At 37.0% G+C, this 257,256-nt stretch overlaps 8 protein-coding genes across 21 annotated transcripts; 4 read left to right on the plus strand and 4 right to left on the minus strand.

Moving 5' to 3' along the window:
• Positions 1 to 4,349: 4,349 nt before the first annotated feature.
• tmem151ba (transmembrane protein 151Ba) lies at positions 4,350 to 19,709 on the minus strand. The gene is made up of 7 exons (XM_046836595.1): positions 19,322 to 19,709; positions 18,117 to 18,213; positions 13,664 to 13,719; positions 13,140 to 13,209; positions 12,814 to 12,965; positions 12,536 to 12,735; positions 4,350 to 7,044 (listed from the first exon to the last, which is right to left on the minus strand). The coding sequence occupies exons 6-7, from the start codon at positions 12,608 to 12,610 to the stop codon at positions 5,767 to 5,769; spliced, it is 1,353 nt and encodes a 450-aa protein (XP_046692551.1). The 5' UTR covers positions 12,611 to 12,735; positions 12,814 to 12,965; positions 13,140 to 13,209; positions 13,664 to 13,719; positions 18,117 to 18,213; positions 19,322 to 19,709; the 3' UTR covers positions 4,350 to 5,766.
• Positions 16,569 to 29,098, plus strand: nfkbie (nuclear factor of kappa light polypeptide gene enhancer in B-cells inhibitor, epsilon). Its single transcript, XM_046836597.1, has 6 exons — positions 16,569 to 17,316; positions 21,497 to 21,599; positions 24,224 to 24,434; positions 27,039 to 27,127; positions 27,457 to 27,705; positions 28,831 to 29,098. The coding sequence occupies exons 1-6, from the start codon at positions 16,958 to 16,960 to the stop codon at positions 28,894 to 28,896; spliced, it is 1,077 nt and encodes a 358-aa protein (XP_046692553.1). The 5' UTR covers positions 16,569 to 16,957; the 3' UTR covers positions 28,897 to 29,098.
• A 4,132-nt stretch (positions 29,099 to 33,230) lies between these two features.
• On the plus strand, positions 33,231 to 43,519 carry slc35b2 (solute carrier family 35 member B2). 2 transcript variants are annotated; one of them, XM_046836890.1, is made up of 5 exons: positions 33,231 to 33,488; positions 37,192 to 37,382; positions 37,565 to 37,719; positions 38,675 to 38,953; positions 42,230 to 43,519. In XM_046836890.1, exons 1-5 carry the CDS (start codon positions 33,469 to 33,471, stop codon positions 42,884 to 42,886), a joined length of 1,302 nt encoding a protein of 433 aa, XP_046692846.1. In that variant the 5' UTR covers positions 33,231 to 33,468; the 3' UTR covers positions 42,887 to 43,519. The 2 variants fall into 2 exon arrangements, with proteins under 2 accessions (XP_046692846.1, XP_046692847.1); XM_046836891.1 differs by lacking the exons at positions 33,231 to 33,488; positions 37,192 to 37,382; positions 37,565 to 37,719 and adding an exon at positions 38,290 to 38,505.
• Positions 43,520 to 57,965: 14,446 nt separating this feature from the next.
• On the minus strand, positions 57,966 to 63,870 carry hsp90ab1 (heat shock protein 90, alpha (cytosolic), class B member 1). The gene is made up of 12 exons (XM_046836889.1): positions 63,711 to 63,870; positions 62,422 to 62,565; positions 62,045 to 62,251; positions 61,557 to 61,716; positions 61,333 to 61,466; positions 60,873 to 61,190; positions 60,454 to 60,619; positions 60,150 to 60,340; positions 59,786 to 59,933; positions 59,363 to 59,631; positions 58,509 to 58,842; positions 57,966 to 58,425 (listed from the first exon to the last, which is right to left on the minus strand). The coding sequence occupies exons 2-12, from the start codon at positions 62,563 to 62,565 to the stop codon at positions 58,310 to 58,312; spliced, it is 2,187 nt and encodes a 728-aa protein (XP_046692845.1). The 5' UTR covers positions 63,711 to 63,870; the 3' UTR covers positions 57,966 to 58,309.
• Positions 63,871 to 70,452: 6,582 nt separating this feature from the next.
• Positions 70,453 to 89,194, plus strand: rbm25b (RNA binding motif protein 25b). 3 transcript variants are annotated; one of them, XM_046835992.1, is made up of 18 exons: positions 70,453 to 70,603; positions 74,987 to 75,110; positions 76,336 to 76,385; positions 78,826 to 78,996; positions 79,518 to 79,575; positions 79,702 to 79,862; positions 80,151 to 80,336; positions 81,207 to 81,290; positions 84,118 to 84,374; positions 84,728 to 84,854; positions 84,946 to 85,035; positions 85,150 to 85,223; positions 85,795 to 85,945; positions 86,532 to 86,955; positions 87,122 to 87,423; positions 87,507 to 87,605; positions 87,799 to 87,846; positions 88,456 to 89,194. In XM_046835992.1, the coding sequence occupies exons 1-18, from the start codon at positions 70,520 to 70,522 to the stop codon at positions 88,546 to 88,548; spliced, it is 2,583 nt and encodes an 860-aa protein (XP_046691948.1). In that variant the 5' UTR covers positions 70,453 to 70,519; the 3' UTR covers positions 88,549 to 89,194. The 3 variants fall into 3 exon arrangements, with proteins under 3 accessions (XP_046691948.1, XP_046691949.1, XP_046691950.1); XM_046835993.1 differs by having other exon boundaries at positions 70,503 to 70,603; positions 74,950 to 75,110; XM_046835994.1 differs by having other exon boundaries at positions 70,529 to 70,547.
• Positions 89,160 to 94,780, minus strand: eif2s1b (eukaryotic translation initiation factor 2, subunit 1 alpha b). Its single transcript, XM_046835995.1, has 8 exons — positions 94,625 to 94,780; positions 93,118 to 93,360; positions 91,662 to 91,741; positions 91,201 to 91,352; positions 90,414 to 90,520; positions 90,190 to 90,287; positions 89,705 to 89,848; positions 89,160 to 89,592 (listed from the first exon to the last, which is right to left on the minus strand). The coding sequence occupies exons 2-8, from the start codon at positions 93,356 to 93,358 to the stop codon at positions 89,467 to 89,469; spliced, it is 948 nt and encodes a 315-aa protein (XP_046691951.1). The 5' UTR covers positions 93,359 to 93,360; positions 94,625 to 94,780; the 3' UTR covers positions 89,160 to 89,466.
• Positions 94,781 to 98,673: 3,893 nt separating this feature from the next.
• atp6v1d (ATPase H+ transporting V1 subunit D) lies at positions 98,674 to 102,622 on the plus strand. Its single transcript, XM_046835602.1, has 9 exons — positions 98,674 to 98,886; positions 99,648 to 99,765; positions 99,960 to 100,039; positions 100,157 to 100,224; positions 100,662 to 100,706; positions 100,829 to 100,932; positions 101,329 to 101,395; positions 101,533 to 101,611; positions 101,900 to 102,622. Exons 1-9 carry the CDS (start codon positions 98,846 to 98,848, stop codon positions 102,042 to 102,044), a joined length of 747 nt encoding a protein of 248 aa, XP_046691558.1. The 5' UTR covers positions 98,674 to 98,845; the 3' UTR covers positions 102,045 to 102,622.
• Positions 102,623 to 103,523: 901 nt separating this feature from the next.
• Positions 103,524 to 209,306, minus strand: gphnb (gephyrin b). 11 transcript variants are annotated; one of them, XM_046836019.1, is made up of 25 exons: positions 209,144 to 209,306; positions 160,381 to 160,459; positions 153,431 to 153,488; positions 152,537 to 152,629; positions 149,347 to 149,441; positions 148,952 to 149,018; positions 143,715 to 143,990; positions 142,470 to 142,604; positions 129,774 to 129,815; positions 126,969 to 127,043; positions 122,078 to 122,140; positions 118,999 to 119,041; positions 116,826 to 116,963; positions 113,461 to 113,553; positions 112,340 to 112,395; positions 111,945 to 112,064; positions 110,370 to 110,428; positions 108,934 to 109,087; positions 108,238 to 108,359; positions 107,035 to 107,122; positions 106,249 to 106,322; positions 106,091 to 106,164; positions 105,608 to 105,711; positions 105,252 to 105,348; positions 103,524 to 104,956 (listed from the first exon to the last, which is right to left on the minus strand). In XM_046836019.1, the coding sequence occupies exons 1-25, from the start codon at positions 209,205 to 209,207 to the stop codon at positions 104,823 to 104,825; spliced, it is 2,403 nt and encodes an 800-aa protein (XP_046691975.1). In that variant the 5' UTR covers positions 209,208 to 209,306; the 3' UTR covers positions 103,524 to 104,822. The 11 variants fall into 11 exon arrangements, with proteins under 11 accessions (XP_046691975.1, XP_046691976.1, XP_046691977.1 ...); XM_046836020.1 differs by having other exon boundaries at positions 106,100 to 106,164; positions 209,144 to 209,302; XM_046836021.1 differs by lacking the exon at positions 209,144 to 209,306 and adding an exon at positions 167,747 to 167,813.
• Between the last annotated feature and the right edge of the window lie 47,950 nt (positions 209,307 to 257,256).

Consider the following 257,256-nt stretch of genomic DNA (forward strand, 5'->3'; position numbering starts at 1 on the left):
GCTGTGATTCTCAAGTGGATCTGGTTTATGGTTCTCAAGCGGATCTAATGGTTTATTATAGAAGTGTCACATCACAGGGACGAGCAGAAATGGAAACTACATTGTCACAATAGCAACTACGTTGTCTTGTTGCAGTCAGTGTTCCAATACATCCCAAAAGTCTTCAGTGAGGTTAAGGCCAGGACACACAAGTTCTTTTAATGTTCATGGTTCTCACTTTGGGCACAGGAGCAATGTCATGCTGTAACATGTTTAGGTGAAGTGAAGAGAAAAAAATCTTAAATCTACAGTAAACAAAGACATATACAAATGCGTCCTTTTTGTGAAAACAGTTTTGAAAAGACATATGGACGGTGATGTACAGGTGTCCACATAATTTAGGCCACACTAAAAAGATTTGATTGACTGATTTTTTTTTAAAGCACTTTTTCCTCTGAGTCAGAAAGATACTCAAACTTGAGACCTTGGCAACTGAGAGTGAGCTTTAGATAAAGGAGCACATTTTGTTACAGTGACTCAAAGACTCAAAGAACATACCTCAAAGAATTCACCGTACATAATGTGTGTGATGCTTATAAAATACAATTACAGTTCGAGTGAGAGTGCAGTAAAGTGCATGTGATATTACTTTTTTCATGTTTAACTTTTCTTGTTCTATCACAGGGAATGAAAAGGGAACTAGAAAGAATGTGGAAGGTTAATGTGAAGGCTTCAAGTTAAAAGAGTGCAAAATGTATATGATTTACTGACTATAGACAAAAAGAGGAACAGGGCCCCAAAAGTACCAGGAAGTGAAAATTGCTACAATACAAGCCATGAAGATGGAGGCTACATTTGTTCCAAATGGTTTTTTTTCTTCTCTCATTCAGATAATGACACTACACAATAATACAGCACTAGAATGACTTCTGTTATAGTTAATGTACATTTCAGGTAAAAGCATATAATCAGGTTTATCAATGATGAATAAAGCATGCAGGAATCATGTCAAATGTTTGACTGCATTGACCTTCTTGTATTGCACACAATTCAACAGTTCTATAAATAATAAATATAGAGTAAGTGGCATTTCGGACCCAGTATGGGCAAATGTACTGTTTATTAGAGGAAATAGACCCAGAGGTAATGATACCTACTTTATAACACATTAACTAGCTGGTTAGCTAGCATCCATTCTTCCTTTTCAACTTCTTCTGACAAGCTTATTTTAAGTCAAAATTAATTGTTTTTCATGTCTCAAACTCTACTATAATAATCATTTCAAAACTAATGTGAAATTTTATTAGGAATAACACAATCAAATCAAGTGATAAAAGTGAATTCAAGTGAAATGTTTCAGTAAATATATACTTGGAATGTAGTGGAAAGGAAACATTCTAGTTGATTTCTATGGAGTTGTTCATTTACTTGTTTTGAAGTATGTATTTGTTATTTAGTTGTTATAGTTATTTGCACTACCATGCACTCTAACACTTTATGTACATTAGTCAGGTCAAGTCAAGTTAAGTGGCTTTCATTGTTATTTCTACTATACACAGTGGTACACAGTACACAGTAAAAACGAGACAACGTTCCTCCAGAACCCTGGTGCTACAATAAACAACATCATAGAGCTACAACACAAAGCTACATAAATTGCATCGAGTGCAACCTAGTGCAAACAGTTCAGACGAAAAACAGTACAGACAGACAGTGCAGACAGACAACACAAGACAACACAAGACAAAACACATAACCCAAGATAGCGCCAACAGCAGACCTGCTGTATACTCTGATTATACTGTACAAAGAGAACTGTAAAAATTGAGTGAGTGTGTGTGTGAGTTCCAGTTCAGTTCTGTGTATTGAGGAGCCTGATGGCTTGTGGAACAAACTGTTGTCTGGATGTGACGGCCCCAATACTTCAGAACCACTTTCCTGATGGCAGGAGGGTGAAGAGTTTGTGTGACAGGTGTGTGTGGTCGTCCACAATTCTGTTGGCTTTGCGGATGCAGCGTGTGATGTGGTCAGGATGGGGTGAGGGAGATGGGCTTTTCTCAGCCTTCTCAGGAAGTAGAGATGCTGCTGTGCTTTCTTGGCGATGGAGCTGGTGTTGAGTGACCAGGTGAGGTTGTCCGTCAGATGAACACCAAGGAATTTGGTGCTCTTGACGATTTCCACTGATGCTCCATCGATAATCAGTGAAGAATGGCCGCTCTGTGCTCTCCCGAAGTCCACAACCATCTCTTTGGTTTGTCAATGTTCAGAGACAGATTGTTCGCTCCACACCAGGCTCTTAACTGTTGCACCTCCTCTCTGTATGCTGACTCTTCGTTCTTGCTGATTAGACCCACCACAATCGTGTCATTGGCAAACTTGATAATGTGGTTCGAGCTGTGCATTGCTACACAGTCGTGAGTCAGCAGAGTGAACAGCAGTGGGCTGAGCACACAGCCGTGAGGGGCCCCAGTGTTCAGTGTGGTGGTGCTGGAGATGCTGTTTCCGATCCGATGACGAGCCTCTCGAAACCATTCATTGAAATTTTTGTAGAAAATCACTGTTATTCAGTACACATACACAAACCTGGTCAGGATATATAATTCTTTATTCAGTTGATTGTCATTAAAAAAAAAAAAGAATTAAATAAAAAAAATTGCTAATGAATAGTTTTTGTGGCTCTAAAATAAGTTTGATTTTCCCTTTAGAAAATGTCATGTTCATTGAACCACAACCACCCAAACCTCCCCACCCCACTTGTTGAAATTAGTTTTCTGCCCTTGAGCAAACCATGTGTTTAAAGGTGGATAAGCCTGTGTGGAATAGCAGTGCATTGTGAACGCTAAGTGCCCCTGGCTTTCCAAGAATGTAAAGTAAAAATGTTTCAGCATGCTGGAGTATATATATATATATATATATATATATATATATATATATATATATATATATATATATATATATAAATATATAAATATATAATATATTTTCTTTAATAAGTAGATTTTTCTTTACCTGCCAAATCGGAGGTATGTTTTGTTCATATAGTACAGGCCAAAAGTTTGGACACACCTTCTCATTCAAAGAGTTTTCTTTATTTTCATGACTATGAAAATTGTAGATTCACACTGAAGGCATCAAAACTATGAATTAACACATGTGGAATTATATATGGAATTATATACATAACAAAAAAGTGTGAAACAACTAAAAAATGTCATATTCTAGGTTCTTCAAAGTAGCCACCTTTTGCTTTGATTACTGCTTTGCACACTCTTGGCATTCTCTTGATGAACTTCAAGAGGTAGTCACCTGAAATGGTCTTCCAACAGTCTTAAGAGATCCCCGAGAGATGCTTGGCACTTGTTGGCCCTTTTGCCTTCACTCTGCGGTCCAGCTCACCCCTAAACCATCTCGATTGGGTTCAGGTCCGGTGACAGTGGAGGCCAGGTCATCTGGCGCAGGACCCCATCACTCTCCTTCTTGGTCAAATAGCCCTTGATGCCTTCAGTGTGACTCTACAATTTTCATAGTCATGAAAATAAAGAAAACTCTTTGAATGAGAAGGTGTGTCCAAACTTTTGGTCTGTACTGTACATTGAACAAGGTTAGCCTTTTTTCTTTAATGATGCCAAGGAGAGCAAGTACATATCTAGAAACCAGTATTGCTTTCAGGTAGCAAGTCACATTCTAGATAATGAGCAGCTCTATTTTATTGTATGACACTGTGTTGTCAGAAAAAAGTGTACAGTTAATTGATTCAAAATAAAAAAGTAAAATAAAAGCTACATGGAAAGACCTTCACTGGCAACTGTTCTACTTTCACTTTAACATATTTTTTGCCATTTTGCCATTACCTGTTCACTTAAAGGTAATTTCCCCATAGCCTTTCTTCTTCTGACTGAAGGAAAAGATGAGCAGTGTGAAGGAGGAAAATTACAGTTAAAATTCCTGTTTATTTTGTGCTTTCAGTAAAGCTAAAGCAACTACATTCATTCTAACACCCATGTCATGTCCATGTCAACTCCTACCTTTTTCCATTAATTCATCATGAACATAGTTTTTTCTCTATTTGTTCTATGTAACTCGTCTGCTTGCAATCACACTATTACAGCCTCTAAATAACCCCCCCAAACAATGAAATTGCCCTGATAATGTAATTCTAGTCATGAATTAGCAGTGATTATTATGATTTTAATTACTCACCTATCCCAGCTTAACCACTTCAGAAAATATTTATTGCTTTATGACTAAATCAACATCTACATGACTACATCATTCATCCATCCCACACAAACACACATTTATCAATTTTAGTTATTTATTATCACCATCATCTTTTTATTGCGTTCCAGAAATGACAAAAAGGCTAAGCATTGAAAGACGTTTAATATGCTTTTATATGATTATTCAGACTACACACTTTCCTCACAGCAGACAGAACCCTGTGGTTTATTACACAACAGAGAGATAGCTTTGGTTAGTAAAACTGCTTTGATGAAATATTTCATTTATTATTGTTTACTCATTTACTGCAGCACCACTGTGGACTCCTCTGTCGAGAGGGCCCTGGGAAGCCTTTCTGATTGATATAACATTGAGCACATTTACAATACACAATACAATTGTCTTACAGCACACTTTAAAAATCCCACAGTGCAGGCTCACACCACAAAACAATAAACAAGGGAATCACAAGTGTAAAATCACTAAAGCATGTTTATAGGCTGTCAGGCTACTGCACAAGTTAAGACAACACAACACAAAGATATGGCAAGTGCATAAGCACCTCTTAATATAGCTTTAGTGCTGATTTTTAAAAAATGAATTGCTGATTTAAAAAATGGAAGCATTGGTCAAAAGAAAACTATATAGCAGGTGAATATTTTTTATACAAAAAGTATAAAAATGATATAATGTCATTTAAGAGATAGACTATGCAAAATCTAAATAATAATCATAATAATCATAATAATAATAATAACAAAAATATTAATAATACAAATAATAATGTTATTAATAATAATAATAATAATAATAATAATAATAATAATAATAAAAGGTAGTAGTTGTTACCAGGACACATCTGTCAAAAATTCTGATCCCTACACCCATTACCTTACACATGCTTTTTTACAATTATGTACAGTGAGGCCTAAATCGCTATAAACGATTTGGAAGAGCATCAGTTTATATTATATATATATATAAATACATTCAGCATTTTTTTGCATTGATTCACTCTGTAAGTGCAGCCCTGTAGTCCAATACCCATAATGGTCTCTTTTTGGGTAAAAGTGAAAGCATATGTGGTAGAGGCTATAGAATTGCAATCAATGATAATAAAATGTTTTTAAATTGGCCCTGAACGTTTGCCTGAAATTATGAAACCAGTCAGACCCATTGCTTCCTACAATTCTAGCTCTAAGTGTTAATAAGATATATAACATCAGGTTTAAGTAAATGTTTGTTTATAAAATATAAGCTGTGTCATGACATGACTATCTTCATGTAATAAAAAAAAAACATCTTAGTGGGTTAAATAACTAATTTTAGCTCAAATACACAATATTACATATCATATATAAAATACTAAATAGTAAATGAGATATTGTTATTCTTCCCAGCCTGCATTATATTTGTTTAATATTTCCAATAATGCCACATTTAAACTTACTTATATTCTTCATATTTTACTTAATCTTTTTACTTAAACTTAATCAAGATGAAAGGTCTTGCATCTGTGAAGACATATTCTTTCAAGTACCTAAAACGCATTGAAATTAGCACGGGTCATAAGGAAGTCTCCACACAGGAGCCGTTGTGATGCAGTAAGCGATGCTCATGGCTGAGGCAGCCATCGCTGCGGTGCACAATCAGCACAGGGAAGCGTAATGCATCCTGATAAGTTGGAGGAGACGGCTGGTGGTGCTCTGGGGCAGAGCTATCGTTCAGGCTGCCATATGCATGACCTAGTGAAAAAAGACTGAGGGCGCTGCGTGAGAAAATGGATGAGCCACTCAAGGCCCTATGGCAGCGCTCACAATTCTGGGGAGAGAAGGAGTCTCGGCCAGAAAGATTTGCATCCATCAACACTGCCTCAGAGTAACTGGGCACCAGCTGCTGGTTGGAGCGGATATGCCACTCTAGTTCGGTGCTATCGATTGTGTTTACCCTGGGGATGTGGTGGCAGTAGTGTAAATAATTAAAGCCGAACAGCTTCTCAACATGGTAGTGAAGATAAGCTGTGCGATACTCGGTCAGAATACGCAAGGGCCAAGAGATTGTCAGGACTGTTGCTATCCAAAACACGTAGCGCCTCAAAAACCATGGCAGTCTGCCTGAGATTACAATTACATGCTCCCTGAAGTCAACATTTTTAAGGTGCATGCCCTCACGAGCCTCCATGTAGTCATCCAGCCCTTCATTTTCTGTGAAGAACCGTGCTCTCTGTGTCAGATAGGAGTTCTCTGACTCTGCATTGGCAAAGCTGAAGCACTTGGTAAATCGGAGCTTTGTAACTGGGAAGTCTTCCATGCCTGCAAGCTGCCTAGAGACATCCTTTACACCACAGTTTCCATAATCGAACTCTGCCTCGGCTGTGTGTGTGTTGACGCGTTCGTGGTACACCTGCGTAGCACTATAGCCATCAGTATTGCGGTAGCTGGTCACGTGACGTGTGCGTCGCACATAGTGGTAACTGATTGCCCTCCACCAGATGCATGGTGTGGCCTGCTGCATCTGTTGCACCCGCTCTATTACACTATCTAAATCTACTTTATACTGCAGCTTGAACTGCATCGAACAGTGCCAACACTCCACCAAGTAGAGTGTGTAGAGCGTGAGCAAAAAAGCCATGGGGATATACACGTAACCATCAGAGCAGGCTCTGTCATGGGACACCATTGAACTGCCCTGGAGGTTACCATCAATGTTGAGTGGTGTCACCCTGGCCAGGCCGCACCATGTCATAGCAAATGCACAGCCATAAATCAGCAGTGTGAGGACGAGGCATTTCCAGTGTGACTCATGCCATAGTGCTTCAATCAGTGACTGCTGCTTGGGCCTCTGCTATATACAGGAAAACAGAGAGAGAAGAAGAAACACATCATTTAGAGTCAGAGGCACAAAACATAATGCATAATTACCTGATCTATTTGCACTTGTATGAAAAAATCTTTTAATGTACACTTCTGGGCCCAAAAAGGCTCAAACCAAAAATGTCAAGAAGTGATGAAAAATAACTAAATAATGTAACTCATTATGGGGTATTTTTTTCCCATATTTCTATAAATGTTTAAACCCTCTGGGTAAATTTGCAGACAGCTTATATTTAATACTTAATAGTTTGCCATTTAAAGCTTGGCCAGGAGTGTCAACACGAAGCACTTTTGTAATTTTCTCTGGATATTTGCTAAATGTTGAGAACTTGAATGTCACATGCTAAACTAGCATAAAAACTACCAGACTGGAGATATCAGGCCATTGACCCCAATCAGTGTGGATCACTCCCTTCTTTCTGTCATCAGACTGATGCATAAATTACAAAAAGTGACAGTTATAATTTTTGCACTACCACTATCATTGTTGTATAAATAACAGTTTTTTGTACAACACCACAGTGAGCCAGAGTGTCTTCAAGTCATTATGCATAGTTTGTGGGTCTAAAAAAAGTTTAATGGACCCTAAAAACAAGAGGTCTTGAAGAAATCATGCTGTGTGCCACCTTGGATCTCCCAAAGACACATATTATGCTTACACAGACTTAGGACAGATGATTTGCAAGATGTTCAGTACACATCTTAACTATAATGATCTAAAATAGTAGTTAAAACTGTAATGAATGGCTATTTGGTGTGCCCTATTTAACAATGGGGTCCCTTTTAAATCTGGTTCCTCTCAAGGTTTCTTCCTCATACCATGACAGAGAGTTTTTTCTTGCCACTGTTGTCACTGACTTGGCAACTTATAAGAGATAAATGTATATGGACTCATTCATACATAAAATATATATATATATATATATATATATATATATATATATATATATATATATATATATATATAAAATAAAAATAAAAAATAATAAAATAAAAAATATATATATATATATATATATATATATATATATATATATATATATATATATATATATATATATAAATAATTATAATCTATTCAATTCTATAAAGCTGCTTTGGGACAATGTCTATTGTAAAAAAAAAATATATATATATATATATATATATATATATATATATATATATATATATATATATATATATAAATAAATATATATATATATATATATATATATATATATATATATATATATATATATATATATATATATATATAAATAATTATAATCTATTCAATTCTATAAAGCTGCTTTGGGACAATGTCTATTGTAAAAAAAAAACACAAATAAACTGAATTTTTACAAATGAAATAGAATTAAATTGACATATTGGCTTCTTGACTATTTGGAAAATGAATATACGTCAAGAGTAAAACAAATAATGATTGTGCAAGCATACTGAAATTGATTGCTTGTAGAAAGTTTATCAGTCATCCAGGTCATGTTGAATGTCTTGTTGCAATAAATGTAGGTGACTCATCCAGGGGGCTTCGTCAGCTCTCCTGAATGATGGGAAATTTATTAAGAACCAGTGTGTGTAAATGCCACGGAATTTCCCATAATGAACCCCCTCCAATTAGAGGCAAAATGATTAAAGTATAATTACAGTTTATTACTACTTAAGACCTGTCACTACAAGTTTGGCTTGTTCTGGTATTTACACAACCTGACATAATTGAAGTTTGTACATTGGTTCTGTTAGAACAGAGCGGTTTCATTTTAATGCGTGAGTGTGAACAAGCCAGGGCTGTTTGTCGTTCTTCACACAGCAGCAAGCTTTAAATAATTGATGCTGCTCTTCTATAACTCTACTCCCTACATCATCACATGAGCCCCTTTATAACACCACACACTCACACACTCACACACCCACACACACCCTTGATCCACACCCAGCTGAAAAGGAGTCAATCCATGACAAATGGCTCCTACTCTTCTCTCGTTCACGATTATGCAGTGTGCAAACGACGCTTAACAAAGTGAGATAATCCCTCACTTTCATCTCAATTTACAGGCTCATGATCGCAGCTTTTGATGAGAGGAGCAGACTGTGTTTAAAGTGTGATGCGTGTAAAATGGGGGAAGCGGGTTATATAAGCCTCAACTTAAAAAATGTTCATGGTTGATTTTGTTATCAGCACTCTGATCTGTCTGCTTCAGTTCTCTCACTAGCTGTGCTGATTGGGTTAATCTAGTTTTTTAGGAGATATTAAGATCATATGCTTATGTTGCATTTACGCTTATGCAGGACCCATGCTGACAAGTTTCTAGGCCACAACATTAATCTCTTAAATCACAATGACTATGGAGCAGAAATGTTTGTTTCTCTAATGTCTCTAATGCTTAGGAACTATTCATGAATTCATCTGCAGATGTTAACTTCTTCTTTTTTTTTTAAATGAGAGAGAAACAACCGACAAGCCGAAAAATGACCACAGTTATGATTTTAATAGTTGTTTACCGTATTGCTTCCAAGTAATTTGTTTCAGACGTGGTCACTATGTAAATCAGAGAAAACTCTCATATTGTGAGCTTGTAGCCTTTCAGTCATTCCCATAATTAAATTGAGAGTGAGAGTTGAGTGAGTTTAGTCATCTGCACATCATGTTTAAAAGTCTTTGCTTTTTACTCAACTAGATTTTTGGTATTTGCTCACATCTGCATGTTTATTGCACGCCACAGGATTATGGACTGCCATCTCCGAAAAGGACAAAAAAAAAGATAACCTGGTCCTTATTCTGCCTTCTGAACAGTTCAGACTTTATTTTGGTATAAACTCATTGTGCCAATCTGGGCAGAATTTTTCTAAATATACTGCCAAATGAGAACATATTTTACATTGGTCAAAATTACATAAATGAGAGAATGAAACCTAATAGGAATTGATCTTATGGCACAATAAAGTGGAGTTACGTTTATCAATATACCCAATATTAGAATTATCCTAGAACAGCAACATGTTTTTGCAAGATTTTGGGGAAACAAATTCAATGAAAAAAAAAAAGGAAATGTGTGCATTTAATTTTAGTTTAAAATAAATTTTAATTGTGGAACATTTATGAAACAAGTTCCTGTTTTCATCTCGCCGTCATGTCATGATCAACTGAAATAATAGTGGAAAACTAAAAGGAACAGATTCACCTTTGACTATTACAGAGTGCTAATGCTGAAGCCTCCATCCAATCAATGCTAAATCTCCTTTTTATTCATTAGGCTTTAGGTATGTGAAACATCTGCCTTCCAACGCCCTGCATGTGAGCTTGTTTCTATAGAAACAATTAGTCTGTATTAGAATTAGAATAAGGATTAATATAAACCTGTCACTTGGCATGTTGATAAAACTACTGTCAGAACAGTGTTATAGAAAATGTATTAATTAAAGTCCTAACAAATCAGAATTAAAGATTAAACAGCACTGTGAAATACAGATTTTTTTAAATACATGGCTAAAAATTTGTTTTTGCCAATAATTGTAATCTGCCAAAAATAAATCAGTATTGTTCAAGATGGATTTTTTGACAGAAAAGCCTTCCAGGAAAAGCAGACACTTTTTAAAGCAGGATCAGTACACATCAGACAATCAGATCATAAAGTAGATAGGAAAGCAAAATATGTCCAGTGGAATAAAACCACACCTAGAAAAAATATATATTCTGTGTAGCAAAGGTGAAATTGATCGTATGAATTTCAAACTGAAATCACCAATAGCTGCCCCAGCTCTCTCTCGCTTTTGAACAAATCCGGATTGCATTCTAAAGCTGCTAATCTCCCCAACAAAGCGTCTGTGATATTGGCAGCTCGAGCTCAGATTCCATAGTGAAGTTCCTTTCTGTTTCACCAAGCTGTTGCTGTTTGTGATAAGTGTGCTGAGGGAAGAGCTGAGAGAGACGGCCCACTTTCCAGCAGATTATTTTGGGGGAATTATCTGGGGCGTCGTACTCTGCAAGCTGAAAGTGCACACCCCGTCTCAAACATTTCTGGGCTGTGTAATATATAGTTGCAGTTTGTTCAACACAAAATGTATTTAGTTTATGGGGACATGGAGGCTCAATGGTAAAGGGTTACTATTTAAAAGATGATGGGTTCAAGCCACAGTATGACCAAGCTGCCACTGTTGGACCCTTGAGCAAGACCCTTAACCATCTCTGCTCCAGGGGGCACTGTGTCATTGCTGACCGGTGCTCTGACCCCAGCTTGCTAACAAATCATCTGCGATATTGGAAGCTTGTGCTCAGATTTTGTAGTGAAGCTGTTGCTGCTGATAAACTGGGATATACAAAGAAAGAATTTCACTGTCTGCCAATGTATATGTGACAAGTAAAAGCCTCTTTGCTCCTTGTTTCTTTATTATTTTTGGTTTACATTATTATAGAAACATATTGTTTATTTTCTTACCTGAGGATGGGAATATGATTTATGCTTTAACACAGTTTAAGGCACAGTAAAGTAGCAAGAGGAAATGTCTAGGGTCAACAAAGAATTATGGAAATTAAAAGAATTGGCAGAGATCATTGACGTGTGTTTTCTTCTCTTGCTCCTAACATTGTTTTAGTCAGCCATCCTGGCAATTATCATGAGGATGGGTTTTGATAAAAATGTAAAATGTTTGTTTTCAGCCTAATGATTAACACTAACTTTGTTTTAACAGATTTCACATAATCACACATTTCAGCTCTGTTGGATTAAGAACTGATAGTAAATTAGCATTTCTCCTAATCTTTTTAATAAAACAAAGTCTTAACTTTTAAAGGCATGAACGTCTCACAGGCTCAGATTGTTCCCGCGACATTGCTCAGCTCCACACACTTTTTATTCCCCTCACGTCTGATAGCTTTTTACACAAATATATGTTCCAATATAAACCTGTTTGTGGTCGAGTGAATTTGCAATGCATTTCATTATAAATCTGAAACAAACAACCCGTAAAGCCTGTAGTATTTTACCATGGAGCCTCATATGACACTTAGCCATGGAAAAATCACATAATGGAGAAAGCATACCATGGCTGATTTGATCAAAGGACAAATGGAGAGGTGACACACAGGAGCTGTGATAGAGAATGGGATTTCTGAGCTGATTTCTGTATGCACACATCCACAAACAAACACATACATGTACATACACACACAACCTCTTGAATTCAGCTATCTGGATCTGTTTCGGTTAAAAGCAAATCAAATCAATGATGACATACAGCACCAGTAATTTGTTGTTGTATTTGTTGTTGTTACATATTATAGACTGCTGTATATAAAGATGATATAACGTATATGCAACTGTAATGATGATATAGATATATATGTAACTTTAATGTAGCTGAAAGATGACCAAAGGAGCTCAATGATTTATGCATTTAGTAGAAATGAAACATAGCATAAATGATGGAAGAGCATAAATATGCAAGCTTTTTGAGACTCTCACCTCTTCTCTTCTTCTCTCAGTTGGGTCATGAGGAACTGGACTGGTGTTGTTTGCCCCGGACGATGCTGGAGACATGGGAACGAGATCTCAGATGATGAGGCCAATCCTGATATTAGTACTGATGGGGATGTTGAAGCTTGGGACACAAGCGCGGAGCTCCACATTACATCATATCACATCACACACACACACACACACACCTTCACATGAACAGAAAAAAACTTCAATAAAGGCATAACACATTGAAAACAGAAAAGACAGATAAATATTAACATTACCTGTTTTTGGTGGGGGGGGCCAAAATAATAGCTAGGTATGAAAGCAATTTGTATAGAAGTAAAAAAATATCATCATTGCTGCAGTTCTCAGGATTTGTTAAAGAAATACAGAGAAAACAATGCGATGATGGAGGCTGTATGGATGTGATGGGCTGGTTTCCGCTCAGGTAACACCAACAGGAGAGAGAGACAGAGAGAGCGAGAGAGAGAGAGAGAGAGAGAGAGAGAGAGAGAGAGAGAGAGATTAGCATTTGCATGACATCAAAGTGGAGCTTGCTAGCGTCTCTCCAATCGGTTACGGAGAGTCGGTAACCATGGCAACCTACTCGCCTCCATGCTGCTAGTAGAATCCTTTGAGATGCCCAGAGACGTGCAGTCAGGAAAGGCAGGTGAGGCCTGTTTTATTCCAACAAAAATGTGAAATGTGAATCAATTGTGTAACTTTTTAAATCAAAGCTTTTTTAAATTTAAATTCAAATTTTATTTGTCACATACACATTCATACAGAGTATGTGTACATGTATTGACATGCTTTTTAGGACTGTTCAACATGTGAAAATAAAAAATAGAAATACAGTATAAAACTAAAATAAGAACAAAGTAACGTGAAAAGACATTTTAAAAAAGTATAAAAGTATATTAAAAGTATAGTCTAACTATAAAGTATGAAAATAAGGTTAAGGACAATTATATATATATATATATATATATATATATATATATATATATATATATATATATATATATATATATATATATATAATCCTTAACCTTATTTTCTGCTGTACAGATAAAAGTGTCCCAGTGTGATTGTCCTTAAAGTGAGGGTGTATGAGATGTGTTTGCCCACCTATACGGCTTGTGGTCTGTCTGTCAGGAAGTTGGAGATCCATTGACACAGAGTCCCTGGACCTCCAAATTACAAAAACAGCATTTTTGCATAAATCCTTTTTCTGCAGTCAGGGTGGCTCATCATTGTGTGGATTATTAATACAATTTCTTAATAATTCCGATCGCTTTTATTGTCAAAATGTTCAGCTTTATTTGCCGAAGTCCGAGAGGTCTGCATCACCTTGGACTGTACGACCCTATTCAAACTGAACTGCTGATTAATATTCGTGTGATTATCACCAGTGTACTGTTCTTATATTCTTATTCACAAGTTATCAACTTCCATAGTCTGGGTAATTTATTTCACATATGTAATGTGTAAAAGGTGTGTAAAAGATAGTTAGGCTTGTTGCTATCACTTAAACTGCAAAAAATAAGTAGCATGATGGACAGCTATTAAGCAGTCCATTGATAAAGGCCTGCAAGAGCCTAAGTACTGATGGCTCTCTCATTGCTTCTACTGTCTTCTAACACTAACAAAATACCCCAGTTGGCAGAAAGGAAAAATAGTTGCACTCTGATTACAACTCTTACTTCTACAACAAAGTAACAGATGCCTTTGTCTATTTATTTATTTTATAAATAAATCTAAATACGGCTATACAATGTATATTTTAATTTGCGTTGAATGAGTGAATATCTGAACTATATTGGCAATAAGAGCTGTTTGAAAAAATGCAATTAGTTCTTCCTTTCCACCAATAATAAAAATCAGGCTTAGATCCAAGTCACACACTGCACCAAAAACAAAAAACAAAACAAAATAAAAACCAGGGAATAAAATGTGATTATTATAAGCTATGTTTGCTTAAAAAATGTAGTAGGAAAATACCATTGCCTAATTCAAACCAAGTAATCGAGAATTTAATCATTGATACTCTTTGGGCTTGATATATGTGTAAATGGTTGCTTTGTCTGTCCAGTGCCTCACCTGCCTCACCTCACCTGTTTCATCTTCATCAATGCATTTAGCGTTTTGTTTAAATAAACATTGGTTTAATTAGAAGTATTAACCTCTCATAAACTTTCATTGGTTGTGGCTCAAAAGTTAAAGATTGGAGGGTCATGGTTTCTATCTCCAGCACAGTTAAGCTGTTGGGCCCTTGAGCATGGCCCTTAACCCATGGCCTCTCTACTCCATGGCCATTGTATCCTGGCTGACCCGAACAAGCTGGGATATGACAAAAGAGAATTTTACTGTGCTGTGATATACAGTATATGTGACAAGTAAAAGCTTCACTTTATATAATTGCTGTGCTCCAATTAATCGATAAAATATCATGTAGCTGTAGCAATAACTGTAGTTACTATCAATACTTTACCAATACTTTCTCATCATTACTTGACTAAAACATGGTTTGACATTTCATCTATTCTAATTTAACTATTAAGTGCTTTTTAATCATGCAAGTTGTTTCATATAGACACATCTGGCACACATTGTAAATAAATACAACGATTCACAGACTATTCTGTGAGTAAATGAGAATGTTAGACAATCTATTTTATAGGCAGTCAGGATATAATTAAGCAGTTTTCCTCTTACAAATTAAATAATTTTCTTTTGTGTATTTATTCTCTTTAAATGTCTCTTCAGATGTGTGCCAAAGATCTAAAGACTACTGTATTCTCATCCATTATTTAACCTGCAGCACATCTGTAGCGCTGATGATACAGCGCCACCTACTGGCCAAACGCATTTAACTGAAAGGTTTCACATTAAATTTTAACAAAAACCGAACTGCGAGATGTTTTTTCAGTCCATTGTTCAGGTTTTCAAAGTTTTTTTAAAGAACGGAAACCACTGTAAAGTACGGGTTAGCTCCTTTTCAGGACAGAATTACATACAGGAAATGCCCCATTACATTTTGGGGGAAATTGTTGACAAATTTGACATAATATGTATTAATTATGCTTACGTGTATTAAATTTGAGTATCATTCCCGATATTTGTGCCAGGCTGTTCGTATCTTTATTAGACTCCACTGGTAAATGCTCATAACAACAAAAACAAAAACAACAACAACAACAACAACAACAATAATAATAATATTAATAATAATAATCATCATTATTATTATTATTATTATTATTATTATTATTATTATTATTGTGCCTAGTAACTAATCTAATAATCTAATAATAATCATCATTGTCATCATCATCATAATCGTAATAATAGTGTTTAGTACCTTATTATAGATAAGTTTTTAAAAAAATATTGAAAAAAGACGCAGTGATTAAATCATAATAAATCATAATAAAAATATAATAATAATAATAATAATAATAATAATAATAATAATAATAATAATAATAATACTATTAGTAACTATTAGTATAGTAATACTATAATAATATTAGAATCTTATCGTATTATTTTTTTAAACAAAAGAAAAAATAAACAGTAAAAAAATAAGAGTTATTAATATCAGTTCCCAGTAAATCCAAGTGTGATTTTTTATTTCTTTTTTGGTTACCATGGTTATTGTAAGGATTAGAAAAATCAGTAATAGGCTGTAACACGCCCATTGCTCCTCCCAATTGGGAAATCCCCGCCACACACACAAACACACACACACACACACACACACACAGCAAGGAATTCAAAGACTGTGCACATCCACCCAATAGTCCTTGATGTATCCTATTTATATATTTAATCTGAATAAACCCTCCTCGTTTATATAATCCCTAACATCTAGCGCTCTCATTCTAGATCCACTTCAGTTATAGATGCTGATTAGTTATAATAAACCTTTTATCTAAAACACTAGCACAGTTTTAGAGCAATGAGAAACACGTGATCCTCATATAGCCTTGGATTTATGTCGAGTTATCTTTAATTCGCGCGCGGAGGCATGAAACACAAGACCACTAACACGATCACGTGTTCAAAAAAATTCCTTCGACTTCCTGGTAGGCTCGAGATTAAGCCCCGCCTCCGTGTGCACACTTCCGGGTTAGTAGTAACATTCAAAACTCGGGCTGTTTTGCGAGCAGCTGGTTACTGTTTTTCTTTTCTGGATGTGGATCGGTTATGAACGGGCTGTGCGCGCCTCCATGTGTTTACAACTTCGATTTTAGAGAAAGTGAAAACTCGAGGTGGAATGAAAAACGACAACAACAAACAGCTAACGCGAACTGTTTTGTTTTCGCCTCGGCCCGGTGATCGCACTCCAGTGTGACTCCTGTCCCGCTCGTTCACTCTGCATTCTGCGATTTTGTACCGAGCCGAAGATTGAAAAGTATCATGGAGAGAAGCGGAGGCGACCGGGAGGAAAAGAGCAAGCTTGACTTGCTGGAGGACAACAGAACCGACTCCGGTATCGACTCTTTTAGGTCGTTAACCAGAGACGATCGGTGCGGTACCGCGACTTCGGTACCGGAACCGAACAGCAGCGGGAGAGACGATCAGGACAAACTGAGCACGGAGGAACGCTTGGACTCGTCCTACGGATCTTCATCCCTGACCTCGGAAAGCCTAAGCGACCTTATGGTGAAATGCAGTGTCTCTGGGACTCGATCCGAGCCGCAGCAGGGCGAGTACACCGTGGACTACACCGAAGAGGAAGGAAACCTGCTGGCAACCATCACAGAAGATGGAGACACGTATGTTATTTTCATGAAAATGTACCTCTTGGTCTAAAATAGCTCTGACTTTCTAAATAGATATTCGTTATACGCAGATATCTATGAAGAAAGTGCTCCTGCACCACCACCACCACAATCACCTGATCCTCATACACAAAGCCTGGATGGACACAATGTCCATCATCAAACATTCTCAGTTATTCATATAAGTTCATCATTAGAGAGTGACAATGTCAGCAATCTCACAGACTTTGAGTTTACATCTAAAAAACTTCCAGTGCTTTTTGTCTGCAATATACAACCAGACAATAAATACAACTATTAATGCAGGTCAGGTGTGCTGAAGTCATTTAGGTATTTTCCATGCTCACAAGCTCATTTGATTGAACTGAACTTAGAGAAAGGAAAACACCAGTATGTAAATGGTCGTGCTTGGGGTTTGTTGAGGACCATGATTCAGGAACACTATACCCTCTAAACCACTGATTCTGAAACCGCCTGTGTGGCCCCTGGCTTTCATTGATGTAAAATCTGATTTGACCTGTTTGGTAACTTAGTCTTGCTTGGTTGAATTTGAAATACCTGCAGCCATGATGACCTTTTTCTTATAAAAACGAAAAAAAGAAAACCTGAACACTTTTTTGGTTCCTTACCTGTGTAAACACAAAGGGCCACCACAGCTGCAGGTTTCAGTTGCAATCATAGACAAAGATCTTAACAGACTATTCTTACATGCTTTATCCACAGAGAACATGCATGGACTAGAGGACAGGTATTGACATACAAGTATAATGCATAGACAGAAGTTGCAGCCACACCTGGTCTGTGAAGATTACACACATCTGGGTTGACTTGTGTTTGTAGACTGCAATTATCTTTATTGATAATAGTCCATGGTTGCAATTGTCTTCTTCACTGAAAGAAGTGGACACAAGTTAGTCTGGGGAAGGGTTGCTTTTAAAGAAGGGCTGTATCAGTCTCCATGATCTCACATAGGCTAATCATGGCTTGGCATGCCCTGACTGACAGCAGAGTGAGAGAAGTGGATTATGTGTGGGATTTTTTTTTTTGTTGTTTGTTGCTTCCTATATCATTATAAATGGCAATGAGTATATTGTAACCGCTTACGTCAATCCATTAGCTTGTGGTTAACAAGATTGGAACTTCTGTATGATAAGTTGTATGTATGACAGTGACATTTTTTTTTGTCTTAAATACAGACACCTTTTTTTCTTTTTTTAAAAATAAATTCTGATGAAAACACAAACAAATATTTGCACATGCCAACTGATATCAAGATAACGCTTTTAAGATTCGGGGTTTCGGAATTAATAGATATGCCCCCCGACAACTACGCTATTGTCCATCTGTGTAGTTTCATGGTCTAGTAGTTTTCAAATGTCTGTAGTGATTAATACTCATGTGATTTTACGTTCTAGTTTGATCTAACGTTGCAGGGAGTCACACAAACACACGTCTAGAAACTCTGTCTCGCTTATATGTGGTGCATCTGCGCAAGAAAGCAGAAGTACACATTGGCAGCGGAATTTCCCCAGTGCTCTGCTGGAAACACATTCTGAGACTCGGTGCTACAGAAAGAGCTTTTGTTTCAAGGGCTAGGCAGACTAGAATATCTACATACATGCACACTATACATTTGTGCATATTATCGGAACATTTTGTCAGTGCAACAACAGCAAAAAAAAAAAAAAAAAAAGGCTGGGTGCAATGGTGCAAGAAATGCATTGCTAAGTTTTAACAGAAAACCGTTTAACGTTATGAGTCTAAAAACCCAAAAGGGGTGCAGTCTGTCAGATATTTGGAAGTGTGCTGTTACTGCTAAAGTGAGAGAAATTAATTTTAAATGAAATGAAAGTGAATCGGTGCTATAAAACAGGTGTAATATAATGTCTGTATATAAGGTCTGGGACTCTTCATTGTTTTAACCGAAGTGTGAAATGATGAACTCATGAGTCAACATTCTTAGGATTTTAAAGCAAAAGAAAAAGGCATGCTTGCTGACCTCGTCTGTGAGTTCTTTGAAAGTTTGATTCTTGGAAACTTCTGATTGCTGTCTGTCTGGTGTTATGAAGGGTCAGTGAGGTTTTTATGTATTAAAAGATCTAACTGCAATCAGAACAGTGTTATCTTGTTTCTTTGGTTCTCAAGAAAGAAAGTAAAATCAGCTTTAAGTCCCAGCAACTTTATCAATGCTGTGAGACTTCATGAAATCCCCACATACTACATCCAGAAGGAGCGATTTCTCAATTCTGGAAAGGACTTTCACTTTAGAGCAGCTGGCAAAATACTTTAGAAAAATTCCATTGGCGCTTCCCCGTATTTATCTTTTGAAAGTGAAACGTTTTTTCATTCATGCAAGTTTTTTTTTGGCTGGAAAACTGGTGTATGAGTTATGCTTTGGGGTTTTTAGAGCAACACTTCCTCTTTGATAATGGAGCTGTGATAAGGTACAGCAACAAGTGGCCTTATAAGCAGTAATATGAGATGTAGGTTAACTACGTCAAAGTGTTTTGAACTGACAAATATAGTGATGGTCATGTGATCAAGATAAAAGCGGTGTGGCATTAGTCTTTTCTTTTGAATATTTAGTACAGTAATTGCCTAATGCTATAATTGATCATTAGACATACTGTAATTGTTTATCCATTTATAATTGTTTATATAAAGTATGATCAGATCATTCCTTTATTAGAATTGTCACTCTTAAGCATGTGCCATTTTCCATTTGTAAGGATGGATAATAAAGGTTATGAATGTTTTTTTTTTTTTTTTTTGCGTATTCTCACATTGGAAATATGAGATCTAAAGCGCATCTATTCTGAGAAAAAAAAGCACATCATGAACATATATTTTTAATCAAACAAGATCACGTATACTATATTAGCAGCCCTGCTTTTTGGTACTTTTTGCAACAGCCTACAGCTTTGCAAAAAAATTCCACCTGCAATACTACTACATACCACCCCACAGGTTTTCAATGGGTTTTAGGTCTCCTGATCTTCAATGAATGGAATGTCATTGAGAATTTTTTATGCATTTGGATCATAATTAAGTAGGAGACCATGATGCCTTGTAGCCACACTAACACCAGTTCTCCCTCACAATTATTTTTGAGGATTAGGTTATTTTCATTGTTTCTCACACAAGAAGAGCTTTTGATAGATTCTAAAATCATCTAACAATCTCCAGGCCTTTATATTCGTGGTTAGATTAACGAAAACGCCTTCACGGAAGAACGACTTGACATGGGTATGGGATTTTTTTTTTTTTTAAACCTCTTTGCCACTTCATATTTTTACCTAATTGAAACAGGAAGTCTACATAAGATTTATGCTTCAAGGTCTCGGGTAAAAAAAAAAAACCGTACATGTAAATTAGAACATGCTTTAGGCTTTTCTCACGCCTCTCAAAAATATGCCAGTAGGTGGACCGATGATGTTGAATACAAACGTGATGCCATGTAATGAACTAGCATTTTATTCAGGGTGAATTATTCCGGTCTCATTCACAGGGAAAGGAAAACATGCTTTAATTGCATTTCGATTACAAGAGTTTTTAGACAACACACACACAAGCCTACATGCATTAATACAAAGATGCATACATACATAAATGCATATATAAGTATGTACAGGGAAAATGTTTTAAGTTCATCCTTGGTTGATTCAAGCCATCTCTTGAGTAAAAAGACAGCTCAAGAGGCTTCTGTTAAAGAGTCGTGTCTTTGTGGTTTTATACAGTTTCCTTTGCCCTTTAACCCCGTTTATGATTCGGTTTTCTCCTATGCGTTCTGAAAAGGGTCAGCTACTTTTCACCTGAACTCATGGCGCTAATTCAACTTCTTTTTAAAACCTGTTCTAAATTTAAAGTCTGGTTTTCCACGAACCGGATACAACCCGCGCTGAGCAGAGTGCCCTGATTTGACTGTGGTGTGTAGAAAAGTTCCAGTGTTGCGCAACTCCCGAGTCTCTCGCATGGGTGTGAAGGATTTCTTAGTATTATTTATTTACTCCGTATTGTTTTGCGTCACACATTGTGAAACACTTTCCATTGTTGGCATGTGGTCTTTTTTTAACACCCCCCCCCTCTTTTTTTTTTTTTTTTTTCATTTGAAAGAAAAATGTAAAACTGCATTGTTTAATCTTTTGCATTGATTTCTTTTTATTGTTTCTCTCAGGTTACTCCATTTGAGTATTATCCACGAGTTAAAAGAATTCACGCACCAGCTGATAAACCTGTTCCCAGTAGAGATCCTGGACATCCAGAATAATCTATATCAGGTAACAGTTCCTGCATCCACCTGCTCTTAAAGAGGATTTGGAATGTTGGTCTTTTGCATTTTGTACATTTTGTAGTGCTTTTCAGGATTTCAATGGCTATGTCAGTTCTGCTGTAAGGGGAAACTCCATCTCAGGCTAGAAATATGTCACCAGAGTCAGGGGTTTCACACATTTCCATATTTTATTCAAAAATACTACTTTGATCATATTTTCCATTGCAGCGATATCTTCAAAATTAATTTTCCCTCATCAGGGAAAATTTTCCTAAGTCAGGTCAAACTTGCAAAAGAGGATATAAAATGACATATGACATTAAGATCATCAATTAAAATCCTCTTTTCTGAGGTAATAATAGGGACGTGTGTGGGGGGGGTGTCATTACTATCACTGAAGAGAGCGTAGTACAGTACAATGACTACCAGCTAATAAGAATATTGTGGTTTGGAATGTTTTCTTGAATCACAGTATTATTCAACCATTTACACAAGCTGGTGGTAAAAAAAAATAAAAAAAGAATACAAGGGGAAGGGGAGTATTTTGCCACATATTGGTGTATGTATTAAAAAAATAGATAAAGGAAAATCATGAGTGTCTGACTGCATCCAGAAATCTCTACATAGTCCCACTGGGGACTTGCACTTTTCTTGTAAAAGATATACATGAAAAAAGAATGAGAAGCACCAGAGTTGAAGTTAAATGTAAAAATACTATTGGGTACATTCATTGTAATCTTTATTTTGAAACTTGTGAATAACTCTTATAGGGAAACAATCTTTCTAGCTAAGTTCATGTTTGAAAGCTAGGCTCTGTGGTAGGCATCCAAAGCTAGTCCACATATCTAGCTTTTAGGTTTATGAGTTTGTGTGTTTCATTTTATAGTTTAACTTTTTTTTATTGTATGTTTTAGCCTGACTTGATAGTTTTATTCAATTTCACAAATATTATGTTTATGGTAATACTGACATTTCATGAAAATGATGTTGGTGTGCCAAGCAATGTCTTTTGGAGCATAAAGATTGAGGCATGCAGGTAAATTAACCCGGCTAGTTAGCTGTATTCATCTCGTATCTACAGTGCCCCATGCATCACATGTCGAGGCTGGTTTGTTGTATTCTGGGCAAGATGAACACGGTGTGCTTTTAATATTTGGTCGAATTGTGCTTGCATGCACTCTCTGAAACTGGTTATTAATAATGGATTTATTTAGTAACTCTGGTCTGACACAAGCGAATTAAGTGTAAAGCAAATCTGTTGCAGTCAGCACTTAAACATGTGACTAATGGAAATGTAGTAGTGCAGCAAGCTTACCGAAATCCACGTAATCGCGTCTGGGCTTTGGTCGGATTAGTCAGTAACACCTCAGCACTCTTACACTGAGTAAGATATGTAGTTCTTGCTCTCTTTCTTCTGAGGTCTGATTGGTTTGGTTCATTATGCACTTTAGCTGCCAAAACCTGGGTGAGTTATTATATGATGCAAATGGTAAAAAACAGTGAAAAACAGATGTGTGTTTCACTCCCAAAAATATCCCCTTCAATACAAGACTCATTGCCACACATGGGTTAATAACAGGACTATAAGAATAAGTGTACTCATGTTCTAAAGATATATGGATGTGATAACACTTGATGATTTGTTTATTGACTAGTGTGTGTGTGTGTGTGTGTGTGTGTGTGTGTGTGTGTGTGTGTGTGTGTGTGTGTGTAGATATATATAGATATAGCTATAGCTATATATAGATATAGATAGGTATATAGTTTTATTTATATATATATATATATATATATATATATATATATATATATATATATATATATATATATATATATATATATATATATATATATATATATATATATATATATATATATATATATATATATTTTGTAGCACAATAATCAGCTAATGGCTAAATAATTAAATTTTGTAGATTATAATTTTGTGTAGTATTAGGCCTCTTGTTGCCTAGTTTCATTTTTATACCAAATAGACAAGGCATATAATTGAAAACACATAACCATAAATACTTTCATGTTTTAGAAGAGGTAATGATTTAACATTTGGATGGGAATAAACATGCCTTGCATTCATAGTACCTTCAGCCAACTGGTTGAGTAAAGATGCATTCACTCTAGAATTTTGGAGTTAGCAGGTTAGACTTGTATATGACTGAATATAAATGTATGCATACCTTGTATTTAAGAATTGATTATGGTTTTGTCAGCATTGCAAATGTCAACGCTAATTTGGCGGCACTTCCTATATTTTGGATCTTGAAGAACCACATCCTTCATGAGAACCTTTAGGGGAAACCAACGCTGTTGGGCAACATTGTGAATTTACACAATCGAGTCGATCAAACATTATTTGCAGTTAGGCAAAATGCTAATTTACCAAATTTATCTGCAAATAAGTCTTGTTAATGTGAGTAGTACATTTTAAGAAAGGATTATTATTGAACTAATTTATTGGCATGTCGGTACCATAATATTTATTGTGTTTTGCATATATAGAAAGATTAAGCTATAATATTATCTTGATTTTTTTTATACAAATCGCACAAAAAAAAACATTTTAATGCACAGGTTAAGTACAACTTTTTCCTGTCTGATCTTCTCACTTAGACGGCCCTGCACCTGGCCGTGTACCTGAACCAGGAGTTCGTGGTAAAGGCTCTGGTGGAAACTGGTGCATGTGTAGAGCTCCAGGACCAGGATGGAAACACACCGCTCCATGTGGCATGCGAGCACGGCAGGTTTGAGTGTGCTAACGAGATCATCCGTCAGGCTTCATCCTCCAAGCTCAGCCTGGTGTTTGCAACACAGAACTGGAGAGGTAATACTACAGCGTACTATGCTTAAAAATATATACACTAATCAGGCATAATATTATGACCACCTACCTAATATTGTGTTGGTCTCCCTTTTGCTGCCAAAACAGTTCTGACCTGTCGAGCATTAACCGCATTAAACTATTTAGCAGTTTGAGCTACAGTTGCTCGTCTGTTGGATCGGACCACAGGGCCCAGCCTTCGCCCCCCACGTGCATCAGTGAGCCTTGGCTGCCAATGACCCTGTTGTCAGTTCAACACTGTTCCTTCCTTGGAGCACTTTTGATAGATACTGACCACTGCAGACTATGAACAGCCCACAAGAGCTGCAGTTTTGGAGATGCTCTGACCCAGTCGTCTAGACACCCCAATATGGTCTTTGTCAAACTCGCTCAAATTCTTACACTTGCCCTTTTTTTCTTAAACACACCAACTTTGAGCACAAAATGTTCACTTGCTGCCTAATAATATCTCACCCACTGACAGGTGCCATGATGAAGAGATAATCAGTGTTATTTAATCACCGCTCATGATGTTATAATTTCATAATATTATGCCTGGTCAGTGTATATGAAAAGATACATTTGTACCCCGTCTTGTCTACGGGGAAAAAAAAAAAGTTGTGGCCTAGTGACTTGTGTAACAGCTCTTCTGTGTAATATAAAGTGTCACAACAAAGACAAGACTAACCATAAGGATCCTGTGGCAAGGGAGTTGACCACACTCATTCTCAGGAATAGCGAAGTGTTTGTTGTTGGCGGTGACACTTCTGGTTTAAATAATCGGTGGTTTTTGACGGGAAGGAGGTGCAGCATCTCTGCTCTCATTGAAAATGTATTGAACGCGTAACCGAACGGGCTGGTGACCCACCTTTGAGCTGTCAGTAGCCAATTCATATTTTGCCATAATAAGCTGTAAAGGCAATAAAGTTAACTTGTATGAAATAAAGCTTAAGAAAGGCATTCTGTAAATGTGCTACTTGTGTTTGGGGAATTTTTCTACTTCCAAACCATCTTTTATATTAAATGACTAAATAATATAAGAATGCATTGATTATTGCTGATTCTTCTTCTGTCTATCCCCTAACCCCTTATTTTTGCTTGATACATTTCTTGGCAAACAGAGGTTACTGTTGGCTGTTTTATTATTGCAGACGAATTGCTTGTAGCTTATGGTATTACTACTAATACATTTAAATTGTTTATTGAACACTGGATTTTATCATGTTGGTTTTGTTGCAGATTTGGTCTCAGTGGTTTTATCAATTTTAGATATGACACTAAACGAAATGCCTAAAACCCCCTCGCTCGTGATAAAAATCACGCTTCATAATTTGTCAGCCCACTTCCACTTAAAGACTAGATTAAATATTTCACCAAGCACGTTAATCATCCTCTGCCCTTTCATTTTCAGTGTTTAAACTCAGTTTAATGGATAATGATCATTTCTGGGTTTGTTAAAAAAAATCCAATGAATTGTCCAGTGATTTACCAACATCTGCTCATTAATGATCCATCCTCAATAGAGGTCTATTTCCATTACTGTCCATCTGGATTTCAAAACTGCAAACCTTGTATGTGGTAGGTGCGCCTGATGCTAAACTGGCAATAGGTCAACAGGGCTGATTCATTAACCTCCATTTAAGCAGTGAAAAGGTGTAATATGATATCCGAACGTAGAGTTTTAAAATGCTAACTTCCTGTTCGCGTTTAAGTTTTCTTTGTGTCTGGGCAATCTGCATGAAAACAAGTTCATTAAGTACAGTACATTAAGTCCTGGCATTGTACTGAGGGAGTGAAATCTTTTTTTTTTTTTTTTTCTTCATTGGTGTTGGTTTTTAGTGAACAGAAACACAGCAGTAAAAGAACAGGGAAGTCTGAGCAAAGGTTTTTGAGTTAACATTCACTTTGACACTGTCGTTTTCATTTGTTTTAAAGTTAAAGGTTATTAGGACGAATATTATAAACTATGTGTCGTATCATGGCACTGTCGTTTTCTATACCGGCAGCTTCTGATCATAGTTCTGGGAGAAAGTCCTAATGTTTATTTTAAAATAAGTGTTTCTATAGTAACAGCATGCAGGTGTGCCACATAATCTCCTAATAATAACCTGTGGTTTGAAATGCATTATTATTAAACAAAGATGTATAATCATTGGTGATGATTCTGGTATTTTTGTATGTCATCAGTCTCAAGTGTCAGTGCTTTTGAAACAGTTAGCACATTTTCTGCCACAAGGAAGTCTTCAGGAGAAAGGCGTTTGGGTTTTCCAGTTTCTCTGTAACGTGACAAGTTGTTTGTTTCACAAATGTCAAAAGAGGAAAAAAAAGACTGTGGACATACTGCTGTTATAATGTAAATTAAATAATGGTCTAACTCGTCTGGCATATATTTAAGAACCGATTACACATGATACTAAATGGCTAAAACTGCTGTCATTCATACATTTAAAAAAAAAAGTCATTGAAGATTCACTGTGGTATCAGACTAATTAGACGCTTGTGTTTAATATGTATTCAGTGTGTTCAAACCTCTGTGGTGATGATCCTTTTCATACAACCACACTATCACCAGATCGTGTCCATTAAATCATTGCCTTTGTTTTTTAGGTCTGACTTGCCTACATGTTGCCACACTGCACAGAAATCACAGAATAATGAAACTGCTGATGAAGAAAGGTGTGGATCTGAACCTTCAGGTGAGAAATGAGAATGCTTTTGTTGTTAAAATAACACACGTTTATTCCTTGAAGTGTCAGTTAAAAAGATAGGGTTTTCCTCAGCTGTAGTACCTGTTCATATTTCATTCCTGGAGACCTGACATGGAATTATGTGCATGCAACTTCCCTTGCTTCAAACAGGATGGTGTTATATACCAAACCACATTTAGTTGCTGTTTATGAAGTTTTTGTATTTAACATAGTGTCTTCTTTAGATCTAACATATTGTTAAGTCTAATATTAACATATCTCAAGCTTGAGACCTCCTTTTTTGACTTTTGCTGACTCTACTACATGTCTGCCATCAGGAGGGAACGAGTGGGAAAACAGCATTGCACATGGCTGTGGAGATGCACGACGTGGATTCGGTGACTCTTCTGCTAAACAGAGGCGCCAACGTAGACGCTGCTATGCTGAATGGATGCACAGCACTCCATCTTGCAGTCGGGCGCCAGGACGCCACCATCACCAGCCAACTGTGCCAGGCAGGTGCCGACAAAATGATTCGCAACATAGAGGACGAGACTGCATTGGACCTCGCCGATGGCAACGACGATGTAAGTAATTATTGGTTTAAAGATGGGAAACAACTTTGAAGTCCAGCATTTATAGGCTCATCTTCATAGGATGCCTATATTTGTTATTTTAAAAAAAAGTCTCCTTATAAGTAAAGCAGAATACAATCCAAGCACTAAACTGGGCAGTTATGGGTCGTGTCTAAAATCAAAGCGTTCAGTCTGCTGATCACAGTGAGTTACCATGGTATTGGTATCGTTTGTACTAAGGATGATTTTCAGTTCCTCATGCCACTAAGTCACATGACTTCTAACTGTGACATGCCCCGAAAAAAAGGCAGTTCTCCTGTTTTAACTGGCATGCTTGTGATTTTTTTTTTTTTGTGCTGAGAGCTTCCTCCAAATCCTGAGAGTTCACTTTACAGCTCACAAAACAGCTCAGTTGCACCACCTGAATTCCTTGAAGAGCTGTACTTATAAGAATTAGTCATTTTATTATAATATCTGCTCATTTCTCAGTTTCCCCTTCAAATCCCTACTGAACTCCAAATCACTAATTGCTTTCAGGTCCGATTAATATTGGACCCAATATGCAGTAGAAAGCAAATGATGGTGGTTTTACAAGGCTTGTATGATTTTTTTGGGTTTCTCCCCATTCGGTAAAAAAAAGGGCCGAGGCTAATTGTATGGAAAGCTTACATAAGTATATTTTCCTAGCAAAGCAAATTTACAGGTAGGTAGATGAAGTAATTTATATGGCAAAATCACCTACTCGAAGCAATCCGTGTTTTATAATTGACTGGTGAGTGTCATGTAATGGAGATGCCAAATTTATCTGGGTGGTTAGCGAATAAAATCAGACCTCTAATATTAATCCAGATGAAAAAGAGGCGCTTGTTTCAAAGTTTCTTAACTAACAAAAAATTCCGCGTACCAGAGATTTTTCAGGCTTCCGTTTTTAACTAATGTTTTCTAGTTTGTATTGTTATAGTTAAATGCTGTTCATAATGCTGTTAATAATTTTTGTGATTTTTAGTACAGATAAAAAATATAGCATACAGATTTGTTCACCTGAATCGACATGGATCTCTGTTTCTTTTTCACAATAAAAAAAAATGGATGCATGGTCAGTTCTATGTCTGAACAATGACTAATTTTGTCTTTCAGATACTTGCACTGCTGCCATTTGATGACATCCAGATCATGGGTAGAACAGTCGGCTTGAACTTCTAAGTGTAAAAATCGTGTGTCGAGTCGTGTGTCCGTGAATCCTGGGAGCTTCTGTTAATATCTATTTCCTTAACTTTTAAAACCTTGTTTATTTTAAATTTTAATGTATGTTAGAGTTAATAATTTATATACAATTTTGGGTTTGTGTTTGTTTTCAAATGTGTTCCAAATTGATCTTGAGTTATTAAACCATTTGTCCTCTGTGGTGTTTTTTTTTTTTTTTTTTTTTCTTTTAACCATTTAATTTCGCACATGCAAAAAACGCTTAAATGAAATATAGCTTGAATTATATAAAATACCTCATACAATATGGTTACAGTCATGTTGCGTTATGAAAGCGAATATAGCACTTAGTAGGAGGACGAGGAAGCAAAGATAAGCATAATAACAGAAAATATGGTTTACAGCATCACTCATCAACTTTTCTGGTTACGGGGGGGTATCCCTTTGAGTTTTATACTGACTTTATGCAACGAGTTTGTTGAATGCTTTTTTTTTTTTTTCCCCTTGTGTGCTTAGAGTTGTAATTGACCCATGAACTATGAACTGTTAGAATTTCTTTTCATGAATGACAGTATTTTTTGATCAAGTACAATTTCACTGGTTGCACATCATGCTTCTGTGGTGGGTTTGATTTTACATTTATAAGTTCTTTATCAATAGAAAAGCATTGTATTATTGAAAAAAACCAAACAAGTAAAACAACAGGGGTACTTATAGATTTATTATACTTACAAAGGTGTTCTTGCATTTGCTATATTAGCCACCTAGTGCAAACTAAACAAACCAGAAGGTGTGTAAATTTAGTTTTTTCACAAAATTTTTTTACTTCAACATTAACTACTTAAGTGATTATTTTTGCAGTACATGGGTTTTCTTTTCAATCTCTGTTATGTTAATTCTCTGTGGGAGTATGGCATTCAGTTCCTAGTGAAAATCTTCGAGCTAGAATAGATTTGTACCACCGCTGTAAGGTTTGCTTTCTACTTGTAGACTGGATCATGTGTATATATACGCTGCTTTATACATCTTTAGCATTGTTGCAAAATTTATTATTCATGTTTCAATAAGAACGCACGTGGAAAAGCTGTTCAGTGATCAACCGGAGAACCTTCAATTATCTGCATATGTTAAATAGATATTTTAATATTTATCATGAAGTGCCAACTGCAAACTTTATTGGAATTTATGTGCAGCAAAGTTTGGGCAACTGTGTGTGATGTGTTGTATTTTTATTTTTTATTTTTTATTTTTTATTTTTTCTTCTGTCTTGCAATACTTTACAATAATTTTTTTAACCAAGGATTTCAAATAGCATGTTTCATATTCTCATAAACTGTTGGGATTGTTCTATGTGAAGTTCAATACATTTATACATTTGCAGAATGTACAGTTTTAATTTTATACCTCTTCATTTGACAAAATGAACAATTTTAATTTTGTATTAAATAGTAATAAAGTCTATGTTGTAATAAAGTGTTTCATTAGAAAATTCTGATTATCTCTTCATTATGGCACCTGTTAGTGAGTATATTGGGTAGCAAATGAACATCTTGTTCTTAAAGTGTGTTAGAAGGAGGAAAAATGGGCAAGCTTAAGAATTTGCGTGAGTTTGACAAGAAACAGATTGTGATGTCTGGATGACTGGGTCAGAGCATCTCCAAAACTGAAGCTTTTGTGGGATGATCCCGGTCTGCAGTAGTCAGTATCTCTTAAAAGTGCTCCAAGGAAGGAACAGTGGTGAACCCGCAACAGGGTCATAGGAGGCCATGGCTCATTGATGCATGTGGGGAGCGATGGCTGGTCCATGTGGTTCGATCCAACAGACAAGCGCCTGTAGTTCAAAAAAGAAGTTAATGATGTTAATGCTCGATGAGTCGGAACTGTTTTGGCAGCAAAAGGGGACCAACACAATATTAGACAGGTGGTCATAAAATTATGACTGATTAGTGGCCATCTGGTTGGTGTGTGTGTGTGTGTATATATGTAAAAAAAAAAAAAACATTGTTCCAATGGCACATATGAATGCAAGTTAACTAAGTAACAAATATTTCAAATATTTGCTACAAATCATAAAGTCTTCCGAACCTTTTATGAGGGTGATGGTTTAAATCTAATCTAATTGCTTTGATATAACTTCAATTTTAAAAATAAAAACACTATTAAATCATCTTTCTGATTATCTCCAAGAACTATTGCAACTATTGTCTCCATTATCTGACAGTAGGAAACTGTAGTTCATACAGGAAGTGAGATCAGAAGGATCATATATATATATATATATATATATATATATATATATATATATTTTCTCATGTTACATTTGCTTTGTTTAAAACATTTTGTCAACTTATTATTCATAACTTAATCTTCTTCCAGAAGGTGGAAGGTCACCTCGTTACCACATCATCCTAGAAGAGATATCACAGCAGCAACAGGAACAGGAAGAAGGTCATGTCAGAAACATCTGACAGAAAATTTCCTGTTTGTTCACCAAAACAGAATATCAGGCGTCATATGAACAAAATGCTGTGCCCACAGTGACTAGCACATGATGGGAAGAAGGAAATTCCAATTACATGTTTTTCTACATTATTTCCTGATTCACATCATTTTTTATTTAAATATATAATGTACCTACTAACCTTCTGTGTTTATTTCTTATAGAAATACATTTGTATCTAATTGTCAAGGCTAATTACGTTTAAGGGGGAAAAATCCTTTGGCAAACTCAATTTCATGAGTCATGATATACTTATTTTGGGTCACGAATAAATATCTCATTCAAGATTCAAGACTTTTTTGTCATAAACATAGATAAACAGAATACAACTTTGAAATGTAAATATCTCACTTATATTTGATTGTAACAGACACTAACAATTTACTTACTACCTGGGGAACAAATGGAACCAGGATGCAGCAGGTTTCTTCCTTATGCCACCAGCTTGCTCATTAGGAACAAACTTAAACTTGTAAAGAAGAATCTTATTGATTCTTTCTTACCACATTATCTGTGTAAATCTGCTTTGAAAAGTGCTATAAAAAAAAAATAATTTAATTGAACTATGTGCTGCTTTGGACAATGTTTTTCAGGGAAATCTTGGGTCCAGCCATCCATGTGGATAATACTTTGACACATGCCACCTACCTAAGCATTATTACAGACCAGGGAATAGACTCTTTAATGGGAAAATGGTAAGAAATGGTATTCCCTGATGGCTGTGGCCTCTTTTAGCAGAATAATGTGCCCTGCTACAAAGGTTTAGGAATGGTTTGAGGAGCACAACAACGAGTTTGTGGTGTTGACTTGGCCACCCAATTTCCCAGATCTCAATCTATCTCACAACTTATGGGACTTAGATCTAATAGATCTTAGATATGGTAATATCTTGGTGCCAGATACCACAGCACACCTTCAATGGTTGAGTCCATCATGCCTTGACAGATCAGGGCTGTTTGTGCAGCTAAAGGTGGACCAACAAAATATTGGACAAGTTGTCATAATGTTATACCTAATCGATATATATATATATATATATATATATATATATATATATATATATATATATATATATATATATATATATATATATATATATATATATATATATATATATATATATATATATATATATATATATATATATATATATATATATATATATATATATATATATATATATATATATATATATATATATATTTAAAATAAATTTTTTGAACATAATTGGTCATTTTCTAAAAACATAAATATATTACCAAAAATCAATAATTGTCATTTTATTAGTCATGCTATTTATTTCATATTTTTGTTTGTTTGTTTGTTTGTTTGTTTATTAAAAGCCATTAAGGGGTCCTCTCCTGTACAGCATGACAGTTCTTCACTCAGTTCCGGTTTTGTTTTGCAAAATAAAATAATAATAATAATAATAATAATAATAATAATAATAATAATATATGTTATTTTTTTAAACATGTTATCCCCATAAAAGAAATTCAGTATTCACTATAAAAATTAGACTGGAAGAGTGTAGTAGTTGCAGAATGATGTATATGTTATAAACTTTTGATCAGTCTTGGTCTCACTTGAATCAATGAAAGAGCACTCGCTTTATGTCTGCAAACCCGGAACTGACTCAGTTGCCTAGGCAACGATCTAGCAAATACCATCACAAAATGGTAAATACTTTGACAAATATTTTAAAAACGGGTCCTATGTTTTGTTGGTGTTGGTAATATATAACTAACCCAATAAAATAAACTGTAATTTCTGATTAAACATTATGATTTAAAAAAAGCTGCTAGTCTCCATTGCGCATGCGCGGGTGTGACACCAGCAGCTCCTCTGTGGCCGTTGAGTGTGGGAGAGACAGACCGAGAGAAAGAAGTTACCACAAGTCTCTTTAGGAAAAATAAGGCTTTTTTGATTATTTTTATTCAGTTTTAACCCTTTAGCTGTCTCGCTATGTTTTAACTCTTCATGTTCTGCCTAAGTGAGGACCGTGAGAGAGTTTCTCGGGGGGTGAACCGCTAGTCTGCCTGCTAGCTAGCTTAGCAAAACTTTGTGAAAAAATGCCGCCTTTACCATGCAGGTAAGACCGGAGTGTGTCCGTCCTTCTGTCTAATAACGCGTCAGAAAGTGTTCATATGGAAAAACAATGGCGCAAACTACAAGGGTGTTTAATGTCATTGTATACTTTGCTTCGTAGCCGGTTAGCTGTGTGTGGGCTGACTTCCAGATAAACAGAGCACTGCTTTACTGACCAAGTAAGAAAGAAAGAAGCATCTTGTACAGATTAAGGCATCTTGCCCACAATTTTTATAATCCACTTATTCTCTATTATATTTTCTCTTATTCTTCTTACCTACTCTATCAGATAGGGCACTATATATAATTACTAGATAATATAAACATTGATCAGTGCTTGGGTAAATAAAAATGACTGAATCCATTCCAAATGTTTAGAAAATGAATATCAGTTTTATGTATGTGTGTGTGTGTGTGTGTGTGTGTGTGTGTGTGTGTGTGTGTGTGTGTAAGATCACTCAATTTAAACCAAGAAGAAGAAAATTCAAATTGTTTCCCTCACGTTCTGGACACTAAGAACACTAACACACTTGTTCTGCTCAAATACCTGACCGTTAATAGACACGTGTGAGATTTGTATTACTTCTGCACTGACATGCCCACTCTACACCTCTTTCAGATTTTCCTCGCCAATGGATGTGTAGTCGAGTCATTAAGGAATGTTTTAGTTAGTATTTAATACATCGTCTTAAGTCGGCCACTTCGGTTGGACGATAGACTGTCCCAGATAAAATTGTGATTAACATGTTTTTGTTATTTTAAGACTGTTTTCTTTTATGCCCTTGATGTGATGATCTAATGTAAATAGCATGAACCCATACAAAGATCAATGAACTGCATTTTATGAACAGTGGACTGGGTTTTTATTCTCAAAAAATGTTTTATAAATCAATCGAATAAACTCACTATCAAAACAATTTTTCTACCAAATCAGAAATCAAGCATTAAATATTATGCATTTGGCACACATTTTATATATATATATATATATATATATATATATATATATATATATATGAGAGAGGGAGAGAGAGTGTGAGTGAGTGTCTTTCATCGCTGGATGAAGTAATTAACCCACTAGTGAAGCGCTTCAGTTTGACGGGTTTATACACTGTTAAGCTTTAGCTCACACAAGCTGGTTGGTCTCCAACATTATTGACTATAACTGGGGTATCCAAAACACTCAAATTATTGTTTTCTCTTTTTTGTTTGTTTCAGATTTTTCATCTTTAAAAAGTTTTTTCCAACAGTATGTTTTAATTCCAATTGGCCCAATTTATTCCTTCATCTTAAATTCGAATGTGCAGTTTTTGTTTCTTTTTTTTTTATTTCTGTTGATTGTTATGCCACACTGAGGCACAGTTTGAAGGCGGTCTGAACAGGTTTTGCTAAAGGTGTGTTGAAATTTACTGGCCTTGAATCCAGTAAAATGGCTGCCTGGGAAGAACAGCATAATATTTTTAGAATCAAACCATTGCAATACAGTGCTTCATCAGAGAGGATTAAATACCAATGTGTAATATATCAATACAATAATTTATCAGATATTTGTGTTACAGCTTTAGAAATTCAGAAAGTTGTCCTATCTGTTCACAGTGGCACAGGTCAAACCCAGTCATTTGAAATGTTAAAACACAGACAATACACAATAAGTTACTGGAAGTCCTGCGTAAATGTTTGATCACCATAATTCGTGAATGAGTGTCAGCGCATCCTGGATTTGCTCAAGCCGGATATTTTATTTAGTGTTTTATAACCTCTTAAGCACTAAACTGTGGCGTGTCTCGCGTTGTAATTATCTTTTATTTATATTAAGACATGAGAAACACAGAACTTGAGATAATGTACACAATGTATTTGCCTGCCTTTCCTTGAGCAGTAACTACTATGTAATTAAGTACATTAATAATCTGTGTATCAACAACCTCCAGATTTAATAAAGTTGCTTTGTAAGATGTACTCCTGTAACAGTCATCCAAATCAATCCAAAAAGTTTAGAAGAAACAGGAAGTTGTACCTGGATTAGAAAAATATGGTGTCAGAATTTATTTGACTAGTCTACATCTAAAACCGTGATATTCTCCATTGAGGTGTGTCCAAGTTGTGAGACTGGGTGATACAAATGTACATCCTGCATTGCTGTTATTTCAAGTATTTGCAAGTATTTCATTGATATAACGTTTTCTAAATTAGAAGTTGGGGTAGTTGTGGTAGAAGTTCTCATGGAAATTTGACCGTTTTGCTTCATGCAATTTTGTAAGTTCATGCTTTTTTACATGTCATCGGGAACTAGACGTGCTTTCTTCGGGTCGGGTGCTTTTTGTTATTAAATAAACAAATGACAGGAAAGGCTAGAGTGTTGTCTTTACTGCGATTGTACGGTGCAGAGTTTCCTCTCTTGCTGTCGTGACCTTAAAGAGTTAAGCCTCGTTTACAAAGGCACTCTGTTTGGTTTTGAAGGAGGCCCACTCAAAGACTGTGTACTTCATACACACACACACACACACACACACACACACACACACACACACACACACACGTTCACTTGCTCACTCACTCAATCACTTACTGTGTGTGCATTTTATTTTAAATTTTTTATTTTAAGTTAAGACCATTTTTTTCACCAAGTGAGTCATGGCTCACTATTATACTTCCTGATCCTTTCCAGTTCTTCATCATATATTGTTCAGATATTTTTGTGTTTAAAAACTCAAGGATTTAAGAATGGCCATCATTATGAGAAACATGTAACTTCTTGGAGCCCTTAGAATACAGCAGCTCTTATTCTGCCTTCATACTGGGAGAGTCCTTATCTCCGATCTCAGTATCTTGAACTATAGTTTGAAACACATTGCGGAGATTAGGTGGTAATAGATGTGTCAGGGGCTGTAATTCCTGGACATTATGAAGGGCTGTATTCGAAGTCACCACATGGTCAAATGATATAAACTTCTATGTGGTAATGCAAACGTTATATATTGTGTTTTTCTTTTTAAATGTCTTTGTTTATCTTTTTTTTTTTGTCTCACCAGGCATTGATAAATTGTAAATGAAGGACAGGCAGTATATATACGTCCAGGCTATACATTTCTATGTGATTTAGTGTATGTTCTTCATATAGACAGATTTCTGCTCCATATGGAGTTTTGTTAAACAAACATTATCCTTTGGTAGGTATTCTAATGTCAACACTGTAACCATATTGAATATGAGCACACTTATTATATGGCACCAGAGAATACATTTATTCGGATACATGTTGAGTTACGTGGTCGTTTTTTCAGCCTTCAGTTGTCTAGTGTTAAAGAATTTGTGACTAATGTAGCCTTAGATTCCTGCTCTTTGCCTGACAGAAGGAGAGAGCCAGCTGTGGTGATGTGCATTCTTAGATGCCTTTCTGCTCAGCACGGTTGTAAAGAGCGGTTTTGCACTGCATGCATACAGTACAGTGTGTTGGTGCATGCAGAGGGCCCCAAAAGCATTTGATATTTGACTTCACTTTAAGAGTAGCTGAGAATTTGGGTTTATTTATGTGGGCAAATGTGCTGAACCCTGCTGATGGGATCATGTTTTGGAGTAAGATGGAAATTCTGCTGAAAGAGGCAGTTGTGTAGTTGAATGTTGTCTTTATGTACCTTGAGTGTGAAGTGTCTGCCGGCGGCTAGGAAAGTAAACATGAGTCTGAAATACCGTGTGTGTATTTGCAGTGTGTGTCCTATCCTGCTGCTGTGTCTCTGTACGCCTGTGGTGGCTGACATTGGGGAAACTCTGCTCCTGGAAGGCTGGCAGGATGTCTGGGTTTTCCGTTTTTTCCTCAACATTCTGGGCTATAGCACCATCATCATCCCTGGATATCTCCTGATTCGCTACTTCAAGAGGATTAACTATATTGAGACAGGTGTGCTCAGTAATCCTTGTCCTTTTACTAATAATTATGTAAGTAAGTAAGTGATGGCAAAAACATATGATCACATTAAGAGGTCACTTTTGCTTTAATAGTGATTTGGTGAGATTTGGCTTTTTGTCATTTATGTTGGTTACTATGGTTCCTAAATGCTATTCACTTTTGTTGTTTTGCAGGTCGAGGGGTCTGTTTTCCAATTATAAAAGCATGTGTGTTTGGAAGTGACTCTAAATCAACGCTGCTGGATGATGTACCTGAGACACCCAGAAACGAGTCCACTTCTTCAACACGACAAGCCGTCAAACTTATTTTTTGTGCTGCAGGACTCCAGGTAAGTGTGAGATGCTCACTGACATTTAAATTAACCTTTATTGTTTTTTGTTTTTTTTGTTTTTTTTACATTTGTGCTGCTTTAAATGATTGTAGTAGTTTATGTATATACATTAGAGCTGTAATGGTACACAAAATTCACGGTTCGGTACGTACCTCGGTTTTTAAGCCATTTAGGGAGAAGAAATGCAACAAAATTGCATTGCAAACGCAGTTTATTATTATTAACATTTGTGGTGATCAGCATATTTTTAAAACAATTTTAAATAAAATGGTTAAATTGGTTAACATAATGTATAAAATAATATTGTATAATATTTTATAAAACATAAAATAAAACACACCAAATTATGCAATACACGTTTTATAATATTGATTAAATTGTGTAATAAATAAAATTGGCACAAATTAAATTGATTAAATAAAATGTAATAAATTGATCAATAAAATTAAGTAGTTTACATTTGTTAGAGCCCATTTGGTTAATAAAGATGTGTGTGTGTGTTTTAGATTTAATGTTACATTTTCTAAAGATATGCTCTACTTCACTAGTTCAGCATATTTTAACAAATGTCTTCATTCCTTCCATCCTCCATCCATTCACTCATTCGATATGTGGAATTTTCTTTTAAGTGAAATTGTTGAAGCTGGACATAAAACGCTCCTAAAGAGCTAGCCCATAGAGCCTTAGCTGCTAGGAACTTCCTGGTTAGCAGCCAATGCTAGCACTATGGATTCTTTACCGTCTTCATGCATGACCAGAAACAGATCTTATTTCCTGTACGGAGTGAGTAGCCGCAGTGACTGTTCGCTAACTCTAGTTACAGTCTCCCTGCAATAAATTCTAAGTTGTTTCTCTTTAAGAAAAAAAAAGTAAAAATCCAAAGTAAAAATCAAGTTAATTATAAGAATTCTATAGTTATTTATTCAGTTTATAATTTGTTTTTGTGTCTCAGGGCTCGTACTTGACGTGGGGTGTGCTGCAGGAGCGAGTGATGACTCGTTCCTACGGAGCCACTGAAAATGGGGAAAACGGCGAGCGATTCACAGACTCTCAGTTTCTGGTGTTTATGAACCGCATCCTGGCTCTTACAGTGTCCGGCCTTTGCTGCGTCCTATTTAAACAGCCCAGGCACACGGCACCCATGTACAAGTACTCGTTTGCCTCCATCTCTAACATCCTGAGCAGCTGGTGTCAGTATGAAGCCCTCAAATACATCAGCTTCCCTACACAGGTAATGTTCAGTGACTATACATGCTAGGCCTCTGCCAATGATAGTTAATTGAATTACCATAACAAGTGATAGCAATTGTTTAAACTTGGAAATGTGTTTACTGCTGTGTTTTAAGGTTAACTATTATTTTATCATTTTGGTTTTTTGCCCAGACACTAATATTCCCCGTTCTGAGGAACAAAATCCCTTGTTGATGAGAGAAATAATAGGCCAGATTAGTTACAGATGACAGGAAGGTTGCAGTAACTCAAATGGCCACTCCTATACAACTGTGCCGAACAGAAAAGCATCTCAATGCACAGTATATCAATCACTAAATCTTAATCAGCACTAACATCAGTTTTCACTCTCTCAGTCAAGAACAGTGATATGAAGCTACATTAGGTACAGGATGACTAAGATTTACAGTGGAAGATTGGAAGAATATCATGTACTCTTGTTTACTCTTATTGCTGCTGGTCTCTGAGAGCTACCAAACTAAATATATTAAAGCACTACAATTACAAAGTTTTCAAGTCTACTCCGGTGAATCGTGATTTATTCCAAATCAGTCAGATGGCATAAATCTATATACCCAGCCTGCCTTGTGCATGTGGTTTAAATGATTTGGGATTTTTTTTTGTTTGTTTTTCGAGTGCACACTTTGCTCTTTCAAATCAATCAAGCATGCCAGTCTATCTAAATATTGTGGCTGCCAATGTGCATCACTTAATGATGTCATTTCAGCTATCTTGCACCGATCACCTACTTCTAGAAAGTTAATGCACGATATCACAAACTTGACACTGAAAGTGTTACAGTGACCTCCCTAGTATCTTTGTGAAGGGCTAGAATGGGAGAGTCACGACATGAATGCACCTCTGACAATCCTATACCAGTTATGCGAGGCAGTCATGTCATTGTGTACCAGAATATCAAAAGAGTTATTTAAATCATCTTACCATGACAAAGCCTTATGGAATTCGCAAATGATTCATTTAATTAGGGAAATGTCAAAATGTCTAGTATGCCGAGCTGAACTTCCCTGACCTATCTTTGATTGTGTGGAGACAAGACGAATAAATCTCCTTTAATATGAGCCACATTTAAAATAAATGGCAGTAACATGCAACCTGAGCATTAAGAGCTACAGATCTTTTACATTTATCCATAAAATCTATAAAAGAAATTCCATTCACCTGTGGACTTGGACACACCTTCTTCAGATATATTATTCATCTTAAACTACAGTTTTCTCTGAAACTTAGCCAGGTCTATGAAACTTACACAGTGTCTTAGCTATTGGATAAATTGGTCTGTTAATCTTGCAAGGTGACTAATATACAGGTAGTCGTCCACTTACAACCTATGCAACATAGGACCATTCGACTTTACGACCACAATCGCTAGCCGCAGCGTACGTTATTTTTTTTTACCATCTTCCGGCATCATTTTTCACAGCACTGTACATAAAGCCTACTCTACTTACGACCAAATCGTCTTACGACTGATTTGTCGGTCCCAATTGTGGTCGTAAGTCGACGACTACCTGTAAAAAATAAAAACAAAAAGGTCAAAATATTTATAGCCACTGTAATAATGTTCCCCTTATGTCTTATGCCTTATGTATTTTATTGTGGGTTTCCTTTGACCATTAAACAACTCTTGTTTTCTGTAACTTTTACCATACTGCCAGGAAACGATTGTATTCAATAACAAGGGATTTTTTTAATAATGTCATTTGAATGTGTTTTTAAGGGTTTTTCTGTCTCCTGTAAAGCTGAAATCTCTTGTATAGTAATGTATATTGCCCTGATGCTAACATGGTTAAACTTAATAAACAAACAAACAATTTCCATTGTGTATCCAAATGAAAAGGCAGTGGGAGGTTATGAGAGACAATTGCAGGGTGTACAGTATGTTAAAAGTGAGTACACCCCCTCACATTTTATTAAATGTTCTCAAGGGACAATACACTATAAATGTTCATATATTTTAGTCACTGTACAGCTTGTATAGCAATACAAATTTACTGTTCTTTAAAAATAACATACAGCCATTATTATAATCAAAATAACTGGCAACAAAAGTAAGTACACCCTAAGTGAACATGTCAAAACAAGTGTTAATATTTTGTGTAAACACCGTTGTTATCTACCACTGCCTTAATCCTCCTGGGTGTGGAATTCACCAGAGCTGCACAGGTTGTCGCTGGGATCCTCTTCCACTCCTCTTGACACTTGGCGCTTCTCCACCTTCCGCTTGAGAATCCCTCACAGGTGCTCAATAGGGTTCAGGTCTGGAGACATACTTAGCCACTCCATCACCTTCAGCAAAGCATGGCAGTTGTCATCTTGTTGTGTTGTGTTTGGGGCCGTTATTATGTTGGAAAAATGCGACCCAGTTTCTGAAGGGAGGGCATCATGTTCTGCTTCACAGTACATGTTGGAATCCATGTTTCTCTCAATGAACAGCAGCTCCCCAGTAACAGAAGCAATCCTGCAGCCCCAGACCATGATGCTACCACCACCATGCTTGACTGTATTTTCTTGGTACACCTCACCATAGCGTCAGAACACATGCTGAAGACCATCTGAGCCAAACAAGTTTATGTTGAGCAACAATTTTAATTCTCAAATCCTCAGAGAGTCTTCGCCATGAGATGCCAGGTTGAACGTCCAGTGTTCATTGTTCAGAGAATTGTACTCAAAACACCAAATTTTAACTGCTTCTTACACAAGATACACAGATTTGCACGTCCTGTCAAGCAGACATGATGAATAAGGCATGGATTTGCACGGATAAACCGTACAGCTGTTATCACTTAGGGTGCACTCACTTTTGTTGCCAGCTATTTCAACAATAATGAGTGTATGTTTAGATATTTTCAGAGGACAGTAAATCTGTAGTGCTATACAAGCTGCACATTGACTAAAATATCACCCAGGTTTCATTTCTATAGTATGGTCCCATGAGAAGATTTGCTAAAATGTGACCTCACTTTTGTGAAATACTGTATGTGCCACGGGGTTAGTAACTTAAATCTTTTGCTTAGAGGTCTAATGTGTATCTGTATGCATTTACATTTATGGCATTTGGCAGACGCTCTTATCCAGAGCGACTTACATTCATCTCAATCTTACAACTGAGCAGCTACGGGGTTAAAGGCCTTGACCAGGGCCCTGGAAGTGTCTAAACTACCATCTCCCAATTAAAATATACAGTATAAAAAATAGCAGTGTTTCTATGCATGTTAACAGCCTGTATTTAACACAAACTCTCTTTCTGATGTTCTAGGTGTTGGCTAAAGCCTCTAAAGTCATTCCTGTAATGCTGATGGGTAAACTGGTGTCACACAAGAGCTATGAATACTGGGAATATTTTACAGCTGTGCTGATCTCAGTGGGTGTGAGTATGTTCCTTTTGTCGAGCTCAACCAGTACCAAGCACGCAACCATCACGACTTTCTCCGGCATTATCATACTGGCCGGCTACATCATGTTCGACAGCTTTACCTCCAACTGGCAGGACGAACTTTTCCGCCACAAGATGTCCTCTGTGCAAATGATGTTTGGCGTTAACCTGTTCTCCTGCCTGCTAACGGTGGGCTCTCTTTTGGAGACGGGTGCTCTGTTCGACTCGCTGGCATTCATGAACCGCCACGGAGAATTTGCAGCTCACGCCGCTCTGCTGTCACTCTGCTCCGCTTTCGGTCAGCTCTTCATCTTCTACACCATCGCACAGTTTGGAGCCGCGGTTTTCACCATCATTATGACACTGCGCCAGGCCATCGCTATCCTGCTGTCCTGCCTCCTCTACGGCCATGCTATCTCAGCAACAGGAAGCTTTGGGCTGGCTGTGGTGTTCTTTGCACTCTTTCTCCGTGTCTATGCACGCAGCCGAGTGAAAAAGAGCAGCAAGAGAGCAGCACAGGCTCCATTACAGAAGGTCTAGATGAAGGACAGTTATAAACCAACCACGTTATTTGTGGTTTTGCTTCCTCTATTTTCTTGTGTGTGTGTGTGTGTGTGTGTGTGTGTGTGTGTGTTTCTTGGGTGCGTGTCTGGGTGTGTTTCACAGATCTTTGTTTCTACTCTGTATATGAAAAAAGGTACCGAAAAGGGTAACAATCGTTCTCTCTTTTCTTTTCTTTTTTTTTTTTTTTTTCTTTTTTTTTTTTTTTTGAATAAATGGAAGTCAGCATTACTGACTAAAAGAAACATTCATCATTTTTCATGTGTTGGAAATGTGTGTGTTTGAGGGTTCTGTTTTTGCTGAGCCAATATTTGGTCTTGGTGTGATGAAATTGGATTTGTTCCATTAGATGTGTGATATTTCTGTCTGTCCTTGTTACTAAATTAGCATGAATGCTTGCTTTTAGTATTCTTATTTATAGTTTTTAACCTTATGGACCACCAAACTGCCCAAGTCATTTTTAACATTTTCAGAATTCATTGTTTTTAAACTATAAGCTATTTGAGGTTGATCAAACTTGTTTGCTTACATACGAAAATTCCTCAGTGTTTTTGATGGGCAATACATTGGATGCATGGAGTCAAGGGGATTAAATTAAACCTTGTCACCTCCTCTTGCTTTCAAACTTCTCTAAATCTATTTCAATTTACCTGTTTTTTTTTTTTTTCCTTTTTCCAAAGGTCTGTTTTTAAGTATTTTCTACCCTTATATAAGATGATTGGAGTTAGTACTGAGACTTCTTCAGCAACAGACCACGAGTGCCTACTGAATTATAAACTAGGTTTTTCTGTCATGATCAGGAACAGATGATCTGTAATCACAGACTTGGAACGAGCATTGGGCATGTGCTCATCGTTAATTATGTGGCATTGTTTAGTACTCACTCTATGGGTGTCCTTTCAAGTATCATCACTTTCCCCTAGGTTACATTGACAGGAGATAATTGACCACTGTCCTGGGAGACCTCATTTGGAGTTGCAACCTTCTTAGCCAGAATGAGTAGCAAATTTTAACCTTAACATGCGGCTCATTCAGATCAGGTACAGATCATTGTAGTAATTTAGTTAATTTGAATGTTGTCATTTTAATTTCTCACGGATGAGAAGGTACTAATGGCTAAGAAGAAACACTTTTACCATGTTGATTCTGGCTGAATAGAAATGCAAAAAATAAATAGCTTTGGTACTTATACATATTATTCTATATTTATTATTTAGCATTTAAAAGATTAGCTAGTTGTTCTTATATGAAAGCACATGGCTACATTTTTTTTTTTTTTAAAGAAACTCTTGTTCTATTTTTACTCATCTGGTGCATTAAGGATATTTCCCAAAATCTTGATTCATTGTTGAGCATTCAGAATATTCATTAAAACAGCCAGGATCGACATTGGCTACATTTGCACATAATTTGATTAAATGGTCATATTGTAAAACGTTTTCTCAAGTTCTGTCCTGTTTTTGCAGTGCTCCACATATTTTAAGACAGTGTTGCTGGCTTTCTTGTACTGGGTGTCCCAAACAGGATACTGATTATAAGTGGACAAATTCAAAATTCATCGGTCAAATTTAAGACGAGGAGGGGTTCAAAAGAAGATAGTCTTCTTTTTCCCATGTATCTGTAGGCTTGACAGAGTTTGCAAATTCATAGCAGAACTTCTTTTGTTGCATGTACACCCACTCACTTCTCTGGAGCTGATCACCTGGTCCTGTCCCTTCAAAACCTTAGAGACTAAGCTGCAATGTGGAGTGTAATTGATTTCAGATTCATAGTTCTCCTCTTGCTATGAAGTGTGTGTGTGTCTGTGTGTATTACTTACAGTATGAGTACACTCCTCACATTTAAGCAACCGTTTTAGTATATTCTCAAGGGACAAAACTATAAAAAAATGCAACTTGGATATATTTTAGAGTAGTCAGTGTGCAGCTTGAATGGCAGTACAGATTTACTGTCCTCTAAAAATAACTCAACATACAGCCATTATTGTCTAAAAAACTGTCCCCAAAGTGTCAATATTTTGTGTGAGCATCATTGTTATGTAGCCCTGCCTTAATCCTTCTAGGTATGGAATTCCCCAGAGCTGCACAGGTTGTTGCTGGGATCCTTTTCCATGCCTCCATAATGACATCAAGGAGATGCTGGATGGTTGACACCTGGTGCTTCCTCATCTTTAGCTTGAGGATCCCCCACAGGTGCTCAATAGGGTTCAGGTCTGGAGACATACTTAGCCACTTCATCACCTTGTGTTTATTTAGAGTGTTAGGGGTCATTTTCATGTTGAAAAATTCCCGTTTAACTGTTTCTGAAGGGAGGGCATCATGTTCTGCTTCAGAATGTCACAGTACATGTCTACACAATACATGTACAGCTGTTGTCACTTAAGGTGTACTCACTTTTGTTGCTAGTTATTTTGACAATAATGGCTGTGTGCCGAATAATTTTCAGATGACAGTAAATCTATACTGCTGTACAAGCTAAAAAGTTACTAGAAATGAAACTTGGATATATTTTATAGTATTACCCCCTACTAAATATGCTAAAATGGTCGCTGAAATGTGACTGATGTGCTCACTTTGGTGTTTAAATGTTCAGTATCAAACAGCCAGTCCTTGTGGGGAAACCAGCCTTCCACTATGTATCTAGGACACACAAAAAAACGGTTGCCTTGGCAGAGTAATTACTGAATTATAGATGAAGGATATGTGTGTATTAAAAATAAATAAATCAATTTCAATTTGTAACTAATACTACCAGTTACAATTACAATCCTAGTGTTTTTTTCTTTTTACTTTTATTTGTTGTCGTCAGTGTGTTTTACATACTCTAGACACACAAACTTTGCTTTATGTTTTTTTTTACTGAAACTAGTGCAAAATGTGCAGTTGTCACAGCTATCTGGAAACTTAGAAAAAGTCGGAGAAAGGAAAGCCAGCACCCAGTCCATTAGTAACAACAATGAGCACTGTACTATAGGTATTATGTACGTTATACATTTTCTCCGATTTTTATGAGTAAACAATTGCCTAACCTATTAGATACTTCTAGAAATGCTTGCATTTTTTTCCTTTATGCCTATTTAAGCAATTAAAGGAAAAAAAGACAAGTACAGAACAGAATCAACACTGCATTTGATTTTTGAGTAACACTAATGTTTGTACAGTATGTGATGCTAACGAACGTGAGGTGAGGAATCTGTGAATAAAGCGGTTCCTTTCAGTGGCTGTTCTGCATGCAGTAATGATTAGCCAAGTCAATGATGGTGAAATGTTTCGAGCATGTGTATAGACACACCAGTTAGACACTACAGTGGAGCTTTCCACGGTTTAAAAAAGAAAGAGAACCATTTGTATTGTCTCTGTCTAATCATGTGATAACTAGAATAATCAGGACAGTACATAAGGTGTGTTTCTACAAAAAGAACTGCAAGCCACATAGCAGGTTAAACACCGGGGTGTCTGCAGGTGTAGCTATCCGTTAATTAAAGGGTGTTTATTTTCAAATCAAGGATGTTTTTCCTTATGTGTGATTTAAAAACTCTTTTTTTGGGTACAGTAATGAGCTTTTGGGTTAATGATTATTCCAACTACACAAACAATATCAGTTTTTATATATATATATATATATATATATATATATATATATATATATATATATATATATATATATATATATATAATTAGTTTGGTACTATAATGTACTTTATAATAAAAAAATACAAAATACACATTATATTTACTCAGATTTGTTGTACAATTGAAGATTCAAGATGAATTGTACACTAGTCTGTAAATGATCGGATTAGTTGAAGAAATTTTGTTTGTTTCTGCCGCATGTGACGTTTTTTTAAGCGTAAATAGTTTTCCTGGCCTTTTAATATCGTTATTAGTTTATTTACTGAAATCTTTTTTTTTTGATAGCTTCATAGACTGCTATGCAAATTAAAAGGACATTGGGCAGATATTTTTACAGCAAATTTACCAAACAGATTATAAAGAGATGTTTGAGCCGTGGTGTTTGAATCATTGATCATTTGTGTTTCTGTGAGGCTTCTCTCCAGGAGAGAGACCGTATTTATGTAATTGCTGAGCAGGTGAATGTGTTTTTCTTTATAATTTTTTTTCCCCTATAGGTTTTCTTTAATCATTCACATAGAGGTCATGAGAAATAAGAAAGGAATGCAATCTAACTAATGTATTCTGTTTATACTTTTTTATGGATGTATTAATTATATGTTCGCCAGATTAAATTCATTTGAATACTTGAAAAAATCTGTCCATTTTTATTGCAGCAGTAAAAGCAAACTTACATGTCTGATGTTGGCTGTTAACATGTGTAATAATCTACACTATTAGAAGCATGAACAACATTTTAGTCCAATTGATTGTTTAATAAGAGATAAAACTTGGAAGGCAGTTCACGGAATCATCAAGTTTTCCACAAATACAATGTATAGTAAATGTATAACCCCAATTCCAAAGAGCACACTGTGTCAAATGTAAATAAAAACAATGCAATGATTTGCAAATCTCATAAACCATATTGTATTCGCACTAGAACATATCAAATGTTTAAACAAAGTATATATACACCATTTTAAAGAAAAAGGTAGTTTTGATTTTTGATATCTGCCTCAGGTCTTAAAAAAGCTGGGACAGGGCCATGTTTACATTTCACTGTGCGGCATCAAGTCTTCTTACTATATAAATCTGGGAACTGTGGAGACCAGTTGTTGAAGTTTTGAGAGGAGAATGTTGTCCCATATGTGTCTGGTACAGGATTCTATTTGCTTAACTGTTCTGGGTGTCCTTTGTTGTATTTTTCATTTAATGACGTTTGTCACAAATGTTTTCAAATGGTGAAATGTCTAGACTTCCGGCAGGCCAGTTCACCACCCGGACTCGTGCTATTGTAATAGATGCAGTGTGCAGTTAGCATTATTTTGGTCAAATATGCAAGCACTTCCCTGAAAAAGATGTTTTCTGGATGGGGGCATTTGTTACTCTAAAGCCTGTATATACCATTCAGTATTGATGGAGTCTTTCCAAGCCAGATGATCCCTCTCCTCTTTAGTCCCGAGGACGTGGTGTCCATGGTTTCCAAAAAGAAATTCAAATTTCTAATCAATTTCAACACTTTGCCTTAGAACATTTTAAATGAGCTTTGGTTTAAAGAGAATGGTGGCGTTTCTGGATTTTAACGAATGCCTTCTTCTTAGCATTAAATTGAACCTGCTTTTGTGGATGACATGACAGTGTGTTCACAGACAATGATTTCTGGAGGTGTTTATTAGCCCATGAAATGATTCCTAATACAGAATCATGACTGTTGTAAATGCAGTGCCCCCTGAGGGTCTGAAGATCATGGGCATCCATGATATAGCTTTACACTCTTATCCCTTGTGCTTAAAGATTTCTCCATATTCTTATGATGATATTATGTACTGTAAATGATGAGATATTCAACTGTGTTGCAATTTAATATTGAACATTATTTTGAAATTGTTTCGCAATGTGTAGTCACAGTCTTACACAGATTGGTGAAGTTCTGCCCATCTTTAATTTTAAGAGACACTGTGTCACTGCTCAACTGTTGAATTGAAAAAAAAATTTGAGACATGTTGCAGCCATCAAATACAAATTGGCTTGTTTTTACTTCAAAATGGTGCATTTATCTATTTTAAACATCTGATGTCTTTTCTGTTTTCTATGTGAGTCAAGTTGTGGTTTATGATATTTGCAATTCATTGAATTCTGTTTGTATTTACATTGTACACAGTGTAAACTTTTTGTATTTGGAGTTGTATAAACCTCCAAAAGAAATAGTTTATCGTTCAGTCAAAATGCTTTCTGAGAAGACCAGTGATACAGGGTTTTTTTTTCTTGCTCATTAAATGGTTGAATTCCCATAAAGCATTACATTGTAGGTACTTGTATCAATTCTTCATGACCGTTAGAATGATTCACAACCAGCTTTTACATTAACCTGTGAAAATCTCTCCTTCAATCAGGGATATAGCAAATAAAAACCAATGAATAAGGATTACAAACTTAACACTTCACCGCCTACATGTTCCCAATTCTCTTACCAGCTAAACCCACATGCTGCACTCTTTTTAGTAATGCAAATGAGGTGTTTTTTCCTTCTGTCAACAGGTGACTGGCAGCTAAAGAACCCTGATCTGTGGGGTTTTACAGAAATACACAATACAAATTGGCAAATCTTTAATACATTTTTAAATGTTGCTATAGTTCCCTTTGTCTTGATTTAGTTCCTCTGCACATTTTAGTCTTTTTCCTGGTCTAACACACTTTATTCTTGATTTAATTAGATGAGTAACCAGATAAAACACTGAAATGTACCAGTTGAACCTGTTGAATGAAGGTGTTTGCATCATGACAATAATTTTTATGAAATTAAAGAAGTCACCAGATTAGATTATACTTTTAGATAAGTGCATACTTCCTTACACTAGTCACCACTATTTTAAAATGATTAGCATGTTGATTATTTAATGCAAAATTTCATACGTGTGGAAAAAAAGAATCCATATTTAAATACATTCTGTGTGGAATGAGTGAGTTTAAATGTTGTACCTTTGGTTATTATATTTATGTATATTAGGGCTGTCTATAGATAAATATTTTAATCACTATTAATCGCACGATTGTCACGAGTAAACTAGTCTTTAACGCAACTTAATTTCACATTTGTATCTGTTCTAATTGTACCTTAAATAATAATAATAATATAAATAACCTTACAATAATAGTTTTCACATTGTTAATACACTAATTGTACTACTAATTGTAACATGCTAATATTAATTGAGCCCTTTATTAATTATTCTATATAAGATTATTTTACACTCTGTAAATTTTGTTTTATATATTTAATTGCAGAAATGGCATTGTAATAATGTGTATTGCATTGGAGGTTTTAATTTCGCTTCTTTTCTATTGTTAATAAAAAATGATCAAACAGAAGTACACGCTGCATTAATTGCACGTTGATCAAAATCTGTTCCATTAAAATGCGTAAAAAAAAGCGTTCATTTTGAAAGCCCTAGTGTGTGTGTGTGTGTGTGTGTGTATGTGTATATACAGTGGTGTGAAAAAGTGTTTGCCCCCTTCCTGATTTCTTATTTTTTTGCATATTTGTCACACTTTAATGTTTCAGATCATCAAACTAATTTCAATATTACTAAATGATAACACAAGTGAACACAACATGCAGTTTTTAAGGTTTTTATTATTGAAGGAAAACAAAATCCAAAACTACATGGCCCTGTGTGAAAAAGTGTTTGCCCCCCTGTTAAAACTGTGGTTTATCACACCTGAGTTGAATTTCTCCAGCCACACCCAGGCCTGATTACTGCCACACCTGTTCACAATCAAGAAATCTCTTAAATAGGACCTGCCTGACAAAGTGAAGTAGACCAAAAGATCCTCAAAAGCTAGACATCATGCCGAGATCCATAGAAATTCTGAAATAAATAAGAAAGAAAGTAATTGAGATCTATCAGTCTGGAAAAGGTTATAAAGCCATTTCTAAAACTTTGGGACTCCACTGAACCACAGTGAGAGCCATTATTTACACATGGCAAAAACATGGAACACCTTCCCAGGAGTGGCCGCCCGATCAAAATTACCTCAAGAGCACAGCAACGACTCATCCAAGAGGTCACAAAAGACCCCACAACAACATCCAAAGTACTGCAGCCTCACTTGCCTCCGTTTAAATCAGTGTTCATGACTCCACCATAAGAAAGAGACTGGTCAAAAAGACGAAAACCACTGCTGAGCAAAAAGAACATAAAGGCTTGTCTTTTTTTTTTTTTTTTTGCCAGAAAACATCTTAATGAACTTGAATTGAACTTAAAGGTGTGTGTCCCATTAAGTCTGGTGTAAAAGTAACACTGCATTTCAGAAAAAGAACATCATACCAACAGTAAAATATGGTGGTGGTAGTGTGATGATCTGGGGCTGTTTTGCTGCTTCAGGACCTGGAAGACTGGCTGTGATGAATGGAACCATGAATTCTGCTGTTTACCAAAAAATCCTGAAGAAGAATGTCCGGCCATCTGTTTGTGACCTCAAGCTGAAGCAAACTTGGGTTCTTCAGCAGGACAATGATGCAAAACACACCAGCAAGTCCACCTCTGAATAGCTGAAGAAAATCAAAATGTAAACTTTGGAGTGGCCTAATCAAAGTCCTGACCTGAATCCTATTGAGATGCTGTGGCATGACCTTAAAAAGGCGGTTCATGCTCAAAAACTCTCCAATGTGGCTGAACTACAACATTTCTGCATAGATGAATGGAGCAAAATTCCTCCGCAGTGCTGTAGTTATCTATCCAGCACAGACTCATTGCTAGTTATCACAAACGCTTGATTGCAGTGTTTCTGCTAAGGGTGGCCCGATCAGTTTCAGGCCCTCTAGATTTAGGCGGCAGACCCTTTTTCACACAGGGCCATGTAATTTTGGATTTTGTTTTCCCTCAATACTAAAAACCTTCATTTAAAAACTGCATGTTGTGTTCACTTGTTATCTTTTACTAATATTTAAATTAATTTGATGATCTGAAACATTAATGTGTGAAAAACATATAAAAAAAATAAGAAATCAGGAAGGGGGCAAACACTTTTTCACATCACTGTATATAGTTTCACACGTTCTCTCCATGTGTGGCTTTCCTCTGGGTTCTCCAGTTGTCTTCTGCTTACCAGAAGTCATGTGGTTAAGCTGCTAGTTGACAATAGACTGATATTCCTACCCAGGTTATGTTCACACTTTGTGATCCTGGAAAGAGCTCTGGAAAATGTGCTTACTGGACATGAAAGAATAAATAAGTGTATGCCTTCTTTTCTACAGCATTGCGGATGGCAGTTTTTTAATCTAGTTTAACTTTTCATGCCCTAAATAACCAGGTGTAGACTGTAAATAGCTCGAGATCTTAATGAGGCATATTCGTGAAGCAATAAATGAATTAGAGCAGTGTTGCTGGGAAACTTGCAAGCTTGCAAAATTGAGGTAACTTGTTTTAATTTGCTATAGTACTTGGGCAATGTTGTAACAGGGAAAGATGGAAAACACTACTAAATGAACACATTTTCATCATTGTCTTGCACTCAACTGTAGCATACGATTTCTGTAGAGACGTTTGTAGTAATTGTAAGTACAACAGCAGCCGCCGGCGTAATTACAGTATGAACTGCATTAACTGTAAATTGATTGACGCAAAGATTACAAAGTCCTCCACTTCAAAGGGGGATCATTTTGACGCGTTAAATATCAGCGATGCAGTGAATCATGTTTTCAGCGACACCTCAGGGTTCACGTTAAAATCCCATCAGCTTGGTCAGAAACGGAGAGACGCCCACTCGTACAGTTTCAGCCACATCTGTGTGATTGTTTCACATCCACTAGTGTGGGCAAGAATTCAGAAAGGGTCATAATGAACGTGGGTTAGAGGGGGAAGAGTGGGGTTTACAGAGTTGTTCTGTAAATACTTTTGTCTAATTCGTTTTTCCTTCTTCTAGCATGATTCCATTATGTCTTTAGTGGTGGATGTCTAGTTCCAGTACAGCAACACTGCCCATTTTTCAGTTACACTGTTGTATTGTGGTTACACTATATCGATAAAATTATAAGACTTTTCCAGCTTTATGTGATTCTTTCCAAAGCTTTTACCACAAAGTTGGAGGCACCTAATTGTATAGGATTGGATTAGATTACATTGGATTGGATTGGATTGGATGCAGTAGCAATGAAATCTTTTTTTTTTCACTTGAACTAGGAGACCTATACCTGTTCTACGATGGCAATGTCCTGTGCACAAAGCCGACTTCATGAAGATATGGTTTACATGATATTTGGAACACTGACTGCACCCCAGGCCTCCTCACTTTACCTCAGTACCTTACTTTGTTAAATTTGTGGCAGGATGAGTACAAATCTCGATACAACACACTCCAAAATGAGTAAAAGTCTGGAGATAAAATCTATTGAATGACTTTGAATATTACATTTATTAATAACTGAAAAAAATATTTTCTATATTTTTTTCAAAAAGAATGAAACCCTGCTCTCTGAAGTTTTTTTTTTTAACAATAACGTTTTATTCACTTGTAATCTTTGAGTAATTGCACTTCATTACTATACGTTTCATTTGGAGGTTAATATATACTACATTTCAACACTTTGCATTTTTATTTAGACCTTAGAAATCCTTCATAACAAATCTAAAGTTCTGTTCTGCTCTCATCCAGTCAATAACTGTACACTTTATAGCAGGGGTCACCAACCTTTTTGAAACTGAGAGCTACTTCATGGGTACCGATTAATGTGAAGGGCTACCGGTTTGATACACACTTTTGAAATAACACATTTGCTTAATTTACCTTTAATTATATGGTATTATTAATAATTAATCATATTCATCTATGAGAAGACACTGATCAATGACTTCTGACAATAATTATCAACAATGATTTAACAAGGTAGGAAACAGATAGATGCAGCTCACTGGTAAGTGGCGCTATGGTGAGCTATTTTTATAGCAAACAAATGAGCTCCAGTACATTTTATTCACGTTTCATGTTAGCATGATATCATTATGGATAAAGGCACCCAATTAATTTCATCAGTGTTGAAAAAAAAACATGATCAACATGAAAAACTATGTCAAAAGAGCTTCTTCGACTACACACTGTAGCTAGTGCTAATGCTAGTGCTATCTGTGTCGATCTAAATACCAAATGTTTCAAAATGCATTCGATTAGCAACAGGTCTTTTATATGAAAGCATTTTTGCCTCTGTAAAAAGGCATGTAGAAATAAGTTTCACTGGTAAACTAGCATTAACTGCTATATTGAACTGTATTAGCCTGTTTTCTTCGTTAAGTCTGTGTCAGGATAAAATCACATCCATACTAATAGCTAACAAAATTAGCCTGAGAAAAACTCCGATTGTACATAACGGTAAATATTTATGACACATCTTACAGTTTAGATCAATAAGTTTTTTATTAACTTAATTTTAGCAGTTAATAATTGTTTTACAATACCTTAGGATATTTATGTGGTAATTTTTATTGATTAATTAAATTTTATTAATTTAGATACTTTTAATTTAGTAAGCATTTGATAGTTTTTAAAGAAATATCTAGTATATGTATATATTTATATTATATATGTGTATAGTGTGTGTGTGTGTGTGTGTGTGTGTGTGTGTGTGTGTGTGTGTGTGTTACAGCAATCCAAGGACAATAGTGGTAAAGGGAAACTTCTACATGAAGATGGAACTTATGGTAACGTAACTTTGGGAAGACCCGAGAACTAACAGGGAAGTCCATTGTTTTTTGTCTAGCACTGGGAATAATGACAGTAAAAGGTATTTTTCATGCAAAGAATAACGCAAAATGTACAAAAGGTCCGTTTACTACGATTAAGGGACTCGGTCAGTTTCCACAATCTGAAGGTTCACAGGCTTTGACCAACTAGAAGACAACTAGAACTAGAAGACTAGAAGTATTTACTAAATTGTTTGTCTCATGCAAATGTTATAAAAGGTCAGTTTTGCTGAGAAAGAAAATGAGATGACGCAGATGAGATCCCCCTATACCCTCAAGTATCAAACCAAATAGAAATGACTCAATGTTTCATTGAGCACTCCTGTTTTATGTTGTTTTGATATGAAGACACATGGTCACGGTACGAACAACTAAGAGCTTTTCTGGAACGTGGGTGCAGAGGGATTCCCAGATTTAGAAAACACCCTCGCTTCCTGCTCTTAAACAGTGTAGGTGTAACGACAGACCTAGAAATTATAGACCGCAGTCTCCTTTATATTAAACAAAAGACCTGAGTTTCCACAGGAAGTGGGATGTGAAAACCTTTGGTGGGCTTTTGTGTTATTTTATAAACATTTATAGGAACAGATTGCTCTTCATCTTGCGTCACATAATGAAGCCTTCGTGCTAGATTGGTAAATTGTTTCCTTTAACAAACCGTATGCTCATGGTGAATAACCTTTGACCTTTAAAAAACAGTCACTATAGTATATAAGTATTGATAATAGGTTTTCTTTGAAATCTTGTTTTCATGTCTCAGATAGCCATTTCTTGCCAGTATGGTCTCTGGTTTTCTCATTACATCCAGATTTCTGTAAAGCTGCATTTTACAGTGTCTGTGGTAAAATAGGTGAAAAGAACCCAAATCGGTGGTGTTCCTGGATAATAGCCGTTTCTCAGATGTCACTGGAGAACACAATCTGGGGTCTGAGCAATGAGGTCTATAATAAAAAAAGTGCCACCTGTTCTTCAGCGGTTGTTTGTAAATGATCTGCAGATTAGTCTCTGGAATCGGATCGTCAAACCACAGTTTTTTATTCACAGCACAGATAAGAACGGATCTGAAATTCTCTTTAGTGGCTTCGAGCAACTCATTCTTGCACCTGAGGATGTGACATGAGCGTGTCAGCAGAGGTCTCCTCCTCCTCCACCCCCTCAACAGTGCCTCTTTTTTCTCGCAAACATGTGACTTAGAAGAAGCCTAAATATCATCATGCAACATTTCTGAAGGCAAGATTTTGAACACAAAAGGTTAAACGAATGGAATCATTTACATACTCACAGGATAACATCCTGTGGCAGATAACATGCATTGACGTGTTTATTTATTGATTTTATTTGTATTTTTTATTTGAATTAAATTAAATTTAAGGTAACTTAATACAACTTGTTTAGCATTTATTTGAAACAACACAAGGGTAGAAAATACACAGTTCTCATAAAGGTTTGTTAGAGCCACTTTCTGGAACAGTTTTTTTAAGGTTTAAAGGTAAAATGCATGCAGACTTCACCCTTTGATACACGTGTTATTGGGGTCTGGTTTTCATTTTAAAAAGTTGTGTCTTGTTGAAGGGCGCCACCCAGTGGACTTATATTGAAATTGTTCTTATTTTTTTTCAATCGTTACACGCTTGGGTAATCTGATAACTGCATTTTGGAGGGTATTTGATTAGAAAATAAAAGTGTGTGTGTGTGTGTGTTTGTGTGTTTTAACAAACACATGATGTAGCAAACCCATGTCCAAAAATGTCTGTGCGTTTTTATCTGTAATATTTCTCATGTTCATGTTCTACGCGAGTTTGTACTAATTACAAATTGTACTAAATAACTAATTAAGCATTAGTTGTACTAATAATATAATTAGCAATTGAACAGAATAACAATCCAAATTAGCCAACACACATACACTAAATATTTGATCTTAGCCACAATTAAACCAGCTTGGTAAAGATTTTTTTAAGGTCGTTTAAAAAATAAAAAATAAATAAATAAAAAAATTTAATATAAAAAAAAACAAATAAATACAAATAAACAAATACATATAAATAAATACATATAAATAAATAAATACAAATAAATCAATTATATATATTTTATTTATTTATTGATATATATATATCAATAAATAAATAAAAAATATATATAAATAAATACAAATAAATTCAGGTATTACAGTTTTTTCTCAGTTGCTTTGTAGCATTTCTCGAATCATCCTTAATATTTGCAAAAAATTAAGTGAAATTAAGTGCAAACAATTTGTACAAACAGCACAATACATTGTATTTCTTGCAAAAGCCTGTACTTTTCTTAACATCCTCTTAAAAGTAAGTATTTGTGAGTGAACATCTCATTCCCATCAGAATGAAAAGTCCTTTTGTCATCGTTCACGAGCAAAATCATCTAAATATTTAATGTTGTCAGTATGATGGTGCACAGCTTCAGGATTTCTTGATATAAACTATGGTTTGGAATGATGAATATCAGCAGCACAAATTTCTGTATTTGATTACCATTTTCAGAAATTGTAATTATATTTTTTTGCTCTGTCTGTAAACACACACCAATTAAAGGTTCACAAGATTCTCCTTTGACCTGTTTTAGAGAACTGGTTGATATTTGGTTGATATGATGTCGTTCCCTCTCCTTTATTAGTGACATCTGCACAATTCAACTCACATTCACCAAAAAAAAGGTTTATTAGAGATTTTAGATGACGACTGGTTTAACCAGGTTGCATTCAATGACCTCATTAATAAACTAATGCTGAGATGTTTTGGGGGTTAAGACTTCAGGTGAAACCAGAATATATTTTGAACATAATTGATAATGTAGGAAACAGCAGACACTTGTACACAATTGATTAAATTAATGTACCAATGCATTCAGAATTTGATCAGGAATTGAAAAGCAACAAGAAATGTTTTTATGAGGAGCACAAGTGACTAAATGAGGTTAAACAAGCAGTTGACAATTTCACTACTGATCTGAGAAACTAATGAAAAAGCAGAACAGTATGAGCAAAAATGTGTAAATGTTTGCTAATTATACACACACACACACACACACACACACACGCTATAAATATACTGTTTGCAAGACAACTTTATAAACACAGGCATCAGATATGTATATATAGAAAAGGCCTAGGGTTGCCACCTCACTCATATGGAATTGTCCTACACTTAAATGTAGGATTCATCCAAGTCAGTAATACATTCTAATTATAAAAGAAAATGTTAAAAGCCTTTGTCTTTGAGATCTCATTGCACTAATCAGCTTTTACAGTTCAGTCATGATTTTTTTTATATTCACTTTCTATCCAACTTCTGTCAGGTATTAAAAGCAGCTTTGAGAAAGAAAGCAGTTTGACTTGGTCACGCCAAAATCTCATCCAGCGAGTTTTACACGTTCCTTAAAGCATGCCAATCTCAAATTAACGTTTACCTGAATGTTTTAAAGCAAATGTTGCCAACTGCAAATTCATTAAGAACACAATATCACTTATGAAAACTTTATCCTGCACTATTCTTTAGTGCCATTTAGTACTTTGAGTCACCTGATCAATGTTTTAGAACAGGTGCAAGTTCCTTGTGAAGGCTACATTTTAAAGATCAATAAGACCAGTAACAGACAACAGTACAAACCAGACTGTGCCTTTAAACAGCTCCTTTATTAGTGATGTGTATAAAGAAAAACAAGAGGCTTAAGTATTTGGATCACATTTAATTTCTGCAAAAGAAAAAACAAAAACACTGAACAGACACTAGCCTGGACTCAGGCACACCATATTTTGCAGTCCACCCCTCATGTGTACAGCTGCAGAGCAAACCCTCCCACCCCTCCCTCAATATCAGATTCCTGATGGAATGTTATTACCCACAATTCCACTTGGCCCCTTAATTTAGGAAGCTCAGTGCAACATGGTACTCCAATTATAGCTGGACGAACCATCCAATTACAATTTGTACAACAAAAAAAAAGGGGGGATTTTGACCAAGTTGCCCAAAAGGAATGGCATTGGAAAAAGTGAGGTTAACTGTGTAATATGGAGTTTAATCAACTTCCTCCATGCGAGAGGAATCATCCTCATCGCCCTCCAGTGGTGGGATTTCCTCTTGAGCAGGCGTAGAGCTTGGTTCATCTGAGGGTACATCGTCATCATCGATACCTGCATTGGAAGGAGCATTTAGTTATTGAGAAGCAAGTTCATCTGAACATTAGTGATTAAGCTACCAGTCTATAAAATCTTACCAAGTCCCAACTTGATCATCCTGTAGATGCGGTTGGAATGTGTCTGAGGGTCATCCAGAGAGAAGCCGGAGGACAGCAGTGCAGTCTCAAACAGCAGGATCACCAGATCTTTCACAGCCTTGTCGTTCTTATCAGCCTCTGCCTTTTGCCTCAGCATCTCCATGATGGGATGGTCAGGATTGATCTCTAGGTGCTTCTTTGCCATCATGTAGCCCATGGTGGAGTTATCTCTCAGGGCCTGGGCCTTCATGATGCGCTCCATGTTTGCAGTCCAGCCATACGTGCTGGTCACAATGCAGCAAGGTGAAGAAACCAGTCTGTTGGACACTGTGACCTGTGGAGACAAGAGTGTGATTAAGAATCACAATACATTTTAAACATTTGTTTGGTCTGCAATACCAACGTTAGTAGGATAAAGAAATTAGTAAGCACAGACAAGAAACCATTAGTGGGTACAAAAGCTGGAGCTCCTTTCAAGTGTTTCTGCATGCGCACTCCAGCACTTTTCATAAAATTCTCTTTTCAAGCACAACACAAGTCTAAACTCTTCATTATTACATATGGGTTGAGGACCATGCGAGATCCTTGTATGCTCAGATTAGTGTTATACCTTCATTACTTAAATCACTTAAGTTTCAGAAGAATTTTCTGAGCAAGAACCTGGATAACATTAGACAGCCACACAATCAAGCTCGACACACTGTCTGTTGAATCACACCAAGCCTCAATAGAGTACTTGGACTTACCATAAAACTTCACATGAAGAACTAGGATACCTGTTATTGTTACAAAAAGAAAACGTCAAATCTCAAAGCAATCGCTGGGCAATAATTTAATGCACAAGACTGCTTTACCTTTTCGACTTTCTTATCCAGAATCTCCTTCATTAGCTTGCACAGGCTCTCAAACTTGGCCTTGTCCTCCTCCATCTTTTTCTTCTCCTCCTCATCCTCAGGCAGCTCCAGCCCCTCCTTGGTGACAGAGACCAGGGTCTTTCCCTCGAATTCCTTCAGCTGCTGCACACAGTACTCGTCGATGGGCTCCACCATGTAGAGAACCTCAAAGCCACGTTTACGCACACGCTCAACAAAGGCAGAGTTGGCCACCTGGTCTTTGCTCTCACCTGGGGAGGTGAAAAATGTAACATTTCAGAACCCTTTAATTATTATTTTCTTTCTTTTTTTAAATAAAGATGGATAGATACTTCATTCATACCAATGAGATTGACAAAAAATAAGAAATACAAATAAAGCAGAGCAACATGCTACATGACTCACCAGTGATGTAGTAAATGGATTTCTGGTTGTCCTTCATGCGACCGAGGTACTCCGAGAGGGAATTCATTTCATCTCCTGATTGTGAGCTGTGATAGCGCAGCAGTTCAGAAAGCTTCTTACGGTTCTGAGAGTCCTCATGGATGCCCAACTACAAAAACATGTATTTATTTTTATCCAAAATAATTTACTATAGCAAACAGAATGATGCTCGTCAATATACACTGGTACATTAGCCACATAAAATGAGATCTTAATACATAGTAAACCACAAAGAACTGTTTAAAGATGCAGTCACTAAACAGGCTGCATCCTGAAACATGTAGTGGTAAACCAATAATTGTGCAGTTATAAAGCCTTTTCTTACTTTGATGTTCTTGGAGAAGGCTTCATAGAACTTCTTGTAGTTGTCCTTGTCTTCAGAAAGCTCAGCAAACAGTTCCAGGCATTTCTTCACGATGTTCTTGCGGATCACCTTCAGAATTTTGCTCTGCTGCAGCATCTCTCTGGAGATGTTCAGAGGAAGATCCTCAGAGTCAACTACACCACGGACAAAGTCTGAAGAGAAAGGGAGAAGAGACCATCAACACCCATTGCAGCACAATACTTTACTGTGAATCAAGAGCAAGGAGGAGCAGTCCAGGTGTAAAGGTTCGGAAGTGTGAACTTACTCAGGTACTCTGGGATGAGCTCCTCGCAGCTGTCCATGATGAACACTCTCCTCACATACAGCTTGATGTTATTCTTCTTTTTCTTGTTTTCAAAAAGGTCAAAGGGTGCACGACGGGGGATGAATAGCAGTGCTCGGAACTCCAGCTGTCCCTCAACAGAGAAGTGCTATGATACAGACAAAAGAAGAAAATGTCAGCTGAACGAGATGAGCTTTTTATAGAATCACTTCAAAGTATTGATATTAAAAGGTCAAAGTTTATATAAAAAAATAAATAAAGTTTGTGGAAACTAAAGCCAGTATTTATTTTATATATAAAAATTGTATCTCCAACTCTATAATCTGCTTACATAATTTACACTTCATGGACCTTAAACTACTTCAAAGTAAAATTTGGGTTTACTTCTTCAGAACAGTTACCTTAACAGCAAGGTGGTCCTCCCAGTCATTGGTCAGGCTCTTGTAGAACTCTCCATATTCCTCATTTGTGATGTCGTCAGGGTTCCTAGTCCAGATGGGCTTGGTCTTGTTCAGCTCCTCCTGGTCAATGTATTTCTCCTTGATCTTTTTAGTTTTCTTCTTGTCTTTATCCTTAGAGGAGTCCTCTTCATCATCAGAGCCTACATCCTCAATTTTGGGCTTGTCTTCTCCTTCTTCCTCCTCCTCTTTTTCTTCCTTCTCTTCCTTTTCATCCTCTGCCTCATCATCACTGATCTCCTTATCACGCTCCTTCTCCACCTACAGACGTTTCAGAATGCTTTGTATTTATTTATTTGAAATCATAAGTCAATTTCTGATTTAGTAAATTCAAATAAACCACTGAACAATCAACAGAACCCCCCCCCAGAATTAACTGTTTACACGAGATGTTGACACTTACAAATAGTGTGATTGGGTATCCAATGAACTGAGAGTGCTTCTTGACCACCTCCTTCACCCTCTTCTCCTCAATGTACTCAGTCTGATCCTCCTTCAGATGAAGGATGACTTTGGTTCCACGGCCAATGGTCTCACCTGTAAACAGATCAATATCAGCAACTTCTACAAAGGTTATGCAAATTTGAGGTTAAAACAGATTACAAATCATTACTATAATTAACATACCATGATCAACTTTGACTGTGAAAGAGCCACCAGCTGAGGACTCCCAGGCATACTGCTCATCATCATTGTTTTTAGTGATTACCACCACTTTCTCAGCCACCAGATAGGCAGAGTAGAATCCCACACCGAACTGCCCAATCATGGAGATATCTGCACCAGCCTGCAGGGTCAAAGGATCAGATATTAAAATTAAATACCAGTTATACAGGTAACAATTTGTAGATTCAGCTATATATTCACACTACATTTTGAGAAGCTCAGGCAAACTAACAGTTTAAGACAGAATTAATTAAGTACATGTTCAAGTAAGTGTCATTTTACGGTAGACAAATTAAATTCAAAACCCTATCCCGTTTTCCAAAGGCACTCATTAACCAGCTGCCAGTGTGTGATCCTAAATGACCATTTCATTCCTCCCCCTCATGCTCTCTTGGTGCATGACTAATTAGTACAACAAAAGATCAGGATCATGTTTCTCAACACTCTACCTGAAGAGCCTCCATGAAGGCCTTGGTTCCTGACTTAGCAATGGTTCCTAGGTTATTGATGAGGTCAGCCTTGGTCATGCCGATTCCGGTGTCGATGATTGTTAGTGTGCGTTCATGCTTGTTGGGAATGATTTCGATCTTGAGGTCCTTCCCACTGTCCAGTTTAGATGGATCAGTCAGACTTTCATATCTGATTTTGTCAAGGGCCTACAATATAAAAGAAATAACATTTTTTACAAGTGTAAAATACTTAGTGGGGAAAATACAATTATTTGAATCTCAGGTATGCAAACACTTCCAGGGGAAATTAAGGATTTAAAAAAAAAATGTGACCAATATAGACAATAACCCACACCCTCCACTGTAACAGCACTTACATCAGAGGCATTGGAAATGAGCTCCCTGAGGAAGATCTCCTTGTTGGAATAAAAAGTGTTAATGATGAGGGACATCAGCTGAGCAATCTCTGCCTGGAAGGCAAAGGTCTCAGCCTCCTCCTCTTGGCGCATTTCTTCAGGCATCTGAGAATGAACAAGTGGATGAATAAACAATTTAGCAAACAACTAATTTTACCCGACCTGTTCCTTCAATTACACATCTCATACCTCAAGTATATCTTTACCACAAAACCACACATACCAAATATAATTGGACCATATTTAATGTAAAACATTAAAATGTTATTTATTGTACAGATGATGACTGACGCACTTAAAACCGTGATTCACTTTCAAGAGAAAAATAGAGCGGAACGTAGGAAACGCGGTACAAGGAACATGGCCGAACTTCCGGTTGCACAAAGGGCGCAGCCACGTGCTTCGAGAGGGAGCACGTGTACGGCTTGTAGAAAGTGAAAGAATACGGATGATCCCCACAATCATATCTTAAAAAAATTTAACTAAAATTCGGCTCAAATAGGAAGTGGTAGTAAAACTAGACTGCACAATAAAGCTTAAACATTTAATCGATATTGAGTCAGCAATTGTATAAGTACCCGTATACCGCAAGGTCTATAGCAAAACGGCCTACGTTATCGATTTAACAGGCCACAAACGAACATTAGCCCGGCAGAGAGAAATGTGGCCGGTAGCTGTATTCAAAATGGCTCGCGCTTGGACGCATAATGCACAAGAATCCATTGCTTCATTCCCTAAGTAGTGTACTTACGCAAGGGGGCAGCGCGCCATTTGGGACAGAGCCGGCTAATAAACGCGAGGTACAACCCGGGCTAGCGTGACCCATTGTTTCAGTCGACGTTTAGACTTCAATAACAAGTCCGGGCCATGTTTTTTTTTTTTAGTACAACCACTTCAACAATAAGATTTATCTTTTAAAAAAGTGAAAATATACACTTTATACAGGATTATTATTATTTGCCCAGAATTTACCCCTGCACCTGCTAAGGGCATCACACGGAATGCGACAAATTACCGCTATAATTATTCAACTATCATCATTATGGTTATCATAAGTCATACCGAGACAGTTTTCTTTTTTTTTTTAAAACGTATCTTACACGAAATACCCCCCCTCCACCACCCACATAACCACCATCTTTGTTACCGGCTGAATGAAACCGCACAGATTCGCTCTAAAAAAACCGAAATATCATTAAAAAGATGGCCATCATCGACTCGATTAAAAGTAAAGATTAAAATCTTTGTACCTTGACTTTAGTTTCGTTGACTTCTCTTGAACAAAATGCCACCAAACACTTTCCAGTCTCCTCCGCACTCTGGTGCAGTGGAGTAAAAAGAAGGACGGGACGAGTTTCCAGGAGTGTTTTCTTTATATATTCCGAGTGATGTATCACTCCGCCAAACCGTTGCAGTACAGAAGGTGGGTTTCAACCTAAATAACATGGGAAACATACACCAGGCGAGTGCACTATACTGTATACTTACACCTATAGCAGATTGAGGCACTATTTAGGGTGCTTTTACGTGATTTGGGATTTAACCGTAGGCATCGTTCAGTTGTCATGGTAAGCGAAAAGCGCTTAATTTATAATGCCTAAATATTGGATACAATCTACAGCTAAAAAGCCCAATAACAAAAATACTAAATATAATACATGTACACCAAAGCAAAACAATGAATAAGGACTATATACTAATTGTAATTATATGCTAAAGTGATGCATCATTTGTCAGGGTTCCTTAAATACAGCATGTGTATAGTGTTTGTAAATAAAAAACTCATCAGTTAAGATTATTATTAGGAAATTACATTATGATTTGTTTTCTATTCATCAGTGTAAGAGCCTGTACACGCATATATGTTGTATTTGAGATAAGCAAGGTGTGACAGATGAATCAAAATTTGACAGACAAACCCAGATTTATTTCACGTTTAATTTTAGCACTATTATTACCATCTCATTGTTGCATTCAGATAAATATTATCGTATAAATAGCACACACTGTTTCACAAAACGAACAAAAGAAACCTCTTACCGCAGAACTTGATTTTGCATCGGAAGGATATCACCGCTCAGAAGTGGCTGCGCATCGTTTCTTTCTAGCACTTTCCACGGGAAACCCGCCCCGCCGTGACGTCACGCGTCTGTCAAACGGCAGCACGCCAGCAAAAGAAGTTCCGGAAAAACGGCCGCCACCGACGTTCCCGCCGGGCGCAAAAACAAGAGCTCTGAAGCTGGATACATTAAAAAATAAATATAAAAGTACCATAATATCATAAAAAAACACCGTTGATGCATAATTTCTATTTTGAGATAAGTTTCTTTATAAACACGTCTGATATTTAGGCTGTATGTAGGCCCAACAGCATTAGATTTCCCCTTACTGGAATTACGTCACATTTAAAAACACGTGGTGTTCATTTCCTATTTGTTTGAAGGGGCACATGTTTTGTTTAACATCAGTGATCTTTTCATATTTCCCACCTAATTCATTACTTCATCAGTAATCACTGTATGCTGAATGGCAGTCCATTGCAGGGTGCACATACTTTCACATTTAGAGGCAGTTGAACACAGCTAATCCAATTTACTGCAATGTTGTTGGGAGGTAAAAGAAAACCTGAGAACAGTGAGGGGATGAATGACGTGAAACTCAATACAGTCTTTAACCCAAGTTTGGAATCAACTGGGATCACTGGAAACATGAGGGACTACAATGAGACATTAGGCACTGACTGCTCACATTGTCAGTTTCTCCCTTTTGCTTCCAAAACAGTCTTGACTCATTGAGTATTAACAGCATTATCATCTTCAGCAATTTGAGCTACAGAAGGTCGTCTGTTGGATCGGAGCACAGGCGCCAGCTTTCGCCTCCCACATGCATCAATGAGCCTCGGCCCCCCACGACCCTGTCGCTGGTTCACCACTGTTCCTTCCTTGGAGCACTTTTGATAGATACTGACCACTGCAGACCGGGAACATCCCACAAGATCTGCAGTTTTGGAGATGCTCATCACAATTTGGCTCTTGTCAAACTCACACAAATCCTTACGCTTGTCCATTTTTCCTGCATCTAACACGTCAACTTTGAGGACAAAATGTTCCCCTGCTGCCTAATAATATCTCACACACCAAAAGGTGCCATGATGGAAAGATAATCAGTATCACTGGTCATAATGTTATATCATCATAACGTTATGCCTGGTCAGTGTATATGTGCATCGTCTCCTGTAATGGACTGACATGGTAAATTTCATGTGTCCAGTATAACCAGGATACATTCAGACCAAGTTTTACAGTTAGAATTATTTTAGGTTGATTGGTAACTCCACTAGAAATAATTTAGTTTTGAGAGCAGGCTTAAACATGTGCATCAGATAAAGAAATGTCCTGTATGAGAATAGGTTTATAAGTGCCAGTACACTGCAGCTTGCTTTGTATAGGGCTGTGTAGCTGCAGATGCAGCTGTTCCTCTGTTTAATGCCTAAAGTACCTGCAACAGGCACACAAGCTTCAGAACTGGACCATGGAGCAAGAAGGAAGTCTGGTCTGATTAATCATATGTTCTTTTTTGTGTGTCATGACCTAAGGAAGAGGTGGCTCAGGGGAATCTTCTATGAGAAGAAGGTAAGTTGGTGGAGGCAGTGGTGTTGCTCTTGGAAACCGTGAACCGTGATTCCTGGCATTGATGTGGATATCACACACCTTCTTGGTAACAATATTCTCTAATGCCAGCTCATTTTTCAACGAGCTCTTTTAGCTTTTTGCTGTCTTCTTATTTTTGTTTTTTTCCCAGTAAAAATCAATCACATATGATTATCAGACATAAACATCAAAACAATTAAAGAATTGAGAAGAATTATAAATAATATATATAATTTTCAAAGTTTATTTCCATATTTGTATTAAAAAAAAAAAAATTTTATTGGGTTTTTATCACATTTTCTGCAGCCATATAAATGCTGTTACAGCAGTTATGTAATAAGACGTTAGACCCAGCCCCAAAAAAGAAAAAAAACTCGTGTTTAAGTCAGTATTTAAATTAATGCAAATACAGATAGTTGATGGGCAATAATACTGTGTGTTTTGTTCTGAAGCAATCATCATTACCCCCTCCAAAGTCTGAATGGTCTGAATGCGTAGCCACAAGTTTTATTTAGTTACGTTCTTATCCGGACCCTCAGCGGTGATGTCTTATTTACTAGACCATTTACCACAACTTCATAGAGAATGCAAAAGAAAATTATACACAGAAAGGACTATGTAAAATCCACAATGATAAAAATATCTAAAAGCCAAGTAGCAGCTCAAAAGATGGTTGATGTAAAGAAGGCACATGGACTTTCTTTTCCTTGATACTTTGTGAAGAAAATAGTGTTTAGAGCTTTTGGAAGAAAAGAGATGTTTATCTGCTCTAAGTGGAATGTGGAAGCGTTTCAATATGGAGAAGTCCTTGAGTTCCAGATTGTTCTGCTGTTGCAGACTATTATATCATATTACCAGTTTTTCCATGTTTCATGATGAAGAGTCACTTAGCTAATGTATGCTGCACCACACACACAGGGTTCATTCTGATAATCTAAAGTGAGATATATATACATACACATATACAGTGAGTACGGAAAGTATTCAGACCCCCTTAAATTTTTCACTCTTTGTTATATTGCAGCCATTTGCTAAAATCATTTAAGTTCATTTCTTTTCCTCATTAATGTACACATAGCACCCCATATTGACAGAAAAACACAATTGTTGACATTTTATCAGATTTATTAAAAAAGAAAAACTGAAATATCACATGATCCTAAGTATTCAGACCCTTTGGTCAGTATTTAGTAGAAGCACCCTTTTGACCTAATACAGCCAGGAGTCTTTTTGGGAAAGATGCAACAAGTTTTTTACACCTGGATTTGGGGATCCTCTGCCTTTCCTCCTTGCAGATCCTCTCCAGTTCTGTCAGGTTGGATGGTAGACGTTGATGGACAGCCATTTTTAGGTCTCTCCAGAGATGCTCAATTGGGTTTAAGTCAATGCTCTGGCTGGGCCATTCAAGAACAGTCACGGAGTTGTTGTGAAGCCACTCCTTCATTATTTTAGCTGTGTGTTTAGGGTCATTGTCTTGTTGGAAGGTAAACTTTCGGCCCAGTCTGAGGTCCAGAGCACTTTGGAGAAGGTTTGCGTCCAGGATATCCTTGTACTTGTACCTGTATTTATCTGTCCCTCGATTGCAACCAGTCGTCCTGTCCCTGCAGCTGAAAAACACCCCCACAGCATGATGCTGCCACCACCATGCTTCACTGTTGGGACTGTATTGGACAGGTGATGAGCAGTGCCTGGTTTTCTCCACACATACATTAGAAATAAGGCCAAACAGATCTATCTTGGTCTCATCAGACCAGAGAATCTAATTTCTCACCATCTTGGAGTCCTTCAGGTGTTTTTTAACAAACTCCATGCGGGCTTTCACGTGTCCTGCACTTAGGAGAGGCTTCCGTCGGGCCACTCTGCCATAAAGCCCCGACTAGTGAAGGGCTGCAGTGATGGTTGACTTTTTACAACTTCCTCCCATCTCCCGACTGCATCTCTGGAGCTCAGCCACAGTGATCTTTGGGTTCTTCTTTACCTCTCTCACCAAGGCTCTTCTTCCCCGATAGCGCAGTTTGGCCAGACGGCTAGCTCTAGAAAGGGTTCTGGTCATCCCAAACGTCTTCCATTTGGATTATGGAGGCCACTGTGCTCTTAGGAACCTTAAGTGCAGCAGAATTTTTTTTTTAACCATGGCCAGATCTGTGCTTTGCCACAATTCTGTCTCTGAGCTCTTCAGGCAGTACCTTTGACCTCATGATTCTCATTTGCTCTGACTTGCATTGTGATCTGTAAGGTCTTATATAGACAGGTGTGTGGCTTTCCTAATCAAATCCAATCAGTATAATCAAACACAGATGGACTCAAATGAAGGTGTAGAACCATATCAATGATAATCAAAAGAAATGGATAGCACCTGAGTTAAATATATGAGTGTCATAGCAAAGGGTCTGAATACTTAGGACCATGTGATATTTCAGTTTTTCTTTTTTTAATAAATCTGCAAAAAAGTCAACAATTCTGTGTTTTTCTGTCAATATGGGGTGCTATGTGTACATTAATGAGGAAAATAAATGAACTTAAATGATTTTAGCAAATGGCTGCAATATAACAAAGAGTGAAAAATGTAAGGGGGTCTGAATACTTTCTGTACTTTGGGTACAGAAAGTATTCAGACCCCCTTACATTTTTCATTTTTGCATTTTTAAAAAGGCATATATATATACACATACATACAGTATTGTGCTTTCAAAGTGCCTTTTTAAAAATGCTTTCAAAAAATAATATAATTTTATAATAATATAAAGTTAATGACCTCCCTTTGCCTGCAAAACATCATCAATTGTTTTAAGTACACTTGCACTTATAGGTACAGTTTTTGTTTGAGAACTAAACACAGATCCTCTGTGGATGTATAAATGCCTTTAATCCTTTTGTCTCTTTATGTTATCCCAGACAGACCAGGAACACCTCTGTGGGCCAAACCATCACTTCCAGGACTCCATGTTCTTCTCAATGCTGAAGATAGGTCTTAATGACCTGTATGTTTAGGGTCATTGCCCTGCTGCAGAATAAATTTGGGACAAAACAGAAACCTCTCTGATGGTATTGCATCCTGAATAAGTATCTGCCTGTAGTTTTCAGCATTTATAAGCAATATTAATCCTGATGAAATATCCAACTCATTGTGCAGAAATGCAGCCCAAAACTTGCAAGGAACCTCCACTATGCCTTACTGTTGCCTTAATATTGTACTGCTCCTTCTTTAATATAACTGCCTCCTTCTACAGCCATATACTTCACATTTTGACTCTTCAGTCCAGAGCACTTGCACTTGCTGGCCAGATGTCTCCAGACACTAGATGGGTGTACCTGGGTCCCATTGGTTTCCGCCAGTTTTTTGCTGATGGCACAGCTGGACATCTTTTGCTGTCAAAGAGAAGTGTGAATAATGTATTGTTTAACTGCTGCATGCTCGTATGGTCCACAGTATTGCCTGTTTCTTTGTGCTTTTTCAAAATAGCTTGAACAGCAAATCCTGAAACCCCAGTCTGATTTGAAATCTATAAAATGAACTATTAACCATTATATTTGAACTGGCTAATTTTTTTTCACAGTACACACACACACACAAAGTGGACATTGTCTCAAAGCAGCTTTACAGGGATAAACAGGTTATACAAATTAGAATTGATGAGTTTAGTGCCTATAAGTGGCGACTGACGAAAGAAAAAACTCTGTGAGATGGAAAAAAAAGCCTTCACAGGAACCAAACTCAGAAGGGAACCTATCTATCTATCTATCTATCTATCTATCTATCTATCTATCTATCTATCTATCTATCTATCTATCTATCTATCTATCATCCACCATCTATCTATCTATCTATCTATCTATCTATCTATCTATCTATCTATCTATCTATCTATCATCCACCATCCGTCTATCTATCTATCTATCTATCTATCTATCTATCTATCTATCTATCTATCTATCTATCTATCTATCTATCATCCACCGTCCGTCTGTTCGTCCATCCATCCATCTATCATCGATCTATCATCCGTCCGTCCGTATCTATCTATCTATCTATCTATCTATCTATCTATCTATCTATCTATCTATCATCCACCATCCATCCATCTATCTATCTATCCATCCATCTATCTATCTATCTATCTATCTATCTATCTATCTATCTATCTATCTATCTATCTATCTATCTATCTATCTATCCATCCATCGTTCGTCCAGATCCACCCTCATAGTTCTTGAGTTGCACAGTAACTTCATGGATCTTCAGGCTTGTTCATGAGGAACCATGCTCAGCTGCACTGAAGAGAACTCCATGCAGAGGAAAGGAGCGTCATGCGGATCCGGAAAGAGCCGCGCGCTTCAAAAAGGACTTTGAATTTGTAGAGGAAATTTCCAACAATGCAGTTGTACCGGAAGTGTGGTTGATAGGGTTGATGGTCGATTTCGCCGATTCGGGTCCGGGTGAGCTGAAACTTCACTTTCCGTTAGAAACACAAGGCGACTTGTATTCGAGCTGGGTGAGTACAAACCCATCCCGGAGGTGTTTTCTCATTGTTTTGGGAAAAGCTCGCGTTTATTGTACAAACACTGAAGGGGAATTGATTCAAGTCTTTGAAGAGCACGAGTTGGCGCTTTCATTTCAGCAGTCCTGATTTAGCATAGCCTAGCCTAGCTTAGCTCGTCTTGTCTTGCTAACAATGCTAGCGAGTAATAATTAGCGAGCTAGCTGCTCTTATCTGACTCAGACCGATTGGTCAAAAGGAAACTAAATGAAAATTGCGCGTTGTGTTTAGAATGAATGTGGATACACGGACACAGTTCGGGAACAGTGGAAAACCCGGGGCAGGGCTTTAATATCACCCCAGTGGAGAGCTGAAGAACCTGCTGCCTGCTCCCACTAGCCGACTGTGCTAGCAGTCACATCTCCCATACTGAAGAGCTGACATTTTGTTAGCGTGGAAACGATAAAAATGTTGGCAGCAATTTTCTTTTTGCTGCTTTATCCTGACTAGCTACGAGTTCTCCTGCGAGCAGCCTTCACATTTTCATTACCAGTGTTATATAATATAAACAAGCGCTCAGATATTATAATGACGGTAATTCTCACATATAATTATTACAACTTGATGATGCAACGTGTTTTTACCTCGTTAAAGCACTTTGATGTGCAGTTTATATTTATATATACATTCCCTTTCTCGTCTTTAATTTAGCCATAATATTCTTTTACACTTTGGTGTCTGGTTTGTTGTATTTCTGTAAACTGGCAGGTTTAAAATACAAGTTCCTTTGATTAATAAAGGGGAAAAGAAAATATCAACCCTATATTTTTTGAAAGCATACTGTTCTATCATATCCTATTTTATTTCAGCTTTTAAATCATTTTATTTTACTTATATCCAATCTTATCCTCTTATACCATCTCATCCTGCCCCGATCTTACCATCTCATCCTGCCCCGATCTTACTATCTCATCCTGCCCCGATCACACTCTCATCCTGCCCCTATTTTACTATCTCATCCTGCCCTGATCTTACTATTTTATCTTACTATCTTATCCTGCCCCGATCTTACTATCTCATCCTGCCCCGATCACACTCTCATCCTGCCCCTATTTTACTATCTCATCCTGCCCTGATCTTACTATTTTATCTTACTATCTTATCCTGCCCCGATCTTACTATCTCATCCTGCCTCTATTTTACTATCTCATCCTGCCCTGATTTCACTATCTCATCCTGCCCAGATCTTACTGTTTTATCTTACTATTTTATCCTGCCCCAATCTAGCTATCTCATCCTGCCCTGATCTTACTATCTCATCCTGCCTCTATTTTACTATCTCATCCTGCCCCGATCTTACTATCTCATCCTGCCCCGATCACACTCTCATCCTGATCTTACTATTTTATCTTACTATCTTATCCTGCCCCGATCTTACTATCTCATCCTGCCTCTATTTTACTATCTCATCCTGCCCTGATTTCACTCTCATCCTGCCCAGATCTTACTGTTTTATCTTACTATTTTATCCTGCCCCAATCTAGCTATCTCATCCTGCCCTGATCTTACTATCTCATCCTGCCTCTATTTTACTATCTCATCCTGCCCAGATCTTACCGTCTTATCTTACTATCTTATCCTGCCCCTATTTTACTATCTCATCCTGCCCAGATCTTACCGTCTTATCTTACTATCTTATCCTGCCCCTATTTTACCATTTTATCCTACTATCTATCCTGCTCCTATTTTATCTCATCCTGCCCCTATTTTACTATCTCATCCTGCCCTGATCTTACTATCTTATCCTACTATCTCATCCTGCCCCGATCTTACTATCTTATCCTGCCCTGATCTTACCATCTTATTCTGCCCGATCTTACTATCTTATCCTACTGTCTCATCCTGCCTCGATCTTACCCTCTCATCCTGCCTCGATCTTACCTTCTCATCCTGCCCCCATCTTACTATCTCATCCTGCCCCGATCAGACTATCTCATCCTGCCCCGATCAGACTCTCATCCTGCCCGATCAGACTCTCATCCTGCCCCGATCAGACTCTCATCCTGCCCGATCAGACTCTCATCCTGCCCCGATCAGACTATCTCATCCTGGCCAGATCTTACTATTTTATCTTACTATTTTATCCTGCCCCAATCTTGCTATCTCATCTTACTATTTTATCCTGCCTCGATCTTGCTATCTCATCCTGCCTCGATCTTGCTATCTCATCCTGCCTCGATCTTGCTATCTCATCCTGCCTCGATCTTGCTATCTCATCCTGCCTCGATCTTGCTATCTCATCCTGCCTCGATCTTGCTATCTCATCCTGCCTCGATCTTGCTATCTCATCCTGCCTCGATTTTACTATCTCATCCTGCCCTGATCTTACTGTCTTATCCTACTATCTTATCCTGCCCCTATTTTATCTCATCCTGCCCCTATTTTACTATCTCATCCTGCCCTGATCTTACTATCTAATCCTACTATCTCATCCTGCCCCGATCTTACTATCTTATTCTGCCCCGATCTTACTATCTTATCCTACTCTCTCATCCTGCCTCGATCTTACCCTCTCATCCTGCCTCGATCTTACCCTCTCATATTGCCCCTATCTTACTATCTCATCCTGCCCCTATCTTACTATCTCATCCTGCCCCGATCAGACTATCTCATCCTGCCCCGATCAGACTATCTCATCCTGCCCGATCAGACTATCTCATCCTGCCCGATCAGACTATCTCATCCTGCCCGATCAGACTATCTCATCCTGCCCCGATCAGACTATCTCATCCTGCCCCGATCAGACTATCTCATCCTGCCCCGATCAGACTATCTCATCCTGCCCCGATCAGACTATCTCATCCTGCCCCGATCAGACTATCTCATCCTGCCCCGATCAGACTATTTTATCTTACTATTTTATCCTGCCCCAATCTTGCTATCTCATCTTACTATCTCATCCTGCCCCAATCTTGCTATCTCATCTTACTATCTCATCCTGCCCTTATCTTACTATCCTATCCTGAATGAAAGGATTCTTTCAGTTGCATTTCCACGCTTTACCACTAGAGGGATATTCACAGTTTACCATTCATCATGTGACATCACAGTGCACCATTCAGCTGTCATTCGACATCACGCATCCTACCAAACAGCTAGTAGATGACATGCAAGAATAACATTGCACACTATCAACCTAAACCCATTAAAGTTTGAGTGTTCTGAATCCTGTACCGTATTTTTACTGACACACTGGGGCGAGTACAACCTCCTGATCAGCGAACACCAGATCCTTACAGTTGGTCCTTTGAGCCAGATAGTTAAATTTCCTAACATATATTATTTCCTGTCCTCTTATCCTTTCCTATCTATCCTGTCCTTTCTTTTCCTGTCCTTTTTTATAGACCAAGTGACATATTTGGTCATTTGACGTTTTCGTTTAACTAACGAGCACAATGAGCGAAAAGGATTACAGCAACACACTACACGTGTTCTAACCACAAACATTTAAAATCGTGTGAAATAATTATGTATGCAATAAGTTATGATTGAGCACAATTTTGTAACGCGCGTGGTGTTAACGCTAGCTTCACTTTTCTAACCATGCACGCGAGCGTTTAACATCTGTATGTCTATGTAATGATAAAACCACAGTGCTAACTCAATTCTTACCTGGCAATGCAAGTGCAATCCCTGTTGCCATAGCAATGGACCAAACAGAGGTTTTTAACGGACCAGACATGCACTGCATCATCGATCATCTCAACGCATTTGTTATTGTTTACATCCTTGAAATGGTGTATACTCTCCTTTTGTATTCTATGCCATCTTATTTTTTCTTTTCTTATTCCATTTTTTCCTACTGTTTCCTGACTATCCTCTTATTCAATCTTATTTTATTCTATCCGATCATATCCTATCTAGGGCTGAAACAATTACTTGAGTAATTCGAATACAAAAATATAATCAAGGTAAATTATTTCATAATTTCAGCAATAAATTATTTTTTTTCCAAAAAGGAAACAAAGTACTTATTAATTTTAAGAGGCCCGTCTAATTTTCTCTTGTATATTTAGTATTGCTCTTTAATTAAGAAAAAGTGCTTCTTATCCCGTTACTCAATTGATCGGTGGAATAATCGTTAGAATACTCGATTACTAAAATAATCGATAGCAACAGCCCTAATACTATCAAATCCTACATTATCCTGTCTTACCCTAAATCATCCTTTTTGGAAGACAGGAAAACTTGCTTGTAACGAGCTCTAACACAAGGCATTTGTTTCAGCATAAGGAAGAGAAACATGGCTGTCAGTGAATCGTAGTGTTTAATGGTTGCTCTGATGCTGATTCATTTTTCAGTTCAAAAGTGACCAAGTATCTTCCATCTGTGCTCCAGGTGGGTAATCTGCCCAAGATGTCCTTCCCTCCACATCTCAATCGGCCACAAATGGGCATCCCTACCATGCCTCCTGGAATCCCTCCACCACAGTTTGCTGGCTTTCCTCCTTCAATGCCGCCAGGTAGAGTATGCTCAGATCCGAGTTGCTCTGTTTGCGACTGCTGAGAATTCTCTGTAATCAGCTAATCGTTTAGTGTGGTAAGGCATGCCCTACCTGCACTTTGAAGTGCGCATGTCCACTAAAGTCATTCACTTATACTGTGCTACTTTTCTTCAATATAAATTTTTTTGCAGCTTAAAAATAAAAACAAACGTACTGTTTAATGTTAAATTAGAAACTGAAAAACTTTGTCAGTGGATATTTTTTTTTCTCCACTTCTCATATTTGCCACCGTGAGAACTTTGGCACACAGGCTTTAATTTGGGCATCTCAGGAAAAGATCTTAACCTCCTGATTTGAGATTTAAGGCGGATTTCTGCAAGATGCCTGTATCTGTGACGGGCCACAGATGAGAAAAAGGACATAAAAGCACACTATGTATTTTTTGTCATTAGATGGAACCTGTGTATCTTGGATATGGTACTTCATTAGACCACGAGGACTCCCCTGGTGCAATTTTAGCCACACGCATTTGTTCTGCGAGTGTGGAATATGTAATATGATATCGAATTATTTTAGATTGTGACACTGTTCATGTGATTAGAGAAAATTTAAGCATTGCCATGGTGCAATCTACACGCATTAAAGCAAATGCTGATTGGTTAGACAGGGCACTATGTTTGGTAGCATTAGGGGGAAACCTGAATTAAATGTGCACAAGACAATTAGAGAAGTCTGAAGAGCTTGATACCTGACATTATTATACACATCTTTAAAACATCAAAGCAGTGATTGCTTTTAGTTATTGGACAGAGATGGAGGAAAAGCCAGGGGCAAAGATTCAAAATATGTGCATGAAAAACCGAAGGCATTTTTTTAGTCTCATCTTCAAAAAATTATAAAGTGTAGTGTAACAAACAAACTTTGCCGTTTTATTTAGTTACCATACATGTGTGCTCTGCTACAGATACTATTCCTGTGTAAAATAGTACCTCATTCATTGCAAAAACCTAGTTTAAGCATCATAAATCAACGCAGCTGTTGTTTGCACTTGCATTTTAGCCTACAGTGGATATAGTGTAGTCCTCTGAGTTACATCATAAACAGGATGTTTTAGACAATTGTCCTGTACAAATAGTGTCTGAGGCTATTGGAGTTTAAGGATCCATATGTGTGTATACAGATTTATCCATTGGGCCAAGGGTTTAGAGATTCACTTACGTTGTTATATTTTTTCCTATTACAGGAGCCCCGATGATTCCAGTTCACATGGGCATAATGGCCCCAGCTCCTGCGGTAAACCTGCTTACCAGTTGAAAATAAATATATTTATTTTTATTTTTAATACTTCTGATAACAACCTACCGTTGCCTTTAACGTGTTATAAACTATTATAATAGAATGCAAAATACTCATGATATAATATTAATCAAAAAGCAAGTTTTACCATTATTTCAAATAACATGCAAATACAGTAATCCCCCGTTTATCGCGGTGGTTACGTTCCAAAACCGCCCGCGGTTAACAGAAAAAACGCGTATAACAGATGCCACCCAAAAAATGCTGTTTTATGTATACAGTACTAACATTACAGTATTAACAGTACAGCAACATTATTAACATTTTACTTCATTTTGTAATGAATAGTTGTTTTATAAATTTATTAATAAATTTCATTAGGTCCCCTGGTGGTCTAGTGGTTAGGATGCGGCCCTCTCACCGCTGCGGCACGGGTTCGTTTCCCGGCCAGGGAACCAACCCCAGCCACTCTTAGTGCCGGTCCCAAGCCCGGATAAATGGGGAGGGTTGCGTTAGGAAGGGCATCCAGCGTAAAAACGTGCCAAATCAAACATGCGGAGGATCCGCTGTGGCAACCCCTAATTGGAGAAGCCGAAAGAAAGTTTATCAATTTTATTATTTCAACATAAAACTACATAAAAACAATTCCCTATAAGGTCTACCGTGCTATCCGTGAGAGACCGGGAAAATCAGCCAAACAAATTTGTAATGTGGCAAATGCAATCCTACTAGATTTGAGCCGCGTTAAAGTGGGGGATTACTGTACAGGGAGTGCAGAATTATTAGGCAAATGAGTATTTTGACCACATCATCCTCGTTATGCATGTTGTCTTACTCCAAGCTGTATAGGCTGGAAAGCCTACTACCAATTAAGCATATTAGGTGATGTGCATCTCTGTAATGAGAAGGGGTGTGGTCTAATGACATCAACACCCTATATCAGGTGTGCATAATTATTAGGCAACTTCCTTTCCTTTGGCAAAATGGGTCAAAGAAGGACTTGACAGGCTCAGAAAAGTCAAAAATAGTGAGATATATTGCAGAGGATGCAGCAGTCTTAAAATAGCCAAGCTTCTGAGCGTGATCATCGAACAATCAAGCGTTTCATTCAAAATAGTCAACAGGGTCGCAAGAAGCGTGTGGAAAAACCAAGGCGCAAAATAACTGCCCGTGAACTGAGAAAAGTCAAGCGTGCAGCTGCCAAGATGCCACTTGCCACCAGTTTGGCCATATTTCAGAGCTGCAACATCACTGGGTGCCCAAAAGCACAAGGTGTGCAATACTCAGAGACATGGCCAAGGTAAGAAAGGCAGAAAGTCGACCACCACTGAACAAGACACACAAGCTGAAACGTCAAGACTGGGCCAAGAAATATCTCAAGACTGATTTTCTAAGGTTTTATGGACTGATGAAATGAGAGTGAGTCTTGATGGGCCAGATGGATGGGCCCGTGGCTGGATTGGTAAAGGGCAGAGAGCTCCAGTCCGACTCAGGCGCCAGCAAGGTGGAGGTGGAGTACTGGTTTGGGCTGGTATCATCAAAGATGAGCTTGTGGGGCCTTTTCGGGTTGAGGATGGAGTCAAGCTGAACTCCCAGTCCTACTGCCAGTTTCTGGAAGACACCTTCTTCAAGCAGTGGTACAGGAAGAAGTCTGCATCCTTCAAGAAAAACATGATTTTCATGCAGGACAATGCTCCATCACACCGTCCAAGTACTCCACAGCGTGGCTGGCAAGAAAGGGTATAAAGAAGAAAATCTAATGATATGGCCTCCTTGTTCACCTGATCTGAACCCCATTGAGAACCTGTGGTCCATCATCAAATGTGCGATTTACAAGGAGGAAAACAGTACACCTCTCTGAACAGTGTCTGGGAGGCTGTGGTTGCTGCTGCACGCAATGTTGATGGTGAACAGATCAAAACACTGACAGAATCCATGGATGGCAGGCTTTTGAGTGTCCTTGCAAAGAAAGGTGGCTATATTGGTCACTGATTTGTTTTGTTTGGTTTTGAATGTCAGAAATGTATATTTGTGAATGTTGAGATGTTATATTGGTTTCACTGGTAAAATAAATAATTGAAATGGGTATGAATTTGTTTTTGTTAAGTTGCCTAATAATTATGCACAGTAATAGTCACCTGCACACACAGATATCCCCCTAAAATAGCTAAAACTAAAAACTACTTCCAAAAATATTCAGCTTTGATATTAATGAGTTTTTTGTGTTCATTGAGAACATGGTTGTTGTTCAAATTAAATCCTCAAATAAAATTAATCCTCAAAAATACAACTTGCCTAATAATTCTGCACTCCCTGTATATTGAATGTCGAACATATTTGTTGTTTTAAATACAAAACAATACCGAGGTATAGTTTAATAAAGCGTTTTACTTCAGCAATAATTACATCATCATTTGTATGTTGTTGGATTGTCCAGGTTCTTGTTCCCACATCGATGCAAGTGATCAGTAAAGTAGCTGCTCAGAGGAAAGAAGTCCCGGCTGCTCGTGCAAAGGATGCCGATGAGAACAGCGGTCCAACAACAACAGTGTTTGTAGGGAACATCTCGGAGAAAGCGTCAGACATGCTGATCAGACAGCTGCTCTCAGTAAGTAATGAAGTATAATGGTGTTTAAAATGGCTGTGATCACATTGGGAAAAGTAGGATTTGTAGTGGGTTGGGTTTTTAATGTGTTTGAGTGTGTGTGAGAATATCTGGCATCTACAAATATTTATCACAAATTAGAAGGTAGCTGTTTATGGTATTAAAAAGGCGGGAATCACTTGTAGCTAGAATTTACCGCGTATAACTAGAGTTGTAGCTGATTATATATATAAAATGCAGTGAAATTTAAACAAGTGGAAAGTTGAAAAACTGTTCAATAATGAGATTTATTTTCGTCCACTATCAGGTTTGCAGTTTCTCTGCTCTTTTCCAGCTTAACAAAGTTCCTTAACTCTTAAAAAAAGTTTGATGCACTTTAGATCAGCTACGTAGAGAAAAATTATTTAATAGATGAAAGTCCTTTTACTTATATAAAGCCATAAAAGGATACAAACGAATGCATATTTATTCTCTCAAATGTTTTTTTAATAAAACTTTCCTTTCTGTTGTGTTTTTTTTCCCAGAAATGTGGATTGGTCCTGAGTTGGAAACGAGTTCAGGGAGCTTCAGGAAAATTACAGGGTAACTAAACAGTTTTACATAATTCATAAAGGTACAAAGCACTCTGTTATTTACTTTCTTTAACTTTATACGGACACCGTGTGTGTGTGTGTGTGTGTGTGTGTGTGTGTGTGTTTTTTATTTCAGCATTTGGTTTCTGTGAGTATAAGGAGCCAGAGTCGACTCTACGTGCTCTGCGACTGCTGCATGAGCTGCAGGTTGGTGAGAAGAAGCTGCTAGTGAAGGTGGATGCCAAAACTAAAGCTCAGCTGGATGAGTGGAAGGCCAAAAAGAGGAGCTCCAATGGGGTGAGTGCAGAAGTGATGGATCCTAATCTTACACAGTTTTCCAGGTTTAATTTTTTTTTTTTATAAAAATTAATTGTTAATCATTATTAGTCAAATTATTATTTTTTTTCTTTGATATAATGAAAGTCTTTATGCAATATTAATTTTAATCCCAAAAGTAAGAAAATAAAACAATTGGGCATGAAGGAAATCAGTGATGGGATTCATTGTTGTAAATATGTAAACATTGTTCTATCTGTGCTATTCTGTACACACACTGCATCATGACTTGTTTTTCCCTTTTGGTAGAATGACAAAGCTGAGGAGGTTGGTGAGGATGAAGAGGAGGTTTTAGATGAAGAAACACAGAAACGGGATCAGATAGTTAAAGGAGCAATTGATGGCCTGATCCGGGAATATTCCAGTGAACTCAATGCACCTTCTCAGGATGATGAATCCAGTCGCAGGAAGAAAAAGAAGGAGAAAAAAGAAGAGGTGCGTTAGTGAAAGTGCCAACTGTACTTCGCTCTTTATGGTTGTGTTGTTTGTAGGATGTTCAGAACGGCTTAAATAGTTAGCTTTTAAATAGTTGACCAGTTTTTCAGTTGCTGAAACCGTGCAGGCTTTGGCTTGAACTGGGGACATTGGCACTATTGCTACTGTCTGTGACAACATGCCACTCATTATTACTTATTAATTATGAGTACTTATTTTTGTTCATATTTCTCTGTATTGTTTAACCAAACATGCAAATACATGATTTGATCCGGTAGAGAAATTGTGTAGAAATAAGAAAATTATTTTTGGGATTAAAACAGAGTGGATAAATCAAGTGACAATTACACTAATATTTATTGTTTTCCGAACGTGATAAAGCTGCAGTTAAATGCATCGGGCGGATTTAACATCAACAGAATCTTTACAGTAGATTAAATTAATTTTTACAGATGTTTATTAGGGAGAAACAGGAGTGTAGTTGGAGGTCTGTGTTTTCCTCGGTCACATAATTTCTTTACATTCCTGTCTAACTACATGTGTGAAATAAATAGGTCTGTAACGATTCCTCGAGTAACTCGGGTAATTAGATTACAAAAAATAATGCTTCGTTTAGTCCATGTAACTAATGGACCATTATTACTGACGCACTAACTGCCAAACACTGGAGCGCTCTGTGCAGGTAAACACAAGACGGTACAGAATGAAAAATGAAATGTATATAATGGAATATATTCAGAGAGGCTCAGCTTTTGATAGCTCATGTGTCATGCACATTTAATCACAGACTAACACTAGTTATAATTATTTGTCATTCCTCAAGTTAATGTTGTAAGCTGGTGTCACATGGTCTTGTGTATCCTTGTTTAGGAGGACATCAATGCCATAGAAATGGAGGAGGACAAGAGAGATTTGATCTCCAGGGAGATCAACAAATTCCGTGACACCCACAAGGTAACACATTCACAGCCTACTTTCACATCCCAACTTAGTGCAGCAAAAACCTGTACACCTGTAGTTCAGTTAGCTCACCCAGAACAACATGAGTAGAATAGATATACTGAGCCTTCTGGAGTCTTAAAGTCAAATTGGCTTTTACTAAGCAGACCACTTTTCTTTATGCCTGACCTTCTTCAACACAGGGGAGCTCAGTTCTGTGAACATGAAATTGATTGGTTTCATAGACTTAGATAATATCTAGCCACCATCTGAAACCCTAGGATATATTCACTCAGTCTTGTTTAAGTCCAAGACTGGGTCTAATTTTGGTCTTGGAGATCTTTCCTATCTTTCCTGGGTTAGTATCTTACGGACCTAAAAATTTAGAAGCTCCTCAAACTTTTAGTCAGTCATAAAAATGCATGCACATAATGTAAACTTCCCTCCAAGCTAATCTGTTCATTAAACCCCACCATTATGATAGAGATCATATGGTGACTAAAGCAAGATGAATCTCACAGCTTTGGGAAAAAGTTGCAAGGATAGGATGTAAGTATGATCTTCCCATTCTTTTCTACGTATACTGGGCGCCCCCTTCTGGAGGACTTGCACAGGAGCAACTGTTCTGTGACTTTGGGGAAATGCATTGACAAATCATTCTGGTTATAGTGTCAAGTATGTACAAAGTTTTGCAAACAGTTGAACATAATTGACTTTTCCCTGCAGTCTTTTAGAATTTTTTATAATGTAAGATCAGTTTGTTCTCCAAGAGGCCAGTGAACCTGTGTGGGTCCCCTCCAATTTAAGATGATGCTCATGCTATAAATGATTTCAGCTGACTGAATAACCACTGAATTGTGGCACAGTTGTGTCACACAGTATGTGACAGTAGGGGGCGCCCTTCCACAGCACGAGGATACTCTGAAGACTTTACAGGTATGATCTAGCCCTGTGTGTGAGCACTTCATTATTTCCTACTTGCTTACGTGTGCCTTTGTTAAATTTGTTTTCCTCTTTATGCTTTCCTCACTTTGTTGCCCTTTTCATTATCTGTTGTACTTTAGATGTTTAAAATCCTTTTCACGTTAATTACTAGTTTTCCGACTGCAGTACACATTTCATTTCACAGCATTTTGTCTAACATGAGACTCATTTAAAGAGTGCATCAGTGTAAACATCACCATGATTTTTAATCAGTTTAGGGAAGGCCTATGTATACATTTCAGTATTGCTAAAAATATTGACATAATAATGTATAGATAAAACTAGTTGTTGAATATAACAGGACAAGAATAGATGGCCAGATATAACCATAGAGTATACATTTGTATACTGGTAGCATATTAACATTGGGCCATGTTAGTCTGCTATAAGAGAGAAATTTTAAGCAAATGCTGGTAAGTAGTTGTTGTAAATCAAGGTAACAACTGTCGAAGCATGGGGCACCATATAAAGCAGTTACAGCTGTCCAATGAAGGAACGTGGTGTTGGTAATTGTTTCTTATTTGGTATACCTTCCTTTCTTTTAGAACATGGCATACTAATGCACCTAGCCAATAAAGATGTAAATGATTAAAGGCAGTTAAAAAAGCATTGTCCATTCCAGTTCAAGAATGAGATGTAGGAAGAACACAGACAACCTATATATGGTTGAAAAGAGTAAGTATTCCAGATTGCTGTACACATTGGTAACCAGTCATTCAAGGTACACATAAAATACCCTAATGTGAAGAATAAGTAACTGCACGGTCAATACATAGGTCAGTGATTACCATTAAATCGTAAATTAAACATAGAACGAAACCTAGCGAGCCGAGTGCATCTCTGCAATTTATATTTAATTACGTACATTTTGTGAAGGGCAGTTCATTCCACCATTTAACCCAGCTTCAGTGACCAGTTTCACCAGTCTTTCTCTGCTTAAAGCATCACTCACTATTCCTCTTGCTCTTTTTCTTACTTTCTCTTCCTTTCTCTTCCTGTGTTATTCCCCTTTTGCTCTCACCGTCATGCATCACACTCACGGTTTTCTGGATGCATCTTTTTAAGTGTGAGGTTGCGACAAATCACTGACAGTTTAGCTACACTTTGTCCAGAGGACTTATGAGTCCTGCTATTTCAATAGAGTGGCATGTGAATACAGAATGTTGTAAAACCGTGGGTGTTTTGCTGGCTGAAGTGTGTTTTCATACTCACTAAGTTGAGCCTTCGGAGTGCCCAGGCCACCAGCAGATGGGGTAAGCCAGCCTCTACAAATTCATTTGTTGCCCTTTCTGTCCGATCACAGAGATCATCAGAGTGCCGTTTTTGCAAAAAATGCTGCTGTCACCACGTTTTCACAGAATGTTTTGGAAGTTGTTTTGTCATGTGTCGACGTGTAACAAGAAACAAACATTTTCTGAATTTATTTTCTCCTGCAAATCCTTTGACCTGCTTTTCCTCCCAGGCCTAACAAAAAGGCTTGTAGGGGCAGCGAAGCTCTGAAACCATAGCTCAACACCTGTAAGTCCAAAAAAACTAGTTTCACAAGGATTGAAGTCTTACTCTTGCTCATATTATGAGGTGGAAACCTTTTACAGCGTCCTATTACCTGATTTTGTTTGAAATGTGTAAAGTGGTTTCCAGGGATCTTATGTAGATCTTGAAATGTAAACGGGGAAAGGGTTTAAAGGGCCTTCCACTTGCTGACATTGTGGTGGGTGGACACTCAGATTTTTATAGCCCTTATAGAGGACAGGAACTGTAAACCACTTCATTATTGCAGTCTAGACTAGAATTATACTGTGATGTCCATCTGTTAACTGTATGAACACTCAGGCTCTCTCTCTGTCCCTCTCTGCAGAAACTCGAGGAGGAGAAAGGAAAGCGGGAGAAGGAGCGTCAGGAGCTGGAGCGTGAGCGCAGGGAACGAGACAAGGAGCGAGAGAGGGAGCGTGAGAGAAGGGAGCGTGAAAGGGAGAAGGACCGGGAGCGAGAAAGGGAGAGAGAGCGGGAGAGAGAGCGAGAGAGGGACAGGGAACGTGAAAGAGAGAGAGAACGGGAGAGAGAAAGGGAATGGGACAGAAGCAGAGACCACAGTGAAGCTCGCAGCAGATCCAGGTGTGTACAACATTCCTTCATTCTGGGATACAGTTAATATTATTGTGGTTGGTTGTGTATAGTTACATATTAAGTGTAAAAATGAATGACGCTTTTACTGTATTCAACATAATTGGTTCACATAACGCTATTGAATTGTCTTACAACTTCAGCTATTCAGATTTTGGCAGTTGTTTAGTGTGAATAGATAGATCATGATATTTTAAGAAAGTTTGCTAATGCTGTTGTTGATCTGACATACTATTACAATTCTTCTCTGGCCACTTTATGAACATTGCAAAACCGTGTGACATTTTCCTACTATGACAATATGACACTTCAGCTCTTCTCATTTAATCGTTGTGATGTTGCAGAGAGCAAAGCCGTGACAGAGAAAGAGATAAGGATAAGAAGCGAGATCGTGAAGAAGATGAAGAGGAGGCTTACGAGCGTCGCAAGCTAGAAAGGAAGCTCCGGGAGAAGGAAGCTGCCTATCAAGAGGTTGGCAGAGCTTGGGCTTTGTTCTTTTACTATGTGTTCTGTATCAAGGTTCCACAATTAATTAGAGCATCATGTTTCATCTTCTGTACAGAGGTTGAAAAACTGGGAGCTTAGAGAGAGGAAAAAAGCCAGAGACTACACCAAGGAATCAGAGAGAGAAGAAGAGCGCCGACGAGAGACTGTAAGGGAGATCTATTTTCAAACATTATATATATTTAACATGGGTTTTCTAAATAATTTGCCCATGATGTGTTTATGTTGGACAGTTACAAAAAGGTTTTTTTTTCTCAATTAGGCAAAAGAAGGCAAAAGACTAAAGGAGTTTTTGGAGGATTATGATGATGACCGGGATGACCCTAAATATTACAAGTAATTTACAATTTTTACAATTTTGTCAATCTAGAGATAAAGATTGGTACCAGGATGCCACAGGACCAAAACAAAGGTGTTTTGAGAATGCAGGTAGATATTAACATAGGAAATATGATGCCGAGATCTGGTGAACAATGTAAAACTGCAACACCGCTGACTCTCTTTATACCCTATCAGCTTCTCAGCAATTCAAATTCAGTTGTGTGTGTTTTAAAAATGGCAACTCAAACTTAGTATTTGTTTTAATTTACTTAGTAAAAGTATTGCAGGGAAATTAATTTTAAAATACCAGATCCCCCACAATCAGTGGAAAACAAGAATTACTTGTTTTTGAACTTGTATTTGGTTTAGCCATAAATGATTTAAAAAAATAGTACACCACTCAAATAATATTAATCAGTGATGGTCCTACGGTGCTTACTTTTCATTGATTGGTGGTTATAGGTGAACCTATGATTGTTTATGTATATGGTATGTACACTGAATAAACCCGCATTTCTTAACTGCCATTGATTTTTTATTTATTGATTTTTTTTTACAACTCTGCATTGGTGTGTTTGGCCTGTAGGGGCAGTGCACTGCAGAAACGCTTGCGTGATCGAGAGAAGGAGATGGAGCTTGACGAAAGAGATAGGAAACGAGAGAAGGAGGAGCTGGAGGAGATCAGGCAGAGGCTTTTAGCGGAGGGACATCCTGATCCAGATGCAGAGCTACGCAGGGTACGTCTATTGTCTTGACATGCAGTTACAGTGAAATCAGTGTGACACATTTTGCAGACAGTCTTTTTTCCCCCAAATGTATTCCTTTGCTGCTTCGTTGCCAATAGCTTTTTGGTATTAAAGTGGGGACCAGTATTTATCACTTTACATTTACAGGGTTTCAAAACTCTCAGTATTGGATATTTTGTTTTTAGACACGGTGCTTTCAAAATTCAAGGAAGATGTCCTTACAACACATATATTGCAAAGTTGGAGGTCATTACCATCTTTACTTGTTTTTCCCTACTTGTACCATGATCTAGTGCAAATCTAAAGAAAATACCAAATAGGTTTTGGCTAATTATTTAGCATTGCATTTTTCAAATCATGCTATAATAACTCGTACATCACAGTATTTCACTGCCACAAATTTAGTGCAATTCAAATAAAAAGATTTTCTTTTTGCATCACAGCATAACATTAAATTCTTAATTGAAAGTTTTTGATATGTAAATTATACATTAAAATAAAAGTATTTAAAATTAAATGCATTTCACCTTAATTTTGTTTGACCCTCTATTTTTTTTTTTAACTGTCTGTATCCCAGATGGAAGAGGAAGCCGAGCGTTTGCGGCAACCCCCAGTAAAGCCTGAGCCTGAGGAAGAGCGAGAAAGCAAGCCTTCTCGTGAAGAGAGAGAGCGCGAGAGAGAGCGAGAGCGAGAAAGAGAGAGGGGTAGAGAGCGTGAAAGGGAACGAGACAGACGCAGGCCGATTGCCCAGGTACAGTCAGATGAGGATGTAGAGGATGGAGAAGAAGTGGAGGATGAGGAAGACTCTAAGCCATGTCTCAAGCCCACTATGAGGCCCATCATGGCTGCCCCGTCTGTGTCCTCGGCCAGCGGTAATGCCTCACCCAACACACCAAGGGAAGAGTCTCCCTGTGGCATCATCATTCCCCATGAAAACTCGCCACCGGAAACTCAGCCACAGGAGGAGCACCGGCCTAAAATAGGCCTTAGCCTCAAACTCGGTGAGAGCCCCCAATTTCCTTTGATACAATTTCACTTTTTTTTAATAGATATGTGAATCAACATTGATCTACATCTGTCCTGTAGAACAATCCCACTGTTATAGTGTTTTTCTCCATAATATATGCATGCATAGCTATTCTTACATCCTCCTTCTTCTACTACAAGGTGCCACAGGCAGCCCAAGCCAGCCAAGTGTGGGCAAACGCAAGAAGCTGGCTGTGGAGAGCGTCTTCAACCGCTTTGATGATGACGAAGTGGATGAGGCACCTCGGAAGAGAAAGCTAGTCCCTTTAGATTACGAGGATGAAGACAAAAGCAGTAGTGGAGTCGAGGGCGCTGGAGCAGCAGGAGGCAAAGGGGCCAATACAGAAGAGAAACGAAAACACATCAAGAGTCTGATCGAGAAAATCCCCACGGCTAAACCTGAGCTTTTCAACTACCCACTTGACTGGTCTGTCGTGGATTCGGTAAGCATCATCTCCCCCCCCCCATGTGTTTGTAACCAGATGATTTGGGGTGGGCTTAATTAATTGCGGTACTTCTTTCTCAGACTCTAATGGAGAAGCGAATTCGGCCGTGGATCAATAAGAAGATTGTGGAGTACATTGGAGAAGAGGAAGCCACTCTAGTTGACTTTGTTTGCTCAAAGGTAAAGGTCAACATCTGTCATACCTCTGAATGTAGGATGACTTGCTCCTTCAGGCTGTCTGTGAATGTATACGGAATTGCCGTTTAAGATGCATTGATATAGCTCTTTGATTGGATTGCTTACATGTTTATATAACATCATTAATTTGAGGAATATAGCTGTAGATGACTGTATTTCATGTTTCTTCCGACAGGTGATGGCTCACAGTACGCCGCAAGGCATCTTAGATGATGTTGCTATGGTGAGTAATTTTGCATTATTTATATATAGATATAGATAGAGGTGTGTGTATGTAAATATGAATAATATACACACATCCCACCGATCAGGTATAACATTTTGACCACATGCCTAAAAGCTTTTTGCTGCCAAAACAGTTCTGACCCATCGAGCGTTAATATCATTAACTTCTTCAGCAATTTGAGCTACAGGAGCTCGTCTATTGTATTGGACCACACGGACCAGCCTTTGCTCCCCACTTGCATCAATGAGGCCTCCCATGACCCTGTCACGGGTTTATCACTTTTGATAGATACTGACCACTGCAGACCAGGAACATCCCACAAGAGCTGCAGTTTTGGAGATGCTTTGACCCAGTCGTCTAGACATTACATTTTAGCTTGTCAAACTCACTCAAATTCTTGCCAATTTTTCCTCCTTTCCTGATTCCTAACACATCAATTTTGAGGACAAAATGTTCACTTGCTGCCCAATATCTCACCCATTGACAGGTGCCATGATGAAGAGTAATATAATCAGTTATTCACTTCCTGTTCATAGTGTAATAATGTTATGCCTGTTCAGTGTATGACACGTGTGTTAAGCTTTGTCTATCCCCTCTCCTTTTCAGGTGTTGGATGAAGAAGCAGAAGTGTTCATTGTGAAAATGTGGAGGTTATTGATATATGAAACAGAGGCCAAGAAGATCGGACTCGGCAAATGAACAAGCACTGAACGAGGATCAAAGCTGCGCCTGACTTTCCTGTGATCAGTTCGCCTTGTGAAGAGAAACATTCGGGGCGACTCTTTAAAACCTTCAACCCAGCAAATTGATTACTTCCATCTATAAATATATAGTCAGACCCCCCCCCTCTCCATCTACACGTGACTGTGTTGATTTGTGAGCACTGGCTCTGAAACCGCATCCCAGCTATTCTCATTCACTGCTAGAGATTTGGGTGAGGTGACTATTTCCTCAGGGCTTGTCTGAAGGGTTTTCATTAGATCTTCATCCATGCCTGCTTAAAGTGTAATTGATGTCTATAAAAGCAGTATCTTCTTGTAAGCTGCGACACCTGTAGATTTTGCCAACTACATTTAGATTACAGTTTGATTTTGTTCATTTTTCTTGGTGACAAAGTTGTTGAGTTGTACCAAAGAGTTTATCTCCACAACTGTCTCAAAGTGATGTCGCTCCAACACCATGGTGAGTGGGGGGGGGACCCCCACACAACGATTTGGTTCTTTTGTTTTTGGAAATGTCGGGCTTAAATTGATCTTGATGGTTGTGCAATGATGGAAACTGGTCTGTTTTTGTATGTAGTAATGGATGTGTTTTCAATAAAAGTAATCTTTTTTTTTTAATAAAATGAATTTAGATTGTGATTTCTTTAAGTAAAATGGGAAAGACAGTTGAAGTCCATTCACCTTTTATGCAGAGGGGTCAAAACCCAACGTTATTAGTTTGTCTATAAATTTTTATTTTCCTTTTTTTTCCTTTTACATGTTTATATACCCACTCCACTTTGACAGGATACAAAAACAGTTCATATTCTGAATATCTCTGTATCCCCTCCACGAGGGTCTGCTTGCTGCTGCAGGCGCTTCACCTCCTCAACTCCTTTAACACACCAAGGGCTTGTTAATCTTCAGTTTTTGCTTCCATTTCCTCAGCATCGTCATCTCCATCCACCTCAGCATTCTCTCTCTCCAAACGCTCCAGCTGTCTCTGTAGCTCTGTCTCATCTGTATCGGTAACCACCTTGGGCTGAAAGCAAAAGGACACCGTAAGGAAGTGTGCAGCACTAATTCTTGACTCTACAACTGCATCAATCCTGCACAAAAGATGCCATGAATTAATTTATATTGGAGAAACAAACCTCCATCTGGACATTGAAAACTCCTCGTTTCTCCTCAATCTTCTCCTTAATGACCGCCATGGCCTGGTTGAGCATGGAGAGACCCTCAGTCCGTTCCAGAGTGGTGGTGGTCATCACATACCGTGGGGGAGCAATTAGGTTGATCTAATCCCATAAGAAAGACACTGATTCATTTCTGAATCTGCTGAAGGCATCAGTGTAGGGGTGCCTAAACTTTTTTTTTTTTTACACTGCGTACATTATATATTTGTATAGGTGCACTAAGGGGCATTCTTTGGACTCATCTGTCAAAGTATGAAAAGCTATAAAAATTATCCAAAGATTTCAAACAACAGAACTCTTGCCAAAGCATGGCATCAAACCAATATCAAATCAAAAGTATATTGAGGTCTCTGAATGAAAACACACCTCTCTACATACAGATCAGTTACCATTCATTTATCCATTCAGCTGAACAGGTCTTTGGACATCTAAGGCTACGTTACCTTGATTGGCATGGCTTCTGTGGAGCAATTCAGTCCGGCCCTCAGGGCTTCTTTAACAGCATCAATCCCCTCATAGCCGTAACACGCCACCTCGATATCTATAAACAGGTCAACTCTTATTCATAACAACTGTTCAAAAGCAACGGAATACAAAACGCCCGCAAACTGATTGCAATAAAGCACCTACATCAAAACATTGTTATATAGAAGGTAGCTTTCAGTACCTGCTCTGATTTTGACAGCCTGTGGTGTGAGCCGCCTGTTGATATTATCGATGAGTACATCCCTCTCCTCTTTTGTCAGGTCCAGCCCATCCAGGATGGCAGGATCACTGACAAATAAAAGAATAAGCAGAAATGCATATTAGATTTAAATAATCCATAGATGAGATTGGAAATGCCCAAATCATGGCCAACATTTTTTTTTGCTAGCACTGTATGCATTGGGCCGATCCCATAAAGCGTTACAAAAAGAATTTGTACAACTGACTGAACGGTGTTTAGATTTAAATTTAGCTACATGCAATTACACTTGTGGCAAAAAACGCACACCCTGACCAGATAGACCAAAGTCCACTAACGAACACGGTGATAAATGGGATAATTTACATTTAAACAACTTTTACTGTCCCTAGTGTTTTGCTGCTTACATATATTACATAAAAGCTGTGATTTCTAAAGACTTTGTTCTTTATGGCTCATTTCACAGCATGATCTTTTGAAATGATGCCTACCAGGATTTCAGACAATTAGATTGTGAGTGAAACTAGTAAGCAACAAAAATTAAGTATGGGGATATAGCTATTTTTTTCAAAAGCAGTAAATACAAATAAGAAATGTTTGATATGAAATTATCATTAACACACAAGGTCTGGGTTTCTAGTCCAGTACACAGTAGGAACCGAGCTGAATTTGCAGTGAAATTATTAAAGATTCGAGACCGTCTAGTTATCACTAGTAAATGATCACGGGTACAGCTACATGTTGTACTGTAATAAAGGTCAGTACTTACGACACGGCTTGTTTAAACACATCGTAAGCGCCATATCCTGGTTTCTTGTATTTCTCATCGAAGACCCAGGCAGTGCGCTGGTACAGACTCTCCAGCTGCTCGTCCTTAGTGTACTCCAACACCTCCGCCACGTGCCTCAGAATACTGTACACCTAAAGCGTTAGTCAAAATCACGTTTTAGAGAAACATGGTACATTGCGACATCAAAATGTGAATGGAATGTGAATGAACACAGGGTTTTATATCAACTACAAGACTAAAAGCAAGGCACCAAGTAGGGAAAAAATCCCCTCCGTCTGAATGAAACTGTTTGTTAAAAGATAATTACGGTTTTCTAAGAATATTTGTTAGATGGAAATAAATGCATTTGTAACTTCACCATAATTGTCAAACTTTTAGTTTAAAGAACTGTAATAAAAAATGCCACTGTGTAGCCGAGGGAGGATTTTGTGTCCACTTACAGTCTTGGATTTGGTAAACTTGTCTTCACACTTAATGGCCTCCTCTGGAGAAACTCTTCTCTTCGACAAATCGATATATCCTATAGAGAGAAACAAAACAGAATCAGAGCTCACTTAGGACAAGATACACTGTTTGGACCTCTTTCATGTAGAGCGGGGGTCACCAACATGGTGCCCGTAAGGAACCACATTTTCTAAAAATAGCTCACCATAGCACCACTTACCAGTGAGCTGCATTTATTTACTTTTTAAATCACAATTGCATTGGTGTAAATTTGAAAATGATAATATAAAAAAATATATTATTATTAGATTAAAGCTAGCTGGTACCAAGTTGATTTTTGTATGTTATGTACTTGATAATCTGTACAAACATGATGCAACATAGTGCATGATTTGTTAAAAATTATTAGTGGCTAGTGAAAATGTTGTAGAAGTTATAATTTGAAAATGTAAATACTTGCAGAGTTTCCTACCTTATTAAATCATTGTTGATAATTATTGTGCGAAATCATTAACACGATCAGTGTCTTCACATAGATGAATATCATTAATCATAACATATAATTAAAGGTAATTTGAGCAAATGTGTTTTGGTACAAACTTATTTGGTAAATTGCATCCAGCAACATTCAGACAAGAAAAGTGGAACTCATGGAAAAACTTTTTATAAAAATAATTTAAAAAGAACTGAGAGCTTCTATAGGCATAAAAGGAAATGTACTATTGTAAAATCCGTACCTTTACATGTTTAGTATTTTGTAGTACTGATTGCCTGCCTTCCTACCTGTCTGTGGATACTGCTGGAAGCTCTAAATTTCCCATTGGGATGAATAAAGTAAGTATCTCTCCATCTCACTCTCTCTCTTGCCCTCTCAACAAACAATTTATTTTAGTGCAATTTTATAGACATCAAGTTTGAATAGCAAAACGATTTCCATTATGCGCTCACACACCGATATATCGTCTGTATTAATATGAATGACGTGAGATAAGCAATCGAAATTGAAATACTAGGCAATCAATGAGGACAAATGTAATGGAAATGTGTGTTTTTTCAGTGGCTGAACCACATTACTAGTAGGTTTAGCACACACTATGCATATGTGGCCATCTTTCATTGTTTAGTCCTCATTTTCAACTCTGTGAGCTTTGCTTTTGATCAATTTTTGTAGCTGTTATGGAATTTATAAAAGATACACCAGGATAATGTCTGGTAAAATGTGGGTGATTAACTTTACAAAAGCGTCTACAACTTTAAGACTGATAAAAGCAGCTCTATTTCTTTGGAGGAAATGAAGTCGAAACGAATTTACTTTAAAAAAACAATCAATGTGACCAACTAAGACTGTAATAAATAATCAGATCTGCTGAAGAGCTCCCTTTAGCTTTTCATGTACTGAAAAGATTGCACAGGAAAGCATTTCTCCAAATGCCACAACCACAAAAATCCCACCTTTTTCTTTGTCCACTCGAATGACCACCACACACTCGTTGCGTCCGATGCGAATAAGTTTGTTGATGGAGCGGATACGACGGCGCGAGAGCTCGCTTAGCAAGATCATTCCCTCGATGTTGTTGTACTCCAGCAGGCTGACGTAAGCACCCATCTCGGCGATGGAGCGCACGTTCACCATCACCACATCCTCCACCTCCGGGAACCGGTGCTGGTAAAACCTACAGCTGAGTCCCGGCATTCCTGTAGCAAACAAATCCAGCAAATTGAATACATTAATAATCTTTATATTTCCCTCAATGTATACATGCACATCTCTATATTTCTACGATACTATGAACACTAAATGAAAGACGTGTTGTGTGTCTGGTTATTATTAAAGATATGAACAATATTTAGTATGGCACTCATGCTAATGTGTTTGATTTGAATAGAGAGATAGATCATCTGCCATATAATTGGTTAAGGGTCTTTCTCTCTCACACACACACACACACACACACACACACACTTTAAAGGTGCACTAAGCAAGATTAGTTCCCTAACAGAGAGGTGGGTGGGTTCAACTGTCTTTCTTTACTTCTTGAGATCCTCATCACAAGATCTAAAGTGGCATGTAGGAGAACACGGCCCAAACCTTCATATTCAATCACGTTTAACATCTTTCAGGTAACGTTTTATTGATAATGCACATTGAAGCCGTTTCCTAATATTAGTGGTGAATCATATTCCTGTATATGTGAGTGTTTCCTGCTCTAAAACACCTGAATGAGCTTATTAACATATCCTATAGTGATGTACATCATTGACGAGCTGAGCCGACTCCACTATGAATCAACTCCGAGTCGGCTCCCAGGAGGCTTCTGGATGACAACACATCGCTAGGGGTTTAGACTTTATTTAAAGAGAGTCAATAACATTTTGGTGAGATTTCACTACTTGCATTTCGGTGACAGCATTACGGAATCAAACACTAGTTATAATAGGAGTCAAACGTGGGAAAGGGTCAGATACGGGGAGACATAAAAGAAGGGATCAGACGCAGGAAAGAGTCAGAAAGGAGTCACCAAAAACGAACCGACTCAGAGTCGACTCGGCCGCAAACGACACATCACCTCATCGTGCTAGTGAATAACGTTAAAATGTGTGTTGGTTGAGAGTGAACACGAACACACAAGGTTCTGTCATAAATCTACACAAACGCTCAAACACAACACCATCACCTACATTACCAAACTCCCACCAACCTCGGGCTCATACGATTTAACACATCCACCCATAAATAACGTGTTAAAAGCCTGACTAGTTGAATCAGGGATATTAGAGCAGGAAACACTACATTTTGTAGCTAATGACGGCGCTGTGAGCGGCTGCTCCACTGAGCTCCACGCCGCCACATGCAGAAAGAAAGCGGCTCGAGTTAGCCTGCTAATGCCGAATAACCCGCTCCTTTAACACGCCGATTAAAACACGGCCATAACAGCAGGGCAACAAAACGCAGTTTTACCTGAACGTCTTACTGACAGATTCTTCAATATCTAAAGAATCACGCTGTAAAATTTCTCCCTTCTGAGGAAGAGCAGCTCCGCGCTCACGAGTTAGCAAAGACGCCGGGAAAGCAGAAACACCTAGTCTTACAAAATGGTTGCTACACAATGATATACTTCATAATAAAAGTCGTAAGTTGCCGCTAATAATACTAGGCATTATTTTTCTATTTTGCGCTTTATTTAGCGAGCAACTAAAGTATATAGATAACGGAATGGAAAGCGTATGGGTATTATCTTTGTTAACATTAAATTAGAATTAGAGTGTTGGATCCGTTTCATGTAGAATATCTTGTATGCACTAACTATTGGTCCGTTTCCGGTGCAGTATCAGTGCACTGCTATCGCTACTTTCACCAACCCATTCAAACATTATTCATACCAATAATACCTTACAAGAAACACTATTAACAAGAATAAAAAAATCTAATCAAATTAAAAACACAGAAGATAATAAATCAAAAGGTACTACTTCCATCGGGTTGTATAAGAAATATAGTCTACCAAACACCTGACCATTCCTGAAAATAAAACATTAATGATGTATATAACATTTGGCAGGAATAATAAATACATTTATTTCTTTTAAAAACAAAACAAAACAAAAAAAAAGAAATTCAAGCTGTCAAAGGCCCCCTAGCAAGCGTCCAATCACGTTGCCATTTTTACCTCCTTTGAATGGATGGTCAGGAAGGTGCACCAGTCAGAGATTGCAACATGCATCTGTAGCAAACTGCACAAGCTCAAATATATTTGTGTTTATTATATTATCTTTTTTTTCCCACCACGGCTAACAAAGGAGAAGAAATTGATTTACTCGCAGATAACCATAAAGACAGACCAAGACAGACTGGACACCGTGAGGAAAGTTTGACCAAAACATTTTAAAACAGTTGTTAAGCGTTTTCATGAACTGTTTATACTTTTGCTTTCCTGTAGAATTTTCACACAAAAACACAATTTGCCTTCCTTTCAAAATTTTCAAAATAGACTAAAATTAGGTTAATATTGATGCTTCTGCTAGAGATGATGTATGTGGATGATGCAGATGTGGCTGCAGTAAAAGGAGACTTGTTTAATTGTGTTTACAGTGGTCCCCCAGAACTCGCTGGAACTCGCAATGTCTAACAGCCTGGTGTAGAGCCAGTGACCTGTCTCTGAATGTTGACAAAACTAAAGAGATCTTTGTTGACTTTAGGAGAGCACAGAGCGGCCTTTCTCCACTAAACATCGATGGATCCTCCATGGAAATCATCAAGAGCGCCAAATTCCTTGATGCTCATCTGCCAGAGAACTTCACCTGGTCACTCAACACCAGTTCCATCAGCAAGCAAGCCAAGTCTCTACTTCCTGAGAAGGCTGAGGAAAGCCTATCTTCCCCCCATCCTACCCATGTTCTACAGAAAGACCGTGGGGGGCATCCTGAGCAGCTGCATCACTGCCTGGTTTGGGAACTGCGCCATCTCGGATCGCAAGACCCTAAAGAATATACTGAGGACAGCCAAAAAGATCATCGGAGTCTCTCTCCCCTCCATTCGTACATTTACACCTGACGCTGTATCTGCCAAGCCAACAGCATTGTGTACGACCCCACACACCCCTTACACACACTCTTCACCCTCCTACCATCAGGAAAGAGGTTCTAAACGGTCATCACGTCTAGACTGTGCAATAGCTTTTTCCCTCAAGGAATCAGATTCCTCAACACAGAACTGAACTGTACACAACTCACACACTCACTCAACTGTGTGTTACTGAACTGTACAACCTGAACTCAACACACTCAATACTTATTTCAATTCACACACATCCATGTCTTCAGCACCACCCATACTCTAATAATCATATTATACTGTTTATATGCTGTTTTGCAGCTCAAGATTGCTGCTCTTGCTGTTTTTGCACAACATATGAATGTCCTGTATTGTCTAGTGCACTTAATTGATATTAAATTCGAATTCATCATGTGTTGTTGGTTTTAGTTATAAGTACATATCCTCGAATTGTTATTCAGTATCCAGCCTCATGTTTTTTTTGTTTTTCGGAAATCTAAACACTTCCTGGTCCGAGAGAGTATAAACAACATGGTTTTAATTTGAACATTTTTAATTGCAAGAATAAATAAACCGTTGCAATATCATTGTGTATAATCGAAAGGCTGCAACTAATGATTATTTTGATAATCGAATAAATTGGACAATTAATCTTTTCCATTAATCTGTAATTTAAAAAATTAAAAATTAGATGTTTTGCTTATTATAACTATGTAAAACTCTAATTCAGGGTATTAATGTATAAAAGTGTACTTAAAAAATGCTAAAGCTACATATTGAATTTAACTGGCTTTAATGTAGACATTTCAAATCTTATCTACTATAAGAATCTTACTGCTTGTTGACGAGTGCATGAGGGATTTCTCCTGTGAACAAATTCACTCATGCTGGGTTTTTTCTTTCTGTAAAAAAAAACAACAAACAAAAAACAGCATTTGAGTATGCAAGGTGAAGCAACTTGTGGAAATCAACATTTGTATTGTTTTTAATGATAATTGCAGATGGCAAGTTGACAACCATGCTTAAAATATAATATAAAATATAATACAACATTGTTTTGACAATTTCTGTTTAGAAATTCACAGACATTATAAATAAGCATGTGAATGTGGTAAAGTCGCAGTAAATCATGTTTAAAAACACATACGTTACTGTTGTAGTAAACAAATGCTATTAAAAGAGAATGAAACGGAGAAATGCAGCAAGCTAACAGGCCTGATTTAAAAATATATATATATTAATTGGTGTGCAAATGCATAAGTATTTGCCGAAAACCACAACCGTGACTATACATATAATCGTTTACTGCTGCTGTTATTTGCTGCTCTTAGATTTAGTGTTTGTTCGCACCGTTTTAATTGAATCCATCACTATGTTGCAAACGAGCTGATGACAGAACAGATGTAGTGTGAGTGAACATACAGTTTACACAATAGCACTTTATTAAACTTTACCATATGATGAGGATTATACAGGTTTTGTCTACCATGTTGATGTTTCGCCCTCATCCATGACTTGGGACGCTGACTTTTTCCTGCTGCCAGTTGACTCTCAATTTTGCAGGCGGTTGTTATCTTGTCGTCACGCTAAACTGTAACTTGAGCAGCCCAACTAATTGATAATGACATTCATTGACAACGAATTTCATTATTGATTATTATCGATAGTATAATCTGGCACCTGCCAATGATTTCAATGTGCTCGTTAGCTAACCGGAAACGTTCAAGGACCAAAGACATCACTTCCTCGCATGAACAAATGCCTGTTGAAATGGTCTATATCATAGGTCTTCAACAGGAGGTCTGTGGCAGTTTTAATAAAATTATAGCTAAAGTTCATGCAAATGTATGATTGTCCACCTGATAGTAAAAGTGAAATTTATGAAACTGCAAACTGATTAAAATAAGTCAACTGTGAACAACATAATAAGTGATTTTAATGGCAAAATATGTTTGTTATGATGCATAAATCCTTTTGAAAGATGTGCAAATATATAATTAATATACAGTCAATGATGCATTTACAAAAACAACAACAACATAGTTCTAATTGTCTTAACATAATACATATAGTGTAATATAATTGGTTTCTATTAATATCAGTAGATATGTTTCACACATTTTATATCGGGGGTCCCTGCCTTATGTCTTTATCACGTAAGGGGTCCTTGACCTGAAAAATCTTGAAGACCCCTGATCTATATGCAACAACACTGTTCAAAATAAATATGATTGAATTAAATGCCTATACATCACTTCTCACATGAGCTCATGTGTCCTCCGGCGCGCTAGGTGGCGTCATCTTCGTCTCGCGTGAAGCAATCACATGACCACACTCAGTCAGCTGCCTGTGCGCTACACGACTCCTGACTAAACGCGTCGCAATAACAACTAAATCCCTTCGTAGGCGCCCTACCTGCGCTGAAAAAGCGTACGCTCTGTAGTGGACTATATTTCTAGACGGGGCGTGTTTGGAACGCGGCCGCTGTCTGCGACGGTCACGGAAAGCATCAGTGAAAAGCTCTGAGTGCAGTAATATACGTATTTATGTCAGTTACTGAGTAAAACCTCGACGCTGACAGGCCTTTTATATATACACGTATTTTAGCATCCGCAATACAATTCAAAGATGTCAAGCAAAGACCGGATCGACGTTTTTCCTTCGAGGATGTGAGTAGCTATGATAGGTGACCGCGTACCTGGATGTTTGCTAGCGCAAAAAAAATTGACATAAATATCATTGTATATTGTACCGTAATTTTTTTACGACAGTATGGAAATATTTCCGACTCATTGAACTGCATAGTTATTAATATTTATCCTGCAAAACAATTTCTCAGACACTCTTTATTACTGTGCACTGATAGATCCCTAACTAGATAATCCTGTATGTGTTTGTTTGTTTATTTACAATAAAATATAGTGTCATAACACTTTTAGGGTAGGATGATCTGAATAATTTGTTCAATATTTGATTTATACACAGTACATGAACACTGTTACCAGGTAGACAGTCTGATTGTGGGGAAGGTGTGGAGCTATTCAGGTTAAAATGGTATGAAATATTAAACCTGATCCTTAGTATTGTGCACTAAACTCTATTGTTGATGGTAATTTTGGATCTGTGTGGATAAAAAAAAAAAAGATCTTTCAAGATGTCTAACCAAAAAGCAGAAGTCTGATTCAGTCTCGTGATCTGAGCTTCCTGCAAAAAAACTGGAGTCTAATCTAAAGTGTCTAGAAATGTTGGGATAACTCTAAAATACTCTAAAAAGCAAAATGTAGATGTCTAATTGATCATACACATGGTGGATTTTCTTGTCAGGACGGATCTTGAGTGTTGATATATTTTCTGCTACAGGAAATATCTTCAGAACAGAGGAATGTCTTTTCTGTTTCTCAGGAACATGAAAGTCTGTTCTGTGTTTCAGGGCTCAAACCATCATGAAAGCACGTCTGAAAGGAGCTCAGACTGGACGTAACCTGCTGAAGAAAAAAGCAGACGCTCTGTGTATGCGCTTTCGGCAAATTCTGAGGAAAATCATTGAGGTAAGGAAGATGAGTGATGTTTCTCCTCATTTCCAAAAACTAATCGATTTTAAAATCTTCCTTCATGTGTATTTAGATTTGTATTATTTATGGAGCATCTTTTAAGCGTGGCGGTGTTATAGATTGTGTTGAATTCTGTGCAGCGATCTTGTTAAGTGTTAGATAAATATATGGAATATATGGTTCATTTCCAGACTAAAACGCTGATGGGAGAGGTGATGAGAGAAGCAGCTTTTTCCTTAGCTGAAGCCAAATTTGCTGCTGGTGACTTTAGGTATGAACAGAGAATGTGACACTTAACACAGAGCATGTGTGTGTTTGTGTGAGTGTGTGTGAGAGTGAGAGTTTCTGTGTGTCTTAATATTACAGTTTATTTCTTTTTTTTCTTCAGCACTACAGTCATCCAGAATGTGAACAAGGCCCAAGTGAAGGTCAGGGCGAAGAAAGACAATGTCGCAGGTCTGCTTTCCATAATGTCAGATTGTTACTAGCAACAACATTTCTATATTTTTATATCTTTGTGAGGACCTTCTATTGACCTAGAGTTTACTGTAGGTCATAAATAACATAGTGTAGGCATAAATCTTACCCTAATGCTACAATCAGTAATCAAAAGGAAAAATATTTAGCATTCTTACTTAAAAAAAAAAACCCTTGTGATTAAGTTTTATATTAAATGTGTGTGTGTGTGTGTGTGTGTTAGTGTTATATACAATCTCCTAAACAACACTATCACAGTAGAGGCTGCTGTCTCATGTGGAATCATTACATCATGCAAAACACTGCCCTCTTGTGATAAGTCACGATAATGCGTTCACGTTATGAATTCAGTTGGTTTATTATTATTGGTGCAGCTATATCAATTTTAACAATAACGTTGACTTGATTGACTCTAGGTGTGACTCTGCCTGTGTTCGAGCATTACCAGGAAGGAGGAGACAGTAAGTCATATCTGAATAAATCTGTCTTGGAGCTTTTGATTGGAAACAAATGTAGAAATTGCCATTAAAATCCATTTTCAGGTAACACGTAGCTGCTAATAAGAGAATGATTTTGTGTATAGGCTACGAGTTGACAGGCTTAGCGAGGGGTGGAGAGCAGCTGTCCAGGCTGAAGAGGAACTATGCTAAAGCTGTGGAGCTGCTGGTGGAGTTAGCCTCTCTGCAGGTAGGGGGGGGTCATGCACATATACTATATATGGTGTAGGACATTCAGGAAATAGGGACAGAAATACCTGAACATTATATTGAATCAAAATATTTGGTTGTAGACTCTCTGATAAAGCAGTGTGATGAAAAAATGCTTGTAATGCAGTGTAAAAAAAAAAAAAGTTTTTTTTTACTATTCTAGTAGTGGTAATACTGCAGATTTTTCATATAACATAGAATAGAAGAAGGAACCATTTTGAGGAGCGTGTGAAATATTGGGAGCAAAACAGCAATTCTTCCCAGCCTGGTGATTTCTAGTGATGTCAAAAATCCCAGAAATGCAAATATAAAAAGCCTGCCTCCCAAAGCCATTTATGATCATTTCACCTTTGATTTTGGATCACTCATTTTACAGACGTCCTTCATCACTTTGGATGAAGCCATTAAAATTACCAACCGTCGTGTGAACGCCATCGAACACGGTAAGTCGGAGGCCCGTCTATATCGCTCTGTGTGTGTTTTGCTTTTAAACTTACTTAGTCACACTGCAGCCTGAAATATTGCTAAACACTACAATAGATAAAAGCATTACCGTGGATCTCTCTGTCTTCTCTCATAGTGATTATCCCGAGGATCGAGCGAACCCTCACGTATATCATCACTGAACTGGATGAGCGAGAAAGAGAAGAGTTCTATAGGTCAGTTGCGGTAGTTTTATCAGCAGTGCATTACGCAACCATACACTGGTTATCATACATAGTATGTGCAGTGCAGTTGATCGAGGGTGTTTGGGGGCCACAATCAAAGAGGTTGGTTTAGGTGGATTTTGCAGTAGAATACAGTGTGGTTCACACTTTACCTGCAAATATTAGATTTTTATGATCATAAATGGCACCTAACAGTGTCTGTAACAACTTGAATGCGGGTTCAATTCAGATTATTCATGTTCCTGTATACACACCTCTGCTCTGTCTCCCATCTACCAGGTTAAAGAAGTTTCAGGAAAAGAAGAAGCAGCTGAGGGAGAAGACTGAGCAGGAGATGGCGCTGCGCCTGGCCAAGCTCGGGCCCATCCCCGAACCATCCAACGTGTTCCAAACGGAGCAAGACCCGGACCTGCTGTTCGAATGAGCCCGGTTTGAGCATCAGCTCCCACCACATACACTATTTATTCTGTGCGCCTACCAGGCCAAGCACGCTAGATTTTACCATTGTGTATATGTTGGTGCATATTTTGTTTTGAGTTTTGCCTCTTTTTTTTTAAAATTGAGCATGTTCACATAATAGAATATATAAATATATGTACATTGTTGGTATATGCTGCTAGCAATGACTGTTCTGTGTGTGTGTGTGTGTGTGTGTGTGTGTGTGTGTGTGTGTGTGTGTGTGTGTGTGTGTGTGTGTGAAATTAATCATTCCTTCAGAAAGATATAATAATGATTATCATTTCAACAAGTTAAGATGTTTATATGTAATTCATGCAGTAGTCAAAATTGTGGTTGGTACTATAGACTGATGTTCTGCAGTGGAAGCTCCAGATCATTGAATTACCTTGTGGTTCCTGTGTATAATTCTTCCTACAGCTCAATTCAACACAGTGTCATCTCATTATTAATTCCAGTGACCCCTTAGTGTGCTGAAATACTTGTATAATCCCAATTACTGTCATGTGTGAAATTTATTTTGAATAAAATTGTAGCTGTTCATCATACGTTTGAACTTTTTGTGGTAAAATGACCACAATCAGCTGTATACAATGTTACATATGGTTTTGTAGTGTTTTAATAAAACTGGTTTCATCAATTCCATATAGACCAGCCCATAAGATCTTACGTTATTTGAGCAGCAATGACGACTCATGAAAGGAATAATCCAGCATTTTACCTACAGCGTTATACAGCATTTTACATCTCTATGTACTACATCTGTAGCTTGTTCTGACACAGACGGGGAAATGAACCGAAAACATCATTGACACTAAACATCTTTATAATAGAAGTCTATGGGCAGTTGAAAAAATGTCATCATCAAATGTTAATGTAAACAGATTCTTTTAAATGTAACAATTAAATCTGAAAAATTGGTATTAGTTATGAAAACACTATTACCTAAATTCTTACTACTTAGTCACACATGTTATGTTACAGTGTGAGGGATGTAGTTCTGCTGAGTACCATCAAATATTTGTTTGTTCTATTCCTGGAGTACGTTACTTTTTTGTAACTTGTGTAAGATGTCACAGATTTTGTCCGGTTCATAAAGTCCACAGTGAGAAGTACATCTTCACACCTACTCAATAGATTTGCTAGTATTTAATTTGCACATTGTGCAAGAGCTTGTTTACACACTTTCACATTTTACCAACCACCTCTAGGTCTGGGTTTGTGGCCATAAATCGATTTTAGCCAGAAGAAAATGTTTTATGTACTGGTTGAATAAATTAGATGAATCTATGATTTTTACCACAGTACCACAAAAGCTATATGAATTGCAGCCTGTTTAAATCACCTGCTACAGTAATACACAACAGTTTTCTGAGTTTGGCACAAAACACAAGACATTTTTCTACATTATAATGTCTAAAACAAAAAAAAAACCCTGTACAAATCATTTTTATATAATGATCAAGGATTTTATTATCATAGTCTCTCTCATCAGTTTCATATCATTACAGAAAATTTTATTGTACAGAGTTTGTTCAGCAATGTGTCCTCTTTGCTCGGTAGGTTTTCTCCGCAGTGCTGGTCACGTAGATCTGTACAACACGGTTTGTGTTTGTTTTTTACTGTACAGGTTTGTGTAGTAGGTTAAAAAGGCTCTCAGCACTTAAATAAGCTGTTTTAATCAGCATGTTTATATATATATATATATATATATATATATATATATATATATATATATATATATATATATATATATATTCAAACAAAACATTATCCAGTGACTCCACCCCCTGGGGGTTAGGGGAGGAGCTTCACCAGGTCAGGTGACTAATAAGGAAGCTTCAGGGATCGGGCGGGCGGTTTTGTGTTCCCCCACACAAAACCCCCACTGCGTACATAAACAAGACTCACAAGAGAAACAACAAGCAAAGCTCTCGGTGAAGCCGTAATGGTGCTTACGGATGAGGAAAAAAACCAGAGTGTCACAGGAAATGCCACTCTCCACTCACCTCACATGATACTCGTGATTGAGCTATCAGATCCGTTTGATGTTTAGCCAAAAATGCAATTTACACAAGGCCCCATATTCGTCAATTAAATTTGCTGTAAGTCTCCATGACCTGTTAGCTACATTTGTCCTGTAGCTCCAGTAAATTAATAAAAAAAAGCAAAATTCAGACACCAGACACAACTTGGCAGATCATATACATTTTTGGGGTGAAGAGGACATTGTGTAAAAATGGATTTTTAGCCAAACCCTCGCTTTACGATGAGGAAATGATGTATATATATATTTTTTTTTTCCTGGCAGGCACCTACTGCTTTCTATTAAAATGCTACAGCTATATCGATAAGGTCTAGCATCGAACACACAAAGCAATCGCAATGAAAAGAACAGAGCTGTCTTAATATAATAATCATGAGAAGAATAATGATCATAATCAATAATAATAAGAGTAATAATTATAATAATATATTACAGAATAAATCTCTTTTTTTACTTAAAAGTTATTTTTTAAGGTTTTAAATACTAGGATCTTTTTTTAAATCATTTTTTTTAAATACGTATCTAGTAGTTTTTCGTGATCAAGATGTCGACTATACTTCAACGTTATCCAAATCAATAAAAACTAGCTGTGCCATTGCATATTACAGAGATAGTCGATGATATGTGGGCATGCACCGTGAACCACCGCTCGCTCGCAGCTCTATGCTCCCTCCATCCCTCTGTCCCTCGCTGATGACATCATAGCCGCCCTATGACCATGACGTCCACCACCTCGCCTTTGTGCAGCTCCACGTATTGCTCTGTTTTGGGAGGTAGCATGAGGAGACCGTTGGCACTGCGCATGCTCATGAGCCGACTGTTCACTTGGTTCCCTGCATATGAAATGAGGAGACACATGTATACAAGAGAGGACTAATAAAAATTGAGGAGTTTTGAGTTCACAACATGGATAAGCAAGGGCGGCTGATCTATCAAAAGGTAACAAAATTTACATTTTTTCAGATTATTTGGTGTTAACAAATGAGTGTTATTTAATTTTTTTGTGATATCAGAACTGCTTTGAGTTTTAAGAGTGGATAGTAAGTGCATTAACATTTGTTGGAAAAGTTCAAAATAGGATTATAATAAAATATTTCAGTTCTATTCCACCATATTGGGTTTGCCCACCTGTGCTCTGAGCCCATGGCAGCGGCTCCTGATGGTGCCATGTTAAAATACAACGGTGATACTCAGGACGTGGATCCAGCTTTACATCACAGGACAACTGCAAATACACAGCAAGAGACATTTCACCCACTTGCTTGTTTAATCTGGAACTTTAAACCCAGTTTAATTTACTTCAGCCAAGTTCGAAGTCTTCAACCATGTACATTAAACAATATCTAGCTTAATTAAATCTCTGTAAAATGGAAATAGTCACAAATCCTAGTATGATATTAAAACAGCTTCAAAACACATGAAGCACAAGCAAGCTCTTATTACGTTGGATTTTATTAAATATGGTCCCACTGTCTGACTCTTACTCTAGCTTTGATGATGGTGGGCCGTGGGTCCAGGATTCCCTGCATCTTCCTCAAGGCGGGTATGACGAAAAGATTACACGTGACCACGGCTGACACGGGATTCCCTGTAAAAAAACAAAGCAGTATGATTTTATTCATCAGTTCACAGCTAAGACAGCTAATCAGGGACACGTTTACAAAAATCTGAAAAACTACGAATTTTAACCCTTAACATTTAACTGAAATATGGATTATGATCAATGTGGATTATGATTTTATATATATAAGATATATAAACCACCTGATCATTTGTGCAAGTATTAAGCAAAATAATCTGAATGAGGAAATAAAAAAAAAACATGCTAAAATTAAGATCTAAAAAAACAAACATCAAAATTAAATAAATGACTATAGTTAGACAATAAAACAAGAGTTGAAAATAGAAAAAACAGAAAAAAACATTTATTTTAAGGCTAATATATACATACCAACAAACTCTCTCACCATCCCTACCTGGTAGAGCAAAAATTAGTTTTCGTGTACCGTCCATGTCCAAAGTAGCAAATGTTGTAGGGAGACTACACAGAAGAACATACACAAATAATAAGACTGCTGTTTTAAATTTTGCTTTCTAAGCATTGCCTTTTCACTCATCCACTCACCCAGGTTTCATAAAGACACGCCCAAAGTGAATCTGAGCGTGAAGGTCAATATCCAACACCTGCTTCAGGTAGTCCTGATGAAACAGGCCAATTAAAGGTGCACATTAATGATGATCGAAACAAATATTCCCATAAAACACCAGACAGACCCATATGGCAGGGCAGGAATCTCATACATTATTTATCACCAACTCTCACTGCTGCGAAAAGATTCATCTGCATCTGAAGTGAGTCAGGAGATGTCAGTATGGAGCTGTGTTAATATTAAAAGTGTGTCGTTTACAGCAGCCCTATGTTCCACAAGTATATTTCAACACGAAAAGACACAAGCCTACATGATAAAAAAACCCCCAAAAAAACAAATGAAAATACAAATAAATTGAAATGAAAAAACCAAATGCTGAAAGAGTTTTTCCAGAAGAAAAAATAAAAATAGTTTATGTTTTTTAATCAATTGCAAGCATGCTAACTAGTTAGCTGAAAAAGTTCCAGCAGGTTTGTTAAGGCTGGCTGATACTTGACCATAAAAATTAATAATTTATATAAAACAGCATTTCAACTGCTAGATTTTTCAATTATAAATTATGTAGCGTCCCAGTTGTTTGCTCCCCCATAATGCCCCAACAGAATCATCAGATAAAATACCAATAAACTAATAAAATGTTGAGACATTAAAGGTGTTTTTGAGCAAAGCGGTCTAAAAGGTGTAAAAGAAGGGTCGCAGTACAAACAGAGCAGAGACCGGGCCACTATTGGAACACAGCCCATTCCTAAATAAGTTCTCACCTTCTCACCCATGGACACGCCCCCTGAGGTGATGATGACATCTGCACGGCTGATGCCCTCGTTCAGGGCATTTAAGAGGTCGTCTGGGCTGTGGGAGGAAACGAGAAACCACACCAACTGTTACCATGGAAGTAAAACACCAAACCACTGCCAAGAAATCACAGTTGGACAGTTTTGTAACAGTCAATGTAGGCATCTGTTGTAGCCAAACCCATTACTGTGTCTGAAACCAGGACCATTTAGTATACATAACAAGGAGATTCAAAATCCATATAAATTCGCTATAAGCAGCAACAAGTGCTAATGAATGTTGATGTTAATTTCACTGGAGCTTTAAAAAAAAGGTTTACCTTGTAAACCTTTAAAATGATGGCATCTGAAAAGTTGTAACATGTAAAGTCTGTACATTTAAACCACCGAGCCATGAACCAGTACCGTGCAGTGGATCATCTGATACTGGGCTGCACAGAAAGACTTTTATTTTATTTCAATTTAATTGACTTTGCAATCTGGAGGGTATTTGTTTTGGAAAAAAAAACAGAGCAAATTTCCTGCACTCATTTCAGTGAAAAATATTTTCATTTTTTCTTTTTTTAAGCATCAATAAATTAAGCTCACACTGATTCTGCATTATGGTGAGATACTTTACATTTATTTAATTCAATGTGTATTTAAATTAATAAAACCCATAATATGTATAACAGTTATTTAATATGCATGTTAATGTGTAGTTAAAGTGTTGAAGTTATACGCATGACTGAATATGATTATGAAAACAGACTTGAAAAACACATGGCAACAAGACAACAGCCAAAGCAATCCTTAAATGAGGCTTCAGGACAGTGTGAAGTCACTTGAGCAGTAGGGGTCATGAAAAAACAATACAAATACTGTATTATAGTGTATTTTGCTTTTTGTAACTAAAAATAAGCGGTTTACTGAATACATTTGGTATTCCATAAAGACATGGTTTGCCAGGGTTGGTGTGGAAGAATTGCACAGAGCCTTGACCTCAACCCGACTGAAAACCGCTGGGATGATCTAGGACACTAACTGCACCTCACTAAAGCACTTGTGGCTAAATCATCAACTACCCACTGCCATGCTCCAACATCTGGTGGAAAGACTTCCCCCAAAGATTATATTGTGTAATAGCAGCAAGAATTGTGGTATAGTGTAAGATAAATGTGTAGAGGTTCTCACTTGTCTCCCACAATACCCAGGTTAATTGTGGGATAGCCGTGTTCCTGGATAGTGGCAAGCAGTGTGGAGCGATTGGAGTCACGGATCTTCCCTGGATGTAGATCGTCCTCGGGGTTCAGCAGCTAAGAAATGGTTAAAAAGCTATAGAGTCAAATACAGACAACCTTTATCAGTGCCAAATAATAGGAGATCTGATTAACAGTGTCCTGTTGCAATTTCCTAATGAATACAATTGTTTACAGGCATATTTTTATTGTTTACAAAAATGTTTAAATGTTGGTAAATGTTTGCAGAAGAAGTTAGTTCCTAACCGTTACCCTAACCCTAACCCTAACCCTGGTTCCTGTTACCATTTATGTTTTAACAGCTTCATTTACTCTGCTGCTTCTCTATTGTCTGTCAACTGATGTTTGTAAAACAAAAAAAAATTAAAAAGATGCTTGACATGTTATCAAGAAGTCAGAAAACGTGGTCACTTCATCCTTTAAGGTAATCCCAAGGCAGAAAAACATTACAAAGCACACACTCCAAAAATATTAAATAAAAGTCTGCTTTTTTTTTTTTACCAAAAACTATAAGATATCTTTGTTTAATAACCACACAATTAAAAATGTGTATATTATTAGCACTTGATTATTCAGACATTTTCACATACTGTATACACAGTGTGTTTATTGTATCTATCTGAGTTCCAACCTCATTTCCTGTGGACATTACGGCCACTACGGGGAACTTGTGCACTTCCACTTCTGTGACTCCTACTGTGGCGAGCAAGCCGATCTCTGATGGGCCCATGTGAGTGCCTTTGGCCAACACACACTCTCCACGCTTTATATCATGACCAATGGGCCTGAAACACACATGAGATAATAGGAATGAGATTACATCTTGCTCTTTCTCATTCTTCTCTTTATTTTCTGTATTTTTCAGATTCTCTCATTGCATTCCAGTGAGAATTAGCGCTGTGTGAATACAGCTGAACCATTAGAAAGCTTCTCTTTAAACAATTTTAGACCAGGATCAAATCTCAGTGAGTGCAAATTCATAATTCTATTTACCAAAACATGATGGACTTTCAAGAACAGTTCAACAATTTTGGTGGACCAGACTTGGGAGTTTGTTAAAAAATCTATATGTCTTGTTTTTTCCCCATTATTATTTATGTTTGTTCTTGTGCATGAACCACTGTTGTTATCATTTATATTATAATTCACCCTTCTATAGATATTTTCAACAGCTACTCCATAAACCTCTATCTATTGCCACTACTATAGCTATTGAAAATATCTATAGCAGGGTGGCAAATAAATAAATAAATAAAAACACTGGAAAATGCACACCTTTAAATCTAGATAGATACATATATTGACATTTAGATATATACAGATAGATAGACAGATAGACATAGATATAGATAGATAGATAAATAGACTTTTTTGCTGCTATTGCTGAAATTCCAGTGTTGTGAAATGCACATGCATAGAAAATGAATGTCTCGTATGAATATAGAGTAAATAGAACACACTGCTATCTTACTAGGCACTATGGATAATATGCGTGTTAGTTGGTCAGCAAGGTGATAGAATATCTTTTATTTGTCATATATACATTACAGCACAGTAAAATTTGTTTTTCGCATATACCAGCTGGGGTCAGAGCACAGGTTCAGCCATTAAACGGCGCACCTGGAGCACAAGAGCCCAAGAATGGCAGCTTGGCGATACTGCGGCTTGAAACCCCGACCTTCCAATCAGTAACCCAGCACCTTAACCACTGAGCTACCACCTCCCCCAGTAATGACGTTCAGTAAACAGCTGTGTAGTTTTGTTCTGCTACAAAAAAGACGGAATCCATCAGGCAAGAACAATTTAATTAAACAAAGCCAGCAAAATAAAAATGATCAAATGTGATGACACATAGGGCATTCTGAATGGAATGATTACTGGTTTTATTTCCTGTTTTAAATGACAGAAATATTACATAGGATACATCATCATTTGCTACGTCAAATTATTATTACAATGCATTCACACAGAAATGGACTCTCTCTCTCTCTCTCTCTCTCACACACACACACACACACACACATACACACACACACACACACACACACACACACACGCACACTCTACCTGATGTCCTGTCCTGGACGTGCTTGCACCAGAATACGCACTTCAAGTTCCTCTGTGCCCTGCATGCAGACAATAATAATAAATCATTCCAAGTTCAGTAAATCAGATGTTAAAAATAAATCTTTAGTTTTATAATTAATTATATTCAATTACTTAAAAAAAAAAAAAAAACAGTTCTTCATTGTTAATATCAAATGTTAGCTCTATTAATATTATACTAAATATAATATTAGCGTTATTACCATGTACCGTAATTTCCATACTATTAAGCGCACCCATATATAAGCCGCACCCACTGAATTTGACAAAGATTTTTATTTTGAACATAAATAAGCCGCACTGAAACTAATGAACACACAGTTTCACAAACAGTTGACAAAAGACAGTGTCTGTTACACGGTGTAACGTGTGAAATATGTAGCGGCATTTAGGGAATAGCCTGCCGCCGCATTTTTATTTTATTACGGCATTTTAATTTTATTACTGCATGTGTGCAAGACTGAGGAATATGTCCTTATTATTTTCTGATGCTAATTTCTAAGTTTCTTTGACTAGCCCGTAACACTGTTGCCAAGAAAAATAAAAAAGCAGGAGTTTTGGAAACCTGTCTGTGCTTATATGATTTCTGTTGCAACTGGAGTTAGCGAGCTCTCCCTTGACCCTGATACAAGCGTTACAACAGCTTGTATCTAAACAGTAGCCTACCAAGAAAGTCATTGTTCACTGTCTTCCTCCTTCCTTTCACAACTATTTCTCTCGGGAGTTTATCTTTTGGCATCGTCGTGTGTTTAAAAAAACGTTTTTTCTCCCGATGCCGTGCAGCTCAGAACACAGGTGAGGTGCGTTTTTTCGTTTCCGTTCGGAAATGTCATTGGTCTAATGTTATGTCGCTCAGTTTTTTGGCTTAAAGTTTGTGAAACCGGGAAAAACTCAGGAAAAATTCATAAACAAGCCGCTTCGTTGTTTAAGCCACGGAGTTCAAAACGTAAGTTCAAAAAGTAGCGGCTTATAGTCCGAAAAATACGGTACACATGATGTCCATACACCTTATTCTGAATACTGAGATCATTTGTTTGGTGAAAATGTTAGATAGATAGATATTAGTTACTACTACACTGTTATAAACCATTGACAAAAACATGCACATTTTAAACTCTTATAAGACAGTGTGTGTTTTTAGGAAAGTTCAGATTGTTATAGTACAACCACAATTACACTAAAATATTCCATTTTAAAAGAATTTACTGACTTATAGCATCCTGGCTTACTTATTAACATGAGAACTAAAGAACTGAAGGACAGTTTATTTGCGGCATGGGAGTTTCTTACAGCCTACAATTAGCTTGGGCTACAATGTTGAAAATATGGTCGCTATTTCAAACCATAATTTAAATATAAATCCATAATAAAATAAACTTTTGCCAAAAAGACCATCATGAACCTCATAGAGAAGTAATCACGCACTTACTTACCGTGGAGATTTAGGTAAAACTCTTTTGTTGTAAGAGCAGAGAAAATGGATTGAGCATTTTTCAGCTTTTGTTAATATTTTTAGAAGGTACTGTGCAAACTCACATCCTCAGATTCTCTCAGGAGCTCCGTGTCCTCCACCTGCACCACAGCATCGGCTCCACATGGGATAGGAGCTCCGGTCGTCACCCTCATCACCTGGCCTGGCATCACTGTATGTGTGGGCTGTGGGGAAAAGACACAAATGAGCACATGCCCACAGATATATTGTGTACATGTTAAAAAATAGTGCAGTGCAAAAAGTCATTGAATTGTATAATAATGTATAAAATAGAAAGGAGATTTAAATTGTTTAGGTCTAAAATAGAGCTTGATTATTGTGTATAATTTTATATTAAACTAATATATATATATATATATATATATATATATATATATATATATATATATATATATATATATATATATATATATATATATATGTGTGTGTGTATATTCACCTGCTCTCCCGCCTGAGACTCGCCGATGATGAAACGGTCACCAGGACCATCGGCCGCTGAAAAAGTAAAGATTAGAAACAGACAAAGTGAACTCAAGAATGATATATGAAACTTCAATAGTACTTTAAAAACAGTAAAAGAGAATGTTTTTCGAAAATGAATTTGGACGATAAATACACTGCATTATATCAAAACCTCAATCTGAGTTTTCTTACAAGACTCAAGAACAGTTGAAATACAAAAGGAGTGTGTAATGGCATACAATTTCCTTTTGATACAAGCAGACTTTAACCTACAGCTGGATTCATGTGACAAAGCGTGTCTGTAATTAGTGTTAGATGCTGGCCCTTCAGCTTCCCCCATCGAAACGACAAGGACATCATCCATTATGGAGCATTACATTTCATTACATCATTAAAGGCTTTATTAACAGATTTAAGAAATGGTTAAAAAATAAAGAGATTGAGGAGTGGTCTGTCTGACACTCTCAAAGAAAGAAACTGAATACTTCCATAATTGATCTCTACAATAAAACAGTGAGCTGTTTGTCATTCATTCCTTTGAGAGGCTTTTCCTGAGTCCACTCTTCAGTAGACATGTCTGATATGCAGAATATGGAGGTGTGACACATGGAGTGACACGTCACTTAAAATGGAGTGTTATAAAACAAGCTGAACACACTCATCAGGAGTCGAGTGTGACTGAGAACGAGAGGAAGGGAGATAGCAGCATGAAAAAGAGGAAAGCAAAGCGAAAAAGAAAGAGGAGGGGTGTTGATGAATCACTGTAATATCAATATAAAGGTAGCAAAATAAAATAAATATATATATATATTTCCTGCATTATGATTTCCTGGGAAGTGAAATGAGAAACAAAACGACTCTGCTGGGTCTTTTGGGGTGTTTAGGGTTAAAGTGGAGTTTAAAACAGAGGGAAACAGACAATGATGATGTTCCCAAAGTGTTTTGTTCCTCTTATATGTGTGTCTGGTCAATTTACTAAGAAGCTGCAAATCCCTGTATACTGAATTCAATATTTTAATTTAATTAAGTATCACGCTCTCTCACACACACACTCACTCACACACACAGACACCTTTATTCAGAGTCTATCTCACATACCTCGCACAGCATATCCATCCTTTACAGAGGCGGGAAAAGGAGGCAGGTTGTCTTTGGCATAAACATCCTGAGCCAGAACTCGGCCCATTCCATCTGATAGAGAAACACACACACACACACACACACACACACACACACACACACACATACACAAACATGCACAAAATTGATATACATATCTAGTGTTCAGAGCAACCTACTATTATCTCATTTATACAACTGAGCAATTAATGTTTAAGGGCCTTGCTACTAATCAATGACTTTCCTCTACAGAACTGATCTGCTTAGAGACAGATTAAATACTCTATTTTGCATCAATTTGCAGTAGATTAATGCAGACAAAAATAAAAATAAAAATAAAAATAAAAAATAAAACTGACTTGTCCAGCCATATGTGGATCTTCCCCAAACTATTACCAGAAAATTAAGACTTTTTAGGATGTCTTTGGATGCAGCAGCAATACATTTCAAATAGGAGACTAAAATCTAATCCAGCATGACAATGGCCAGCTCTCTAAAAATACGGGTTGAAGTGGAAGGTCATGAGTGGCCTGATTCAGAGCTCTGACCACAAACCCAATTAACACCTTTGCAATGAATTCAAAAGTAAACTGCACCCCAGGCCTCTTCACCCCCACATCAGTACCTGATTTTATTAACACCCTTGTGGCTGAATAAGCAGAAATCTCCACAATCACACTATAAGAATCTAATGAAACATCTTTCAAGAAGAGTGGAGGTTATTATAACAGCAAATGGAGACTAAATGTGGAATGTGAGGTTTAAAAAGCACATAAGAATCTTAAGGATAGGTTTTTATAAACCTTTGTCCATATAGTGTATAACTAGCAAAAACTACAGGGCACAGGGTAATTAAATAAAGATTCATGACGTGTTTAATCCTTCTCACAGATTTTTTTTTAATTAATGTATGTAGTGTACATACACTGACCAGGCTTAACTATATGGCCTTGATCCAGCATAACTTTATGACCACCTCCTATTTTTTTCTGTTGGTCCCCTTTAGCTGCCAAAACAGTTCTGACCCATCGAGCATTAACATCATTAACTTCTTCAGCAGTTTGAGCGACAGAAGCTTGTCTGTTGGATCGGACCACACGGACCAACCTTCGCTTTCCACGTGTATCAATGAGCTTGTCGCTGCTTCACCACTGTTCCATCCTTGGACCACTTTTGATAGATACTGACCACTGCAGACCAGGAACAGCCCACAAGAGCTGCAGTTTTGGAGATGCTCTGTCCCATCACAGTTTGGCTCTTGTCAAACTACTTACGCTTGCCCATTTTTCCTGCTTCTAACACATCTATACTGAGGAAAAAATGTTTACTTGCTGCCTAATAATATCCAACCAACTAACAGGTGCCATGATGAAGAGATCAGTGTTATTCACTTCACTGCTCATAATGTTATGCCTGGTCATGGTACATGGTACAAGTGGTATAAACTATTCTTACCAGCTTATACATGCTGATAGGAAGAGAATAGTTTCCAAATTATAGCTACTAATGAAACATCCCAGAAAGTAACACAACACAGACATTTAGAAAATCCAAAACAATTATTGATCAAATCTCCAAAGTTATAAGGAAGAGGGAAAATAATCTGGTACAAATGGTCTAATGTCTTGACAAGCCCAGACTGTGTTTTAGCAGCTGGTAGCTGTTTAGTCTGAGCTGAATTTGTCAGCGGGGTGGCATTGCTGTTGCTATGGCTACCACATGAGAGACGCAAGCAATTTTTCACCTGCTGTATGAAAAGCTATGATAATTGGGAAAATGATGACATATGATACAGGAAGCAGAAAGGAGGCAGATGGAGCAGTGAGAGATTTGTCCTTTGCAGTGTAAAAAAAGCCATAAAACTGGCAACGCATTGTAGGTAGATTATGTTTGAATTGACCAAACCACATCACTGAATCAGCACAAAGAAATTGACATAAGCTAAGAATGCTACTGCTCATTAATACAAAAAATGTATTGATTTTTGTAATCAGGAGGGAAAAAAAACCCAACGCAGAGAAAGAGTGATGTGGGCAGGAAGGATACACAGCAATTGCAGGAGCAAAAATCTACATAATGTAGATGAAGAATGAGAAAAAAAAAGAGAATAAAAGACATGGTATCGATATTTAAAAAGAAAAACAAGTAGGGTAGGTCTAAGTAAGAGACATAAATTGTTCTTAGGAAAGTGTTTGTGTGTGTGTGTGTGTGTGTGTGTGTGTGTGTGTGTGTGTGTGTGTGTAACAGAAAGCTTAAATATAGCTGAGGCTATGTCTCTTTTCTCTGCGGATGCGCGTATGTGTTCAGAGAATAAGCTTAGTGTGCAAGTAAAAAATATTTAATGGGTTACATTTAAAAATGTATCTACAAGACACTAAAAAAACAACTGCAAGAAGCATATGTGTAGTGGTCTGGGGAAACCTGTTAGATGTAGTGAGTGCAGAATGCTGGACAACAGCCAAAAAAAGAAGAGAGTTTTTTTCTCTAACATTGCCCTGGCTGACTGCCTGCAAAGATCATGTTGTGCAAGGAGACAGTTTATCAAATATAGTGGTAAAACAGATCTAAAACATTGATTGCTGAGTGTGCATTTCCTCACACTGCAAATATCAGGCTTTGATCAAGATAACTACAGGCCAGAGTAAAACAGACACACAGCAAAAAATAAATATTAGGGGTACTCCGAATAGTTGAGAATTTGATGCTTCGATAGGAGGAGCCTGATTCGACAACCAATCTCACAGTCGAATGTTGTAAAATGAGGAACAGCCCATTTTGGTTATATGGGGGTGCTCAATGTTTCATTTCACATAGAACTACTGGTTTTCTCAATAAATTAATATACAGCCCATTATGATAATACTAAAAATGTGAAAAGAAAAAAGCATTTAATAAATAATTATTTTGATCATCTGTGTTGCGTTGTCTTTAGAGCGTGCTAAATACCTACTTATTTTCTATCAAATAAATTGTATTGCTTTGAAACATGCCATGACTCCTTAATCTCTGGGATGTCGGAATTACATGCCAGACAGATCCACAGAGACCCTCACCCACCCACAGAGACCCTCACCCACCAGGATAAAACATTAACTGAATGTTCTTTACATGAAAGAAGGAGAATGTCTGCTTTACTGGAGCTAAACATACATTTAGAGTATGGTAAGGTTTAGAACATCAATTTTAGAAATGCTATACATCAAAAATATACATTTCTGCAAAGTTTTCTAAATTGCTCAAAAGGTTAAAACCAACTGACCTATAATCCTCTCGACACAGCTGAGGAACTGAGATACCAGTTCCGACATGTGTGTGTCAGTAGTGTGGCATGAGTGTATGCTGACCTCTGTAGTTGATAATCTCAGTACCCAGAACTGGTGTCATCTCCAGCACAGTGATAAAGGCTTTATCCATAGAGGTGAGAGGGAATGGGGACATACGGTGCCTCCGTGCCACCTTGGTGATGTCCACTGCACTATGACCTGCGCACACGTCATAACACATACATACAAATGTATGAAAGCACACACATCCATATCCGTACATCCATACATGGACACACAACAACATTGGAACTTTTACCTCAGGTGTGCTTATAAATAACATTAGCATTGTCTGTTGACCGAACTTGAAGTGAAAGTGTGATCTTCACATAGTAGGACAAGTCATCATTGTGAGCAATCATTGTTGATAACTTTTGAAATTTGGTGAAAATACGAAATTTTATGGAATGATCACCATATGCTTTAGCAAAATCAACTAATCTGTGTATATAAATATACACAGTTATACAATGCCCTCCACTAATTTTGCCATACTTCGTGGAAATAAACAAACAAGGCTGTAAAAAAATTTGCCTTGATTCTTTAACCTTTTGACCCTTTGTAAAAAATATAAAGAAAAATATTTTGCTTTTACAGATCGAAACAGCTCTGCAGAATCAAACAGCTGCAAACAATACATTCTTATCCGAAATAAAATGTACTTATAGCACAATTATTTGCACTCCTATAATTTCACCTGTGTAAAATATATTTAAAGGGCACCAATATTACTGGAGGGCCCTGTAAATACAAATCCACATCCACATCAAAATAAATACATACATACATACATTCATGCCTACATACATACATAGATACATACAAACATCCATTAATCCATACATACACAATATTTTGGCTTGAAGCTATTTAAGGAACAAGTAACAAATCAAGAAGCCCTATACATGAAAATTAATAATGAATTCTACTAGCGTTTTTTTAGCCACACTACAACTGCAATAGGAAAATATGCATTTAAGATTACTGCTGCAATTTGCTGTACTCCAAACTTGGAAAAGTGCAATGCAACAACCATTTAATTTGCACAAACCTGTTCCAAAAACATTGCTGTGGCACACAGAGTCAACAGTTTTCTTTTTTTAAATCATAAAACTCAAAATTCCTTATTATGAAAAGAACAATCATAGTGCTTAGTTACTTTCTATATTTAGACTTAAAATGTAATTGTATTAATTTGCTGCCCAGTTTTTCTAACAGGAAAAGACCATTGTGACAGATCTCCTTTAATCACACAGAAGAATTCAGTGTAGCTGTTATTAGTATGTATATTTTAGAGATATGGCTTTGTTCTACACAGCAATGAATTTCTATTTCAATAGTTCGGTTTAGATTATTTACTTAGAACTGTCCAACAGTGGATAAGCAGCATTACTTGTGAGTTGCAACTCTAAGTAACACAATTTTTTCTTGATTTTGAGAGGACAAAAAACAAAATGGCTAAAAAACACCTGTATATATATATATATATATATATATATATATATATATATATATATATATATATATATATATATACACCTTTTTTCACCAAGCTGCTTGGCACTTTCCCCGTAGCCCTTTCCAGCCTTGTGGAGGTGTACAATTTTGTCTCTTGTGTCTTTGGACAGCTCTTTGGTCTTGGCCATGATAGTAGTTGGATTCTTACTGATTGTATGGGGTGGACAGGTGTCTTTATGCAGCTAATGACCTCAAACAGGTGCATCTAATTTAGGATAATAAATGTAGTGGAGGTGGACATTTTAAAGGCAGACTAACAGGTCTTTGAGGGTCAGAATTCTAGCTGTTAGACAGGTGTTCAAATACTTATTTGCAGCTGTATCATACAAATAAATAGTTTAAAAATAATACATTGTGATTTCTGGATTTTTTTTTTTTTAAATATTTCTCTCACAGTGGACATGCACCTACGATGACAATTTCAGACCCCTCCATGATTTCTAAGTGGGAGAACTTGCAAAATAGCAGGGTGTTCAAATACTTATTTTCCTCACTATATATATATATATATATATATATATATATATATATATATATATATATATATATATATATACATACAGTATATTAGAAAGTAAATGTTTAAAATCAGCCCTAATCCTTTAGTTACACACTCAACTATTTATACACTAACCCCCCCCAACCCCCAACACACATACAGTTATGAGTGACTTACTCGCCCGTAAGATGTTTTCTTTGCTGCTGCATCTTGACTGCACCTGGAGAAAGACAGGGGAGAAAGAGAGAAAGCAGGAGGTAGATGCTGTTAGTTCGAAAACAGCATGTCATAGATGACAATACTCAGTAAGATGTTGGCTACACTGTGAAAAAAAAATGGAAATGTCATAATGTCATGTCACACCATGGAGCCGAATCGATGTCATCCAGGTTTGTGGCTTGGAAACGAAGATGGAGCCAAGATTTACTGCACAATGAAGCAATGAGCAAAAGGAAACATTTACATCTGACCGACAAGCAGCTAAGCCTCTATCTCACCTAGTGGTTCATTAGTTCCATTGGCATATTAGCATACGATACTAACACGCTTCAATCGAAAACAAGCTACCTTCTTCCCTCGATAACAACAAAATCCTCCTGAAACAGACAAACTATTTATGTAGAAAAATTTCACTTTTATCTTTATCTTTGAAGCATTACCATTGTTTGTTTCCTCCCTATTTTAGTCATAGTTTTTATATAATGAATATATACATGAGCATAGCAATAATTGACAAAGGAGGGTAGAAAGCTGCACTTCACAGCAGGAAAGATTTTCTCTGACTTGGATTATTAGGTTGATCAAGCAAAGCAGTGCATTTAGGGAAGCACTTTGAATTTAATAATCAAACTTCCCTTTAAGCTTGATTAATCGATTTTAGACTTTTGAGAATAAGAGACAAAACATTTCTGAATAAAGTGTGTAAACGTTTCAATATTCAGTTATTCACATGCATAGGGTCTGATCTTAGTTTCATCATCACCAGTCCATATACTACTTTTTAATCATAAATATTATTAATTATTTCATTAGTTACCAGTACTTTAATTTGAATTCGAATTTTGGCCCCTTCATGCACCTCTGATAACTGACTGCTAGATCTTCATTTATATATTGTTTGCTTTTGATACCTATTAACAATTATTTCTGTCATTTATATATCGTATCTAACATGTCCTGAAACATTGTATACACATTATCTATATCTCTTATTTTCTATAAAACTATATTTGTATTTTATTTTGGGTTCTGAACGAATTTTATGGAACCTTGTTTGATCAACATCAGGGTTCTTCCTCTTCCTTTGCTTTACCCTCTATGTGACCTAGAGCACTATCAAAATTGTTAAACCAAGAGCACCATTTTGATCCCAGAGCAGTGCAGCTACCCTGTCACAGCTGGCCTGGGTTAGATAAGGGAAAGAGTTACAGCATGTGCATGCAGTTCACCCTGCCACTTTGATCTAAACCCTTTCTGGAGATTAATACAAGGCACCAATTCTGTCAGACAGCCTGAAAAAAAACAAAGATGTGGAGAGATGGAGGGAGAGAGAGAGAGACAGGGAGGAAGGAGGAGTGGTGTGAGGCGGCTCTGGCAAAATACTGTGAAGAAAGAAGCGAGAGAGCAGACACGCTGTATTTACAGCAAGTGAAATAAGAGAAAGAGGTAGATGAGAGCAAGAGCAAGAGAGAGAGAGAGAGAGAGAGAGAGAGAAAGAAAGAGAGAGAGGTCAGAAAAAAGAAAAGACAGGGACTAGAAGAAGAGACCAGCACTACTGCAGCATTAACAAAAAAACAGCCTGTGAGTCCATGAAGTGACTGAAGGCAGGGTGAATGCAAGAAACAGCAAAAAAGGACGACACTAATGATAAGATTATTAATAATCATAATGAGTGAAATAAGCATAATGAGATAGACTCTGTTGTAAAATATAGTAGTATGTAAGTCGCATGGTTAATAAACACCAAAAGAAAAATTTGCATACTATCTACCGTGCCTTAAATGTTAGTTGATCAAGACATATCGGCAGAAGACGTTTTTGTTTTACACCAAATTTAAATGCTTGCCAGAATAACCATTGTAACAAGTCCATTTGTTTCAAGCAAGAACTTGAAGTGGCTTACTTGCCTAGAATATTAGCAGTAAGACATCACAGGTATCAAATTTATATTTGCAAGCAAGCTTGTGCTAAACACTTATTCATTCAGAAATGTGGTCATTTGAGACAAAAAAAACGGATTGATAATGGCCATTTTATTTTGTTCCATATATGTAAATGTGTAACATTTGAAGTACATAGAGATAATATAGTGGTCAGCAAAAGGCATCAGCTTTCCTCTTTGTAGAAATAAGCAGCAGCACAATGATTTCTTATTATCTTAGTTATCTTTACATGATGATGGAGCATTTTACACATACACATTTGGTTACTAAAAAAAAGTCAAATAAAAACAATAGCCAACAAGTAAGTGTTGTTGTGTGTATATTGGTGTGTGTATGCATAAGAAGGATGATGGATGAAGGGGTAAAAATTAGGAAACGCAACTGAACAGCATGATGTTGACACGCAAGGAGGAAGAGAGAGAATAGGTTTGTTTCCATCCACATGCTTGAGGAATTTGATGTAAAAACACATTAAAAACAAACAAACAAAAAAACAAAAACCCTTAAATATTTTACTCTTTGTATTGTGAGTGTTCTGTTGAAGAAGAGTAGTTACAAAACTACATCCTGCTCTCTTTACTGTGTCCCTGACACCAGCCATAAACAAACAGTAATGGATCGACTGGAACACATTAGGATGTGATAAATGGGAAACCCCTGGTCATGAATAAGGTTCCACTGACATATCAATGGCATCAGTGTTAACGATGCCAATAAAGCAGCTGTGCTATCTGTTTAAATGTTCTATAAGAGTACAGACATAGACATTTTATTTATAAATGGCTTGTTTTTGTTTGTTGTATTATTACTGTTTATTTGAGTCTTTAACTGCTTAAATATTGTATCATGGGATTATTTTAAAATCAGGCTCTAAAACATTTACCTTTCATCCTCCATACCAAGCATTCTGTTTTGATCACATTATCACTTATCCCTGTACACATTATAAAAGGAACTAATGAACTAGTTTAATTATAATCAACAAACAAACAAAACAAGTGGATGGAAACCTCACTAATGAAAGCGAGAGAGATGGATAGGAAAGACAGCAAGTGGGCATTGCATATGGCCTGGTGAGGGTTGGCGATAGTTACTCGAGAGCTGAAGGTCCTATGGCTCCTTCGATCATCTTTAAGCACCTCCAACCTACACTGGAGCTACAGTGGAGACAAAGTCATCAAGCATCAGTCCATCAGTCCCAAGCAACCAGGGCAAAGCAAGACACAACGCAAAGGTGAGGCAACTCAAAAGACAGAGCACAGCCAAAGAGTGCCAGGAAAAGAAAGAGAGAGGGAGAATGAGAGAGAGAGAGAGAGAGAGAGAGAGAGAGAGAGAGAGAGAGAGAGAAAGACAAAAAGAGACAGAGGAAGAAGGAATAAGTTAGGTAGTACTTCACCTTGAAGTGCATAGAAAAGAAAAAAATCCTCAGAAGCTTTTATCATCACTTGAAATTCAGATGATTTGTTTTCTCTACAGTTACAGGGGTTCAATTCATGCGCTAAGTAAGTAGAGAGTGATTTTGGAACGTCTTATCATAATGTTCTTGCATACTGATTTGGCAAAGATGCAACAGAAAGTCATAGTCTCTATTTGTTTGTATAGTTATTTAATTATTAATTCATTCTTATATACGTCATGGTTCCACTAGCTGCCTTATCTGAACATTACAGTGCGTATGTCACCAAAAAGTATACCATAGCTCATTATTTTATTTTATTCTTATCATTATGAATAGGTATTACTATAATAATGCTTATTTCATATTACACCAAATTCATTTTACACTAAATATTATTAGAGAACAAGCAATAGGACTGCTCCAGGGACTGAGTTACACTTCTGACTATAAAACATAGGTTTCTATGTTTGACTCATGGTTGGCTCACCATAACCTGGTGGATGGTGTGTACACAGTATTTCACCTCAATATCTTTCACAGAAAGTTCACAGAAAAGGGGGGTTTCCATTCAACTGACTGTTCAATTTTTGGTTCAATTTCAATTTCAATTTTTGGTTGTAATGCCATTTTGCATCTTTACTTATCATCATTTGGGTATCAATTGATATAGTTTTCTTGTTAGGAAGAATAAAGCAAATGACAATGAGAATTTTGATAATTTACTTAGTTTTGCTAAACAGTCCCAGAGGGAAAAACTGTGTACTGACCATCTCCAGTAAACACTTTATCCTAGCCAGTCTTCCCTGGGATCTAAAGCGGTTACTAAGCGGTTAAGGTGGGATTTCATACCTTGCAAACCAGGATGCCAGTACAATATTAGGCACTGCACACACACACACACACACACACACACACACACACACACACACACACACACACACACACACACACACACACACACACACAGAGTTGTGCACAACTAGGGGCAATTTATAATGGCCAATCCACCTGGGGAGGGAGGAAACCTGAGAACCCCAAGGTAACCCATACAAACATAGGGAAAAACAAGAAAAGTGTTAACTAATACTAAATATGATTTTTACGCAAACACTGTGTGATTCTCTTTAGCCAGTGTTTGCAAATACAGTTCCCAGAAAAGTAAACACTATGCCAAGAAAGTAAGAGAAAGAAAGAGAATGAGAGAGAGAGAGAGAGAGAGAGAGAGAGAGAGAGAGAGAGAGAGAGAGAGTGGGGAGATTTTGTAACTGCATGGGAAAGACGCTGTGACCCAATAGATCATTAAGAGGTTCAGCTAAAGCAGACATTTGCTTACATAAATTTTTTTCAATTTGACTATTTGACAAACAATTTTAAATATTAGACATTTTCAGAGCAATCAAAAAGAAAATAAAAGTTAAATGCTGATTTTCGCTGTTAACCCTTTAAAGTCACAATTATTGTGATAAAGAGCATAATCATATTAATAATGCCTTTCTTATAGAAAGATCCAATTCAAATCTGCCAAAAATGCAAATCCTAAACATTCACTCGTTTCATGCTTGAGTTAAAAAAAAGGATTAAAGGTATCTGGACTGTAATATAGAGTTTTTGCTGCTGTAGTGAAGGACTTGGAAGGGTTATTAACCACAATCCTGAGAGGTGTGCCATGCTTCATTTCACACATTATTTTTCAGTTAATTAACAGATTTGCAGTTAATTGATAAATCTGCAGGTAATTAACTGATTAGTAGATAATTAATAGGTGTTCATGTCTGACTGCAGTGATGGTATCTGTGTGTGTGTGTGTGTGTGTGTGTGGGGGGGGGTGTATCAGAGTAAAAAAGATCTATAACAGATATGAATATGGACTGAGAATTAAAAAGGCTGAGAAAAAAATGAAGGAAGCACAGAAAAGCTCCTGCCATCACACACACACACACACACACACACACACACACACACACACACACAAACACACACACACAGACAATTCTTGGCTATAGTATTTGCACAATTTAAATAAAATCAAGTGTACACATATAAACACACTATATAAATACACTCACAGACATATGCATACACTTGCATACACATGCACACAGAGCTTCATGAAATATTATTGGAACTATAGGTTATAATCTAATATAATTACATAAGTATAAGTAAAGCAGTAATTTTTTACTCTCTTACTTTTAAACACCTATGTAAACCCATATTCAGGGAAAAGTATGTATATTCCTAAACATTATAGAGGCTTATAGAGTTCAAGTGAAGTATTACTTTTTCTGAATAAACATGCAATACTTAAACACAACTTATTTACTGAATTATAATTCTAAATAGACAACTGCACTGCTGTTATTACTATAGTGAGCATTTAAAGACACCTAGCCAGTCATGAATATTTAAATTGTCATCACTGAGTGTTTCATATAAAGTAAAATGACAGTAATATTTACATAAGACACATCTATACTCATGTCAAGTAAGCTTTGTAAGCTACAAGTAGAGCTTACAAAGTTACCAAATATTTAGTAAACATTTGAGCTACATGATTCATGAACATCATAGAAATGTTCTAATGGCACTAAATATAGTTGATCAGCCAAGACGTCTTGATTTTTATACTGTGAGGCAACTAACAAGTTAAAATAGACAAAAATAGATAGATAGATAGACAGACAGACAGACAGACAGACAGACAGACAGACAGACAGACAGACAGACAGACAGACAGAGTCCCATCTTCCTGTGGTCTTCCTCCAAGTCCACACTGATCAAGTTCGTAACTACGATGCTACTCAACGGCAAGCATAATTAGTGTCTGTTGCTGCTTTCAACAGACGCAATCGCCGAAATTAGTCCTAGTCCTTTAAACTAGTCCTTTAATAGATGAAGTCAATGAGCATGATTTTATTCGTGATTTAAAGTGCTAGTGAGATAAATAATGATCGAAAAACAATTCAATAACTGCTTACAAGAATGGTCAGACACACAGACAGAAACTAGCAATTGTCCTAGCAATGGACCAAATACTGTGATCCGATTTGGCAGAAACATCTCGGGAAAGGAAACCTGTAAGACACTTGTCCAGATATCGTCTGTGTGTTTTATAACAGACATTATATCACAGAGAATCTTATACCATGACTTGGGCATCTGAGATATTTTTAGAAAGCATTTGTGTGACTTTTGGCCATAAGCTATTATGTAAAAGGTTTTAATGGACTGCACTTTCAAAAAGCATACCCAGGGTTAGTCTGAAGCAGTGTGACCTCAGGGTGCTTTTTGCTTTATAGAGGGTCCTTTTCAGCACCTTTTTAAGTAGAGAAATGGAATACACTATGGCTTTGTGAACTTCAAGAGGTCCACACAAATTAGGTCCACTATTTGGGGCAAATGAGAGTGTTTGAGACAGAGAGTAATAGATAAACAGACAGGGAGAAAGAGACAGCTAGTTGGCAGAAAGAAAACGAAAAGGTAAAATGTACTAACACATTTAAAAGAGAAATTTCACAACATTTTAACTTGTCTTTTGTAATGTAATACTTATACACACCGTATAGATATATAAAAAGAGAAAATTGTGTATTTTACTAATGACTGAGAGACTATGGCCAAACAATAGAAGGATAAAATTATCATATTACATGTGCTGCCTATAGGGGCTTATTATTCTTTCACTCATTCATTCATTTATTTATCTTTAGTACATGTTTTGTCCTGGTCATGGTCACATTGGATCCAAGGAACAGTGGGTGCCAAAACAAGAGAATCAACCCCATATGGTAAGCCAGTCCATCGCAGGACACCGTAGACACATGCCCACTCTCATTTACAACACACTCATTCAAACCTACAGGCAGGTATTTGCCATGAGGAGATCATGCAAAACTCCTCAGAGACATTAGCCTGAGCTCATGATTAAATCAGGGACGCTAAAGCAATATACTGCTATACACAGCTAATGATATGGCAAAGCTCCTTGCAGTGCCATCTTCACTGTTTCATGTTGTCTTTAATTAGCCGTCACAGCCATCAGCATGCTTCGCTATTAGCTGTGATAACTTGTCCGTGTTCAGCATTGCTGGCTGGTCTGTGATTATATGTGCATTTCTCTGTCTTTAAATGTGCTCAATGCACTGTGTTCAAGGGTGACGTCTGTTATAAACTGTAACTCTCTGTGTTAGTATCTCATTAGTGATGTTTTTGTGTGGCTGCTCTGTATTCTGTAATGTAATTTCAGTGCTAAGTGCCTCTGCATTTGCTGTTTTGTGTGTAGCATGATTCTCTGTGTGATATTTTGGTTAGCTGATTTCTGTTTTGTGGCTAAGTTAGCTAGTTCGTAAGATCACATCCATATATTCTCATTCTGTTCATCCTTCATAATCTGCATGCCTTATTACTTTTGTCAGTGTCTACTATTCTCATATCCGCTCACTCTTTTAGTTGATAACTGTTTCAACTGTTTTGTTGTTAGCTGTTTTAGTAGGGTAATAGCTCTGTGTATGATTTGCCTCTGGTGTGTGTGTGTGCGTGTGTGCTTGTGTGTGTGCTTATGGAGGGAGGAGAGTGTATCTCTTTACCTGGTCCAAGGTAGAGTACCTTGACTTGAGCGTGATGACCTCATCCAGATGGGCCCTGAACTCTCTCCGAGAGGCCTGGAGGAAGCCACAGGATAGTCACTCACCCCACACACTCACATATGCACATACACACATACACACACACACACACACACACACACATCTTTCATACGCATGCTGAACTAGACATGTACTAAAACACATACGCAAACTGTAACATACATGTACACAAGAACGCACACAAGCGCACACACACGTTAATTGAAAATAGAAACAGAATAATTTCAGCTGCACTAGGAGCCTTCAAACTGAAAAAATAAAATAAACGAAAAAGAAAAATGAACTAAAAACTAAAAATCAACTTTTGTTGTGTTTTAAAGAAGTCTGTAGTTTTTTAAGGTCTCAATACTAAAAATTAGAAGCACGTTCCTTTTTAATAAATCTTTTCAAAATGTCATAAAAAATTAAAGGTTGTAAACTGTGACACCAACTTTATTCTGTAACTACAGAAATTGTCCATCATCTGCACATTTGCCTTCTACATTCCTTTTATGGCCACTGTTGAACATTCTCCTTGATCCCCAGTTTTTCCTTGCATGTTCACAGCAGCATGTCTGTAACTATTTTTAAATATATTTTAAAACTACATTTTATATATATATATATGTATCAATAAATGTGTGTAACTTGGACATTTGAATTTTCTAGATTAATAAAAAAAGTGAACATTTTGTTTAGATCTACAGTATATTTGTGATATAAGCTACAATTGAAAGAATTGCTAGCATTTTCTATAAAATCTAAGTGCATGATGGATACTATGTGCTAGTTTTAATATAATAGCAAATGATCTATTTTCTTTTTTAATAAAAATGATTAGATGAATCAGTATTTGGTAGTGCACAAAAGCCTTTTTGTCTCTAATGTATACTTTTTAAAAACATTTCAGACAAGAAGTCCTCACCCAAATTCATCAAAATTAAAATTAAAATCTTATGTTTGACTGATAAGTCAAACTGCTGTAGCACTCCAGTGAATGATGGGACGTTTTAAATCCACACCAACAGGAATTACACACCAACATCCAAGCTGCACAGGCAGAAGTGTGGTTAAGATGCAGTTAAATTTACCTTGCTAATGCTAATATATTCATAGTTTTGCTGTCAATACATCATAACAGCCATAAGTTTATTTATAGTTCTGTCCAATCAGAGTATATATTCTGTACTCTTTTCTGCCATAGGCATTGGATCACTTAAAGCCTTATTTTGCATATTTATAGATTACATAATGCACAATAAATCCTATAATTGAGGTGTTTCAGGTTAGATTCCATAAATAAAAAAATCCAGAAATCCAGACATACAAATGCAAAGAAGACAATAGACAAAAATAAATTCAAATTAATAAAATTTAAAGATGGATAAAATCTATCATGTCCAAAATAATAGAATACTATTCAACCAAAAGAGTAGCAAGGGCATCTGCAAGACCCTTTAGAAAACTTGAAAACTAGATTTAGAAAAGATAAAAATACAGTTAAAATGACATATTTCTTAGCACATATCATGCACCACGAGACATAAATTATATATATATATATATATATATATATATATATATATATATATATATATATATATATATATATATATATATAAAACAATAAAATCAGCACATGGAGTAACAGTACTACTGAGTGACATATCATAAATGATAGTGACACAAGAAAAAGCATGTCAAATGATACTATATTCAGTAAAATGATACTGAATATAGGGCTGAAACAACTGAACATAACAAGATTGAGTGTACCTTAAAGAAAAAAAGCAAGATGAAATGACCAGATGGGGGGTGCCAGAAGGATACAGGTTTCAGCAGTACAATAAACAAATAGTAATAGAAGAAGGGGCTGGAGACAATTAACCTGAATTGTTTATTTAAAACGTAACAGATGGAAAAACTGGTCACATGATAGACAAAGGAAGTGACACAACTGGGTCAATTGGTGTACCTGAAGGAGAAACTGGTGACAAAAAGGGATGTAACTAAACTAAGATTAGGTAGAGAGATGTGAAAGAAAGAAGTGAAGGTGACACAGCAGGAAAGAGGGAAGAGCTAGTGATACTGCAGGACAGAGGGGCACATTTAAAGAAAGGGCCAATTAGAACCAGACACATAGATAGTACAGATGGAGGACAGGACAGAACAGAGGAGTATAATAGATGGGAGTATACCTGACATTTGGACTGAGGGGGTGATAAAAGGAATTTCTTGTGACAGCAGGATATAAGGGTGTACCTGACAGGTGACAAAGCCAGATGTGACAACAGGATGGGGGGTGAAACAAGAAGGAAGGGCTGGTGACATGAGATGACAGAGAGGTAGAGAAGACCTGTTGACAAAACAGAACAGTGGTGTAGAAGTAAGAAGTAAGACCTAGATGAACGAGTGTAACAGAAGAAAAAGATGATGATGGTAGAAAGTAGGTGCATAACAGAGGAAAGAACTGATGACAGTAGGAAGTGGATGTTTCACAGAAGAAAGGGATGATGACAGCAAAAAGTAGATGTGTAACAGAAGGAAGGACTAGTGACACAACCTTATAGAGGTAAATATAATGAGAGTGATATTGACACAGCAGGAAGCAGAGGTGTAACACAAGGAGTGTCTTGTGACAGAGCAGTGCCATGACAATAATGGAGGAATACAACTACTAGACAGATGAATAAATCAGCTGGGCAGAGGGTTAAAAACTGCAATACGGGGGCTGAAACAGGCATGCGTCGGATCATGCAGGGGTACCTCAGCAATGCTTAGGGTGGAGGAGGAGGAAGGGAGCCTCGCCTGAGTGGAAGGAAGGAGGGGGGGAGGGAAGGGAGAAAGAAGAGAAGCAATTAATCAGAGCAGCCAGCTAAGCCAAGACTCAGACAGACAGTGTCCCCTGCAGGCCTGATGGACTACCGACTGTACACAAGCCAAAGCAAAGTGAAGCAAAACACTTTTAAACACATTCAAAGGAGGAACAACATATAAAAAAGTTCACAGTATAGGATATCTAGGATATTACAGGATATCTGCACATCTCTGCCATCACAGTTGTCAATATCTGCCTGCATCTTCAACATGAATAGTAAATGCAACAGATTACTGAAGCTATAACATGAGTACAACAAGTGATGTATGTGTATATATATATATATATATATATATATATATATATATATATATATATATATATATATATATATATAAATAATATTATAATATCTATTTTATTATTATTTTTTTTATTATTTAGACAATGCTTATTTAAAATACAATAGTCTGCACAATTATATACCTAAAAACATGAATTAATGCTTTTTGCCAGACTAAATAAATGAGTGTAGACAACATTTTCTTTGGACAACGAATAAATGAATAATAATAAAAAAAGATAAATAAAAGAAAAAAGCTGTTAAAAAAAAGTGCTTTTGTTTCTGCTGAACGGAGATTGCAGATCATAAATAACGAACGCATACCTCACTGTTTAAATACAGAATTATATATTACATTTTAACTTCACACTTTTTGTCTCTACCTAACTAAATGTATCTAATGTTTAACATTGCTCTCGTCTATGCTTTAAGTCGAATTGGTAAAACATCATCAGTAATATCATTCAGAAACACAAACAGGCAAAAATAAAGTGCCAGTGTTGGAAAAAGTTTAACATGCAAAACACTTTATTTGTTATTTTGTACAGTTCCTTTGAATCAATAGAAATGTCAATAACCTCAAATAAAAATTAAATAAAATGTGAAAGGGCCTGTTTTTCTAAAATCCACTGTTTTCTCAGTGAACACTCATATGCTCGTTGTTGGGCTGTGAGTGAGTGAGTGAATGAGAGAGAACCGTGTAGATCGCTCGTACTGGGCTTTGAGCTCATTTATTTTCTGTGCCCTTACTTCTTACTGCTGAGGGTAAGTTTCTTTAAAGTGTCTATGCTTAGTTTCGTAATGATGTTTAATGTTTCCACTTTTGATAACCGCAACATCCTCCGAGCAAATGAGTCACACAGGCCTCGTACAGCTCGATGCAGAAAGAATAAATGCGTATTTTTCCACCCATATATCTAAAAAATCTCGTTTTCAGCATCAACTTTCCTTATTTTTGAGTATTGTATTGCTCATTCACTGAAAGTTTCATCTGTTTGCGCATCACTCTCTGCTGTCTTCATTGCACACACAACTGTACGTCTGTTCGTAGCACCAGTGAGCATCGTAACTGTAGTAGCGACCCATGGCACCATACGACCCAGACGGCTCTACTGAGCTGACCTTGATGTGTCTAATTTAAATGTGATTTTATTAGAAAATACTGTTTTGCATATATTTATTTCATTATGTGAAAAGGCTTCGCGGTCCGGCTGGATGCATCTTGCGGTCCGGATTCGGACCTGAGTCCGCCAGTTGGCGACCCATGCAATAGAGCATAATGTTAACAGTATACTGTAGTATAGTTACTACAGTTTTTAGTAGTTCAATAATACCATAAAAATAACTTGCAATCCTTGCACTTAATTACCCACTGTTAGTAGTTAGTAAGCACACAAACACATTTAGACACTAGCACACAAAGGAGATAAATATAAACTATTTGACTTCAGACTATCAGATTTTAATAGTTGGATTGCATAATACCTTTAAAATTCATAACTAGCAAGAACTGTAAAAATTGAACTGGTTATATAATATTTATTTATTGTATAAAATGCTCTTTTTAAGATTATAGTGTGTCGTACAGTGACAGAAACCTTGAGAGCAACGTTTTTTTTAAATGCTGAGGTAAATGAGCGATTATTTTGACTTGTACTTTGGTTTGTACTAATCTTAAGAGCATATAACTAAAGAGTCAAGCTTCATATGTGATTAATTGATTTGAGGTAGAGAGACATTGTGTAGGTTTTAAATCAAAACATCAAACTATTAATCTATCACTTTACATTAGATCTAGGCCTCGGCAAGCTTATTCCCTGTATTAATAAATGAATGATGAATGAATGAAGGAATGGTCATTTGTCAATGTTGGCTGAGCATCAGTGCTATAAAAATCAAACAATGAAACATGGAACTTAACATTTCTCTCAATGGAGTGAATTAGGTCAGTCTTAATATAAGGCTGTGAAAGATTAAAGACAGTCATGTTTTTCTATGATTCAGAATGTTCCAAAAATGACCATTGCAGAATTGTATTTCAGGATTTATTGGCACTCTCAGTGGTTTTATGGCCGGCTGATTTATAGCACAGAAAGAGTAGTAAAGCATGCTCCATTCCAAGAAGCTGTTTCTGCCTCTCTATGCTTTAATACAGATGACTTAACATGCCCTTTTCCTCTGCCATTTTCATCAGCAAACACAAAGCAGTCACCTCCATATTACAGAAAAAAAGACTTTATTACAGGAGAAATTACTTCATCATAAATCTAAATCATCTAAATAAAATTAATGTCTATTCTCAAATATATGGCAAAAATATTAGAAATATTATTCTAAAATAAATGCAAAAAGCTGTAATTTCTGGGCATTTTAAACTGCACTTATTTCTACTATATCCTACTATCTAGTGACATGAGGTATAAACCCATTCATCAGCATAAAAAAAAGCTTTTAAGAAAACATTAACCAGAATAAACTGGCTATTTAATAATTTGCCAAAATCTTTCAAAAGGATACTTAAAAAAAAAAAAAAAAAACTTCTTAAAACGAAGCTGCAAAGAAGAAAACCTTGCTGACACAGTCACCTGAAATACAGCTAGAGTTCATTATTAGAATTAGAAGCATCGTTAGAATTGGACTCATGTGGTGAAGTCAACTTTTTTTATCCTGGCGATAAGCACCGTCAGCAAGTTAGAGGAAAAATCCATATAAGAAAAAGCATCTTATACCCACTCTATAATATGCTGGTGAATCTTTTATAGTTTGGGCTGTTTTGTAGCCAGAGGGCAGGAGAATCTTGTGATGATTCATAAATGTATAAATTTAGCAACATGTACCACAATATTTTAACCAAAACCTGCCTCTAATTAAACTTTAGCTAAGACAACCCCCCCCAAACCTTATGTGTGTATGTAAAAACATTCGAAAAGAAAATGTGATGAGAACACAAAATCAGTTCTTTGTAAAGGCCATTTTGAGCCCTACTAAATCCCGTTGCCTAAACTGAAGATGGCTGCTCACAGCAAACAAACAAACACATGGTACTTGGTATTAGGTATGACACACACACACACACACACACACACACACACACACACACACACACACACACACACAGACACACAAATCTGTATTACTTAAATGGGGTCTAACAAATGTAAACTATTTAATTACAATTTTCCATTTATTTAATTGTATTTAATCAATTTAATTTGTGTCAACCTAATTGATTACTCAATTCATTCAATATAATCAAAAAGTGTATTGCATTAATTTGATTTATTCTTTTTTCAATATAATTGTATATATTGTTTAATCAAGCGAGCATTTTATTTAAAATTGTTTAAAAAATTTAAACTTTGATGTTCACAAATGTTAAAAAATAATAAACGGCATTAATAAAAACTACAATTTTATGTTTGGCATTTCTTTCCCCCTAACTGTACCGAAATGAAACCGGACTGTGACGTACCGAACCATGAATTTTGTGTACCCTCACACCCCTAGAAACTACTGATTGGGAATGATTTATTGTTAATGTAGTTTCATAGAAAATAAATACAATTGCAGTATTTGCCATGATACTTCTTTATTACTCTATTAATGGGCAAGTATATTATTTTATAGCATTCTGTGCTTTAAAAACCTGTCTTCTGGTCTATCTGAATATTCTGGTCTTAGGTTAGCATGGACTGCCTTAAGAGCTTTATTCTCAGTCAGTACCTTAACACCACAGTTACATCAATACTCACACTGGGGAACGTTATTTAATTGCTGTTTTTAGACTCAGTTTATGCATATGATTAAGTTTTGTGCTTCCTTCACAGATTATGCAGTTTACCTACTGAACATGTAATTCACACCTCTGAGGTTGCCAGATATTTCTTGAGTAGAGGTATTCAGGAGGAATTTTTCACTAGCATCTAGCCATCTCTCAAGCAATAGCATTTAACCCCCAAAAACTTGGGAATTAAAACTGAGGTGAATCTTAGAAGCAGATTATGATTTCTTTCATGTCAAATTTAATGCAGTGTCAGGAAAAAAAAACAAGAGGGTGTATAATACATAAAAAAATCAAACAAATACTATGACATGCTAATCAGAATATGCCAGGCAATTACATTTAATTTAGTATTGGTATTACAGCATGAATATTTAGTGGTAGTAATGGTTAAATCTAATAAATCCAAAACATTTTAAATAAAAAAGTATTTTCAATCAAACCATAAAAAAAATTAAAAAAAAAAAGTGTATAATAAATTAATTTAGCAAATTATGACTCATTTTGGGGGAAAAGCAAACATTGGCAGTAATGTATAAAATAAATCCAAAGCTTGGAAGGAATTAATATTTATAACTCTCACAAAAATAAACATTTTCAAGCAGAACACTGCTTATTATGTCCATCAAAAAGAAACAATAGAGGCATTAAGATTCATAGACTAAATAATGGTACCAGGATATCAATACCAACTTAAAGCCTTAACGTTAGTGATACAGAGAGTGTAAAACACCTGGATTAAAGAAGGCTAATCTGGGGTAAAAGGCTGACGGCTATGTCTGACCTACAAGCAAAAATGACTCATGCATAATAATAACATCAGTCTCATTACAGTCGTTGCTGTTATAGATATTACACTCATATCCAGTTATTGTACAGGTCACAGTATGGACTAATACAACAATTATAATTGTTGAATTATCCAATAATTCTGTGCAGAAGTCCTAAATAGTTGTTACAAAGTACAGCTCAAAAGATGGATATATGGAAAATAATATTTGTATTTAATTTTTAAATTTTTTAATTTATATATACATCTGCATTAAAGTTCATAAAAAGCAACAAAATGAAAACAGACATTATAATCTCAAGAACAAAATGTAAAAATATACATTCCATTCCTTGACTTTCGTTTAAAGATTTTCTGACCATTCTAAACCCATTAACCAGAAATGAACCATAAATGAGTAGGATGTTTGTCACCCGGATCTGTAACAAATGCTTCAGAGCTTTTACACCACGAACACACTGACTGTGGAGCTGTCTCAAGCAATCACACACAAGCTGTTCAGCTGGAACCATCTCAAAAATTTGCTATCTTCTTCCACTAAAATGAAACACTGATCACTCATTTACTGCACCAAATGTCACTCCCAGATATTTGAAACAGCTCAGGCCACACTCACATTACCTTGAAAGTTTCAAAGAAATTGCTGCAGAGATTTTCTCTGGAAATGCTTATCAAACTTCAGCAACTCATAGCTTAATGATACAGGACCCAGCAAAGTATTGCAATGGGCCAAAACTTGAGCATGTGAAAAATGACTGTAGCAGAACTACTGCTCAGACTGTGTACAGAACTCTTGAGTGTAGTTTATTGCAGAAAGCTGATTGGTTTAAAAAAAAAAAAAAGAGCATGAATCAGGATATTAAAAATGAACAGAGAACTGTGTTTTTTTGTTTCAAGCTCTGGCAATAATTAAAAGTGTTAATGAGAAATTGCAATGGAGGACTTTCATAAAATGGTGAAAGCGCTTCATAAATTTATGTTCAGTATCCCTGATGTAGAGCCTCATCTAGTGGAAGTCCTTATACAGTAGTGTTCGAATACATTTGGTGTAAACGAGAAGCGTTAAACTGATGAAATTTCCGTCTGACCAATCACATTAAGGCGTTCTAATTTTATAAGAACTGCCAAAGCATTTTAGTTATCAGGTTTTGAATAATTCAATTATTAAATTGTAATATTATTATTATTATTATTGTATTAATGCTGAGTGCAAAAATATGTGCACCTGAAGTCACAAGATAAAATTGTCAGATAGTTAAGAATGATATGATTATGATTAAAAAAAGGCTTATAACTACGTTTTCCATTTGGGTTGTAATCTGTGTTATGATTTTTGCCACAGAAATGTATATTGTACTGTATGTTTATGAAGACATACAACACTTTAGAGAAATTGTTGAATTGAGATCCATTCTTTTAGTCAGTACCTGGAAATCAAAAGAATGCACATTTTTACATTTAACTGCAATTGAGGCTGTTGAGGTGCAACACTGCAGATTTGTACATAATCAGATTGGCTGAATTCGTACTTCTTTGTGCTCTGTCTGGAGTTAAACATTAAGTATAATTTTCAAGTTGAGGATTACTTTAGAGACACTGAACAAAAAAAGCACCACATAATACAAAAAAATCAGCTAGGGTTCCTTCTGGAAGAATGCATAAGGACATGAATCTGAGAAAATCACATATAGAGAGAAAAAGAATGAGGAAAAAATAGAAATGCTATAATCTGCCTTTACATAACACCCTATCCACCCTCTGCAGAAACCAAGTGGCAGCATGACATGCCTGCGCATACACACACGCACTCACGCGTGCGCACAGAAAATAGCATACAGGCATGCACGCGTATAGAAGGAAAAGACAACTAATATATTGCAGATTTTAATAGAAGAAAAAACACCAAACACACACAAAAACAATCCCAGTGCGGGGAAAACTAATGAACTTACCATCTTCTACACACGCAGAATGAGCTCAGTCACACACATACACTCGGTGTTTTGGACAATCTGATAGAGTGTGCGAGAGGAGGAGAGAGCTGAGGGAGGAGAGAGGAGGAGAGTAGGAGCACAAGAATGGATAAACATTGGACAGAGGCAGAGAAAGAGGGAGGAGGGAAGAGAGAGAGGGAGTCTCCCTTCCTCCTCTCCCCCTCCCTCTCTCTTTAATCTTCATCCATTCTTGTGCTTCCATCTATTTCTCCCTCTTACTCCGTCACACTCCATCCAGGCGAGTGAGCAAATAAATGATAGTAAGAAATACAATGCAGTTAGAGAGTGGAAGGGAAAGGGAGAGGTGGAATGTACATTAAAACAATAAGAGTACACACACACACACACACACACACACACACACACACACACACACTGCTTACTCAACCACACAGCTCCCTGAGAAAGTACACATTAGAGTTGTGACTGCATGCCTGCTAGCACTTCATAGACACACACACACACACACACACACACACACACACACACACACACACACACACATATTCATCTTTGTGCACTGCCAAGACAGAATCTGAATACTGGCATAGTTTTAGGACTTTGGAGATGGATGATAAGAGGAATGGAATGATGGACTAAGAATGGACATAAAAATAGATGGCTGGACAGATGATTGAGTAGACAAAAGAATAAATGGAGGGGTGGCTTGAAGAACTAATGCCTGGAAAGGTGGATATTTGGCTAGATTGATGGGTGAATAGATGTATTCTTATATAAGCCAAAGATGAATAGAAAAACAGAACCTTATACATTTGCTAATCCGCCATTCATCAAAAAATGCACAGTCTGTAAAAAACAGTTACAGGTAGGTAAGAAGCTTGTGATTCTTGTGGATGATGAAATAGTCCCATGCTTAACTCAAGTGTGGAAATATAGACTTTCTCTGCTCTTCACAAAACAGCTTTTTTAATTAAAATTTGTGTAGATTAATGGTCATATGAGAATTAAATGTAAAGTCGGCCATGGATTTACAAAAATCCACACAAAATTTTTTTTTATAAGACATCAGTTTCATAGTGTCCTCTGTTTTATCAAAAACCATACTGTAACAGATGTAAGACAAATAATTCAACAAATAGAAAAATTACAATAAACAGTGACACCAGGACGGTTTCTCTTTATAAAGTCAGAGTCTCTATTTCTCTCACTCTGTGTGTGTTTGTGTATATATGTGTGTGTGTGTGTGTGTGTGTGTGTGTGTGTGTGTGTGTGTGTGTGTGTGTGTATTCTCTGCACTGAAGTTAAGAATTCCTTTTCTATTAATGATAGAGCACTGTAAAGGAAAAACTACATCTTTACACACACACACACACACACACACACACACACACACACACACACACACACACACCCCTACAGTCTGTTTCTCTCGCTCTTTCTGTATAATGTATATCAAACACTATCTGTACAAAATTAAACACCTGACCATCACACTCAAATGGGATTCTTCCTTATACTGTTGCCACAAATTTGTAATCACACAACTGTACAAGATGACACACAGAGCAATGATCTCATCTCAATACCTCTGGGACAAACCTAAAAAATGTCAGTACACCAGACCTCCTCACCCAATCTGTACCTGACCTCATTAATATGTGTGTGTGTGTGTGTGTGTGTGTGTGTGTGTGTGTGTGTGTGTGTGTGTGTGTGATAGTCCGGTGTACACAAACATTTTGCCTATTAATGTAAAACCAAAATTGTGTCGTTGCAATTCAGACAGCAGACAAATCCACAGATCGATACACATAAAAGGTGAAGTTTGTGTAAAACAGAGTCATGGATCGGGTTACACAATATTCCTTAGTTTTAAGCCCATTATCTTGCTGGATTTCCAGCACTGCTGTCTAAGCGTTTGATATAACCGCAATATGTCATGCTGAGGTTATTTCTGGATTGTAATTACACTGAAGCACAATGATGCCGTTTAAGGTCAATAGTAAATACAGAAATATGACACTGTCAATGAAAAGGTACATATGAAGGGCACAAGCAGATACAACATCCAAAATAAGAGACATTGCTTATCCTGTTAATGGGAGTATGATGCACTACATTACACACTGAAAAAAAAAGTCACCTTTTGAACAAAGGAAAAAATAATTTATTCTTTATTTTTTGTGCAGTCATGTTTTCTTTAAAAAAAAAAAAAGAAAATTAAGATTTAAAGTGCAATTGACTTATGATTTCAGACTTTTAGATAAACACTGCTTATTTCTTTTATTCATTATCATTCTATGTAATTAATCAATTAAAATCATACACGTTTTCACTAAGTACTTTAATGTGTCAGAAATCCTGGTGATTTGACTCACATCAAACGATTTTATTTAAGGATGAAGCATTTTCCTTTTGAAGATTTTTTTTACAAGCCATGTTTTTTAACACAGCACACTGCGACAAAAATAAGGAAAAAGAATGATTCTTTCAGCAATTCAAACATAAAACAAAAACCCAAACTGTTTCTTCCAGTATGGGGTGTAAGAAATATATCTGCAGCAATATGGCTATAGAGAAGATGTGAAAGATAGGAATTGATTGTGTGAAAAATGAATAGATAGAAAAATATCATAAGTGAAAGAAGAAGGCACATTCGTATCTACAGACATATTTCTACTGCAGGAACCTGTCTACTGAACTTTTAGTATATGGCAGGGATAAAATGCATGATACAATTGAATAATGAAAGACAATGTTTTAAACTTATACATTAATGATAATAATCAACACATTATCAACAGAAAAAAGCACTTATTATGAATATAGTTTTTTATGTGTAGCCATAGACGCACTATCGACTTGTCCTTTTTTATATTTAAAATATTTTTAGAACTCACCATTTTTTTAAATAATATATTCACAGTGTGTCTGATAATATGACTAGTCCTAAAATGGATCATTAGAAGTTATTAGTTATTTATAGTTTTGGTATATTCATATATATGCATATATGCCTATACATTTACACTCATATTTATGTATATTTACAATATTACATTTCTTACAGTTGAACCAAGCCACTATTTAGAAGTCATAATGATAATTCATAATGGACAATAAATGGACAATAAATGTAACTTTAAAGAAATAATAACTATGTATAAAAGTTAACTCTTTAATGCTTTCACTATTTTTATGCAGATTTTAGAATTTGTGTCTGTTCCATTCAGGATTTAAATGTAGATTTAATTACACCAAAAAACTACTAATATTTATTAAAAAAAGAAATAAATAACCATCATTCAGGCTTAAGTCGCTGAAATGTCACTGCAATTTTGCTGAATGCTGAAATGATGAATGTCATGCAGCTCTGCATGACTCTTCCTGGCAACCCACGCTACATCAGTCCTCGCAGACATAACACACAGGTTGGTAACTGCTCCGTGAAAACACACACAATCTCATATCTGTGCTCTGTAATAGACTGTACTCATCACAAAATCCACGTGTCCAACTCTAAAATGTAAAACAATGCTGAACATTATAGAAATACACAAGCAGGTCATAAACAGTGTTTTTTAATATTGGACTTAATCACACTTATGCATAGGATGATTAAGATAGAACTGTGTCATTATATAGTCTTCATGACAGATATGATGTAGATTCTCTAACAAACAAGTAAGCTTAAAGATGTTAATTAACATTAACCTTTCCTCGTTGCCCCTTGTATATTTGTAGCTATTCTTCCTTTTATGAAATCCTTTCAATCATTTGACAGAAGCTTTTACCCAAAGCAAATAATAGGCAGATGAAGGTTAATGGCTTTGCTCAGAGATGAAACAGTGCTCCCAAGTGGCACAACATAAAAATGTTTTCCGTTTATTTGGGGATTTGGAAATGGAATCCTGATGATCAATCAAATGTCTGTGCCCAAAGTCAAAGAGAGCAAATCTGAACATGCTCATATGGTGCTAGGGAAGGTATACTCTTTCTCCCCTGTCAATTACAGCAACACTGGCCAATCATTGGTGTCTTTGAGCTTGTGTATGTGAAAGAGGGCAGACTTTTTCTGAGTGGTCTTTAAACACCGACTCACACAGATGTGGTTGTCTGGCTTCACGTGCCTTGGAGGAAACACGTGTTCCTTATGCCTTGAACCTTCACCCTCCCCAGCTGGTAGCTGTCATTTGCTGGCAGAGGGCTGGCTTGTTGGCTACCAACAAATTAGGAAGAAAATGGTGACAGGAAATAAATGCAAAAAAGTGTGTTGCAGCTTGGCAGTGCCATGATTCGCCATTCTGCTAATGATGACTTTTAGATGCAGCGGCCTTATTCTGGGATTTTTTGACACTACCAGAACTTTGTCCTAAGCTGTCTGTGGTCATGGGACTGATGAGCACGTCATATTACATTTAAGACCGCTGTCCTTACTCACTAACAAATAATTCAACAGCAAAAATTGGATAGAAAACCGTATATAGAGTAAAATGAAATAACTCTTTAACACACGTTGCTTTTAGTCTGGCATATACAAAACAATACATAAAACATGCCTAAGGTTTTTTTTTTTGGCAAAAAAGACAAGAAATATCACTTCTGCACCCCCTATTGGTGTAATGTATAGTTCAGAGTTTCCTCAAACAAAGCTAAAGTTCTTTGAATTCCTTGTTTGCAATAATGCCTACAATTTGCACATAGACCCCCTCCTCAAGTTTAGAAACAGTCAATAATGTGACTCAATAGGTTTTTATTCACTGTTTAATATTAAATTCATATGTGTACAATATTTCTCAAGTTGCAGTAGTGTGTATTATTGTCTCACCACCTCCATATTATGTTGTTCACACTTAATTATACATTATTATTATAATGCACAATATCTTTATGTGCTTTCATATAATTTCAGTTGTTGGTGATTTATTGCAAACAAAAGCAGCAGTTTTAAGGAAATAATTTTTGCTAAAAGAATGGTGTGAGACACTATTTTTGGCAATTGTAGTGAATGAGCTCCCTGATGGCAGTGTGAAATCACTGTTTCTATCATTATATGATCATTTTTAAAGGAACAAATCTCTTCAGCATTATTGTATGATATTTTTCATATTGGTTGATTGACAAGGATACTATATATTTGCCATTTTTATATTTTATATTTGACATTTTTATTTTCAATATTATGTTCCGCATTTACACGTGCTGGTTACAAAGGCAGAAATCTGAAGATTTTGTACAGAATGTGCAAAAAACAATTAAGCCATTTAAGTGGTCGATACTGACACAGAACATTAACAGGGATGTGAATAATAATGAATAATAACATTTGAGAGTTTTTAATCATTATTTCCTCCTTTTAGTTTTCAGAAAGGACTTGTCCTCTTGTCCACGCCCTCCATTTCCCTGCTTCTGAGATTCTCAGATTAGTGTAAAATAACATAGTAAAATAAGTGCTTAGTGTACTCAATTTCACTCTATATGGGATTGGTAAAGTCTGACACCCTTGACATCTTTATGTAAATTGTCAAAATTTACTGTTTTGTATCCAGTAAAATGTGGAGAAAAGTCTGAACTGCTCTCAACCTTGGTTGCTCTTATATACATATATACACACAATTTCATGAAGTAAAGTGTGTAAGCCGGGTGTGTGAGCAGGGTGTGTGAGCAGTTGCTAGTAGCTGCAAAGCAGACAGCAAGTGGACAGGATGTGATGAGAACAGAAAGCAGAAAGCGAGTGTGGACAGGAAGTGGCAAGTAAATGTCAGTCATGGCTCTTACCTTGGGTGTTGGGCAGGAGGCAGTAGAGAGGCGAGAGGTGGCTTGAGCTCGAGGAGACTCAGATGGCGTGGTGCTAAGAGATGCCGTATCTCGAGGGAGGACCTGAACACCTCGTGAGATGATAGAGTCTGGAATCTAACACACATGTACACACAGAGTTTTATTTATTTATTTATTTTTATATATTTGCATATTAATTAACTTTCTATTCATCTCATTATCTCATTTATGCAAACTATAAAACCCAAATGGAAAAAAAATTATAAAAAATCAATTGAAAACATACTGATATATATGTTTATGTATGTATATGTATATGTATATGATGACATTGAAAAAAAGTCTCTATACATTCACGACCAACAATATACACCCTTCTCAATATCGAGAACATGTGTTCATTCGATAGGAACCGGCAGAGAATATGGTAATATATTATCTTCGCAGGTGCATTTTACGCAAGTTTTAGCTTGCTTGTTGTAATTTTACATTAGTCAACAGTTGCTAGAAAACTGAGCAATCAAGTTTGACTTCTTGTTTTCAGTGTGTCTTGTCTAAGTTTCCGTAATTAAAAACAATTACGATGTCCAACACACTCACACAAGTATTTTAAACTAGAAACAATACCGAACAGAGGTGGGATGAATTTTTATTGGCTGAGCATACCTGTCAATCTGTGGAAGGCGTGACAGTAAAATGAGGACGTGGATGTGTCTGTTCACAGCGACAGTGGCATAGACATACACGCACACACAAATGAAAAAATAACACACATGCAGTAATACATAATGAGGATGAATTAATTTCATGAGATGGTTCAAGCAAGTGGGGTCATATAAAGCAAGGAACAGAGGTCAAAGAATTTTATAAAAAAAAAATTTGTTTGGTATTAATGGTATTAATAACTAGATACGATAAATATTAATAAAAAATGGTTTATATTATGCCAGTTACACAACACACTTCTAATAAAAAGTTGTACATTTCTTAATCTGATGTTTGGCTGCCTAAAACAAGTGCAAATAATGAAATTTCTTTGCTAAATATGATTATTTTATATCTTAGTGCTATATACTATTTTTAATAATTGAGCATGTTAATACAGTGTAAAATAAAATTCAGAAAGAAAGAAAGTGAGTATTTCTCACATGAGTGAAGAAATGAATTAAATGGTAGATATGATCATATTAGTTAGATGGTTCTGATGATATGAACAATATTATTGTTTTAACTATGCCCATATACCTTGGCAGCGATAGATGCGGCAGTGATGTGGGAGGAGGAGCTGTCCTCAGCCGAGGCCACGCCGCTGTCCTTCTTCTCCTCCTCTTCCTCCTCACACTGCACTCCTTTGTCTTCAGTCTGGCGGTGGGCGGGGCTCGAGGAAGGAGGCGGGGACAGTGGGGGCGGGGGTGAGGGCAGATCCTCCAACTCATTAGCTGCTTCTTTCACCTTGACCACAGCCTCACGCAGCAGGTCTATGGCGTGAGGAAGAGCAGGAAGGATGAACTGAAAACACTCCTGTAGGGGAAAGTGTAGGAGAAAAAAATATTGAAGATTAGAACACCCAGTAAGATTAGAGGAAAGGAAAAGGTAGTAGAAAATAGTAGAAAAGGGGAAGTAAAAGATTGACGTATGGTTTCCCAACATTTCTGGCTGGCCGTGCTAAATTATTTTCTGAACAGTGATAAAAAGTGAGTTAAAAAATGTCTCTAGGTTACGTATGTAACCCTAGTTCCCCGAGGGAACGAGACGCTGCGTCGCAATGCTTTGGGAATGCCTCGTGTTGTCCACGCTTTGAAACACGTGTGAAATCCGGCCAATAGGCAAGTCGTGATGTCATCGGCGGGCGACAACGCGCAAACCAGGAGCTACAAAATGGCTGAGCGATGGTAGCAACATTAGCTTCTGACAAAGAGAAGGTAAGCGCCACAGGGATGCAGGAAGTGTGGCTCAGGAACGCAGCATCTCGTTCCCTCGGGGAACTAGGGTTACATACATAACCTAGAGACATTTCCCATTCGGGAGGTTCGAGCTGCGTCGTAACGCTTTGGGAACGAGAGTCCAATCACGCCACACTGACCAGACCCTGCCTAGTGTGTGAGAGCTTCACAACCAGTATGTAGGACAGAGGAGCCCGGCGTGGCTCTAAGGTTGAGGTCGTAAAACCTGATAAATATCAGCGGGGTGGACCAGCCCGCAGCGTCGCAGATGTTCTGAAGTGGGACTCCAGCGGACCAGGCCGTAGAGGCCGCAACAATCCAAATGGAGCAAGCCTTGACCCCGAACGGGGCGGGGAAACAAGAGGACTCGTAAGATGATGAGATCGCATCCACAATCCACCTACTGAGAGTCTGCTTATTTGCAGGAAAACTTTTCCTGTAAGGGCCATAGCAGAGAAACAGTTGCACCGATGGACTCATCCTGTGAAGATAAGTGTCCAGTTCTGGGGGTTTTGCTTCTCCTGGTCAGGGGCTAGGAAGGGAGGAGGGCAGAATGCCTGCAGCACAACAGGTTGTGTGGGAGCCGTAGGCACCTTAGTTACGTACCCAGGTTTTGGGTAGAGGAAATCACTGGTCATGCCAGGGGCAAACTCCAGGAGAGACAGGGCCACGTAAGGAGCCTATAGGTCCCTGACCCTCTTCAGGGAGGAAATTGTCAGGAGGAAAGCGGTCTTTATAGACAGGTACCTAAGGTACACTTCGGCCAAGGGCTCGAAGGGGGGTTTAGATAGAGCCGCCAGCACAATGGCCAAGTCCCACACAGGCACTCTGGGTCGCATCCCCGGCCTCAGCCTCCGGGAGGAAACATGTCACAAGAGGGTGTCTACCCAGCGACTGCCCTTCAGGTTGGGTAATGTAAGCCGCAATAGCAGACACGTAAACCTTCAGGGTTGAAGGGGCCAACCGTGTGGCAAACTGTTCCTGCAAAAACTCCAGAACTGAACCAACCAAGCAGTTAACTGGGTCCAACTGGTGGTGCTTACACCATGTGGTGAACAGATAACACCTAGCGGCATACAACCCCCTCCTTTATGCAGGTGAGAACGACATCTCGATGCTGGGCTGCCTGAAGCTCTGATCGAGCTAATATCAACCAGTCATCGATATAGTTCAGAATGTGAATGCCCCAAAACCGCAGTGGGGTCAGCGCCGCATTCATGCACTTTGTGAAGGTGCCCTGCAGCCGTCGGTGCCTCCTGAAAGGTGGCGGGTCTCCTCCATCCGCAGCGACCTTCGGGGCTGAAGTGGAGGGAGACACCCACTGGAGGGAGGCCGTGCCCTGAAGCACATCTTGTGTTTAGAGCTAATGGCCTGGCCTCCTGGTGGTGCTGCGGAGGGACGGGCACCGTTCATGTAAGCCGTCAGGACTTACACACCACGGCCCGTTTGTTCGAAGAGAGGACGAGCCCTTAAGTCGCCCAGCTCCTTCTTGGGCCTAGAGCAATCTCTTTCTGGGCTTAGCAGTGCCTGGACGTACCCATTGTGTGAAGGCCTACACACAGCCTGACAGAATCTTACTCACAAAGCGCTTACCTAAACAAGCAGACGCTAATGTTGCTACCATCGCTTAGCCATTTTGTAGTTCTTGGTTTGCGTGACGTCGCCGGCCGATGACGTCACGACTTGCCTATTGGCCAGATTTCATGATTTAGAGTGTGGACAACGCAAGTCGTTCCCAAAGCATTGCGACGCAGCTCGAACTTCCAGAATGGGGAACTAAAGAATCTTTGATTAGTAGCTGTTATTAGCAGAAGTTCTGCTTTATTTTCTTTCATCAATAAAACAATTTATTTTAATGCAGTTTAATAAATCTACACCGTCAGGTACAAAACATAAAAAAAAAACTGAAATCTTACACATAAACTGCATCCATACTGATGGAACCTATGAATAACGTATAATAAGAAATCAAGAGCAGCTGGAGTTCATTCTCTCATTGGTCAGGAACTTGCCTAAATCGTTTTGTTTCCCACCCAAATGCTATGTAGCATATATAATTTATCGATTAACTATGGATTTTGTGCTCATCGAGGAAAATGAGACTTGACATTTATCAGCCCTACTTCACTGTTCTGTTGATCAAGTAGCTTAACTAAATTATGAGCTGCTTCAATGAAATAGTAGCAACACTACCATCTCATTGCTGGTATACCACCAGGCTGTTGAGTGACTCACTCCGAATGGACAAAAGGCTTTGATTAATTTAGTGCCAGCTGTAATTTCATTGACAGTTTTATATTAATGCACTTGTTTCGTACAAAAGAATTATTCATTTCTATAAGGGGTATCAGGTATGTCCAAGAATTAACGGGTTTTCTGCCATTAAGGACAGAGGAATTTGTGCTCCCTGGTTTCTCTACAACATGACAAACTTATTTTGTCTTATTAACTTAAAAAACTATAACTGCTACTCATATAGTGTAATATTAAAAAAACATTTAATGCAACTATAAATGGTTAAACATACATCATTTATTAATGGTCATCCCACAGCAATAAATGTAATGTAATTATAAATGGTTAAAAAGTGTGTAATTCATAAATAAATGAAAAAAACACATTTGAATCTATAGAAAATTGATTTGCTATATTAGTTATCAAAGACATGAAGTTTTAGAATAGAGACCCGAGGCTATATTTTGGCACAATAATCTCTTGTATGGCAAGTTTATATGTTATCTTACAATGTTGTATATGTATGTGTGTTATTTGCCAACTTCATGTATGAACGAGAGAGAGGGAGAGAGATATAATGTGGGGTCGGGAGTCAAAGCTGCCATCCTCAGCTGGGTATAGCATGGAAAAGCTCAGCTTCAGAGAGGATCAGAGAGATCAGAGGGGGTAAAAGCTCAGATCTGTGGGTCAAACGCCCCACACAGAGCTTATTTCTTCAACACTATATGACACACCACACACAATGAGAAATTAATCACATCAGAACAAATCCGTAGCTGCTATGTCTATTTTATATTTTCCATATAAAGGTGGAGATTGTCCACTCTTAATTCCCAGCAGCAAACCTGCTACAATCTTCCTGTGGAGGGCGACAGTGAGCAGGGAGTTTTGTGTGGGTTGGTTTCATGCTTGAATTCTCAGCCACATTATATGCAGAATACTGAATATTGAATTCTAACTGCTTGTACAGATGAGCTTTATACTAAATTCTGCTTGGCTAGGATATTCTGATACATAATACTGATTGGTGGTGCAGGACAATGTTATATTAAATATTGATTGGCTGTACAGGACATTACTATACTGCATACCAATTGGTTCAGTAGGATCATACAGACAGGGACAGTGCAGGACAGTGCTATGTTGAATACTGATTGGTTGTAAAGAACAATACCGAATACTGATTGGTCGTGCAGTTTGAACACGCCATGTGAGTTACATATCTGATTGCCTGCTCCAACCCACATGAGAAAAGCCTGCCTTTAAGGCACTTTTTCCTGTATCGTACTGCGCACCCTATTTTTCACATTTTTTTACTCTGTTCACTTAATGTGGACATAAGACACAATATGTACTACAATAGTACATTTTAGGGTTCAGGATTAAACAAGGACCTTAAACCTTTTTTTGTTTTCGGTTGCTATATTATGGTTATTAACACTGATCCATAAGCCTGGTTTACTAAAAAAGCTAAAACATGCAAAGAAATATCTGTGCCTGTACTGTGAGCATTAAAAGGTCATCTTTTCCTGGTGTGGGATAATAGTGTACAGAACACCAGGTAGTTGTGTAGGACAATGCTATACAGAATACTGACTGGTTGTGCAGGAGAGTAATATATTGAATACTGATTAGTTGTTGTAGAACGTTGCTGTCCTGAATACTGATTGGTTGTGTGAAGTAGCAGAATTCTGAATAATAATTAGTTGTGTAGAACAACTTAGCTGTAAATGATCTTGCCTAGACTCATACATTTAAAACAAACAAACAAACAAACAAACAAACAAACATGCAAGTGATTCTGTTTCCTGTGTGTATTGTTGACAAACAGGAAACTCAGACAAATTCCCACACAGCATGCCAGAATGTTCCAGAAGAGAAGATCCTGCATTCCTAGACAATCAGGGTGCAGAATGAAGTCAGTGAAATCAATAACATGGAAAAGTCATTAAGTCCTGCCAAACCTGATCTCTCACACTCCATTGGGTTTCATCCCATGTAGGGTCTAAAAAAAAGTCAGAGTGTATAGTCCTTACACTTGTAACTTTAATTGCTCCAGGGACTGAAGGTAATATGGCAGCAGATGGGTGGAGGTACTGTAACCGATTCATGAAGAAAAAAAGATTATATTAATGATGAAACTTGATCTGTAAGCTGAAACAGATGGGGAAGAAGATGGCAAGAAAAAAAGAGAGAGATAGAGAAAAGAAAGGACAGTTAAGATGATTGAGAAGCAGAGGAAGCCCAACTTCCACATTCTCTCACACACAGAGATTCACACTTACACACAAACACACCCCTTACCTGTGATCCTTTCTTACTCCCAGGAAGGTTGATGATAAGTGTTTTTCCACGGATGCCACACACCGGTCTGCAAAAAACAAGATTTGAAAGTAAAAATGCCACTCAAAATTACAGACTACAAAATTCTAATTATCCAACAAAACACACAAACATTTGCATGTCCATGTTCTGCTCTGAAATTATGCATCTCTATGGACCTGGTTATGAGATACAACACACCTGTACGCAGCTACATAAGAGATACTACACCAGTACACCTTAAGGAAGGACATCTAGGAAATACAAGTATTGTACATCTGGTCCTGAAGACATGTACTGTACATGCATGGACAATGGATACCACAGACTTGGACTTGGAAGTAGAAAGAAGCACTGGTTTTATGTTTAATACTCACCTGGAGAGCATTCCAAGTGGAGTCACATTCAGAGACCCCATTAACATCGCCAGGGACATTCCTGGAGCCTCTCGCTCTATCACCTCTTTAGTGGCCTGGTGAGATGAAGAAAGACAGAATCATAATTCTGTAAAATATAACTATTATTATTATGTGGCTTGTGTTACTAACAACCATACTGTAGCTGTTCGTGTATTATTTGCTGAAATTAGACAATCATAAAGAAAGATACTATTTATCACCAACAATATACTTTTTAGTGAGGAAAAAACTATTTAGCTTTGCTAATAAATCTATTTGAAATAGTTTTTAATCAGTCGAAAAACACAACAGTGGCATGACAGAAAGCCTGAAGGAGGTTCTCTATTAAGCTACACTTTTTAGAGTCAGACATGTCCGAGAGCATAGTGGAATCTATAAAACACCACAGAAGTGTCCAAATATTCCAAATATACTCTAGCAGGTATAGCATACATACAATGCATTTAGCTTTTTTTGTAGCATACTATTTTGCGACCCAACTACATTAGCATGCTATATTAATTAAACATTAGTAAACAAAAAAACAGTTAAACAATAAAACAGCCTAAATAAATTAACACAAATGTCACCGTTACTTGCTCAGGTTGTAGGTCTGCTTTAAAGTAAGGTCTGCTTTATAGAAAACAAGCCTTAATCAATCTATTAGAAATTCATTTTGACCTGACTCTCCTTTCAATCACCATTGGAAATGTAAGAAACAGAAATGAAATCTTCACAGAATCACAGTGCATTAAACAACATACATGAAAACACTCCAAAACTTCTTGTTGTGTTTAGTGAATCTTATGTACTTTGTATAAAAACCCTGTAGCTCTGCCATGTAACATAGTAATTTTAAATTCCAAAATGATAACAATATATATCAGTTTGCAGAAACAACACCTGTATAAAATTCTGACGTAAGTGCATAAGGGCGCTAATTCTAGTTTAAAATTATTTACAGCCCAAAATATAGCTAACTAATATTTAGTCAGACTTTTTGGGGTTTGTTACATTCCAGAAATAACAGGGAGAAAATAGCCGGACACAAACTTGAGACACCTGAAATGGGTTCCATTGAGCGGCATTTTATATTAATGACTATGATTTTCCGATTGTACTTTCTTTTGATGAATTTTATGAATGAAATTAAGAATAACATATCCAATGACAGGTTAATGTTTTAAAAATGAAAAAAAAAAATGTGTCTACCTCTTACTGTGCCTGAAACTTTTGGGTTAGTTTCAAGCGTAGCTTGTGTGATTGTAAGTTGTATTTGAGGTAGAAATTTTGCTGAAATCTGGAAATCATGCTTCGGCAAGAAGCTGTGGGAGTCCAGTCCCAAAGCACACACCTAGTCTGAAGAATTTTTTGCAAAATTATACTCATAAAATTAAGGACAAAAGAAAAGAACAGAAAACAAAGGAAAAACAAAAACACATACTAAAAAACCTACGGCATACCTTAAATAATGTTGGTATCTGTATTTATATTAATTCAGGATGCATTGGCTACTGAGTCCCAATATTGGGGAATGCACATTGTTGAGGCTTCTGTTTAGTTGGAAAAGAGGCCTAAATGCACTCAAAGCACTTTATGGCACCTGGCATGAGCGTTACAGGGTGTTAGTGATGAAGGCACATAAGTGGCCACTACATGATGACCTGAAGTCACAGAGATGTCCGCAAAGAAATCAGTTGGCTGGTGGGCACACACTTTTAACACATACGTAAGGATATTATTAGGGCCAGAGTTATATGTTGGTTCCCCTTCAACATGGTTGTACTTATGTCTGTTGTAGTGACAGTCAACATCTGTAACTGAGGAGATCCTTACTGCTACTTTTACCATTTTGTTAAATCTCTCAGAGGGATGTGTAATTGGTGCACACAGGGCGATTCTTCCTTTTGTAATTAGTGATAGCTTGAATTTCATGACACATGCATTATGAGTCATTGTTAGTGAAACAATGTTATATCCTCTGTGTAGGAGGATTTGGCTCTCTTGATGCTATGGGTTCGGTTGGTCATTGCTGCCCTGAGTGCCTTTCTGTCACTCCGCTAACACACACAATCCAATATTAACATTTAGATAAATCTAGTCAACTTCCAGGCAGGAGCTTTGTGCTGTGCTCCTATGTTACACCAAAGACTCATGAGGTCAACACTTCAACCCCAAGCTGCTTGTAACACTCTAGAATACAGCTAACTTTAGGCATGTGCTACCTATTATCTGTATTTTTCCTTCTCTAACAGACCTCCTGAAGGTTGTGGTTGTGAGCTGATGAGCTGATCTGAAGTGCAGAGTGTAAGATACATGTTCATGTATCAGTAACAGAAAGTAGGCTTAGCACTCTGTAGAGTATGTTTTTTGTCCGTGAGCTGAATGACACTTCAAAGAAAGGAAGCATGAGGGAACAAATCAAAGGGGAAGTAATGAGGAAGGCAGTGAGCTCAGGAGAGAGAGGCGAAGAGTGAAAGACAAAGATTGAGGTGGAGAGAAGATGGTGGAAGGTAAGAAGAATACATAAAAACATCCTCATAATTAATAACTTAGCAGTCCATCGCAGGGCGTCACAGACACACAACTTTTAGAGGAAATCTAGTGCAGCAAATCCGCCTACCAGCATGCATTTTTTTGGATAGTAAAAGGAAATGGGAGAACCTGGAGGAAACCCAATAGGCAGTATGTGGATCAAACCTGGCAACCTACTGTGGCGATTTTGACAAAACTTTGACAACCTTTTTTTTTTGTTGCCTAAATTCACAAATAAAGCAGCATGACCATGCTATGCATACACTGTTAAAACAACAAAAAAATACAAAAAAGCAAACCAGTAACTATGGTTTAATTTATCCTCCATTCAGTCATCCAGAGAAATAGTTGCATTTAACATGATACTGCAAATGTAGTTAGATAAAGTACAGAATGTCTCAAATGTTTGGCTAAATATGGCAGAATTCATCTACAGGACATGTTCCATTATGGTTTGAATAATAAAGGTGCCTCCAGTAATGCACCTATCAAAAACCAGTGCACTCCAAAGCCATTTAATTGTGTTTCATTCTAGGTGTTAGATGTTATCTTCCTGCTACATTCAATATAAAACCTACTGTACTATTTGTAAGCAACAGGATTTAGTTTGGAATATTTAAGAATAAGATCTTACCTCTGGTGTGACATCACGAGGGGCAAAGCCAGTGCCTCCAGTGGTCAGGATGAGGTTAAGCTCTTTCTCATCGCACCAGTCCACAAGTGTCTCCTGAGGAAAGTAAAAATCCCATCAGCCCCAGAAAAAACACATTACACATTTTTTTTCTAGAATACAACCCACTCATGCACAGTAAAACTTTAATGTATTAATTAGCAATGTGAGACATACTATTACAGTTCTGTTTAAAATGTACAAAACTGTGTATATCCCCTAGCTATTGATATTCCATATTCCCTTAGCTAATAAGAAAACTTCTTATTTTTATGTACATTTGGTTCTGCAGCACAGACAAAAATGTGGGGCTCATCATTTACATGGTGTTAGCAAAAAGATAAGAAAACATTCATACATACATACATACATACATACATGCATACATACATACATACATATATACATACATTCACATACATACATACATATGTACCAACATATTTACATACACACAAATAAACAGTCTATTTGGCTGGAAGGTGTTGCGGGTAAACTTACCAATTGTAACCATAATAATAGTTACATACAGAGTAAAGCAGCTATTGAACATTGCTTAATTACCCTACTGAGCTAAGTATTTGATATGGTGTTTTACTCAGCTTATATGGTGAACATGGCGATTTTAATAAATGAGCTAGGGTAAAACATGAAATTGAAGAACTAGAGAGGATACTGTTAAAATGAAAAATGTAACAAAAATCCCAAAAGGAATTAACCCTCGACAGCTTCACAATTAAAAGATATGTAACACAGAATATAACTTAATTTGCATAGTGGTGGTTATTTTCGTTGCATTAAAATCACGTAAAACACACCTAGTCTCACGGATTATCCCTTACATGCACACATACTCACCTTAATCTCATCGATTTCATCAGGAACTATTTTATAGGCTGAAATAGTTCCACCCAACCTGCAATTAAGCAAATAAATATTTAAATTAATAAATTTACAACAAGTGGTCAGGAACAGCAACACCATAATTATAGTTTATAGCTATTTTAACACCTGAACTTTATATTAGAGTTCCTGGAAAATTCACAAACTATCAAACAGAAGTGAAACTATTGTGAAGTATAATCTAAAAAAAAAAAAGCATCAAGGCCATTCATTAGAAAACAAAAACAGGTGCATGTTTTTGGTACTTCCCATTAGACTAATGCTCATACCAGAATGAGTCACCTACTTGTGTTTTTCCTCAAAGTGGTTGTGTTTAACCTTAAAGTGCTGTCCAGGACACACACAGCCAAGGGGTCTGGGTTTAGATACAGTATATAAAGCCAAGGAGATTATATACAGTGATGGAAATCACAACCCACCACTATACAAAAATCTTATAAATATTTAAATATTATTTAATTATTATTCAATTATTGTTTAAGTCAAACCTCATAGCAAAAGTCATGCATAAATAATACTAAATTAGAATTCAGAAATATGAATCTCTTTGGTTTCAATCAACAGATTAAATATCATTGTATGCTGTTTAAAATACTGTATTTACTAAAACAGACATTAGAATTTATTTTATAATTCCTTGACTAGAAAAGTCAGACTACCTCTTGGTCAATGACTGATACGGCCCAATCATCAAGAACCACATACCGGCTAAGTGCTGTCATTTTTACGCAGCTAAAACAATGTCTCCAGACATTCTATTCTCACTAAGGAAAATGCAGCATTTTAGCTGGTTACTTATTATTGACGGGAGTTGTAGAAGGTCCGCTTGACATTTTCACAGAACACAGTTTGCAGTCTCCTGCGCTTTGAGTGGCATCAATCATCTTGAAAATTGTCCAGATCGCTGTCATTTTGTGTCATCTGATCATTAGCGTGATAACGCACTCTAGGCCTGGGTCACATAGTAAGACGGGGCATCGACGCAAATTTTACGAGTATGTGTAAAAGATTCTTCTTAGACCTTAATAACTATGATATGCTCTTAATTAGCTTTGCACATGAGATGTTTAGGACTGAAGAGAACTTACATTAATATTGAGCAGTGTGTGTGTGTGTGTGTGTGTGTGTGTGTGTGTGTGTGTGTGTGTGTGTGTGTGTATATGTATGTTTTTCTATATGCATGCATGTAAATGCCTGTTTGAACAGACAGATGTTTGAGATACTGAAGGACCAGTGGCTTTTTATGCTGTGGGGGTATTTCTTTCATTCCACTGGCATTCTCACTTCTCTTCTTAGAGGGAAATGCCACTGCAAATCAATACAGTCTTATTTGACAAATCACCTTTATATTATAATGAACCATTTCTATCCTTATAAGAGTGGTGTCTTTCACAGCCCACCCTCATCGACAGGACCCAGGGGCTCGCTGAATGCTTAAAACATACATGTAAATGATTCAGTAAAATGCATAAGCCTTCACTGTCTTGTGATTCCAACAACCGGAACAATTATGAAACGATCTCTCTCTTTACCAAAAATATCAACACCAACCAACCACCTTTTGTTTTTTGTGCGTGTGTAAGCATATGTCTGTTGCATGTCAAGTCGCCCTCTAGTGGTCTGATCACAAAGCGTGTTAAACTGAAGAAGGCCTACAGGGTTTAAGGTGTAGACAGGTCTTATGTAAGGGCTCTTTTTCTCTCTTTTTCTCTACCGTGCACTATTTTAAGATACGGCTGCATCGTGTGCCCTTCTTCAGAGGCAGATCGTGTTGCTTTGCATCATTACTTTGCCATTTTGATCTTGTCAGATTTTGAAGCTTGTTGAAGTAGGACAGAGATATTACTCTGTCATTTTTGTGTTATTTCTCTACTTTTTTTTGTCTTTTTGTACACACTCTTTCAGTTTCCAAAACACCCTTCTTTCTTGATTTTTCACTTTTTTTTATTTTTTATTCCACCATCCTTTTTTTTTTTCTTCACTCATCTCATTGTGAGGACTATACACTTTGCTGCAGGTAATACAAAACTAGTTATATTTTGTTATACCCATTATGCTACACTCTATGCTATGAGCATATAGCAAACAGAAATCTATAAGGGATTTAACTTCACTTTAAAATATTATATTTTACATAAATTCAGAAGAAATATAAATTCAGGTTAAACAACATTAGCAAGAAAATAATTGAAAAGTAATCTAAAATTTATCCCCTACATTTCAGAAGACTTTTTAAACATGCAATCTTTAAACAAAACCAAATTTGAAGGAAAAACACACCATTATTATATTACTATAACAACACTTCCTGTCAGATTGCATTCCTGATTTCTCTGTTTTATCTCTTTATCTCGTTATCCTTCGAGTCAGAAAGCTGCAAACAACATTTCTTTTACAAAGATGATATTTATGTCATTGGAGTATCAAATTCTGAATGTTCTTCTTTTAAGAATAAAGTTAATGCCAGTAGCATTCTATTTTCCTATATGTCTAATTTCCAACCTGTAATCAGGAGTCTACTTGAACCTAAGAAGAAGACTTTCGGGCATCGTTTTCATCAGGATCTTCGCTAAGATTATAGATTGTGGAATGTGGATATAAATATTACAAGTGTATTGCTGTAAAATATAAAGCGATTACCTATGGCAGTTAGGCAGAAGATTGCTAAGAAGCAGGCCAAATGTACTTAAGTCACTTGGTTGTGCCAAGAATGATCCATAAGTATCCACAAATAATATCTGGTCAGGGCTAGAGTGCTGTGCTGATACCTTTCCACTGACAGGTGTGCATTTTAGATACCATTTATTCCAATATGTTTTTGAGAGGACAGTGCCTCTCATGTTCCTCATTCTTTCTTTTTTTGTGTTGGCCCAGTTTTGTTTGTCCTTCACATACACCAGATGTGGCCTAGAAGCCCTGGTTATTGCCCATAAAGGTAGGAAAGGAGATAAAATGTGAGGGAGGTAGAGAAAGAGATGGAGGAGATGTGAGATCGTGATGTAGAGGGGATGAGGAAGAAGGGCTAAGACGGTGAAAGGCGAAAGAGACAGGGAGGTGAGAAGATGAGGCAGATAGGGAGAGAGGTGTAAAAGAGAGGGAGAGATTTGAGCGCCCCCCTCTTGCTTTCGCTCTCTGTCTCGGTCATGTTCACAGCTGTGGTTCAGATGTGGATTTCTCCTGCCTTGGCTCTATAACAACCCATCTGCCGCTGTACCGCGTATTAATAATGCAGAGTGTGTGTGTGTGTGTGTGTGTGTGTGTGTGTGTGTGCACGTGCATGTGTGTACCAGAGGATTCAGCACGACTCACACACACATCGGGGGACACGGCCACACCTCCCTCTGTCCTTCCTCTTTTCCTCCTGCTCAGTCTCCCTCCCTTTTTCTGTATCTTATTCTCTCTCCTACCTTCTCTAATGTCTTTCTTTCCGTTTTGCCGTTAAACTCTGTCTGTCTTCACTCTTCTCCTTCTCCTCATTCTCACCCCTCTCACTCTCTTTTTCTTTTACAATTCCTTTACTTTCTCACTCTTGCATATTAGACTTATGTCTGTCACCCGATTTGTTTTTCCTCACATATTTTTTTGTACTGTTAAATTGGAAACATTTACAAAAGATTCTTTCACTAAAGTCACTTGTCGGTGTAATAGAAATGTGCTACCCAACGCTACCTACCCAATTCTAATCCTAACACCCTTACACCTCCACAATTACTGTTTATCCCAGATGTCCCCACCTCCCCCATTCAGAGTGAAACAGTCTCAACTGATGTTAAAGCATGATTAATGCATTCTTCCAAACAACCTTCCGAAGCCTCTGGAAGGTCAGTGAAAGGGGGTGGCAATAGATAAAAAAGTCACTCTATGGAACTGAATCATCTCAATGCACCACCCACCTGGCCAGTAGAGATGATTGAAACCAGCAGCTTCGCCCCCTTGAGCAGTGATACTCAATTAGTATAGTTGCTGTCTATTTGCCCAGCTAGCTACAAGCAGTGCTGCTACTAGCTTAACTACATTTTAAATAGCATGAATCATCTAACCTAGTTTCAAAAATAATACAGCTTTTTTCTCAATAACAAAGCAGTTTTTTCCCCCACCAAGTTCCCCCTTTCTCTTTTCACATAAACGGTTCACTGTTATTTTTGAATCAAACAAACTGCTATGTTCAAACCTTTGCACCTGCCAGGAACTGAGTTCCATATTTCTAATTAGTGAACAATGCACACTTGTGTGCCTCAGGTGTCTAGAGAATAACGAGTTCAGGCTACAGTTAAAGAGTTAAAGCATTCTCCTAGCAATGAAGACAACTGTACATCCATGGGTGTATTTATTAAGGTTTATGATTCACATGGCAATGGATACACATTTATTTGTTATCTGTGCAAACTGGTGTTAAAAATGCATGTAAAAATGATTTTTTAATGTTATTAATGTTGACTGAGACTGTTTGTATCAGATACATCACCTCCAGCATCATCACCCCTCAGGTTTGTGTGCCCAGCCCATTGCTGTTCACACTGATGATAGCTCATGACAGCTCCTCACCAAGTTTCTGGATAATATCACAGTAGTGGGATTCATCAGTAACAATGATGAGACAGCGTACAGAGCAGAGGTGGAGCAGCTAGTGGACTGATGTCAGCTCACCAACCTTTCTCCTAACGTTGACAAGATAAAGAAAGTGACTGTAGACTTTAGGAGTAACTCTGCACTGCTTATTCATGGCTCTCCTGTGGATACAGTGGCAAACTAGGGCTGCACATGTCTGATGACTTCGTCTCGTCTCACAATCCCATGTCCCACTTCCTGCATCGACTGAGGAGAGCGAGACTACCCCTCCCCATCCTGACCACATTCTACACAGGAGTCATTGAGAGTATCCTTCCTAGCTGCATCACTGTCTGGGACAAGCCACTGCAGCAGATAGTGAAGTTAGCAGACATCTTAGAAGTGTCTCTGCCTCCAATACAAAACATTTACCACAAGTGCTGCCTTAGTAAAGCCACCATGTATAATGGACAACACCTCCTACCTCTCACATAAACTCATGCAGAAGGTACCAAAGTACCCAGACCAGGGCAATCAGAACAGTTATCAGAAACTTGAATTTACCTAGAGAGGCCTCTTGTGTTTGTTTAGTCCTTTGTCATAATGCATTGAACGGCACATTTTTCCTTAAAAAATGGACAGCTGTGTTCTTTTACACCATCAGCTCCCTCCGCTGTACTCCGGCAGCTTCCTGTGTCAGATTTAAAAAACTAATGCTTTCCTACAAAGCCAAAAATGCACCACAGCCTACATACCTTAGAGCAATTTTTCACACCCTACTCTTCACAATGCCTACTCTTCTCTCTCAGCCTCTAGCACTGCTCAAATGGACCCACCACCTCTCAAGGCACAAGGAAGACATGTATCAAGGCAATTCTCTGTTTTGGCACCCAGGGGGTGGAATATACTTTCACTGTCTGCCCTGAACAGCTGAGTCATAGACTTGAAACCAGACTAAAGACTTACCTTTTCACCAAGCACTTAAATTAGCACTTTGTGATTTATAAAAAAAGAAAAAAAAAGAAAATAATCCTTGTCCGCTGGACAAGTTTTTTCCCCTACACTGTACTAACCGCCTCCACATGGTTTTAGACTGATGGCACTTTTAGTCCCTGACATAGTGAACTAGCATGAAGATGTGTTTTAACAAAAATAACAAAGCACTGTCAAATGCATTAAAAGTGAACGCAAACACATACCTTGAAATTCAAACCCTTTTGCACTAGTTATGGTAATTAGCAGTCATCCCATTTCGCATACTATTAACACATATCATTCATACCATATTCATTATTATACATATTCATAGATTTATATCGAAATTGATCATTATGCACTATTATACAGGAACAGCACAACAGACACTTGACTCATAACGTTATCTATGGAAGGGAACTTTACATATGAATTTTAAATTGACCTCTATGCTGTTAATTGACAAGATCCTTCTCATCACACACCATTCCAGTCACTATGCTGATGCATACTGTGTGTACTTTTCGTTCCACACTGCTGTCTACATATTGTCTGCCTATTGTTTCCTTGAGTCGACTTGCACAGCAGTTAATTTATCGCTTGCATTTTGTTGTCCATTTGCACTGTGACTTTTACTTCTCCAGCGATTATCTTTTACTGCACTGTCATCACTTTCTATAACATATTGCACCAAGGCCTTGGAGAATGCCATTTCATTTTATTCCACAGTGCAGCTAAGTGCTCCAATCTGATTGGTCGTAAGGTGTGCATGAATTTCGGATAACTGCACAGGTAATTCTGGCTGCATGTGCACAAAGAAGCTAGCTTAAACAATAGGGAACATTACCATAATAGTAAATGTTAATTATAATCCTTTCATTCATAAAAAATGCATTTAAAGAGACAACTACTTATACAATACAAAGGGTCTGTAAATTTGGCACAACCATGTCAAATTCCTAACCAATCATAAAATACTGGTGCATGCAAATAATCCGGTGCATCAAATAAATCAAATGAAAAAAATACCAAATAAAAAATGTGTCAAAAAAAAAGAAATGGTCTAGACGTCAAGGTATATGATAAAACAGTGTAAATGAAAAACAGGGTATCTTAAATATTCATGTGTGGGTGTTTTTTGGCTTTAAATATGTGAAAACTTTGAAATTTGATTAAACAGTGAAATTTGTTTTTGATTGATTTAGTGTATATACAGCATTTTTTTTTTACATATTTTTTTCAAAAGGTTTCCTGAGTCAAGTTCCTTGGCAGTGGACTCAGACTCTTAGATACACCTTTCTTTTTTCCGTACTTTTTTAAATAAAATGTTTGTTATATGTGTGTGTGTGTGTGTGTGTGTGTGTGGGTGTGTGTTCACTCACAGGGAGGGGTCATGCACAAGGTCTTTGAGGTTGATGCCACTGCGATCCTCGGCAAGGTTACGAAAACAGCTGTCACTCACTGTAAGACAAAAGATACATACTGCATTAATATATTTGTGTTACTGAGACATAAAACCAGACAAGGTAAAAATTACACTTTAAAAACTTGAAAGTGGTGCACTCATAAATAATATTACATTATTATTATTATAATTATTATATTCCTTATACAAACCAATCTAATATATTTAACTGGTTAATTCCGTGATCTATTTTCTCAAATGGCTTAATTTGCAGTCCACATAGTCTCACACCTCACACACCTTACAGTCCAACGACCAATGACAGCTGAGCAGGTGTCGACCACATGAGTCACACTTACGCACACTGTCAAAGTAGGGGAAGCTAAAGAAAGAGACTGAGAGACACAGGGAAACAAAGTGTGTGTGTGTGAGAGAGAGAGAGAGAGAGAGAGAGAGAGAGAGAGAGAGAGAGAGAGAGAGAGAGAAAGAAAGAGAGAGAGACAGACAAAAGCAGGAAGAGGGAAGTAGCAAGAAAGAGCAAGTGAGAGTGTATTACATGCTGAGCAGGTAGAATGAAACAGCTCAGAGAAAAGCAGAAATACATTTATGAAATATCACACCAGAGTGGTTTGAGAGAGAGAGAGAGAGAGAGAGAGAGAGAGAGAGAGAGAGAGAGAGAGAGAGAGAGAGAGAGAGATGTAGACTTTCTCCAATCTCATACTGATAAAGTCATAAGAAAAGCTACATTCACAAACCGCATCTATACAAAAAAAAAAGTTATGAGTTGTGTGGATGGTCAAGAATTTGCAGGCTCATTATAGCTCATATTGTTTTCCTTTTCTCAATATCAAAGCCCTGCAGCAAGATCCCTGAACACTGAACAAAAAAACAAGAAACCAAATTGGCAAATTGGCAGGATGTGTTTTCCTTTTCCCCATGATGCACCTTTTTTTGTGCCGGACTTGATAAGATGAAGCCTGGAATTGCCAGTAGTCATAGGTTTTTAGATTTCTGTCAAAGACGCAGTGCGTTGTTTCATCATTTAATGGACCCTATAACCTACAGCTAATAAACACTATGGAATTGCCCACACTTGTAAATCCAAAGAAGCAGCAGTGAGTGACACTGACTTACAGGCGCAGCACCCCATCACTCTCCTTCTTGGTCAAATAGCCCTTGATGCCTTCAGTGTGAATCTACAATTTTCATAGTCATGTAAATAAAGAAAACTCTTTGAATGAGAAGGTGTGTCCAAACTTTTGGTCTGTACTGTATATATATATATATATATATATATATATATATATATATATATATATATATATATATATAAACAAAACAAGAAACTGCTTTGCCAAAGTATACCAGCTGATCAGGTCATTCTTAAAACTACCCCCTCTCAAATGATTACGATGTCATTGATTATTATATCAGAAATACATCGCTCATTGTAATTGTGAGATGGATAATATATTGTCAATTAAAATACACACCACTGAACTCTGGATGAATGTGTCTATACTGCTAAAAAGATATATATATACAATGCAGGGTTAAAGTGTATGTGTAAAAATGACAGAAGCTGAGAGTTGCCCTAGTGTCGAAACACTGCATGCTGCATTAAAGGAACTGCAGTACCACTTGCCTCCTCTCTCTGTTAACTCCCTCAGCTAAAAATAACCCACACACTCCTCTTTAAAGAAGGCAGGAACCGCCATTAACCCAATCACCAAGTTCCTCGCAGAACTCTCTGTGTGTGCGAGTGTGTGTATGTGTGTGGCGGGATTCCTAACAATGCTCCTTCTCAACAGCAGTAGTAATTGTCGAGAGCTTAGGAGTGCTGCAGTAGAGAGTGAAAGATTGAGAGAGAGAGAGAGAGAGAGAGAGAGAGAGAGAGAGCACGCACGAGAGAGTGAGTGTGTGGCAGAAACATTCTTTAAAGGAATATTAATGTCGTACTGTGCAGAAGCACTGCACACAACACAAAATGGTGAACAGGAGATGAAGAGAAAATTAGAAGATGAACAAACATGCTCTATAATCATCAAAAACTTTCTTTAATCACCTAGCATTATATTCAAACACTGTCTATAATGCCCAAACCAGCTACACAAAAATACCTACTCCAAACACTGTCTAATTTATACACACTCTGTATAATCTCCAAACACTGTGTCTAATTTTTGCATACTCTGTATAATCTCCAAACACTGTGTCTAATGTCTACATACTCTGTATAATCTCCAAACACTGTGTCTAATGTCTACATACTCTGTATAATCTCCAAACACTGTGTCTAATGTCTACACACTCCATATAATCTCCAAACACTGTGTCTAATATCTACACACGCTGGGTAATCTCCAAACACTGTGTCTAATCTCTACACACTCTGTATAATCTCTGAACACTGTATCTAATGTCTAAATACTTTTTAACCTCCAAACAATGTCTAATGTTTAAAAACTTTATAAGCTCCAAACACTATCTAATGTCTAAAAACATTCTAATCTTCAAACACTGTGTTTAATGTCTAAAAACTTTAGAAACTTTAAACACTGTATCTGATGTGTACACACGCCGTATAATATCCAAACACTGTATCTAATGTCCACACACTCCGTATAATCTCCAAACACTGTGTCTAATGTCCACACACTCCGTATAATCTTCAAACACTGTCTAATGTCTACACACTCTGTATAATCTCCACACACTGTGTCTAATGCCTATACACTCCGTAACATCTCCAAACACTGTGTCTAATATCTATATACTCCGTATAATCTCTAAACACAGTGTCTAATGCCTACACACTTTTTATAATCTTCAAACACTGTATCTAATATTTACACATGCTGGGTAATCTCCAAACACTGTGTCTAATCTCTACACACTCTGTATAATCTCTAAACACAGTGTCTAATGCCTACACACTTTTTATAATCTTCAAACACTGTATCTAATATTTTCACACGCTGGGTAATCTCCAAACACTGTGTCTAAACTCTACACACGCTGGGTAATCTCCAAACACTGTGTCTAATCTCTACACACTCTGTATAATCTCCGAACACTGTATCCAATGTATAAATACTTTATAACCTCCAAACAATGTGTCTAATGTTTAAAAACTTTATAAGCTCCAAACACTAGCTAATGTCTAAAAAAGTTCTAATCTCCAAACACTCTGTCTAATGTCTAAAAACTTTATAACCTTCAAACACTGTAACTAATGTCGACACACTCCGTATAATCTTAAAACACTGTCTAATGTCAACACACTCTTTATACTCTTTAAACATTGTGTCTAATGTCTTATATCAACTGCAAACACTGTCTAAATAATGTTTAATGTCTAAACATTTTTTATAAGCTCTAAACACAGTCTAAACACTTGTCTAAATGTAAGTTTTTTCCAAATACATACTCTAATTTCTTAATACTGTATAATCTTCCAACATAATCTCTTTATTTTTTTTCCAAACAATGTATTATATAAACATATAAACTCCAAACCCTGTCTAAACATTCCATAGAATCTCCACACAATCTATAATGCCTTAGGACTCTACACAAATGCCAAACACTGTTCCCAATGTTTAAACATTCTTTGTAATCTCCAAAGTCTCTAATTATTAAACGCTTTCTACCATCTCCAAATACTATCTTTTTCTGAGTCTATTTACTCTCCACGTTTGGCAGTGTTTAAAGATGTATTTCATTAGATGCATTGTTTGGAGATGTATAAACATCTATAATCTCCAAACACTGTCCACATTTAGGACCGACTCTAGACTCGTCTGGAACAGGGGCTTATAATCACAGATTTGCATTCTCATAAAAATTCTTTTTAAATACTTGGACTGAGCAATTCCTTAAATCACATTTGTGCGGCAGGTTTGTAAAAGTTTCCTTTTGTACTGACAATCAAGTGGCACAGAAAGTGGCATGTCATCATGCAGGAACACCTGCAAACAAGGAGCGGTTCTCATACAAGACTGCCATTTTTCGTGATTCTCTCAGCACAAGCACCTGCACCACAAAAATTAGCAAATGAGCAAAAGTGCACTGGTTATATGAATGTATATTTTTAAACATGATAGCCATAACATGTTTTTTTTTCCTAGCATTATGAAGGTAAAAACAAGTAATGAAAAATAAAACAAAATCACAACTCAGCATGCAGTAGCTTTCACACCTCATTTAGAATGTTCTGGTGGTATGTTCAAGTGAACCCCTGATTATTGCTTACATTGAGTTCTCTGGACTACTTCTAGGCTTAAAATAAGAGTCCAGAAAAACTTTTCAACAAGTTGAATAGATTACAGAATTGTAGTTCTGTCTCTTGCTTTAATGCTTGATTTGTTTTGAAAGTTGAAATTTCAAGCTAACTCACAGCTCACAGTAATTAAACAGAACAGAAATATTTAAAAATATTATCAAATCATATAGCAAAAGACCTCTTTAGTCCTCTTACACAACTGCAATTTTCCAGCAATAGCAATTTTATTTAATGAATGACAAATTTTTACTTTTATAGTAACATTTAATGTGTGGAACATCAGTAAGACTAGTTTGTACTCATTATCACTTATGCCATAGCAGCTTATAAATAACACAATAGGAAAAAGTCATACACACTGCTAAATAACTAAAGGTCTTCTCTGAGAAAACTTTATATAAACCTGTGATTTGGTGTTGATTTAGTGCCATGCTGGTGAAGAGAATTGAATCACCACCTTCTGACCCTTCAGATGTATGTATTCAACGAAAGGTGTGGTCTCACAAACTAAATGCCCTACTGAGTATATTAATAAATGCCATGTACTGGCTGTTTAATTAACAAGTCAAAAGCACATCAAAATTTCAAATGATTATCTATTGTAAGCTGAAAAGGTATTTTGATAAATGTATGGTTTATCTGAAGGAGAATAAACATGGCATGTTGGCGTTGCTGCAGCTCACTCTGGGCAGCGTAGTTCAGACACACAGGTCTCGTCCAAGACGCATTCAGAGTGAGCACTTCGCTAAGTGCCTTCCTGCTGCTCCTCCATCTGCACAGTAACAAGGACAAGATGGAGGATCCTGACCTCAGACACGACCCAGACTCTCCAGACACGTGATCACACGTGCATGCATGAACACACACACACACACACACACACACACACACACACACACACACACACACACACACACCAACCACTTACACAAACCAGTTAAGCAAATGAGTGTCAGGTTTTAGGAGTGTGCTGGTCTGCTATAACACATCTGATTCGTACCGAGTGCGTTAACGAATACACTAAATTATAACACTATAATCTGTGGTTTTAAAAATCAGTGTGCATCATTATCAACACAATCACTACACTAATTACAATCTAATGCATGTGTGTAAGATTATCAGGTACAACTGCTGATCAGCTGCAGGCCACCAACCAAAAATATCAGTGCTGCTGTGTTCATAAACTGATGGGTAAAATGGGTAAACTAAATGGGTAAAAAGATAACAATTAATAACCAATAAGTGGCTAGTAAATGCACACTGCAACTCTTCTGTGATCAACCACTGAAATCTCGTAAGTCTTTGATGGTCAGTATCTATTGCAGTACAGTAAAAAAGCAGGGCTGATGAATTATAAAGAAAGATGGGGTATGGGGTGTAATTGATGTAAAGACTGTCACGCACTGGCCAATATGACTTACTGAACTTAAATGATATAACACCTGCTGGAAAATTTGCCTATTATGTAATTTCAAGTAAACCGAATGATATGAGTAAATTCTTAAGCGAGAAACCAAACCTCTACGGATCCTTGCTTCTGACTAAATTTTACTGAATTGATTCAAGCTGATGTAAAGAACTTGTTTAAAGGCTCAACAGTAATTGAGATTTCAACTTAAAACCTTTGGATTATTACCGCAAAGTCTTAACCAATAAGCCACTTACACTTTCAACAAAAATATGCAGGTAAAAGTATGTGAACACCTGATCATAATATCCATGTATGGGCCTTCCCCAAACTACAGTCACGAAGCTCAAAGCACACATTTTAAGAAAGTCTTTCTAGATAAACAGAGGCTATTACTGTGACTTAATCTGGATTTGATATTTAACAAGGTGTCCACAAACTTTTAGTCATATTGTGCATGAAGAATAATTATAGTTTATGATGTTTTAAATATTGTTTTCTAGTTTGTGTGAAGCACTTTAGCAAACTCAAGGTACACTTGTGGTCGAAGTGGGAGATTTACACAAAAATCCATTCGGTTTAAGTAAACATGAATTGCTTCTTTATTTTCTTGCTATGAGTAAATCTCAAATATACACTTTGGGTTTCAGCCACATACTTTTTTTTGCATGAATTACTTTAGTACAGAACCTAAAGCATTAAAGTAATACAAATAATGAACTTTTTCAGTGTTATATTTTATTTTACAAATATTATTTACACAGATTTGCAATATTGGAACTTGATGTGAAATTCTTTCAGTGTAAAGCTCACATTTCTTACACACCTTAAAAGCACACAAAAAACCCCCATAAAAAACCGTTTCATTGTTTATTCATGAATAAGAGGTGAAATTTTCAAATTAATGTTAATAATCAGTAAAACCATTACTGCACTGGATTGTATCATTATCTAATTTATTTTCATTTTACCTAATGAACAAATTTCTGAGAGGCCGATTAGGTTTACATTTCACTGCAAGTAGTTTTCTTTATATAACTATATTTGTGACATAAAAAAAATTTAATCTTGAAATCTTGATTTCAGAAGTCTAGTACTTTTCATGCAGTACAAGATGATCCCAATAAAATCATGGCTAGAGCATATAATTCAATTTAATACATTTTTATTTGTATAGTGCTTTTAACAATTGACGTCTCAAAGCAGCTTTACGCAGAAGAAGCGGTTATAAATTTGTATAAAATAAGTGTAGCGCCTATAAGTTTGTTCCTTATAAGTTCATCCATAATGAGCGAGCCAATGGCGACAGTGGAAAGGAAAAAACTCCCTAAAATGGCGTGAGGAAGAAACCTTGAGAGGAACCAGATTCAAAAAGGGAATCATCCTCATCTGAGTGACACAGAATAACAGGCTTTGGTTTATTGTTGGATTACGATATATGATTCTTTAATGACAGACTTGCATTTACTTATAGTTATTACCTTGTATGACCAGTGCTGGACAAGAAGCAGAAATGTTTTTCAACCTTAGCTTAACAATCAGGTTTTAGACAGAAATCATCATACAGTGGACAGCAAGATTTAGGTTTGTGAACCCCATTGTACACCCAAAAAACTTTGCAGCTAGATGTATCAAAGTATTGCTTACTTTCTTTTGGCGTTTGGTCTTCTATCTCCTGAGTGCTTTGGAAATGAAACATATCCAGTATCCAGTTTCTGTCTTTTTGTCAGAAAGAGGTGAAAGGAGGATGAGGATGGTGTGAGGAGACACGCACACACGCACACACGCACACACACACACACACACACACACACACACACACACACAGAGCTTTTCCTTTAATCTGAGACTTGGGTAAATTTCCAAATGAATAAAGGCTGCACGGTGCTGAGGGAAAATATAGTAACAGCAATAAAAGCAGATAAGCTGATCTAATATAAACCCGCCGTTTCTTAGCAACCCTGTTAATTCGGAGCGGAGAGGGAATGCAGCATCTATCAGCAAACACACACACACACACACACACACACACACACACACACACACACACACACACACACACAATCACAGAAGCAGCTCTATTACACATAGACTTACAGGGAAAACCCAGCACACACACTGGACCACAAAGACACCAATATTGTATGTTCCATCAAATATGTACTGTACACACATGTAAACACACATATAGGGCTTGAATCCTGGGCTCTCTGTGTAGCTTTGTAGAGCCAGTTGTAAATCTCTCTTTACTACCGAGGTGAGATTGATAATGAACATGCTGTGGTAATAAAACATCAAAAATCTTTTTTTTTTTTTTTTATTTCTTTTTTTTATTCCAGTTTCATTTCTGAAACGAAGGGCCCTTATTTAATGGGGTAGATCGGCCACGCTTTGCTCCCTACTGCGGAGGAGCAGCACCCCAGAGTGTGCATGGCCCAGGCATTGCTAGAGCTTCAAAGATTTTTAGCTGTTGTATAATTTCACTGTCAGTAGTCCTATATAATTCATGTCACAGAAACTACAAAATATGAAAAGCGTAGCATTTTCCTAAAGGAAAAGAAAAACAACATGCAATGCAATTAATTTCTTAAGTGTGGCTTTTATTTATTGACCCACAGTAATGTCTTTGTCATTACAGTCAATTCTACAATCCTAACCAGGCCATGAAAACACAATTTTATAACAAATCCCAAATGTCTTCATATTAACTATATAACTTGACTCAATACAGTATGGCAATGTCATTTTAAACTATATAGTGAACTATGAGCTAATCAAAACACAGTTTTAGTGTCAGTGGCAGAAATTAATATATTTATTTTAATTAATGCCAGGTATCTACATATGTCTAATAAACCTTTTGTACAGATACTGCATTAAAAAAAGGACACTTTGAAATGTCATATAAATGATGTTTATTGTTTCAGATCCACATTCTGAAGTGACTACAGTGCCATATTTCTAAAAGAGATTAACATGACTAGAAGTTCAGCACAGGATATTTTGGTCTTTAAATTTATTTCATTATACAAACAGGTGACATTACAGAGAAACTTGGTGGCTACAATACAGTGAAGGACATTTTGCACCATTCAAGATCGCTTGTCCTTTTAGAGTTACAAGCCACTGTCACTGCAAATCAATAAACAGTTCTTTTAATTGCTCACCTTCTTAATCGATTCTCTTCTAGGATGACCCTGCCCACATCCAGCGGGCACAAGAACTCACTGCGCGGTTTAATGAAGATTGAAGCAATGTCATTTACAAGCTAAGGCCTTTACTGTTCCAGATCTCAATCCAATTGAGCAACTATAGGAGAGTTTGTAGCAGCATTGCTCTGAACAAAAAAAAAGGAAAAAAAAAGCCAATTTTTAGTAAGAATCTGTTTTACTCACGAAAATGGTGGAGGAATGCTGACAAATTATGCAGAGACATCAATTTTGCCACTGCACACCTGCAGAGTTAGAGCACTTATATGGTATGTTGAATTTTAAATAAATTATCCAGTGATTGAAAGAGGAAGGTGGCATCTAGTATATTCCCTTTTTTTAATCTAGTTGTGATGCATCAATGCAATTTAATTTAGGATTTTCTAATAATCTCTGTCATGATCTAACAAGCAGACACAGTAATCACAGACAAATCCCGAATCACATTAACAACAAACAGGCTGGGATTGAAACAAAAAACCCACCAGACACATAAAGGACAAGAAGTAGGACGATTAAAAAAAACAAAAAAACAGTTTGAATTGCAAATAACGCACAACTTTGCAAGATGAAAGGACTAACAAGGGGATACAGGGTTACAGAGTGAATAGATTAGATTAGATTAGAATAGATAGATAGATAGATAGATAGATAGATAGATAGATAGATAGATAGATAGATAGATAGATAGATAGACAGACAAACAGACAGACTATAATGTCCTTGTCCCATTAAGAAGTATGTGTAGTTTGTGCATTTGCTAATTTTCTACTTAAAATTCAAGCGTTCTAGTTGCAAACCTGTTATAATGTAAGGACAATAACACACAATAACCAAAAATAAATGTCTGAGATAGGTCAACATTTTTTAATGGTTAAATAAATATTCTCTAAATTTAAATGATAATTATTTTAGAAAGTGTCATTTTGAAGAGATACAATGGCTACAAGGAATCACAATCATCGACTGACCCTGAAAATATTTTTATACGCTCAAAAATAAGAAGTAAGTGACGTTTACAGCTTTCAGTTTATTACTGGGCAAACAGCACTTCTAAATTATCATACATTCATCTTAAAAAGTCACTGTTTGTCTCAGTGACACAATTTCATAAAGTAGCAGGAAACAGAGTACCCAAATAATAATACAAATATGTACTAATCAGGTTGGAACAATATGAATCACAGTTCTCCATTCAGTTTTGCCATCCTGCTATGTACATTTAAAAAGTATGACTATACTTGACTATAAAATTCTCATCAAATATTTTTTTCTTATCATCAGGTTCTTTATGCATATACAGGCCATGACGAAAAGGATATCTGATGCGGTCTTAAAAAAACGATTTGTATAGATAATATTAGCATAAACCCTGTATTTTAATTTGGACATAAGAAAAATAGGTTGGGTTTCTTTAGAATGACAATTTATAGCAATAAATAATGGTCCTCAAAACACCCTTTCAGTCTCTGGACACATATGCAGACCTAGAATATCTGACACTCTCTGCCATTACTAATCCTCAGCCAATCAGAAGTAAAATAATAGCATATTTGGACATTACCTCCTTACCTACAGTAGCTTCCTCCATTTTGTCTACTGGATCTGCAGATCTGATATAGCCTTATTAATCATCTATTACCTATTGATTGGACTGGTGAGTTAAACAAGAAAGCTGTGAAATATTTACAGCTATGATCACATCAATAAAAGCCTGTTTGGTTATCAGCTCAGTCACGTGTAGCCTTTTTCCCTCTATCTTTCAGTACAACACTCATCCATTCCACTCATTTACCTGGCCTATTTAGTATCTGCTGAAGTTCTGAGCGGCTCCACTCAGCGCCTGCTGTTGTATTGATGTTTTATTAACACCTCCATGAATACTGGAAGAACGCTAACTAATGAAGCCACTGCAACTATGTTCCACCCACCACTCGGATTAGACAGGAAGAGCTCTCCTTCCATCCCACTCCTTTCCTTTTTCCCTGTCTGTTTTATTTTCTCTTTAACATATCTCGTGCTATTTTTCTCACTAAAATGTCATATATTTACATTACCCTCTAAAAGTATTCAAAGAGCCAATTCTAATGTTTTGGCTGTACACTGAAGACATTGGAGTACAAGTACAAGTGAGAATAGACAGATCAAAATTTAATCTTTCAGATGAACTTAACATGGCACTTTGATGGCAGACCACTCAATTTTAAATTGGGAGAAGGAAATCTAACTTGTTTGAGGGCCGTAGGCAGAAAATAAATGTTGCATTATTCTAAAATGTATTATATTAAAATTAATTAATTAATTGCTATGATTCCCCTCATTTATGATTTCATAATTAAAAAAAATATATATATATATTAATGTGATCTGCTAAACTAATATAGATTTATTTTCAAAGTTGTCTGGATCAATGACACCATAGAAACAATCTCATATATAGTAAAATAGAGTTGATTGCCTAATACAGCTATTCAAACTATAAGCAATACAGCCATATTCTGTTAATATCAGTGATCTCTAATGAGAGACACAAAGCTGGTCCTTATTTTTCAAAAGTTCAATTTTTTCACTTTGGTTGCAGCTGACATAAGTAGGGATATTATGTAGGCGAGAGTCAGTTAGTTTGCTTTTCAGTTTATACTCTATCAAACTAAAAGATTCATTGTTAATTTAGAAATGTGTTTCGATGGCATTTTCCCCCTTTTCTCCTTTTCTAATATGACATCCTAGTTTGGGCATCTCCGCTTAAAAAAAATCAAGCTAATAGGTTAGACCTAGGCAACGCGAAACACCTGTCAGACACATTTTCCAAAGTTTCTGATTTCTGGGTAAACAGTTGCCATGTTATATAACAAATTAAAATGTAAATATAAGAAAATGAAAACTCAATTATTAAATGTCAAAAATGTGATTTTTATTTATCTCTTTAATCATCTTTTGATGATTTTTCGTTGTTGTTGATGGAATTCAATATTTTTGGACTCAGTAACAGTATCTCACAAAAGTTCACATTTAAGCAAACATTTTAGTATATTTTCTCAAGGGACAGTTTACTGTCCTTTAAAAATAACTCAATATACAGCCAACAGACATCCTAAGTCAACATGTCAAAACTGTGTCCAATGTGTCACTATTTTGTGTGTGAACACCATTGTTATCTACCACTGCCTTAATCCTCCTGATCATGGAATTCACCAGAGCTGCACAGGTTGTTGCTGGGATCCTCTTCTACTCGTCCATAGTGACATCACAGAGTTGCTGGATGTTAGACACATGGCGCATCAACGCCTTCTGCTTGGGAATCCCTCACAGGTGCTCAATAGGGTTCAGGTCTGGAGACATACTTGGCCACTCCAGCACCTTCAACTTCACCTTCATCTTGCCGATGTGTTTGAGGTACATGTTACAGTATATGTTGGAATCCATGTCTCACACAATGAATCACAGCTTCTTCAGTACCAGCAGCAAGAGAAAATTTTCTTATTATCGTATACATTATCTTAGTTTCATTAGACCACAGGACATAGTTCCAGTAATTCATGCTCTTGGACAGGTTGTCTTTATAAAACTATTTGCGGGCTTTCTTGTGAGCCAGCTTTAAAAGAGGCTTTCTACCGGGACGACGGCCATGCAAACCGACTTGTTGCAGTGTGCAGCGTATGATCTGAGGACCGACAAGCGGACCTTCCACTTCTGCAACCTCTAAAGCAATGCTGGCAGCACTCATGCGTCTGTTTTTGAAGCAAACTTCTGCACCTGACGTACAGCAACTTCTTTGATCGACACTTGCGAGGTCTGTTCAGAGTGAAACCCGTCTTGGAAAACCTCTGTATAACCCTGGCCGCTGTACTGTAACTCAGTTTCAGGGCGTTATAGATATTCCTATAGCCTCGGCCATCTTTGTGGAGAGCAATAATTCAAATTTTCAAATGCTCAGAGGGGTTCTTTGCCATGAGGTGCCACGTTGAACATCCAGTGGTCAGTATGTTAGAATTATGTAGAAACACTTAACATGTACAAAACACTGTATATTGCAAACTGACTGAGAAATCACTTATAATTAGATTCTAATAAATGCATGTTATATGACATAACATGCTGAATTTCGATTATACACTATATACACCCAAAAAGTCACATGCATATGTGTTTCTTTTCCCAAATTTTAATATAGGAAAAAATATAAGCACACAACTGTGCAGAAGATCTTTGTATGCTGTAACATTACAATTTCCCTTCACTGAAACTAAGGGCAGTGGCCCAAAACAAAAAAAGTGGTTGAGTGCTTGTAAATACAAATTATCCAGTTATTACAAATATACAATTAAAAGAGAAAACAGCACACTCTAATAATTTCAGACTTCATTGTAGATGTCTTGAAATAACATGACAATTACACATTGCTGATAAATTTGCATATTTACTTGTTCCTTTTACAGCAAAACCTTTTTATGTCCTGAAATATCTTGATAACCACATCTTTTATGATTCGCAATTACACATTGTTTCTATTGTTTCTCAATGTGAGAGCGGCACCTCAGCCGATGACGGCAGAGGGGCAGTGGCTCTAGTCACCGGTCCACCCCCTGCGCATGGCCCTGTTAAAAACCAGAAAGTAAGGTCAACTTGGCTACATGACTATATTTGTAGTTAAGGAAAACAACAGCAAGTAAAACTTTTGGCCAAAATAGGTCTCTTTAATATGATTGCGAAAAAAACCCAACTTTTTTTAATTTGATAATTAACTTGTAGCTGACGCTGGCACATTTACGCTGATGTTCCAACCTAGCTAAAGCCTTGATTGATGTGGCCTTGTAAAATAAACTAATAAATCCACGTTCAAAAAAGGATATAGGGATCTCCTTCGCAAGCTTTCTTTCAAACGAGCTCTCTCTCTCCTCATTGTCCTTTTCTGTTTCATGCCTCATTCCCCTCTTCTCTTTTGTCGTTGTTTCATCTCCTTATTCTCAGTAGATATAAGGAGGTGAGCTCGGGAAGCTTTCTCCATTCGTTTTACCCATCAGGCTCCTCTGTGATTACAGGCACTTAAATAATTCTCTGAATAATTCACCGATGTAACAGGAGCCACGGCGAATGGCAGCTGGCTGATTGGACCGATGAATAATGTGCGTATTACACAAATGCGAGGGGCGACACGCTCTATAAGACACTCTCTGGGCTCCTTTGCTGTCTATTTAACCCTCATGTCCTGTTCACAATTCAGCAATGTTCTGTCCCATTGACCGGGGCTGTCTCTTTAGATTTTTATAGAAACACTATATGATAATAAGGATCAGCTAAATCCAGTGTTTGAAAACAGTTTTCCTTCATGCACATTATGAAGTTTTTTCGACTGGCATGTACATATTTAAACATTGACACTTGTCAGGTAGCAGACGGTGGAATTGGAACTCATTGTGTTTCATATGTACAAACACCAGGTGTTTTTTTTTTTTGTTTTTTAATAAGCAGTAAAATTTCACTCTGAATATTATAGTGAAGAAAATTGTGATTTTTCTTGAATTGTCAAAATGTTCTACTCCAGAGACTCCGGTGCTGTGACTTTGCACGTACAAACAATATCGAGGCAGGGGAAGAACAGAACCACAGCTGGGCTTATTACAGTGTGTATTTCCTATTGCTGTTGTCATGTAAGGGCACTGAATTCTCAAAGTGCTGATGTAGTGGATCGGTCTGAGAGATTCGCCCTTCTCCGACTGTAATGGCTTCATGGGGAGTCACTAGAGCAAAGTGAACACACGGCCCCCGTGTCATGTTGAGCAGCATTATGTGTTTAGCAAAAATGTAGAAGGATAATTATGTTTGCCTCGCTACAGTGAGTGCTAATGTGTTATTGATTACTTTGCACAATAACAAACCCCTTCAAAAAAAAGCTATCATTAATGCATATGAGCAATTGCTACTCGAGGTTCTAAACCCCAAAATGGCCATATACATCATCAGCAACAATAAAAAAAAAAAACAACACAACACTTGTAAAGCTACGTTAATTAGGTGCAGCTCTAGCTGTTCACTTTGTCAGCTTGTTATATAGACCAAAAATACCTGTTAATGTAAAACTTCATCAAGTTACCAGCCAAGGCAGGTTTAAATGAGCCACAAGACCTGCAAATCATAAAACATCTACTCTGTGAAACAAGAGCCGACATCGCTAAATGCTGTCTTGTAATGACTTATTTGTACAATGTGTCATATTGACATTGACATTAGTACACTTATCTACATGTAATATCTTTTTGTGTCTAATACTTTCCTATTGGACACACTCGGGTGCTGCTCTGCCAGAGGTGAGGGGAGCATCACAAATCTGCCAGCTCAGCTCTTCCTCCTGCCCGCGCTGCATGACCTCGGCATGAACACACCGCACAGTCTGACTTTAACACTGCAGGTAGTGAAGAAGATTTCACGCTCAAGCCTAATCCACCATGAAACACACCGCTGGGGTTATTGAATTAAAGTGCGTCCTCTGATAACACTGCCCCTTGAAATTCTCATGCGGAAACATGATAGTGTCAGCTACTGTGCATGTTTATTTGCCCCTCAAGGATATCATAAAATGAGCACAAACAATGTTAAACCACAGTTTATAATAAGGTCAGTAGTGGTGGTGCTGACAGTATCATTCTATTCTTGCAACCATGCATACATCTATCCATATATACATCATCCATACTTTTAAAATATAGATTTTTTAACAATGCCCTTTCTGGGATAAGGAGCTACTCTGTTTAATGGCTACATTAATGGACAATCAGAAAACCCATAATGGTCATAGATTCAACCTTGCATATAATCTATCCATCCATCCATCCATCCATCCATCCATCCTGAATTTTACCCCACATCCATTCAGTTCTAGCTTCAAACTTGCATTTAATCCATCCATCTATCTATCCATTCATCTATCCAAAAGTTGTAGATTGGTCCTTGCATCTAATTCATCCATCGATTCTAAATATGGCCGTGTATATAACCTACCTACCCATCCACCCAGCCATCCATCCATCTTTCAACTTTGAATATAATCCAGCCATCCAGCCAAAAAAAATATATAAATATAAACAATTACAAATGTATATATAGCACTTTTAGCATCATCCATCCATCCATCCATCCATCCATCCATCCAAAATCTGACCTAGCATCCATCCATTCAACAGTTCTAGCTTCATCCTTGCATTTAATCCATCCATCCATCCATCCAAATGTTTTAGATTGGAACTTGCATCTAATCCATCCATTGGTTCTAGATTTGACCTTGCCTATAATTCACCTACTTACCCATCCATCCATTTTTGTTTAAAACTTGAACATAATCCTTTCATCCTATGGTTCTATAGTTGACCTAATATTTAATTTAACTACCCAAAAAAGGCCTTGCATATAATCCATTCAAGGTCGACCTTAAATTTTATCCATACACCCAATGGTTCATCTACCTTAACGAGTTATATAGGCCTAATCATTCATCTATTCTCAGTAATAGTTTGTCAGGATCACACCAGATCCCAGAAACACTGTATAACAACTTGAAGGAAACACTAGTACATCATAGCGAGTGATCCTAAAGTTCTGTAATGTAATTAAGTTTAATTGAAAGGAAGTATGGTTAAAAGTCACAAACACATCACAACTGCTTGTATCCTAGTGTAATTACCTATACCAGCATTTTTATACCATGTCATCATTTGTGTAGTCTTATGAGTGCAGGCAGACATGACTGGCCATAACTCAGTGCTTGCTTGTATTTAGGGCACTTCCACAACTGCACACAACACAATGCAGTGTAGCTAGAACTGTGCTTATTATGATTGCATGTGGTTGTCCCATAACAATGTTCACTAAAGGACGGTGCTACCAAGATGACATTCATAAACACTGTTCTAAGAGATTATCATGACCCATAATAAAAGGATGTTGTTATGCAAGGAATAATAAAGACTGTGATTTTATATGAAAATAATCCATGTGAGTTTGTGTGATGTGCTATAACACGCAAGCATTATTTCCATATGAAAATACGGTCTGGAGTGTGTTACTCTGCTTATACCAATATGCGTTTGTCGACGATTATAATATTTCATTTTGTTATTGGTTGACACATCAGGAATTTTAATAGAACACATTTCGATTTAACACTGTGAAAACCTACAATATAGCTAAGTCTCTAACACACAAAAAACAGACAGAAAGCACAACCTGTCTGTGAATCCTTAAATGTGACATGATTGTTTTACAAATGTAAAATGCTAACGTGCGATTATATGAAAATAATGCATGTGCACTTTCTGACCAATCAGATTTGAGCATTCAATTGCACTGTGGTATAACGTGATATTTGACACAAGTGCATGTAGAAGTGAAATGCCCATGGTGCTCTCCTGAATACAATCTGGTTAGTGCTTGTCCTAAAACAACTGGACTACAGTGAGTAAACGTAAACGGCAGGCACATATAAGGTAAGTGTACATGATTAAATGGAAAGTTTGTATATTTGCTGCATAAAAATATGACCTAAATGAAATGTGAGAAAGTGGAAAGGTAAAATGAAAAGGCAGCGGGCTGAATCTGGAAACTCCCATTTTGCAGATCAGCTGCTGTGGAAATGTGTTTATGAGGAAACACACGGCCTGGGGATCCCTGACTCTACAGTAACATTATTACACTATACATGAGGCCTCCTTCTACCTTCTTTTTCCACCTCTCTTTCTCGCTCTATGTCTTAGCACTGCTTATTTCCCTGGACACGGTCCACAATCATATTCCTATTCCCCTCCTATCTCTCTCTCTCTCTCCCTCCCTTTCTCTCTTACTCTCTAATGAAGCTGGCCATAAGCAGCAGCCTTCATTACATTCAATCCTCTGGATGGCATCAGCAATTACGGTTTAGCTTCTTTCCCGTTATGACCACAACACTGCAGCTTCCTAACTTTCGAAACTCGCAGACACACACCTTGTTTTTCTTGCATTTCAGTTCTATCAGTCCTCATATTATCAGCATTTCTCCTCTCTGTTTTCCCTGTATCACATTGCCTTTCTTTGTCCTATCACCTTTTCCTCTTGCTCTTTACTTCCTATCATTTGCAATCTCATTGTGTTCCTTACTTTTTTTTTCTGCTACAGATTCTGTTTCTCTGATGATTTAAAGAAAAAAAAGAAAGAAATGGAAAGTGTGGAGATAATAAGTAGAAAAACAGATAGACAAAAAGCAGAAGAAACTAGGGGGGGAAAACAGTGAAAGGGTGATAGATTAGTACAAGAGGAATGGGGGACATGAAAAGAAAATATAAGAGAAAATAAAAAGGTGGGGAATGCAGGTACGTAAAGGAAGAAATAAAGGTGAGGAGAAGTAAATAATAAAAAGAACAAGAAGAAAAGAAAAGAGAAGAGAGCAGGGAAAACAAGAAAAGAAGATAAAAAGGCGGTGGAGTACGAAAAGTGGGCAAAAAAGAAGAGAGAAAGGAGAGGGAGAAGAGAAGAAAGAAAAAGGCAATCTAAAAAAAAACCTAAGGAAATAAAGAAGAGAAGAGAAGAGAAGAGAAGAGAAGAGAAGAGAGAGAGATAAGAGAAGAGATCCTGCAGCAGTTGTAAAGGCTGCAGGGAGAGGTGGAATCCCGCTGCTATTTATAGCACACTGTTTATACTGGAGCAGCGATACACAACCCTGAGTCCAGATCACTGCTTTATCTGTTTAAAAATTCCGTCCTTTTAGTGAATATGTTAAGTATTAGACCAGTGTGTGGTGGTTTGCTGGAGTTTCCCCCTGCACTGCACTACTCTCTAAAGGCTCCTCGAACATACCTGACTCAGCTCATGAAGGGCTGGATAATGACCTGACCAGCTGAATCAGGTGTGTTGGAGCCGAACAGTGTGTGTGTGTGTGTGTGTGTGTGTGTGTGTATGTCTGTGTGTGTGTTAGTGCAGGCCTGGGACTGAGAGTTACTGCGTTAGCGTCAGATCACAGCATTTTATTGGCTTATTTGGCAGATCTGCAATCACACTCCTTTTCCCTGAAGCATCATAGCCTTAAAGTAACAGCTCTTCCAAAAAATAAAAAATAAATAAAGTAAAAAATAAATACAAATACAAAAATGTAATTACTTTCTCAGTGAATGAGAAAACAGATTGCAGCAGACTTCATTAAAAACCTCAAACAAAGACTAATGTTAAAAAAAATGTTTATTTTAATAATATTGCAGAATATAACGTAGGTTTATATGTAAAGAATTGCGCATTCAGGAGCATATAGGAAAGTACACAACGACAGTGTGATAAACCTTGATGAATGAATGAAATACTTTTTCCAGTTACATTTAATGGTGTGGAACATTCCATTACCACGTACGTTACAGCTGCTATGAATAGTTTGCTTTCTCTGGACCAGTAATTCGATTGGTTGAGTGGTCTTCCAAAAGCATCTATATTTCTAATAACCATTTATTCCAGTTCCTAGTTCGAAACAGCTACTACATTAGTTTCTTCAGCAGACATGACAAAAGATACTTTTCAGAAATAAAACTTCTGTATTAATGAAATTTGAAAGCTCATCATATGAAGACAAAAAGGAGGAAGGCATACTAAATTGACCCTACCAGAAAACTATGAACCAATGTGAGCTAGCTAGACAGCAAACCCACATGCAGTGGTGGACAGTAACGAAGTGAATGTAATTTGTTACTGAAATAAAGTATACCCAAGTAGGGTCTGGTTTTAACTTAGTTTGATTGCTGCTTGGTGGTATCTACTTACACACTACATACAGTTCATTGTCAGTCCAACAGCAAGCAGAACATTTTAAGAGCAATAAATGATGAAAGAAACTCCTGACTCTAACTTGCCACAAGACCCGTGGCCTTATTTGTACAATTTTATGAATAGTTCAAAAAAGGTTTTGGGCTCATGCCAATTTTAATAGATATCAATCAATGTTTGACTAATTGTTATCATTCTTTTAATAGATTAGATTTAAGAGTAACATTAGAGTCTTTTTTTTACATAAATTAAGTTGATTAAGCAAAGGCTCGTGACAAAAATGATAATAGGAACATTATAGCCATAATAAATACATCATACTTTGGATACTTAAGTACAATTGAAGGCAAATACATTTGTACTTTTACTCAAGTTAAGGTTTAAAGTGAGCACAATTAACTTTTACTGGAGTCATATTCTACAAAGTGTCTTTACTTTAACTAAACTACATGGTTTGTGTACTTCATCCAGCACCGCCCATGTGCTATGAAATGAGTGTATCTTCTTTAAGATCTATTTTCACTACCAGAACAACTAAACACATTTGACCACATTTGTCTGAAATATCTGTATATATGTAATTCTTGTTTATTGAAATTATTATATAAAAACAGTGGGGTGTGGTTACACTGTATTTCAACATGGCTGTGATTTAAGTGCACTACTGCACTCTTGCTCAACTGAAAAATGCAAAGACCTTGCTTGTTTCTGTAATATAATTGGCCACTTTCAATTTCAAACTATACTCCAAACTTTTGGATCAGCAAGAATAAACAGCAAAAAGCCTGTTTGTGGTGAATGTGTAATGGTTTTGGTGTGGAGTTTGCTTGATATTAACCGTTTTAGCTTCTTTGCCAGCGAGAGCATTTTCAATAGGACATAGGACAGCACATGGAATTTTAAGAGGCTCACATACCTCTGTGTAATCGTTTGTAAGAAGCATAAACACCCTGGAGTGTCACTCATAGCAGAGAGGCAACAAGGACATGAGTAACAAGCAAAGGGGGACAAGAAGTGGCTCAGAAGGGACCGCATTTAGATCAGGCAGTCTATGTACAGCTGTAGGGGGCATTAAGTTTTCATGCTGTGGTTGTATGATCTGATCCGAACGGCTCTTATGATCACGCACATGGCAAACACAGGAAGCAGAACAGACCAAGCTGGATTACTCACCACCATCACACACAGAGAAGTCTAGCCTACACACACACACACACATACACACACATGCTTTTAAACAATCCTTTTCTCCCTCTGTTGACACAAATAGTAACACAGCTTATATATACTATACCTACCCGTAAATCTAACCCTAGATAGAAACCTTTGGTCCCCACAATGTCAAATCTGTAACATATTCCTATCCTTATGGGGGGGACACTTGATCCCCAGAAAGATACTAATACATGAATAATCATTGGATGGACAAGGTGATTGTTTCTGTCCACATCAGCACACCACAAATGCACGTAATATGTGTGCGTATGAGATTTGATATATTGGAAATGCCTTATTTTGCGATATGCATTAAACCTACATTTCTTGCCACTTACAATGACGCTTTGTGATTCTTGCCAAAGTTTAATGTTGCATTTTGATACCTGTGTTAAGATCAGAGATGGGAGGTAACGAAGTGCCAATACTTGTTACTGTACTTAAGTAGATTTTTACAGACCAGACTCGTTACTATAGTTTGAATCTATTTGTTGACATGATCAATATTTTTTCTTCTCATTGCGTGTAGTTTCCAGACTAATTAGAAAACACTAACAAAACCAAAACCAAAATAACAAATGCAAAAACAAATGAACAAATCCGAAAACACAATGACAATTCAGACAAACTGGAAAAGGCAGGTAGAGTTTGCGAATGGAACACTTACCGATCATTGGACAAGACACCTGTCATTCAAGATATACAGGAAATACAACAGTATTATGTTTTTATTAAGCAATTAGCCATATAAAACCAATGTGGCAATAACAAGTACAATTTACATTACAATACACAGAACAGGTGCATGAAAATACAAATATATACACATATATTTAGGAGAAAGAATAAAAAATAGATACATTTATAATAATAATAATACAATTTAATTAAAAAAAGGATCCTTCCTCAAAGTAGATTTGAATTAATTCCAGTTTCTCTCTTGCTTGCCAATGTTTACTTCTGTTATTCTCTTATATTTAAAGGTGCACTAATCAAAATAATAAATAGTTTAAAGTAAACTGAGAACTTTACACATGTACAAGAAACAAAGTTTTAAGATTTCATACTTTCTGTATATCTTGAATGACAGGTGTCTCGTCCAATGATCATTAAGTGTTCATTCACAGACTATTGTCTGAATTGTCGTTGTGTTTTCGGATTTGTTATTTGTTTTTGCATTTGTTATTTCGTTTTCGGATTTGTTAGTGTTTTCTAATTTGTTAATTTGTTTTCCGTTGTGTTATTGTGTTTTGCACTTTTCGGCCACCGTAATTCTGCGTACACCACAGATGTAAACTAGTTTACAAATATAACAATGACCATCACAGAAGGCAACAGAAAGTATGGGGTTAACGTAGATGAGACAGAGGGAGTCATGTAAATATGACTGAAAACGGAGACATTCCTGATCACCTGATCATCATTAACATCTGCTTGTGTAAAATATGGTGGTTGTTCAGCCTGGATGTTTTTATTAGGTAACCAAATTTGAAATTCTTTTGTATTAATATATTATGATGTGAGGTCCAGTTACCAGCATGACACTAAAACAGGTAGTAGTAATGGATACGTTTTACATAAGTACATGTCAGAACCCAAACTTCTTTACTTTACCTTGAGTGACAAAGTGTAGTCTGTACTTCACATTTTACCAAAGTCTTTTAAAACAATCTGTACTTTTACTTGAGTGAAAGATGTGTGCACTTTTCCCATCTTTGGTCTAGACAGGATACTGGTCTGTTACTGGCTGTGCAATGTAATAGATAGAAAGCAGTATAGAATAGAAAGAATAGAAAGCAGTGTCTTTTCACTTTGTGTCATTTGTTTCCATAAATATTTTCCATAATGCTCACATTTACTGCAGTGTGTTAGAAATGCAGCCCAGCAGCACATTTACAAACTTCCACTGCAGTGCAATTCTGCAACTCTTATGTCTCCTCAAAAGCTTCGGAATCAATCCTGGTGAAAATTTACCTTTAGCTAGTGCCTCACCTGTAAAGTCGAACTAACCGATCAGAGAACGATGGGTGATGTATTTCCTTAGTAGCGTAAAACATACAACCATCAGCCATTACATTAAAATTCAGAGTATGCAGTAGTTAATACCTACCAAATGTGGTCCAGGGAAACAGGGTCATGGGCACCCAAGGTTTATTGATGTGCATGAGGAGCAAAGGCTAGCCTGTATGATCCAATCCCACAGAAGAGTACTGCAAATTGCTAAAAAAAACAGAACCGGACCATGGTGCAATGGAAGAAGAAGGGCAGCCTGGTCAGAGTAGTGTTTTCTTTTACATGATGTCACAGATCAGGTGTGTGTGTCGCTTACCTGGGGTAGAGATGGCAACAGGATGCACTACAGAACAACCTTGCAAAGAGAGTATGATGCTCTGGACAATGTCCTGATCGAAAACCTCGGACCTTTATGGATGTTGCTTTGATACACACCACCTATCTACATTGTTGCATACCATGTACACGTCTTCATGGCAACAGTATTTCATAAAGACATAAAGACAATTTGAGGAAGACAATGCTATCTGCCACACTGCAAAAAAAAAACTAGTTTAAGAATAATCTGAAGAATATAACAGAGTTATAGATTTTGGCTTAAAATCCAAATTCCTGAGATCCCAATCAGATTAAACATCTAGTGGAGGTACGATCCATAAAGGCCCCACCTAGCAACTTACAGAGTTTAAAGGATCTACTACGAACATGTTGGTGCCAGATACCACAGGACACTTTCTGTGGTCTTGTGGAGTCCATGCCATTAAAGAATCCATGCTATAGAGAGATCTACACAATATTAGGCAAGTGTTTATAATGTTATGGCTTATTGGAGTACATAGACATACAATATAATTTGTGGAATCTCGCTTTCTTTACAGATGGGAAAAATCATAAACTTCCCTGTGTGCCAAAATTAGAACAGGCTTTAAAGCATAGCCTTTTTTTTTAAACAAAAACGTGTGATTATTCAGAAGTGTTTGGAGCTCCCCTTGTGTGACAAACACTAAACCGAAACCCATTACAACAACATATCTGTGTGAGAATTCAGTGAAGTGTTTTCAGTAACACTTATGCAAATCTGAGTTTTAAATCCAGCCTGTCTTAAATGGGATGCAAAACTGGATTGTCGGAATTCCCCTCCGAGGGTGTTTCTGTCTAGACGACGTAGATCCATGTGCTAGATCGCGATTTCTCACACTCCTACAGGAGTACACACAGATTTCTGTAGCCACCTACATGCAGCCAAATCAGTAGAGCTGGATGAATCCAATGACAGAATCTCAGAGAGCACAATCATACATTCCTGTGTTAAATAACAAAATCTTTGGACACAGTCGGCATCCTTTGGATTTGCAGTTTCAAAATGCTGTCGCGCTGGAACAAATGCATTCATAGTTGCAGTCCGAATAAAGTCCAATTACACAGGATGTGATGCATGACAGCACATATGCAATGGATCTGAATTTCGTTTACCTCCATCTGCTGATAATGTGCTTACAGTATAACAAATACCTTTTCTCTTCTTCTTTTTTGTCATTAAGATTAACCTCTGCATTATATAGAGTGTGTGCGCTGTGATGTTCCCCTAAACACATGCAGTAACCCATGTGATAAAACAATATTCCTCATAAACCCACATTTTAAATAATATGGAAATAATTTACATGCAGAGGCGGGAAGTACTGAAGTACAAATACTTCGTTACTGTACTTAAGTAGATTTTTCTGGTATCAGTACTTCATTATTTATATTTCAGACAACTTTTTACTTTCACCCATTACATTTTTAACACAAATGTCTGTAATTTCTACTTCTTACATTTTAAATCCAGGCTCGTTACTTTAGTTTTAATCTGTTTGGTGACATGATCAATATTTTTTCTTTTCATTGCACAACTTTTTCAGCCCGTAAACCTATTTCTTATCATTGCACGAAATTTTCAACCTTTAACTAGTGTAGCATTTCCTTGCTATCACGCACCACAGATGTGGGCTAGCCTACAGAGCTAACAACAAGCAAGGCAGAGGGCAACAAGAAGTTTGGGGTTAACGTGGATGGGACAGAGGGTGTCAGAGATGTAAACATGACTGAGAACAGAGACATTACTGATTACCTGATCCTCATTATCTTTTCTCTGCTTGTGTAGTATATGGTGGATGTTCAGCCTGAATACATTAATTAGATAACAAAATTAGAATTAGTTTCATATTATATATTAATTTGATGTGAGGTCCAGTTACCAGTGTGACACTAAAACAGGTAGTAGTAATAATGTCAGAGCCCAAACTTCTTTACTCAAACTTGAGTGAAAAAGTGTAATCAGTACTTCAGTGAGTCTTTAAAACATGAGTATCTGTACTTCTACTTGAGTAAAGGGTGTGTGCCATCTCTTTTCACTTTTACAAATGTATGGAAATAGAATCATAATTGCAAAATACAAAAATGGAATCAGAAATCTACTCATTCTGAAGCAGAAAAAAGATTATAGGTGAGGTGGTAGCTCAGTGGTTAATACACTGGACTCTGGATTGGAAGGTCACAAGTTTGAATCCCAGCACCACCAAGCTGCCACTGGTGAGCAAGGCCCTTAACGCTCAACTGCTCAATTGTAAGTCACCCTGGATTAGGGAGTCTGCCAAATACCATAATTGTAAATGTAAATGTACATGTAGAATAGCAGTGCTGTGGAACAAGGAACAGAATCACTACACAAAGCATTCATAACACTATTACAGCTCAGCGAAATCAGAATCACTTTAGTGAATCATGAACGATCAATCCCATATCTAGAAATTCAAATCCAAATAAAAAAGTATTAAAAATACATAGCATCACAAACAGCACAAAGATCACAATCGTAGAACCATGCGAATTAACGGGAATCACCCAGATTAGGATGGGTCTCATTTTGAGTCTGGTTCCTCTCAAGAATTCTTCCTCTTGTCATCTCAGAGTTTTTCCTTGACAGCTTGCTCATTAGGGATGAATGTATTAATCTGAATTAAAACGTATTTATCCAGAATTCTGTAAAGCCGCATGGTGAGGATGCACTGTGTTACAATAGCTTGATAAATAGAATAAAATGTAATTGAAATGAAGGATGGGATTGAAAACTGAACTCAGTAGTGGAATCCCAGCATGACAGAAAGGGTGAATAAGGAAATGGTAATGGAGGCATAACGCAACGGTAAATGGTAACACAGTGAGAGCCCTACATTGACAGAAATAGCCACGGTAACAACTCCACAGCTCCTTGGAAACAGAATCACAGCTGCTTGGAGTCAGAATCACAGTTCCTTGGAAACGCAATCACAGTGCAATAATAACAGAATCATAGCGCTATGGTAACAAAATCAGAACGACATAAATGAGTTATCAGTCTGAGGATTATTTCTCTTTTGCAGAGGCACAAAGCAGAAGCAGCGAACCAGATTTAATGTGCTACAGCAGGGATGTGCACATACACGTGTGTGTGTGTGCGCGCGCGCACAGCACAATCTACTGTGCATAATAAAGCCGGTCGGTTGCTGCAGCAGACGTGTGAGACGGCACGCCTGAACTCATTCCCACTGCTGAAGCCGATCTGCTGGCTGTCGCACTGCTTTCTGTCAGAGCTGATAGCTGTTAGCCACGCTGTTCAACGCGTCTGCATTTCAGTCACACACAACCATGGAGGGAATTTGTCAATTTGTCATCTGGAAAGCATGAGAGTGTGGCTGTGACGCTGGGTTGCAGGACATTATGAGTTGCCTCACATATCACTGTAAGTCTGAAGGACTCCTCTAGTACAATCAGGCAATTTGAAACTTTCATATAATAATAATCAGTTCTTTTTGCCAATTACTATTTAATTTCCACAACGTGATGCGATTTAAAATGGCAGTGATAGCACCCAGTGCACACGATACGTCAAACTTCCATTTTCCTCAGAACATAATTACGGAATTGCCTTCATCAAGAACATATGTGATATTGAAATTTCTCCAAAATAAGAAACCTGAGAGAACAGCTGTCCTTATGGTGCCTGCAGAATCTAGCGAACATCATCGCAACAGCTCAGGCACTAAAAATACTGCCAAACAAAGCAGCTTTCACTTGACTGGAACACATAATAATGGTGAGTTTTAAGACATAATGAGCCAGTCTTCAACACACCAGGTGTTAAATGTTATTCATTATTATACCACAAGGCTGATCTGACTGCTCAGAAGGTGTTGATTAATTTCCTCTAACAGCACCTGTGCACATAATATAAATCACAGGTTAATTCAATATGTTATGGTTTCTATATGTGCACATGATTACATGTATGGAAAGTCTTGACCGAAGAAGGCTTTAGATCTAATAGGAACTTTATAAGTCTGATACATCGCTTTAAACGTTGTCTTTATTGTTGCCTGTTTTGGTTGTGTTTTAGTTTTTAGTCTGAGATCACTTCTGTATACTGAACTGCAAAACTTCTTGAATCAATCAAATTGTTAGCAATCATGTCAATTCACACAGGATCAAATTTACCTACACTATATGGACATGTTTTAGGACACCTGACTTTTCTAGCCATATGTGGTTCTTCCTCAAACTGTTACAACAGTCGAAAGCACAAAATTGTATATCATGTCTTTGTATGCAGGTGCATTGAATGTTTCCTTTACTTGAACTGGGAGACTCAAATCTGTTTAAGCATGACAATGTTGTACAAGGCAAGCCCATGAATATATGGTTTACATGGGTTGGAGTAGAAGATCTTGAGTGGTCTGCTATAGAGTTCTGACCTCCACCCTTCTGATTACCTTTAGGTTGAGTAGGATTGCTGACTGCACCCCAGGCCTCCTCACCCTAAATCAGTACATGACTTTACTAACACCCTTGTGGCTGAATGAGCAGAAATCTCCACAAGCACACTCCAAAATCTAGTGGAACATCTCTCCCAGAAGAGTGGAGGTTATTATAACAGCAAATGGGGACTAAATGTAGAATAGGATTGTTAAAAAGCACATGAATTTTACAGGCATGGTGTCCAGAAACTTTTGTCCTCACAGTGTAATTCTCCTGGGGGTTTTATCTAAATGTAAAATATGATGTAATCTTTCTAGGCTATGCACATAAAGTCTGTAATAATTATTCAAGTGGAATTAAAATTCCAGTAATACAATTATATAATTTATATATAATTATAGTTATATTCATATAAGTTTATAACTGTTTTGCATTCAAATCTTGAGAATAAATATAAACAAACAAACATATATATATATATATATATATATATATATATATATATATATATATATATATATATATATATATATATTCTAAACAGATACACAGCTCAGGCTAGGAAAAACAGGGCATGGTAACACCCGTATAAGAGACGTAAGAGAAAGACAGACTCTTCTGATGAACCTGTTCCTCCCTACAGCCCTAATTACAGAGTCAACTTCACCAAGCAGCATAGTGACTCATCACACACACAAACACACACACACACACACACACACACACACACACACACACACACAGCAAATCAGTACGTCACAACTGTGGCATAGTTGGAGCTATGAGTTGTTCTGCTTCAACATAGAGCTCAGGTAAGATTTGATCCACGAACTGAGAGAGTGACACACAATTAAGTGCTGAACAAAGTGATAAATTCAAGATATTATAAAACATACAAGCCAATAATCACAATTTTGGTTTATCTTAGCGCTTTAGTGCTGCGATATTTCAAATTATTGTTTTCTTTGATTTTTGCTTCTTATCTTTGTTCTCTACAAAGTAGGTCATCATCTTGTAGCTTATTTTGAGCGAATGTGCCACAGCTGGAATTGAAGTCTTTATATCTCCCCTAGCATGACATTAACAATGCAACTTTAGTGCAATTTAAGATTCCTTGGTCATGGGGTACTACTACTACTACTACTACTACTACTAATAATAATAATAATGATTATCCAAAAAGACATGCTGTTATAAGGGGGGAACAAATCTACAGTGACATTTCCTATAACAGGCATACTTTTCCTATAACAGCATGTCCTGAAATATTTTTTTTCTCTTATAACATAAGTTCAATATTTATTATTCACATGTTACAATATGTCAGTGAAAGTTTCTATCATTTACATCAGATTATATACAGACAATTCCACCCCAGCATCTTTTTCTTCTATACCTTGAAGAAAGATATGCTAAAAAGAAATGTGTACAGGGCTTTGAGATGTCGGAGTTTAATCAGCTTTAGGTTTTGGGTTTTGAACCGTTTTGAAAAAAATGGCCCATAAAACAATCCATTCATGACCCTCAGTCACCTAGCACGAAACAGATTAACACTTGACTTTTTTAATGACAGCACCTGCTGTAATGCAGTGACAATAACAGCTAGCATCACAATAGTTCTAGATACAATTGAAATGTATATTAATTCTACGACGATCTGTTCTGTTACACTGTAATAATATTTGGGCTGATGTAAAGCATGTAAAGCTGGATGAATAGTGTACCAGATTCTCAGAGTCAATGTAGTGAAACTAAATTGCAGACAGATCAGTTAGTGTGTGTATATCAGTATGTACAGTATTTGGCTACTGGCCATTAATCTAAACCCTAATATAAGTATAGATTTGATTACAAACAAAATAGGGCATAGTCTGTATAGTTAAAAGCTCTTAGCTGATGATAAGGACTGGGTATAGAACCATCTCTAAAAAGGAAACACACTGTTGTCGAATTTTAATGTAGAGGTTCTCAAAAAGGACAAACTGAAAAAGCCTCCTATTTCTAACTACGCAATAGTCAAATGAATCCAAAAGTATGTGTCATGATAGGAACACAGGCAAAAAAAAAAAATGAACATGTCTCAAGGCTTTTGCTGTTCTCAATCAGTCCTCTTTGATAGCACAGTGCTGACACATTGTTCTATACTGATTACATAAATATTCCTACCTGCTCCCTAATTCAATGACAATAACATAATGAATACCTGAATTATTCAGGACAGGTATACAAGGCTACATCTCATAGGATTGGAGCATATACACTGGCCTTGAACATGATATTAGTACAGAATAAAAAAAGATAACAAAGCATGCACATAGAAAATATAATATATTCTTTAGCCAGGCAAGTGCAAAGTCCTATGTTTTGTTCAACTGAGCAGGCTTTGGACTTGCATATTGTTACAAGGCTAGTTAGTTAGCTAACAGGAGTGTAAAGTAGCAATACAGAACAATATATTGACCTGTTCCCTACTAGGCTCTAGGACTTTCAATATGTCTGCGTAATGAATGATACATACACCAGGCTGCATAATAAAATCACTTTTTAATCATAAAACCATGCCTAAATTATAGAGTGTAATAAATTAATTGAACCCACCCTTTTTTTTTTTTTTTTACAATAGTAGCTCTGCTTGCTCTATCCTGAATCAGGAGAGGCTACGGATGAAACAGTAGACTAAAACAAAGTGCTTTATTGATCAAATATATGTACAATGCACCAGCACTAATACTGAGAGTTAGACAGCATACAAATCTAATAGAACAGGAATAAATGCACATGTGAATTGGGAATGATTTGGGCAGGTGTTCTGAATGCTCTAAGGGTCATGAGTACAAATCCCAGAACTGCCAAGCTGCCACGGCTGGGCCCTTGAGAAAGGCCCTGAATCCTCAACAGCTCAGGTGTATAAATAAGAATTTTTGGCCTAATGCCATGAATGTACTGTAAATATTAACTGACTGTCCCTAAAAGCCCTGCCACTTTCTCCATCTCATCCTATTACAAATGGGCTTGAGCACTCCTTACTTTCTGTTTATGGTAAACAATTAATGGATGTTTAACTTAATTTACATTCCATTTAATACTTTTCTTCATACATTTAACCTTAATTAACTATGCTTATAAGGTCTTGCTACTGGAAAAACCATTGAGCTATGCTTTTTCTTCCTATGCAGATGCCAACAAACAGCTCTGACTGCCTAATACATTCACTCTCTCCCCCACACTATCCTCAAACCTAAAATGATGGAAATGCTAATTTTCCTCTCTTTTTTAGGCTCCAGATCTGGCAGATTAAATTGTTTCTTTTTAAAATGGCAAAAAAAAAAAAAAAAAGAAAGAAAAAAAATGGTGGGCAGGGGAAAAATCAATAACAAGTCTAGTGTGAGGTAAATACTGTTTCTTTATATTCATCATCCTTTATCAGTACCTCACTACCACTACACCATGGCACTAAGACCGTGTATGAAGTAAAGACGCTCGTTTTAGAATCTGGTCCATAGAGACTTCGCAAAACTCTAAGAAACGCCTCTCACCCCCGCAGTAATCTTATACACACCACTTGGATGTAGTAAGTGGGTGTGTTTAGTGAGTCATGGTAGAGCAGTCATGCCATTATCAACCGATGAAGGTGGCTCTTTAGTAAACGGTCATACATGGCTAGTCTGTAGGGGTGTCCACATAGAGGAGCAAAGATGCAGGACCGAGTGTGGTTTCCTGAATGTGAGTGCAAAGAAAGAAAGGACAATTAAGATTGACAGAACAAAATTTTGGAGTGACAGAAAAGTCAAAACAGACATTTGTTTTTTTAACCTGGGCACCTAGCAGAAACACAAGCTAACAAGGTTTTTTTTTTATGCTAATACAACGCTATTAGGTGTGTCTAATTGAAATATTACCTGTATAGAACGTCAGTTAGATATGACAGACAAAGCACAGCGATGTATCCTTGGAAAAATTATTTTTATTGACTCACTTCTTAAAATGAATGGATATTTACTAAAAATGAACTGTTATAGTTTTTGAAAAATTGCATTATAGCATGAATATAGCATTTGCCACATAAGTGCAACACTACGTGATACAGGTGGTAGACCTAAAACTTGCTGAATCAAACGAGTTAAAAATCATTTAACATTCAATTTGCTTAGACAGGTAGTATAAAATAAATAAATGAAACTTAGCTTTTACAGTTAAGAAAACATCCACTAATTGGATCAGGTGACCATTAGCCCGGAGCACACACACAAAACAACTCTATGTTCTTTTTTGACTAAAGTTCAGTAAAACCACTCTGTCCACCCTAAAATTCCCTTTTAACACATCACTGAAACCATATGTGTGTGTAAGCACTCAGAGAAGCCAAGCACAGGAGTGTGTGTCACGGCCTTGAATGCCTCCAAGCATCTGATCCCTCTATCCACCACTCTATTAGGGCAGTTATTAAAGCGGCCCTGTGACAAAGTCCACAGATTAAAGGAGAATGAATGAGATTAAACAGAGTCTCCGCTACAATCTCGTTTACCTGAGCAGGGCTCGCTATCAGAACGGAAACAAGGAAGAAAACAAACACAGGAAAATTACATGCATACATTTTTTTAATGCAAATATCAAAATGTCAGATTTTATGGAATATGTGTCAAAATCGCATTTTAAAAAACTGACGTGATGTGGATTTTAGTATGAATATCTCGGCCTTATGGTCAGTAAGGTCTTGGCCTCTAAGCTAGTGTGCATTAAAAATCGTCACTTTCTCTACCACCACTACAAATCAACAATTTTTATGACATCTTTCAGCTTTTCATCAGATTTTTCGTTTTTGCCTTTATCTGAAGAATCTGACGTGTCCCACCCCCCAGCATGATAAAAATCACCTTACACCTTTTAGCTGTTGAGTTAGCTAAATACTATTATCTATTTAAAAAGAAGTCTTTACTTAATATCACCTGACTTCCTGTTTTAGTAAAAATTACATTAAATTGAATAATGCTGCACATTTAAAAATCATATTAAGAGAGCTTTAAAGGGCAACCGACAAGGTTCTAGCTAAATAGTGTATGCTAACACGTAACTTACTTGCTTGGAATTGTTGTTTTATTTATTAAAGTGTGATCCCCATCACAGAATATGTAAAATGTAGTGTTTTAAGGTTTGGATTTTTTTACATTTTAATTTAGGGTTCATATTTTTTTAAATATTAGAACTGTAACTCATTTTAGTCTTTGCATTTTACTGTTTCTTCCTAATTTAATCTCGATAAATCCCACCCATCAGTACCAGCCCATCGTACCACAGTTACCAACCTGGGAGCTGAAAGGCTAAAATGTGCTTTTCCAGACACACATGAAGACAACAATTTCCTGCTCGTGCTGCATCATAAGGCGCTACTCCACATGTATGACCTCACAGATCTAAAGCAAGTATTCAGTCCCTCCTGTGTCATCGTTTGGATTCAAATGTGTGGTTTCTGGACGACTGGATAAAAACTTATCTTGAGCCTATCGGGAGGCCCTAAATCTTCCCCCCTACTACGGTAAAAATAATTTTAATGTATTGCACAAAATATACATTCCCTTTTTCTCTCTCTCTCTCTAAACAAAAATTCACTACTTTTGGGAAGTGAAAATCTTTAGTAGCAAAGGTCATGAAGCAGAAGCACCAAGAAGGAGTAGGGCTTCAGGATATAAGAATTAATTATTAAAGTATTGTTTTGCATTAAAACAGGCCAACAAAGATCTCACCCAAAGCTCAAGTACGTATTTGGGAATTTCCCTATTAAACAACCTATAAAATAGTGAACTGGTTTAACAAACTAGATGTTGACCTGCAGAGTCATGATGTTCAAATCACGATAATATGCACATATCTGAATCTTCTCACATATTTGAATTTTACTGCATTAGAACAGTCTAGAAATGACACTTTGAAATGCTCTCAATAAAAAAATCTGATTATCCACTAAAATCCAATATACACCAAGAATGATGCAAATAATAAACTGAAGAATTGATAAATGAGCTATATAAAGTAATGATAAATGAGCTAAAAGCAATAAATGAAGCTTTGGCTCTGACTTCGTTCTAAAATTAGCTGCTGTGTGAAGCTGGAGCCGATTCATGTGTGCTTTGATGTACATGTAAGCGTGAAGGCCGCCTACTCAATCCTCATCCAGCCTGTGCTGCTACAGCTGAGAAGAAGAAAAAAAGAAAAAGAAAGAGAGAGATGCATGCTGTCTGTTGCAGAGGCAAGTGTGCTCATTGGCCATTTAGTTTCCATCCATCCATGCATCCATCTGACCAACCATATATTCATCTATTGGCAGAATGTTTAAGGTTGTGGTCAATGTGAAGCACTATGAGAACATTGTGTGCATGTACATGCGTGTGTGTGTGTGTGTGTGTGTGTGTGTGTGTGTGTTTGCAATCTGCATACTCTGACCTACAATGTACCCTCTCCACTGGACTGCATGTCTTATAGCAGTTCTGCTATGTGACAGGAACGTGGCTGCAGCCCCATTTTATCATGCCTAGCTTTAGCTGGTTTTTAGGTCAGCACTCACAAAGTTGACAGAGCTAAAAACAAAAAAAAAAAAGCAGGTGTGTTTAGGAGTGTGTGATCTGATACGAAAACACTCAGGGAGCCAAGAACATGCACACCACTACAGCCACTCCTGATAGCTGAGGAGATATATCAAGCTCTCGCTTAAACTCCTGAATCTGAGCATGATTGGAGAAAAAATATAAAATAAAATAACACAGCGAACCCTGCCTGTGTACAACCTGACAGTTGTGTGTGTATGTGTGTGTAGGAGAAATATAGAGACACCGGGTGGAGATTTCTAAAAGGTCAGATGATTATGGGTGCAGGGGTTTTGTGTTTGAGGAACAAATATATTCCACGCATGCCGCTCCTCAACTCAATGAGCTTTTTTGGTAAAAAAAAGCACACAGACGCAACGTGACACTCGCAGTCAGGCATGCGCCAGAATTACATTTTTAGATGACAGTAATTGCTTAATCACTTATCATAGATTAGAATAGACTTTATTTGTCACATGTATATTACAGCACAGTGAAATTCGTTCTTCGCATATCCCAGCTTGCTCAGAAGCTGGGGTCAGAGCACAGGGTGGGCCATGATACGGCGCCCCTAGAGCACAGAGGGTTAAGGGCCTAGCTCAAGGGCCCAAGAGTGGCATCTTGGCAATACTGGGGCTTAAACCCCAGACCCTCTGATCAGGAACCCAGCACCTTAATCACTGAGCTAAAGAAAATGGCAGCATGTTCAGTTGCTCTCGATATCTAATTAATATCACACTACTGGCAAATACATTACTGATATCAAACAATCAACTGTTTATTTTATAAATTCTGTTTTTACCGGCTTAAAATAATTTTGCCAAATTGTTGTGGTTTTTTTATCATGCAGTGCTACTATAAATGTGCTCTGGCAAACGCTTTATTTATAACACCAAAAAGAACAAGAGTCTTGTGAATAAGCTGGGGGAAATTCAGGAATAATAAAGTCCAATCATCCAATTATCCAATCAGAGAGCGAGTAAATTCTGCCAGTTAGCACGATGCAAGTGTGTCAACTATGCACCAATTCAAACGTTAGCAAATTATTAAACATTTATTATGAAAAATAGTAAAAGAAGAATAACTATCATATGAGGTTTTTAACGAGTGGTGTTTAACACAAATTCCTGTGAGCAATATTTAAAAATAGGATTTTAAAGGCTGAGTTGCAGCCAGGTGCTGCTAATTAAATGTCCTTGATCAATTGATCATCAGCAAGTGTGACCACACCTGTAAACGTTTTAGCAGTTTGCGTGTTAACACAATGCTAAAGAGGAAGACAACATTGATCATCAATGATCTGAGGGAAGCACTAGCGCTATGAATTATTTAGCTGTTCCACGACCACGGTGGGTGGAAGACCTTTCCAGGAGTGGCCGCCCGACCAAAATTACCCCAAGAGCACAGCGACGACTCATACAAGAGGTCACAAAAGACCCCACAACAACATCCAAAGTACTGCAGCCTCACTTGCCTCAGTTAAGGTCAGTGTTCATGACTCCACCATAAGAAAGAGACTTGGCAAAAATGGTCTGCATGGCAGAGTTCCAAGACGAAAACCGCTGCTGAGCAAAAAGAACATAAAGGCTTGTCTCAGTTTTGCCGAAAAACATCTTGATGGAAAATTCTTCTTCCAAACTTTTTGAAAGGTGTGTATCCCATTAAGTCTGGTGTAAAAGTAACACTGCATTTCAGAAAAAGAACATCATACCAACAGTAAAATATGGTGGTGGTAGTGTGATGATCTGGGGCTGTTTTGCTGCTTCAGGACCTGGAAGACTGGCTGTGATGAATGGAACAATGAATTCTGCTGTTTACCAAAGAATCCTGAAGAAGAATGTCCGGCCATCTGTTTGTGACCTGAAGCTAAAGCAAACTTGGGTTCTGCAGCAGGACAATGATGCAAAACACACCAGCAAGTCCACCTCTGAATAGCTGAAGAAAATCAAAATGTAAACTTTGGAGTGGCCTAATCAAAGTCCTGACCTGAATCCTATTGAGATGCTGTGGCATGACCTTAAAAAGGTCACGTGGCTGAATCACAACAATTCTGCATAGATGAGTGACCAAAACTCCGCGCTGTAACAGACTCATTGCAAGTTATCAAGTTATCTGCATGTTGTGTTCACTTGTGTTATCTTTTACTAATATTTAAATTAGTTTGATGATCTAAAACATTAAAGTGTGACAAACGAAAAAAAATAAATCAGGAATGGGGCAAACACTTTTTCACACCACTGTATATACACATCTCATTCTGTCTAATATATCTAATATGCTGTGCTAACATGTCCCATTATCTACAGGTAAAGAATGTTTTTACATTGATCACACTGAAAGGAGAGGTGAAAAGTCATGAGCAGTTGTCCTTTGTTATTATAATTAAGAATTATTTTTGCATATTTATACTCATTAAATCTGAAAACAATGTAGATTTTTTTTAAAGAAAAAGCATCCTTCCTTACATTTCTATTTAAATTTTCTATAATAATTAAGTAATATATTAATAAAAGTTACTCTAAAAGCTTTATCTCCTCTTATCCCTGCATGCTGTACATTTGATCCCATGCTTTCAGTTAAAAGCATGCAATCAAGTTCATGAATGCAAAAAAAATATTACAATTTGGGCCATTCCATCATCAGCAGTAATTTTGTGTTAAAAAAAACCCAACATAATTAATAGAGAGTGTGAGGGCAGCCGACCTGAGCTCGTGGACCAGTGTTGAATTGTGCTGCGAATTGTGAGCCCACAAAAACACTCAACAGTGACATGAACATGCTTGCTCGGCTGAAATACAGTTTGCTCATGATTCAAGTTTAATCTTGAGACTTTTGGGGTGGGAATAAGATGCATGTTCCTACAGCTCTGTGTGATTCCTCTCAACTATTTTCTCTTATTCTGGAAACAGATCTCATTCAAAATGGTGGTTAAAAACAGTAGAAGAAAAATGAATTGTCAATAAGCAAAAAAAATAATAATAAAATGGCAGAAACATGCAAACACTAAGCCATTTTGATGCTGACTAATTTTAGAAATAAAAAATGAACTAACGCACTGATTTAAATATAATAAATGTAAGAGTCTTTTAAAGGGATCTTGTGCTGTCTTCCTGTTAGGACACTATAATTTAGGAAAAGCCTGCCTACCCAGCCTCTTTACCCAGAATGCAAATGAAATCCCGTATTGAAGCATCTGGTATAACGACTGTGCGTGGTGAATGTCATGATGTATTATTGGTGCATACCTATTTGTGCCACAGTGTTACCACAGAGCAGCTGTATGATGATATGAAGTCAAATACTACTTTTCAAACACAGGATTACTACACATCTTACAAAGACTTAAGGCAGATCCTCAATCTGCTTGTTTCTCATTTATGTGACATTCATTTCTTTTCCCAAATCACACACACACACACACACACACACACACACACACACACACACACACACAATTTAATTTCTGCATTCAGGATGACCACATCTATCCGCCAAAGACTGAGCGACACTCTCGCTCGTCGAGCCGCTGCATGCACGTCAGGCTCCGAAAACCAATTGGACTGAGAGTTGCCATGCCAACCAAAGCTCCCTTCAGTCCCGGAGAAAAGTGCGTGTCGCAACACGTGACCTTGCGGCCATTGGGGAAGACAGAAAGGGAGGTGGAGACGTAAAGCTGCAGCCTTTCGTGGGCTCATGGCTGCGATGGCAGTGACTTGAATGGCACATTCATGGCACGGCCCACACAGATCTTTATAATCTCTATTCTCACACCCATGTCAACTGACGAACGCTTTTCAAGAGGTTAAACTCAATGTTGTCTAAGTTGGTGGACATGATATATATTTAGCATTAATGATATTGTCTGATAGTCCCAAATAAAAAACAGCTGCCAGGCAAATCACTAGATTAATGTATGTATTCTGATGTTTTTCCTTCTATATTAAGAGCTCATTAACTGAGACTTGTTTGCTCTATGGCACATAATCTAAGCCTAATAATAAACACATTCAAAAAGCGGTATTATTTAATCACTAATTACCAAACCTATTCAAAGAGACACTGATTTAACATTTAACAAATGAGTCTCCAGTCTCAGTCCAACCTTCAGGACAGAGGACTTTGCACTTTATTTGTTTATAACATGATATATATATTTTTTATTGTTGTATTAACCTGAAAAAAAGACACAAAAACACTAGTGAGGATAATGGCTGTTTACAGCTGCTACAATGTTTTATTCGTGGAAGGAAAACATTTTGATACTGTAAGCTAATAAAATGTACCATACGCCATCAAAACAGGAATCACTCACACTTTGCTGGTGAATAAGATGGAAAAAAATCTAAGACTGCACTCATAGAAAAAGAATAAACCTTGAGGTGATGAGAGGGAGTCTGCTTAGAAATGGGCAACATTACACCAGCATTTGATTCAGTTCCTGAAATAAAGAAGTATCTTTTGTTACCTTATGCAACAAAGGGGCAGTAACAATATCATATAAAATAAAGCAAATTTTATTTGTCACATACACATACATACACTCTTTATGTCACCCAAATGAGGATGGGTTCCCTTTTTGAGTCTGGTTCCTCTTAAGGTTTCTTCCTCATAACCTCTAAGAGAGTTTTTCCTTGCCATAGTCGCCATTACTGCTGATCAGGGATAAACACACATCGTTCACCTTATCTGTTAAATTCTGTAAAGCTGCTTTGAGACAACGTCTGTTGTGAAAAGCGCTATAGAAATAAACTTGACTTGACATACAGAGTACGATATGCAGTGAAATGCTTTTTACAACGATCCGGCATTCAAGCATAAAGGAAAAATAAAAAAAGGAAAAAAAGAAGGTAGATAAATAAAAAGTATAACCTATGTAAAATATAAAATATATGAAGATAGATGTGAAAATATGTGTATATACCTGGATGCGTATGACAGAAAAAACAGCAAAATTTAAAGTGATTAACGTGATTGTGTATGTGTGTGTGATATGTGTGTGTGTAATATGAATTTGTGTGGTACAGCAGTAGTATGTGTATGTGTAATGAATGTGTGGTACAGTACTAGCATGTTTATTTGTAATATGAGTGTGTGTGGTACAGCAGTAGTATGTGTATGTGTAATATGAGTGTGTGTGGTACAGCAGTAGTATGTGTATGTGTAATGAGTGTGTGGTACAGTAGTAGTATGTATATATATATATAATATATAGTGTGTGTGGTACAACAGTAGTATGTATATAATATAGTGTGTAGTACAGCAGTAGTATGTATATATATAATATATAGTGTGTGTAGTACAGCAGTAGTATGTATATAATATGAATATTTGTAGTACAACAGTAGTATGTGTATATATAATATATAGTGTGTGTGGTACAGCAGTAGTATGTGTATATATATAATATAGTGTGTGTGGTACAGCAGTAGTATATGTATATGTAATATAGTGTGTGTGGTACAGCAGTAGTATATGTGTATATATATAATATAATATAGTGTGTAGTACAGTAGTAGTATGTATATATGTAATATAATATAGTGTGTAGTACAACAGTAGTATGTGTATATATATAATATGAATATTTATAGTACAACAGTAGTATATATATATATAATATAGTGTGTGTAGTACAACAGTAGTATGTATATATAATATAGTGTGTGTGGTACAGTAGTATGTGTATGTAATATAGTATGTGTATATATATAATATAGTGTGTGTGTAGTACAGTAGTAGTATGTATGTATATATAATATATGTGTGTGTAATATGAATATTTATAGTACAACAGTAGTATATATATATATATAATATAATATAGTGTGTGTGTACAACAGTAGTATGTGTATATGTAATATAGTATGTGTATGTAATATAGTATTTGTGGTACAGCAGTAGTATATGTATGTAATATGAGTGTGTGTAGTACAGCAGTAGTATATGTGTATATATAATATAGTGTGTAGTACAACAGTAGTATGTATGTGTAATATAGTATGTGTATATATAATATAGTGTGTGGTACAGCAGTAGTATGTGTATGTATAATATGAGTGTGTGTGGTACAGCAGTAGTATGTATATGTGTAATATGAGTGTGTGGTACAGTACTAGTATGTTTATTTGTAATATGAGTGTGTGTACAGCAGTAGTATGTATATATATAATATGAGTGTGGTACAGCAGTAGTATGTATATATGTAATATATAGTGTGTGTAGTACAGCAGTAGTATGTATGTAATATGAATATTTGTAGTACAGCAGTAGTAGTATGTGTATGTGTAATATAGTGTGTGTGGTACAGCAGTAGTATGTGTATGTAATATAGTGTGTGTAGTACAGCAGTAGTATGTGTATGTGTAATATGAGTGTGTACAGCAGTATGTGTATGTATATATAATATGTGTGTGGTACAGTAGTAGTATGTATATAATATAATATGAGTATTTGTGGTACAACAGTAGTATATGTATATGTATAATATGAATATTTGTAGTACAACAGTAGTAATATGTATGTATAATATAATATATGTGTGTGGTACAGCAGTAGTATGTGTATAATATAATATGAGTGTGTGTACAGCAGTAGTATATTATATATATAATATAGTGTGTGTAGTACAGTAGTAGTATGTGTATATGTAATATAGTATGTGTAGTACAGCAGTAGTAATATGTATGTGTAATATGAATATTTGTAGTACAGCAGTAGTATGTGTATATGTAATATGAATATTTGTAGTACAACAGTAGTATATATATATATGTAATATAATATGAGTGTGGTACAGCAGTAGTATGTATATAATATAATATAGTATTTGTGGTACAGCAGTAGTATATGTATATATGTAATATGAGTGTGTGTGGTACAGCAGTAGTATGTGTATATATATAATATAGTATTTGTGGTACAGCAGTAGTATGTATGTAATATGAGTGTGTGTAGTACAGCAGTAGTATGTATGTATAATATGAGTGTGTGTGGTACAGCAGTAGTATGTGTATAATATGAGTGTGTGTAGTACAGCAGTAGTATGTGTATGTATAATATAGTGTGTGTGGTACAGCAGTAGTATGTGTATATGTAATATATATATATATGTGTGTACAGCAGTAGTATATGTATATATAATATAGTATTTGTGGTACAGCAGTAGTATGTGTATATGTAATATAGTGTGTGGTACAGCAGTAGTATGTGTATATATAATATAATATAATATAATATATATGTGTATATGTATATATAATATAATATAGTGTGTGTACAGCAGTAGTATATGTATATGTAATATAGTATTTATTAGTACAACAGTAGTATATGTATGTGTAATATGAGTGTGTAGTACAACAGTAGTATATGTATATATAATATAGTGTGTGTGGTACAGCAGTAGTATGTGTATGTGTAATATAGTGTGTGTGTAGTACAGTAGTATATGTATATATGTGTAATATGTGTGTGTGTGGTACAGCAGTAGTATGTGTAATAATATAGTGTGTGTAGTACAGCAGTAGTATGTATAATATATATAGTGTGTGTAGTACAGCAGTAGTATGTGTATGTGTAATATGAATATTTGTAGTACAGCAGTAGTATGTATGTATAATATGAGTGTGTGTGGTACAAGCAGTAGTATGTGTATGTATGTAATATGAGTGTGTGTGGTACAGCAGTAGTATGTGTATGTGTAATAATATAGTGTGTGTGGTACAGCAGTATGTATGTGTATATATAATATGAGTGTGTGTGGTACAGCAGTAGTATGTATATGTAATATAATATATGTAATATAGTGTGTGTACAACAGTAGTATGTGTATATAATATAATATAATATAGTATTTGTGGTACAGCAGTAGTATGTGTATGTGTAATATAGTGTGTGTGTAGTACAACAGTAGTATGTGTATGTATAATATAGTGTGTGTGTACAACAGTAGTATGTGTATGTATAATATAGTGTGTGTGGTACAGTAGTATATGTATGTATATAATATAGTGTGTGTAGTACAAGCAGTAGTATGTATGTGTAATATAATATAGTGTGTAATAGTACAGCAGTATATGTATATATAATATGAGTGTGTGGTACAGTAGTAGTATGTGTATGTATAATATAGTGTGTGTGGTACAGTAGTAGTATATGTATATATGTAATATAATATGAGTGTGTACAGCAGTAGTATGTGTATGTGTAATATGAGTGTGTGTGTGTACAGTAGTATGTATAATATATATATATATGTGTGTGTACAGTAGTATGTGTGTGTACAGCAGTAGTATATGTATGTATAATATGAGTGTGTGTAATAGTACAGCAGTAGTATGTATATATAATATAGTGTGTGTGTAGTACAGTAGTATGTATATATATGTGTGTGTAGTACAACAGTAGTATGTATATATATAATATAAGTGTGTGTGGTACAACAGTAGTATGTGTATGTATAATATAATATAGTATTTGTGGTACAACAGTAGTATATGTATGTATATAATATAGTGTGTGTGGTACAGCAGTAGTATGTGTATATATAATATAGTGTGTGGTACAGCAGTAGTATGTATATATGTAATATGAGTGTGTGTAGTACAACAGTAGTATATGTATATGTAATATAGTGTGTGTAGTACAGCAGTAGTATGTGTATGTGTAATATGAGAGTGTGTGGTACAGTAGTAGTATGTGTATATGTAATATGAGTGTGTGTGTACAGCAGTAGTATATGTATGTGTATATATAATATGAGTGTGTGTACAGCAGTAGTATGTGTATGTATAATATGAGTGTGTGTAGTACAGCAGTAGTATGTGTATGTGTAATATGAGTGTGTGGTACAGCAGTAGTATGTGTATGTGTAATATGAATATTTGTAGTACAGCAGTAGTATGTATGTGTAATATGAGTGTGTGTGTACAGCAGTAGTATGTGTATGTGTAATATAGTGTGTGTGGTACAGCAGTAGTATGTATATGTAATATGAGTGTGTGTAGTACAGCAGTAGTATGTATATGTAATATGAGTGTGTGTAGTACAGCAGTAGTATATATATATATATATAATATGAGTGTGTGGTACAGCAGTAGTATATATGTATATATATAATATGAGTGTGTGTGGTACAGCAGTAGTATATATATATATATAATATAGTGTGTAGTACAGCAGTATGTGTATGTGTAATATGAGTGTGTGGTACAGTAGTATGTATATGTATATATAATATGAGTGTGTGTAGTACAACAGTAGTATGTATATGTATATATATAATATGAGTGTGTGGTACAGCAGTAGTATGTGTATGTGTAATATGAGTGTGTGTGTGGTACAGCAGTAGTATGTGTATGTGTAATATAGTGTGTGTGTACAGCAGTAGTATGTGTATGTATAATATGAATATGTGTGTGGTACAGCAGTAGTATGTGTATAATATGAGTGTGTGTGTGGTACAGTAGTATGTATATGTGTAATATGAGTGTGTGTACAACAGTAGTATGTATGTGTATGTAATATGAGTATTTGTGGTACAGCAGTAGTATGTGTATGTGTAATATGAGTGTGTGTGGTACAGCAGTAGTATGTGTATGTGTAATATGAGTGTGTGTGGTACAGCAGTAGTATGTGTATGTGTAATATGAGTGTGTGTGGTACAGCAGTAGTATGTGTATGTGTAATATGAGTGTGTGTAGTACAGTAGTATGTGTATGTAATAATATGAGTGTGTAGTACAGCAGTATGTGTATGTAATATGAGTGTGTAGTACAACAGTAGTATGTATATGTGTAATATAATATATGTATATGTGTAATATGAGTGTGTACAGCAGTAGTATGTATGTGTAATATGAGTGTGTGGTACAGCAGTAGTATGTGTATGTGTAATATGAGTGTGTGTGGTACAGCAGTAGTATGTGTATGTATATAATATGAGTGTGTGGTACAGCAGTAGTATGTGTATGTATAATATAGTGTGTGGTACAGCAGTAGTATATGTGTATATATATAATATGAGTGTGGTACAGCAGTAGTATGTGTATGTGTAATATGAGTGTGTGTAGTACAGCAGTAGTATGTGTATGTGTAATATGAGTGTGTGTAGTACAGCAGTAGTATGTGTATGTGTAATATGAGTGTGTAGTACAGCAGTAGTATGTGTATGTGTAATATGAGTGTGTGTAGTACAGCAGTAGTATGTGTATGTGTAATATGAGTGTGTGTGGTACAGCAGTATGTGTATGTGTAATATGAGTATGTGTAGTACAGCAGTAGTATGTGTATATGTAATATGAGTGTGTGTGTACAGCAGTAGTATGTATGTGTATATATAATGAGTGTGTGTAGTACAGTAGTAGTATGTGTATGTGTAATGAGTGTGTGTGGTACAGCAGTAGTATGTATGTATAATATGAGTGTGTGTGGTACAGCAGTAGTATGTGTATGTGTAATTTGAGTGTGTGTAGTACAGTAGTATGCGTATGTGTAATGAGTGTGTGTGGTACAGCAGTAGTATGTGTATGTATAATATGAGTGTGTGTGGTACAGCAGTAGTATGTGTATGTATAATATGAGTGTGTGTGGTACAGCAGTAGTATGTGTATTTGTGTTAAATATGTGTGGAATACCATTTGGACCACTTACCTCAATTTGTCTGAGAGAAAGATTAAGCAGAATCCCATTGCCTGTAATTAAATATTTTTTTATAAATTTCGGTGCTAATTTTAGCTACATGATACACTATTTTGCCAAAAGTTTGTGGACACCTAACTTTTCCTACCATATGTGGTTCTTCTCCAAACTGTTACTACAAAGCCAGAGGCATACAATTGTATAGGAAGTCTTTGGATGCGGTACAATAAAATATTGCTTTTACTTAAACTTGGAGATCCAAACCTGTTCCAGCATGGCAATGCCCCTGTGCAGAAACCAAGCTCCCTGCAGATATGATTTATATGGTTTGGAGAGAAAGATCTTGTGTGGCCTGCCATAGAGTTCTGATTTCAATTGTACTGAATACCTTAAATAGAAACATTGACTGCACCCAAGGCCTCCTCACCCTACATCAGTACCTGACTTAACTTACACCCTTGTGGCTAATGAACACAAATGTCCACAAGCACATCTCAAAGTTTAGCGGAACATCTTCCCAGAAGAGTGGGGGGAATTGTTTAAAGCAAATTGGGAATATATTTGGAATACAATGCTCAAAAAACACATATCATACTTATGACCAGGTGTTCGCAAACTTTTGGCAATATAGTGTAGCGTATGTGAAACAACTTAGGCAACTGACCTTTACAAATTGTAGGCCTGCAAAATTCATATAATCAGTTACTAGTGGAAATAGAGCTCTGGCAGTCTCTGGTGGATCATTTACTTTAGTCTAGGTACATGTATGACTAACATTGGGACATTTTTAGAAAATAGGCTTTCAAATGCAAATTTTAGGCCAATGAGTATATTTTCTTCCTAAACAAAATACGTGTTGTGGTTGATCTCTGAATTTTATTGTGTGAAAGAGTGAAAGAAAGAGAAAAATAGAAATAAAAAAGAAAGAAAGAAAAACAGACAAGCAGAAAAAAATGAGAGCGAGAGAGAGAGAGAGAGAGAGAGAGAGAGAGAGAGGGAAGAGAAAGAGGGAGTAAGAGGGGAGGAGAAAGAGGGAGAGACCAAGCAGAGATTTCTAAAAGGTCAGATGACAACGAAAGACCAATTTACTTTGTGATATCTCTCTCCTCCTTCTATTTACCCTGCCGTCTCTATTTACCTCACCCCACAATGTCTACACATTGTGTGAGTGTGTGTGTGTGTGTGTGTGTGTGTGTGTGTGTGTGTGTGTTTGTTTGATGGTCACAGTCATTCGTCACAATGGCGAAAAGACACCCCGTGATAAATATCGGGCAGTGCCTGGATCAAATGTCAACGCCACGCCACCACACGACCAATCTGTTACAAGACAAGCATGACGCCTGTGTATAAGTATGGGGTTTGTGTGTGTGTGTGTGTGTGTGTGTGTGTGTGTGTGTGCGCGCATGCATGTAACTAATTACATACACAGATGTTTGACGGCCAAGAAGGTACTGATGATATAAGTCATGATATCAGGGTTATAGATGAAACACTAACTATCAAATTTACAAAAACTTTAAATATAGTGAAAATTGATTGGTTGAAAAAAGCTGCTACACATATCAGTAAAGTCACTTTCTTTTTAAAAAGAATTTTATAACTAGGGATTTAGTCACTGGCATACTCCTCTTCTTCCTATTCATAATTCCCTATCTGCCTAAAGCGAGGAAGGTGTGGCCTCTAAGCCTGTCAGTGAAGAAGGTGTGCTTGCCACACCCAGCATGTCTGTGATTGGCTAAACGAGCCTGACAGACTACTTAAGTGCCAACAAATTGTTAATTTATGCATTGTAATATTCTGGAAATTCCTGCCTATCTTCAAAAACTAAATGCTAGCCCAGCACTAGCCAGGTAATTGAAATTTGGAAAAACAAATTCCTCTCCTGCCAGCAACACAAAACTCACAGCATTAAACGTGATCAAGTGTCAAAGTGAAACCACAGTTTCACTCGATGATTGCAGTCGGATGAAACCAAAATCAAACACAGGCTTCACAAATTTAGTGGAAAATTGTGAGCGCACACATAGAAAGGCCCAGAACACACTGTCAAATACGGTTGTGGATCATTTCCAACTTTTGCCTGAAGCCTGAAGTCCAGAGACAAGTAATGACACGAATTCTAGTACGTCCCAGGATGTTTTAGTATTTAACCCAAAACCTGGTTGCTTCTGCCGGGTGATGATTAACTGGATTTCAAAAGCATGAACAAAATATGCATCCAAAGGATTACAAGAGGCCAAACAAACAAACAAACAAAAAAACAATATTTCGCATTTGTTTTTTGCAGTCTCTGGATTCAAATCTTGCGCAAAGTCAATGCAAAAATATTATTCGAGTTCAAGGTTCAAATTCTTGAAACATTTTGCACTGAAGATGATCCAGTAGCATCTCCAGCGTTAGAGACATCGGATTAGAGAAAGTGGATCAGTGCTGCTTGCACGTCTGGTTGAGCCAAATATTAATTGTGGATGTCCTGAATAATTGGGACTAACCATTTGCAAGCGGATGGAGAAAAACGAGGGTCGAACAAAAAAAAAAAACAAAATAAAAAACCCCACAAAACAAAAAGAAGCCTATCTGGGATTCACTGTGGCATGGATGCCAATAATTCTGAAAGGCGATGCTGTGGAGATGCTGGAAACCCAGTTCCAGTCGTGACGTGACGTCCCTCATCCTGGCCTTCTAATTGCTGGAACCCACACGCGGTGCGCTCCGGTGCCAGGATTCCATGCAGGCGCTAAAGCGTCCCGCTTAAGCCCAGGAGCCGGTGTGTTCAGATCGGTGATCGCCGCTGCGTGTCACGGCTCCTCTCTTCCCCCTCTTCCTAATCCTCCTTCTTCTTCCCCCACACCTCTGTATGGGGTGGAGGTGACTGTAAGGGGGTGTGTGTGTGTGTGTGTGTGTGTGTGTCAGAGAGAGAAAGAAGGAGAGGGGGAGAGAGAGAGAGCGGGGTTTCCCCTCATCTTCTCCATCATCACCTTCCCTAAAAACGGCTTCTTGTAGGAGCAAAATGTGGATAATATCAGTCTTTGGTGGAAGAACGAGGCAGCCGAGCCGCGGTGGCCATTTTAAAGCTCTGCTGCTAGTCTGAGGATATCGACCAGCATCAGCACCAGCATCAGCATCAGCACCAGCATCAGCATCAGCACCACGAACCTGCCGTTTCACATCAACACGACGGATACGGCTCTTTTTCATCTTTATTATACAGGAAAACGGACATGCTTTTTCAAAAAATACCTGAAATACACAATCAGTGAAGCGACATCCCCCGTTCTCAGTCATCCCAAAGGCTCCTGTCGTGAGCTTGTCATTCACCAATCACAAATCATCCCCTATCTATTTATCACCATGCAGCTGAAATGAATGCGTGATGCAGGGAAACCCGCACCTGTTTCGTTACGCGACCAGACCCTCAATTTCAGCCAACATCCCTCTTTTTCCACCCTAAAAAAAAATTACCACATCCGAGTTTTTTGTCATTCCGAAAAAAAAATCACATAGACCATTTTTCCCATAAGAAATGAACACATTTGCCATCATAGCCTTAAACCAGACTGGATCCAATAGCACAGTATACACACCTCCGCCGCGCATGGTCTTATCATCATTTATTATTATCATCATCGTTTTTTTTAAAGGAACGAAACAGTGTAAAAACAGGCGGTTGTAAATCACCGACGCTGACAGATGTGACACCGCTGGATAAACCGCTGCAACCCAAAAAAAAAAAACCCGCACCACATACGCGCGACATCTCTCACGGAGACCGGATTATAAATCCCATCATGTATTATAATAATAAATAATATTAATTAATAATAAAAAGAAGCGCAGATGTACCTGTGAGGACGCCGACCCGGATCTGGTGGTCGTGGTTCGTTAAGATCATCCCGTCCGACGCCATGGTTACCAGCGCTGAGAACTCCGCGCGCAGACCCCGAGTGTCGAGCGCACCGAACTCGGGAAAGGGGCGGAGCCTGGAGCTCAAGGAAAGGGAGGGACGGGGGAAAGAGGGGAGGTGGAGCTCATCAGGGAAGAGTAGACGATCGGAGATTCAGCGAGTTCGAGCTGTAGTGAAGATCTGACAGTGAGGTGACCATTAGATAAGGGGGAGGTTGGGGAGATGGAGAGAGAAAGAGAGAGAGAGAGAGAGAGAGAGAGAGAGAGAGAGAGAGAGAGATGGAAGAGGGAGAGAGAGGGACGGAGATAGAAGGGATGGGGAGAGAGAACGTGATAGGGGAAGAGAAAGAGATAGGAAGAGAGAGATAGGGGAAAGAGAGGAATAGGGGAGAAAAAAAGAGATGAAAAAACTGAGAAAGGGAAAAGAGAGAGGAAGATCGGCTGTGTTCCAATACACCGTCGTCTGATTTCCTTGTAGGAGGCCGTTCCATTAATTCATCAACTCAGGTTGGAGGTTTAAAGGCACTGAGGGACTCGTGATTGAAGACTGAAGGAGTGGAACTTATCCAGAAGACCTTGCGATATGACATAATTAAATGTAATCCGGAGAAATCAGAATTAGAAATCGATTTATTACCACGTATGTTTACACACACAAGAAGTTTTACTTGGTGACAGGAGCTTCCAGTGCAGGAGGAAGTATAGACATAGTGCAACATATGATAACACACATAGGAATTACACAGTGAAGATGGAATATAACAAAATATAAGAAAAACAGACAATTAAATCATAAATACAATACAATAGATCATAATAGATTAAAATATATTTGGGCTAGTCAACATTTTACAAATAATCATGAATTTAGGTCTGTTTGGACAGTTTCAATTAGCAGCTTGCAGTTTCTGACCCTCATTAAAATTCATTAAAGTCAATATCTCAGCAATGTCAGTCAGGCCAAAAATTATAAGCACTGATTAAGGTCATACTTAACATTTACAATCATAACTTAGTTTGTAAATACAGTAAAACCCTATTGTACGAGCAACCTATAGTACGAGCAAATTTCGAAAGGCACGAGCAAACCCATGCTGCCAGTTCCATGCTTTCGGCTGAGGGTAGCATCAGTCGCTTAGTTCATCTCGTGTCGCTCGGTCACTCTTGTTGTTCAGTGCAGCAAAAACTTAACTTTTTTATGTTTTTATTTCACTAGAAATCTTGAAAAATGTCTCCCAAGAAAATCAGTGAGGGTGCTGGGAAAACAAAAGTAAATAGAATTACCGTTAAAACCAAGAAGGTTATGAGCGTGGTGCGAATCTCACACTCGCAATCAACCACAACCACATGGGTAAGTGTTAAATTATGTTTACATTATGGTAATTTGCGGTGTATTTGTTTGTTAAAACAGGCTACAAATATTTTTTAAGTGCAGAAATAAGCGATCGAATTAGATCTCGGAACGGATTAAATCGCATTTACATTTATTCTTATAGGGAAAATTTGTTCGAACATAATGGACAATAATGGACCTACGAGCAATTTTCACGAACAAATTATGCTCATCCAACGGGGTTTTACTGTACACTGCTAAAGTCATGACTTTGATAATATTATTTTAGCTTGTGACAAAATATTAAACAAATATTCAGCTAAAAGTATCCTTGGGCCATGTATTTGGTACCTGGGCCTTCAGTGGGGACTCACCCGACTTAATCCACCTCTTAATACCACTATTACGTTGCAATTATAGAAACCATCAATACTATTCAAAAACACAACATAACTTTGTGTGGCATTACAGAGAGAGGTGAATATCATTTTACTAAAGCAAGAAACCCAGTTAAGGCAACTCCAAACCTCTACACTACCACCGCAACTGTGCCACCACCTACATCATCTGGAGCAGTTCAGAATATTTGTCTAATATAAAATGGTAATAAAATACAACCTACTCACCAGAGATGCACTCATAATTTGCACCGCTCCTCAGAGGCTGTAAGCCAGTCTGGAAGCTACAGACATGTTTTGCCAGTAGAACTTGGCTGTAACAGTTTCCCTCTGACCAACCAATCAGAGGACGGAAAAAAGCTGACGCTATTCTGGGCCATCTAGCTGCCCTGTGAGGCGAATATGAAATCAGATTGGTTAAAGAAACAGACTCATTGATAATATTCTCTATGGTAAAAGAGCCAGCAGTACTGACTTTGCAGGCCCTGGGCAGATTAGATTGACATGGCAGCACATAGAGGATGAAATCTGATTGGACAAAAAATCTAACATTCAGATACACATACTGGAATGAAGAGAATAAACTGTTGGGAATAAATGAATACAATTTCATGGAACAAATATTAGAATTTAGTTTGTTATGGTATGTCAGTGCTTCTGATAGTGTTTAGGCCAGCAGAGAAGGCTTTGCTGGCCCTGACCGACCGCCACTGCTGTATGATGAACCATGCCTGTCAAAATTCCATACTTCAATAATTCTGCAATTCTGCTTTACTGCAGCTAATTGGAACCAACTTCACCATACAACATGACAATGACCAGAAGCATATGTCCAAGTTGTAAACATTAATTAGAGAGCAAACAGTCAGCTGGAGTGTTATCTATCATGCACCTAACTGCTCCTGGATGAACTGGGTTTCAAGGTCAGAAAGAAATATCCTACTACTGAAAAACACTTTTGGAGAAGTTTTCCATGAGGCATCGCAAAGTATTTCAGTTGAATATTTAGAGTAACAAACTCTCCAGATGCCGAGGTTGTGTAAAGCTGTTATTCAACGTAAGGGAGAATTGTTCAATGAAATTGAAGTTTGTCATCTGGACATTTATATATTTTTTTGATCAAAGTAAATCTTCAAACCATTAATTTACCCAGTTTGTTGCATATAAATAAACAGAACATGCATGCGTCTTTCAAAAATGTTTGACAGGTAATGTAGATCTTGAAAGAAATCTCATATGAAAACCTAAGATTGTGTAAAGCCCATTTACTATAGAGTCTTAGCCTGGTAATCTGACATATTTGGGAATCAACTCATTACTCTCTCTCTATCTGAGTGCAATACATAAGGTATCCAATTAAGACTTCTACACCTTATGCACTATAGATTTAACAGTGAGCTACTTGGGGATTTAGCTCCCTAAACTCATAAAGGTTTTGAAATGTTATCTTCTATACGGTGCAGAGTCTGTAATCCCATTGGGATTCAGCTCTTGTCTTCCTATACAAGTATAAAAGTCTACACTGGATATTAAATCATTAAATCTAACTTTATGCAGTGCCCTACACATTATATGAAATGTCTAGTAGTTTTTTTCAGTTCTCTATTCCATTTAAATCCGTTATGCTGTGGGTATACATTGACTGTTTACAAGTGTATGCAATGGAGTACATTTTGAGGTGAAATTGCAGCGGGAAAGAAAATAAAATCAAGAATTCTTAATTCAGCAATCAATAAAATATTAGCAAACAATTAAAGACTGCAGCAACATGCAACACAGGCTAATGCAAAGATTTTGTTTCCATTTTATGAAAAGTCTTAGGATGGCCTTTTTCACATACAGTAGATATGTCTGTGTTGTTTTACACAATGTTAATGGTGTCTCTTACAGGTCAGGTGGTCAGCAGAAGCTTTTTTGGTATCATTTTGGTTTTATTCCTTTTTTTCCCTTCTCATACTTTTATACTTTGGGTACATTTTATAAGTAAATTTAAAGTTTTTGCTTTTCTACTCAAATTTGCGGAAATTATATAACATTTTAAACTCCAAAATTCGTTTTAGATACAAAATTAAGCTTTTAATTGAGTAAAGAATTTTTGGTCCAAAGCATCAGAAAAATGAAAACTTACCACATCAAATCAGGAGCATTATTTGCCCTCATATGACAACACCCCTGCTCCATACTTTATAATAGGATAGGTTCAACTTTTGTCATTGTTAGATTACAAATACAGAGATGATGAATATCAGTTAGCATCCATCCAGTAGTGCAAACAGTAAATAAATTAAATAAAATATTAAGAAAATTGTGCAATAGCTAAGATATGATTCTTAAAATTAAACAATATGATGGAAATGACAAATTGTAGCTGTTTAAATGGCAATAATGTGCAAAATAAACCCACCAAATGTAAAGTTTTGTAGTTATGACATAATTGTGATGGCGGCTGTAAGTAGCTAAAATACATCATCTTAAAATCTTTTATGCTGAAAGCACACCTCTCTGTAACAACACTATACAGCGCAAACCTTCACTCATCTGTCCATACAAACAAAACTTTTCTCCGTGTTCTGCGAAAACTGCTTTCTATCCTTCATGGTTTTCTTCGAGACAAAAAATCAGCAGTCTTCTTCATACACGATAAAGCTGCTCTCTCACACACACACACAGACACACACGCACACGCACACACACACACACACACACACAATACCTTGTGTTCTTGCAGCAAAATGAAATGAGAAGGTCTGTATGAAAAAAAAGAAAAGATTATTACATGCACTGAACATTTTAAGTGTCTCCCTTGCCAAACACATTTGATTCAGTAAACAGCTTGTGAGGAGACATCTTGATAAGCAGAATTGAATATTTCAGATCAGGGAGATACTTTAAACAGATGATTAATAGTGTTATGCCTCATGTATGTTTACAGAGTACAAGTTAGTTTTCAGCCTTGCCTCACACAGCCAGTGTTTATTTTATTTTTATATTTTTCTATTAAATACATACAGTCTGAAACTGAACCAAATTCAAATGAACCAAAAGAATGAATCTTGCAGTGTGCATTCAGTCTGTTAAATAAGGGACCAAAAACACATAAATAGATCATTTTCTATTTAGTCTATTTAGTTTTCTTTGCTTGTTTTTGGCTTTTTCTTTCCAAAACTATCCATGTCATTAAAAGATAAGCAGTAACTGAAGTCATGAATCTGATTTAGGTGTATTAACATGAAATCCTTATTTTGTAAATATGGTAGTACATCACTGCATGGTAAAAAAAAAATATTTGCCATAATTCCCTATCATGCTATTACAGAGTTTTTAATAAAAAATATTTAATTAAAAATAAACAAATAAACAAAGGTTATAAATACACAGGTCTATAATAATATAAAATTCCCTTGAATGGAGTTGGAAATGCACTCAGTCTCATCTGTGTGCAATTCCAACTGTCACATCCTCTCAGTATGTACACACTTCTACATTTATGTGAAAAAGCGCTTCATTAAAATAGGGACAGACCAGAGACCAGATATTAGTATGCAAAATTTAAACCTTTTAAGAATGTAAGGAAAGTAGACCCAAAGCTGGGTCATGAATGTGTCATTTCTATCTATCTATCTATCTATCTATCTATCTATCTATCTATCTATCTATCTATCTATCTATCTATCTATCTATCTATCTATCTATCAAGTGTGTATTTATCAATAATAATAACAATAATAATAATAATAATAATATTTATAATAATAATAATAATAATAATAATAATAATAATAATAACAACAATACCATTTCAATGTCCAAAATGTGCTCAAAGTCATCATGTAGGTGCTTATAGCCTGACCTGTTTAAAGGCAACCACATCCCAAGGCAAAAGCCATGTTTCTATTTATAGAATGACTCCATGCTTCTGTAGCATATAATTTCCTCTTGTTTAGTCTCATGGAATAAAAACACAAAGAACTGGCCTCCTCCTGATGCTGGTTGTAGCATGAACTGGGGCTGAATCCCAATAGGCTCCTTACTGGCCATATAAGTGCAGCAGATAGGGTCTGAAATAATGGTTTTTAGCGCAGTGTATGTCCAATACACAGAACCACTTGGGATTCAGGCTGTGAGGATGCAGCAATCCTCACCGCTTTTTTCATTCCGGTCACACACAGGCATTCAGGCTGAATCTATGACTTTAGAAAAGGGATTGCCACAAATTGTAGTGCGAGTGTGTGTGAATAGTAAGTGAGAGAACGATTGCCTTGTAGGAGCATACCATTTTTTTTTGGTTAATATGTTTAAGCAATTCTGTTGGTTTAATAAATGTAATGGAAATGATTAATAATAATAGTAATCTGCATACAGTATGATTATGATATAGTTGATTGTAACAGCTCCACATTCCAGGTTTACCATTTTACATTTATGGTTTATTCGAGAACAGAGCCGAAAGGTCGAAAGTTAAGAGTCTTGTTTAAGGTATAAACAGTCACACTAACTGTTCCTCAATCACACGAATCTTCTGGTTATCAGCACAGAACGCGAGACACAGAGTTGCATCAACTTACAATGCATTACTAATGGAGTATAATTACAATTTGGTAAAGCTTTAAATCATATCATCCATCCATGCATCCATCCATACATCCATCCCAAATGTTAGGGAATCCCGAATCCTTGGATAAAGTGTGTTACTTAATGGTATGGTTATCACATCTACTTTCTCACAGGGTCAAAACAATTTTCAGAGTCACATAATTTGTTACCTATAGTGCATTTACAGGAGTGCTGACTAGCATAATTTTAGGTCACTGGTAAACATAAATAAATTAAGGCGCTATCTATTTGGTAGTTCACAACTAGCATTTTATAATATAATGATTTCAATACAGTAATCTGGTGTTACTTCATGAGTGATTTGTCTGTGCTGGTACTGGAATATCACCAACATTTTATTGTATTCCCTGGCCTAACAAATGTATTTTCAGTCAGGAATTGCTAACTGATGGCTAATTTACAAAAAATAGGTGAATTGGGAGCAAAAAAAAATTAAAATGCAGTACACTTACATTAACAGTATGTGTAAATAGACTGTGTGGTGATCAGGTAAATAAGGAGTAACTAAGAACCTGCATTACCATGGTCACTAAACACACTCCTTATATCAGGGAAAATACAAATCACAAGATAGAGTTAGAGTTTATGGCTATTCAGGATTGAGCACAGGTTCAAACCACTGGAGTGAAACCAAGCATTTCTGCTGAGTTAGCAAAGATGTGCTAAATCCCAGACTCAGCTAAATATCAAGCTAATTTACACAAATGGTAAACCTGACGCGGGACTTAATGGCAAGCAGAAATATGCAGCACATGTGGGGTTTCCACCATAGTGTCTTATATAATATATGGTTGCAATTTTCTGTTCTCAAGTAATTGTATGTGAATGTCATGTTATACTCTCTATCTAGTATTAAGTTCAGTCAATCTATAATTTAAAGTAAATTTTATGTGTTTTATGTGTCTCATGGGGTATTTGCAAGCTATGGCAATACAGTTTAGGGCATTACTACCTAAAATATGCAATTTACGTTATTTCCATCCACACATGGAAGGGAAAACTATCATAAATTATTTACTTTGAATCCACAGTCTGATTTATTAGGCATGAAAGTCAATACAGCCTTGCGTATGTAAATTAATGCTGTTGAAACGTATGTATTAAATTTGCAGAAGCCTATTTGCACACCAGTGTGGTTGTTAATGGATGGGTGTGATTTCTTGTCTCCACTGATTGTATGTGAATGCCATGTTGTAATCGTAAATCCATAATCAATTTTGTTCATCTGTAACCATTTTTGGGGAGCTGAAGATGGAGTTTATTTAATTTGCCATTTTTTTCAGTTCAAGCTTTCTTTTAATTAGCCATAATAGATTGCATTTTACCATATTTTGGCTTAATGAATATGGAATTTTATTTCATTGGATTTGTAGAATTATGCTAATAAAACAAATCTTTGGATTGAGATTTTTAGCGCAGGTCTAGCACAAGCACGGGTGGGTGACAAGAAGGGAAAACTCAGTTGACTTTGCTAAGCTATGGAATTTTGCGATCGTGATTTGGGTCCACTTTTCCCATTAGGGGAAAGACTCACTGCAAATCAATACAAAGTTCTTTTTTCTTGATCCTATGATGAAACCTCTACCAACATGGCCTAAGGGTTAAATAAATAGATAGTATGGAAAAAACATGAATATGATATGCTGTGCCTATAACACTCACCAGATCTAACAAAAATACCTATAGGAGATCTTTTTGAGTGATACATTAGATTGGTCCCACAACCACTATAATCAATTCTCTAATAAGAAGATATAATGTGGAGAAATTGTGTGAGTCTAGTGGCTTGTAATGGTCCAAAACCAACACACTTTTGTCTTAATTTGCCAACTGTCTGAAGCTAAACTGGATAAAAACATGGTATGACAACTGTAACACCCCATGCTGTTTCAGCACATCACATTAGCTGCTTACAAATTCCTTTTGTTAACAACAAATGGCAACAATAATTTTTTTATAAGACTGTATCTTTATCTGTATCTTTAGCAGTAAGAAAACTGTAGCAAAAAATGAAACAGATTTTAAAGGACACTACATTTGGCGAACATGTGGATTAGTGATTTCAGATTTGTCACTACATACTGTATACAAGAGACAGGAAATTTCAACAAATTCAGTTCTACATACCAGTTCAACGTGTCACTGAAAAAAATTTCACCATCTGAATTTTTTCAAATAAAATGTTAATAGTAAACATTTAACTGAAAATTAAAATACAAGACGAGTACAATAAATAGAATGTTTTTTTTTAATGAATGTAATAAAAACTTATTTAAGATATAAAATCAGGCATACAGTAAATAAAACAACTTAATGTGTGCTGTGAAAATCAACCACAGGTCAAATGGACCAATCATGGATACAAATGGAATTTCTAAAGACACCAGAAACAAAACACCATTTGAAACATAGAGTTATGAAGATTCCAAAAGCCTCTCTGCTATGTGATTGAAGGAATGAAACAACATAAAAGAAAAGGACGGTTCATCACAATCTAAACCCCTTTATTACACAAGTCCACTTTATAGCCTTATCTGGGCCCATATCCCTGATCTGTTAGACGCCAGGCACACAGCACAATCCTCTCTCCTGCAGAAGTATGACTCTCACAGCTACATACAGAGGTGTTTAACTTCATGCTGTGTAAATCTTAATTCTTGCATCTTGTATGGAGTGCCACTCAACAACACAAGAGAGCCTCAACAAGAGGCTTTAGTTCTCGGCCCCGAGAGATACGTTCTCATGCGTGACTTCAATCCAATGTATTTAAGATATCCCTTTGTAAAATTTTGTACATTACATTCTGCTATTTTCCTTTAACAATCTGTCAAATGTATTTTTATTAATTATTCTCCGGTATTTAAACACTACATGGACAAAAGTATTGGGACACATTTCTAACTATATGTGGTTCTTCCCAAACTGTTTAAATTACACACAATTGTATAGAATGTCTTTGGATTGGGCTGCTATAGAGCTCTGACCTCAACACTACTGAACACTTTTGGGATGAATTGGAATGCTGACTGCACCCCAGACCTCCTCACACTACATCAGTACCTGACTTTACTAACACCCTTGTGGCAGAATGAGCACAAACCACCACAAGCACACTCCAAAATCTAGTGGAACATCTTGCCAGAAGAATGGGGGTTATTATAACAGAAACTAAGGACTAAATGTGTACTGTTATTTATTATTATTATTTTTTATAATTAAAAATAATGAAAATCTATATATAATACAGACTGATCCTATAATATATTGCAACTATTCAACACTTATCATATAGATACTAATCTCATCATCTATATAGTCTGATATCTAATTGTTTCCATGACAATAGCTACAAAGCATTCACTTAAGACCAGACTCAGTTACATCAAAGTGTGTATAGCTATTAGACACACACACACACACACACACACACACACACACACACACACACACACACACACACACACACACACACATTTTAGTGTGTGAAGTGTCTGTACAAATTCGGTCTTTTTATAAAGTGACATACCGTCGGCAGTAAGTCAGACCCACAAGACTCCCTCCACACAACTCTGAGTCATAAAGCAAGAAATACAATAATCTCATCTGGATTCAAGCAACACAAAGAACCTGTCATCCTACTAAAACGGGGAATGTTTGAATATTTCAGTATAAATAATTTTGTGAATGAGTATGGGACCTGCTCTTTTACGCATCAGTTCTATGCACTATAATTAGTTTTTCATAGACTTCTCTGACACGTCCTGCGCCCTGTGCTGTTAGCATTGTGAGATAATATGCAATCTATTCACCTCAAATCCACCTGCTACAAAAGAACTTAATATATTTTATATGCACATTACTGTTATGTATTATTTTTGCAATTTTTGCTTTTGCCATAGTTGAAAGTAGGAATCAAATACATTTTAGCCCTTATTCTCCCATGGTCATAAATCACTGTTTACTAAATTCTTACAACATTATTATATCAGCTCAGGCATATAATTCTCCCTACCAGCAGAGGTCCTCATCTTTAGAATTCATACCATATGTGAGTCTTTTCCAAACTGATGTCACATATCTGGAAGCATAAAACTGTGCACTAATGTCTTGGTAGCTTTACAATTTTCCTTCAGTGGAACTGAGGGTGTCTGCATCTCCCTCATCTCCATCATCTGCATCTACCATTCAAGTTTTCCAGCCCTAAGCTAATTCAGAGACATAATCGATGATACATGTTGCTTCCCCCCACAAAACATGTTGGCCAGACCAAACCCTAATTGGGGAAAGTGGCAGCTTAATGGTTAAGACATTGGATTTCTAATTGTGATTTCAAATACCAGCAAATATAAATGTAATTTTCACCTCAGCCAATGAAATAAGCAAGTTACATATAATATGGAAAGAAAATGAGACTGTATGGAACTCTAACAGTAAGTGTTTTTTTAAATTACAGACATAATGTAATATAATAATGTAACATTTACCAGCCCTGTATTTCTTATGTCTTGTTTTTTTTTTTTTTTGTAAAATATTAAAATACTTTAATAATGTAAATAAAATCAAATGTAAAAAGTAAACAAATGATGAGTAATAATTTTATAAAAAATAATAATTGAGTAATATTTTTTACAAATCGTAAAAATGTGTGAAACAAAATGTCTAAACACCTTATATGTCAGAATTTTTGAAGAAGGAAAATAAAGAAAAAGAGTGGAGCATTAAGGATTAGAGCCAATGAGAAGAAAGAAGAAGAGGAAAAGGAAGGTGGAGATCAATGACTTCCTGAGAACCTCTACTGATGAGAAAGACAGTGATGGCTCCTACTGTCTTCTTTCTTCACTTCACCCATCATTATACAGCAGCAGGAAGGTGAAGGGCAAAGTTTCAACCTCAAAAATTCCTTATACTTTTAACATTTCAACACAGTCTTTTTTCTCAGAAATTCACATGCATGTTAACCAATATGGGTTAAGGTTAGGATGAGTAATCACCACTTTTCAATGCAAAAAAGAAAAACATCTTTTGTTTTTTGTGTGCAAATATGTGTGAATGCTTGACCAATTCTTAGAGTTATATTAATGGCATTTCGCAGACAGCCTTATCCTGAGTGATAGTTATTACAGCTGAGCAACTGAGGGTTAAGGGCCTTGCTCAAGGGCCTAACAGTGGCAGTTTGGTGGTACTGCAATTTGAACCCATGACCTTTCCGATCAGAAGTCCAACATCTTATTCACTAAGCTACCACTTCCCTGAAGTCTTACTTTACCACAGAATTTTACTCTTAATATTACATTTCAGGAACAAAAAAATCTAACTGAAATCAGGCCCATCACTGGAAAAAAAAATTATTGGTTCAATAAATATGGATCATAATTTGTGGCCATTAATGTGTAATAACAGGATAACAGCAGATATATTTAATATAAATGGCAACAGAGCAATATGCAATAAAGAAGAAATTTTATGATATTTAAAAATTCACATCTCAGTCAGATAAATGATTGTGCTGTGTGGAAGGAGCTTCTCAATAAGGGAAAAGCCTCCAGTAGATCTGTATGCATCCTGAAATCATGGGATGCGCAAAAAAATAGAATATGAGAAGAACCAAAGGATTTAAGAAAATAGGAAAAAACAGCATAAAAATACAGCAGAAGGCAAGAAGAAGTGAAATAATGTCAAAGTATGTCAAGATAGAAAATTAAAGCAGAGATTCAATGGTGGAGGCATTATGAGGAGAAAAAGAAATTCAAATAAAAGAAGGGGGTGAATATAAGATGGACAAGGAGAAAAAGGGATGAAGATAGTAAAAGGAGATCAAATATAAGATAAAGAAAAGAAAATAAAGCAAAAACGAATGAAAGAAAAGAATAGGGAAAAAGAGATATGAGGCAAAAGAGAGCAAGAGAAAGAGAAGTGAAGGGAAGATGAGACGTGAACAGAGGATTGGGCTTGTCTGAGAAGCCGAGTCAGCACTTGCAGGGATCAGAGAGAGGGGGCCTGATTAAACAGGACATGGCCCTACAGTGAGATTTCTGTAGAGAGCATCTGCTGATAGAAAAGAGGGGGAGGAAAGGAGCTCATTAATTCACTTCCTCCCTCATGTCCACTTCTAACTCCACATCACACACAGTCACAATGCGAGGGGGTTCAACCAGCAGAGGTAAATGCAATGTCCCACCATGCACATGACTGAGAGGTAGTAGGGCTAGTGTGGGCAAGCTTTGCTACATATTGGTAAGCTTTCAAAGTACTCATTAATGCAGCATATTTATGTACATTAGATCTATGTCATGCCTGTCAAAGGTAAAATCAATCTAGTCAGGCCAGTAGTAGCCTTATAATGGTAAACAATTGGTTTGCACCAGTGCATTTTTTAACATATTGCACTCCACACATTTCAATGCAAGAGACACACATTTTTTTTTTCATTGGAAAATAAATATTCACATCTTTTGACATTGTTTTGTCAATTCAATTATATTTGTAGCAAACACTTTTGCAAAAAACCTTTTGTATACTAATCCGGATAGATTTAAAAACAGCAATTAGGTGTAAAAATGTTCTGCGCCCACACTATCATTTCCCAAAAGTTGCTCATCCACACTGAAGCGTCTGAAAACGCTCACGTCACTGTACTGCACAGGAGTAAAACTTATGACGTTTTGAACTGTGTTATTTCTGCCTGGCATTTATTTACTTCCTGGCTCTTTGAAGGCACCATCAAATGAATAAAAAGGCACCACTGTTTTCCTCTTTGGAAAGCTACCCTTTCTGTTGCCTAAAAACTAATTGTAAAATGAAAAAAAAAAACAAAGTCTCATTGTATACGGAAGGCCAAAAACTGATAAAAAAAATATGCGTTTTCAAACAAAAACGTATTAGTATGGACATGGCCTAAATCTTGATTAGGCATATTAGATCTAACAGTGGCAAGGGAAAATTACCTGAGAGCATTGTATCCCATTTTAATCTCTGTGACATCGGATATTAAGATTATAAAGAAAAGTCAGAACTCCGTGGTTAAGGCTTCTGATTGAAACGTTCAAATACTTTTAATCACGAAACTGCCACTACTGGGCCCTTGAGCAAAGCCCTTAACTTCACACTCAGCTCAGATGTATAAATGAGATTATGGTCAATTGCTCTGTATAAGGCTTTCTGCCAAATGTTGTAAATGTAAATCTGTACTTTTCCACAGATGTATGCTATAAAACACTAACAGCACTGGTAAATGTGTTAAAAGGGCTTTTATTATGAACATATTGCAGTTAAGAGCACAAGAATGAGCAAAGGAAAGTCTTTATGTTTACAGCAGCATTTCTTTCATGCTAAAGCTACAGTTTTTCAGTTGAAATTATCCACAGAAGTAAGGGTGAGACCTGGCCATAAACTGCTTTTGGAAAGTGAAAATCTTGCAGGTATCCGTCTTTAAGCTTACACATCAGCAGAAAGTAAAAACTTACTGCTGAAGATTCAAGCAGAGGTTGACAATTTTTATCCCTGCTTGAGAAGGAGATCATGCAGTTCAAGGAGAGTATACTCCAAGAAAGTAGCATAATCCTGCATATACGAAAGGCACTGCAACAACTGCAAAAGCAGAACCAAACTAAAATGGGACAAATGGAATAGAAGATAAACAAGTCCCTGAGAATTGACAATCATTTATAAACTGGGAAAAATCTGAGAACATACTTGAGCTATGATATTGCTTAAAAAATCTGCTGATCATATTAAGCAATAGAATGGTCCCACAACCAGACCAATGTTAGTCTAGCATCCAGTGCAAAACCATAAACAAGACTAAACATCCAGCTTAATAGCCAACCATGCATCCAGCTCACCACCTAGACTAACCAGTCCACTAACCAGCTATCCATCCAACCAAACATATAGCAGCCATCCGCTTAGCCCAGTGGTCCCCAACCTTTTTTGTGCCACGGACGGGATTAATGTCGGAAAATATTGTCACAGACCAGTTTAATTTCGGACAATATTTTCACAGACCGGTTTAATGTTGGAGAATATTTTTCACGGACCGGCCTTTAAGGTGTGGTGGATTAATACAACAAAATAAAATGATACGACCGGCATGAATGGTATTTTCTACATAAAATAATAAAGGTGAATCCACTGTGTTGTTTTTTGTTCATTTTGCTAGCTTGCGGGTTAGAATTTAGTGGTAATATATAATGTGGTAACGGCCAGAGAAGCCACTTTAAGAAGGTAGCAGATGGAGGTAAGACGTGACCGAGGCATCATGACATGCATCAAGAGTGAGTCATAGACAGATGTTGTAGAGAAAATCCGGTCATTTTCCAAAATAAAACATCGTTCAGAATCAGATAATTAAAAAAAATGGAAATAATGTAAGTTATGTATTCTTTCTGTGTGGCCCGGTACCAAATGACCCATGGACCGGTGCCGGTCCACGGCCCAGGGGTTGGGGACCACTGCCTTAGCCCACTTACCAGCCAACAATTCATTTCACCAACCAGTCAAGTATTCAATCCACCTATTAAACAAAAACTTAGCACATGAACCATCCACTCATTTAGCCCAGCAACCAGCCAGCTATTCAGCCCACCAGCCTGCCATTCATCTAGCCAACAATCCATAAGGCAGCTAGTCCACCTACTGACCATTCTACCAGCCAACAGGTCTTATACCCTCCTGCAGCAAATATCACACCTCAAAGACTATAGCAGATGGACCTCAAGACCAAAGACAACCTAACAGCTACCACATGCCCTACAAGCCACCTAATCAGAAGGTATACAAGCCAAATTTAACACACCTTGTGAAATCCCCACAGAGAATAAGGCTGCCCAAAAAATCCCAATCCCAGCAAAACACAACAAGCAACAACAAAGTAAAAAAACCTTAACAAAAATGGGAAACATGCAACAACAGTTACACCAAATCTACAAAATGATTATTTAAGCAGTTTTCTCAAATATCGAGAAACAGGACATTATCATACTTTAGCAGAAATGCTATAACCCCCACTCTCAAATCAACAAATCAACAGAGATACCAGACATTTACATGCTCAGGGAAATATATTTTGTGTGTAAACTCTATTGCTAGGACAGGCTGGGAATGTCATGCAGTGCGAACACATGAGCACATCCTGTATTTGTGCCCCCCTTCATATTTCTTGCTCCCGCAACAAAAATAATCAACCCACATCATATTATATATAATAATGCTCACGTGCCTAGTTGCATACTGCCTCATATTATGTTAAATGTATGTTGCTTTGAATAAATGTCAGCAATAAACTAATGAGCAAATGCAATGTTAATGAGACCACTATTAACTGTATTGTTATCTAATCTAATTCCACTTAATTAGAATGAATTGGTTGCTTAAAATGAATTGGTTTTAAAAACCTCCAAGGCAGAACCTGACAGCAGGACAGAAATTTTGAAATATGATGCAGAGGGTGTTATTTTAAATTGTTCAATCTGGTTCTGAAAGCTTGCTGATTCTTTATAATCTAGGGCTTTTATCACAACTTGAATGAAATCAATTAGAGTTAAGATAAATTACCCTCGTGAACGGGATACATGCTTGCAAAAATTTCAAACTGCTGATCTAAAGCTTACTGTACATAAATGTTTACAATTATACAGATAGCCTGGAACTTCTGTCCCTCACCTAGTAGGGGTTACAGCAGCAATTAAACCTGCTGGAGCAATAATGTCTGGTCAGAACCACAATTATATTCTTAAAATACACCAAGTTTAAGGCAAGCAGGGACTTGCTTACACTAGAGAAATATCCATCAATAACTTGACAAGAAACTAGTGAGGTTGGAAAAATGTCTGTTATACTTTACTTCAGTATAAGTACAATTGCATTCATTACAAAAACACCACTTTTTGCTTGTTAGATTTTTATTTAAATCTTGTCTTTTCCTGTGTAGATAGTGACCTTGTTATACTGTATATAACAACACATAGGCTCTTTTTAGCATCAATCAGTTTAGCATCCAATCTGATTCCTCAATGTAGGAAAAATTTTTTTTTATTTATCATCTGCAGTGATAAATGCTTCACTTTTTATGCTTTCTGTATGCTACAAATTGTATTTAGAAGTATAGTTATACTTGTGAGATTGAAGACAGATAAACAACTGGACTGCAGTGCTAATCATGAGGATGAGCCCTGGCCCTACCTCAGTATAATTTTCAATACAATTAAAAGTGAACAAAATACTTGTACATAATCATGAAACAAATAATAAGTATGCTGAAGCAAGATCTACAAATATATGAACAGTACCAGGTTATAATTAACTAAGTTACAGTTGTTTGTTTTTGCTAATGACAGGCCTGACTAGCATTGAATCCAGTAGCTAATAAAAACAAGTTGATAGCAGGACAAATTCTAGCTAAAGGTAAATATTTTAAGCGTAAACATAATTCAAAAGGACAGAACAAAGGCGCTGTGCACAAAGCCAGCTCCATGAATATATGGTTTACATGGGCTGAAGTGGGAAATCTTGTATGGCCTGCTAAAGAGCTCTGACCTCAACCCTATTAAACACCTTTGAGATAAAACCAAACAATGATTGCTCCCTAGGCCTCCTCACCTACATCAGTACCTGACTTTAACAAGGCCCTTGTGGCTGAAGGAGCTTTTAGAGAACACATCTTTACAAGCACACTCCACACAATTTAGTGGAACATCTTCCCAGTAGAGTGGAGGTTATTATAACAGCTAATGTATTAGAATGTTTAAAAAAGCTAATCAAAAGTGTGTCCACTAACTTTTGTTCATTCAGTGTAGATAGATAGATACTGTAAATCCAGACTAGAGTGGGTGTTAGGGTGCTGCAGAAGGGTAACTTTGCTGCTTACTGCTCATCTGTCCTAGGTTTGATTCTGATCCTAAATTACTGTCTAAGCTCAGTCATGCCTACTTGACTTGTCTAAGAGAGTGTTAGCTGTTAGCTGTATTTCCATTTTTTGTCTGTATGTTTATGACTTCACAGATATGTTCTCTGGGTTGTATAGACACCGTTATTGCTGAGAATCTGTTTTGATTTATTTAATGTGACAATAACACGATCATAATATGATGTGTAACACTGTCGCCAATAAAGCAGTATTGAATGCAAATTGAGACTGATGGAGTGAGAGAAGAAGAATGAGGAAGGCATGAGTGAAAAGCTGAGTGTTATGTGTTCTGTAGTGTGATGAGTGCAGTATACTGCTCTAAGGAGAGAAAGAGGAGGTGCTGATATGTGTGTGTGTGTGTGTGTGTGTGTGTGTGTGTGTGTGTGTGTGTGTATATATATATATGTGTGTGTGTGTGTGTGTGTGTGTGTGGGGGGTACATTGGGGTTGTGGAAAATGAAGGAATTAAAATTAGAGAGTAAAAATAAATAAATATTTAAATGAAACCGCTACAGTTGACCTAGCGCAGTATGCTAAGCTGTTCTGCAGTTCTAAACTATGCATGCTGCATGTAAAAAGCTCTTCAAGCTGAGACTTCCTGCTGTATATCTTTGCTCGATTTGCTTGATCTGTCTATCCATCACTCATTTTCCATTGGTTCCTCTTCCTCTACTCATTTCTGTTCTCTTTTATGCATTAGCAAAACCTGCAAAGCAAGCAAATGTGTTTTATAACAAATCTATTTTATAACAGACTTGACAGAAGAAGTGGACACAGTATCTCTGTAACGAGATTACATCCAACTGAACATAGTAATAGTGCTGATGCTTATTTAAAAACCTTTCAACACTGTTTTACTTGACAATGACAATTTAGCAGCAGTTTAACAGCATGTTGTCTGAACATTACAACTCATGCATAATTATTTTAATGTCTGTCATGTAGATATAGTAGAAAGAGTTTGGACTGTTTTTGTGATCTCATAACTCAAATTTGTTGGTGGTACCCATATTTTAGGTCTGAATCATTTCTGAACGTTTGTTTTGTAGAATGCCCAATTATAACCCTTAATTGGTTGAGACTTGTAATACAGTAGTAATTGCAAATAATTAATAAATAACAAAAAGCAGGTCACTTCTTATTCTGAGGGAACAGAATCCATTACTGGCACAGTGCTTCTCAACTAAACACTTCCAACTGAAAACTCTCTTGGTGAGATGCACATATACTAAAAAAAATCATATGAAAATGGTTATTTCTGCAGTATGTACACAACATGTTTCAATTACAAATAAAATTTATTGTTGCACTTCTTTTACACAGCGAGATTTGTTTGGAATTTCTTTGCACCCTGCTCTGAGAATAATTTTTTAGTTTGCATGCCATACACTGGCAAGCCAACCAGCTAGCATGAGCGAAAATTATGATTAAGTGTGAACATGATTTCTTTAAAATCCTGTCTGATCATGTGTATTTACCAATGCAATGACTTCCATACACTTCAAGCCAAGCCACTACATCTTCTCTTATATCTTTGGATTTAGACTCAATGACATGCCTACATTTCCATACAGGAATCCCATAGACACCAAAGGTTAGTGTACATTGCCTGAATTTATTATTTTTAGTATGTTATTATTGTCCAAGAAATGCTTCTGAAGAGTAATTCGTCTCCTCTTGAAACATTCCGAGAGCTAGTTTTCATCCCTTCATCCAGGTCCCCCTAGCTGTCAAGAACCTGCGCTTCGGCAGTGTTTATTTGAAACAAACTAAATATGTGGTGCACTATAAAGCAACTACAGCAGATCAATAGTTAATGAATGGTAGTGTTCATGATAATGGACCAGCGAGAAAGGAAAAAAAATAAAGGTGAACAAAAGCGAAAGCAAGAAGCAGAGAGAGGGAGAGCAACTGTCACTTTGACATTTAGCCAAAATGTTCATGTAGTGTACTGCATACTCTTTCTGAAAATAAAATTTATTGATGTCTTGTGCTAATCTTCAAACCACCACCATATGCACTCCTTTGAATAACGTGTTTTAAGACATTTTGGGTCTGGATGTTTTTGGAACCTTATATAATTGATTTGTTATATTTTTGAGGATAACGATAAAGATCAATACAGCATTACAGCTATATAGCAGACAGCATGTGTGTATGTGTATGTGTGCATGCTACGCTATTTGTTCTCGTTAGTCTTGGCAATCACTTTATCCTGGTCACGGTCATGGTGTATCCAGAGCCTGGGAATAATTTCCTGCATGAGACTGCAGTCAACCAGAGAACTGAAAATACAGAACACATAAGCACAACTCTAGAATGTAAATGTAACTTTCATATCAATGCATCATGTGTTTGGATGTAATGCATGAACAAATAGCTTAAGAAATATTTGCTGAGGATGGAGCCACCAGGAAGGAGGAAAAGAGAAAGGCCAAGGAGGAGATTTATGGATGTGGTTAGGGAGGACGTGCAGGTAGTTGGTTTGAAAGAGGCAGATGTAGAGGACAGGGGGTATAGAGATAGATAAACCGCTGTGGCGCCCCCTAATGGGAGAAGCCGAAAGAAGAAGAAGAAGAAGAAAAAATATGGATTATAAATAGTTAAGTAAAGAAATTTAAATCTTAAAAAGTGGTGGCTACTATGAGCACTTCTCCTACCAACCACGAGAGGTCATGGTTCACAACAGCATCTATACCAATCAGTCATTTACCCTTATAAATATGCATATTTATAACCCAGCCATTAGGGTTGCACAAGCCAGTGCACTCTTAGTGCCGGTCCCAAGCCCGGATAAATGGGGAGGCTATAAGTTTAAGGCGTGATGATAAATGTCATGTCAAGTCAAGTCAAGTCAAGTTTATTTGTATAGCGCTTTTCACAACAGACATTGTCTCAAAGCAGCTTTACAGAAATCAACAGTGATGGTGAATGGTGTGAATTTGTCCCTGATGAGCAAGCCGTGGCGACTGTGGCAAGGAAAAACTCCCTTAGATGTAATGAGGAAGAAACCTTGAGAGGAACCAGACTCAAAAGGGGAACCCATCCTCATCTGGGTGACATCAAGAGTTTGATCATAAATCTTTCAACAATACAGAACACTGGAGAGTGAGAACTAACATGATTACTGGAGTATAAGTTTATAAGTGATGTTCTTTCTGCAGTCTTAAACAGTCTATATGGTTAGTAGCTCCGAGTTTTATGAGCTCAGCAGCTGTGGTCACCACAGAGCAGCTTTGACTTTAACTCCACAAGTGGGTTGTGAGATGGAAAAGGAAAATTCTGGAGTGAGTTTGATAAAGTGGTAGAAGGGGTACCTAGAAATGAAAGATTGCTGATTGGGGCAGATTTAAATAGGCATGTAGGTGAAGGGAACAGAGGTGTGTCAGGGTGCGAGCGAATCCGAAGGCGGAAGCCGGAGTACAGCTCGCTCAGGTTTTAATGACAAGTGTGAGGGAGAGAGATACACACAAGCACACACACACGCGCACGGCAGTCCGAGGTGCGCTTTTGAAAAAGTGTAGCTGACCCAAGATGCGCGGGGAGGAGAAGCGCAGCCGGTACGGGATTGTGGAGTCTGAATGGAACGGATAAATAGAGTCCTGTGTAAAAACCTGAACACGCAAACATAGAACCCACACATTCAATAACGAACAAGGGAGGGAGTGAAAGTGAGGAGCTTATGTAGAAGCAGTGTGGAGTGATGATGAGCCTCAGGTGTGCGTGATTAAGCCTGACGCTCCAGAGAGAGAGGAGGCATGAGTGACAACGAGCCCCAGGTGTGCGTGGTTAAGCCTGGAGCTCCAGGGAGAGCGGAGGCATGAGAGCCACTAAAGGGGGTGTGGCAGGTGGATCCCTGACAGGTGATGAGGAGGTGATGGGTAGGTATGGCTTTAAGGAGAGGAAAGTTGAAGGGCAGATGGTGGTAGATTTTGCTAAAAGGATGGAAATGGTAGTGGTGAACACTTATTTTTTTTAAAAATAGGAGGATCACAGGGTGACTTATAAGAGTGAAGGAAGGTGCACACAGGTGGACAATGTTCTATGTATGAGATGCAACCTGAAGGAGATTGGAGACTGTAAGGTGTTAGCAGGGGACAGTGTAACTAGACAGCATCAGATGGTGGTCTGTAAGGTGGTTTTGGAGGTGAATAGGAGGAGGAGAGTGAGGACTGAAAGAAGAATAAGATGGTTGAAACTGAAGGAGGAAGACTGTAGTGTGAGACTCAGGGAAGAGGTCAGACAGGGGCTCGATAGTGGTGAAGAGGTGCTGGAGGATTGGGCAACTAAGATGCCTGAGGAATGGAGAAGGAGTGTGCTGGTACCGATCTTTAAAAGTAAGGGAGCTGTGCAGACCTGCAGTAACTACAGGGGAATAAAGTTGATCAGTCACACCATGAAGTTATGGGTAAGAGTAGTAGAAGCCAGGCTGAGAGAAGAGGTGACCATCTGTGAGCAACAGTGTGGTTTCATGCTGAGGAAGAGCACCACAGACGCAGCATTTGCTTTGAGAATGTTGATGGAGAAGTAAAAAGAAGGTCAGAAGGAGTTGCATTGTGTGTCTGTGGATTTAGAGAAAGTCAAGTCAAGTCAATTTTATTTCTATAGCGCTTTTCACAATAGACATTGTCTCAAAGCAGCTTTACAGAAATCAACAGTCAAGGTGAACGGTGTGCATTTATCCCTGATGAGCAGCCGTGGCGACTGTGGCAAGGAAAAACTTAGATGTTATGAGGAAGAAACCTTAAGAGGAACCAGACTCAAACCCATTCTCAATTGGGTGACATCAAGAGTTTGATCATAAATCTTTCAACAATACAGAACACTGGAGAGTGAGAACTAACATGAGCACTGAAGTGTAGGATTATAAGTAATGTTCTTTCTACAGTCTTATACAGTCATTATGGTTATAAAACTAGGAGCTACTGAGCTCAACATTTGTGATCATCACAGAAAGCGTATGACAGGGTGCCAAGAGAGGTTGTGGTATTGTATGAGGAAGTCAGGTGTGTCAGAGAAGTATTTGAGCGTGGTGCAGGACATGTATGAGGACAGTGTGACAGCAGTGAAGTGTGCAGTAGGAATGACAGACTGGTTCAAGGTAGAGGTTGGACTGCATCAAGGATCGGTTTTGAGTCCTTTCCTGTTTGCAGTGGTGATGGACATGTTGACGGACGAGGTCAGACAGAAGTCTCCATGGACTATGATGTTTGCGGATGATATTGTGATTGGTTTAGATATAGTGGCATTGAGTAAAAGACAGGAGGCGGAGCTGGAGGTAGCAGAGCTGAGGATGGACAGGATTAGAAATTAGTTTATTAGAGGGGCAGCGCATGTAGGACGTTTTGGAGACAAGGTGAGGGAGGCGAGGGAGACCATTGAGATAGTTTGAACATGTGTAGAGGAGGGAAATGGAGTAGTATATCGGTAGGAGAATGCTGAGGATGGGGCCACTAGGAAGGAGGAAAAGAGGAAGGCCAAGGAGCAGGTTTATGGATGTGGTGAGGGAAGACATGCAGGTAGTTGGGTTAAAAGAGGCAGATATAGAGGACAGAGGGGTATGGAGACGAATGTTTCGCTGTGGCAACCACTGATGGGAGAAGCTGAAAAAAAGAAGAGGAAGAAATATGCATATTTAAACTACATGCTGTCCCTTCACAAAGTCTTTCAGTCTTTCACAGTTTCTATACATGCATTTCCGAGAAATGTTTGTTAGTTTCAGTGTTTTATATGCCATATAATAATCACTGCTGAAAACTCTAATGCAAAATTGACTTGCCTTTTATAGGTTATCTTCATAAAGTCTGAGTCACTTTTCTGAATTAACTTTGCAAATTTATTTATTATTATAAATATTTCTCTAGATTTATTACACACATCCTCTTTAACAACAAAGATTTTTAAGACATGTATGTATAAGAGTTAATGTATTTTTCAATGGCTTTAAAGATCGTATTTTGAGAGCAGGTCTGCGTTTATATTGTAAAAGTAATGTAAAATAAAAATTCACATGACGTGCAAATGTTATTGAAAATGCTTTTGGTATCCTAACAGCAGCAGGTTTGGGGGCATGTGTCAGTTAAATACTGTTTTAAATTTCAACAAATAATTAGGATAGACTAAACTAAATTAATGAATTATTTTACTTGTAAGCATTAATAATTAGCAAAAATGCATATTTAATCTAGACAACAATGGTAATTAGCTGGTTCTTCGGCTCCAAGATTAGATAATGAAGATTCAATCTTTACAATTAGTTGTTCATGACTTACAGTTACATGTAAGTGAGTGTCATTAAATTTTGTCTTCACTTGATTAATAAACATGGACAGTAACTGCCTTATGCCAATGCCAATGTGACTAACTGCAGACATGTTTCCATAACCCACGGACTAGATTATCATCTACTAACTACTTTACAGACATTTTTTTAATAAGAAAATCTGAAAAATACATAAAAAAACAACCATTCCTATGGTTAAGGAATTTCTTTTTGTCCAGATCACGAGAAAAAAAATTTTATGGCGAGAAAATGATGTTGTGATCATGAAAAAAACAGCTCTTGTTATGTCAAGATAATAAAAAAAGAATTGTGATCACAAGAAAACAAGAAACAAAAATATATTATAATGCATGGCCTCTTAGGACTTCCGTAGAAAAAGGTCTTTCAATTAAATGATTTTATTCCCAATTTCTTTCTGACATTGTGTGAATGAAAAATCACAAGGCCTTCAGTTGTGTTTCACGTAATTCAAAGTCTACTTGAAATCCTACAATTTTATAACCTAAACAGAAACTGTTCATTGTTGAGAATCCTTACAATTACGTAATCATGAGCTCGTGTGTACTGAAATAAAGCGTAAAGGTAAAAAGAGATGCTGCAATGTGAATGCGGATCTGTAGATGGCAGCAAAACTCTGTGGGTCCGTCTGCAGTAAAACACTAAAATGCCTGAAAGGCTGAATGCCCAAATTTAGCAAATCATCTAAGACCTATTAAGAGTTGATCATGTGCTTGCTGTCCCACGTTTCTACAAATCATCACAATGTAGTAGAGCTTTGGAGCAAAGTTCCTTTTAGGTGAGAACCCTCACATATCACTATTGGTGCTGCAAAAACTGTACAAAACTAATAGAATTTGTGTTTAAATGCAACAGAATGATTTATTATTTCAAAGCCCCTGGCAATGTACTGTTTCTCTATTAAAAAGTATCATTTCAGTCAGTTATCAGGAATACAGAAAGAGTCGAAACAAAATGGAAGTATTATTATTATAAAAAAAAATTGATAAGATTGTTAACTTCAAGGTTTAGTCATTTATTATTTTCCTGTTGCAGAGCTCAGACAGGCCCAAGCTTGAATGAAACATTAATCTGGCCATGGTGTTCCTGCTGCCTGAAGGCACCGACCATCATAAAGACTGTAGAATGCGAGTCGCAAAACTGCAATGATATAAGTATGCATTCTGGTTCAGGAGGTATTGCTTGCTCTTTTGCGTATTTTTATTTATAGAGGCAAAAAAGAAGACAGGATTAAAACAATACTAAATTAATATGTGAAATGTATTACTTTAAAAACAACTCAAATGTATTTATTTGTTTTGAACTGACCAACTTTGAAATGCAAATAGTTTATTTTCCGTGTTTGGATAATCACATTTTTTTCAAATTCACGTTAAAAATACATCTATATTAATGTTTTTCCCCCCAATAGAGCTTGGAATGCAATAAAATGATATCAATCTCTACTCTCATTCTAGGCTCTATTACCTTTTCCTATCCCTGGGTAACCTGGATGCTAAACTTGTATTTTTATTTATTTCATTTTTAAGTAACTTTCCTAGCCTGAATTTGGCCAAAACTAAGAAATGGAATGAGCAACCTGAATACCTTATATAGGGGTGCTCAGATCAATCTCCCATTACAGGGTATATTTGAAGCAGTCTATTCATCACGTAGCATTAATCATTAAACTATATTTACCAATAATGTGTATTAAGTATTACAATTAAGAGAAGAGAAAGTATCATAATTAAACAATTTATTGGCAAGCGGCATATGCAACATATACACTTAAAACATTTCAGACTGTGTTTGGTTACACCCTGGTATAGTGCAACATGAATCCAATTAGGACACGAGTCGCCGGGACCCTTCTTCTTCCACAGCAGACAGCGGCTGATGATCAAGGCATATGAATTTCGTTATTTGGCGGATATTTCTTTATGCTTCTTACTGTCTTTGAAACATCTCTGTTACCGACAGCTGAGTGAGTGGCGTTTGAGTTGCTGAACTGTCCTGCTATCTCTTAGCGCTAGCCTACTTTGAAAACTGCTCATATTCCTTTACATGACTAGCCTAAAAATGTCTGATAAGGTTGGCGGTGTTGAAATGTTTTGGGTGCTTGTGGCTTCGTGGACTTTTCTTGGTACACACGTTGCAGATTGGTAATGCATTGTCTTTTTCACACAAAACAGTGAAGCCAATTTAGCAGCGCATGAAAATTTGTCTCGGTTTTGCATCAGGCTTTCTAGATTGGCGTTTATAGAAACAGTCGATTAAACTTTGCGTAGCAATTATTGTCTGATTATAATTGGTGGCCGATCAATCGGAGCACCCTTAACCTTAAAGCTGTAGTATTAAGAGTAGAAAAAAATTTTAATATCGGTGATATGATATCTATATCTAAAAAAATTCTTCAAATAAATAAAACTTCAAAAAATGAAAGAATTAGGAGCATTAAATTACTACTATTGTTAGTCTTTTTGCTAGTTTGTGTATAGCAGAAAGTAGCAGAAAATCTTTTGCACACAGATAGGAAGACAAAATTCTGACAAGATTTTCTAGCAGATTGAAACATACTCTTTTCAACTGTCTTTAAAACATCAGTAGTGTTTCCCTTTGCAGCTTTTTTCGGGATGTCTATTTTCTTCACCCACATATAAAAAAAGCACAGAAAACGAACCCCTAAAAAATCAGGAATAACTAAAGTGAGACATTCGACTACTTTTTTTACATTCTCTTTGCGTAGGAGATAAGGTCACCGTCTTACTTACATTAGCTGAAGTAATAACATCATGCACCCTATAACCTCTAATTCCTTCACTTAATCTTTGCAATGCATCTTATTATAAAAATGATTTTATATGCACCATAGACAAACATTCTGCACCTGCCTTAATTTGTACAAGATATTTAGATTCAATTTGCAAAGAAAAACATCTTAGCAGCTGCAGATTATTTTTAACTAGCCCATTATTTAAAAAACTTCTGTCCTGCTGAGTGCTTGTCCACTGAGCATGATCCTCTTTGTGCTTGTTGTAGCTCCCATTTTGGCCCACTAGGAGCAATAACACCTTCGCAACTGAATGGAGATGCTGCGCATGTTGCCCCAACCTACAACTGTAAATCCAGAAAGGCAAGATCTAGAAGCAAGCAGATAATTCACTCATATCAATCTATCAGTATTTCAACAGAATTTTAAATATATGGTTTTGTATATGATTGTATCCCAAAATGCTTTGCCCCAGCTGCACTCACTTATTCAACCTATAACACTGCAGCATGTATAAACATTTTTTTTTTCTGTTGCTTCATCATAACACTGCAACTGCAGAGAAACACCCAAAATAGCTACTGCTCCCTTTTGTATCTGTTATAAATGTCCTTCTTTTCCCAAATACAAACATGCAGGGTATGGTTTAATGAGGCATGCTATCTCCTTGGATAAAAACAAATCCCCTTCCTAAAACATCTTCCTTTTAGAATCTTGAACTGAAGATTAGTACTGCTCTGCAGCAGCATTATCGTTTTATAAAACTTGCTTATACCAATTAGAAAAACTGAACACTACAGATTGATCGTTTGACATTTAACAAGCAAAAAAAAGATCATCTTGAGAATAATCTGTAAATCTAGAGAGCTATTACTAGAAGAGATAACCTGAAATTAATGTTAATTGTTACATTGAACAGAAGTAGATTTTGCTTTTTGTTCTGTCTCAAACATTTCTGAGCTTACACATTGATTTTCACTATTTCACATTATCATTACACGGACCTGAAATAGCTTTACGGCCACTGATCAGGCATAACATTATGACCACCTGCCTAATATTGTGTTGGTCCCTTTTTTGCTGCCAAAACAGTTCTGACCCATCGAGCATTATTATCATTAACTTCTTCAGCAGTTTGAGCTACAGGAGCTCGTCTGTTGGATCGGACCACACGGACCAGCTTTCACTCCCCACGTGCATCGATGAGCCTCGGCCGCTCATGACGTTGTCGCCACTGTTCCTTCTTAGGACCACTTTTGATAGATACTGACCACTGCAGACCAGGAACATCCCACAAGAGCTTCAGTTTTGGAGATGCTCTGACCCAGTCGTCTAGCCATCACAATTTGGCCCTTGTAAAACACACTCAAATTCTTACGCAAACCATTTTTCCTGCTTCTAAAAAATCTACTTTGAGGACAAAATGTTCACGAGGTCACAATAACCTTGATGAGGAATTTCACCTTGAGCAGCCAGAACCACCAGTCACTAGACCTAGAGAGAGATCCCACACAGATAAAACTACAGCCAGAGCAAGCGCAAATAAAATTCACCCAGCAGAAAAGCCAATTCACTGAAGGGGAAAGGGCATGAGATGAGAAATATGCAATTTTCTTTCTCACCTACTATATCTATGGTGAACTCTGACCTGTAAATTCACCTGGCCTTGTGAGCCAATACAAAACAAGTAGGTGTAAATGTGATCTCGTTTGATGGTTTAAAAAAGCATCTACTATTAAGTTGCAGCCAAATGTGAATTTAGCTTTACTGGTTTCATACTGTTTGGCACAAATACCCCAAAAATATATATATATATCTTGTTCACAAATGTGCTAGTAAAACTGTTTTTTCTCTGTGCCGGCCAGGGTTTTCTCATTACTAATGTTACCATTGCCATAAATAGACTCCACAGTTCTCTCAAGGACTGTAAATGAATATCTTAGACATGACCACACTGATTTTCACCCTCCTGATTTCCCCAGATACTTGCTCACTTCCTCACAGAGCTTCATGAACATGTCTTCTAATATAACTGACCTGTCTTTAAGTGTTATTTATCAAGAGGAATGGAGGCTATAGGACAGCACAAGTATGTGTGAAGAGATGGAGCTGTGTGAAGAAAGATGCCTCGAGCAATCCTGTTGACTTTTGCAATGAATGTACCAATCATTTTATTAATTTATTTACAATATTTTCTAATTGTCTTAAATGCATTTTTCTGCTATTAATTAATCAAAAATATACATTACATATTTATATATCTGGCTATATGTCTTGCTCCATCTATTTCTATCTATCTATCTATCTATCTATCTATCTATCTATCTATCTATCTATCTATCTATCTATCTATCTATCTATCTATCTATCTATTATCACATTCTTATATGTACATTTCTCAAATTGTACAGTATATACCATTTATCAATGTACATTTTTTGTCTGGTTATATGTCTGACTGTTTATGACCTGCCTGTCTATCTATCCACCTGTCCATTTGCCATCTGTATATGTCCTTCATCTATTCATATGTCTGTCTGTCTGTCTGTCTGTCTGTCTGTCTGTCTGTCTGTCTACAGTATCTGTCAATCTCTGTCTATTCAGTTTATCTGTCTGTTTGTCTATTTACATGTCTGACTATGTCTATCACTCTAAGTATGCCTTCCTGTCCCCTGTCCATCTGTCTGACTCTCCACTCATCCCTTCTGCCCTTCTACCTTGCTATATGTGACTGTCAATCTGTTCAACTGTCTAACAATCCATCCATCTGACTATGTGTACATGTGACATCCCATTCATTTATCTCTCTATTGGCCACACTGACTCTCTGCCCGTCGTCTACCGATCTATCTGTCCGTCTACATGCCTGTCTTTCCATCATCACTGGGAAAGCCTTCAAAAGCAACCACATGACAGAGCTGACAATAGTAAATGAATAACAGTGCTGTGACACACATTTGTCATTTTGCTTCTCAGGAATGAGGAGTATCTCAAACTCATTTCGCATCACAGAGGCCGACACCTTCATCCCCGTTTTGCCCTAATCAAATCACACTGTTGCAGTCAAACAAGATATTGAATTTTGAAAAATCAGTTTTATATGGGTGATTTAGCATGCTTATGAGGACATTTGCACCAAGCATGAATGATGAGCTCATCCTGTAATGCATCATAAACTACACGCAGTGGCTAGATTCATTCCCACAGTGATGAGCTTTTCACCCATCTGTCTATTCATCAAAGAGTCAAAGACACTGAATATGACTCGCAAACTAAATCTGCCTGGGGAAAATGAAGGTGAACTCAACAGAGCATGACGGAACAATTAATTAGTTTATCATGGATGAAAAACAAATGCACTCTGATTACAAATTTCATCATATACTGAGAGCTGTGGGGTGCTTTTGCAAAGACAAAAACAGATTTCAATCGCTTTTATCAAATGTAGAAAGCAAATAGGCTGTGTAATTCAGCTCTGGCATTGATAAAGCTCAAAATATATATTTTCTCTGCCTGTTTTTTCTGGGTTTAATATTAAAGTTTTATTTTTAAAGCTACCATAAATATAAAAAATGCATGAATCATTACAGATTAATGTAATAAGCAGCAAACATGAGCTCAGTGTTTTGCGTTTTTTAAAGTTTTAAATTATCTTCTTTATTGGCTCAATATGATTAAATGTACACATTTGCTTTCTCACAACAGTATTTTGAGACAGGTTTGGTTGGTCAGTGTTTGTCATGATCTTGTTTATTTAATTACTTCTTAAAATATTAACCAATTGGGGGAAAAGAGAAAAAGAAACAAAGGAAGAAAGAAAGGCCCCAGTGAGCCTTTATTAAAGTTTTATATTGAGCTGTTTTTATGATATAATGTGCATTTATGGTTTAGAAGCCCCCTGTGATGCCACATAATTTAGTGATGCACCTTCCATCTAGAGCACTTTAATTGTGCACCCTATAGTCCAAGTGTGTTCCTATCAGTTTAAAGAATCACATCGTTTTACCTTTAATAACATTATTGCTGCAAATTGAATATGCATGTACACAAATATGCCCCATGGACAATAATCCTTTAGCGAATATTCTTGTCGAATAGTTTGGCATTTGGGCTCTCCCCTGAAATTTGACAGCGTATTTTATTTGCTTAAATGGTATGTTTTATATACATATTTTCCACTATTCAGTGGTAAAATACTATTCAGTACAATACTTCTATAATACTTCAATAATACAATAATACTTGTATTGGCTGAAGGATTGGCTAAAATACACAATTTTCAAGTTTCATACAATCTGATATAAATTACTGATTCTACTGTGAGATGCTTGTGACCAACTTTCCACATATTCTTGCTGCTTTGCTACATTTACAAGATAATTTACTGTATACTTCACTCTATCCTGAGCTATCCGTGCCCAGGTATCTCAATTCTGAGTGCTTCAGCTTTAACGACTGTCTTTGAATAGTAAATAAGTGACCCACAGGACAGTAATGGTGATCAGCCTGTTCTTTTAGAGATGATATTGTTAGGGAGAGAGAGTGAGTAAGATAGAATCTGAGGTGAGGTTCATGACTGTTCAGAGCAGTAGAGAAAGAACAGAAAGAATGTGACAAAGAAATGCATTTTACAAGGAAAGAAAAAAGCTAATTACGTGAATGCCTTCAGAACCTTTTGAACTACATGTGAATCAGTGTGTGTGTGTGGGGAAAGAGAGGTTGAGTAAAAGACAGTGAGAGGCAGTGTGTAGGAAAAGAAGATCAGAAACTAGTGAAGTCAAAAAAGGCAAATAAAGAAACTGAAGGCACTGTGAAGAAAAGAACAAAATATTCTATTCAAGAGACACCAGATTCAAGCTGACTTAAAATGGCAAAATTGAAAGAGAGAGAGAGAGAGAGAGAGAGAGAGAGAGAGAGAGAGGGGAAAAAAAGAGATTAACTGTAAAATACAATAATAGAGGAGATGATTAAGGGAAAGCAGTAAGTAAGAATAAGAAACACAAAAGGAAAACAAGCAGCAAACAGAGAGAGAAAGAGAGAGAGACAGAGAGAGAGAGAGAGAGAGAGAGAGAGAGAGAGAGACAGAGAGAGATTATTTAATTACTCGAGACATCTTAGACATCTGTTAGCTCTATGTGTGGTGTGTACATCTCATATTCTAAATATAAAACAATTATATTGGTGTCTATTATAACCGATTGTTTGAAGGCATTTGGAATTATAAAGTTGCTTTTTTTTTTATTCCATAGTGTCATGCTGGGGCCTTAAGGTGTCTCATCTACTCTGAAAACAGAAAGAGCCATTAAAAGCAAAGAGAAAACCAAAAGAATCATTCAGGCCAAGTAACAGTTGCTATTCTCCAAGGTTGTGGCAAATAAAAAGACAAAAAATTGTTTTGTTTAATTGAGCTGCATTGCGGTAGAAAACTAAACCCTTTTTAACCTTACGTACAGTCACATGAATTTATTAATAAACTTTATTTTTTAATTAAGCTTTAATTCAATTTAATTTTATTTGTAAAGTGCTTTTAACAATGAACATTGCCCCCAAAGCAGCTTCACAGAGTTACATAGATTACAAATTTCAGAATCAGAAATAAGTCCCTCTGAGTTTATGCCTGATGAACATGCCAGTGGTGACAAGGAAAAACTTCCTGAGGTGAAGGAACCTTGAGAGGAACCAGAACTGAACCCTAAAATTTTTATGTTTATATATATATATATATATATATATATATATATATATATATATATATATATATATATATATATATATATATAAAGAATTTTAACTCAACTGTTATACATGCACACACAGTACATCTTACAGCCTGTTGTAAGTGGTTCATGTGTCTGAGAGAGCTTTTAAGTTTGGTTTTAATGAAGACATTTTTAAGGGACTGCTGACCCTGCAAAGGTTCTCACCCAAGCAAGGTGAAAACACTGACAGAAAGTTATTTACCTTTAGCTTGTTACCGCTGGGTCTGAGCAAATAAGCAAAATTAAAGAACAAAAAAGAGGAAAAGTGAGAGGAAAAGAAGGAAGAACTGTGATACAAGTTGCTTTAAATATCTTTCACCAATTTTAATTCCAGATTTGGTGTCAAAGGGGTATAAGAATGAATTAAACATGGCCTTGTAGTGTAAAAACTGGTGACAAGGGAACCCACTCTCATCTGGGTGACACAGTATATACATTCAACTTTCCAAATTAAATCATAATGAATGAATTCATTCTTTATTTATAATATAGATAAGTTGTAAATCACCAGACAGTATAAGTTCTATAACAGAAAGGGCTTTACTTAAGTCTGTACCAAAACACCAGTGGCAGGCTGTGCATTTGTACCTAGGCCTTCAGTGGGGACTTACCCAACTTAATCCACCTCTTAATACCACCACTATCACATTTTGATTATAGAAACCATCAATACTATACAAAAACACAATATAACAACGAGTGGCATTACAGAGAGAGACGCATTTCACATATGGAGAGTGAATACCATTTTACTAAATCAAGAAACCCAGTTAAGACTCCAAACCTCCACACTACCACCGCAACGGTGCACCTACATCATCTGGAGCAGTTCAGAATCAATATTTGTTTATTAACATGACAAAAACATGAAAAATTTCAATAAAATACAACCTACACAACAGAGATGCACTCAGAATTTGCACCGCTCCTCAGAAGATGTAAGCCAGTGGTACTGTTCGTATTCACTGGTCTGGAAGTGGAGAACAAACCCTTTCCCGGGCTGAGACATGCTAGCTAGCTTCGGGGTTGGCCGACCTTCTCACAATGTATAGCTTTTCTGGAAAATGGATTTTTAAATATGTCCAAAACCAAATCAATTTCTCTTCCTTCATAGGCATAAAAAAGTCTAACTCAGATGTACTAATGTGTGCAGAGCTACACATGTGTTTTGCAAGTCAAACTTTGCTGTAACAGTTTCCCTCTGACATGCTGACGCTATTCTGGGCCAGCTAGCTGCCATGTGAGGCGAATATGAAATCTGATTGATTAAAGAAACAGACCCATTGCTAATTCTCTCTATGGCCAAAGAGCCAGCAGTATCAACTTCGCAGGCCTTTGGCCGAAATCTGATTGGACAAAAAATCTAACATCCACAAACACGTACTGGAAACAGTGCAACCAAGAGACATGCTACAAAATGAAGAGAATAAACTGTTGGGAATAAATGAATACATTTTCATGGAACATATATTAGAATTGTTAATAAGTTGTAAATGTAGGTCAGTGCTTCTGATAGTGTTTAGGCCAGGCAGAGAAGGCTTTGCTTGCCCTGACTGCCCACCACTGCTAAACACATAAAAATCCAGAATACAGGGCTATCAGATACAAAAGAAGCAAGCAAGCAAACAAAAATCAAAAAGTGTTCTGTTGGGTTCAGATCCAATGACTGAGAAGTCCATTTAAGATTAGTGAACTCGCTATGACCTTTGTGACATGTTGCATTATCATTGGACCATTAAAACTTGGATAAATTGTGACCAGGAACGGACCCAAAATGTGCCAAAAAACATTCCACAGACCATAACACAACCTCTACCAGACTGTTGACACAAAGAAATTTGGTTCCATGCATCCATGTTTCTGGCACCAAATTCTTACCCTACCCTCTGAAATAGAAATTCTCAGATCAGGCTTTGTTTTTCTAGTTATTGTTAGGCTGTGTGGAATGGACTGGAAGCTTTCTCTTTAATGCATACATTTTTGAGACTATTGTATATTAAAATCCAAGGAGAACTAAAACCCACCTGTCTGGCACCAATAATTATGCCAAAATCACTGAAGGTGATATTCATCCTGAAATGAATATTAGGGTAAAATGAATATTACCCGAAGCTGCTGGCTCATATCTGCATGATTTAATGGATTGCATTGCTGCTATGTGATTGACTGTATATAATTGCATGAATAATCAGCTGTCCTATAAGTGTTGCTATAAAAGTGTTTAATGAGTATATATTTTTTATAGTTATTAGTTCTACTTCCCATCATACAATGTGTCAAAATAATAATAATACAAAGCGTTTACTGATAATATTAATATTATTTGACTATAGTGTGTTTAGCATTTCATACTTTTTACTAAAAATGTAGTTAAAATTTACATCCACTTTTACATTTATTCTAATTAGATGTGAATTTGATTTCCCCCATATATATAAAAGATAAAGATACCCCAGGAAGTGCCTTCCTGTTAGACATAGTTTTACAAAAAAAAGAAAATGCTTCTTTTGTTATCAAGTTCTACGGCTCACCTCCAAATAATCTGCTTCAGTGTATGTCCAAAAAAATAGACAGCAAATATGCCAAAGATAAAGTTGATGAATAAGAAAAGTGCATTAGAATTGAATTAAGCTCACTTCAGCAGTCAGATTTGACCCTATGTAAATTTAAGGAGTAAATGCCAAGGGGCTATTTGGGCTATTTTAATTGCTGTTTCTCCTTGAAAGACCTTTTTGATTGCTATACTGAGCCGCCAAGTTCATGATCATTCAACCAACTATTTTATTTCTCATTTGCTTGATCACTGTTGATGTGGTATGGATGTGTCAGCTAAACAAGCATAAAAATGAGCCAAAAGAGAAACAAAAATTAGGGCATTTTTCACTATATGTAATCACTTTACTGTCAACTGTCATAAATCTGCAGTCAGAATAGCTAGAAATGAATCCGCTTTAACCAAATAACTGCATACAATTCTGTACGTTCAGTTTTTTTTAACAGTAACATTGCAGTTCTTTCCACAAAAGTCTAAACTAATACGCTTCAGAGCAATAGCAAAGCAGACGGTGTGTATGTCAAAAGGTAATCCTTCTTTTTTGGAAAGCCCATTTATATTGACCTGTCCTGGACACACACAAAAAAATGTTTCCTGGACTTCCTGCTTACGGAGAACTTTAAAAACTTGTCACAGGATATGGACTTTACCAGCATGTGCTGTATTGTTCAAAAAGTATAGAAAAAATGATTGCATGAACTTTCCAGACAAAGGAATGCACATTCTATAAATCTGACTTTCAATTACAGCATAAAGTATACTGATCTAAAATAAAAGAACATGTACACTCTGAAAATAAATCCATTTCCATATGCCTTTCAAAAAGGGTTTGAAAGTGAATAAAGGAGAAACAACAATTGTGATTGAATAACACATGGAAGCAGAGCTTAGCCCCACTAGCAGAACCTTTATGGTGTTAAAAAAGCAGCGAGTTGAAACAATATACGAGTGTGAGGGTACATGTTCCTAACGGCATTCTGCTTACGGCATAAATAGTTTCGGCTCATTACATAGCACCTAGCATGTGTGTGTGATTGCTACTGTGCTGATTCCTAACATCAATGGCTTACTTTATCTTTAGCTTGATTTTTTTTTTTTTTATGTGAATTTGGTAAAATTTGATTCTGGGTCCTGGGCAAGTGAGGGGAGTTCACTAGAGGAGATAGAGCAGAGTGAAATCACTCTGAGGCAGAGATCAGTGCTGTTGTACTGTATTTATATTAGTTACTGTTCTTTTTATCTGCTGGAATGATGAGGGTAGGAAGGTGTAGTGGTCAGTTCAGTGGTTAAGATGTTGGACCCCAGATCATAAGGTAATGAGTTCAAATCCCAGCACCACCAAGCTGCCACTGCTGGGTACCTCAACCCTCAAATGCTCTGGGTATTCATGAAACAATTGTTAGTCACACTTTGTAGAAGGGCTTCTGCTATAAATGTAATAAATATTTTTTAATAAAAAAACATGTTGATAATATGAACCCTAAGATTTCTATGTAAATATATTTTATTATTTTGTAGTTTACATTCTACAAATATGAATCTATTAGTCAACATAACTATTTCATTGGGAGTGATGGGGATGGACAGGATTAGAAATGAGTTTATTAGAGGGACAGCACATGTAGGACGTTTTGGGGACAAGGTGAGGGTGGCGAGATTGAGATGATTTGGACATGTGCAGAGGAGGAACATGGGGTACATCTGTAGAAGAATGCTGTGAATAGAGCCACCAGGAAGATGGAAAAAGAGGAAGGCCAAGAAGGAATTTTATGGATGTGGTGAGAGAAGACATGCAGGTAGTTGGGTTGAAAGAGGCAGATGTGGCTGACAGAGTAGTATGGAGAAGGATGATCCGCTGTGCCGCCCCCTATTGGGAGAAGCAAAAGAAGAAGAAAAATTTACATAAATATCTATGCCCGTCTATTCTTTTTATACATGTAATTTTCATAACCGTATGCTTTTTCTTATATGATAAGAATGTTAGTGAAATAATATAGTTAGTACAATTGTTTAAAAAATGGTTTAAACTCCAACTGTTATACATGCGCACACAGTACGTGGTACAGCCTGTTGTAAGTGGTGAATGTGTCTGAGAGCTTTTAAGTTTGGTTTTAATGAAGATATTTTTCAGAAACGCTGCTGACCTGCTCCTTCATTATCACTGTATTATACAGACTGCACAAAGGTTCTCACACACAAACATACTTGTAATGGTAATTTAACAGCAGTAAATGAGCAAGTGAACAGGCTTTTCAGACATGCTCAACACCTCTGTATAAGAATTTTTTTCTTTGGGCCCGTTGTCTTTCTGGCTGCTTTTCTTTATACTGTAGAATCCTCTCGTTTGACTGTCTCTATTATAGAGCTTTCTTCATTGTAATCCTTTTCTCACTGTTTTTTCTCTTCATGGAATGGGGCACAAAGCAAGGTGATAACACTGACAGAAAGTTATTTACCTTTAGCTTGCTACCTGCTGGGTCTGAGCAAATGAGCGAAATTAAAAAAAAAGAAAAAAAGTGAGAGAAAAATAGAGAAGAACTATAAAACAAGTTGCTTTAAAAAAACTTTTAATTTCAGATTTGGAGTCAAAAGAGTTTAAGAATGAATTAAACATGGCCTTGTAGTGTACAAACTAGGGAGATAAAATAAAATAAAATAATCTGAAGACAAAAATATTCCTATGGACAGGGTGTAAATGAGAACCACATCAACAACATACTGTAGTGGTGGTTGAGTGCGTGTGTGTGTATGGAGTTGAAATGGAGTTCATTTTAATTAGAACATTTTCTACATTGAAAGTCTAATGAGAATGTTATTCGCAGCAAATGCACGCTTTCTCTTCACTTTCCAATCTCAAGACAAATATTGCAAAAAATAACCTTTTTAACTGCTATGAACAAATTCAACAATTACAGATCAGGCCTGGGAGCCATTAGACTTTCCAACATTCTGCCACAGAGACTAAATACAATTAAACAGCCAGGTATACTGACAAATCAATACAATTTTTGAATACATTCAGGTTCAAGATAGGTTGTATGCAGCTTAGTGACTGTGTGTTTAATAAGTGTTTAACTGATTTATTAAAGGCCACCTAATAAATAGATAGAATAATGAAAATTAACAATATACACTGATAACTGGCCATTTAAAAAGAGTTATGTAAATAATACAATATTATGTATATAATACAATATAAAACAATTAGATTTACTTTCATATCAGCTAAATTATAGTAGACAACACAAAAGGTTTTTATGGATTGACATTACCCAAGTTTCAAGGATTTGGCAATTAAAAATAATTAAAATACCCATAATTCATTAGGATAAATATTCTAAATGAAAGTAATACTTTTTGTCCCTTGCTTGTGGTTCTATGCGTAGGGCATTTCACCACCAGCAATTTGAAGCCTGTATTCTCTAGACAACCACTTTATTTTGATGCCATTTAGTTGACTATTAGTAACCCAACAACAACATTAACTATCCCTGCAGGCTCGTGCCTGTGGCAATTCACAACCCTGATGATATTCAGAATAATCACACTCCTGCTTGGGCGATATTATTTCAATATTCCATCACTTACATCTATGCCAATGATATTGCAAATGACCCATGGTTGTTTAGAAACTTGCCATCTTTTGCATGACTCATGCAATACTAATAAAAACTGTTACATTGTAAATAAATGAATAAATATTCAAAAGGGTCTTAAACATACATGATATAATATACATTTAAACTGCTTACTGACTTTTTATAATGAAAAGTTTGATCTAAATTAATTTTTATGAATTATGTATAAATGACCTTTATTAACATAATAAGAAAACAGAAAACCTGCCTTGCATATAAGCAAATGTAGGTGCAGACAATCTTTGTTTTATTTAAAGCACAAACCTAACAATCAAAGAATAGACAGAAAAAGTCAAAAAAAAAAAAAAACGTAAAACAAGACAATGCAAGATATTCACAACAGATGCATTACATAATAATGCTCAACAGATAAAAAGACAAAAAGTAGAACTTACATTATATGAAGAAACTGATGCAGATAAACATATTACAGGTGTGCACAACACAGGTTGTGAAACAGACAACAAAATAGGAAAAATAATAATACAAAAATAAGTGAGGTTGCCTTCTAGTGGTCTGGAGGCAAATTGTCCTCAATAAACAAATTATACATAATGGGAAAAAAATTATTGGATATTAAAATACTGCTTATCATTTTAATATTTCTATATGCGCATAGACATATAGCAGTATTCTTGACAATCCCAATATAATTGGGAATATTATTATTAGGAGTTTATTGTTAAGTGTTACCACATTACACAATGAAAGAACAGGTAGACTTTTAACATAACAAGTTCAGACATGTTAACTTTACAATGCCAAAACATTTTAATCCTTACCTTGGATATATTTGTTTCAAGGATACAGCAATACAGCATAACCGGTCAAAATTTTGAAACACCTGCTCTTTTATCATTTTCAGAAACACATGCATGATTATTTTGTTCATATGCACCAAAACTAAGGGGACAAACAAATATATTAAATATACAGATGTTAAACATTATTTTAAATGAAAAATCTTCCCAGAGCATAAATAAAAGCTTTACACACTCTTGGCATCTGAACAGTTAATTTCTCCAAACATCCAGCTAAAAAACTTTTCTTATGTCACTTGTAAAACTCGCCAAAGGTGTTCTACGCTAGTTTGATATTTCTTTCTGACCTTGTGATCCAGTTCATCCGAGGAACAGTTCAATAGTACACTATTTAGGTGTGCTGCCTGGGCAGGCCATTCCATGACTGACAACACTTCAGCTGACTGTGTTCTGCTTTGATATACTCTTTGGGTTATTGTCTTGTTTTATAGTGAAGTTGGTAACAATTATTTGCAGTCCAGATGGAATTAAGTGATGCTGAATTATAGAATGGTTGCCATGTTGGTTCAGTATTTCTTTCACCTTGAATATTCTGAAAAGTCTCCAACCTTCCCTGCTCCAAAACATCCCCAAACCAATAAGCTTTCACCTTCATGTTTGACTGTGGGTGTGAGGCAGTCTCCTAACATCTTCTCAGTCCACAGAACTTTCTTCCAGTCATTCACTGTAAAATTATTGTAAATTTTTTTTTTAGCTTTTTACTTAGTTTGATGGAAATAAAAAAGGAAATGCACGTGTCCAAAAAAAGGATGTTTATATATATATATATATATATATATATATATATATATATATATATATATATATATATATATATATATATATATATCTGTATGACAACAAAGTATTGTGTGAAGGAGAATTATTATTTTGTGGCAACCAAATTGTGTAACATGAGACCATGACTCAATATGAAAATATTAAATATGTGACCTGCTGTTAATTATTTATTTGTAACAGCAGTATAATTTAATGTATTATTCCATGTTTGTTCCCTGGTGGTCTAGTGGGTAGGTTGCGGCGCTCTCAACGCTGTGTCCCGGGTTCCATCCCCGGTCAGGGAACCAACCCCAGCCTTTAGGGGTGCCGGTCCCAAGAATGGATAAATGGGGAGGGTTGCGTTAGGAAGAGCATCCAACGTATAAACATGTGCCAAATCAAACATATGGATGATCTGCTGTGGCGACCCCTAATGGGAGAAGCCGAAAGAAAGTTTATTCCATGTAATGTTAAATCATGCATGGATTCGAATGCTTTTGGCTTCACATAGAGGATTTTTACAACCAGAGCTTATTTTTAAAATGATACTTTGAACATATTTATGAATTATATGTCTTGCAGGTTGTGGAAAAATTTGTTAGAATTGTAAAAACCTGCAATTGTTGTAACATTTACAAAACCATTGTGGTAATTCACATAAAAAACAGGTGTATGGAACCCCCCAGTAATCACATTCAGACAAGTGGTGTGCACTCCTTTGAGTGCCCTAGCTAACCCATCCATTACATGCCACCCTCTACTGAGCTCCCCGTCCTATCAATCACCCATGAGGGAGCACCAGGAGACCCAAACAGATGATTTGGTTTGATTTATGGCTCATGAATCTTCATTATTATCAGCACACGTCCCCTTGAGGATAATGCAGGGAAAACAGACGGGCTCATTTAGGCTGGTGCGACTGGCAGGCCGAGGCAACCGAGCCCAGATACGCAGATGTGGGATTGATAGGGAATCGATTGCTTCCCTCCAGCTCAGTGTGACATCGAAACAGTGTAATCACAGCAGCCATCACGCACAATGGATGAGACCTGCTTAACAGTGCAGAAATAACGATTAGCGCATGCTGTGTGTGTGTGTTTGTGTGCGTATCTACAATTACATGTATGGTATTGTAAAATGCTCTTGTCTAGAGTGACTTAGATTGTCTATGCAACATAGTTGTTATGCTTGTACCAGTGGATTTGAGTGTAAAGACACCAACAAGCAGTAAGAGTCAGCTCTGATACATAAAGAAACGTCAAGGGACTTACACAACTACATGTCTGTAGGTGAGAAAAGTAGGTGTAGAGATGCTCATTAAGTGTTGATATTTATTATCCTGGTGTGTTCTAGGGTTGAGTCATACTTGGTAGTGGGTGGTGTGAAATGTCAGTTTTTTGGCCTTTTTTGCAAATATCAGGGGTCAGTTGCATTTCTTTCCTTTTTTATTTCTGTTGCTATTCATTGAAATGACATTTAAAATGAATAAAAGTAGGTATAGGCTAGCCAATAGTATAAACAGTAAATATATATACAATATAGGCTAGGAAGCTTTCCCCCTAACAGAGTTGCTTAGCATGTTTACTGTCAAGAGCCTTCACATGGTTTCAGTTAAGACCAGGCTAAATTGTACAATCAGGCCTATTTAGATGTAAAGATGCCTTTGATTAAATCATATTTTTAAATCTATTACACAAAGCTACAAAAAAACAGAGGATGGAATAGTGGTGTTAAACTTTGCATCTCAGATTAGCATTTTTGTTGAATATTTAAATTTTAATCTGTCTCTTCCTCAAGGCTCTGCCCCACAAGACATAATGCTTTTGATCTGGCTTGACAGCTTAATATGAACTCACTTCATGCACCACCTTCATGCTTGCACCTCCCTTTTGCTTTTTAAACACACACACACACACACACACACACACACACACACACACACACACACACACACACACACTCTAAGATTCCTTCCTATGCTTTTCTATTCAATTCCTGACTGAATTAATATTCAAGAAATTAAAATTCAATAATAATTTTTCTTCTTATTTTGGCTGCTTCTGTTAGGGGTTTCCACAGTGGATCATCCATGTCCATATGACCCTGTCCTCTACATTTGCCTCTTTCAAACCAACTACCTGCATGTCTTCCTTCACTACATCCATAAACCTCCTCCTTGGCCTTCTTTTTTTTCGTCCTTCCTTGCGGCTCCATCCTCAGCCTTCTCCTTTGCACATGACCAAACTATCTAAATCGTACTTCTCTGACCTTGTCCCCAAAATGTCCTACTTGCGCTGTCTCTCTAATAAACTTGTTTCTAATCCTGTCCATCGTCGTTACTCCCAATGAAAACCTCGGCATTTTCAGCTCTGCTACATCCAGCTCCACCTTCTGTTTTTTACTCAATGCCACTGTCTCTAAACCAGACAACATCGCAGGTCTCACTACAGTCCTATAAACTTTTCATTTCACTCTTGTAGACACTCTTCTATCACAAATCACTCCTGCCACTCTTCTACACCCACTCCACCCTGCCATATATACATATAAATATGTCACATTTTTCATGTACCTGTTCGTACATCAGTTGAATTAACAGAGTTGATCCAACATCATCTCCTAATTCTGCTAATAGACAACTGAATTAGAAAACTGATGAATTTTAGGTTTGGGATGGGGTAATCATTTTTACATTTTTTACTACTTCAGTTTAATCACACCATCCACATTTATTTAAACAATTACGAACTTTTTAAGTAATCAGGTTTAATCTGTCTGTTTATTTATTTATTTATTTTTGTCCTTTTCTGTCTTTCAGAAGCCTATTTAGAAAACAAGCCTACTGATAAGCTGCCACCCATGATGAGATACCAGACATGTGTTAGCCAAAGTGTGTGTTTGTGTGTGGGAGTGTGTGGGAGGACAGGCATAAGAAATTGCACTGTCAACTCGGATTCCTGTACACGCCTTTAAGTGTGTATGACACAAGGCCAAGGTCGACGCCAGCCTGGTGAGTAGTTTAGACACAAGACTCAACCCTTTGTCTGCATAACATATTAATGAAATTGGTCACCCTGAACCCCCTGCCTCAAACAAGGCAGAAATCTATAGCTGAAGGCAAAGGTTTGGATATGCTGACTACAGTAAATAAACCTGAAAATCTCTTCAGAAATAAGCTTCCCAAAACTAAAGCTCAGGAGAATATTTAGTCAAGTAAAGAAAGCATGACTGGACACTGTTCATGAAAATCATCATGCATAGCACATGTGAAATAATCAGTGTTAATTAAATTCAATCTTTGGGTATCTCATTTATTATGATTTATTTTAAGCTATATTATAGTTGCTTATTGGGATGATACATTTTTTCCAAAGTGACAGGATACACCTGACCAGTGGGTTATGTCTCTTTTAAAGGTTCAAACGGTGACAAATAAACACAAAATATTAATTTTGCAGCTTCTTCAACTTTTGGTTTCAGTGAGACTTTGATTAAACACCAGAAAACAAAGGTTTTGGAATGCAACTCACAGGGGAGATGCAGCATTGCAGAATACACTCCTGGGTAATGGATTTAACAAGCCATTAGGGGTAGCAAGGAGACCCACAGTCCAAGCCAACTGCAAATTCTTAACCTGTACAAATGAATCATATTTGACTCTCCATGGAGGAGCATGTAAAGTACAGGTCAGAGGTATTGTGCTTCTGTTGTGGCAGCTCAGTGCATCTTATAGTCCAGTACCCAATATACCGATGCAAGAGCCCTTCTCCTCTCTCCTGTGTGCAACTCTCCTTTGTGTAGTGAATTCTGTTCAACTTATTTCAACCCAGGCATTTTCATTGAGTCGTGAAAAATTCTGACAACTCCTCTATTGTTTCCAAAGCCTCTACAAATACTAAGCTACTGACTTGCTTACTGGCACTACTCCACTATGTAACCACATTTATCCCATCTTGGTGGTTAAACACAAAGCCTTGAAAGTATATATTGCAAATGTGTTTAAATTAGGACAAACTTACACTTATAAAGCACATTCCTATTGATTCTTTATCACCGCATTACCTTTACACAGGTAATGCGGTGATAAAGAATCAATAGGAATGTGCTTTATAAGTGTAAGTTTGTCCCTAATGAGCCGGTGGTGACTGTGGCAAGGAAAAACTACCTAAGATGGAATAAGGAAGAAACCTTGAAAGGAACAAGACTCAAGAGGGAACCCATCCTCATCTGTGTGGCACCGAATGTCTATTTATTACAGCTAAATGATGTTGAGGTGTGCAGTGATGGTAATCAGATGCAAACTGTAGTCCTGTGTCAGTGTAGCAGACATTTCAAATCCTCAAAACTACTGTTATTAATCTGTAATTTCATAGATCCCCAGGTCGTTGAGGAGAAACCATCCCCAGCTGCACAAAGTGGCCACTAATTGAAGAGAACACTATTCAGAGGCAGGCCAGGACAAAGCAGGCAGATCTGAGGAGAGGAGAGGGGCAGGAACAGTGGTCAATGGAACCTCAGGAGCATGTTTAACTCAACCAAGAGAGAGAGAGAGAGAGAGAGAGAGAGAGAGAGAGAGAGAGAGAGAGAGAGAGAGAGAGAGAGAGAGAGAGAGAGAGAGAGAGAGAGAGGGAGAGGTGACAGGTAGAGAAATATATGGATTATTAAGTTTCCTTATTGTTATATAAAATTTAAGGACACTGTGCAGCATAAATAAAAGGGAGAGCCAGAAAGTAACACAGAAATGAGGGATAAGAGATGACCCACTACACCACCGTCAACAAACCTGAATGAACGTGTGAGTGAGGGGACGACAGCATACAAATATCCCAGTTCACCGAACACTCTATATCCATGATCCCTCCAGATCTGCTCCTTTACCTAAGAAAAATCTACTGATAAAAAACTTGACTAAATAAATATGTTTTCAGCCTCGACTTGAACACTGAGACTGTGTCTGAGTCCCGAACACTGATTGGAAGGCTGTTCCATAACTGTGTCGCTTTATAAGAGAAAGATCTGCCCCCTGCTGTAGTCTTCATTATTTAAGGTACCAACAAATAGCCTGCATTTAAGTAGGTGTGGAGGATCATACTGGTACAGAAGTTCACTCAATTACTGCGGCGCAAGCAAAAGAAGAGTAATCACAGATTAAAAGAGAGACAGTGCGGTAATATGTCCTATAAATGCCATCAAAGGAACATCAAAATTTTAACTTTTACAGGCAGTTTATTTGGAATTTCAAATCCATTTAATGCTCCACCCAGGTCCACTTAAAAACTCACATGGAACAATTCGGCTGACCAGTTCTATGCCACTGATTTAAAGGAGGATTTTAAACAACCCTCATCCAAAAACCCCCAATCCAACTTATTCTTAAATCAGGGAGGACAGTGCATTAGAGTCTCATGTAGGGGTAGTTCTATTATTTAAACAGATCACAAGAACCTTAAGTATTTGAAAACAATTAAAGGCTTGAACCCATGAAAAGCCAAAAGAAAATTAAAGCTGACTCATTATAATGAATGTACCCAGAAACTTATAAGAACAAGCCTACAGAATCCACCCTTCTGGAATTCCACATCATCAGTGCCATATTTTAGAACATAGGTAACACATCAGTCTGAGCCTCCACAATGTATCAGAAGCAAGAAATGATGAAAGAAGAGTTACGCTCCTCTTTATCTACAACCCCAATTAAAGAAAAAGTGGGACAGTGTGAAAAATAAAATACATAATGCAGTGATTTGCAAATCACATAATTCCAATTTTTTTTCACAATAAAACAAACAAAAAGTAAAATATATTTTATATATACAAAATTTTACAGAAAAAATAAGGTCATTTTGAATTTGATGGCTGCAACACATTCAAAAAAATTTGTGACAGGGCCATGTTTACCACTGTGTAGCATCATGTCGTCTATCTGTATACATCTAGGAACTGAGGAGTCTATTTGCTGAGGTTTTGGAAGAGAAATGTTTTCCTATATGTGTATATATGTCTAATACAGGATTCTTAACAGTTCTGGGTGGTTCCTGTGTTGTATTTAATGATGCGACAAATGTTCTCAAATAGTAAAAGGTCTAGTTTCCAGGCAGGCCAGTTCAGCTCCCGAAATCTTCTACTATTAAATCCTGCTATGTGTGTGGCATGTGACATGTGACAGTCATCAAACTCAAAATGACTTTATTTTTCCTTAAAATGGTATGGTACATTTGATATGTTTGTTGATTTCTATGTTTTATTGTGAATAAAATATGGTTTATGTTTTTATTTACATCCCAACTTTTTTTGGAATTCTGGGGTTGTAAGGAGTATATACATTTTCTACAAGATGTTTTTTGCTCATGCATCCTTAGCGACTGGATTACATATTAACCAATCCAATCAAAGTATTTGTGGAATGGAACGCTCTACCTGCACCAAAATCCCAAGAAAATTAGCTGCTGGGAAGCCGCTCTTGATTATATCAATTATAGCAAAAAACAGAATGAAACAAACAAAAAAACAAGTATCAGCAGCTACAGAATAGAAGTGGAAAGAGTCAATCAAGAGGAATTTACCAAATAATTCCATATCAGCATGTGCTGGGATATCAGCCTCTTCATGCTCAGTGGGATGATAACCCTATACTAATTCTCTAGCTGTGGATGAGTGGTCCCAAAAGACTGAACAGGTCAGCAAAAACACTCATCAGCACATTGAACAGGGACCACAACCAATTAAGAATTGCAAAGATGAGAGAGAACCAAGTATGAATCAGGGAATTGAGTGTGGCTTTCAGTGAAAGATTTCCAAGAAGACAAGATTGTAGAAAATTGTCACATCAATGCCAAGGCATGTTTAAAGCAGTTCTTGCTGGTTGTGTCACAACACCTTTTTTAGAGTGTTCACAGATGCCTTTATGCGGCTGGCATCCCTTTACTCAGTATATTAGAATAATAATGAAGCAGCAGGTCGGTTGAGCTTTTTATTAATATATTCAGTAACATCCATAGTGCATTGTTAGTGTTAAAACTCTCAGAGAGAAACACACACCCCAGTTACACACAGAGAAAAACATATACTCCGGTTAGACAGAGCACATACACAGTAAGGTGGAGATATATAAACAAAATGCTTTGGGTTTTTATGGTTTGAATGAGAGAATGAAAAGAGAAGTGCACAACTGTAAAAGCAAGGGCAGAGAGATAAAAGAGAGATGGACTATAAGGAATATTTAAGTATAGCAGAGGGGATGGGCGGAGTAGGGTGAAATTGGAAAGATGATAAATGTATAGTATGCAACACACTGGATGACCCATGTAGTGCGTATGTATGAGAAAGATTTCAGATATGACCAGGATGTTATTAAAATGAATATATAAAGACCCAGGGAACTGGATTCCACACTTTCTTTTCAAATTTGGCTCATATTGATCCTTGGGTCAATATCAATATTAAAATTGATGTTAGAGGCAGTTTTGTAACTCAGCAGGTTAGTATATCTTGGTCTAAACAAATGCTGCCTGTGTGCACTGTTGTGTATAATAATTCTTTCACATCTGTGAAATGAAATGTGTTTTCTATGGAAACATGAATAAAAAACAAACTTAATGCACACACTGTATGTTTGGGGCGTTTCTTCAATTTAACCCTTTAGAGAATTCTAGTCAACACAAGCACACTAACATCGATCATACATATTGCCTAATACATTTTCCTTGTTAGCTAGAATTTACAATTTGCACTACTGTGAACATGCTACATATTGTAGCTTTTGAATAAAATAAGTACAGAGGTCTTTGCCTACTGCACTGTAATGTAACAAGGACACTGATGTACTAATGTCATAAAAAGGAATAAAAAAGCAATGAATGCAAGTGTATTTAATGCACAAGAAGTTAAAATTGAAACATGAATACAAATTACAGTATGGTGTATTAATATTAAGGTTTATACATATATTAATGTTAGTCTAAAGAGGTTAAAACAAAGTTTTCAGCACTTTTATCATTTTCCAAATGCCCTTATTCAGAGCAACTTACATAAACCTTGTTCACATAACTCAGCAGCCATGGGCTTTACAGGTCTTGCTCAGGGGCCCAGAAGTTGCAGCCTGGTATGGCTGGGATTTGAACTCACAACCTTCGGATAACCACTAAGCTACCCCCTCTAAGTATTGTGCTCTCAGTTGTAGTGAAATTTTAGACAAATCAAATATGTTTATACTACATTTCAC

This window comes from Silurus meridionalis, chromosome 23, assembly GCF_014805685.1.
Source record: "Silurus meridionalis isolate SWU-2019-XX chromosome 23, ASM1480568v1, whole genome shotgun sequence".
NCBI classification, from domain to species: Eukaryota; Metazoa; Chordata; class Actinopteri; order Siluriformes; family Siluridae; genus Silurus; species Silurus meridionalis.

Coding starts and splice junctions, on each gene's coding strand:
- hsp90ab1 (XM_046836889.1), bottom strand. CDS start 62,565: ATGCCTGAAGAAATGCGCCAAGAGGAGGAGGCTGAGACCTTTGCCTTC. Junction 62,252..62,421: donor TCATTTCCAATGCCTCTGAT/GTAAGTGCTGTT, acceptor TTTATATTGTAG/GCCCTTGACAAAATCAGATA. Junction 61,467..61,556: donor CACAGTCAAAGTTGATCATG/GTATGTTAATTA, acceptor ATCTGTTTACAG/GTGAGACCATTGGCCGTGGA.
- atp6v1d (XM_046835602.1), top strand. CDS start 98,846: ATGTCAAGCAAAGACCGGATCGACGTTTTTCCTTCGAGGAT. Junction 98,887..99,647: donor GACGTTTTTCCTTCGAGGAT/GTGAGTAGCTAT, acceptor TCTGTGTTTCAG/GGCTCAAACCATCATGAAAG. Junction 99,766..99,959: donor TTCTGAGGAAAATCATTGAG/GTAAGGAAGATG, acceptor GTTCATTTCCAG/ACTAAAACGCTGATGGGAGA.
- eif2s1b (XM_046835995.1), bottom strand. CDS start 93,358: ATGCCGGGACTCAGCTGTAGGTTTTACCAGCACCGGTTCCCGGAGGTG. Junction 91,742..93,117: donor TCGAGTGGACAAAGAAAAAG/GTGGGATTTTTG, acceptor TTCTCTCTATAG/GATATATCGATTTGTCGAAG. Junction 89,849..90,189: donor CAGAAGCCATGCCAATCAAG/GTAACGTAGCCT, acceptor TTATGGGATTAG/ATCAACCTAATTGCTCCCCC.
- nfkbie (XM_046836597.1), top strand. CDS start 16,958: ATGGAGAGAAGCGGAGGCGACCGGGAGGAAAAGAGCAAGCTTGACTTG. Junction 27,128..27,456: donor GTGTGGATCTGAACCTTCAG/GTGAGAAATGAG, acceptor GTCTGCCATCAG/GAGGGAACGAGTGGGAAAAC. Junction 27,706..28,830: donor TCGCCGATGGCAACGACGAT/GTAAGTAATTAT, acceptor TTTGTCTTTCAG/ATACTTGCACTGCTGCCATT.
- gphnb (XM_046836019.1), bottom strand. CDS start 209,207: ATGGCGTCGGACGGGATGATCTTAACGAACCACGACCACCAGATCCGG. Junction 160,460..209,143: donor CCGGGTCGGCGTCCTCACAG/GTACATCTGCGC, acceptor TTTGTCTTACAG/TGAGTGACAGCTGTTTTCGT. Junction 129,816..142,469: donor CCTCCTGCCCAACACCCAAG/GTAAGAGCCATG, acceptor CCTTCCACTCAG/GCGAGGCTCCCTTCCTCCTC.
- rbm25b (XM_046835992.1), top strand. CDS start 70,520: ATGGTCGATTTCGCCGATTCGGGTCCGGGTGAGCTGAAACTTCACTTT. Junction 70,604..74,986: donor GCGACTTGTATTCGAGCTGG/GTGAGTACAAAC, acceptor TCTGTGCTCCAG/GTGGGTAATCTGCCCAAGAT. Junction 87,847..88,455: donor TCTTAGATGATGTTGCTATG/GTGAGTAATTTT, acceptor TCTCCTTTTCAG/GTGTTGGATGAAGAAGCAGA.
- slc35b2 (XM_046836890.1), top strand. CDS start 33,469: ATGCCGCCTTTACCATGCAG. Junction 37,383..37,564: donor GATTAACTATATTGAGACAG/GTGTGCTCAGTA, acceptor GTTGTTTTGCAG/GTCGAGGGGTCTGTTTTCCA. Junction 38,954..42,229: donor ACATCAGCTTCCCTACACAG/GTAATGTTCAGT, acceptor CTGATGTTCTAG/GTGTTGGCTAAAGCCTCTAA.
- tmem151ba (XM_046836595.1), bottom strand. CDS start 12,610: ATGTCTCCAGCATCGTCCGGGGCAAACAACACCAGTCCAGTTCCTCAT. Junction 7,045..12,535: donor CTGAGAGAAGAAGAGAAGAG/GTGAGAGTCTCA, acceptor TCCTGTATATAG/CAGAGGCCCAAGCAGCAGTC.